This window comes from Serinus canaria, chromosome 3, assembly GCF_022539315.1.
Source record: "Serinus canaria isolate serCan28SL12 chromosome 3, serCan2020, whole genome shotgun sequence".
NCBI classification, from domain to species: Eukaryota; Metazoa; Chordata; class Aves; order Passeriformes; family Fringillidae; genus Serinus; species Serinus canaria.
Genome location: NC_066316.1, coordinates 45,913,096 through 46,156,888, shown reverse-complemented (window position 1 = coordinate 46,156,888; position 243,793 = coordinate 45,913,096). Strand labels below are relative to the sequence as shown.

Below are 243,793 nucleotides of genomic sequence, written 5' to 3'. Positions count from 1 at the left end.
AGCATAGCCAGAGAGTGACAAGAGAACGCAGTTATTTCTTTATTATTCCTTTTATTTTCTTATAAATTAACATTCTAAAAAAATTGGAATAGAAACACTAAATACAGTATTGCACATAGTGATCTTTGTTAGATGATCTATTATTTCATTTAGTATAGTAATATACATACTGTAGGTACTGAAGAGAACAGGAAGGCTACAAATGAAAACATGCTACTGTATCCTTGCACTTAGGAGCAAAGTTAGGAGGAGAAGACTATTGTTTACATAAATACAAACATGGATTTGAATCAGTGCCATTAAAATAGCTTTACTCTTTAAGGTTTTTTTTCCATAAGTTAGTCGTAACAGCAAATAATCTCTTGTTTTCTCTTCCCCAAATAGTAATGTTACTCCCATCAACACAAAATTTTAGAATTCCTTTCTTGGTAATTTATATCCCTGCCAGAAATTACTGTTAGTACAGATTTTCACATAGGTTTATCAGCAACAGGAGACTTGCTTTTCACACAGTGAAAAAAAAATCTTTTCTAGTGCTTGGTATATGTGAACAATAACAGATTCCTGAGGTCATATTTTGCACTTCCTTTTATGACACCCTGTAGAGTATATTAGCCTCTGAACAGCTCAGAATGTCTCTTGATGTGCTAGATTAGACAGGGAGTAATGCAATCCAGCAGGTTAGAGCTCATTGCCTTACCCCAGTGCCTTTCAGGCTCCAAAGCTGTAAGCACGTGCATCCAACGGAGTTGCACACACGGTCTGCTTTCAGGAAAAATTAGCTTAGAAAGCAAAATGGTATCAAACTGATTGGTTTGGGGCATATAAATAAGGACTGGAGGAAGGGGTTGTTCTCAGTTGAGCAGTCCAAAACTGATACAGCAAATTCTGGATCGCAAAAAGGAAGTAAGCATGTGGTCCAAAATGGAAGCCCTAAGTCATATACTTCAATCATTAACCTCCTAGTCAGGGACCCTGAAAGCCTGGAGGAAACGTCTGTAATTCTGCTAAGTGTGAAATTGATGTCAATTAGTTGGTACTCTATGTTCTGTCACTAGAATTGGCTACTGTTTTCCATAAATGTTGTCTCCATGTGCATCTTTTAATAGCTCTCTAAAGGAGTTTTAAATTAACTGTAAAGCTAATTCCAGAAGGGAAGTCATGTACATGTGGCCAAAAGCCTGTCTGACTTAAGTGATCAGCAGTTAAAACTATACTATACCTTCTAAACTTCATGTAAAAGTATTAGCTGCTTTATATATTAACAAACTATAATAGTCAAATCTCTCATACTCTCTATCATACCTCTGTGCTTTTCTGTATTTTTCTGCCTTTTTTTTTTTTTTTTTTTTTTTTTTTAATGCTGGATTTCTGACCCCCATACTACCTGGCATTCGCTATCTGGCAGAAGATGAAGTAAAAGTATGCTGCCTTATCGATTTTAAACATAGTTACAGTAAACATCTTGTTCCACAAATATTTAGTCATGGAGGGCAACCAAACAAGTTGGGAAAGCATTGATTATACTGTATAAACAGCACTTAACAATTCAAAATACAAACTACAAATGCCAACATGAAACGGATACAAACAGTTCACTAGGAGTAACATTTCTTTCCCTAAACTAAGTGCAGTGCCATGAAGTATTTGTGTCAGATGTTGCCAGTAGGAATGGAAATGTTTTACTGTATCAAGTAGCATTCTTATGAAGTTCAATTTAATGCAATTTTCAGCATGTTTAGAACTGATGCAGATACCACTTTTTATGCATGCTGACTTGTCCTATTCGTAATATACCATACACTTTACAAAATACCATTTTTGAGTGGCAAAGGAGATACAGAGTACAGGGAAGGTGTTTCAAGTCCATACCTAGTCTATTTCTGGGCACTCCATTAAAGTGATTACATTCGTGAATGAATGCACAATAACACATCAGTTGGTGGAAAACTCTAGAGAACAAAACACAAATTTTAAAAGGTCAATGAAGCAAATGATTAGGATGATGTAGTTTCCTTCCCTCTCGCTCCCCACCCACAGGCATGTGGAATTTTGGTAACCAGGTAACAATGGCTTTTGAATTTCTTCTCTCAGATTTTCATACTTATCTTTGCTTTCTGAAAAATAAAATAAAATTTAAAAATCAGAGCAAAATTTGAGTGTACACAAAACCAACTTCCACAAATATGAAAAGCATAAGAAATACATAGGCAAATGTTAGATTATGTTTACTGTAACACTGACTTCATAAATAAACTTTGAAGCTAGAACTGAAGTAGACTACAGCTATGCACTGCTTGTGAAATATTTTTGTTTACTTTCCTTTTCACTCATCAAATTTTCACTAAGATTGAAGATCCCCGTTTTAGTGCAAATAAGAATGATACAGGAATAATTAAACAAATAGTTATTTCTTAAAAGAAATCTCTCAGTGTCTTCATACATAGCAGTATGTGAGTTGGAGATAAGACAGTTGGAGATAAGATGGAGAACTCCCAAAAATGTTAATTTGGGGTTTTTTTTTAAATAAAATGTTGATCTGCTTTTAAGTACAATTGATAAAATGTAGTTTATAACTCCTTAGGAAGCTAACAATCCATTTACATTTCTTGTGGCACTAGCTACAGTCAACTCTCACTAAACATTCAAAATAAGAAACAATAAATGCAATATTATTGTTTCCTGTATCAAATTATATTAGTCGGAATACAGAAAATTACTTCATACTTCATTTACAAGATGTGTCACAGATAATATAACTGCACAGCTATGACTACAAAGCATGAAAGAATTAAATCATGTCTTGGGGTTGTGGGGAGCAGAGGACATAGAGAGGGACACAGACAGTTGAAAAAAATCTTTAATATTTTTCAAACATGAACTATGGCCAGTTGCTACAGTTATGAAATAAAGGTGAGGTACCAGAATAATTTTTCTGTAAAATCAGTCATGATCCTTACAATGGTTAGGCAATCATAGGGGAAATGTTTCATTAAATGACCAGAATTACTCCTCTGTTATCAGTGAAGTTATCTGTTTTCAAAAGAAATGTGAAAGCACAGTATTATTTTTTTCTAGTATTTCTATTGCAAACAAATCTATATCAGTGGATCAGAAAACACTGTATTTGACACAGTGATCCAGTTTGAAAAATGTGTAACTATCAAAATTCTCCCTTTCATGCTCTATCTGTAGAAAAGAGAATGAATATGAACAGACTAAGCTGGAAGACCAAAAGTGCTTTTATGCTTTCTATGTGCATCCTACACCAAGACTGGCAAGAACATAGATTGGCACAGTGGGGCAATAATAAACTGCTCCTGCTTGTGCTACACCTATTTTGTGGAGTAATATTCATAGGCAGATTTCAGGTTTGTTAATTTAACACCTTTAATGAAACAGTTAAACATTAAAGAAAAAAAAAACCAACCCAAAACAAAAACATACATCAAGAATAACCTACCTATAAAATGTAAAGAGAAAAAGATAAAACAAGTGATATAAACAGAAAAATTGCTACAAATTTTTCTTACAATTCCAGAGTCATGTTTTGGTCTAGTATTGTACAGCGACTTCCCCTTTTTCTGCCTGCAGACTTCCTCTGCTTCCTTGACTCTGAAGAGAGACAAAACTTATAAACACTCCTGTACACCAACAACATTTACAAAGACAATGCAGTATAAAACTTACAAGTTAAGGCCTGAGGACACAAGTGGATAACTTTCTTCTCCATATATTCATTAGCATGCTCTACAAAATAATTCTTGCACTCCAGGGCTGCTGTAGCCATACCCAGCACTTACACAGATAGGCATAACCAGTTGCATAATCAATTCTACTCACAAAAGCAATCAGTACTTACTGCAGCTGAAGATTCAAATGTTTGAGGGTTTAAAATACACTGGATGATATAAAGTTTACATTTCAGAGCATTCATGCACACATTGCTAAGAAAATTCCTTTTCTTTTTTCACTGTTTAAAATATTTCTTCTTCTTTTCCAACCCTTGGTACTTCAATTACAGTTTAAACAAAATTTGTCACCAAGCTGTGTTCCTCTCCACCCATTTTTGTTTCTATTTAAAATGGCAAAACAGCTTAACCTCAATTTCAAGTCTTTATTAACCTCAATTTCAAGTCTTTACTCTCAAATTTAAAAAAAAAAAAGAAAAAAAGAAAATTACCATGGAACGTAATGTTTAACCCAAGGTGATGCATGTGATTGCACACATCTCTTTCATTCCAAAGCTGAGGAACCTCAAGGCTTACATGAGCACTAGGGATGAATACACTTTGGCTGCTTGGATGTAAAGAGAAGAGCAGGTTCTAAAAGTAAGGGTCCACTTCTTAGTGCTCCCTAACATGGCAAACAGTACAAATTATAACCTTGTGAAAGGCCACCACATTTTTGGTGAGAGAAATGTCCTTTTTCATCATGCAGATCAGAAACAAACTATGAAAGGCAGAGGACTACACTCAGCCTGGGAGCCTGCCAGAATCCAGTTGATGAGTTCAATGTCACACTGTAAAATGTTAAATGTTTCTTTACAATTTTCACTCATTTTATGTATCAACCTTTTAAACCACACATGATTGCTGGAATACTGATGATACAGATTTTTGTTATGAATTCTCTGAGCTGCAGACTTTCTATAAGAGAGCATTAAATCATGTGAGATCTTTAATTTTTTTTAATGAGAGATGAGAATTTTATTGATAAATAAAGTAGAAATCAAAAATGTAAATCCTATATTAGCTTGATCTAGCCAAAAATATGGACTTGAGATGGCACTTAGTCTGACTTTTCACCATTATCCAAGACTGAAAAAAGAGCAGTTGAATGATATTAAGAAATCATACATCCTTGGCTGGTTCCTTGCAGTTCATCTCCACACCACTAGTCTGTCTGTTATTTCACTGAGGCTACACACTGAGGATCCAACTTTGTGTTACTATTATTTTTGAATATTTTTGTGTGTGTGGGAAGGGCCAAAATTTTGAAAATTAATTAATCTTTAAAACGCCAGCTCAGCCTGCTAAGCACATTAAAAAAAAACACCTTCATATTCACCTCTACTTTATTCTACTTCACCAGACACACCTTGTTCTTTTCATAAGTTTCAAATTTATACTTTCAAAAATTAATTTAAATGTCAGTAATTTTCCAGCACTTCCAAAACCTGCCCTCTTCATTTGATGGCCTTGTATGTTGTTAGTGTTGGGAGACCTTCATGTGCACAGGTCAGGGGGAAAAAAGCTTTGAAACCTGTTAATTCAAGCTGTAACGCTTTTTCTCTGACTGCAAATCAGATAGATTGCAGCAAAATCTAGAACAAAAATGTCAAGCAGCCAAGTAATTCACCTTTAAAATGAATTTAAGTAGATTCAGTAAAAGTGGCAGCCAAAACGTGGTGATAGCTTCAAATAGAAACTTATGAGAATGATGAAGAATGGAGAAAAATTCAAAGACATTTTCTTTTCTCTATAACAATTTTTCTTCTGCTTCATGTCTACTTTTCTCCAAAGGAAGAAAAAAATATTTGTGACATTGATCTTCCCATGATCTTTCCTAAATATTCAGACACATTCCAACCTGTAAAAAGCCACTCTTACAAAGTCAGATATGAAACAGCACATCTATCATACAATTTCCTCTTTTTCAAATACAAGTATAGCTGGTTCCCCTCACTGTAGACATCATTTAAATAACAAAATGAAATCCTTCATGTGAGTAAATTAGTATTGAATTCCTGTATGTGTACAGGGACTATACAAGTACCACTGAGTTTATCAAAATGACTGTTTTATCAAAGCAGTGTAATATATGCAGGTATTCAGACTACTCAACATGCAAATGGCAGCATATGTAATGTAAAAAAACATTTACCAAATCAGTTCTCACAGATCTAAATGTTATTCTTGGGAAATACCAGGGAATCTTCAATTCCAGTCTTTGTCCCACCTAAACATTCCCCTTCCAGGATGGATCACCCACTGCTTGCTACCATACCAGGTCACAAGACAACACAGCTCCCCATGGGTCTCATGTTAATTCAAAACAAAAATTCTCACAGAGTGAGGGACCCTTGATAATGCAGCTCTTTTTCAAAGACCAGGTCCCATTAAGTGTCACTGTCAGTGTAACATCACTGCATGTTCTGCTTCAATTAGAGAAACAACTTTTTGGAGAAAGGTCTGCTTGAAACAGCCAAATGTTAATAACACGCCACCCTGTGAAGGAGGAAGTCACAACTTCTGTGTCCCTGAGATAGCACTTTTAAAATGATCCACAACCTCCAGACTCATACGTGACAATCTTAAGGTTGTGTTTCCCAGATTTCCAGTATTATGTAAGAGGTCCTGGTCTCAATAGAATGGTTGTGGTTCTCAAGGTTTTGGGAGCTTTTATGAAATTCCTTGGAGTTTGAGCCTATTTATTCATACCAAGGGAAATACAGAAGATGAGAAGCATTGCTCCCTAATGCACTTAAGACTGAGAGCTAGCAGCCACTCAGTTCCAGTTCCAACCATATCCCTGACTCACTGTGTGGGTTTGGGACAGTCCACAGCCTCCTGGCTCGCATCCTGCTCTCTGTGCAGGAAGCTCCAAGTGGTTGGATAGAGACTCGGTGAAGCCCATGAGACCCATACATATGCTTCTTTAGCAAGAAGACTGCCCTGAGAAATGTAAAGGTGGCACACCAAAGGCTCATTTCAAGGAGGTTTAGTTTGTGAACATATTAAATCTGGAAGCACAGAGAACTGTATAAATAATCTAGAGCTGTATCTAAAAGAGAAAAGCCAGCAGACTGGTAAAATAGAGGCAAAGGCAATTATTAGCCTTCCACAGGGCCAAATCATAAACCAGTGATTGTGGTTAGCAATTTTGACAGTCTGCAAATATATTTTGTGAAGGCTGATCATTCAGCTTAATTAGGATTTTATTAAATATAAAATTAAAATAACTTAATCCTTCTGGAAGAGGAAAAGGATGTGTTTTGTAGGAGCATCAGCACCATTTAAACTGTGTGATCAAGAGAAGCAGATAAAATGTTACCTTTGAAATAAGGGCAACAGTCTTAGTCCAGTTGGAAAATAATTGCCACTGGCAAGTTTTAGTCATCTTAGGCTTTCTCTATTGGCCACAAATGTTTTTTTCATCTTTCCATGAAACTAACAAGATTTAGGCAATAGCACATTGCATGTCAGCTCATGGCTGGTTCAAGCCATATTTCTCACAAATGGCAAGCAAATCCCTATGTACCTTCCTCTTGCTCAAGCTTTTCCTGCACTACTTCCCACTGACTTCAGTGGGACCCTGATCAGCATGGAGGCGCAAGACAATAATCTAAGACAAAAATGTGCAAAAATTGCATGAACTCCACTGGTTATGGGTTAACTCAACTGTGGTGAGTTGATAGAGCTTTATGAAGAAACTAATGGACCTAAGTAATAATGGGAGGAGGAAAAGAAGAATTTTGGAGAAAACAGCACAAGACTCCCAACAGCCACAGAAGGAGAAGCAACAGAAACACAACAACATATTTCCAAGCTCCAGTCCAAAATGACATGACCACTGTGCCAATGCAGAGCTCAGAGAGCAAAAAAACAGTTAAAAAGATATTCCTAAGAAAGGGGTGGGTATTCAGCTGTCAGTCCTTCTGTGGAAAAATAGGCTGCCACTGGGAAGAAAAGTCTGAGGAAGGTGAGTGTTCCCCAGTTCCTGAGAATTATAACCCTTAAGCAAAAGCAGGCATGTGATAGATAGATTTATTGTTCTGAAAATCTGTTTTTACTTAAACTATTTAGTTCTTCACTACTAATACTCTTCTGTTAGAGAAGCTGTTTGGTCCCCTCACAGAGCCAGAACTCTCAATGGCCACCAAATCCTCAGAAGCAGGACAGATCTTCCAGGCATGATCTGAGAGTGAGAGAGGAAGATGGAGGTGGAAAAGACATGGTGTGCTCTTGGAGAAGCCAGGTGGTACCCTAAACTTGGTAAGTGTGGTAGGAATGACTTGTAAGCCTGCAGTGTGCTAAACTTTGCTAAACTGATGCTCTAACTGTCCCACCTCACACTTTACAACTACTTCTCAAAATCACCTTATTTCAGCAAAATGACTTTGGTTCATTTACTATCAATCCCTGCCCCATCCTATGCCAATTCTAGCTCAAAAGTGAGCATATTAGTTTGACAGAAAAGATAACATCAGCTGTGCTACCTTCAGCAATTTTTGCCTCTTATTCTTTTCCCAAGTATTTTCTTGATTTTGTCTTAGTGAGAACATAATTCTAGAAAAACTACAGTTCCCAGCCTAGACAACAGAGAGTTGATTAACTCTCACTGTAGTAATCTGAACAGCAGAGTTATTCAGGCTCAGGGCAGATTCTATAAATACTTGTTAAGAGTGTTCATCACTTGAATCTCCTTAAATAATAGATTTAGCTAAAGCATTTCTCTCATTATTGCAGAAAAAAAATACTTCCAAATAGCCCGAACAATAAGAAAACATGTAGGGAATATAGAACATGGGGCAATCAGTGGATCTGTTAAAAAAAAAAAAAATTAAACTAAAAATATACAAGGGAATGAATAGTCAGTCACTTACAGAGCCTAAGAATTATACTCCTGAAATCTGCTACTTAATAAGACTGAGTCTATCAATTGTCACCTTTAACAAAATAAGTAGTTTCTTATTTCCATCATAAGAAAAACTTTTCTCCAACACTATCACCTCCTTGTACCTCATATTTATTGTGAGACAAACATATAAAAATTATGATTAAGTTTAAAGACAGCCTGTGAGATGAATAAGCAAGTTTCACTTCAGCATGCACACAGGAAAAAGAAACCAGACATGCTTAAAAACCCAAAAGACAGAGTGTTTTTATCTACCTTCTAGACCAAAAGCCAGCCTGGCCACAACCTTATCACAGCTTTGAGACTTTCTGTCATCATTCAATCCATTGAAGAGGTAGCCACTTCCCTGCCACTAAACATTAATAATTTTGTCTGAAGTATCTGTGGCAGACAGATTCATTTCTTACTGGCTCCATCTAGGCTTGGTCGCCTTACACTTCACTGGCGAGCGCTGCGACATGACAAATGTAATCACAGTGAGAGGACTGGAAAGTTGTGCCTTAGATAGCAGAGCTGCTCACAGAAACTTCCACGATAAACTCAGACAGATATTACTTTCACAGTTGCCAGTAGAGTTTATGAAACCCAAAAGACATTTTTCTGCAGATATTCTGCATTTTTTAACACAAAACAAGGCTGAGGCCAATACTCTTTCTACTACCAAGAGCTTATTATCAGTTAAATAAAAGGAGTGTTGCCAAAATATTTTATGTAGCTTTGTCTGGGTTTAATATTGAGTTAAACTTGTTTATAATAATAATAATAGTACCTTTACATATAAAAACAAATAAAAAATCCTCCACTAAATTATCAAATGCCAAATGTCTTTCAGATTTCAAGGGCAGAAAACTTTAAAACTCTCTCCTTAAACTCTTACAGGGTAATGTTCTTATATTTTGTTCATTGACTAAAATATTGAAAATAATTTTTGCTAAGGGATAAACCAAAACATAAAACACATAATGGAAAATTACAGTTTCCAACATAAAAGTTGAATAAAAAAATGTAGAGCTTTTACTTTCATGCCAATGGGCTTAAAGTGATGACACAGATATGATTCAGTAACTGACTGCAAAGACTTTATATAGATAAGAAGTACACTGTAATGTATCTGGTCCCCTCAAACAAACTAATGAAACCTAACTTTAGTCTACCAACAGAGAGATAATGTATTAAACTATCCTGACATTCCTGCCAGCTCCTTGCATGGTTAATTCAAGGACCACGAGGCAGACAGTGGCTGTTGGAAGGACACAGTGATTAATCCTAATTTCACCCAGAAGACCAGAGACAAAGAGATTAAAACAGTGTAATCTGGCCACTTAACATAGAAAATAATCTGTAGCAGGACCCTGAATAAGATACCTCCTCTCTTAACAGTGTAGACATTGGGGAATACATTTCATATTTCTTTTTAGTGCAAATCGTGTCAAATGGGCCTAAAATAAAGCTTTGAGGCCAACTAAAATGAAATTTAGACTTTCCAATTTACAGTCTCACTGTGCTTCACCAAACACTAAAAAATATTCTGAAAGTATTATAATTCAGAAGTATTTAGTTTCCCAATGTTCTCTCTGGCAATCATACTCTTGATGATCCAGGGGTTCAGCTCTTGCCTATGAAGTGATATAAAGACGTGAGTAAAATAAAGAGAATACTGTGCAAAACATGATTTAAAAATTAGAATTTTAAAATAAATAGAATTTCACATTGAAAATGTAATGAAATAAAAGATTTGAACTGTTAAAGAATGGCTATGCTTGTAATAAAACACAAACATTCATATCCCCACTTAAATACATTTCATGACCTTTGTCATTAAATTGTAAGAGTGGCCAGTATTGCAGATGAAAATCACTTTTCTACAGACTTTACATATCAATATTGAAATTATTCTAAGAAAAGTTAATCATCACCTTGCACTGTTTTCTTGGAACTGAAGCCAGGTTGCTCTCAAAGAAGCTGGCTACATTTGGGCTATTTGGTTAGGAAATATAACAGGAAATGATAAGGAAAGGGAAGAAGACTAGAAGTGAAGTAAAACTGGTAACATAATCAGCAATCAAAAGAAACAGGAGTGTGAAACTTGGTGTTAGCTGTAAAATGTTTTTAAGCAGCAGATGGAGTAAAAGAAGGCAAAACCCCAACGTGTAGAAAAGGCTAAGCAAAGTCTTGGTAAACAGTCTACGTGGAGAAGATGATTCTTTAAGAGAATATGGAAACACACCCTGGACAGAAGAGTTGCTATAATGGGGATGTTGGGGCTACTACAATGGAAAATTGATAGGTACCAAATTGTAGTACAAGCAAATATGAGAACTGAATGAATGAAAGGGATTAGTGAAGAGAAAATAGAAAAACCTGAAGTCAGCTGGAGAGCCACAAAATGAAGAGATCTCCAGTGCACGAGATGGGAAAGTAAGAGACCTAGAACTTTGCTGCATGAGGTAAAAAGTCCCTATCCATCATTATGTTACAACTCAAAAATTACTGCAGACACACTTAGGTTCTTCTCAAGTATGTAAGAAAACCCCCTGATATTAGACTATTCCCTATACTGATTACATGAGACACGCACAGAGCCACGTACTTACACCTCATGGATGTTGCCATGCACTGGTTTGGCAAACTGCTGGAGAGCAAGGAAGTTCACACCTTCAGTAGTTCAGGATCAGTCTGGGTTACAGTAGGTTTTAAGCCTTTGTGAGCATTTCAGATGTTTGGGGGCTAATATTTAATGACAAATGCTGCTCATTTGTAAAACATTACAACACTTTATTGCAGCTCAAATGCCAAAGTGATCCTTTTGCCTGGGAATAAAACCACTAACAAGTATAAGTATAGTGCCTGCCTAACAAAAGTTCTGTTTAAATTTTTTAATTATATAATAATTTTCACCAGCATGCAAGTAACTATTGAATGTGCAGACCCTGTTTTTATCATAGACAAATGTCATTCTTTAATCAAGAGGTGGTGAACAGGAAAAGGTTAAAAAAGAGATTGAAAAGATCACATGGTAGAAATAATGGTGTCCTATCACTACAGCTTTGACTATTACACCCAGTCTGACATTATAGCCATGAAAACAGTCTCTAAACTTCATTATGAAATGATGATTGTTTAGTTACCTTCCTATGCAAAATACACATACTAGGATGCAACATATTGTGCCAGCATGGTACAACACCATCACCAGATACACACTACTGAAGAACCCTTTGCTGTTTACATGGGGACCATTCTGGAATCCAACCTCACATAAGTCATAAAAAATATGAAATATTACACATTTGGAACTAGTTTTTTACTAGATCCTTCACCTTTTTTAAGTTGAATATTTGTAAGCACCAGTTGGCTCACAGCTGTAAATAGAAATATTTTTCCTGTCTTATAAAACACAGGATTGCTTAAAAATGTTAGACTAAGGTATTCAAAAGGATTTTCTACCAAAGATCCAGACTGAGAAATGTATCTCCAAATGCTTTTTTTTTTCCCATAAACATTTCCCTCAAAAGCAATGCTAAGAAATTAAAGTTCTGTTCACCTCCCCCAACCAAAGTACAATGATTCGTTTTTCTGTTTGTTTTGGGGTTTTTTTAAATTAAAAAACACCAAAAAAACAAACAGAAAAATGAATTGCCAAAAATGCCCAAGGAAGACAAAAACAAACCATATATGTTGAGCAACCTCTTTTATCTGGACAGCAAACAGTGTCTTTGTGAGGTACTGCCTCACAGCTAGCTGCTGAATCTTTGGTGTGTTTAGGCTTTTTAAAGTAGATTTCTAGGGCCCATAACAATATATTCTGATCAGAAAGCTATCCAGGTTAACAATTTTGAAATACTCCCAAAAACTGAAGATCCATGTAATTATTCAATTGAATGTCATGTGAAATCGTCTTCTGTTTTGAAATGTCATTATAACTGAGTCGTAAACCCATGCCTACCAGCATGCAGCTCAGTTGGTTAGAGTGCAATAAACACATTGAGATTAAAGCTTCCAAGAGACATCAGCAAATGTATCTGTCCATGACTACTCACTAACATAACACTTGGAGATTTCAGTTGGCATTACAGGAGCATGCCAAGCAAAATGTGACCCTGCTAAACATACTCCACATGTTCATCATTTCCTTCTCATGTTGCAGCTCCATATACATTTTTCTTCTCTTTTCTTCCACCTCTGCATTTCTTTGCAAGTACCTATTCCCATGTCCCTCGATGTCTCACTCTCAAGTCTGACTCACTGGTTCATATTATAAGCATTAGAAAAATATCCCTTAAATTACTCTGAGAGGACACTGCTCGTGCTATGGGATTTAATGCCCTCCTCTGCAAGCAGAAGTGGCAGCTTACCAATATGCTCCTCACTGTGCAACGTACAGATATCCCATGCCAGACTTTAAATTGCTCAACAGCAAGTTTTAAATCATCCTGCCAAGGAGTCTGTAGGGAGACATACCAGTCTTTCTGCAGAGGGAGATCAATGAGCTGTGGAGACATGCTGGCCAGGAATCCCCCTTTCATCTAGATATACACAGTGTGACACACCAGGTGCCAGCTTAACTGCTATTCTTACGGGAATGGGCAACTTCTGCACTTGAGAGATGAGTGCATTTTTCTGAGTTTATAGATTATTTTTAATGTGTCAAAGATTTATCGTGGGAGTTAAAGGGTTCAATAAAGTCAGCCAAAAGAAATTCTCAAGCTTAGTGTGATGCAAGATATCAGGGACTTACAGAATTTTACCATCGTGTTGATCCTGCTTATGAACTCTCCTCTGCTGGCATCCCTGACACAGCCTCGGCTCAGCAACAAAACTCTTAGTAAAGGCAAGGGCCTTTGTGTACCTTATACCCACATTTACAGGGCACCTCTGTCTGCTCCCTGCTCTTTCCTCCTCCAGCTCTCCTATCTAGAAATACAACTAACACAAGGTAAATCTTCGCCAAGTTTCACAGGCCCTCTAGAACAGCCAACAGACTGCAGAGAGGGAAGCACATCCAGAGCCGGAGAGGACCAACAAGTGTAAGCACCTCACTCCCACCCAGAGGAAGGGAAGGGGGAACTGCATATGAGCTTCTGCCACATCATTGACCCTTTTCTAGTAAGGTCTGTGACCTGATGATATTGATACTAACATTTGACAGCAATGGAACTTTAAAACAAAATTTCCTAAAGGAAGGACTCACTGTTTTTTGCCACTGTAATGAGCCAGGGTCTATTCCATGGCCATAAAGAAAAGATGTAGTCCTAAAGATGAGTCATTGTTAGGCATAGCAATATGAGATTTCCTGATAAATAACTGTATTTTTATATCTTATTTCCAGGACCAGCAGTTGCTTAACTTTTTAATTTTTTAGAACATTTCAAGACTTCCCTCTTGGGATGTTGCTTCACGAGCTCTTTTTATCTTTCATTCTTAGGACAAGATATCTTTTCCTGGTAGGAAAATTATTAGGGTCTGGGCAACAATTCTGCAGGCCTTTGCTGGATGTCAAGAAAAATAAAAATACTTCTTGTTCTCACTGAAGTACTAGACTGGAATAGTGCATTTCAGATTGACTACATCTAAATCACAAATGTAAAGAAAAGTTTCTAGAAGCTAAAGAAAAGAGATTAATGAGAAAAAGGTTACATTTATAGGTCAGCTTGTAAAAGACACTTTTTTTTCAAAACAGGAGGCAAAACTAGGCACTTGTAGACTGGTGGTCTGACTGCCTAAGAGTTTTCCTAAGAAGGGGAGACTTTTACAGAGCTGTTACTGCAGCTGTGCATTATCTGACTCTGTATTCAGAGAGCAATTTGCATCTACAGGTATGCAGCACTTCAAATTCATGTATCGATAAGAAGGGTGCTGAACAGCAAGCTTGTGAATTTCAAAATCATACTCTCTCTTTTCAAACAACATCAAAAAATATTAGGGAAAATATGTCAGCTCTTCTAGTCTTTCTTGCTGATTAAGCACAAAATGCAGGCTATACTGACAGTAAAATTTTCAAGAGTTTGCAAAGTCTGAATGAAAACCACAGACTATGACTCATTACAAATATATTTGAAGGACAATGACAACAGCATCAAAACTGGAAAAACTCAAAACATGCCCGATTAAGTTTGATTATGGCTCTCCTTTTCTTGTGGGCTTTTCTGCCTTTTTTTTTTTTTGGGCAGGGTTTATGTTTATTTTGGGTTTTTTTTAAAGTTGCTTAATCAGAAAGAAGTAGCATTTGAAAATTTTCACTTAAAAGGATATATATTTAGGATAGATATATCATCAGAAGTATCAATCTTCACAAAAATATCATAAAAATTTCTAAACAACCTAATATCAATTTCTAATGGAATGATCTAGTTAGCCTTAACTGCAGTGTGACCACAAAAAATAGTACTGCTCAGATAGCCTCTAGGCAGACCTATGCTTTTACTGTAATTTTCAGATGCATTTTTTCTTTTTGTTTCTACTGTATTAAAAGTTTATCATGGATAATTTTCCCTACAGATGGTATTTTCCAGTTCTGCTTTACTTCATGTGAGGGAAGAGTGAAAGCAGTAAAAAACTTCAGAAAAATTAATTGTTTTTAACTTTGCACCATTTTTCTTTTCTCTTCTCGTAAGGAAATACAAAGTCTGACACTTCAATGTTTATCTTCTGCATATAAATGCCTGGCAAACCAATATGCAAGTTGAAATGTCAAGTGAAAAGTGTTTAAAATAAGAACTGTCTGACTCCTTTTGTTAGAACATACACGCTTAACCTAGCACTAACAAAATATAGTACCACCTTTGGACATACCATCTATGAAAATCCTTTGGTTAAATTATTGTAAAAGAATAAGTAAGACATCTATTTGCAGGGACTAAATGAGGAACAGCCTCCATTAGCAGTCCATATGGAAACTGGGATCCAAAATGTTCTAGAAAAATTCAAAGCAACCAGGGCTTGCTAAAGATGATCAAGCTAAAAAGGGAATAAAGCTATACATTTTACAAGTAGTTATTGTAAATAAAGTATGTTTCATGAGGCAGAAACCTGGTCAATATCTCTCCAAGGTGGCATACCACAGACTTTGAAAATGTCTCACCACATCTGTCACTTGATTTTGCCGCCAACGAACAATTACAGAAAGTTTCTCTCATCATTAATGTTTTAGCCTGCTCCTCAAATTTATCAGCAGAAAAAAAACTCCAAGAACATTACCTAAAGGGGAAAATCTACTTTCTTGAAATAATTATTTATATTTTAGTGGCAATAGGCAGCTTTCAGATTTTTGTCACCTACAAATCTCTTGATATAGGCTAACATTTTGAAAACCATCATGATGTATATTCTTACACCTCTGGGCAACATGTGTTTTTCCATTGAGATTTTTCTCCTTTGATTTCTCAGTACCAGGACACCTTCATAGCATACCATCCTGTCTTTTATTAAGAGAGACAGAAATGTAAAATCAAGAAAAAAAGCCTAAACGACAACTTCAGATATCAGGCTGAACTATAATTGAAGAAAAGGTATTTTCTGTGCAAAGGCTTTGGTAAGAGAGCTGTTCAGTTAAAGAAGATCCTTAATTTTCAGGAAAATTATATGTCTTACTTGAAAAACTTTTACTCTTACTGCTAATTTGGCCAAAACATTCTAATTCCTAAAATGCAATGAGGAGAGCTTCACTTTGCCAGACCTGAAACAGCAGCCCTGTACCAAAGATCTGAGAGCTGAGCACAACCAGACATCAAAGGTCCCCAAAGTCACCTGAACAAATGAAATAGAGCAGAAGATTTAAACTTGATGAGGCAAGTAAAAGTTGAAATTCAAAGCAAAAATCTACTTGTGACTTTCAGAATGTATTCTTTTTAGTCTTAATTTCAGTGACTTCCAGGACTGAAGTTTCACAGTCCTGTCTGTCCCCTGGGAAAGTCTCCTTCAACTCACCAGTTACAAGCCCAGGTTTGAACAACAATCCCCCTGCTGTTCTTCCAAGGGATCTCCCAGTTTCTCTGCCTACTGTACATCGTTCTCACTGCCCTTTCCCTTCCCTGTCACATCTTACCCCTGCAGCCATTCTCTGTAGGTTATGCAAGTTCAGTTCCTCTCAGGCTAAAACCACCCTTGCCCTAGAAGGGGCAGGCTGGCAGACAGCTTTTTTCTCTGCTGCTTCAACACATCTTCTTAGTATACAAATACACTGACACTCAATGAGGGTCAAATGATTTTATCTCAATCCCATTCTTCTCTAAAGCTTTAGATGTTTAAGGAGGAAGGAGCTTTGTGCTAATTTAGTTAACGTTCTTTAAAGAAAACTATTTCCCTGTGAGAAGCATCTGGAGGATTTTGGATTTTTTAAAAAGAAAAAAATTTTAAAAAGAAATAAAAAGACATTTTGCTTAAATCCTTTTCTACAAAATATAGAAGACTAAATTAACCTGTATTAACTAGGCAGCTAAATCCCTGTATAGGGAATCAAAGATAATTTTTAACTGTCAGTTATATCAGTTTCAAAGAGATATACTTATAAATACATATAATTAATTCAGACAGTAATATGAACAAGATCCCCAGAGATTTGCTGTGCTGTGTTAACATTTGCACCATGCTCTTGCTATAGTAGCAGAATCCATTTTTTTTTCACTGTGAGACTTCTTGTTCCAAAATGTACCCACTTACAGCAAATATATATATGGTATACATGACATTGACTGTGTAGGTGCCTCAGGGAAGTCTTCAGTAACTTTCTAGACCAGTAGTCAGATGTCTGTGACAACTACATAGGATGAGTACTCTTGAAAAAGGGCCTGTTCTTGTCAAATTACCTAACAACAGGCTGATGCCAACAATTTAATGAATCTAAAGCTTCAATCCCACCTATGTTTACGCTCAGATGTAGCTTCAAATCAAGCTGCTAGCAGTTGTAGGATTATATAACAATGCTTAGAATTTGCATATTTGCCTATATTTAATTTTTCCTGATATGACATTTATTACTTTTTAAACAACAGATTAATTCTTGGCATAATTTTTACAAAGGGTGACCACAATGGACTATCTGCATGCAGATGAGTAGAGATTTCATAACTCTTCTAAAACATGGACCAGACACCATGGCTGATTTTCAAAGCTCCTGTCTCATTTCTTTATGCCATATTATATCAAATGTGCTCTTGTGTGCCCCATTACCCAGCCTGTGATTTGCAATATGATTCAGCCTAAGTCTTTTTTTAACACAGGGTTAACTGACTTATTCCTTCTGTCTTCCTTTGTCCCAACACCGTCAAACAAATATTTACAATATGCCATATCTTAATGCCTTGACTTTCTTTGACTAAATATGCTAATGAAAATTTTTAATCAACTTTCAGGCCCAAACCAAGTCTTCCACTGCTTGGATTCATAGTAACATAGCAGTTATCTGCTCTGTCAAAAACACTGTTCAGGTAATGGACCCAAAAATCTTTAGCACAAACTGGTATTAAAATTCCATTCAAAAATTAGGATGACTGGGGGGTTGGGGTGGTGAGGGTGGGTGTCATGATCTGTTGAAAAAACAAAACCTGAGAAAACTCCAAAAGGCATTCAATAGGTTGTGTGCTAATGAAGTGTGGCTGACTGGTTTCTGTGCGATTGCTCCCAATAACATTCTTTGAGAAAAGCCTTTGAACAAACAAACAAATGTACCTTTCTTGAAGAATAAGTTTGTTTTCCTTCTTCCAGAAGTCTTTGAAGTCAGAACTGAATTCATGCCAAATACTGAAGAAAGAATGTGGGGACACCTCCTTCTCGCCCATTTTTGGTTTCATACAGAAATAGGCTGTAGTTTCCAAAAAGCTGTCAAAGAAAGCAGAAATAGCAAATGCTTCAGTACTCACTGATGTATTTTTACTTTGTACTTGACACTGAAATAGTATGTAATTATTCTTGGTAGCAGATCTAAAATAAAAGAATAGGAAAACATACCAGTTTTGAGCTCTTCAAATATAGGTAGGTATACAATGTAAGATGATTTTTCAGTAAAGTTGGGATCTGGGATTTATCACAGTTTCTAGTTTTGACCAAAGTATTTTCCATTTGAAAAGCAAAAATGAACACACTGTCCACAGCCCTGAAAATCCAGATATCCACACCCACCCATATATTGCTTTTCTGTCGTGTTTAAAGCTGTTTTCAAAACACAGAGTCAAAGCCCATCTAGGACTGTAAATAAACTTCTTCAAGTTCTGTTAGGTCTGTGCTACAACACAATAGCTGAGGCTGGAGACTGCACAGAAATATTAAAACTCAAACCAGCTTTGTACTAAACAAGAAATGACGCAACAGAAAACTTGGCCCAGGAAAGGCTGTGCTAGAAAACAGGTGCCCATTGTGACTCTACCAGAACAATCCAACAATCTCTTCTGAGCACAGCAAGAGCAAAACTAGTGCAGCAAACACATAAGCTACTCCTCAAGTAAAAGCTACTCCTGAAATGCAAAGGCCATATTACCCACACTGAGTGAGGACTGTGACTGCAACTAAAATGTAATGTATTTCTGAGTTTGAACTGCTTCTATTTTATTTCAGGAATGCTACAGGAAGGTATGGAATAAGTATTTTTTAAAATATAGCTTGATTAACTATTATTCCATTTTGATTTTTCACTGTACATTTTGTAAATACTGGAGATTTTATAAATGTTTTCCTGATCTGAAGCTCAACATGCAAGCCACTGGATAATTGCTCATTTTATGAAAAACACAATAGAAAAATCTCACTTGAAATTTAATGTGCTTTACTCACTGATCTATTACTATTCATTGACTCCTATGATATTTTCTCTGAATCACAGATCACAGTTTTAATACTTTAATTATGGGGAAGAATCCATTTCAGCTAAATGGTTGGAAATGTATCTTTAGTCACAGAAGTTATATCTTCATTAATGGATTACGATGGTGAAAATAACATACAAAGATTCAACCATTCAGAAGGGTCACTCTCACAAATTCTGCAAGAAAATTTTACACTAATTCTCAAATCTGAATATTCCCAGCTGTTTTGCCCAACCTGAAAAGTAAGCATCTACATATATTATCATATTGCTGAATAAAAAAACTACATCTTAAAATTTTAACATCAATTTACCAACCAAATTTTACATCAAAATTTTTTCTCCTAATTTGCAATTCATTTTTCCAGCTGCTGAAGCAAACTGAAGATGTTGAGCAACAAAGATGTAGCACATAAAAATACCAAAAACATTTTCATTTTTAAAGCCATTACATTGGTAGTCAAATGCCATCTTACCTAATCATGTAATTTCTTCAGCTCTCTCAGGCTACCATGGCCCTCAGTTCTTTAACTCAGTGTTTGGTCAATAAATGACTTTTTGTTTTTGGGGCTGGGTTGTGTTGTGGGTTTGGTTTCTCTATTTTTTTCAAATTATTTATTAACAATTAACACTGCTGATTAAAATTCTCCATTTTACTTACATTTTCCCCACAGTTTTATACTGGGAAAGGTATTTATCATCTATCCTCTGATTCCAGAGAATGACTCAAAAAGAATATCCCTGACACTGCAGTCAGCTGTGCTGTTTTAAGCTTCTTCCTATTGTCACAAATTTTCTACTTTTTGCAAGGCTGCAAATGTTATTAGGGAGGCATTTTTTTCTCCCAGTCTCTTCCCCCAGACTTACAGCTCTGCAGCTGGATAGTGGGAAAGTCATATCAAAGGCTCATTTGAATTTTCAGAATGAGCTGACAATATTTATGGAGGAATGTGAGGAATGAAGAACAATAGAGAAATCTTGAGGCATCATCTGAGTCACTAATTTTTTAAGAAGCACTCTGAATGAAGTCCATTAATGATTTACAAAACAGAGAAAGACAGAATTTCATATAGGAAACCTCGTTTTGGGAAATATATGTTCAAAACATTTTGCAAACGACAGTGATGAGAAAAGAATTTGACAGTGAATGGCCATCCCAAGTAATACTTTAATATATGAGATTATGAGCTAGAATTCCATCACAGGAAAACATCCCAAGAAACAGGAAGCCAAACAAAATGAAATTCAGAGTCATACTTATGAATTCATAATTCATACATATAAGCGAATGCCCAATTAAAAAAAAATTATAAAGAGCACAAACATCTATTAGAGATGCAAAGACTTCCACTGCTCTTCAATTATTCCAACTATCCTCTGAGAGCAGGAGGAGATAACCAGTGTTTTTTCCCTGGTGACTGAAAACCTCCCTGAGGGCTACTTGTACAACCATTGCAAACTTACACATTCATACAGCTGTGTCTAGCAGCTGTAACACAATTACTAGGTTTATAGAAAGCAGAGAAATGCTCATACAGGTTGCTTGACTCCCTAGCAGTTAGTTTGGGAGGTAAGGAAAATTAGCTGTCGGTGAAATGTGAAACAGCAGCAGCATAGCAGGTTGTCATTGTTAGTATGTCACACCTTTCCAGTGCCCAGTAACAATGCACAAGACATCAGCTGCAACACAATAATACTTCAGGGTGTAAATCTCCACGAATCAAATATTTTCTTCTATACATGCAGATCAAACAGTTCAGACAGTTGCCATGTTTTTTCCAAACAGAGAGGTCTACCCTTCTTTAGCAATAAAGTATCTTAGAGTTCATTTAGAAGACATATGGAAACCTGCTTGCTATACATTTGATGCTGTCATTTTTGTAGGCAAAATGGCACATTTCACACATGAAAGACAAAGCAAATAAAGCCAATCCAAATGCATCAAACAGTAAAACATGGACAGCAATAAATCCTCTCTGTTGCCACGGTCTTTAAATATCTGATTTGGAAATGTTTACATATGTCAAACTAGACATATCTCAAGGCTGATTCCAGGAGGGGACATGCATTTTAAATACAAAGAGAATTTTGGATGATATTGCCATAGCCCCAAGACTAGATACAATCCTTTCAGACTTCAGTCAGGCAGAAAATATCTTAAATATCTTTGTTCTTTGCTCTGGGAAAGCCATTCAAATTTTCCTTTTCATTCTTCAGCAGATTTTAAAACAAAATATCTGCAAATACCATTGTTACTATTCCTGACAGTGCATCACATAGATATTCTGAATCAAATAAGGAACTAGTTATTAAAAGCCTTTTCTTCCTAAACTCAAATTCATTTCTGCATCATACAACCTTGGGAAAATCATCTGACCTGTTCCAATTTCATTTCACCTATCTGCAAAATTAAACACTTATTTTGAAACAAATATTGTTCAGCGTCCATTTCTCAAGTGAAAAGGTTCATATTTATGCATTCCCTTTCTGAGAGTCTTAAAAGGAAAAGAATGTGCATTAGAGAAGATCTTTGAGTCATGGAAGAAGGAAAGAAGGGCATGCAACTTAGGGATTAAAAGAGGTAAAGGAGGTCACTGCCTTTGCTTCTAACAGCCTGACTTTTCAAGCATGATTAAAAATAAGACAGTGATGTTCACACTACCATCTCACCCTGACATGGCAAAATGCAGAAATCTTTAAACAGATTTCAGACTGGATTTCCTATCCCTCATGTTGGCCCTGAAGGAGAATTAAATAACATCATCTTTCTCAAAACAATGGAAGAGTTGCTCATCTCTGACAAGTAAGAAAGGAAATAGGATCAGGAAAGATGGCTAGTTCTTTTTCATCCTTTCTTATCTTCTAATGTCTTTGGTTCAAGTGTTTGGGTAATTCAGAAAAATCACTTCAGACTGATGTCTGAACTCACTTCTTACTCAAATGTGGAAATTTGATGAATGAATCACTAGACTTTTATGTGTGCTCCCTTGAGTACAACTATGAGTCTATGAAAGTGATTTTTCTATTTGGAGGGAAGAAAGGAACGGATGTACTAACAGCCAAACCAAATTTAATCATATGAAAAAGAAAATAAGCTGTTCACATTGCAAATGGCTCATTGACAGCAACACTAGCTAATAGATCTGTTCCATTAGAGACATTTTAAGAGAAGCTATCGATTATTCAGCTCTTTTTCTCATTCTATTCTGAAAACAGCTAGCAAAATGTTGCACATAATAATTCCAGTTCAAGACTCCTGTCTGGGATGCATTGGCTGGTTTATAAATATGTACAAAAGCAAATCAACAATACTAACACAGCAGTAGTTTCATCTCAGCATTATTTGATCCAAACAAATAGCAAAGTAACCATAGGTACAGACATGCCCTGGCTGACCTTTCTGAGAAATGCTGGACACACACACACACAAACACACATGTATCTGGTTTCCCCATGCAGAAAACTAAATCACCTGCAAGGGTGAAGATTTGCTCCAACGTGGATTTAAAAGCAGAAAAAAGTTTTTCTGTTCTGCCTAATTTTCTTCTGTTTAATAGACCATGTATTTTGGTTAAAGTTTGAAGAGATATTCTCTTCTATTTCTAAAATTCTAAGCATCACTTATGTACATTAGTGATAAAGAACAGTTAATGTAAATGCTGTAACTTGTTACTTTTGGGAAGCAGTTGTGTTTCAGAAGCAACTCTAAATCAGGCTGAACCACTAAAGTACCTTTAAGTTCAATTAAACTCACTAATAAAATTTAGAACTAAGCACATTCTACCAAAAGAAAGAAGGTAAAAGGGAAAGAAAAGACTATGTGCCTCCTACTACTTTAAATCTGACATGAGTCTTATTTAAAGGCAAACTGAGTTGATGGGCTGTAAGCCGGTTCACAGTGATGATCCTAAATTGCTGCCTACATACAGAAGGTGAGTACAATGTATAGGTAACAGTATTTCCTTCCTGGATGCTAATAATTTGAAAAATCATATTAGTATTTGGTTTGTTTTATAAAGAGGCCATGGCTTTGCATTTATTTTCTTAGTGTATTCAACATCTGAAAGCAAGAGTTAATCTTCAGACAGAATACCAACCAGTTCAACAAGGTCGCACAAAATATGTAAAATAAAAGAGTACCAGCATCCTGATGATTGAGATAGCACAAGGATGTTAGGAAACTTTATATGCACAGCATTTTCTGAAGGGTGTAATTTTCTATTGATGTATTTTGTTGAGGGTCCTTCTCTGCACTATAACTTTACATCACTTTCTTTGCCTTTGCTTTTTAAAAATTGTATAATTTCCTCTCCTCAATGCAGTCTCTTGTTCTGCATAATTATAAGTGAAAAAATGCAGAAAATAAGTATAGATTTATTCAAGATATCTAGTACCTGAAGGCTGGTAAGAAATTTCTTCTTGCCCTTTTATTTTCCCCCTTTTTATAAAGGAAGAAAAGTAACTTTCTTATACTAAAAAGAAAGTTGAGATAATATGCCAGCTTAAATTAGCTTCCAGAATTATTAATCTCATCTTTCATTTGCCAATTTATATTGTGAAACTATGTATTTTGTAATATTGTTCCTTAGAAAACAAAGGTCTCAAGAGATTTTTTTCTTCCCTCTAAAAAAAACCTGCCAAACATTTGCAATGTTTTGAATCCTAAGTCATCTCCCTCATGCCTGGTCCCTTGCCTCCTATAAATTCATATTAAACAGAAATGCTTTTCATTGCTTCAACCATATGAAAATTAGCAGCTTCAGTAACAGCAAAAAAAAAAAAAAAAAAATCCCTCTACCTTTGAAGCACCACTTTTTTTTCTCCCAACAAAAGCTCAACAAAAAGCATCCAATATTAGGAGCAGAAAATTATGTTTTGACAGGCCAGTCTGTCTCATTCATGAGAATTTTAACACCCTCCCTCCCAGTACTAGGAATGCTTTACGACTTTAGTGAGGATATACAATGATCAATATGATCAGTTGTACATCATTCTTAGTGACACAAATGCAGAACCTCCATAGTTTACACTAATGGCAGCAGACCCTGTACCTGGAGGCTGTTACATAGCACAGAGCACATACTGTGACACAGACTATAAAATTCCATAGGTTTTAGGATTATAGCTTTATACTTAAATATTTTGGGAAAAATAAATTTTTAGGAAGACTAACGATCACAATGTGTTAACAGGGACTAAACCCTTCACATATCAGATTGCTACTTCAACCTCTATTTAAAGTGCTGCTCCAGATCCTTCTATTTGCTTAATTCAATGGGAGAGTATTTCTTTATTCCTGTCTTTCAGGAACAAAGTGCCTCACAATAGCAGGTTGCAAACTATCAAAATAAAATGCCCATAACTAAATTAAATCATATTTTTGTTGAAAGCTGAATGTGAACATTGAGACTTTCAAAAGCTTTATTTTAGAAAATATTTTTAGCACGTCCAGATTAAGACATATTGGTTGGGTATGATGAAATTTGCCTAATCAATCCTTGTTGCTTATATCTTCTATAAACATTAGGCTATCAGGGATCACAGTTAATACTACATTTAAAAGGCATTCTGCAAGATCTTCCCTCACTGGTTTAATTATTTTTAATTTGTATTTTTATTCTCATTCATCTCTAAAACAATAGGCTACAACCTGGTCCTCTATACTTTTGGGTTGATTACAGGTTTTTTTGCATTACTCTGATATAAACAAGTCCTCCATTGATATAAAAATAGCATCTTTTATCCAAGGTGGCATAAGATTAGGTGCTAAATTTTATCAGGAGTGAGCTAGCTTGCAAATGGAACTTTTCTGGTGACAAACAAAATACTGTGCTGAAAAAGCCATACTGCATATACTGAGTCAGATTCCAGCCACTTGAAAATCAAAGATCAGGAAATGTAGGCTAGAGGTATTTTTGCTACCTTCATTATATCACATGCAAAGCATTTGGCAGCTACATCTCACCCAGTGACTGGGGTTTATGTAAAGCTAAATTTTGATGTGAATACTATTAGTCATATTTCCATTCAAAAATATTAGTCAGAATAAAATATTAATTGAGACAATACACTAGAAACAGAACTAACTTTGTGTATTTTCTTTGCCTCTGATATTGTATTCTAACAGGCCACTCCAAGAAAAAAAAAAATTAAAAATCAAGCATTTTTTTGAGTAACTCCTCAAATGCATTTTTAAGTTACATGTGTTTTTCCCATGAATTTTTAAATTGCAATTGTAAATCACTTCAAACTTTCTCCCAAAACCTTGGTTTGAAGTAGTTAAAGTTCTCTAGATGAACTGGTGTTAGCTGCAACCCACCGTTACCTGAGTACCTTGCATAAATGTATAGGCTCTCTATCTTGGACTTTAATGCTTTTAATTCATGTTGGCCTGGATATCATGCCCATGCCTGCCAGCTAAGCTGCTCCAGACATATGGCTAGCTCTGTGCTCAGCTAGACACAGGCAATATGAGCACGTGTAAAACAATACCATGTAATTTTGTGCACTGGAGAGTCAGGCCCAGTAACATATCCAAGAGAAAACTATTTTTCTCTCTTAAAAAGACAAACATGTGAGCTTCAAACATATTAAATAACCCTTGAATGGTTGAACTTGAAGAAATAATAAGGTGCTGCTAGACACAGAATACAGTGGTAGAATGAATTTCAACAGCAGTAGGCTGACACAAAAGCTGCTGCCTCAGTGCTGTAAGAAACAGCTAAAAGCCTCATGTGAAAGCCCAACTTGACTTCAGATCTTTATAATATAATCTTTATAATATAATCTACATAATCTTTATAATAACACTCCTCATGTTCACTGGAGGCCTTCTAAGCAACCATTATTACTTAAAGAGGTTATAATTACACAAGGAAGTAGCGCAGAACTGTTGTCCACTAATATTGTGTTAAAAGCTTAATATGGTTTTTCAATTTATTCATTACAGCCTCAGCCTTGTAACCTGTCTGTTGTCATGGTGTGGCTCATTTCTATAAGTGAAATTCATGAAGAAGCATGGTCAGGGTTATCTAAGAAAATAATACCAATTGTATAATGGAATAATAATTTTTCTTAAATCTAGAGCAAATTATTTAGATATCTGGATGGAAACCACACACACTTTACAAAATTTCAGGTACACATCAGATTAGTCTTTAAGAGTATAATTCAGCATAGATAAAATTTTATATATGTGCATTGACAAAAATACACTCTAAACATAGCAAGTGAAATGAAGGTACAGGGTTTTTTTTTGATGTCATCATAATAATTTCTATGCTCAAGTCAAACTTAGGTTTCAGTTTCTATTCTTTGAAATTTTATTCTTTATAGAACAAAAATGGTCTGAAATACTTGGGTATTATAGAACATCCTAGCATTTTAAAGGTCTTTTGGTGCAGTTTCACCTTAACCCTTTGTGGTTGTTCTGGAGAGCATTCTTAGTTCAGCGTGCAAGCGCTCTCTCCTTAACAGGCACCCACTCGTATCATCGTGGCCAACACAACTATGAATAGAAGAAATTGATCCTTTGCTGAAAACAGAACTGTTCATGGGGGCTTTCATATTCTTAAAGTCAATTACAGAATAATCCCATGACAGGAAATTGAAAGACTTCAAAAATCTGTCTTGATGAACTGTCAGGTTGGAAAGGTCGTTATTTGCATTTTTCAAACTTTAAGCACTTGAGGTTCAAGTCTCAAGTTATCCCAATATATTCCCTTCATAGAAGTGAAAGAACCTTTGTATAGATGAGTACAGAAAATGGGCAGCATTTTCTATAAGGATGGCCTAAAATGTGAAAAGGTGGCAGCCACTGAAATGAACAGAAAAATTGTATTGAATAACCATATCATCTCTGGATTTGTGAATCAACAATATTCACACATCCAAGCAAAGCTAGAAAAACTGTAATCCTTTGGCCTAAGAAACCTATCTCTGGGCTGTTTCCATCCCTTCCAAGGAGGCTTCATGGGGTTTCTGGTCTGGGTTGACCACACCCTAATAGTTTTATTTAGGGGGAGACAGGAAGTTTTACCTCCTCTACAGACTGATTGTGGTAGAACTATTTTTCAGACAGCAGCTGAGAAAAGAAGCAGGTAAGGTTATTTCATGAGAAGCCCTCGTTTAAGACATAGTACAGAAGGATCTGGCCCAGTGAAGCTGTTTCTGATCTAGCTTGTTAAAGCAGTCAAGAAACAAGGCAAAGAGGGCGAGCAACAAACTGAGGAAGAGCAAAGAGACAGTTCTTCTTTTCCTAGTCACCTAATCTCCTTATATAAGAAGTACAGTGGAGTTTCAGCAGTAGGCTGAAGCAATCTTTATATCATTGATCAGCTTGTAGATGGCAGCCTTCCATCAGCTGGAAATTGTTACGGAAGGAATGACCTATATTGCACAGATTATTACTGGATAGTTCCCAGATGAGTTAACACAGCAGTTGTGACCTATTTAAATCCCATCCCTGACGTTCTGCTTTTCTATTTGCATACACATGACAACAACATAATATTGTAATACTTAAAGTAAATTGTAACATGCAGCAAGGAAGAAAGGAACAACTCCAGTGGCAAATCAGCAGAAGAGAGTAAAAGAGACACATTATTCACATTTAAGTCACAGACTTTGCACGTGCAAACACTGACTATGAAGGTCTTAGGAAACAATCCGACCAAACAGCTCAGGTAGACAACATGATGAAAGAAAAGCCCTGCTGAACATAATCAGAAGCTGATGCACAAGGGAGAGGCACTGGAGCTAATCACACATACAAACACGCACACAAGCGTTTTACTTCAGCTGCAACAGCTCAAGAGGAATATCTTGAATTTTTGAGGGCTACTCAGTGAAACCACCTGCTGAACATAAACTGGAAGCCAAACAAAATGTGACACATTGAAAGACTTTAATTCATGTATTATTTTCCCACTAATTTTACTAGCTACATGGTTCTTCTATTCTTTTCTATTTTTCTAATCCTCGGTCTGATGCTATGACATTAGTTTTGGGTTGATCAGATCCAAGTAATTTTAACTGTATTGTTATCAGGGTGTTAGCTGTATTGTTATCAATGCTATTTAGCTGTGTAAATGTAGTTGCACCTTAAACTAACGTCTTTTATCTTTTACCATAAGATCTAAGAATAAACCCTCTACATGGACTTTACAATTAGTTGCATAAAAAAATCAGTTGACATTACAGAATATTAGGTCTCTGAATTGTATCCCAGTCTGTAAGGAGTTGCATTAACTTTTGCTCATACCAGCATTGAATGCCATTAAATGCCAACTAATTTCAAACCAATAAAATAAAGTTATTTTTCAAAGCAAGTATGCCAAAATCTTTAAAAGAAAAGTTAATGCTCTTAAAGGCAAAAATCAATCATCTAAATGGTTAAGGACTTGTGTCATTTGGCAAATATTTTCAGAAAAGCACAAGGACTTCATCTTCCAGGATAAAACCAATTATCCATATTTTAGAAGAGACTTTCTGACATAACTTAACTGCTGGCTAAGTTTCCATTACTGCATATCTACAGTCCTGATATTTTGTCAGAGACAGGATACTAAACTAGAATGATCCAAACTGTTTAACAGTCTGTAAGCTTCTTCTATACACATTTCCTCTGCTCAGCAAGTATTTACTTTTTGCTGATCCAACTAATGTATACCTAGGGTCTGAAATGTATTACCCTTAGCGATTCCAGCCTACATGCTGGGAGCCACACAGCGAGAAACAGACATAACAGTGAAGCAACCAACAATAGATGAATGGCCAAAGAGTAGTGAAAGACAAAGTCCAATAGCATATTCTTGCCTTTCAGTTAAAAGTTTCCTTCTGGCTTGTTTTTGGGGTTTTTTTGTTTCTTTTTTTGTTGTTTTTTTTTTTTAACTACATACCTCTTCCATTCTAAGCTTTTCACCAGTTTATTTCTATCATTAACTCAATTTTCTCTTTTACTTCACAGTTCAATTTTGGAAACAATCCAAAACATTGTGTGGAGGGTAGCGAGGTGGGAGGAACATTTAATGTTTTAAAGGATTACCAGACTTAGGTGCTACATTTCGAGGTGTTGCTTTTCAGCAGTGCCATTGTACCATACTGTCTGCTATTTCTCTAAATGTCATCAACTTGTCAGCTCATAAGCAGGTGTAAACCTTTGTTCCTCCCCAAGTTCTCATGTTCAGTGATGTCAATGGAAGTCTGCAAAGAGTGTTGTGTCAAGAATACTGGGGGTTTTTTTGCAGGCAATTTAAAGGTAAACATTTCTCTTCAAAATTAATGTCATTTTGTTGCTACAGCAAAAGAAAGCAACAACACATTTCTAACTGGATTATTAAAAGTCCTGAAAACAGAAGAGGTGCCTGGGAGGCTGCGCTCAGAAAGCACTTAAAAGCCCAAAAATCACTGGAATGTGCAAGTAATGGAAGCAAATTATAAAATAAACCAAATAAAAATATCCAGACACGGAGAGATGAGCATTTTACACCAAGCCACACACATCCTAAATTCCCCAGTTGATACTTACGTCAAAAGGCAAAAAGTCCTCTGTTTGACTTTTTATAAAACAAATATATATTCTCATAATGCACTGAGATTTACCAAAGGAAAAATTAAATTCTAGGACTTAAAAGAAAATCAGTGAGGTACAGACAGCCACAACGGCAAGTGGAATTTCTGTCTTTCCAGGTCTTGTTAGGCATCAAAAACCAGGTGAATGGTTTTAAATCACCAGTGTGTGGGACTGTTGACTTAGTGAATTACCACTTCAAGCAAGGTTATACTATCTGAAATACTAAAAAAGAAAAAGGAAAAAAGATCTTTAGTATACTTTAACATTTCTAGCATACATTGTCTCTCACTGGAGTGGAATATGAGTTAATTACATGAAATATGAGTAACCGAACAACTTTCAGTGCTGCTGACCTGAATTTCAAATGCTTCATTGTTAGACTGAGAAATGGCAGGAAAAATTGAAAATCATCTGACTGTGTCTTGGATATGAAAAAAACCCCAAAACTTTAATTACATTTTTGAAACCAAGGTGTTATTCCAAGAAGAGAAAAATGTTTGCCACTAAAGGGGAAGGAAAAGATCATCTTAACTATTTCAGTGGAAGAGACATAAATGTTACAAGTCTGGGTTTATTTGCTTTTTAGAAAGATTGAATCTGGAAGTCTTCTAAGGAGATGAACTTATTACTTTTTCTTATAATACTTCACCCAGTAATAAAGTTACATGCTACTCCTCTAGAGCTATTCAGCTGGGGAGGCAGCAAGGCAGAGAATTAAGACCTTCAACTTCACTGAATGCTGTTTCCAGTAACTTCAGTCAGGTTTGGCTATTGGTTCTTCAGAAATGAAGTGCAAGAAGAGGGGTAAATAACTAATTTCTGATTATAAGTCTGCAAAATGGTATTTCTGCTGTTGCTCCTGCCTTTCATCCTAGCCTGGCAAATGAGGTATCACTTGTCATATTATTTGGACAATAATTTTGTTGCAATCTTGGTTCCTACTTGCTGTGGATACTATGACAAAAGTCTATCTCATTCTGAAATTGTATTAAGCATACCTGGAAACAATAGTACTTCAATTTTTTTTTTTTTTTTTTTCCTGCTTACGTAAAATCACATCCGAAAAGACAAAAAATATTTAACACTAAGTAAATGAAAACACACAAAACAAATAGCATATCTATAATACAAGTCTTGGGATGGAGAATATGATTTCAAATTTAAAAATAAAAATAGAAGAAAAAATAAAGGGGCACCGAATTGAGGATTCCTAAAATACAGAAGCATCTTTCCCCTCCTCCTTTCTCTTTTCTGTTTTACATCTTTCACCTCCCCCCAAACGAGTGATTTTTTGCTTTAACTTGACAAGTATTTCACAGTTTCTCAAGCATTTAGCAATGAGGATCTAATTGGAAAGTGCCAGGTTCTTTCTTATTACACTTTATCAATATTGTTAAGGGAATGATGTAATTGTTTGGGGTTTGGTGAAGACATTCCATGTCACTTCAGTGTTAATACCAGGCTGGAGCCTTCCTTGTCTGCCTGCGTAAGCTAGATAAACATAGACCTGTGTGCTTTCTTCTCATCTCAGGATACTTACTCAGAGAGATCTTGGAACATATGCCTATTGTGAGCTAAACATTTCACTTTTCATTTTTATCCATGTGCCAGAAATCCATTCCTAGGATAAACACTTTACATACTGACACTCTTAAAGTCACTAAACACGATAAATAAAGAGAGAATACATCATTTCAAAACTGATTAAACATTTTCTCACTTGTGACAAATGAACAGCTATACACTGTATGGAGTCCCTGGAGCAGACATTCCATTTTCTTTGTCTTCATTTTGTGTGTCAGATTAACTTTCCATTTCAGCTCATCTATTGCACAACTGAGCTTTTTTAAAATACACATTGCTGCATTTTCCCCAAATCATCATTCATTTCAGAAACCTTTTTTGTTATTGCTGCAAGAGCTTTTCTTTTGGACTTTTGTATTTGAATGAAGACAAACTTACAAAGAAAATAATAATAGTAATAAATTAATATTTTTAATGACAGCTAAAGAAATGCTCCTATGCAGCAGACCTGAACTTATACATGGGTCGAAGTCATACACTTCAGCAAGGAAAATCCAAGAACATTAATCACATTAACTTTGCTCCATCTAATCCATCACTTTTCCTTCCACTACTTGCTTGTCTCATCCTATGCACGGCTGTCCACCTATGATTAGTCAAATGCAACTAATCTTTTATTTAGCTTCTTAAGCTCCTATCGTCTTTTTCATCCACTCCTGCCAAAAAGGATCCCAAGCATTTTATTTTCAAGCTAAATTAAAAAACTTATTGAAATAATCACACATAACACTAAAACTGTATATGAAGTTTTCTTCAGTGTTCTAACAAAAAGGACTAATCTGATCAAGAAATTCAGTGGGAAGGTGGGAGGAAGGAAGAAAATATCCTTGCTAGCTATTCACAGAAAGGAGGAGCAATGAAGCAGAATTTTCTTCTTTGAAAAATTGTGTAAAAGGAGCTGGGAGAAGAAAGAATTAGGGATTAAAGTCAGAAGAAGCAGACCACGCTGAACAAGAATCCCCAGAGCAGTTTGCTTTCTTCCCCCATCAGGCTACTACAACCAATAAAAAGTTTTTGATATGATGGTTCCAGTCTTGTCAGGGAAAAAGAAGGGAAAGAATTAGATACCACAAGATAGTGATAAGTCAGAAGATTTCTGAACAGATTGAAGATTCCACTGTCATTAGATTTCAGTCACCTTTGGATTTGTATTCAAATCCACTTTTGACAGGACAAATATTTTCCCTAAAAGAACAATTAGAGATCATAACAATCTCCTAACAGAGCCAACTTCTCTCAAAGTTTTATTGTGAAGGAAAATTTTAAAGAATTATGTAACTGAGCAGCTAAACAAACCTAAGAAATGTCAGGAATGCCTTTCATATACTTAAGAAAGAGGCAAGATACTAAGCCAAAGATACAATACCCTAATATTATCTCAGCTTGTTAGAGCACTGAGCACCAAGGTTGTGGGCTTGATCCCTCTATGGGCCATTCATTTAGGAGTTGGACTTGATGATCCCTACTAAGTCCCTTTCAACTTAGAATATTCTGTAATGAAACTTAAGGCAACACAGACCTCCTCAAAGTAGGTGTCTGTGATTCCCTTTTACTCCTTTTCCACACCCACTCAAGGCCCTATCATCTCTTCTCACTTAAGAAAGGAGGTTCTTGTGGCACTCACTCCTCTTGGCTTCTCTTTCAGGTACTATCTTTAGTACACGGCCCAAGGGAATAGAGAAAAAACGTGCTGTTGTACCAGGAAAGACATCAACTGCCCTGTGGCATTACTGCAGGTAGCAAATTTGGTGTTGAGGCCATAGAATGGCTGACAAGTAAAAACTAGAAACTTTTATAGTGATATCTCATAGAGGAATCCTGTTGAGAGACTTCATAATTCTGGGAATATATAATGGATCTATTCATTAGTAGTTATTAAGTGATAGCTGTAGCTAGTACAAAAAGAAAATACTATCTGCAGTGAAAAAAAAAAAAGCAAATATAGACTGTGAGTTTCACTTAATGTGGGCTATAAATGCTGAGCACCAAATTTTGATCTCTTGCTGGGACTGATAAAAATCTTTCCCATTTAAACACTGCTGCTAGAGAAGTCTCCAAAAAAATCAGAACAAACCACAAGTTGTGCAATGCTGTGAGGTTCCCAGTTTTGAAAACTGTCTCAACTGCACACATCTATAATGAAATTTAATGAGGTATTTTGCTTTTTGCCACAAAATAAGTATCTGAAGATCTATTAGCAATTCTACAAAGGAAGTCACATTTAATTATACACCTCATTCATTTACTAAAAAAAGGTTTTAGTTTTTTTAAAGATAAAATGGACATATTATAAGCACAAGAAATGGTACCTAATGGACAGTACTTGTTTGGGGAATGAGAAATACCTCTCAAATCACCATGATACTGGTGTAGTATGAACAATGTTTTCTCAGTCCAAATGGTATATTCTGAATTTATTTTTACATAGGGTTAATGAATTTTCTGCAAGGCAGGAGTAATGTACAATAGTTCTTTAAAGAATTTCAATCTTTCATCATTGTAAAATTAAAACTGACAATAACTAAATATCACTTTTCCTTCTGAGTGCATTTCTATACCACTCAAAACCACAGTAATGCTGGCTACCAATACATCAACTGCTAAAACCACCATATTTTTCAAGGAAAGGTCTTACTACATTGCTCTTTCTTACCTTTTATGTGCTTCTGTCAGTGACTTCTCTTCATTCTCTTGGTCTATTTTGGCTGTAAAAATAGAATCAAATAATTAGCAACAAGGTGAAAGGTAGAGATGCTTCAGGATAATTTTAAATTTACATACGTCATGTGTAAAATACATAGAAACCACCTGCGGATATACTCATGTAGATCAATTCTGAGAAAAAAACAACAACCAACCAAGCCTCCCATTCAACAGCCAACTACACAAACAAAACTACACAAATTTTGATAAACCTATTAAAAAGAAATCCAAAACCACCACCGCAAAATAAAACCAATCCAAAACTCAAAGCCTTGAAAATGAAAAAAAAAAAAATCTTCCAGTAATCTAAACAACAACCAAGTCATGAAATTGACTTAAAACCAGATCTTAAACAATGATTCCAAAACCACAAATAATACGGGAACTTGTCTACCAAGAGGAGGAAAAGTGGAGCAAAGAGCAGGAAGGATTCAGCCTTGCAGCTTCTGTACAAGTTGTGTGGCAATTAAAAGTGAAAATTCTTCCCTCTCCCTGTACACACATCCATTAGTGAAGTACTAGAGCTGTAGCAGGCCCGTACTAAAACATGACCAGTTTTATATGAAGGATATTAGCATTTGGTGATCATGTGAAGGAAATTACAATAGGAAACTGTCCTTCCCACACAATGGTAAAAAATTCTCTATTTTTTTGCCCACATTTCACTTAATTTAGATGACTGAAAGAACACTTAAGAAAAAATCTACAAGAACCTGCACGTTAACTTTGGCAGCACTGATGTGCAAAGCAATTGTCCATCTGCTCTGAGCATGAGCTTAGGTGAAATTTATACTTCTGCAGTCATTCAGGTAATACAACTTAAATCTCATTTAAAGTCTGCATGCTTAAAAAGAAAGCTCTTTTAATTTGGTACTTGATTCTTTGTTAAGTCTGCTAGACTCCTGGACTGTTAACTTGCAAGGAGAATTACAGGATTCCCAAGAGTCAGAAAGTTTTGAAACATGAAAAGGCTCTGAGCTGTCCTGGTAACAAATGTCAGTGCTATAAAATTCATATAGAAATCTTAGAAAGAAGAAATCTTTCAGCTATTTTTTATTCCACTTTCCAGACATTGCTCTACAATACTAACTCTTTAAAATTATTTTTCTTCATCATAGATACACTGCCTTTGAAAAATTTCATATTTGTTGAAAAAAACCAAAGCAATGGCATAATTAAGACATAAAGACAATCACTGTTTTTCAGTTGAAATGTTTCGATCAACAACAATTTACATGCATCCTCTCAAATAGGCATGTGAAAACTGTAGCAAGGATACACAAATGGAATTGCTTTATATTTTCCTCAGTCACAACAATGATCAGAGCTTTGTCTAGTGCTGCAAATGCTTTTTATTAGTAGCAATGCAGTCTTCTGAGCAGTAGCACTGCTGACTAGTGCCCAGATATTTGCACTGGGAAACATTGTATTAAGTAATCATTACTTGAAGACATGGACTCCACCATTATTATCCTGTAAGTGAAAAAAAAAAAATCCCAGCAAACCACAGAAAATTTGAGGGAGAGATGGGTAAATGTTCTCAAGGAAAATGAAGAGCACATGAATCCTGAATGATTACAGGTTTCAATACCAACTTGAATCTTGGCCCAGATTCTTCAGAAGGTTCGTGAGGGCTCACAGCCCTTCTGATTGAAGTTGAGCACAGTGCTGAGTGAATTTGGGCTGACTTAGAGTTTTTCTTGAAAGCCTTGCATTGCTTTGGATAAGAAACCAGGTGAAGTGTGGCAGCTTTTACAGAGGTTCATCAATACATTTTTTTTTTCCATACTTCAATCCTGAAAATCAAAGTATGACCAGTAAAAACAAGTAGTTCAAAAGAGAAGCTGCACACAAACTCTCTGGATGAAACGAGACCAAATACCTCATGCCGCACTAACACAATCACTATCTGTGGATATAGCTCTTAAAATAAATAAGTCTATTACTGAAAAATGCAATTTGGACTTCTTTCACCTAAACAATTTTAGAAATAGAGGCTACCATATCCCATCCTACAACAGTCTTGTATATTGTTGCATATGTCGTATTTTTAGGATATAAATATTTTTAACATTTCCAAGACTGATGGGATGGGATATCATTAGAGTTTCCTTGTTTCAGGTTCTTTCTTCTTTATTTCAAATGTTCTGCACAGGTTTACAATCAGTTATTTACCCATCAGTGATGGAGCAAATATTCCACAATTTATTTTTGAAAGAGTCTAAGAATATTATCCTAAGCTTATCAAAGCACATCCCCATTTGGACACAAGTTTCCTTTAAATTAAAACAGACAGTTATTGTGGTCCAGAGAAAAAGAAAAGAAAACAAAGCAAAACAAAACCAAGTTATTTTTGGTACCTATACTTTCAATTAATTAACAGAGAATTGGTATTACCCAATGAAAAGAAACTGCAGAAACCCTGAATGGCAGAGATGCATGTAATAATTTTTTCTGAAGAATTTCCTTGTAGTTCACTCCAAATATGATGATAATTTTAAACCTTCCTCATTTTACCAAAAAAGATATTACACAGGTAAAAATCAAATTTGCAACCATTTGCATTATCATTTTTCTAGACAGAAAAAGTGAAACATATTATGAAAACAATTCTTCTTCCACAAGTCAACAGGTGGCACCAGTGAAGGAGAAAATATGGTATATGCACTCAGATGTGTCCCTGTCCAAAGAAAATAATCAGATGACTGCTTTTGCACTAGACACAGTAAACATCCAAAAGCTGTGGAAAATGGTTATTTGAAGGCATGGAATGCAATTTAATAGGTAAGGAAAGAAAACCTCCTGTTATCAAAACAACAGAATTTTTACTATCACCTGGTTACAATGGAATAAAAGTATTAGATGTTAAAGCAGCTGGAAATTGTTATAACTTGTAGAATGGGAATATTATCACCTGATATTAGTGGTTATATGTACTTTGCTCACTAATAATCACCCCATTGGTAAGCTACTTCCAATTATGTTTTCCTCTTTGTGTAGGGGAAGGAAAAAATTTATTTATGGTGGATCCAATTGAAATTCCCCAGAATGCATCATACTTCATCATTTCACTCAATATTATGCATCTTTATTGTCACTTCCTCCTCCAAACCAGTTCATCACAAGTGTAAAAAGAGTGCATGAACGGCACTGGTTTGGCTCCTTCATTCTTGGCATATATCCATTAAGTGCCAAATGCCAGCTAAAAGTTGCCCACTTTGTAGGAACATTCAGGTGAGAAAAGTGCACTTCCCTGTTACAAAGAATTTAGTATCTATACCCAGTCCACAGTGATCATGACATAGTGATCATCAACGGCCAGCACAGAAAAATCAGATAAATCCTAGGATACCACGGCAGCTGACCGTATCTGAGCACTCTCTTCTGCTTCTACAATTACTCTCTATCTTCTACAAATAGGATTATTTCAAAAATATTATTTGATTTTCTTTGAAAAAATTAAAGAAATCTTGTAGTCATGCAGTGTCCATATCTGCTTTAACATATATTTCCAATCCATCAGCTAATATAGCAATGACTGCTTGCAGGTTTTCTGATAGATGTAGAAATTTCTGCTTTTGGGTTAGTTTTCTTCCTAAATATTATATTGGCTCATCATCTTTTCTAACACTCCCAGCTAAGAACTTGATTCTTGACACTAATTGCTGAAGTACATCCAAAGAAACTGTTCCAAATCTATTAAAGACTATATAATAGCAGGAAATACTAACCCCTCTATTTTGTGTAATACATTGGTAAGCAAAAGTAGCAGATTTAAATGCTGGCCTTCACACACTGTATAAATTTGTAGGCCTTTTCAAGCAGCTTTCATAATCCTGAAGGCATACATATTCTGAAAAATCTACAAGAAATAAAATAGTTGAAAAATAACCTTAGGTCTAATTGCAAAACATGGCCATCTCAAAACTCACAGCATTTCAGAGTCAAAGTGACCTCTAACAGAGTGAAGTGACCTTATCAAGGGTTTACAGCATGCACTGATTTAGTTATATTTTCCCTTTTTAGTTTGAAAGCATCTTTAATGCCTTCTTGTTGGATGACATTCCACTGTTTGCCTGCTTTTTCCATTAAGATACCTTCAGATTATTTAAAGTTGGTCTCCTTTTAGAGAAAGGTCTATACTTCCTAAACACTTTATGTATTTGGTCAAAATTCAAGTACATTCCTTCCTCCCTACGTCATTGCTTACCAAGTGTGAGGACTGTACTATATCCAAGGCTCTTATATAAATTCTTTTAACTACAGGACATATGTATCTCTTCAAAAATTACTTGCATCAGATGTCCTAATTTCTATTCTATCACTTCTTTTTTTTTTTTTTTAATTTGCTTAAATTTACTGCTTGGTGTTTTATAATTGGGGCATAAAACTTGATTTCATGCAGTTCAAAATGAGCTTTCAAACAAGACCTCACAAATGAAGTCTAATTAACTGTATTATCAAATCTTATGTCCTTATCAGCACATACCCACATTCCAGAATGATACATGCCATTGTTTCATATGTTTGCTCTTCCAAATCTTTTTTTTATTAGAGTCCTGTAAATGTTACATATAAACATCTACAAAGGCACACATATGTATAACTGCACTAAAGTGACCTATGCATTTATGAAAATCTGAGGTATCTCACCAAACTGACTGTGAGAAATAGACAAAGGCATTTTAGAAAATGCTGGTCTTCAGAAGAATTGTAAAATTCACTTTTCTAAAAAAACCACTTTGTTTTCAAGAGGCCTAGAAAATGAAATTAAATTAAAAGGGGCTCAAAGGCAAGGATACAAACCATTGATTGACCACAAATCGTCCTCTCTGACCTCAGTGGATCATTTTGGATGTTATGCTAAGTTCTCTGCAGAAATCAAGCCACACTGTGGATGGAGACAACTTCCAAGTATCCTCTAATTTTCGGTCCAAAACACTTTCTCTGCTAGTCTCCTCCAAATATAACCACTATACCTTGTGAACTAAATCTGACTTTTAAAAGAGCTAATAAAAGGAATATATCTATTTTCTATATGTACAGACCATTTTTTGTGTGGACAGATACTGTAAATAACATCTGTTGTCGCTATTATTAGTTGTTGCAATTTCTTGTTTGAAATTGTGATATTTCACTATATCATCTCTTTCACAGGATCAAAAATTCTGAAAAGAAACATTTGACTTATAACTAAGTCAACTGGAAACTCAAGACACACAAAAACTGTTTTAGACTAGGATTACTGTGCTCCAGTGTTATATATGTATTATTAAAAAGCAGGAATATTTATAGAAATCCTTTTTACTGAAAAAGAAAAAATAAATAAAAGAGAAAGCAATCACTAATATTCGTACAAACCCTTGTTGGAGATCTACCAGGATCTTTAAAGAGGACATATTTGCTTCTGCACTGGTGATGGGTGAATAGTATCTGAGGCTTTGAAAATATACAAATATCTCCACTGGCACAGGCACAATTTCAAAACAGTCCCAACAAAACTAAACTAAGAACAAAATTGAGAGAAAATTCCTTTTTTTTATAAAAAGTACATGGAACCTCAGGCAGTTCACCTGTCACTTCTGACCCAGCTTCATTAAGGCCTGAGGAGCTGAGGTGCCTGACAGAGGCCATGAGAATACCTTCTGTAGGTATCTCAAGCATGTGACCAGGACAGAAGGAAAATGGTTATAGAGAAAATTCTGGGTGAACTACCAGCACAAGAAAGAGTGTCATTACTCTGTCATTATCAGGGTCTAAGGTCCAAGTTTAGAAGAGCTCTGTCAGTGCTTCTGAGAAAATTCCCCTATTCTCCTTGGTAGTACATATACTTTTAAACACCCTCAGAAAACACCAAAATAACACTTAATTTTCTTTGTTTTGGCAGTAAGCATGGTATTCAAAACTGTTTTGAAAAACCTTGAAACACCAAAGCAGAATAGCAAATACACCAGAATCAATAGAAAGCTCTTGAGAGAAGTTTCTTCCCGTCCCCCTCTACCCCTACTCTTTTTTTGACTTTTGAATATGTTTTTGACTCAATTTTTGGATTTTGTTGATGTTTGTTCTCTTGGCATGTTTTATTTAGTGTGGTTGGGGCATGAGCAGCACTAGGAAGAACTAAGCCATTTTGGATGGACATTATCAAAAAGGAAGTGGGTTTTGGAGAAGACTAAAAAGTTAGACAATCATTAATTTTTAAATAATGACAGAGGTTTGTATTTAGTGGCTTTGTGAAAAAAAAAAGCATAAAAATTCAAGCTGAGAATGGAATATGAAGTATGGAGGGGATTTGATGAGAAAAATAGACTCAAAGCTAGCAACTAAAAAGAACTATCCACGTTCTCTATGTATAAATGAACTAGATAAGCATAGTCACACAACAAGCTGACCTGTTGGTGCCTATTCAGAAAATATTCCAAGTAGATCTTGTAAGTCTACTCAAGCTGCCTTCAAACACCCTGACAGAGCTTTTGTTCCACCAGAATTTTTTGTTGTTGGTTTGTGGCATGATCTTGACCCAGTGATTACTGTCTGTAGTCACCGTCTGGCCCCAATCCCTGCTGCAATTTAAGCTATTTCTGCTGAACCCGTTCCAAAGGGCTATGAGTAAGGAGATGCACGAAACTGCCATCCCTTCTGATCCTCCCGATCTCTCTTAAGGGAATATCACATCTTCTCAGGTAATTGAATACAGGAATGCATCTGAGTAGTCTCAGATGGAAGGCAACAAGAATCCTTTCATCTGCTTGTCTATGTCCTAAATCTTGTTGCTTTTTTCCTCTCTTTTTATTTAAAGTGTTAACTAGTATTTGTTTATAATTAGCTATGAATGTGCTTTCCAGTAACTTTCAAGTGGAGCCAGTTTTTTTTTTTTTTTCAACAGATACAAAGCCTTTTCAATGACTCATTAGAGCTGTGCTGCTATAGTTTTGAGACTTTCTATTTACACCAAAAAAAGATCCAAGTACATTTGGATGGCTGATTATCGGGTAAATTCAAGCTAAGAAAGGTATACAAGAGAATAAAACAGGATTTCTTCTGGGAATCTTATCAAGAGTCTTGCATCCTTCTATACTTCCTATGACAAATTCATAGAAGGTTGCAAGCATGAAGAATACCTGTTCTCCCTCCCCCATTTTATGAGATTTTTATGCACACAGGTAAGAGAACCATTAAATAGGACATTTAAATTTAAACATTCAGACCCCAGTTTCTTGAATATAACTTGGGATAGAGCATCCAATATGCTGAATATTTTTCTAATGGTGTTATTATTTTTTGTAAACCTATGATCAGATAAATACATAAATATTTATATTGATTTCAGCCAATTATGCTTCCTTATAATATTATACCCTCACACAACAGGAATACAAATTATGTGCTAGCTCCATAGATTGTGAACAAGATTTATAGAAACACAACTTAAAACTTCATTAAATATGCAAAGGCAGAATCTTGAACTTCCTTAAAAGCTAAAAAAAAAATTAAACTTAATAGTCTATAAAAGGAGCTTTACTTTTGATTCAGAATTCATCAGCAAATGGTCCAATCACATTGCCAAAGTTGCAGAAGGCTGAGAGAATGAAGAAGGAGAAGACTGAGTTTGAGGCTAACGAAGGAACCTGAAGGTACACAAATTCATGGGACCTGATGAGATTCATCCATGTCAGAAGTAGTGGCTAAGCCACTATCGATCATAAATGAGAAATTGTGGCTGTCTGGTGAAGTTTCCAGTGACTGGAAAAGTGAAAACACAACCCTCAATTTTAAAAAGAGAAATAAGGAAGATCTGGAGAATTACAGCCCATTCAATCTTAAGTCAGTGATGGACAAAGTCATGGAGCAGATTATCCCAAAAACTCTGCTAAGGCAAATGGAAAATAAGGAAGTTTTTGGTGACAGCCAGTACAGCTTCATTAAAGTGCAAAGACTGCCTGACAAATTTGGTGGCTTTCTATGATAGGGTTCCAGTGCTGGGTAAGGGAAGAGTACGGATGTCATCTGCCTGGAATCATACAAAGCATTCGACACTGTCCCACATGACATCGTTGTCTCTAAACTGAAGAGACATAGGCTTGACAGATGGGACATTGGGTGGATAAAAAACTGGCTGATGTTCATACTCAGAGACTTGTGGTTATCAGCTCAATGTCCAAGTAGAAAGCAGTGACAAGTGGAACGACTCAGAGATTGGTTTTGGGACTTTTAACAGCACTTTTTCACAGCTTTGTCGGCAACATGGACAGTGGGATTGAGGGCACACTGGGCAAGTCTGCCAATGACACCATGTTGTGTGGTGCAGTCAATGCCACGAAAACTTTGTGGTGTTAGGAAGGGATGCCATCCAGAGGGACCATGCAGGCTTGAGAGGTGGGCCTGTGTCAACCTCACAAAATTCAAGGCCAAGTGCAAGGTCCTGCACCTCAGTCAGATCAATCCTAAATACAAATATAGGTTAGGCAGAGAATGGTTTGAGAACAGACAAGAGAAGTAAGAGCTGGGGATGGTGGTTGATGAGAAGCTCTCCATGACTGGGCAATACACACTCACAGCCCCAAAAGCCAACCATGTTGAGGCTGCATCAAAAGCAGTGTGGCCAGCAGGCAAAGGGAGGTGATCCTCTCCCTCTACTCTGCTCTTGGGAGAGCCCACTTGGGGTGCTACGTCCAACTTGGGGGTCCCCAGCCTAAGCAGCAACCTTTTGGAGGAAGAAGACAAAGTGATAAAAAGGCTGGATCACCTCTCCTATGAAGACAAGAGAAAAGAAGGCTTTGGGACTGCCTTCCAGAACCTAAAGGGGGCTTACAAGAGAGCTGGCAAGGAACTTTTACAGGGACATTTAGCAACAGCACAAGGGGAAATGGTTTCAACCTGAAAGAAGGTACATTTACATTAGATACAAGGAATAAATTCTTCACTGTGAGGGCAGTGAGACATCTAAACAGGTTGCCCATAGAGTTTGTGGATGCCCCATCCCTGGAAGGGTTCAGGGCTGGGTTGGATGGGGCTCTGCACAACCTGGTCTAGTAGAAGATATCCCTGTTCATGGTAGGGGGTTGGAACTATATGATTTTTAAGGTCCCCTCCAATCCAAACCATTCTATAATTTGTCAGCCTTTGAAAGATGACATCTCCTGTCAGCTGAATTCAGAGAAAATTGGGACCTAAATCCAACATAAAAAACATAAAAACACCCTGAAACATAACAACAATCAAAAAACCCCAGCAAATCACATCATCATGCTTAGTTATGTATTTTTAGCAGCTTCTCACTGTAATGTTGTCATGTCACATTCACAGAAGTAAAACACACTGTATTTTGTGTGCAGCTTTGAGCTCCTCACTCAATGTTCTCTGCTACTGATCTTAAATCCTATGCTGCTTTAAAGTCTCAGTCAGGTCAGGACCAGGCAGGAAACAGATGTGAAGTTACACAGCATACCTATGACTAAATATATGTCTTCAGGCACAGTAAAGATCCAGCAAGAGAACTGTTGATCTGTGAGTCTTCACAGTGCTGAAGAACATATGCCATTGTGATTAGGGCTCATGAAGGACGTAAGTGCTCTTAAGCTTTAATGCCTCTTAATTTTCATCCTCCATCCCAGGAACTATGTAATTAAAAAAAAAATCTTATTTGATTATATTTTTACTGGAGAAGAGATTTAAAATGTGAATTTTCAGCCCTCCCCAGTTATCCACAAAGTTTTTTGTAACTTTTTTTCAGAAGGCATTTTTTTCATAGTCTTTTGAGTTGGATTACTTGTATTTTGCTATTGTGATACTCATACATTGATCTGTTCTTGTGTGATGACAAAATACCTTTTTTAACTCTACCACACCTGTGCTGTCTGAAAGGACTGTGATGCCTACAAAAATGATTATAAGAGATCCTGCGCCAAAGGCATAAAACAGCTGACAACCCCAGTCTAAAAGTTTGGTCTTTCATGGACTTTGAAGCAAGGAAAGGCTAATTCAGTGAAGCCTGTCTAGTGTTGCAAATGCAACACCATCTGAATTAGGATTATTATGTAAAAATGCACACCAAAGGAAGTGCTGACATCTGAAGCAGGAACAAGTTTATGTCATGCTGACGTTAAACTATTTATCAGCATTAAGATGTCAGTGTGAGATTACAAGAATACTTTCAGGACAAAAAGAACAAGTTTTAAAAGCTCCTTCAATAATTCAACAAAAAGAATATTAGCAGAAAAATGCAAACATTTATAAAATTAAACTGCTTAAGTTGAATTCCTGCATCTTACATTCTAATGAGTTTATCTTGCTTGCTCTTCATATTCCTCCAACATGTTATTCTCAAAAGAAAAAAAAATTTTTTGAGATATTACTAATGAGGATATTTTGGTCATCATAATAATATTTAAAGTGAGTGTCTCCATGTAAATTACTAATATCTAACCTCTTATTGTTCCGTGCAATTTTTTAAAGAAAAACAAAACCACATCTATTCATATATCTTCCTAATCATGTTTCAGTCATATTTTCCTCAAATTATTTTTAGAAAAATTATGAACTACTGCTATTTTCTCCCTTGTACTTATCAAATTATAAAGACAATATTTAAAGAAAATGAAATTTTCAAAATCAATCAATCATCCTGGGTTAGAAAAGGCCAGAATTCAGATTACCATAGCAGCACTCATTTTGCAATCACCAACAGTATTTCTGGAGCCAGGAACTTAACCCAGACATCCAAGATTCAGACTGATGCTTTAGTCTCATTCACAATCCATCATTTGATGATGCACAGCCTTTTGCTACTTGACCTAAGAGAACAAGTCATGACCAACTATCTGGTTCAGCTACAGCAATAAATAGAACTCACTGTGATTTATACACTCCTTTACTAACAGTTTGGAAACTGGGCTCCTGAATGCTCTTCCAGGCAAAAGAAGGAGATAGTTACAGACAGTTCAACCAACAGAACAATTTGAGCATTTTTATTCTGTAAGATCATGAGGATGTGACTAGAATTAAGGTCTGGAGAAGAGTCTATATTCTTGGGTCCAGCAGAACAAAACCTGGTGCTCCTATTTGTGAATGCCACATATACTCACTCCCAACAGCAGAACTGCAGTTTTGCAAATTAGGACTAGAAGGAACCAAAGACTGAATGGTTACCCTGTGGTCCAAAACTTAAAAGCACACTGGAACAATTCTTATTGCTTTTAAATGAACTAGCCAAACATGAGAAATTGTTTTTTACTTCTGCAAACAATACTTGCACTTCTCCCATGGCATAATGTTTTTTCTAAAGGCTAAAACTAATTATATTGGCTTGGCTTCTTAATATGATGTAGGATGATTTGCTCAGATTTGAAGTCTGCAACATTTTCACAGTTTATACAATCTCAGTTGAAAAGCTGAGATTTCAACATACTGCATCTTCCTACTTCCCAAAAAAGACTTATTATTCTGAGAGAGTGATGATTGCTTCTTCCTGCTGTAAGTTTCCTGCTTTATCAAGCTGAGAAGACTGCACAGCCTAGACAGCACCTCAACAGCAGACACCCAGAGACTGCTTTTCACTGCAAAGCTAACCACAGTTAAAACCTGGGGACTATGAATCATTTGTGGTTCATGCACACACAATTCTTTCAGTTTGAGCTGGCTAACCTGTCCAGTAGGGACAAGGCTAAAGGATTGCTAACTGCTATTGAAATTCCTCTACAAACCACGTGATAATTAGTACCCTCAGCATTTCCCCACTGTGTCATGTCAGACTCATTTTCACTAGGAAAAGAAGTGATTTCTGAAACTTTCTAAACTGCTGGATGTGATCTCTCACGTATTTGCATCCCTATCTATTCACAGCTACATATGGAACAATGGAGACAAGATTCCCAAACAGTGCTTTGCTTTCAATCTCTCTCATTCAAATTGGGATAACTTGTGAGGAATAACTCAAAGACAGAAAATGTGACTATATATGTTATATTTGGAACATTCATATTTTAAATTCCTGCTCTTTGGTATGAATAAATTTTCATTGGAAAAGGGCAATTGTTTTACTAAATTTCACAGTTATGTATTACATATTGGAAACGCTTAGGTAAATGGTAGTAAAAATCTAAATAAGAAACAAAATAATTTTGAAAAATTTTGTATTTCCTGACTACTTCAATATCCTTTTTTGAAGCAGATTTTCCACTTTTTTTATTTCTCCCTTTTAAAACTGAATGGCTATGGAGAAGTTCAGAAAAAAAATTGACATTTGTAAGAACACGACAACCATATCATACATTTGATGACTGCAGCATGTGGACTCAAAAAGAGGACATTAAAAGAAAACAAGTAGGAAAAAATATGGAAGAAAACAACTTGGAAGAACAGAGAGAATTTTGTTGGAGGTTTTGAAGCTCACAGACCCTCCAAAATCCAGTGCATAGGGTAAATCATGCTTGCCAATATCCACTAAGCCAATGTAGAAAGGAGAGCACAGGTAATTTAACTTTCTGCTAAGTATATTGATCACTTTAAGAATGATCAAGATAAGTCCCTCAAGAAAGGACTGGCATCCTGTCACTAATTTGCATACTTTAAAGCACATGCTGGTTGTTTAGCTTACTGACTTGGATAGCAAGGCAAATACTGAATAGCCTTCATTATGCTTACCCACACCATTTCAATCTAAAAGTTTCATTATTCTGAACACATTCTTGCCTCTTTCCCTTCTTTAGCTTTCAAATGAAACCATCTTTACAATCAAGCTACTGATATAAAACCTTGTTCTGTCTCTGATGAATCCAACAAAAGTGTTAACATTAAAAAAACCTATTTTTTAATTAGTACATCACTAGCAACAATCAGCTAGACTAGTGGCAGTAACAAAGTCATCTAGCTGTGTGTGACAGTAACTATTCTTATAAAGCATAGCCTTTCTAACCCCTTGCCAAGGATATTTGATTTGGTATACAAGTCTCCTTGCCTATGGGAAAACCATTTTCCATTTTAGCCGTTTGCAACATGTATAAGTGAATATGCTGTAAGTAACTAGCTCCTTTGAACTTTTAGGTCCCATTATGCACACAAGTTATCTACTCTGAAAAGGCATCATATAAACACGCCAAATAATTCAACCTTATGAAAAATGCTTTTCATCTGAATTATAAGTTAAAACTTTTTCTGACTTTAGAGAAACTGGAACTTGAAAAGATAAAAACGTAAAGCTTGATTTTTCTTTGCCCAGAGCATATGTTATATAAACAAAAATCCCCAAAAGGTGCCAAGAATTGTCCCTCTGTTTTTCTAAATGATCACGTGTGCAGTCTAGCTGAAAAGACTCATCGATTATGTCTACACAAACAACAAAAGCCCCTAGAAAAAATATCTAGATCAAAAGCTTGTCAAACACAGAACAGGAAAGAGAAATCCTGCTTTAAACATGGCCTCTTTCAAGTCGGAATTCAATCCCATGAAGTAAAAACAAAGGATTTCATAATGAAAGGTATTTAAATTACTTTATTTTTGGAACTTAACCAGGGATTCTTTCTTGCTATATGTTAACCTTTGTCTTTCTTACATTAGGACAGAATTCTGCACAATAGGCCCTATGGTTTTAAAAAAATGCAGAAATTTTTTAGTCACACTTTACTGTGTCCACAATACACATTTCCAATTATTTTCATCAACCTGAGACAGTGATATTTTTACTGACATTATGGGTTTCTCCTTTTGTTAACCACCTAACAATAGACACTATTAATATGGGAATACAGCAAACCTCTTAATGGATGTGATGGATATTCCTTTTTCTTTTCTTTTTCCTCACTCTCCTAAAGTAATCACAAAGGAAATTGCACATCCTTGCAAAACCAGATCATTATATGGCATATGTAAAATTATATTCTGAAAAGTATAGCCATAAATCCTAAAATGAGCATAAATATAGATACTTTAAAAAATATGGCTTCTAAAAGGAAAAACAATTTTAAGAAATTTTACTTCTGCTAAAATAGAATAATATAATCATGGAATGGTTTGGGTTGGAAAGGACCTTAAAGATCACCTAGTTCCAGCCCCCCTGCCATAGTCAGGGACACCTTTCACTAGACCAGGTTGCTCAGAGCTCCATCCAACCTGGCCCTGAACACGTCCAGGGATAATCCCCATGTGTGATTTCCTAGTCTGTTAATAAGGTTAAAATGACATGATTTACAGTATGCCAACTGTGGTATCTTACAGACAAACTTGTGATTTGAATGTCCCCTATCTATACATAAAAACTATAATATAAACCTAATGCAAAACACTTGCTACATGTTCAATCACACCACTACTGAAATATTTTGTATGCCATATATACATAACCAGAATTCAGTTTTAAATTGGTTCATACCTACTAGTGCTGGAGACAACATCCTGTTTGCCAGGCTTGGCTAATAGACCCTTGTTAGAATACATCAGTTCAGATTTGATGATTAAAAATATTGGGCATGCTCAATTTATTCCATGCACTTGAGAGTCCTGTAGCATGGACCAGCACATGTGCAGCCTGGTTCAGTCCCCTCCAACCCAAACCATGATGTGATTCCATAGGTATTCCACTAATAACATTTGGATAGATAGTCATCTTGGATACTCTAACCAGGAAGACATACAAGCATATCTGAGACATACAAGACATACAAGGCCTCCCAAATACAAAGCACATTCAGTTCATGACTGTTTCTAGATCTGGTAGCTCTAGGTTAAGGAACTGATGAATCAGCACTAGAAACAGAATTTTCACATAATCCCTGCTCAGGAGAAAACAGGTCTCTGATTATAAGAGGAAATATCAAAGCAGAATGAACAGCAAAATGTTAAAATTATGCTGGTGCACTCATCCAGGTATTTTAACCCTGATGCATTGAATTCTGACTTGTATTAAACAGCAAATTAGAATCTGAATTAAAAAGCAGAGTAGAATTTCAAGAGATGCTCTGACATACATTAGTGAAAACCTAAAGTTATCCATATTTCCTATAATCTTGTTAAAGAAAGGGCTTGTTAAACCATAGTCTATTCATTTTAAAAGTGTTTTTCTACTAATACTCAGGATGCCAGTTGATCCTGGATATTTTTAATGCATTTTTTATTGCAGTGTTATTCATTACTCACATCCAAATATTTCATATGGATTTGCAGCATATCTGAAAAAACCTTTAACTACTTTTGTTATGCTTATTCCATGTTTTTGGCACATACAAAAGAATTATCTCATTGGAATGAACTTAATGAAACAAATCCAGCTTCAATAATTTTTCAAGGAACAAAGGCTGTAAATTTGTTTTCTACTGGAATGTTGAACTTAGAAGATCACACACTCAAGCCAATAGCATTTGTCTTTTCTGTCATGCAAAAGAGAGTGAGTCACCTACAGTACAGGAGAATAACTTTGCAAATCTGTTAGAACTGTGTGGCATCTGATCAAACTAATCCACGTCTTTCCATGATGCCAAAATAAACAGTTCCTTTCCCACAATGTATAAACATTGTTCCCATAACTTTCCTTTGAAATGTCATGAAAAGGTTAAGTGACGTTTCATTATTTACCTTGACTAATGAATTGCTCCATGTTGTCTTTGAAGGGCTGTAGGTGCTCTTCTAGTGATAGCTGATAAACTTTTGCTGCTTCTGTCTCACATGCTGAAATTGGAGTAACAGATTAGTTTAGGATGACACATCATAGCATGGATCTGCATATCGTAAGAAAAGACACTTTAATTCATATCCAGGGAAACCACAGGAATATGTGCCTCAAACACACTACAAGTACAAACATTATGATAACAGAGTCAGGAACAGTCATGTTCCCAGTAAAACATTTTTATATGCAGATAATTTGTGGCCAGCATATGAGTTTAAATAAGTAGTAGCAAAAAATTAACAAAAGTATGCAACATTTTTGAGGGAGAAAGACAAATTTAAGGGGTAGGATTGTATGGGAACAAAATAAAAAACTCAGATTCCGGGCTATATTGATATTCCTGCCCCCAGGTTATAGTGCCTGAATTAAATAAGGTTCAGATGCAAAACCTGCACCAAACAGTAGGAATGACCTTAATTTAGGAAGTTGAGCCAGGTGAGGGTTTGATACTTGATAAAACCACAGGTGGTGAAGAGCTGTGCATTGTTCAAAAGTAAAAGAGCAAAAGGACTAAAGTGAAGGATTGTAAGAGTACTCATAGCTTGAACTCTCTGAGAGAACTTGAACAAGAACAGCTTGCTTCTTATTGGACTAAAAACCAAGACAGAGAATCTGGAGCCTAAAGCAGCCCTGACACAAAGATTATCTGTGGGTAAGGTGGTGCCATCACACTTCCACCAGCTATCCAAGATAATTTAATCTGGGTCAAGAGAAGACCCAAGACTATTATTTCAGATGAATGTTGAACTCCAATTTCCAGCATAAGGGAAATCTTTTTAGGCTATGATAAACTCCTATCATTCAACAGAAATGAATCCTGCCGGATTCTGTCTCAGAATTTCCAGTTCAAGTGCGCACATTCCAAAACATGCATTTCCTTGCTTATCTTCCAGGTTTTCTTTAGGAAAAAAGAATTATTACTATGTCTTTAAAGACAAAAAATTTGGTAAAGGTTTAAAAATATTTTGAGATAGCAGAAAGCACTAACCTAATATTTAAAATGCACATATACTGAAAAGAACATGGACTTAAATAACTAGTAACTCCACACAACTGGAGTAAAACCAGGTTGATAACAATTAAATTTTAATTATTATTTTTTTAAGCTTAGAGAGAAATAGAAATAATAACAGCAGACTTTTAGGGGAAAGAAAAACATGAATATGTTTACTTAGGTAATCTAGTTAGGAAGCAATATTAAAAAAAACCCACCCCCAATATAGTAATAAAATATATAAGTATTTGATGGGAAGCTTGTAGTTTTAAACAAAAATTAGTCAATACATGTGAAATAGGGGAGGGCATCCAAATGACCATGGATTTTCTTACAACATATGACAGAAGAAGAAATAGAGGACTTATGCACTATTCTGCAAATGAAGATGTTCTGATGGCAATATACAGAATTTGGATTATTCTTTTCTCTTATGCAGGAATAAGTGCCAGAGATGAAAGAGGTGATAGAACCCATCATAACATTTAATATCACCAAAATTCCATACCTTTTTCAAGAATATGGATTAAATATTTTTCAGAGCAATAAAGCATTATACTCTTGAATGGCTGCAGCTTAGCTGAACCCCTGATCTCTCAGACAGTGTAAGAAAAAGCATACTGTGAAGACTCCTACCCACCAAAAATACCCATTTCAACATAACATGTAATGGTGATTGTCAAAATGAGATGTCTCTTACTTAACCATTCAGCTACTGGAAGCTCTCCCATAGTTGATTTGTTTGTGCACTTGTGTGTGGTGTGGGAAAGGGTGTGCATTTAATGATAGCCTCGTTTGTCCCATTTTTGGTGGAGTAATTTTTGTTCTTTTCTGCTCACAACCCTCCCTCTGTTAAAAGACTAAAATCAATGATGTTCAGAAGAATAACAGTTCAGGTCCATTTTTTACCTTATTCTTGAACTGCAAACACTTTAAATAATTTAAAATCAAAAAAGAAAACACAGAGAAAACAACCCCTTTCTCTTACTGAAGAGAGAGAGAATATTTTCTGTTTTATCCAGACTTTAAAAAAATCCAGTCATTATTACCATATTAATAATTATTATTATGCTTAAAACAAACTATTCATCAGTTGCTTTCTTCAATAAAGAAATAAACGGGCCTGTAAGCTCTTCCTAAGTTTCCCAATTCTCCAGATCACCAAGACTGGAATTGAAGTCTCCCTGCACAGCCTGTTGGATCCAGCACTCATTTATTATTTTCTGTAATTTGTCACAAGAATATAAAGCCCCAATATTCATATGAGCCATCACTGTTCCTCATTGTAACTGAAGAACTTAGAGTGTTGATCTTGATGAAAGTAGTACAAAATAGCAGTTCCCAGTATTTCTTCTCAAATGAAGAAGTAAGATACTGAGTAAATGCCTGTGTCAGAAGGGTATTTAATAACTTCTACGCAATATGGAGAAAAAAACATGGGAAAAAAAAAAGTATGTGAGAACATAAACAGCCTTTTAAATTTAATATTTTTTATCCTCAGCTTCATGCTCAAACACATTTATCTCCAGGAAGCTGCTCAGCTAAACATTCAAAATATCAAAGGAATAGATTGGCAAAGGGAATCTGCTGTGATGACTGTAAAAGTTTTGTCTAAAGCAAAAGCTTGTCTGATTATTCTTAGCTGACTCAGAACCTGGTCTTATGTTCGCTCTTCTCACGTTTAGTTATTCTCTCATTTCAGCAGATCTGTATAGAACTGAAAAACCTAGGCAAAGTTCACATGTTTCTAAAACTTCATTTACTTCCAGCAGGTTTTAAATTTTCTTATATTGAAGGAATTGAAAGGTATTCAAGGCACCAACAAGAGAGACTCATATAGGCAGTCACAAAAGCCAAGCAATTGATAGCAACTGATGTCACAAGACTGAATTGTCCAAACAGGAATAAATAAACTTTTCGTTGCCTTAAAGCAAGGTGAAGGTTTCGGTATCCACTAGTCCCAAATGATGCACTTGAGACCTTCCAAAGATCTCAAATCCTAAACAGAAGTTGGCAAGTGCAGAGACACCTTTTCTCCAGCTCTCAAAATCAATTTTAACCTATAAGCAACATATAAACAATGGAAAGGACCTATAATATATCTAATTTCATCTCCTCACAAGATCATATGCTCCAGAGAACTGTATGCCATTTTTCACATAAGCAATCAAAACAGATTCTTGTGAGCAATTCAAACTGGTGGCTTTTTTGCCGATATATACATAGGTATCTCAAATGCTCCTGACCTGGAAATTGATGTGAGATTCTACTCTCAAAACCAGTTTAGAGATTTAAGCAAATTGCAATTTCAGCTGTATCCAGTGTCACAATAATTCATCTCATTCTCTATTTCTGTGGTAAAATGCAATTAATTGCAATTTTTCAAGCTATTGTGTTAGTTTGCTCAATCTATATTTTTGTTTTGTTTTTATTTCAGGTCAATTTACTAAAAACAAAGTTTCACAACAGCCAATACGGAAAAAGAAAGTGACAAAGCAATCTGTGCTTTGCACTAACATTGTCAGTAAGTGATTCTAGTAAGTGATGTAAGATGCTTCATTCCTGATAATGTTTCAGTATCAGAAAGAGTTATTTAACCTTTCTGAAAAGGAGAAGAACAATAGTTTTCACCATTCACAATATCTATCTGTATAATGCACATTTTCCAGCTGGTTTTGTTGGATGCTAAATTTTAGCCCCTAGAGCACAAATCTCTTCTAAATACTAAAGATTTCTACTTGAACAAAATGGGTGAGCAGGTGACCAGCTGCTCCTCAGGCTTACTGCATTTTGTTTTTGGCAAGGACAACAACGGGCAACAGGAGTTTTCTTTACAAACCCCCAAAATATAAAAATTAAATGAAAAATAAAAGCAAACAAACAAAAACCCGAAACCAAACAAAAAAACCCCAACCCATCAAAAAAAAAAAAAAGGCTAGAAAGCAGACTAACAAATTATCCTGGATGAGTAATTAACAGATCCATTAAGCTGTTTTTGTTAACTAATTCAGAAACTGCATACTTATCTATAGAAGTCTTCTAGAAGTCAGATGGGTTTTCAAGATAGTTTAAGATATTTGAGAGCACACCTTTAATTGAGACTTGCTAAACTATTTGTAGTAAAGTTTTGATGGAAGCTTTGAAACTATGTCCCTAATTTTCTAAGGTTCTGAGTACTCAGGCTTCCACAGGAGATGTGCCTGTGTCCTACTTGTCTGAAAACTATAGAACAACTTTATCACTACTTTCTCAACTTCCTCAGTTCTTTCTGGATTCCCTACAACGTCAACCTGTGACTTTAAAAGAAAGTTTAGACTTTATCTAAAGGAAACAATACTGGCCTCATCAAAAGACATAGTCTGATGAACCCAGCCCCAAATAGAGAAAGAGCTCTTAATTTTCTTCTATTTATTTTTTTTGGAATAGTAATGACTTACACTAAGAACTGCTTAGTCTTCAAGGGCTTCCATAGACAGCTCCTTGTTTGGAGTTTTAAGGACAGTAAAATATGACTCACAGATTGACTGAAAGCCTGGCTTTAGTTTACATCTGGTTTAGGTTTAGGAATCTGCATGCAGCATAGCTGCAGCAATTAACCCTTTCAGTGATAACAGAACAAACAGAATTTGTGCATGTACAGTTGTTAATGAGCAGGCAAATATAAAAATTTAATTTGGTTAAAATAATTTCTGTTTCTGTAAAGGTAAGGGGTAGAGATAACTGGAGGACTGACCCAAACCACTACTGTTGCTATATTATTTTGCTATTAATTACCTTGAGTGATTTGGCATTATTTTATAAAAGACTGAAGGAATTTTTTCACCAGAATATGGATCTATGGATCATAGAAGAAAAATAAAGGATCTGTTTCTTAATTGGGAAATATCTTCATTCACATTTGTAGAGAACTATGTGAACTATTAACAGAGAACGACAAAACCACAAACATTTCAAATTCTGAATGTTTTTGATGATGCAAAGAATTCAAACTCCAAAGAGTACAATTTTTTCTCATTTCAATTCTCTCTACTCCAGCTCTGCCTTCTCTTGAAACTTGAAATACTAGTGTAAAAGCACATTAAAAAATATTTTTGGGAAATCTCTTAAGGTATTTCTTATTTCACCAAACTTTAGTTCTTTAAAAGAAAGATCACCATATTAGGCTCAAGGCCTTTCCTTAACTGGAAAATCTATCAATCCTTAGATTGTCCCTCTCCTCCTTTAGGAGAGGATGGCCAAATTTAGAAGAGCAATCCCTTCCCTTTCTTCCACCTGAAGTGGGGTTCTAAACAGATTAATGCTGCTCAAGTTTGTTAATTCAAGTTGCAATTAATACCACTCTCCTGATCAAGAAGTGACATTGAAATGTTGCTAGAGTCTTCGATCCATAATCAGAACTATGATGGAATACATCTTGAGAATATGAAAAGATACCAGGATACATGTGTGTGTGTGAGAGAGAGGGGCAAATAGAATGACGCAATTTTTTTAAAAATTTTTTTTTTTTAAATTTTTTTCTAGTCATTCCTCTGAGGCAAGAGGAATGACTAGAAAGACTATTGCTGCCCAAACACCCTCAATTGCACATTGACACCATCCAAAATACAACCTTTGAAAGCCTTTTTATTGCACAAGATGGTACTTCCAATGCTCTTATTCACACAGAAGGTGTTTAACACAAGAGCTCATAACAGCTCTACAACTAGCAGGTCCAAACTGAAAAGGTAACTTCAGGTGACTATAAGAAGCACTGAAAAAAATAGGGAACATGTATTTTTCTGAGATAGTCCAGGGCTTTTCTTGGAACATACTTTTAAAATACAAAGTGTTTTGCAAATGCTTAACACTTTATAAACATTCTCAGTCACATTTATTCCAAATCAGGGAGATGTACTGGGCCACACTGCCTAGCTTCTTTTGGATGGAAAATTTTCAATGAGTTGTAAACACTCAGAATAGGAAAAGAAAGCATCACGACAAAAATAATGTTCAATTATGATAATTATTGCTTGTAGTCAGTTTCTAATCAAATATATTAAATATGACATTATGACATATAAACAAATACTGAATTCAATTCAATTTCATAGCAATCTGCTTTTCATTGTACTATTAATCTCTTCTTCTTGTCAGATTTACTTTTGGCCTGACATTGTTTCTAATTCCCTTTTAGCTGAGCTTCAGTGAAAGTTTTGCAATAAGTGACAAGTGATGAATTAGTTTCTGATTAGCAAGAATAAACTTAATGTTGTAAGGCTAGAATGCTAATGTGTAGCCAAAGAATATCTTCTAAACATTTTTAACTTGCCATAATTCTATAACTCTCAATGCCATTCTAGTGTTCTAGTTCTTTCCTAAACCAAATACATCTGGAAGAATTTCATCCACATCCATTGTGGATTTGGGCCATAAATCCAACATTTTCCTAAACCAAAATTTTACCTTAAGAGAGTGTGAGAGTAAAGAGGGTTAGAATCTTGATTGATTTCATACATGTTTTCCACATCTTTCTGCTCTACCTGGAGCACTCTGAAGTGTCTAGAAAGACATACTGATACTAATAGTTATTTAACAGAGGTCCTAATCAGTGAGTGTCACACACTGCTCCTGTGACCCTGGATACCCAATTTTCTTTACATGGTGAGTTGATTTAAGTCATGTGGCAAGTGCTAAAGTTTCTTCTGTGGAATGACAAAGGAACAGAAGTCATTGCTTGGCACAACTGCATCAAGGAACATTGCTGACAGCCAGGAGAGATCAAAAGCAGATCAAGTTGCTTAACAAACTATTTGTCACTGAAGTCAAAAAGGCTAAAGTGGGAATCCTGGAGAGCTGTGAAATCTAGGAGCAACAGATGGAGCCAAACTCGCTTGATTTGTTAGTAAGAGGATCTACTTGTCTGGTCTTCTATCTTACAAAAAAAACCCTGGTATATAACTGTTATCCTTTGGATCTGTATTATTTAAAAACCCGAAATTTCTAACTTATTCATTGTGGAACAGGCAGATGGCATGCTTCTAAAACTCCTTGGGACTTGCAGTTTTTAATCTGAAATAAGTGAGGAGATTTTCTTTTCCAAAATTTTACAAACTGCCAAGGCATAGAGTTCATAAACACTTGAAAATGGACAATAGCCTTGAAAGTCAAAAGGAAGAAAGCATAGAAGTTTGAATGAGTCCTTTTTCTTTCTAAGCCGTCAGCATAATAACTCTAATACAAACATAAACCCAAACTCCAAACTGCAAAAGAACACCTTAACAAAATTATTTTACAGAATCATGAAGATTATTTATATCTGCATGTCCCTGTGTATACTACTGACATCTTTAGATGGAAAAACACAGCAGTACTAAAATGAACTGCTATTGTTACAGCTATTAAACTTTTTTTTAAATAATAACTGTTCTCTACTTTGTGGGTATCCTGTCAAGTTTTTTTAAATTTTATGAAGGAATCTTTCTGGAATGAAATTTACCTTTGAATAATGATCATGGAAAGTTTTCTAAGGCAGCAGTAGAATATCTGCAGAAGTCCTTTTTTCCTGGGTGAATCAATACCTCCTTCACACATTGTAATAAGCACGATCTCACTGCATGGTTTTCAGCGTATTTGAAACTAACATCAAACTGTTGATACTGCCTGCATCAGTATTATCTACAAGTTTCAGTTTCTCAGTGACAAAGAACAAATCAAACACCCACCCTCACCAAACGGTGAAATCCACTCACAAAATCTGCCATCTAATTCCTGATCAATGTAAGTCCAAGGTTACAGTCCATATCACAGTATAAAATTCTAATGTATTCTGGGCACTTATTTTTCTGCCTCTAAAGTCAGTGTTTCCCAGGAATAATCAATACTCATTTGCTCACACTGACTTCAAAAGAATAAGTTCATATTTAGAATTTTGTCAGAATTTTCTCACCATCATACAACCCTCTTCCTATTTAAACATTTGATAAGGCCCTTACTTGCTCTAGTAATTCATAAGATTCCACAGGTTCATTAGTAAATCTGGTAGTGTACTTACAGTAAATAAAGAGAGAAATAACCCCTTTGAAGTAATTTTACACATTCTGTTAAAACTTTTACTCTATTTAGAAATTATTGTCATTGACACAGGCTCACTATCTCACTGAATCATCAAAATCATCAAAACAACTAAGCTATCAGAATACACAGAATTTTTAGTGTATTACTAAATTTTACTACTACTGCTCTTGTGGTCATGAAATCTTTTAACACAAATGGTTTTTAATTTATCTTGTCATTTTTCTTTGAAAAAGAAAGTCAACACAAAGCATTTTGCATATCTGGAGACTATTAAGAAGTCATCACTGATATTTCAGACTGGTGTTGAAACTGTCACTTCATATTCAGGATAGGATGAAGCTGCTGGTACTGTCCCCAGAAATGTTTGTACCAAATGCAGCAGGGAAAGAGTAATGGTGCTTGTAGTTATTCTTCAGTTCCATTAACTACAAAACAGACTGACAACAGAGTCTTGAGCCTAAGGGTTGGATTGGAAGCACAGAAAGAATTCAACTGCAATCTAAAGGCAGATTGAAGCGTGTAATTTCCATTTTTACAGAACCCCTGCTTTGATCACTGCACAGTGTGGATTTACTCCACAAGAGATTTATGTCTGTGTGCAAATTTCAACTTTGATGTGGAAATATTCAACCATTCATGTACAAAAACCCATTTTTGGTGAATTTTTGAGGAAATGTACATTTGTTTACATGTACCTGAACTTAAGTATCTTTTTGAAATAAGACATAAGTATTTTTCTTCTACATGTGCAAGCTTAGATGTCAGCTCTGAGATTATCTGGAAGTTGCAAGAAGTAGAGAAACAAGCTTTCATGACTGAATTCTGAGACTTTTGCCTCCTAGGTTGTTCAGGAGCAGTAAATGGATGATACTACTCGGTGTCAGCCTGAATGACTTTGATGCAACTTTAAATACTAAAAACACAAAATACTTTAAATACTCAAAATATTTAAAATAACTTTTTAAATATCCAAACAGAAAGTTTGATAGGCGCAAGAAGAGAAGGTCAGATATAATTTGGTAACCATGTTAAGTTTTTGTTGCAATAGAAAACCTCCCATTCTAGGTCATCCAGGGATTAATGGATTACCAAACCATTCCTAGGTCTCTAGAGGCATGGCATTTAAAAGCAGCAAGGCAACAGTAATATCACTCCTTGATTTGCATCTCTCCCTCAAAGGTTCATCACAGTAACATAACTGACCAGTTTAGCAGAGATTTTTTGCAATAATATTGAAAATCATGGATCATTTGTGCAAACTACTCTTCTTTAACAAATTCAGCATTTAGATCTCCATGTTAATAAGAAATATATGATAAATATTTCTCATTAAAGTCTAGCAAATCTATCTTAAGCTTGCTGAATTCACTTAAAGAAAATATTTCATAAGAGGAGAAAAAATACTTCCTTTGCATATTACTGTTCAGTAAAGTCCAGATATTTCAAGTGTCTTTAACAATGTAATACATATTCTTTTATCTGCTAGATAGTATTCAGACCTGGTTATAAACCTTCTTTTTTTAATCATGGACATGGTCCAACAATTTGCAGTGCTTTTAATGGTCAAAGATTTGAAATCAGCTTAAACAAAAGGAAAACTAAATTAGTTTTTTGGTTTGGTTTTGAAACAGAAGATTTAATCAAACCCTTTTGATGCCGTTTAATTTAAAAACCTCCTACAGGTTATCTACACAAAATTATGGATAATGGCATAAATGGTCATAGAGAAGCAAATTAAAGAAGCAAACTACTGATTGAGAAGTTAAAAATACACAACTATTCTTACAGTATCATCTAATTTCTCAAAATGATACAAGCAAGAATAAAAGAGATATAATAGTATCATAAAATTAGCATTTAATCTTCAGTACCTCGCAAATCTTTCTTCATTTTGCGGAGATCTTTTTGAAAATCATCAAACTTCAGTTGTGATGCCTGGAAGAGATCTTGTGGCTCTGGAAGAGGAAAGATGCATTGTTCTCTTCCAGCATCCTGACGAAAAAACAAATGAACAGTTACCTAGTGCTCATTACTTTTCTTCTATACTAAAATATATAACTGAAAGCCCAGAGAATATTTATACATATTTCTGCATCTCACCAGCAGAGGAGAAAATTTAGTAAGTAGGGCTGCTTAATCTTAATTTAACAGTATTAATTTTAATTTTCACTCACCTCATCAAAATTACGCAAATAATATGAGACAATGTATGATAGAAGATTTCTGCTGTTGTCCTGTATAGAAGAGGATAGAGTTTGCTGTTACTGAAACTCACAGAAAAAAAAAATCAGAAAAGATAATTCAGATAAATTAAATATTTCATGTATAAAAAATACATTGTTGGTTTGGTCCTGTCACTAAAAAAAACACAAACCAAAAATTGAAACATACAAAAAAACCCACCCAAACCAAAACCAAACCACACCCTGAAGTTCCATTTAATCATTAAATAAAATGAAGGAAGAGGAAACCCTAATGTAACACACTACTGATATTTTTAATTCTACCTGATTGCAAACAAACCCTTACGTTCTGAAATTTCCCAGGAAGGAAAAGAGAAATTGTTTCTGGGTTCCTTTATAAAAGTTCTTTTGCAACACTATAACTATAACCCAAGCAAAGTTAAATTAAACATAAAAAGATTTTTTTTTTAAAAAAATGGAATTTGGGGGGCTGAGGGGAGCGTTAGGGTTTGAAGGAGCTTTTTTAATTGCTTCCCCTCTGTAAGCTCTCTGATGAAACTTGAGCAAAAAATCTTCCTTTTGAAGAGGATTTCTGGCTGAATTAAATTTTCAGAAACATTTTTAGAAACATTTTCAGAAACATTTTCAGAAAAGGATTTTTTAAGAACTTTCCTGACTGATCAGTTGCAAATACACTGAAAATGTATCCTGCAACTAAAAGCCTAATAGCCACAATATTTCCTGCAAATTACATACTGAAGTCTTGAGTTACTAAACTTCCTCCTGATCAGAGCTCTAAAACTGGTGATGTCTTGGATCTAGAGTCAGTTTGAAGGTGCAGCTAGAGTAAGCTGCTCTGAGGTGTCATTCACACCACTGCTCCCTTGGTTTACCAAAGAAACCAGCATGCAAGAAGGAAATTCCTCCACCCATTTAAAAAAGCAAATGGCTGACATGCTCTCTCAACGCAGGGTTAAAGCTCTGCTCACACGACCTAATCCAACAGCTAAAAAAATGTGTATTTAGTGAGGGACTAAGAAGGGAAACCAACTCTTTTTTCTGCCATTTGCAGAATTGAATATCTTGACAGTGACTCGCCAGACAGATGTGGCAACAAATTTTAAGGTTCAAGAGTTATTGCGATAATCTGTCACATTCAGATAAGGTTTTTCAACAGCCATAGAAACTCTAAGAATATTGTTTCCTTGTAAACAAAAGCAGATATTTGAATGCAACCCCAAAGGGATTAACCAAAGACAACAAGTGCTGGTAAGACACAAATTACAGTTTAGCACCCAGCAAGAAAAAACACTACTTGTCATTCTCTTTAATGAGATGACTACACTAGACAAATTTTGAATCAAGAAGTCTCTTCTACATGCCCTTCATAAGCTTCACACCATTCACTCAGAAACAAAGTAATTTTCAGAGAATTTAACCTTCTCAGGCCTTTATGAAGTCTCATGTCAACTTACACTGCTCTTGACATCTTTCAGTTTTGGCAGGATATCAAGTCCAAACCCATCAGCCTGTCCTCGTGTCCTGTTTCCACCATTCATGTAATTTCCGAAGGCAAGAACCAAACTCAGAACCCGCATAACTCTTGATTCATTCTTCAATGTCTAAAATACAGAGAAAAAAAAAAAAAATCTGTTAATAGTCCCATTAATATTTATGGTTAATGAGCAGATTTGCTGATGTTGTGTTTAGAAATAATACTTGTACAAAGACTGAGATAAAGGAAGTTACCTTCTACTGCAACACACAGAAGTAGAACAATGTTAATATGGAATTTTATATGAATGGAGAATGTTATCTCCTAAATGGATACTTAGAAAAAATAACAGAAAATCTGTACAGTATTACCAGACATGACCTGTTAAGAAAAACAAAAAGTAATCCTTAACTGATACAGACGTTGTGAATGACATATTTAATTTCACAGAAAATTCATCAACAAGTTAATAAAACACTGAGATTGAACAACTAAAAACATTAAATATAGGTATTACATAGTAAAACATAAAACAATTAAAATGGTTTTAAGTTATTAAAATACTGATGAAACCCACACTTTAAAGCTATGTATTTCTTTTTCATGGGACTGCAAAATTCCAGTAATCTCTTCTGATTAGATACAACATTGCTATCTCTAGATATCAGAGATATTACTAAGTTGCACATTTCTCAACCAACACAAGTTTAGCTGAACTGACCTTCCTTTGAAAAAGAGTGATAATGGTGACTGTGAAGAGAGAAGATTTTGTTTTAACAAAAGGAGAAGGTGCACTGTTTTCCAGAGACTGATACACAGTGATGGCAAAAACATTATACAATTAGCAGCAAAAGCTAATCTTTCAAAATTCACTTTGATGTTAAAGTACAATCATAAAATGTACTGCTATCTTTCAGATTTTAAATATTTGAAATACCTAAGTAAATAAAGTACAAACTTTTGAAATATGACTCAAGCTTAGCAAGATTAAAAATCAGAAATTTGGCTCTATTTTTTCACAGAGCAAAACCTACCTCACACAGTTTCTGTAACAATTCAAGTTTGCGACGGATTGAACCAATGCTTTCTGAAAATGTGGATTGGAACAGGATGCAAAACACACGTTCTGAAAAGTTGGGAATCAGTGAGAGTTCATAGAGGAACCTGAAGAAGTGATTAAAAAACATTGAGTCACTGTCAGTAGGTACAGGCCTGGGGGGTGGGAGGGTTTATACATATTTTACTATAGCAGTGAAAGTTTTCTGAAGTGAGCAGCAAAACTGCTCTATCATAAGTATGTTCTTACTGTTCTGGCTTATCCAAAGACTTCGGGTTTTCTTTTTCCTTGGATGCCTTGCTATGCTTTTCTATTTTTTCTAGTTCATCTGATTGTGCTCTCTGAAATAAAGGAAAAAAAAAGACAAAAAATGGCTGTGACTAGTCAAACAACAGAGATAAATATTCCTTTGTAAGAAATCAAATTCATAGATTTTTCTTTTCTTTCTAGCATCTGCTTATGGTAAAACTATAGGAGTCCACAAAGTATAAGGTCCACAAAGTTCAACCAGAAATAGTTCTGCTAGAGAACAGAGTATCTTGCAAACAATAATATTGACTACCAGCAGTCTGCAAAGTATTGACTCATTCAATGATGCACTGAGACACTGAATTTCATTCCCAATTCCTCTTATTCGCTCATTTATGAAATGTTTGAATTGAAGGACTCAAGAGGAAAGTTGTATTTCTCTTCACAAATTTGTTGGGTTACATTTGAATGCCATTTGATCTTTAAATATGTATTTAAATAATACCATTTCTTAAATAAATGAAAACAGTTTTGTGTTGTTTAGTGCAATTTAAATTTTCTTTGGGATTTGAAAAAGCAACTTAGGAAAAACCCCATATTTATAATGGAACTATCGTACATATAATAAATTAGAACAACTGCATAATTCTTTGAAGTAAAATTAATTTCATTTTTATCTTAATAAGCAAAAAAAAGTACATATAAACTACCTAGCTTATTCAAGAACTCTATGGACTACTGTGAAGTCTCTTCTTCAATATTCCAGTCAATAGAAACTGAGCCTCACTGTTTTTTCAGTGCTCCAAGCTATGGTAAAACTTTTTTTCCAAACAGTTGTACTTTAAAATGGAATGGTATGGAAAGGAATAGAAGTGAAAATTTCTCCTTCTGACCCTTTTTCTGACAATCATATCAGTTTCCAAGAGAGATCCAAAACATTAACCTGCCCAAGAGTTAAACAAAAGTGTATCTACCTTTGAGTGTAATTTTTTCTTAAAGGAATATTCTTTAACTTTCTCTACCAGAGAACTTGAAGACAGCAGTGGAAAATTATATTCTAATCATCCAGACAATGGCAAAGTGTAAGATATGCTGCACCTGCATTCTCTCTTCAATGCTTTTTCAGGATTAGCAGAAGAGGGATAGAGCTGTTTCAAATCATTATGCCTGCTCCATGAGGAACGTGAAACCAGAAATTTGAGTTTGGACACTTTTTCTGAAATTGTTGAATATCTTCCGATGTGAAAAGGCTGAAAATACTGATGTGAAGTAGAAAGATGAAGAGATTGAAGAGTCATATAGCAAAAGCCCTTCAGAGTTTTCCTTAATACTTCAAGAAGCCTGGAAATAATGGAAAGTCACCTGTCTATGATGTCACATATTCTAGTATTTAGTCAGCATTTCTGTGGATGTTCTTCAAAGATCATCTCTAAAGTTGTCTGATCTTATATATTAAATACTTCAACAGATTGGAAATATTTCAAATATATTTTTTTCCCCGCAATAAACTTTGTTCTGGATACTAAGAGATTATATCTGTGGCAGTACCTGTACCAAAAATTAATAGAATAGCTGAGGTTTGAAGGGACCCCTGGAGACTGTCTAGGTGAACACTGACACAAAGCAGAGGCAGCTCAGGATGCTTGTTCAGCATCACATCCTGCCAGGTTTTGAATACTCCCAAGGATAGAGACCTGATGCCTTCTCTAGGCACCCTGTTCTAGTGTTTCAAATTCAGGAGGCCCACTATGTCTTGTCCCAGAGATGTTGGGCATCCCTGAGTGTAGATCAGCGCTCTATACTCCCCTCCCCTCAGTATTTATTTGTACATACTGGTAAGCTTCCTCTGAGTTCTCTTTTCCAGACTGAGCAAGCCCAGCTGTCTCTCAGCCCCTCCTTGTATAACACTTCTCCAAGTCTTTAACCATCAACATTGCTTTGTGCTAGCCTTGCTCCAATGTGTCACTGCCCCTTGCCCTGGAAAGGCCACACCTGTACCCAGCATCCTAAATGTGATCCCGCTAGTGCTGAGCAGGTCACTTCCCTTAACCTGTTTGGGCCTCCCTTTATCTGCTGGTTTATATGGCACCAGGCCTTTCTCAGTTAACAAGGGCTAGGCTGAGGCTTATTTACCAGTTTTTCATTTGAGAATACTGGCAGTGGCATATTCATAACACTTAGTTACGTGAATTCCCTACCCCAGTGTGAGGAAAGAAACTTTGGGATTCATCCTCCAAAGGCACTTTTCTGCATAAAGTCAAGGCAGACATAGGATCTGTGAATGCAATTAATGTAGCAATTATTTCTTGTATAATGCTATCCTGAGAAGAAGAATGTTTCCAAGACACTAGGATCAGAAAATTTAATCAATTTTTAATGCTATCTTAGAAGACTCTTCCAGAACCAGGATGAGGACTAGAAAAAGACAATGAACTGCAGAAGTATTAACTTAAATATTGCATGTGCTGTTGTGGAGAAAGCTTGGGTTTAGTTTTGTGTTAAAAATGCCTATGCAAATGGGACATGTCCACACTTAAACTAGAACACTCTTACCCAGGTGAGAGTTGAAAGAAAAGAAAGTTTCCATGTCTTCTCAAATCAGTAAGAACTCTCTTGGCAATAGTGGAAATCTACAGATAGAAGTTGGAAGGATGCCGAAAGAGGCAGCACTGTTCCAGTGGTCATGTCATCAGAGCCACAGAGGTCTGGGTGTGAAAATAACATGACTGTGTAGGAAGAGCTATTTCATTTATCCAACTTAAATTTTAAAAAGTTCATTTATTCAAGCTGTACTTGTAATTTTTTTTTAATTCAGTTTTTGTAAAAGTGAACAAGTTCTCATGCTAACAAATTAAATTAAGTTCCATTATTTCTGGCCAGTCTTTAAATTATCTTCTCCTCAGTTAAACTGAAGGAAAATCATTTGACATTTTTTTCATAACAGTTAAAGAGAAGTATTTTTGCATGGAGCATAAAACTAAATGATTATTTGCAAATATTTTAGAATAAATACTCAAGAGTTCTCTCTCTCTCCTGGCCTTCTACCCAGACTGAAATATTAGAGGGCTTATCACAGCAATCTATCACATACATGCATGTTCAAGCTCTTGATGTTTCTCCACCAAATCCCACGGGCAAAGGTTAGGATGACTCCCTATTCCTTATTTAAGCCATTATTCTCAGGTTGTGTATGCAAAGAAGTAACAACTGTCAAAGATACAAAGGCTAAGCATGATCCACTCATCTGCCAGCCAGAGCAAAACTCAAGAGAGAAAGTTTACACCCTTCATTAAAATCATGAAGCTAAAGTATACAGTCCAAGCTCAGAATCAAACCTGAATTTCAAGTCACTAATTATGGCTCAGTTATTCAGAATTTTGATCAATAGTACTTCAAATTCTGACAGAAAAGGAATACTGTGTATTGCACAGGTATTATCAAAGAGCATTTCTCAGAATTTTACCAGCTTTCTTTATTGTTAATGCCTATTTTTTCTCCAGTTTATAGATGGATAATTTTTAAAAAAGCTTTTATATTGCCTTCCAAATATGTGTCAAGAGAGAACACATTCAATAAATACTTCTCATAAAAGTCATTAACCTGATTGCATTAGCATCTCTTTGAATGCTACTGCTCTTTCCTCGAATTTTTGCTAGATATAGATGTATGTAGCACCAAAAGTGGAAAAATAATATAATGTACTAAAATTTGATATTAATAATATCTAAAATCAGACAGCATAAATCTGAATTAAAATACTTCAAAAATATTCTACTTCAGTTTATTTCTTTTCACATTTTCTTTCAGAGTATGAATTTTTCCTATTTGCTCTTACCAAAGTTCATAAGGGCCCTTCTTCCATCTCACAACATAAATTTTATACATTTCCTGGTTAGCTTTTTCTTTCCTTACAACAGAACCCTAGCTCTGAGTTTAGATCAGTTTAAATGTATGGAATTTTCTTTTTTTGCAAACTTGACTTTAAAAGTTTGTGTTATATATTTCAAAAACATTGAGTGAGTTGTCTAAGGAATTTTGTCAAGAGCAGATGAAATGAGGATATACAGAGATACCCTGGTTAATAATAAATACCATATTGTTTTCAAGCTGAATCATCAGAACTCAAGTACGATTTGGCTTTGCCAAAAAAAAAAAAAAAAGACATCACATTGTAATTGCTAGTTTAAAATAAGGAAAAAAAAAATCACAAATAATTGAGGAGAAAGTTTGACTCTGAATGTCAGAGAAGTGTGACTTCAGACTTGTGGATACACTTTCTCTCCTGCGAAGGCATTTTGAGGTTTTTCATAGCATTGACTTAAGTCTTTTAAAGATAAAGACAGTGTGGTCAATTTAATGGGAGTCTAATTATGAAAATATGCATGTTTCTTTTGTGATGTAAAAAGGCCAATTCCATAGATGAAAGATGATAAATTATTCAACAGCATTTTTAATCCACTTTAACAGCTCTAATAGCATTTTAATCCACTTTTATACAACTGTTTTCATGACATAGCAAAGATGCAAGTAGAAGCAGACATACCTTGTTTCAGTGATGCTTAAGCTACAGCCCCAGCTGCTAAGAGGCAATCTGTTTTCAAAGCAAACATTCACTGATTTGCCAGTTGCTACATTTCTCATCACAACCAATATGTCCTAACACCGTACAGCAACTTGAATTAATTTTACCTGCCTTTTCTCACTCTAATTATAGCTATCACCTGATTGCTTTGTTATTAGAGAATTTGGAAAAGCACATTTACATGCAGTTTCATCTGCAAAGATTCTCCTATTAAAATTGTCTAGATATTAATTCATAACTAATTATCAACATGTATTTAAACAATTCTTCACAAAGCAAGCTACACAACCACACCTAAGAGCTATTTGACTGTACAATACAATGCTGCACTAACACAGTCTTTCTCACTTAATACAATTCAACTTAATAATATTAAATAAATTATTGAGGGCTTGGGTCTTTGGTGGATGTGGGCTTCTTAGTTTATAAAAAGTCACTAGGATATATACAATATCTTTGTGGTTTAACAGGAGTTTAATTCCTCAGTAAACAGGAATTGAACCCTCGGGACTGTGGTTTTTGAAATTAGGGTGTGTTTAGGTTTGGAGACTGCCCAAATTTCATTCACATTTAAGAAGAGAAAGCACTATGCCAGACACATGCAATCAGAAAAAATGATTACATTCTGAAGGAAGACTAAAACAAATGCTCCCATATGTTCCATACAGATCAAATAGAAAGACTGAGGACTAGTACAGTGGTATTTCAACATTCAGAAAAAAAAAAAAAAAAAAAAAAAAAAAATCTCAATCCAATAAAAAAACCCTAAGAACTAAAAATTAAGTTAATGGCTAAGAAGTAAATGCTGCAAAGTTATTCCCACTTACAACACAGGATGAGATTGAGAAATAAGGGAGGAATCAAACATGCCAGGCTCTCTGGTACCACCCATTACTTACAACAGTTATTGAACAATATTGTTATAATTAGTGAAGCTAGCAAGGGAAGAAAATGCAAGGTCTGAAGTGTTTTGACAAAAGGCTGAAAGGAAAAACAAAAGTCAACTAAAAAGAAAGCCTCTTTCAAGACCGAGTTTGATCAAAAAGAAGATTCAGGATTAAAATTCAGGTCCCCTTATAAAATCCTATCCAAGTAAACTTAGGGATTTTCTTGTAATGTGTTCGGTTTTTGGTTGTGGTTTTGGGTTTTTTTCTGTTTTCTACCCAGGCAAATATAATAAAGTTGGACTGGTCTGTTTTCTATTCAAAGCAAAGAAATATATTAGACATATGAAAATTTGAGTCTTTCCTGAGATTTACACATGGTATTTTCCTTAATCAGGACATTTCCTAGACATTTTCTGTAATAAGTGAAAGCAATTACAAAATGGACACAATGACATTTGGTTATTTCAATGAACTGCAAATTTGCAAATAATCCATTATATTCAGATTCTAAGAATATTAGAGATGATTAAGTAAACTTTTGAAAAGTTTTAGTACATTATCAACATAAAAGGAATATATTTTCAAACCAAGGTAAAAAAAAAAAAACTTGTTCACAATAAGAAAGAGAAGTATGCAAAAACTGATTATGACTGGAGTGTCTATTCCATACTTCCTAAAAGAAAATCTTTCACATTCACACACATGTAACTTATAAAATTAATTCAAATTTTTTGCATGCTAAAAACTGCATGGCATGCAATATATATGTACTGTGTAAGGAAGTAGATTTAAAGTAATTTAAAATAAAATACCATAGGCCAAAACAAAAATGTTGGGGAGCAAAGAAGCAAAGTGTTCATATAGATTGGCAATGTTGTTAGAATAGGTTTTTCTTTTGACCATTATCTTTCTGAGCAGTGTTGGTTAACCTAGTTCTTCAGGGATGAATAGTAAAATTCCTTTCTAGCTCTTGTCAGACTTTTGTTTTTTTCTGTTTTGTTTAGCTCCTCAGTTTTTCTGTAAAGTTGACTAGAGATTATGATCTCTCTTTTTGCACCTCAAAGTAGATTATTTAGAGGGACTTCATAAACCACCAAATCATTCCAAAGCAGGTGACTAAAAGCTAAATCTAAAAACCAAATTTCTGAAAGGTTTAAAATTAATCAACATTATCAAAACTACACAAGGGAAGTTAAGGATCTAGTACAAGAACATATACTGGCCTTCAATGCTGTTCTGTGGCTCACAGCTTTACATCTCATATTTCCAAGTTCTTTGGAGGGCAAAGAGAAAGCCTCCTCACTCTTTCAAGAGATGCCTAGCCAGACCTCCACATATCCAGGCACTGCACTCACAGGCAGGGGCAACGTTCACTGGCCTCAGCTGAAGGCAGAAACACTCTTCTAAGATACACCACTTAGAATTTTTTACGTGACAGGTTTTGTCAAGTTTTAGAACATGCTTGAGCATATTCTGAATCCCTGATTTTACATACCTAAAGGTTAAACCTCTCTGATTATTACTACCAGACATTTATGAAGCCCCTGGAAGTTTATACTACTTTTTATTACATTACCTTTGAGAAATTCTTTTTCTTTCAAAGAATTAAAACTATTTTGGAGCAATCCCTGAAGCCACAATAATTAAATGCTCCAGTTCCATAAAGAGAATGATTTCTGTTATCAAAAGTTTTTTTTTTAGTTTAGCGAAATTGTTAGAGTAGTGAAATTACAAAGTGAAGTCAAATGTGTGGAGCACAAGGTTTGGTACTATTGATCAAAGACTGCCACACCCAAGAAGCAAAAAAAAGGAGCAAAACTAATGCCTGTTTAGTCATTTAGAAGTTGATCATGTTACTTATGGAGAAATATATGCACTTCATAAAACACACAGTGACAATAAATGCAATTAAAATACTTGGTATTTTCACTGCTTTTAGGGAAAATAAAATCACTTCAAAATATTGTTGATGCCAAGTAAAAATACCTTCACATGGACACACAGTATTCCTACATTTTATTGACTTCTTGATTACTCACATTCTCATACAGGGCTTGCAGAGTCTCTAGGTCAACCACAGAATTGTCCAAGTTCACAACAGCTATGAAAGAGAGAAAAGAAAAAAGAGTTAGTTGTTCAGGATGATAATCCAGCTGTGAAAGAAAGCTGGTCACAATACGCAGCAACAGTTTTTTATGACCTACTGGTCATACAGCTTAAGGTTTTAACTTTATTAATTCCTTGAATAGCACAGTATAGTATAGCTAGAAACCTGGCAGAGCCAGGTGTCAAGTGTTAAAGAATTCATCTCCCTCCCCCCAAACACACAAACATGATCCCACAAGTATGGCCATAGTCAGAGATCAGAGATAAGCTTTACATCAGACTTTCATGGTCCAGCTGAAAGCATTATAAAAATTTGTAAATCTGCACCACAGCCACACACACACACTCACACAACAAAGCTCATTCCTGTCGCTGGTTGACTTCAGTCTTAAACTCATTAATCCATAAGTCAGCCAGTTAACTTCAAAACACCTGACAAGGGTCAAGTCTTCTATGCACTAAGCCGACACATTTAGTATGGATACAAAATATGCCTTTCCTGTTCCCAACCAATTCTGGCGCCACACACATACTGTATTTTTTTCAGCATCAAAAAGCCCCAGTAGAACAGCTCAAATAGAGTGATTTTTATCTACCTAAACTGGATTAAAAAAAAAAAATTTAAAAGTTACACACATTTAGAAATGGAACCCTGAATTGCCACTTGTTAGAGAAACAATTCATAAGGCACAGGAAATATTTTTGCTAGCTATTGAAAAATTGTTCTCAGCTAATAGGAAGATTTATTTTTCAATTAGTGCTTTTCAATCTTCCTCTTACATATTTTTGCAAGCACCGTGACCATTCATTTAAAAGCTATATAAATCCAGTTTTCCTCATCTAGATCTTGAAATTTAGAATGTTGCATTAGAACATATATGATGGCAATGAATAATTTTTGTCATACTACACCAGTCTTTTCCTACTTTGCTCTTCATGAATTTATGCCCTTTTTCTGTAATGGGCTTTTTGTGTGTTTGTGTGTATGTGGTGTGTGAGTGCACTTGTACAATAAGCTGAATAATTCCCTGGGTGAGAATAATCTAGAAATTGCAACATTGATCAGAGGTAGAGACCCAGCATCAAGTTAATTTTTGTCCCATAAATCCATGTCCTTAAAGTCACAGAGAAATTCAGTATACACCTAAAGACTACAGAATATAATTCAAGCTCATGTGTTTCTGATTGCCATCTAGAGATAGCACTCTGAGTCTGGGACTTATCATGTTTCCCCTTTCCAGGCCTGAGACATAGTTTTAGTTGCAGTTTAAGAAAATGATAAACAAAAAAGTGTTGACCTTGATTAAACTAAGCAGGTCACACTGTATCTCTAAGCAGAGCTCAAAGCTAACTTTAAGGACTAAACCAAAAAATTATTTAAAAATTCTTTATTTTTTCAGAAGTAAGGTGGGGCTTTTTTTCTATTTTTCCCTTACCAGAAAGCAATGCAGCAGCCTATGTAACAGTTAACAGTTCAGGAAGCAACATGTTTTTTGTTTTCTTTTGGGGTAGGGGGCACATGCAAAAATCTGCTACTAATTATTTCGGGTATTTTTAAACTTCCCTCCCTCATCCAAGTGTAATAATTGTTGCAACAGAGACTTAAAGATGCCCTCTACACAGGGCACGGTATTATACATTGTATTTAATAACCCTTGTTGCTCAATAAGACTATCTGTATGCTTAAAAATGTGCCAAATTTGCCTTGTAGGACTGGACACTAAAATTAGCATGCAAATAGAAACTGGGTCGAGATAGTGTTTTCTTAAAGCAGAGCTCTCAAACCTAACATCAAAGCCTATATACAAACAGCTTTATTAAACCCAGGATATATTATGAAACTCAGTTTATACTATCTAACATTTCAGCACTTTTATGCTTATGCAATGTTTTCATATATGGACACACTTACAACCCTTCAACTATTTATTTGCAGTTGTGGAGGTCTTCTCCCTGCTCTACCCCCCTTCCTTCCAGAGACTGTCCACTCCTGAGCTAAGAAATTCAACATAAGTTCCTGCCCTGACTTTTGCTCAATGTTAAGATCACCCACGGATTACTGAGGGAGCAATAGAACACTTTTGTTTGAATGCTTGCAGGAGATAAGAGAACGCCTGGCAAACACAATGGTGCCAGGTCTGTGTACTTTCAACAAAACAGGTATGCAAAGAGTGTACATACCTCAGGGAGCTGCTTAAAACAAATCAGTCTGAAACAAGGACATGGAGAAGTTAGATCCTAGGATATATCCTTCAAGTCTCTGCCTCCAAAGAGAAATATATTTCTATATGTTTAATCTAAACCTGTATATGTTCATGAGTAGCACTCCAACATCTCACTAGGATTTTTCCATGTACACCTTAGGTGTGCTTCCCATAGTCTGAGGAGAGAGGATATGAGCTTCTGTTCTTAGGCAAACCTGCAGCATTGCCATGCAGAACATAATAGTTACCAAAATAAATCAGAACAATTGCATATTTAATTCCATTATCTAGGCAATTTGAACTGATAAAAACAATGATGTCTCCTTATGTAGCCAAGCTCGCTAGTTAAACATACCCCCTACAATCACAGCATGACTACACAAACATCTAACCAAAGGATTCCATATGTGGTGGCAATAGAATGATGAAATGCAGACAAAGATTAATTTCCTCATATGAAAATATTTTTAGCTATGCTGCAGTTCCAGTATACTTTGATGCAAACAACTGGAGAAGGGTTCGTGTTAGTCTTGCAGACGGTGGATATTTTCACCCATGTCACTGGTTTAGAAAGTGATTTTTTCTTGTTTCAAAGCTGACATTGAAATTTCCTGGCTTGACTACTGTGAAAGTGAAGAATATCTATTGGCTTTTGCTCTAACAGAAAGAACTTTAATCACATCAGACCCAGAAATTTAGTTCTTACTGTCAAGATCTCACAGTTTTGTTATTTTCTTGCATTCCTATTGCCAGTGCTGCAAATTAAACCAGCTCCACTTTCAAGCCCTAAAATTATAAAATTATTTGATCCATACATATAAAATTCCGTATATATACAAATACATAGATATAATGAAATCAAATTCGAACCAAGTATGTCCAGATGCCCACAGAAAAAAAAAATGGAATTACAAATCAACAATTTCTTTTTCTATTTAAGCCAGGGTCAACAAATAACTACAAAAAATCCACACAGTAAAATAACGGGTTGGCGATCAATCACAAATGGTTAGTTGATAATATAAAGAACAGAGAAAAAGAAGAAGAAGAAGAAAATTCAAAGTATTTATAACCAAATTAAAGGATTTGGGGAACTCTTGCTGCTCCTCATCTTTCCTGATATTGTCACTATTTTGGTTACAATCTACATGGAAATCTAAACTGGTATATTTGTGATGGAAGTTATATCTTATTATTTAATGGCAGAATATGAAAATTTTAGCAGAATGGAACAGTTTTCTTTCCATTCTGTATTTCTACCATATAAATTGAATAAAAAAAAATATATACAATCTCCCATTAGAAAAGCCAATTTAGACATTAGATTGAATCTGGAAAGACAAAAGAAAAATCGAAGCAGAGAGACAAAGATTTACTATTTTTAATAATATCAAGTGATTTGCAAGTGTAGAAGTTACGTCCTTTGACAGGAGGATATGTTGCTTGTAAAAAAGTGAGATTAGGACATATGATTATATTCAGAGGCATATTTGAACTGAAAACTGATGGATCTTCATACACAGAAGAAAACTTAGAACACAGACATAATTTAAAAAAAACCAAAAAAACCAAAAAAACCCAGCCAAAATAAACCAACAACAAAGCAAAATACAAATAATAAACAAAAAAAAAATTAACACCATCCTTAAGTCTTCAGGGCAAGACAGTAACCAAACCAACAAGAAGATCAAACTTCTTGCCAGCAAATGTAATTCTGAAGATGAAATGTGTGAGAAAACACCATCAGCAGGAAGATGCAGGACGCCCAGGGTATTGTTAGGAAGACCATAAAAGGAAGTTTCTGTACTTTTTCCCCTGTTAGACAGATCACTGCTGTTGATATTCATATATCTAGGAGTACATGAACTACCAGCTGCCACTAAACCAAAGCCAATCGGCAGTGTAGACACAGCTAACCTACATTTCCCTGTGGCTATGAACCTAAATCCACCAATAGTACCACTTACATAAGCTGTTAGAGAAAAGACAACTTCCTACAGCTACCCAGTCCTTGGAAACCTTATTTTGTTTCAAAGTCCAAAGCTTTGGAATTTCCTTTTAAAATGAAAAGGCCAAAATTCAAAGTTTCCCACTGAGTAGAATTTCAGAAAGAAAAAGTGTTGTAAACCAGACCCTTCAGATCCAACTTTTGTGTCATAAAACTCTTATTAGCACAATCACATATGGATGACTTCCAGAAAACTGGTATTCAGTTGAACTCCTAGTCTTAGCCTTCCCTTTTTTCAGGGCAGGTTTCAAATCACACTCCATTTCTCTGGCCTTTCCAAGTATGCTTCCTAAGCTTTTCTGTCTCTGGACTCCATCTAAAATTAAGTGTCTCCTTCTTGAGACCTCCTGGAAGCACCACTGTGTCCCAAAAAACCTGACTAAGCATTTTCCAAATCCTATTTGACTGATAACAGATTACATTTTAAGTCCTCATAAAGAAGCAGTAGCTGAATCAAAACCCCGTCTGAACCTGCACTGCCCTACTCAGATCCATCCTTCAGGGATACAAACGAGCAAAGCACCCATCCAAGTCCTTCCTGCTGATTTCCACCTCAGTTGACTTCTCCGTGACTCTCCAAAAACCAAGCAGTATTGCTTCAAGAGGCCACTTCTTTTTTCCTCCTGCACAGCTTTGCCTCCTCACTCTCACATCTGCTCTCTTTCTCCAGAAGAACACCAGGAGTTTCTGCAAGACTTCACAACTTCTCTGACAAAGGGCAGAAACAGATGGTCAGTACAGCAAAACACAAAGGCAGATCTATTCTTCTTCACTGAGTGAAGGACCTCCTGCTTCTGCAGCAACTAACCACAGTACTCTTACCACATAGTTCTGTGTGTGGCACTCATCTGGGGGTTGCTCAGCTGTTACGCCCTTCATGAGACTCTAACATGCAAGATTATAGGATACTGAGAGGTTCCAACTTCCATGGTACTTTCTCTGGGCTTTGATCCCCAGATATTTCTATTTCACTGAAATCATCCACACTCCAGGAATATTACTGTAAGCTGAAGAGTGAAAAAGACTGAAAAGGCATCAACCAGTCTTACAACAAAAAATTTACTCTGTTGTTTTTAAGAACCTATATCAACATACAGAAATGTAGAAATGGTAAGCTTTATGTAATTAAGAGTCTCAAAATTACTACCTAAGTTTTTAGACGGAATGGTACTATTAAAATTCATTCAACCAGATTTCACAGGACTTATAATTATTTTAAATTACCTAAAAAATGGCATTTGCAAGAAAAAAAAGGCACATAAGTAGGTGAGTAGGTCCAATGTGTCACTTTGAATGATTTTCCTTGAGTTTTATTTCTGAGTAAATTAAAAACAATAGCTTCCTCAAGAAAAAGATATGGGCAGTAAATTGAAAATGGTCAAAGTCCAACACCATTAGAAAACTAACATACTGTCAAAACCTTAAAAATTTGAGAACAAGTCAGATAATCTACAGCTTGATCAATTTATGATTTATCAACAAACAAGGAAAAAAATAGATAGAGAATACATACAGAATTGGTCTGTGAATGCAGAGTGGAAGTCTTCTCTGACAGGTGTCTTCGGAGGAAAATGCAATATGACACAGGCAAACACAAGCTAACCAGGAAAAAAAGTTTCAATCCAGACAATATCATCAGGTTCACAGGAATAACTGAGAGCTGAATTGCTCACTTCAAAAGTAGAAGAAAAAACACCTGCATTCGTGTTCTCATCAACAAAAGAGCCAAAAGAGCCTAAGAAGGTGATCACACCGCAATGACTTCTTTTGCTCCTATAAAGATTATGTTTAGATGCAATACCAAGCTACTTGCAAAATAAACCCAGATTTACATCCAATAAATAGTTAGTATTTATATTTTAAAATAAACTAATCTGCAAAACTTTCAGTCTCTTATTGGTTACATAGAAAACCCCCATGACTTCAAAACTTAATATCCCTTGGTTTGCCTCTCCTTCCCACCACTACCTCCCAATACTGTCCTCCTCCTCCCTTTCCCCCATCCCAGTTTTTTCCTTTTCCCCCATATCACTTCTGACATAATTCATCCAAAATTTACATCGTATTTTTTATCTGTAATAGTTTCAACAACTTGACAACTACTGCTATTTTCTTGAGATTCTTCTTTATCTTTACTAAAAGAAATGTGAATCTCCAGTGCAGAAAGTTAAATTCCAAATGGGGCTCTTTAAAATAAATGTTGTGCTTACACAAGAGTGCTAAAACCTTATGTCCCTGGGCTAATGTATGTTGTGGCAACCCCACAAGCGTCATGACTGTATAATTTTTCAAGATCCTCAAAAAATAAGTGAAAGAAAAGAATTCTTAAACAAGATTTGCATAACTTGCAAACCATCCCCCCACCCCCACTGAAAATTGGTAGGTGGGGTACTGCTGCGCTAAGTTACCATAAATTAATACCTTCATATTATTACTTACCTCCTTGCCCTCAGTACCTTTGTGATATACTTGTCTATTAAGAAATACTCAAAGTTTTCCTGACAATGTTAAGTGCACAAAGCACAAGGGAGACTAGGGCTTCAACACAGGTACATACAGCATGGATCAGAGGCAAGACACCACTTAGAACTGCTTGCACACAGTTTTACTGTGGCAGTAATTCACCTTGATCTAAAGCTTGTGTAAGAAACCAGAACAGTAAACTAAATTTCCAAGCAGAAGCCATGGATTAAGCTGAGCTGTTACTTCAGACTGTTTTTAAATGACTTAAGAGTTTTAAATACCTTCAAGAACATGCACCCGCATTTCTAGGAAGCAATAGAATAAGAATCAATTAAGCATGAATATGTTTTGCAAAATGTAAAGTAACAAAAGTAGAAGACTTCATTGAAAGGACTGAATCTCTTGCATGATTTTTCTCTTATAAATATAATTCAACTTTTAGACAGCTGTCCTGTTCCCTAACTTGTATCCCAAATATAAAAACTGTATCAATAGAAGTTTTCTACATACATGTAAATATATATTCACACATACAACAAAATATATCACCAGATTTTATATAGCTGCACACAGTTAATATAAACAGTTACATTACATACATTTCAAACAAGTGCCTACTTTGTTAAGGACAGCAGTTACTGATTATGTGAAGTCAAACTTCATACACCTATACAGTTTGTTTACAAAAAGTGTGCAAGTTCAGCTCATAGAGAACAAATATATTTTGTTTGACTCAGTATGTCGCCTTCTTGTCTAGGCAGGAAAAAAAAAGTGGAGAGCAATGCTGTAATCCTTTCAGAATAAAATGTTTAAATACAAACATGATTGCCATTGTAGACTGTTTAATTTAGAGAGATTGTATTTCAGTTCTGGCTTTGAGAGGTTTGCTGATTTGACTATAGAGACTACTTCAATGCTTATCTTAATTGTTTAGATAAGATTTGTTTGAATTTGGCAGGTGAAAAAAACATGGGTGTGGGATATAGGAAGGTTGAGAAAAGACTGGCATTTCACCAGATTATGCGTATTTTAAACTACAGTGCACAGAGGAGCAAACAGTCTCAATGAACCTGCCAGGGGCTGGGCATCAGGGAGGGAATGTGAAGCGTGGGACTGAGCGGCAGGATTCAAGATTTTCTACAAACTGTAAAGGATTACAATGATAACTCCCGAAACACTGCTGGAGGCTTAACATACTATACAAATGCTAATTATATAATACACATTTAAAGAAGTTTAAAAAAATACAACTGTGCTTTATGATTATAGTAAGGGGTTGTTCGCTAGGTTCCTGACCCTTAAATGTATTTTTAAAGTGTTTCAAGAACAAGATTTCAGTATAAAATTAATACTGGCATATAGGTATATTTAATATGTAAGAATTTCTGTTAGAGAAAATATAATTGTTGCTACAAAAAAACCCCAATGCCCCTTGGCTTTTATTTCGGGATCAGTTTGTACTAAGCTTTTTCACTTTTTGGTTAAGGTAGCACAGTATGCCACAGGCATTTCATTTAGAGGTTCTCAAAAGAAAGTTTGTCATACCTGTCAAGTATATATTTTTGGGGGGCAGACTACTAGAACATGATATCTGAGGAATATATTTTGGGGATGTTTATGTGTCAGTATGTATTTACAGTGCGCGCTATAAAAACATCAGCTGCAAAGCATGTATGCAGTAGGTCTGGCATTGTGTATCAATCTGGCTGGAGACAGACATGATTTGTAGCTTTAAATTCATTATTCAGGTGACATAAAATTTGGGTTTCCTGTGTGGTAAACTTTTTTTTTAGATCCATACAAGCTATAATGCCTTTCAATTTGGTTTCAATGGCTTTAAGACCAGGCTAATTTTAGCAGTGATTGTGTAATTGGAAGAAATTAGCAACACTTATTTGGAATACAAATGAAGCTTCATGCTTCAAACTAATTGAGACTTTGAATTGTGTGGATTTTTTTCAGAATTCAAATTTGCTGGCTTTTGATTTAATCCCACCTAATCTATTTCTATAAGAATAGCTCACAGTAAAAAAAGTAATGTCTAATGCTGAGAAGCGTAGCCCACAGAGACAAGGTTTTTATTTCTTGCTTTAGGGAGCTCATTTTAAATTATAAATTTAAACAAAATGCAGGAGGAAAAGGAAGAAGAAGAAATTTATCTGAAACCATCTGCTAGAGAACTGCTGTATTTGATAAGGTTATCAGGACTTATACCTAAGACACATTTTTTTCCCAAATAATAGATTCTTTGCAGTAAGCAGCTAACTTGGGATCTTAGCTTTTTTCTCTCAATTTACCCATAGTTAGTGCATAGTTAATGGAGCTCCTGGTGTGTCTGGTTGGCAATTTAGAATACTTACATTAAATTGTTTGTGAACCCTAAATGAGCTAATACCTGCCCACCTCATAGATCTGAAAATGTAATTGCTTTTGAAACATTACCACAAGGAGAGAGTATCTTAGGCTTTCATTGGACTCTGCTCCCAACTTACTGCAAATATCTTCATCAACACTGAAAAGAAAGATACTAAAATAGTGATTATTCCTCAATGAAATCCAGGTGGAAATGGTAATGGGAGAGCTGTTCTTTGCTCAGCAGACCAAAACTCATCCAAAGAACTGCTTTGATTGCACTCTTTGTAATCACAATGAATGACTAATCTAAAATTCTCAAGGAGTGGATAGAAGTTAAAGCAAGTTTTGAAGTAGAGCTAGAACCAGTGTAGTATCAAAACGACCAACAAAGGAGACAGCAGAATAACCTCAGAACTTGTCTTTCTATTGAATTACTTGATCTATTTAACTTACACAAAGTTTAGAAGCTACATAATTACATACCTGAAAGTAGACGGCTCTGTAATTTCACAGACAAAAAGCACAAAAGAATGAAGGGCATCTGTAAATTAATCTGGCAAATTCACTATGGAAAGCATATTTAAAGTGCTAAAAGTGAGAGAAATAAACCTTTTGAACAATGTTTCATGGGATATGACTTCTCCATCACTTAAAGTATTTCTATGAAATCCTAGACTCACCAAAACCAACTGCAAAACTTTCAGCAACTTCAAAGAAAGCAAAAGGTTGAAGGGTCAGCTTTTCAGCTGGAACTCAAGATCATTTATACTGCTAAAATGTTCATATTTATACAGATTAAAATCCTGAGGCAGAAATTAGCAGGCAATATTACATAACTTGATTTATTTAGCAGCCAGACCAAATGCTTAGAATGCTCTTTCTAAAAACCTAGACTTGAGCTGCATGTCTGCCCTTCACTACGTCTCTCTGAAATTCTCTACCATTCTTGTGCAACATCAGCGAGCTTAAATCATTTTACACATACTACTTGGAATGTTGTTACTGCTTGATGATTTACAACAGAAAGTACTGGAAGCTCTTCCAGCCATGAAGACACCTATTACCATTCAGAAACAAGTTTTTGCTGTTTATGGTTTCAGCAAGCCAGTTGTGTGTGATATCACTATCCATACTAGCAGAATTAGGAAGCACTGTGTGGAAACATACAGAGTTTCAACCACCATGCAAAGCAGGTCCTCCTTTGCCTTTAATTGCTGTACAAGCAACTGTTTCAGTCACAAGCCAAGATGCAAATTTTCTTCGTCAAGAACTACAAAAACAAAACACTTGAGAGGTTTCCTCTCAAATCTAAATTTCTCTTTCCTTCTGTCAAATGGGATAGTATCTCACTGAAAAAAATTTACATACTCTCAATTTATTCTCCAGATCAAATTAAAATTATATTTTTGGCACTGCAGAGAGCATATTATTGTCGCCTAGTATTCTACATGTCTGCCCTGTCTGATGTCTGGATAAACACACCAGGGATTTCATCGTATTAAGGCACGTTAAGCCTTTCACCAAATATTCTGAAGTTAGAGTACTAAGGAGCTACAGATGCTAAGAAAGTGATGTAATGATCTTGTGATCTTGTGACACCACGTTGTAAGTGCGGTGGGATTATGAAAATAATGCAAAAAGATTTTTGGCTAGGTACATGACAGATGACACAGCTTTACTAATTCAAATCACAATACTGTGATAGCTGAGTGCAGATGGATGCCTGTGTCTGGTTTAAGTTCCATCTTTTTTCACACTCCAAAGCATTTCTCAAAAGCTGGTATTAATTCAAGGAAATAAAGGCTGGGATAACAACAAAAACCAAATGGCCATGTATGCAGAAAACCAAAATACATACATTAAAAGAAAAAAAAACCCTAGAAGTTATTTGGAACCACATATGTATGTTTATTACAGTATAATGACTAGCTTTGGCCTACTAACTAAGATTATGGGAGGCAGTCGATACCGTTTCAGTTCAGTAACACTGAGCTATTTTTTGTGCCTAGCAAAAGCAATTGCGACTTCACTAACAACAGAAAACACATTACACTGAAACAGAACTGCGCACCCACTGCTTGGGGAGGTTTCACGAGAAACAGCAGAACAACAGAAATTAACCTGGTCTTTCATTGCCGGTGGATAACAACAAAGCAAGAGAAAGACGAGAAAGCAGTAAGTAGGAGAAATCCAGGTAGCTCGCAAAGTGACTGGTACAGGAACCCCAACATACTGACTGCAGCATGGGGAGCAGTGGGCACTCAGGCTAAGCAAAAAACCACGATTTCCCCGGCACTCTTCCTTACCCTCCCCTATCATAGATGAGGCAGGGACACAGCAAAGAAGCCACTCTACCATCTTCGAATCATGCTCTCTTCCTTGCACTCGGAACTACTGTTTAAAGGAGCCATTCCCTGCGTGAGGGCTGTGCCGAGCGGCAGCACCCCGCGGAGCCGCAGGGCCCAGCGCCCTGCCCGGCCGGGCGCCTCCCGGGCGCGGCGGTAGCGGCTCCGCTCTGCCAGGCCGGGCCGGGCCGGCGTCTCCCGGGAAGGGCGGCCGAGCTCCCGGCGGCAGCGCGGGCCGCTGTTGCCACCTGCTGCCCGAGCGGGGACCGGGCCGGACAGGCGGCGAGAGCCCCGCGGTGGGCGAGGGGCCGCGACAGCCCCGCCCGGGGAGGTGCGCGGAGCGGGCAGGAGCGAGGGAGGAGAAGCAGAGCGGCGGCTCAGGTAAGCCGAGCTCAAGGGGGAAAGGCCAGGCTGTGTGAGCGATGTGCGAGTCATCTGACATCTGCGAAGGGAAGATTTGTATTTACCGGTGGGGGTAATGGCTGTTCCGAGTGGAACAGAAGGACGCTGATCAGCGTGACACTAACAGTGTAAGGCTGTACTTGGTGCCATAGAGGGATACACAGAGGAAGAGGGGCAGCGAATACTGAAGGGAGCGTGAGCCGGGTAAGATAAAGCAGTCGGTTGTAAAAGATGTACCGCGTTCCCTATGGAGGAAGTTCTCGCCTTAGCATAAAAAACACAGTCAGTGCCCTCTTACAGATCACTCAACAAGCAGTTTAATAATTAAATGGTATTTTACCATTTATGAGTAAGCCAGTATGCCGCATAGCAAACATACTAGCGTAAGGTTTAATCTGTTAGCCATGTTTCTGGAGTCATCATCAAGATCTAAATTTTACAGGATCAGAGTTATTACTCGAAGCAGCTAGGCAGATTTACCAAAAGAGGCGAAGCGACGCCTGATCGACTTCTGAATAAAGTACAAAGCAATTGGAGACGCCAAACCAGCCTTTAACAAAATTTCTCTATAGGATAAGGGAGTAGGATTTTTAGGAGGAACACTATAAATTTAGACCTTACAACCAGAAATTAGCTTAAAATGAGAGGAGGGTTGAAAGGCTAAAGAAAGGTTGAAGGTTAGAAGAAAGCTTAAAGACACTTCATTAGAGCCACAGGAAAAAAAAAGTGAAATGCACACTTTTCCCTCCCTTGTCTTTTCACAACCTCAATATTCCTACTCCTCAAAATCACATATATGATTAAGTATAAGAGCGTGGGGGACACCTGTAAATAAAGATACTCTTCAAAAGTGGAAATCAGCCAAAGAAAACAAAAAGCAAAGTCTTGGAAGTTCAACGTAAATTGGACAAGAACAAAAAGGTCTAAACCCAAACTTGCCAAATGCATAAAGCTAGTAGTAAAACTGCTTTCAAACACATCACATGTATGAAGCCTGACAGGAAACAGCTGGGCATGCAGATAATCTGGCTGTAAAAAGAGCACAAAAGAAAGAGAATCAGAAAAGGTTAAACAAACTATTTGTGTAAGGATTCGCAACCACAGAAAAGGTCAAAGAGGTTCTCAGACAAGTTCTGTACTTCTGAAGTGATATGTTTTGGGCACTGTCTCAAATTGAACAAGCTTCAGAACATACAAATAAAAATTTTAAGAGGATTCCTCAGATGATACTGGAAACTACAAACCAGTCAGTCTGATTTTTATGCCTGGAAAATGCCTTTGTGTTATACAGAAGAACATTTATGTTTTTTAAAGAACATACAGCTAAACCAATGTAATGAGAGAGCAAGGTAATACAATTTGTAGTATAGTAGGCACTCACGAGCAACAGATTAAGTAGTACTGTTTTAATGGAGTGTCCATAAAGGCCCAGGTAAGAATGATCAGGTTAATACTGAATTTGCAAAAGGCTCCTCACTATCCTTACCTAAGGTTTCAGAAAAAATTAAGTTGTTGTGGTTAAGAGGAAGCATTTACTTGGATTAAAAGCAGCCACACCAATAGACCAAAAAAAAAAAAAAAAAACCACACACACAAAAAAAAAAAACAAAAAACCAAACAAAAAACCCACCAAAAAACCCCCCAAACCTGCTCAAAAAAAAAAAAAAAAAAAAAAAAAAAAGGAAAATCAATTACCAAACTGAAAGATTAGATTTCAAAGTAGAAATTTGCATCAAAGAAGCCTTACTAGGACTTCAGCAGGTTTCTCTGCTGTTTAATGAACATGAGGCATCAATGTTCTCAGATAGTAACACCACTTAAAAGCTGACCACAAGCACATGAAAAAGGTTCTCTCAAATATTCAGTGTCAATACACGCAAAGTAGATGGGAAAAAAAGAACCCAGAGTGTAAAAGTCCTGTGATGCATACAGAATTAGCAACTGCTGCCCCAAAAAGACACTCAGATTTTTTTAATAGTTCCCTGAAAATATAAGCTCAAAAATTAGCAGCAGTGAAGGGCAAACAAAATATCAGCAACAATACAGAAAAAATAGAGCCTGAAAGAAGATGATGTGACCTCTTGGCACAGGCATATGGTGCACAAAGATCTTGGAAGCAGCATGCTGAGCCAGTCAGTCACCTCCTTGGCAAAGAGAAGAAAGAATCATGGACTGTGGTGACAAGAAAAAATCAAAAGAACAGATAACATGTTTGAAAGCTGTTCCAAATAAACTTTTCAGTTTGAAGGCAACTACTACAATAAGATAAGAGACCTATGAAAATTACACAATGAGTGGTCAGTGCCACTCACCTTGGCTTTTTATTTTATGATTATCTACAGAGGAGATCAGGTAGATAGATCTCCCCTTGGCCAAATATAACCTACAGTTTTAATTGATTTTTTAAAAAAGACAGATAAAAATACAGTTAGAGGTACACTGAATGTTAAAAGTTTTACCTACTTTTCTTGCAATGATACTAAATCCCCATTTTAACTACCTTGTATTTAAATTGTTAGTAGCTATATACATATTAATGGCATTAATTTTTGAATTAAAATCTTTTGTATGTATAAATGTATCCAAATCTAACAAACACATGAAAAATCACAAACAAACTGTTGTTGCAAACATCCTTTTCTTTTAAACTTTTTCATGTAATGAAAAAATATGTAACTGTATTATTGGAAGTTCTTAATTAGTAGGGATTTCTTATTTTTAATAGTGCTAGAACCTCTATGTAGTTCAGGAATGTATAAGAGTATGACTAGTGGAAAATACTTCTGCTGTAAAAGAGACACAAGTGCTCTTTTTCTCCCTCCTGCCACCCAATTTTTACACAGTACTAAAGCTAACAGCACACATTTTGTTGCTTTTATGCTATGAATTTTGTAATCATCTCCCTTCTGAGTGAATACACAGTTCACAAATGGGAAATAACAGTACAGGGTTTTTTGGGGGGAGAAAAGAATGTTCCTGAAACTTTTCTCTAACTTTTGAAGTTAGATCAGACTCACAAGAAAAAAACCCATGGTTTCAACTGAAACAACAGACAGACAATGCAGTTACATTTTCTTACAAAACTTCTCTATTAAATTAAATTCATATGTTCTTAACAACAACAAAATCTTTAATTATCCAAACTGTTCAATGTGGCAGTAATTAGTCTCTGCTGATTCAAATATTGTGAAGAAAACTCAGTATTATTTTCTTCATTAAAAACCCTAAACTTATGTTATTTAAAATGCACTTTGTATTATAGAAAAAAAATTGCATAATTTTATAATTTTTTTTTAAGTGGAAATGTCATATAACATGAAAGATTCAGTTCCTTTCTTGATGATACTAATATTTCTGTCCTTCATTGTCTTGATTTACTGCACATATATTTTAAAAAAATTATAATTGAAGTTGTATTTTTCCCATAACAGCTGTTGCTATTGCTTTATTGACCTCTGGTCTCAGAAAATCTTAGAAGATAGAAAGAGGACAAGAGGCATGCTTTAAATACTCAGGGCTGGTTTTCAGGACCTTCACACACAGCTCAGGGGTTTATGCCACATCCATTGGAAACTCCACCTGTCCCCAAGGACTTTGGTTGTCCTTCCTCCCCAGCTGTGTCTGACAGGAGGGGCTGGACAAGGGCTCCAAAATCACTGCTCAATACAGAACACCAGGGGCATAATTACAGCATCAAAGCAGTAGAAACATCTGCAGCAATATATATGTGTGACACTAATTTAACTCTAGCCTGTATTCTATACAAGTAGTTTTTGTGTATTCCTTTGTTTTCCTTCCCCATAATTTCCCAACAGGAGCTTGTAAAGTAATTAAAAGTGAATAAAACGTGTAAGCATACAATCCAACAGCAGGCATAATGAATATGTAGCACAAAGTCAAGAAGAAGCAGAGAAATAAGACACAGAATTATGGTATGAAGTTTTGAGGAAGTGCTAGTACACTAGACAAAAAACTACAGAATCAAACCAGTCTTTACTGGGCTGTGTCTCTGAAGAATCTAAATAGGTGTTGGAAAGGCTATCAGAGGGGAAGTTTAAACTATAATCTTTTAAGCTTTTGGGTGTTTGCACACACAATATTTGATTAGGAAAAAAGAGAAACATTTAAAGAATTTCAATTCTCTACTAATGAACCTGAAGTGGCAGGTTAAGTTTCAGACTTTGTAATTAACCTGCACTGATGGCAAGAACTTTACTTTTCATTAATTTAATAAAGAAATACAGACTTGCCACCTAACAGAAAAAAGGTCTGCATATCTTCCTACAGACAACATTTTCCCCCATAACTTAAATGGACAGAAATTACAAATTTGGGAAGCAGTTTTACTTATACTTACTAGTATAACAGTGGCCAGATAACTTGATCCAATCGTGTATTTTTTTGTCCTCATAACGTGTTTAATCAGTAAGATATCTTTTAGGAAGATACTGACATATTTGTGAAGAATGGGTACTATAAATTTCAAATGATGGTTCTTGTGCACACATGTTGTTAGGATAAATAATGCTCAGATCACCTCTGGACTCTCTATAAAATAAACTAATCCTGAGTCTTATCTTCCAGATGTTCAGTCATTCCTTCCTGATTGCTTTCCATTTCGAGCATCTCTTGGACCTAGACTACATGATAATTCAATACATTAATAATTCCTCATCAGAAAATTGAAATAATGCAGTGTAAGAGACATTTTATCATCCTTCTCTAGTGAAATCATTTAGTTAAACCTCTGACAAAGTCTCTCCTTGCTCATCATGTCTACATGTCAGTATAAGTGGTCAAGTAAGAAAACAAACCCAAGATTTTCTCTTGTTCTTTTGTCACTAATAGTCAAATACTGAGAATAAACATTTCTTTTTCTTGCTAACATTTAAAGTATGTTCACTTCCTGCACATCTGTCTTGAATTCAGGGCAGAAGATATGTTTGTTGTTCAAAGTTGTACTGCTGTTAGCAGAACAAACTCTGCGGCAGATATAACTTCCAGTAAAATAAGCTCATATCCAGATTACAGGGCTGGTTTTTACCAGCTGTTAGGTGAATCTTCCTGCCTTTTTTGTAATTGTTTTTCCTAGTTCATTCTTCTTTGAGGCCTGTAATGGACAGAGTCTTGGTCTTCCCTTTCTTTTCCCCCCTGCAGATATCAGAGTGGGACAGGTAGTTCCATCAAATTCTGCAGACTACCAGTGTCTCAGAGAGAGGGTAAAAATGACTTATTAAATGAAAAAAATGAGAAGTCATCCAAAATTCAGAGGCATAAATCTCCAAACTACTTCCAAAAGACCCAGGGCAACCACAAGGTGCTACGCAAACTTTTACAGAAAAATAGTTAAGAGTATTGTAGCAACACAGTCTCTGGAGTGACAAACCTTGTTGAGAGAAACTTCATGAATTGGAAAAGAGAACAGACAACTTCCAAAGACAAAGAACTGCATATGCCATGTTTGAGAAACTTTTACTTTCAACATTTACAAGGCATGCTTAGAACTAAGACAGTTTTAATGTGCCAAGGAATAATTTCCATACATGTAATAAATACTAGATAAAAATCTCACTGTGTAATAAATTTAATATTTAGGTGCACAAAATACCCAGTTTGCCTTTTTTCCTGGCTGACATCTTCAGTTTAATTCTTTCCTTCTATTTTTATACACACAGAGAACTTTTTGCTATTCTTACTGTGCTTATTACCAGTTGTAAACACAGAGGAAGATACACTGTTTCTTTATAAATAAAGGGATTGAGGACGGCACTGACAACTTATTATCTGCACCATGGCTGCAATGTCAAACAGTTGCCATATTCCAAGTGCTGACAGACAGCTTGAACAAAGATACCTTATTTACAAGACAGGGTCCCTAAATGCAAACACAGGCTTAACATGCAGTTATATTTTAATGCATAGGGTGTTCATCATAGGTTACTCTATACAGTTACACCAAAATCTTGTGCCCTAATCTGAGCACACTTTGCATCTCTGAAATATTAAGAAGCCCACCCCCCCTCCCCACCAAAAATGTTAATTTTAAACCCTGAGTCTTTTCTCTAGGAAGAAAATCTGAGCTATAAAGGAAAAAAGAGGTAAGAAGTGCTTGTTTGGCATTTCTCAAGTTTTGGCCCTATCATGCAGCCAAACACAGCAATATTTCCAGTGGGAACATAATACTGGATAAAGGATATTCGTGGTGGAGTGAAAACACAAAAGCAAGCAAAACGCCTGGGTAAAGTGTTTTGCATAGCTGATAGATGGTTGCAAAAAACCCAGGCATCAGTATGACCTTGCATGAAATCAGAGAAACCACGAGTACTCATTTTTATGCTAATAACAGAGAAAGGGCACTACAACTAAAGAGACCAACGTTTCTTACAGTTCTAGCCTTGCCTGCATAAAATAGATGCGAGTTCTGTTTGGAATTAGAATCTACTAAAAAAATCCCCACAACAAAATTTAACCTAGCAAACTTTGAAGCCGTACTAGAAAGACACACTAGAGTACAGAACAAATGTGCTCTGATTATTGCAACTAATCCTTCCACACTGTAAAAATATTTTAAAAGCAGACAGGCTCTGGGCATTTGTCTTGACTAAACCTATTTCCAAAGCTGGAAGCATACAAATGCAATTCTGCAAGCAGACACTTAACAACCATACAATAAAAGAAAACTATATAAGATGTATTAGAGTATACTGAGATCCTCTGTTAAATGCCACATCTGATCAGATATGCAGACAATCTTCTTGCAGACAATATTTCATCTTAAAAAATATATGTATTTTGTATCTTAAAAAATATATGTATTTTGTATCTTAAAAAAGCAAATAAAACTACACCAAAAACACCAATAAAAGAACAAAAATTTAAAAGACATGAAATAAAACATTTGACCAGGTCTCAGGCTATTTTAAGGTCTTCATCTAAACACAATCTGAATTAAGACTTGAAATCCTAAATTTATTTGGTGGATTAGTACCCAGCATAATTTTTTTCCCTTCTGTACATGTAGAACTTCAAAATTTTTCAAAAGCACCAGAAAAATACAGCACAGTAAGTAGCATGCAAAACAAGAAACGTAATATCACTGATCACTGAAAGTTTCTCTCTTCTTCTGGGTTGAGGCCAGTAAAAAAACCAAAAAACAAAAACCTTTTCTGTGATTTGTGTGAACACTGCATCCTCTATAGCTTTAAGTTGCCTAGTACCACAAATTGTCAGGAGGGGGGTGGGGGGAAAGTTTCATTTAACTGCATTCCTTATTTATGCATAACAATTACTTGTAGAATACTGAGAAAATTTATATTGTGTAAATTGTAAATGTAAAGTGTAAATTTATATGTCAGTGTACATCAAACATGGAAAAACCTCAAGACAACTACCAAAAGGCCTGCCCCTTGGCTAGGGGACAAAACCCACTGATCACATTTTTTACTGTAGTCATTGTCATACAACTTTAATATTAAAGATGCAAATACATCAACTGACAATTTTGCATGCATAAAGGTAAAGCTAAGTACTTGGGGTTTTGATTCTGCATGGGCTCTATGGTTAGATCACTCAGAGACCTCTGTATGGAATGATTGATACCACAAATACTTCTGGGCAATATCTCTATTTTCCTTGCCCCCACCATGCAAATATTTCCTTCTCTCCTCACCCCATTTTCTCCATGCTTATTTTATGTTCTTTAAAAAAAAAAAAAAAAAAAAAAAGACTTCTAGCACCAATCATTTTCACAAATTCCCCCACCAGAAAAACATTTTCTTGTGTTTGTTTAATCACTTCTGCACAGCAAGGGAATAAAAGAACCATTAAATTCCCTTTTGCAAAGACTTTTGGTTTTAGAAAACAGCTATTGAAAGAGGAATATACAAAATCTGCACACAGCTCTTAGATGATCATGTGTGCCTAATATTGTAATAGGATAAAGGTTAAGAATAATATTGTTTGACCCCTTCAACTACTGACATTCATGCCATGTTATTGTTAGTGTTGCATGTTAAGCAAGCAAATTTTCAATGAACTTGTGTTGGCTTTACCACAGACACAGATGTTAGGCGGACTCCTTTTTTCATAAGGTTCTCATTATTAACTGAAACCAAGTTGAATATTTGACTGAAGGAAAGGACCATATCATTGTTTTCAGATTTTGCTCTATGACTTAACTGAACTACATCTGCCAGCTTTGGAAATACCAAGTACTTCTTGGCGCCAGCACTGGCGCCTTGCTCTATGACTACCATCTTAAGTGCTTCAGCTTGAGGAAGTCTAGTAACCATCAAAACAGTTTAATAAAACCTTAAAACTGTGATTACGAGTTACCCACTAGCTGACAGAGTGCTCTCAAATTTGTTCTATTTATGAATAATTTCGCAAAATAAGCAAATCATAGTAAACTGAATGCATGGCTGTAAATATGTAGCCTAGAAAGTTCACAAGATGTTTTTGTGATTTATGAAGTCTGTGTTATATTTGAAACCACATTTATTTAATAGATAGGCTGGCACTTCACAGGATAATTCAATCTGCTTCAAATCTATCCAAAGCCTTTGGGAAACATAAAGGATGCTCTGAATATAAATGCAATTCCACTTTTCACCTTTTTGCACTACTGTCTCTTAGCATAAATGTGAAAACTATTACACTCCCCTAGAAGATCTCACTTGGTAAAAAATGCTGTTGCAGATGAAAGAGTGCCACAGTTTGTGCTAACCCAAATATAGGAACTATTTTAGAAAACAAAAAAATTAAACACTGTAATTCACTTTTCTGGATATGTCCCAGGGTTATCTGAATTAAAATAAACAACACATCATTCTTTCCTCCTCAAAAAAAACCAAAAATCAAAGTGACTATATTATATACCACTTACACAGCTGATGCTGAAAGGGAAATATAAATACCAGAACAAGCTATTTTCAGAAAAAATAGTGTAAAAAGGCCTCATAATGATTTATTTTATATATCAAAAGATATAAATATTTAGCATTTCCAGAGAATTATGTGATCTGAGAATAATCAATAGTTATTTCACTTACCACGCTGAATGTCCTTCATGTCTAAATGAAGGCTAGACATTAATATTCCAACAGCTTGAGATCTTTTGTTACTTAACAACTTGACAACCTGCCAAAAGAAACACAAGTATTATTATATTATGCAGGATAATATACAAGATATTTTGCATTACTAACAACATATTCAAGAAACAGTTCTTTGTAGTCTATATACCTATCCAAAAATAATCAAATTTATTATTCCTAAATTTTGCTTCTGCTGTACAAACCCATTACAAGTGTATGTAACTTTATCACCTAGTTGAATTAAATCCTAAAAGGTTCCTCTAGTCTTCCTTCTTCATTAGAATGCACGCTCTACTTCACACTGATTTTACTAAGTGTATGAAAAACACTGTCAAATAAAAAAAATTCCAACTGTGTCTATCTTGGAGTTGCTTTGGTTTCCAAAACCACACAATGATTTCCATCTTTGATGTAAGTTAAAACTGTGAGAATTTGTATTTTATTTGAATGTTTGACGTAGTAGGCGCCAATACGAATTTTGTTTTAAAGTCAAAATAACCACGTACACATTGGGGTTTTCTTTGATCAGTTTAAGGATTCTAAAAGGTCACAAAGCTTTTTTTGTTTCCAAAATAGGAAAAAAAAAACAAAATCAAGGCATCAAAATGTCTTGCTTTAGGGGTTAAAATCAGTGATTATAAAAGACTTTCATATGTGTTGGTTTTGCAATCATAAGAGCAGCAATGTAATTCACAGACTACCTTACAAAGGCTCTAAGTTGTTTGAATTCAACTTGATGTAAATTTTATATCATTGTTAGGAGAAACAAGTAATGCCAAAAAAGGATTTTATCCGTAAGACAACATGATTCTAGATGAAATAATTTTCAATGCCAGGATTCAACCATTGCATAGAAGAAAGAGGTTAACATTTACTCTACATGAATTGCTGAGTTTTACACTGTACTAATCACACCAATGAAAACCCTTGTGAGTCACTTGGAGGAAAAAAGAAAAGAGATAATTAAAACTGTTAGTTCATGTCAGGAAGCATATACATATTTTTTCAAGTTACAGTGCTACTACTGTAGTGCCAGGAGGCTGGATCATCTCCAGCCACACTGGAAAAATTATTTAAAAATTAATTAACAGAAAAGAGATTAGAAATAGTAGAATTAGGTTAGGCAGAGTAAAGAATTTATTGATCCAATTCACATCTTAAAGGCTCAAAAAAGTATTCAGAAGATGTTTGCCCTGTGATTCACTGACTCATTGCCAACTTTGATTCACTTACATTTTCAGATGCAGGTCTATACACTGATGTTTGAACAGCAGAAGAGAAGGAAAAACCTGACCCTGAACTCTGCCATTGGAACTACTTCGGAAAGGAAACTTGAGAAATACTGTACTTACAGTATAGGCTTTCTGAGGATGTGGTTGGCTGGCCAACTGTTTAATTTTCTTTTTTCCCTTCCTAAAACTTCATAACCATTGATTATGAAGATATTTTATCCCCCTTTTCTCACAGATGCCAAACTAGCTGCAGTGGAGTGAAAATCCAGCTATAGAAGCCCTGACGATAAGGGACTGATGTCTGTGTCTCAAACATGAGCAGCCAGATCGCTGTGCTGCCAACCAAGGATCCTTGGTAATAACGTGCTGTGAGAAGTTACAGGATGTGGCTGGAGAAGGGGGCCTTACAGGGCAGGGCAGCAGTTTTCTGGGACAGAAATCCTTGTTCTGGGTCCTGGAGATAAGTACAGCATGGTACAGTGCACATGCAGGAATGAGGTGGAGAAAAAGGATTGCTGACCAAAAGCCAACCCAGTAGAGGAGGATCATGACACCAGAGACCCCCCCCCCCAAACCCATTTCCAGAAAGGTCTAGAGGAATGAACTGTGCATGATAACTGATTTGCATAGAAAGCAAGAACTTTATCTATAAATAAGTACCCCCATGAAGCTCAGGTACACATGTGCCAGGGCTCTGGACATCCCGTTAGCTTGATCAACACTGGACAAAGGACTGGTCATCTTTGTCCCTCCCTCTCTCCAGTTTCTCTCACTCACTCTACCTCTTTATTCAGAAACCACCACTGTGTGCTTATACTGGAAAATAAGGGAATAACATATCAATTTCCATGACCAGTGAATAATTTGCTAATAAAATTCTGTAAGCTTTTACAGACCTTCTGGCTTTTGTCATTCCTTGTTGACCATGAGCATCTGCACACCTGTGTGTTCCTTTCCCTTTTGGGGTGGGATGTCTCAACAGCAAAAAATACTGCTCATTAACTAAAACTTTTAACACTGGGAAACAAGTATATCAAAACTGATGTTCACAAAGTTAAAGATCTAAATTCAAGTCATAGCTACTCCCATCACCTGTCAAAAATTAGCAAGAAATTCCTATGTAACTTTTTAATCAATTTAATATACTATTTGGAATTTAAAACTTGGATACGACAGTCAGATTTTTTTAGATTTCAAATGTAAAACTAATCTATTTCAGAAAGATACATTTAGTATAACCTACAAAAGTCTTCTAATAGGGTATAATCACTCTAAACATTTTTTTAATGGAACAAAAATTTCATTCAAGCCTGGAACTGAGATAAATTTGGGTCAATACGAGCTTTTCTTCTTGTAAAGAGAAGCTGTTATAGATTTATTTCTTTGCAGCTACACAAAAGGACTACAAAATAAAGTAGATCTCAGATAGCAAGGTAGAGATCAAATCTTTCTAACAATCAAGTTGCAATCTGTAATACAACCAAACAAGTATTTTCCATTCTCTTAAAAAAAAATAAATACAAAATTTCAAGATGAACGGAATTTCTTCAACTGATGTTGCTACCTAACCATACTTGCTGGAAAGCCAGAACAACAAATGAAATAATACAGTATGTTACGCAAAAAAAAGTTCAAAAACTTCACCCTAAAGTTGTGTATTCCAAAAACATTGAAGAAACTGAATTTGGTAAAGATGTTGGGGAAACTGTTGATTTCAGCTCCTATCGTTATCACTCAAGCCAAAGCATCTTGTTTTAATAGCATAACCAACTCACTGGTGCCAGCATAAAGTGGGAGTCCTTTGTTGCCTTTATTTTGAACTAGAAAACTATCCCAAAGCTGACTAAGTGAATTAAAAATCAAATGCAAACTAATCACAAAAGTGCTATCAGAAAACAATAGTCACACAAAGTGGCAAGAGCTCATCAGAAGAAAGCTTGTATGTTTTCTGTCCCTCAGATTCTGCAGAAATGGAGTAGAAATTGAACTGATGTAGGATACTATGTTATTGCGAAGTAAAACAAAATAAAAGAAGAAAATCAAGAGTAAAATAGCTTTGTGGAGTGGTCTTCCACAAAAAAAAAAAAAAAAAATTGCAACTTCATTCAGGTGTGAACCTACCTAGAACCAACTTGAGCTTTCCAAAGGGAGCAGAACTACACTGTTCCCTCTTGGAGGCCCAAAGAACATGGATGAGTTGGAGTCTGATCTTGGAAACCTCCCACATCTAATTCTTCACCCATGTACTATTATATTTTCTTCAAACTGTGAAATCAGAGTTTCTATCTTCCTTCAGAATTCTAAAGCTCAGAGAGCTACTAAGATCAGGTTTACAAATACAAGGGGATAAACACTAGAGAAAAAAGAAGAAAAAATTAACTATGTTGTTGTCATGCAGGCTAGAACATGATTCCTGTCCAGGGAGCAGGACCAGACTTGGTGACATAGGAGATGCTTTCAAGTCCTGGCTTAAAAGTCAGCAGGAAATGGAAGCTGCTTTTTCTGAAAGTCACGTGATAGACAGGAGAATAATTAGTTGCTGAATGCCACATCTTGACAGTGATTAGAAGCAAAACAAAACAAAAAAACCGTCCACATGAAGAGTAAGTAATCTTTGCTGCCAAAATTCTGAACCATGATGATATCAAAAGGGTTACAAAGAACATGACTGTCAGGTGACTGGGTACAGAACAGCAATAGATAAAACAGTTTCACATAGCAGCTACCAACTTCCCCTGGTTTTATTTAAAATGTAGGGTTTATGTCAACTTTTATACTAATCTCTATTATGCTGTTCCTTCCCATTTCAGTCAATTGCATGAATACTAGAGTTTCCTCCAATAGAATAGACGTGACAATACAACACTAATTCAGAAAATATGAATATTAGCATAAATGCCTAAAGCAATTCCCACATTTAAAAATAAAACAATAAAATAAATCAGCTGCATAGTCTGGGCCTACAGGCTACAGACAAGTGACGCCATTTAAAGGCAGAACAACAAAAGTTCGATAAATCCAATCTCTGCAAGATCTAAAGCCTCAGACACAATACACAGCTCCTTTTTAGTCTGGATTCTGGAACTCTGCTTTAAACAAATTTTAAAAAAATAAATAAAAAGGAAGCTAGAGATATTATCTGCAGCCTGAAGTGTAGGACAGACTTTCTAATTCTTGAGTGGTCCTCATTGTTGAGCATTAACAAACTACATGCCAAATTTGTTCCTGATTGTTTAACACAAGCAAAAACATTCAAAGAGATATTTAGTGAAAGGTAATGCAAAACAAACGTTTGATGAGAGCCCCAAAGCAAAATACATGAAGATTCCTTTTCCCCAGAATAATATTTGTTTAATGCATGGAATTTTTCAATGATTCTTGCTTTCTATTTCTGATTTTGAGCATTTAGAAAAATTGTCCCAAAGTTCTCACTGGTTAAGAAAAACTGCTGTACACTACAGAAAGTCACATCCAGGAAACCCCACTTTACAAAGACCCATTGCTCATACATGTGGCAGGGGAGAGGCAGAATCAACAAAGTTCCTAATCAAACATTAAGAGACAGGATCAGGGCAGTAACAGTCACCTTCTCCCCAGGCACCATGACAGTCTTTTTTGAAGATACAAGTGTATTCCAAGTGTAAAATGGGCAATCACAGAAGTAGACCCATCATGCCTTTCCCATGTATATCCTTCCTACAGGTATAACAGAATAACATTCTCTTACAGGTGGGGGATTTTTATGTGTGTTGTGGGTTTTAGTTAGCCCTTTGTTTGCCTTATTTTAAAGGTGAAATCAGAGGTAACTTCTGGCTAGTAATGGCAACTGTAAGAGTGGAAACAGGAACTACTTCCAGTAGTGTGGTCACTTTGGTGTAATAGAAGACCAAAAATTTTCCTTAATATCTACAAAATACCCCTAACCCCCCAAAACCAAGACCTGGTCCCAGCTGTCTAACAATATATCCATGCTGATGGCATGTAATGATTTAACAGAACTCACAGAGCATCAATAGCAAGGCCTAATTTTCAGCTTCTCTCTGTCTCCCATCCTAGCCAAAATGGAAAATCCCCTCTGGAAACTAGCTAGTTTCTTTACCCATTGAAGAATTTAGTAATCTCTATCTTTCTCTTTCTCATATAATTTTAGATGTAAGTTGTTGACATGTTATGCAAATTGGTGAAGTCAAGCAGCCATGTCTGAAACTTCATGCTTGAGGGTAGAGATGAAACATAATATTTACTTCTTGTACATTTTATCAATTACCCTGTTGTGTTATTTCATAAATAAAGCTTTACCAATATGGATGAGAAACAATTAATATCCTTTTGTGCTCTTTTAGCACTAAAATAGCACTATTTGAAATTAACATCATTAAACTATTACTGTAGGAGCAATCTTTTACTAAGATTGTTACCCCAGTTAATATTCATAATTTATGACGTTAGGTGAGAAAATACTTATAGTGCTTAAATTCAGTTGGAAATTAGTTAAGTTGGATAAGCATTGTGTTCCTCAACAGGAGGCTGAGCAATAGTAAAATGTCCCTTACTAAAAAACAAGAACCACATTCTAACTGTAAGGACTGGAGTCGCATTTTATTTCCAGAAGTATTCTCTTCCTTCTTTATGTCCAACTTAAAATTCAAATATCCTGAAATCATGATCTAAACTGTTTCATTGGTACATCTTTTATACACCTAAGGCTTTTGAAACCAAATGATATTTTAGCAATCTACTATTTATATTCTGGGATGGAAACCGTGTTTAAAATATTATTGTCAATAGATTCATAGTGGACTTTCCACATGAGAAAATCTTTAACATTTTTTTCATTTACATGATAGAGTATAAACATGGTCTGTGATTGAAAAGTTCATTGCAGTTACTTCAATAATATTTTGCAAAATTACAGTTAGAGGGTTACCACTAATGTTTCTAAAACAACTGTTCAAAAGTTAGGAAAGGAAGTAACCTATGCAAGGCAGCTCAGTCCATTCTATGTCCTTATTATGCTGACTGACATCAAGGTTTTCTAATTATGTACCATTTTTCCACCAATCTCCTTCAATATATGCTGGCCAATGTTTGCCATCAAAGTATATTCTCAATATTGAGAATTAATATGAGAATTATCTTGAGACCATTTTCATGAGCCTTAATCATAAGACCATTTTCTTCCTGCTTTACTAATTACTTGCATTTTAAGTGCTGCAACAACTTCTATAAAGCAATTTCTGACACAGGTAACAGCTTCATTTAATAAGTAATCATTATGAACTGTGCTCATTTCACACAAATGACACAAGCTATAGGAAGGATTCTATGAAAAAGACTACCCAGCCACATAATCCGACCTTGTATTGTAACTACATGGCACAGCTGAACAAGACACAAGAGTGAGTTTTACCCTCTGCTTGGATCAAACATCACAGCTTTGATGAGATTGACAATTTGGTTTAAAGGATCAAAAATACCCCAGTCTACAAAAAGTTTGAGTTAAATTGCTTTAGACAAAATAGGAGGTGACACAGAATCACAGCTAATATGCTCTATATTTTCAGCTGTCAGATCTCCTCATTTATTCACTCCTTCCCCAGTTACTTTTCTTAATCTTCCTTTGCCTCCCTCTTCTTGGCTCCTGTTTTCCAAACTACCAGTAAAAAGTCAGAGAAAAATCTTCAGGGTTATACCTGAAATCCCTCCTAAGCAACAGGAACAGATCTATAACCTGTAGAGTGTCAAAATTCAAGACACCCTTTATACAGCTAAAAATATACATGTAACAAAATTTCTCCATAACTCAAGTCTAGGAAACTATGTGGACATGAGCAAAAGCAGACCTTGTTTCCTTTCTTAACATTGGCAAAATGAAGGAGACACAATCTGGGGGAAAAAACCCAACCCAACAAAACTGGCAGTCTAAAGAGCTAAATTTTGGTCATGTTATAACAGGGACTTCTAATGAAAGTCAGACCACTTTAATAGGTAGTAGTGGCAGCCCCACCTACAATATAGCCTATAAAGGACTTTCTTTGAAGATTTAGTAGGCATTCTTGAAGATTTAGTAGGCATTCAATTGTTGAGTGAGCCTGCACACATTTACAGCAGCTGAGAATTTGATTTATATGCATTAACAGAGAAAAATAAATCACAGTTTTTGCCATTGCACCAAATAAGAGGTGGTAAGTATAAAATCAGCTGCACTCACAAATAAATAATAACACTTCATTCTTTCTCCTTCTTTAAAGTTCTGGAATGGATTTTAGTGAAGCCTCCATTCAATGCTAGGTATAATATTGATTTTTTTTTTTTTAAAGCTTTATAGATTAATATTGTGTTACTTGCAGATGATCATGCTGAGAAAAAAAAATACAACCAATAGTTGGGTAGGGTGAAGTTGACTCATTCATTAACAAAAGACCCCAATCAACCCAGAGAAATAAGAATAATTTTACCACTTTAAAAGTATTCACTATTCAGAAATAATTCTATATTTCTTATCTATATACATACACAACAAACATATTCATACACACTCTGGTTTAGACAATGAATGCCCTGTGTGCAGAACAGCAGTGTACTTCAACATCATTAATCTTCCACCCACTAAAACATCCCAAAACTATCAAATCTTTCTACAGATTAGCTAGAATTCTCCCTCCTGCCATGTGCAAAAATATATTTTTTTTTCAGCTTGCAATAAAAGCAGTTTTATTAAAATCATATGTTTATAGAGAGTACCAAATACTTTATACATTTGAAAGTTATCTGTACATTTTTTCATTACTACTATTTCCAGTGCAGCCAGTGCTTTACATCCAACCCATCTAAGCAATACATTCACTCAGCAGACCCTGAGCATCAACACAAGGAGCAAAAACAATTGCCAGACAAGAGCTTTTTGGAAAGCAGCAGAGTCAGAGTCCTGGTTCTGTTCTGTACAATGCTTCTTCATAGTTCAACAGGTGACAAAACACATCTGCTTTGCATAACATGTCCCTGTAAAAATCACTACAGAAACACCATTTGTAAGATCTTTACAACACCTGTCGCTATCATAGAGGCCGTGTAAGTCAGTAAGCACTTAAACAGCACTTGGTGCTCCCTGTAAAAAACATACTTGTGGAATTACAGCCATGCTTTCCCTTTTTCTTCTCCTAAACATGGATAGACTTCATTACCCAAGTGTTTATCCAAGCTCTATAGATTAAGAGAATTCTAAAATAATGTCCTGCATTCCAAATTGCTGAGAGGGTGTAGGTGGAATATATTTGTGAAGCTGTTCTATTTTAATTGTCTTATGGAAATACTCTGAATAGCCCAAACTGGATTCTCACACATGAGTATTTAACTTTGACATCTGCAATAAATGATAGCTCTAACCAAAGTTCTAATGAAAGCCTGTTTATCTGTTTAGTCAATCTTTTCTCCCCAGATACTACAATTCAACAAGCAAGACTTCTCTATTAGGCAATTTCTTTGTATTTTTGAGAGCAGCACATTTGTTTGATTATCAGAGGAAGAGAAACAGAATTATCTTCTGTGAATTAAGGTGGCTCACAGGAATGTTTGTCCTAGGTGACAGCAACTACTAGATTGCCTTAAACTTCTATGTGGAAATTTCTATCAGAAAAAACTTCTTCTCTTCAAAGAAGTTTAAAACAATCAGTCATTTTAATTTAGCTTTCACTAAATTTTTTTTAACTTAATGACAACTGATCTAAATTTATGGCATTGCAAGAAAAATAAATATTTAGTATTAAAATCCACATCTAATGTTTATTCATAATCACTGTCTGTCTTTAAGCTCTTTTTGTTGCAGAAATAAACAGCCATGATTTTCACTCTGTTAGGAGATTTTCATCACCAAATCATACGAAATTTTCAGCAACACACAGCATCACTTGTGCATTCATTTTTTTACCTAAACAACTATGATAGTAATTGAGCTAAGAATAACCACTGAAAAATGGCTTTTTCTAGAAGAAGCAAAGAGAAGCAAAGGTCTTGCTGTCCTGAAGTAAATCTCCAAAGTGCAAGATAGCAATGGAATCTTACATTTCCTCCCATCCCAGTTAGTAAAGCCTAGTGCAGCACAGTGGTACGTGTGTTTGCACTATCCTTTCCATCCATCCATCACATTGGGATAATCATCCTACCTTCATTAGCAGTTCTTTTGCCTGCTGCAAGTTGTCAGCACAGTAAAGCACCTGACCAAAACGTGTCTATGGGGGCAAGATCTCCAGAACCAAGAGGTGGAGAACTAATAGGTCATACTCAGATATAAGGTCCAGTGAATAGATATTTTAAAGGGTCCCACTTTGTATCCCATGTTGGAATAAAGTCCTGTACAGCACTAACCTGCATCTCAAAAGATGATGGAAAGACCTGCCTAGCTTTGAATTGAGTACAGGAACATGAAACCAAGATAAAACAGGAACTTTAATGTCTTTTTAGGAGCCCACATAAAACCACCCCTCTCTCTGACCTGAGAGTTTAATTGAAAATTACCTAACATACCACCACCATTTGATTTTTGCACAGACACCAAGAATATTACAGCCAAATAGTCATGTAAACATTCAGACTAAATTATTTTACTCTGGGGTTTAAACTTTTACATTTTAAAGAATTCTTCCCATTTTTATTTTATTGAACACCATTCTGTCTCAAGAAACCGGTTTGATTAATGTTGGATTTTTCCCAGCTGTGCTTGTCATTTATTGTCTATATAAACTCCATAGTCTTTATATACATAAACACAAACAAGCCTAAAACCATTCTGATTGGTATAACACTAGGAATTAGATTCTGAAGCATAATTTTTCTCTGAAGTCATGGTACTTCATATGCAACTCATTATTTAATGTATAAAATTAATCAGAATAATATATATACTACTCCTTGCACATCTGCAGTCAATTTCAAAGCATCATATATGCATCTATTTATTTCAGTAATATTTTTGTTAAGGTGGATAAAGAAAAGATTTTTAAGAAAATACATTACTTGAAAAGTAACTTATGAAAAAAGAAATCGTCAGCCTTTAATACATACAGCTTTGAAATACATCCTACATTCTCTCCTCTCATTTTTCTATAGTGTGTATTTATATATGGTAACAATTCCACACCAGACATAATTCATCTCAGCTGCATGCAAAAATCTGTCTTTATGTAAAAAACAGCCTAGAAAAGATCTGAAATTAAATGAGTACTCACTTGTTTAGCCTTTGTTTTTGTAATGGTGTCCGAAATGGGTTTCTTCCTCTCTTTAACAGCTGTTTTAGAAAACAGTTCTTCAAACTCATGATAATCTATGGAAGGCTCTTCAATTTTTTCCCACACAAGTGAAGCACTAGAATCTCTAAAGTTAAGCAAAAGACCTATGTAGGGCAATGTCAAACTAAATAAGGTCATAAATGGAGGAATTTAAAAAATAAAATAGCAGCAATTTATAAGTTGTTGCCTAAATTCTATTAGCAGCATTTTGATAAAAACTACTGATGATTCTTCCTCATACTTCTGGGTTTTCTTCTTTTTTCATGTGTGATACTGTCAGGCTTATTTATATTCACCCACTCTACATGCCTAGGAATAAAAATAGGCTGTATATAGGCTATAATATGTACAGACATGGACAGGAAGAGAAGTAGAAATAGACAGTTATTTACTGACCACCTGTGCAACAGTGGCAAGAACTTCAGAAGAAAGAATAAATTAATCATTAAATAACAGCAGATGGGTTTTATAATCCCTATTCAGAGATATAAGAAAAATATTTATAAGGAAACTTTTTTCACGACAAGCAATGGTCTTTTACAAATCCGTCAACAACTGAAACCAAGTCATATCAAAGTAAGGGCTACCAGAATCGCTTTATGCAAATAAATTGCAGATTGAATCTGAGTCTGCTGAGGTACAAGGTGAAAAAAAAAAGTATTTCAAGGTCACTGAAGAAAGGAAAGAGAAGGACAGAATGTGTTCAGCATAGGTTCATCTAGAAGGAAGACACTACCAAAACTTGCAAACTGCTCCAGAGAGAGACCAATGCTACCTTGAAGTTTGAGGGGAATCACAAATATGACATTTTGAAAAACACTTCACAGAACACTTGGTGGCACACCATCACCCCGAATCTCTTATCCACATGGGATATGTAGCCCCAAAGGACACTGAAAAAGCTGCCATCAAAGAGCTTCCACGTGCAAATAACTTATGCACGCTTTAAAGAAAATGGGCACCCACCATGATAGTTACATATCCAACTACACATAAAATCCTGCTTGCACCCATGTTCTCTCAAACACCTACCCAGCAGGAAAGACTCCTGTTAACGATAAACAATGCTACCAAGACAGCCATAAAGCAAAACCACCACTCTACATAACTCTACCACTTACCTTTTACTGTGGAGTTGAATTCTTGTCCAGTAAAGGGGCTTCATTGGCCGAGAAGGCTCTATTACATGTTTCCTGCTCCCTTTCTCCTGATTCATCCCCATTGCAAATAAACCAGATGGTAATGGAGGAGGAAGAAAACCACAGCCCTGTGGGACTGCTGGGTAGCTGCTGCCCTGGACTGATGCTGGAAGGGGTGGTGCACTTCCAGGCAATGGTGGTGGGGCCGGAGGAGGCATCCCCAACCCAGGCAAAGGAGGGGGTGGTGGAGGGACACCAGCACCAGGCAGAGGTGGTGGAGGGGGCACAGCTACACCAGGCAGAGGTGGTGGAGGGGGCACAGCTACACCAGGCAGAGGTGGTGGAGGGGGCACAGCTACACCAGGCAGAGGTGGTGGAGGGGGCACAGCTACACCAGGCAGAGGTGGTGGAGGAGGTGGAGGGGGCACAGCTACACCAGGCAGAGGTGGTGGAGGAGGTGGAGGGGGCACAGCTACACCAGGCAGAGGTGGTGGAGGAGGTGGAGGGGGCACAGCTACACCAGGCAGAGGTGGTGGAGGAGGGGGCACAGCTACACCAGGCAGAGGTGGTGGAGGAGGAGGAGGTGGTGGAATGACCCCTCCAGGCAGAGGTGGTGGAGGTGGTGGCAGTCCTGATCCAGGAAGCGGTGGTGCTGGGGGTGGCAATCCCAGGCCGGGCAGAGGAGGAGGTGGAGGAGGGACACCAGCTCCAGGTAAAGGTGGTGGTGGTGGAGGGGGAGGTGGGATACCCCAACCTGCCCCAGGCAAAGGTGGTGGTGGAGGTGGCGGAGGGAATCCAGGAGATGGAAGGAGAGGAGCCGGAGGCAGCGTTGGTATCTCCCCACTTGGCAAGTGTGGAGGAGGAGGGAGAGGTGATATCGTGGCACCTGGGAAAGTGTGGGCCAGGTCTGTCACTGCTGAGACAGCAGAAGAAGGGAGTCCTGAGCCAGGTAGAGGTGGTGGCGGCGGTAATCCTGCCACAGACATGGGAGTAACAAAGGAATGGCCATGTGCTCCAGACAGGGGGGCAGCCTGCTCAGTCACTGGCAGTGATGGGGGAATGCTACATGTGGGCTCTGGGGGCAAGGAAGGGGGATGTTCACTACAAGTTACATCTACAGTACTTAGAGGCTGATGGGAAACTGTCATTTCAGTCTCTCCTTCAAAGGCAAGGGACAAATCAGCTTTGGGTCCTGGAAGAGGTGACTGCGGTATACTCTGTGCTGATTGGCTTGCGTCCAGTGGCACTGAGATTAGCTTGGGCGACAGAATTAAGGAGATTTCAGAACAAAACGTGGGCTGTAGTTCTAGAGCTGGCAAGTTCTGAGTAGGCCCTTCACTTTTGCCCCCTTCTAAGTGCGGTGGTGGGGGTGGCTGTGGCAGTGCACTGGCTGAAGTCATTGTATGTGTTAGATAATCCTCTGTTGGTGACGTCTGTACAGATCTCGCCTGTGACACAGTCCTGGGTGTGGTCTCCTCTTCATTCCTTTGAAGAGTCACTCTGCTGAATTCCCCTGAGTCTGCATGTGCGTGCTCACTTTTCTGCTCCCTCCCAGCAGTCTGTACCTCTGCAGCAGGAAATTGTTTCTCTAGTTCTGCAATTTTTGTCCTCAGATCCTCAATAGTTTGCTCAAGTTGTTGGATGACACTGGCACGCTCCTCAGATTTCACCTCAAAAGCATCCTTTCAAAGAAAACAAATAATAAGCTCAAACAAAGATAACATTCATCACCACATAAAAATTAAATTTAGATCAAGAATATTAGATCAACAATTCCAGAGGTTCAAAAATGAGCCAGTTATGTCAAGGCTTTAAAAAGTGAGGAATCATTTTGGCTAACTACATTTTAAGTTGAAGAAGACAGTTTAGGAAAATTACTTACTTATATATGACAATACCTTAGTCAGTACAAGGATATGTACTTTTAGACTGCGATTACACTTGTCAAAAGCAAAAATCAGTAGCAATCCCTCCCTCCCTGCAAATACCCTGACTGAGAAAAAAAAACAACCACTGAGCACAAGTACTGCAAGCATTTGCCTACACATGGATATGAGGACATGGTGGTGGGAGAGCTCAGCATTACTTGAATTCTGTTAATTGGAAAGAAATGTTAAGTGTTTCTTTTAAGGGATCACCATGAGTAGCAGACTCAGCATAGTATTGACTGCTGCATTTCAATAAACACCTTAAAGATACAACACAGATCAGGAATGCAGAGCACTACAAATGCTATCCTTTGTAAAACAGATAGATCTCAGAACAGAAAAAGTATGCTTTTCTCCAGCCAGCATGACTAGGAAAGAAAAGAAGCAAGAAAAAACTAAGAGAGAACTTTCATCCTACCCCAAACAGATAACACCTTTACCAAGAGACAAACTGTGATAGGATAGATTCCTGCCTGGAATGATTATTCTGTATTTGACAGGTTTCACATATTTTCTCTCTTTCTCTAAAGCATCATCCTGCTTAATGGTTGAGTAGAGGAACCATTAACCTTAAAGGCACATTAATTCCTACAATTTTAAAGAAATACCTGTGACAAACTGTACTAAAGATAATGGATATGTGCTTTCATCCCAACCTGCCAACAGAAGTAATCTTGTACAAAAAGAGCCATTTGTGCTTATTCAGGATTGACGAAAAGGAAATACACTTGACCTTACAACAAAAAATCTTCTAAAAAAATCAATTATTTTCTAGCTGCATACATTTACATTTTAGTACTTTAGTTTTCTCTTTCAATTTAAAATATTAGCCATCACTTCAAGCATTTTGTTGGTCACGCAAGAGGTTTCATGAGTGGTTATAGCAAAACTTGTTTAAGTGCCTTTTATTTCCTTTAATCAAATCATATGCATCTCAGATGAGACCACAGGCTTGCTTAATAGGAAATATTTCAAATATTCAAATTATAGATTTTGTCAAGAAGCCTACAAATAAACATGCAAAACTTGATATACCAATTGCCTTGATTTGTTTCAGGCAAACATTTTTCTCATCTTTTGACACATGAAAGTATTAAAAATATTTTTTTTCTGGAAAAGAAAGTTATAACTACCAGCTGGGGATTGTTAATAAAATTTAATGTTCAATAATACTTCAAAATGTTTCTGCACAGACTCACTTTTCAGGTATAAAATTTCAATTTATTATTTATCTTAGAATTTTTTAGTTGTCCTAGAGCAATCCCAGAAGTAAAACAGCACCAGCATTTAAATCAATAATTGCTTGATTTTGAAGTACGCTTATCAAAAAACTTACAATCACTGAGACTGTTTGAACCAAAGGTTGTGTATTACAACTAGGTCTCCCTGCCACAGGTTGACAAAAAATGTAAAACAGAGAAAGGAACATGAAAAAATGAAAAGTGAAGGAATTAACACAGACATAATACCAAACAGTATAACAAGAAGGAAAGGAGGCTGAGAAAGGCATTTCCACTACAAATTACTCATGGTGCTTCAGTCCCTCCAGTGTCCTTTAATAACTCAGGACTTCATAGCAACAACAGTTTTACTGAAGAATTTCTTAATAAAGGAGGAATACAATGTTATTTATCCCTTTGTTTCATCTGCTCTTATCCCCCTACCAGTCACCTGAAAATACAATAAGGCCTATCAGTTCTTCAAAAGGCAGCACTATCAAAGGAAATGTGTTGCTAGGATTATTAAGGCCACACACCAGTTTTCAGCTGACATCAAATCCAGTTTCCCCAGACTGTAATTCTCCTAAGCTCCCATTTTATATAGTAAGAACACTCCACAAGGGTTTTATAGGAGATACAGTAAATTCATTTCTGCCATAAACAAACTGCAGCCAACAGGATTAGGCCCAATATTCACTGGCTCTGAAGAGATTTGCCTTAAAAATGGCTGATCTCAGAACAGTTCACTGTTTTAAAAACTCTACAACCTGGGAGATTACATTCAACTTTTTACAAGAAAAAGAAGTAATTCTTGAATACTGTAATTCTACGTTAGCTGCAGGAAAAACCTAGAATCCACTCTTCTCCAAGACAATTTACCCTGCAGATAACCAAGTTTCTTTCAAGGAAAGATCTATCTAATTAAGTTTTTAAAAAATGAGCTTTGCAGTGAGATGAATTAGCAGTTCAGACAAGAAATGAAAATGTCCTGATGAATTAGAGGGGCTGTTTAGCCATGCCCTAAGAAGCAGCGTTTCTGCTCTCCTCGAGATACGGCATTTCAAACAAGCTGGTGATTTCCTATCATGTTATACCTAACAATCACCAACATATCCAGGTTTTCATAGAAACAGCATTAGTAAGAACAAACAAGACTTTGATGTGAATGAAGAGATATTTATCCAGAGGATATGATGTACTTGAATTTGTTTGGTCTAAAAAACAAGGAAACCAAAAGCAAAACAAAACACAGGCCTGGTATTTATGTGTTTCAGTAATTATTTGAGACAGACATATTTTTCATTTAGGCTTTTAAGATGCCCTCAGAGCAGTTTAATTGGATTTTTACCTTTGTCCTAGTTTAAAGTTGACCTCTAGATATGAAAGGTCTTATCAAACAAGAAGGAAATCAAAACTATATAAATCCAATCAGAAATAAAAAAAACCTACTATTTCCTTTGAGAATAAGCAGGAGAACACTTAGTTTTTCATACATGTAAAAGATGGTCAAAAGCTGTTGACAAGGACCAGAAGACTAAGATTAAAAAACCCCCACACACACTTAATGAAAAGAAGCTTCATTTTCAACCCAGGGAACAATTCCACAGCAGAAACCTATGGGGTTTAAAGGAGATATGAGGAAATTCTGTCTTGCCTAGAGTTCTTACCCAGGACCCAGGTACTGTGGAACAGTCTTCTTTCTGTAAAGAAAGAAAGAAAGGTGGAAGCTTAACCCTTGCTTTATCCTCGTGGCTTGAGTATGAAAGAGTGAGCAGGAAAAAACATTTCAGAGGTGTGTGGCTATAGAACAATGCCCAGCATTTCTCAAACAGGCTGTACATGTTCCACGTGCAATGAGCTGGATGCTCAATCTGGGACCGATCTCTTTGGGTTTCACTGATAGCATTGTTTGTATATGGATCTGGAAATATTTGCTTTGCTGGCTAAAGGTTGTACACTTGGATCTGCACTTGTACGTTACATAGAATTCATTCCAACCCTGTCATGTTTTCCACATGTGCCTTTCAGATGTCCAGCCTAAATCTGATCTATTTAGATAGAACATGCCCAGGATCTTCAAACATGTGAAAGACCAGAGTGCAGCTAACTCTAACTCCTTCTTCAGAGCTGACAACCTAGTTTGGCAGATGAGGGATTGAAGCCTATAGACTCTTCTATAAGTAAATTTTCAGGCAGAAAAAAACTCCCTCATCTATAAAAGTTAGCCCTAGTCTACGTGTATATAGACATACATACATGTGTGTATGCACAATATACTTGTCAATATATTTCTAATTCAGCTTTCACTCACTTCTATGCTTTATTAATGGCCATAAAGCATCTTTTTAAAAAAAAAACCATAATGAGAGTTGCTGTTGGTAATTTTGGCATATTTGAACAATAAAAGTATATTATAGCTTTGTTTTAGAAGTTAATGCCTTATAGTATTACAAGTCAAAAAGTTGAATCAGCAGTTAGATAATTTTCAGCAATTTGTCACTTAGAGTCATGAAATTTCCTCTCTGGAAGGAATTTATATTTAGATGACTGGATTAAATTTGCTTTGATTTCTCTTTCTTTTTTTTTTTTTTTTTTTTGCAAATACACTTGACTTTTTAGTTTCTCTGCATCACAATTCATGAATCAGAGTCTATGCTGCTACCTGCTTGCAAGAACACAAAGGAAACAGAAGCATACAGTCAAACAGAATTAAGATGGCAAAATAAGGCCCCTCAGGTCTTCTAGTAAGTGTGCCTGAGAGCACTTGGAGGTACTAGCAGTGCACGGGAACTTGGAAGGTTGCTCTTTCCAACTGCTCTGTTTTCTACGTGAAATGAAACATTTTTGAACGCGCACGCTCACCGAATGGCACAAAGTAGAGCCACAGTAAGAATTTAATTCAGTCAGACAAATGTGATCTCTATTCAGGTTTCTCTCTTTAAAGCTGTCTCATTTTCAAAGCTACTTCTTGCAACTGCAGATCAACCTTAAGAAAAGGAGACACAACATTTAACAGGCATTTTTAGTGCTACAGTAACTGGCAAATGAGAATCACTGGTGGAGACTTGATTTGCATTCAAACAAAATAGCATCCATCTAAATATTATACAGCATCTATCTAATTATGTGAATTCTCACATTTCACTTAATCTCAAGGCTCATTGCAGCATTTTATTTTTACAGCGGTAGAAATTGAGTCTAAAGTTGGCAAACTTGCCAATAGCATCAGGAAGAATTGCTGAAGGAGTAGAATTAGTATTGGATACTAGTTTCTTCCTCAGACTTCCTGATTAAGCCTTTTTGAGTGAAGCTTATGCTATTCTGAAGTTGTACATATGGGAACAAGGGGTACACTGTTTCACACTAGTCCATCTTTCTTCCTACAACCACAAGGAAGTGATGCTCCCCAGTAAAACAATGAACAAGCGAGCCCTGAAACAAAAAGAGTGTTGGGCGTTGCCCTGTCTGAAGACATAAAACTTATTTGCTAAGTGTGAGCTACTCCCACTCTGTGACACATTGCAGCAAAAGGATTACACCAGCCTGCACAAAGCTGGCAATGCATTAGTTAGCTCTTCCTGTCCTAAAGAGCTGGGACATGTCTAATCAACTTAGTGGTTTTGTCACACCACTAGGTTGGGGTTTTTTTGTCATGTGTGACAAAAAAAACCCAAACCATTTCATGCAGAGATCAATAATTATTGAAATTCTAATAGTTCAAATAAACTAACACAGAATCAAACAGGGAACATACACCATTGAAGAAAGATGGATACATTACAAATGCTGACTTGGAAAGCTGGAAGTCAGAGAAAAAAGGAGCTTAGATTCTTGCAGTTTCTATTCCTGAACAGTTTGAATTCCTTATCCCTGAGCTAAGCATATTTCAGAAGACAAGATCTCAGTTCTTGACATTACCCATTTAAACAAATAATCACCTTAAGATACATCAAAGATTGAAAGAGTTTTCTCTCTTTAAGGTGTAACTCTTAAGTTGGTTAGAAAACAACCTTAGGTTATCCCCAGGTTTTACTACAATAGAAACCTCAAAAGAATTTTCATAGACTGAAGACAAGACAAGATAAAAAAAATGTCACAGAACCACTGACTACCCTAGGATATGCACAGGAGTCGAGTTTAATCACTGTAGTACTACATAACATTACTTTAAACCTTCACAAATAACACTTGTGGAAGCTTAACCCTCACTTTATCCTAGTAGCTTGAGTATGAAAGAGTGACCAAGAAAAAAACCAGCGAGAAGTGTATGGCTGTAGAACTGTCCCCAGCATTTCTCAAACACGCTGCGCATGTTCCATGTGCAATGAGCAATGTCCTGATTATCCAGGCTAAAAAACCAACCAAAAAAGTCCCTCTCAAGTTTTGAAGGTTTAGGTCCTGGCTTAGATGAAATTTCATTATTAGGGAGGCATGAAACAATACAGAAATAGATAAGACTTCAAAAGGGGTTTACTATACACATAGCTTAATTTAGCTCAGAAATTAATTTAACTGTTCTAACACTCATCCAGCATGAAACAATCATGTAAATGAGACTGGGTACTGAAAGAAAAGCTGAACTTTATTAATTTTAATATGAAATTATGTTACCTGGTTTTGGTGTCTTTGATTTATTGTGCTGTGGATTGCAAAGAGACTGCTAGTGCAGATGAAAAGATAACTAGAACCTAGCCACTTATGTCAGCAGCCTATAAGCAAGAAGTACCTTAAAAGCCACCAATTTCCTTAGAAGTTTGGATAAAAACTGTCTGGATTTATTTTCTCCTCAATATTAGATTGCTTGCTGAAATGCCTAACACATGATTAATTGCTTCCTTTCTTTGTCACCTGTGTTTTTTCTAAAGTATTTCAACTATGATATTAAAGCGTTTGGGTAGTTTTTCTGTGTATCCAGGCCGAGGCAACAACTCATCTCATTCTGTTAAAACATAAAATCTGGCATACCTTGAACATTACTGCATTGACATATTAGAGAAAGGTGTTGAACTTTTTCACACCAGACCTTTCCCTGGTTTTCAATTCCACTTGAAACTGTCCAGCAACCTGGAAAGCAGTCACTGTGAAAACTAATTCTATTATTATTTTCATGTTCTTTATATGCATCAATTGTAAGCTTTTATGCTAGAAATGACAATATGGATTCTAGGAGCCAAAATGTGAACATTAATGGTTTAAATTTGAAGGACCTGGAATGCCTTTCAAGCTCTAGTAGGGGAGATCAAGAAAGGTAATGATTTTTCAGATGAACTTTGCCCCATCCTGATAAGTGACTGTCCAGAGTATGATACTTCTGCACAGTACTTGCCCTTTTCATCCGAGAGTTCAGCCAGACCACAAAATGGGAGGTTCTCATGTTGCTTTTGTCTTAAGCTTCCAATAGGGAATAAGCAGCAAAAAATATCCACAGTAAGAATAAATCTTTGTAGATAGGCTGAAGCACTAGCCTACTACTCACAAAAGAAAAGGTTTGGAGAAATGGAAAGAGAGCCTCCACAAATCTATCCATGAACATGCTGAAGGCAAGGCCTGAAAGTCTCTCATCTTCTTTAACTCTTTAAAAGTGTGAAAGTTATGTTAGAAACAAAGCTGGATCATTTTGAGTGAAAGAACTTTTTAAATAGTCAATCAAAATCAAGTAATCAAAAATGATCTTTAAGTATAGAGAAGTCAGCTAAAATCTTTCTGGTATCATGAACATTTAAAAATACCTCAATTTATATATTTAGAAAAAGTTGTATAATCATAAAGAACAGTTACATATTCTGTATGGAAGTTACATATTCTGACTATGGAAGTTAGTTTTTATGATAAATTTTTTTGGGCTTGCTCTCTAAAGAATAAATATGAAGAAAAACAGGTATTCAAAATACAGAAAAGGAAAAAAGTGATTTTACTGCTTTTGTCTATACCAACTTTAGATGGAAAATGTAATAACTTATTGATCAAAATGTAAGTAGAAGATAGACTGGTTGTTCTGCCTTGTATCCAGAGAGTAGAAATTATTCTCAGCTGTACTTTTAAGTTCTCATTTAGGTTTGGCAGTTATATAATTGTTTGTTTGTTTTTAAATTATTTAAGGCATTTTTAAGTTAAATGAATACTTATTTTTACTAAGAAAAGCATTTCTTATCTCCCTTCTAGAGAGAGTCCCATAGAAAACCTCAGGATTTACACCACTAAAAGGTAGCACCTGATATTTAATGCCAAGAGAAATATAAGAAGAACTTGAAAGAGTTCTCACTTTTGTGTGGAGGAGGTCTCTCAAATAATTTAAGTCCACCTGCTAAATGAAAAGTCCTGCTAGGAATGTTACAAGAAGTTTTCTTTTCACATACTGGTATGTACACACACAGAGACTTACACACTTCTACACTTTTTCAAACTGCTTTCCTGTATTTCATGTAATTTCTTAATCTGTTCTCCTCAATTTCTGAGGAATTCTTTTTTTTAAAAAAACTTGAAATATAAATAGTAAAAAACCAAAAATATTCTACGTAATCCAAGTGTAGGATGTTACCACTGAACAAACAAAATCTCTGCTTTCACTGGTCTCCAAAAGATGGGAGAAATTTCATAGGTAAATAATGGAACTTACAGTACAAATTGTATTTTGGTATAAAAAGAGTTTATAGATTTGCATCTGAAATAGGATTTTTGGTTTAGAGAATTTAAGAAAAAAACCCCTGTATTTTAATAATTAATGAATACAGCTCATAAATTTTGTTCTAACCAGGAATTCATAGATGGCATAAGCTCTACCTCAAATTTATCTCTTTTCATAAGCAAGAACGGTGAGGAGTCAGAGGAGAGAGAGTAAACAATTTAAACAGGATTTTCAATAAGCATTTAGCTATCATGCATTTGCATTCACTGCTCCCTAAGGGAAGTTACAGTACTCTGTTATTATTTTACAAGAAACTCACTTTAAAGGCAAGAGAAGAAATATATTAATGCTTAGAACCAAACACATGCATAGAAAGATAATTCTTTCTATGCCATCCCTATCCCATAGTTCTCCTTTTTCACAAAGTGAAAATCTCTCACATAGTCAAAGATTTAAAGCATTGCCAAACAATTCTACTGAAAATAAATTATTTTCTCAGTTTTACTCTCATTCTCCTTTTCATCACATCAATTATTGCCCAAACCCTAACACTGGTGCTGCAAGAATTTGTACCTAAAATGACAAAAAACCCCATCTTTGTCTAAGTATAAAGCATAGTCAAAACAAAAAAAATGCCCATTATGATTAAAGGATGCAAAATCTACACTATTACTGTTGTTGCTAATATTATTAATATAAATTCTCATAAAATCTGTTATGAAGAAGCTGTGAAATGAGATTTATTGCAAGAACTTGACCCACAGTGTCTGAAGAATTTTAATCAATGCCTGAAAGGACTTGAATTAGGAGTAACTCACAGGAAATACAGTTTTTTTACAGAACACATTTTCATCTCTTTTAGCTGTTATCAAAACAATGCATCAGAAACAGAGCAAGATTTACCATTTTACCACTGACTAGGCAAAGCAGGAAATACATACTACCATTACCTCATACCCATGCTCAGAGATGAGCAAAGTCCTGAGAAAAACCACCAAACATCAAAGCTAACCTTGCTTGGAGGAGGGTGTTAGTAGAAAAGAGTTTGTACAACATCACCTCCTAATGTTCCATTCAACACTGAACTGTGCTATGATTTTTATGTGTTTCAGATCTCTGATATATGGCTGTCTCAATAAAAGTGGAAAAGGATAAAAAAGAACATTTGAAACTAAAATGAGCATGGAAGTAAAACTTCATCTTGACATTAACATTAAGAACACAGATTAGAGAAAACAAATTTTAGTCTCACCATGACTAGGAGGGAGAGTGCAAAAATGGGTTATTGTTACTCCACTGAAAATAATAAAATGTATTGTTTCTTTTAAAAAGGCAAACACTGCCTCCAAGCAAAATAACAGAAGTCAATCCAAGTATTGTGAAGTCTGGATATAATACAAAACACTAATATTTGTTCTGAGAATTAACTGCTTACATTTTTCTACCACACAAGCATGGCATTCTATACTCCTTTTTTTTTCATTTAAAGATGTAGTCTGTGATTTATATTCTAAGATTTTGTCAATTAGTTATGTCCAACAGTTTTTTCCCTTTTATATTTTTTAAACTTCTGCCTCATCAGAACTAAATAGAAAATGGGTTCATGATTGTGGTTGAAGAAACAAATTTCATCTTCAACAGGATATTGAGCTCTTTATTTAAATGATAGTAATTAACTGCTAATTTTTAAATTATCACTTCAAAGGCAGTCATCCAGAAGGCTGGTAGACCAAACCAAATGTTTTTATTTCACTGGTTTAAAAAAAAAAAACAACTAACTAACCAAAACAGTGACAGAACAGTGCATTCTGAATATTTAGTGTTTTGAGGAGTTGGGAAAGTAGAGGATCTGCTTTGAGAGATGCTCAGATTGCTAAATCTTGGTTAGATTAAACAGAGCAAGTTTACATTGTAAACATGTACATTCTAAAGGCTAAGTTATTAATTAGCAGAAAGCCACTCCTTTGACTGGGACAAACAAACAAACAAAATAAATTCCCGCTGTAGGGTGTCTGCGGGACCGCCTGGGAATGACTGGGGAGCTCCTCGCAATCCATTCAAAAATACTTAACTGCCATCTAGCGGCTGAGTAGGCAGACTTCTTTAGGCGTCCTTCAGACTGTCTAAATAAGTACTTCTTCCCTTGTTTCAGATATTTCTATTTGTCTTCTCATCCTTCTTTCATGGCCAAAGAAACCCCAACAGTATCAGATGACAGTGTTTAATTACAAAGTGGCTGCTAGCCATGTGGGAAGCAGCACAGACTGGAACAGACAGTCTCTGTTTAAGTTGTATTAAGGTCTCAACTCAGAGAATCTCACTTCATATTTCAAAAAGTTTAGTTTATTTACCTGCTACAGTTTTAGGAAATAAAACATCTATTTGTGCTTGTAAGGCTTTCTGAAAACAAACCAAAAAATAAACCTGAAAATGGCTGCATGTTCGAACTGAAAAGTAACTTCTAATTTAAGAATCTAAGAATTCCATCAATAAAACTTGAAACTTCTGCATAAGAGTTACGTTTCATGAAGATGAACATAAAATACTAGGTTTGCACTTAACTTGTTCTGGAGTTCCACAAAGGTAAATTCCCCTTTACTGCCTAAGCGAAACACTCTGCATTTCAGCAGTTCCGATGACCCCGGCAGTAAAGGCTCCTGCCAGGGTTGTGTCACCTTGTTTCCTAAAAACTTTGTTTCCCTACCCTATGTTTCTGATAAAACATCATTTACTCTGAATGCTAACAAGAAAAGACCAGCTATCTACATTGATTCCCAAAATTCAACTGCTAAAAGCTAAGCCACCCCAATTCTAACACTGGACCTACAATTAGAATGTAAGTTCCTCCACATCACATATTAAAAATCTGGCTTTACATTTTGCAAGATAAAACCCCCCAGAGAAATACCTCTGAATATTTTAAACTTTTGTTAAACTTTTTGTTTTCTTAAATTTGGGTATGCTGGTATGATTTTGCAGAAAGTTTACAGTGGTGCAGCTCTTAAAAGAAGATATGCAATTCTATACACTAATCAGTTGATTCATAAGGAATTATCAAAAAATATCCACTTCTATCATAATCCTTTATTTCCTCAATGAGACAACTGTATATAGTAGATCCTTTTGAATATGTCATACGTTTTTTTGGCTGGATTTTTTTTTATCCAAGTACGTAACTTATTTTTCCCTGCTGAAATCTATGACTCTGGCAGTAATATGTTTGTAGGAAAAGAATTGTTTTAGAGTAACTGTTCATTGCTCCCTCAAGCCTTCTCTTCCTCTTTTTCCCCTTACAAAAACCTGTCAAAGAGCAAAAGAATGGAAGGGGAATGACACTTCTTCACAGGTTTTTTCTTAATAAATATCTCAAGAAAGAATATGCAGAATCAGGATGTGTTAAAAATGCCACAGCCACAGAGCTGTTTGTGAGCCAACAAAGAGGAAGGGTTCCCAATTTTCCTCAGGTTCCTGTTGAAGCCAGTGGTTCACTAGTCTTGTGTATAGTTGGTCTATGTGCTGATGAAAACCGTGTAACACCAAAATAAAATGGGTTTGATACCAGACTACAAGTGTCATAACAGTCTAAGGCATGTTTATAAAATCTCACCTTTTTAAAAATTCTTTTTTGTATTTCACTGTTTGAGACTAATCTTTCATCTACCTTCTTTATCTCACCTTCACCTGTAAAGAATAATCTCTGAAATTTCTTTTAAGAGAGAGATTTGGGCAGCATGCATGTTTCTGAGACAAATTCTAGTGGTGACATTTTATAATAATGAAAAGTAAATTCCAGTCCCATCCATGTTTTATACTTTTTAAACAGAGTGATTATGCATTTATCTTCCAGGATTTCAGAACCTTTTCTCTTGTATTACTAAGTGTCAAAAATGGAACATTTCCAATCTCACTAAGCTATTGCCCTAAGGAATTACAATAAGTCATAGTCAAAAACTAGCATAAGAACAAAGGTCCCTACTGAGAGAGGAGTTACCAGTAAACTGGGGTGGTTAGGAATATTTTAAAGATACTCCATGAGTCTGTTTCTATAAAGCAGAATTATCTTCACGATGGCAAAAGCTGGCTTGCAATTTATTTTTTTAAGATTAGCATTGTTTCCCTATGATATTGCTGGAAAGTATGCCAATAGATTATACAGCAGAAACCTTTCTTCAGCACTTCAGAACTGCCAAAATTTTGTCTGGCTTTTAGTACCAGTGGAAGTACTTGGAATTCCTAAATGGCATAATATTTTGGTAGAGGATTTATTTGTTGGGTAAAACGTGGTGAACCAAACCAAATTAAGACAGAAACATTATGAGCATAAGAATTTTTTGATTAAAACTTTTCTGATGTAAATAGGGCTTAAATAGTCAATGTAAACGATCTTATATCCAAACTGCTATAGACTGCAAGAGTCTGACAAAACCTCCTCTCTTCTTGAGGTGGGATTACAGGGACCAGGCACAAAGTGGCATGGAGTATTCATTAAATCTGGATGCTGACAATTAAATGAATGTAAAAAGGGTTTTGTTTTTAAAATTGTGTGGTCCACAGAATAGGCTCTGATCACAAATGATCAAACATAGAAATTTAAAATAATTTTATAATATGGTGTATAAAACAATGTTTTTAAGTGCCTTTCAAACAACTTAAGGTTTGTGGCTCTGTGATGTCTCACTACTAACTAAAGTCTAGTTTAAATGTACTCATCCTACAATTAAAGGATTCTTTTTTTCTTCATCTTTTTGCTAAGAATCTATTTTTACCTACCATGTAAACAAAATCAAGCTACACTGAAAAGTAAGTTAAAATGTAAGGAAAAGTGCAAGCATAGTACAAAAGATATGGGGTACAAACAGAACCAAAATTGGCTCTTGCGCAAAGTACAGCTGTCAAATTTAAAGATCAGGTTTGAAGCTGGAGGTTCTAAATTAGGACACTCAGTTTTTCTCTTCTTCTTTCACTGAAGGAGTTAAGGCTAACAAAAGGTTCTCTGTTCGTACTGGGAAGACTAAGCAGACTGTTGCTATTTGGAATTTCAAAAACAGGACTTGAAATGGCTGCCAACTTTTCTTACTTTTCCACCGCCTAACAACTCCTGTATTAAAAGCAAGCACACCCCCACATCCTTGCTTTGGTAGCTGTAATTTAGAAAAACTAGATACTTTGGACTCAAAAAACAACAATCTTTAAAAAAAATCCAGAAATTATGCTGTAAAATATTCAGATTATATATAATATTGTAAAGATAAGGAAATGGAGAGGATACATATAAAGAAGCTCCTTCAAGTGACAAGAAAGCATGCAATCCAGGTTGTATTACTTGTGCCTTTAAAATTTAAAGTTATTCTGATTATTTTTGTTAATTGTTTATCATAACTGAGATGATTTATCAGCACATCATGTTACAACTGTGTTCTGGCCAATAATCATCAATTATACTAGTAGAATGTGGGAAATGTGTTTTCCCAGAAAAAGGAGAGGGAAGAAGTCTGTAAAAAAGACTTAGCTGATCAATTCAAATTTTAAAATAGAGCTCTCTTTCATTTATGTATGAAATGAAAAAGAGAAAAATTACGTATTAGGCTAACTTCAGCTAATGTTTTCTTTTTTCAGAAATTAAAACTGCAGACCACACAAGAGAATAGATCTCTAATAGAAACTTGTTCATCACTTAAAAAATGTACAGATGACACAATGAATTATCTGATTGCAGTACAGGATTTACCTACAAACATGATGGCTATGCTGCTTTCTAGATGTATGTAGTTAAGCACTGATAGACAGGTAGAATATGCTTGACTGCTTGGGACACTGCAAAAATAATTTAAACACATGACAACATTTTATCCACATACAGTTCCTCAAAAGAAAAAACACCTCCACCCTGATTTTTAAGATAAACCAGAATGATGATGACATGATACAGCAAAAACTTGAGATGACTTTCTGCAAGTGAGGTGATCCTGTTAGCCCTGCAGTCATTGATAAAAAATAGTATAGAATGGAAGAAGTTCATGTTACTGCCATAAGGGATAACTACAGAGTAAGAGGAATGGGTATCTCCTAAACACTGGCAAATGGAATTCAGGGATTGGACAACATACAAAGCCAGGTTTTAAAAACAAAGAAAAACTCCTAACTACAAGTAAATGCCACTCAAGTGATCATGCAGTGCTCAAGAGCCCCTAGTTAAACTTCATTCTCATAGGAATTCTCATAATACTTTTTTTAATAGGGAAAATAACTACATACTCATCAACCTATTTCAATTAATTACATTTCCAATAAGAAAACCATTTGTATAAGTCAATTTTTGCAATGAATTATAATACTAGAGACTGATTAAATATGCTCCTTACATGCAATAACTTTCTGGGAGTATAGGGGAAAAGTGCTTTTCCACAATTAATAATAGAAAACATTGTTAGGGAAACCTGGGTCACTGGAATATAAAAATATCGTGAGAAAAATGTATTTTAGTTTAAACGTAAAATACCAGAATGAAGAATTCTTTTGTAATATTATTTTAATTTATGAGCTGCAGTTTTAATATGTTCTGTATTATAAAGTTAGAAGAATTTAGATAACCTAGAAGAATTCTTTAAAGTTGTTGGGCAAGGCAAGCCATAAAGGTAGTACACATACTCTCCCCACCCATGGCTCACAAAATATGCCATCAAGCCCAATTGAAATTTGCATGTCTAATAATCAGAAGTATCTATTTAACTTCACATTCCTTATTTTTCCCTGAAAAGCAAATTACTGAACATTTTCACAAATGCTGCTTGATAGAGTGATGCTTGCATTGTCCTGTCACTAATACAAAAAGCCTCAAAACAAATACCAAAACCCAAAATAATGCCCCTTAAACCCAACAACAAAATACTCAGCAAACCAAAAGAAGCAAAAAAACACTCCATAAAAAAACCTCAAAACAAACCCAAAGGGGGAAACAAGGGAAACAAGCTGTGAAACAGAGGAGGAAGAAAAGAGATTCCAAGAGCTTTTGGTCACTGCTTGTTTCAAAACAAGATTTCAGAACTTAGCCTTCCTTCTAATGACTTCCAGAACAAGTGGATAATGTTATCCACAAGTAAGATAAGTCTGTTTCCCATTGAGGAAACAGAATTTGAAGTTCCTCAGCCCCATTAAACTGCAACACCTTTAGTGACTAATAGAAAAACATGTATGGTGACATGCTAAAAAAATAAGATAGACTGTTTCTGTCTATCTTCTTTCTTGGCATAAGTCCAACCCAGACTTTCTCCACTGCCCCAGTATTATATTATCTCCATCTTGCCCTCTAAACCTGGTTCACATACTGCCAGTGCTGTAAGCTTGAGGAGAGAGTCAGAAAAAAAATCCCTGCCACAATTATTTGCATGCACTTTTGTAGATTAGCTATTATAATAAGATATTTTATAACTATTCCTTACTAATGCCATCAGAGGGTTAACTTACTTTTGAGTGGACAATAACATTTTGTAAGAATAACCTTAGGCAGGCAGGAACCTTCAATCCTCACACTTGAATACACTATGGAGCATTCCTCACTTTGGAAGTTTTTCATACAGAACATTTAATATAAAAAACTATTTCAAGAGTATCTGAAAAAAAGTACAGGTTTTTGCCCTCTTTAAAAAAAAATGATAAAACATTTCTGTTAGAATCTTACCTGTGCCTGCTGAACACCACCTATGCTCTGCTTCTCTGTTTCTAGGACTGTAGATTTCAACTCTGAATTTGAAAAGAAGATACAGATTTTAAAATTTTATTAAAAAAAAAAAAATTGACTGATCTTTTGAAATACACATTAAGAAATTCATGAAAGAAGTGTAAAGTTAAAAAGACAAGTGTTAACTGTCCCACTTTCCAAATTATCCCAAAAATTACCCATCCCCAAAATGGATGACTCTTGCCAACTACCTATTCCTTTCTTCCACTACCAGAGAAATTTGAAAACTCCACAATGATATAGGTACTAATATAGATCTTAAAAACAGAGCAAAACTTAAGACACTCCACAGCTAGATCCTATTTCTTATTTCAAAACCAGATTACTTTTCAGACCTTAAAGAACCACACTGTGTCTCAGTTTTCTTGCCCGATACAAAAGAATCAGAAAAAGGAAAACAAACAAGCAAACAGCTCCACAGCAGCTTCACAGTGCAAAGATCTTTAATCAGTTTAGGAGCTACAGCTAATGATGCCTCTTTACTGATCATAGCCCAGTTATTTACACATTCTAAGAACAGAAATGTTTTTCTCTACACCTGCCCAGAGACTGTATCTTTGGCAGCTTTTCTATATGTTTAAGGGTACCACTATTCAACAGGGAAATCTCTTGACCATTTGCAGAAAGAGTGAAACAGCTGTGTAACAGAGCTTCTGGATTCATAATTTTTGGGCATTTGGCCTCCTCACAGCTTTCTGACCATCCCAGCTGTTGGGAAGTGAGACATACATGGAAGAAGTTTCATTGCAAGTGTGAGTTATGTCACAAGGCTTGAAAATTAACAACTTTTTTACCTGGATGTGGATAAGCTGCACCCAGCAAGAAATAACTAATCATTTAGATTTTAGATTTTTCTGTGTTTGAGTGAAATGTTTGATCTTTGCTCACAACAGATTTATTCTTTGCTGACTTTCTAGTATTAGATATGCACCCACAATGCTGAATGTTTTCTGCCAAACAAATTAGCACAACTACCTCCCTCACATAAAAGTGCTTAAGAAAATAGGACCAGACTGCTCCTACGTATTTGTCAATATTAAACAATTTGGCAGAATTATCTAGCTTATTTTTACCTAAGAAATGTTATCCTTCTAAAAAGGATTCCAAACATCAGCTGAAGTCATGGTGATCTGAGCAGTTAACTTTAAGGTTAGTCAGACAAAATTTGGAAATAAAAATCTACTTCCAGCAAACCAACCCTTTTTGTTAAGAAAAAGGGAAAAAAAACCCAAAAAACAAACACTACCACCACAGTTAGAAAAAAAATTTTTGGGAACAGAGTGCTGTATGAGAAATGAAACCTTTCCTTTAAGCAAACCTAACTTTTTTTTTGGCGGGGGGTTCTGTTTTGGTTTTTTTTTTATACTTTTGTTTAAGAGGCTAACTTGGATTTCAGGTAAACCCAGACTGATATTTAGTGGTCTGAAGTTAAATAATCTTTGAATGCCTTCACAAGTGGTTAAACTGCCTCATGGGAGGTGGGATGACTCAGCTCTAGTGCCTGCTTGCTTGCCTTTTCCTGTATGTCAAGTAGAGTAGTGTCATGAGCAAAGAATTAAAATAATTGAATTTCAAATACCCTGTTGAGTTTAGATTCAGGCAATGTGCTGAGATGTGATAATGGTGGAGTGAAATGCCATAAGAAGAGACAGGAAAAGATTTGGGTGTTCAAATAGAAAATTATTCCCATACACATTTATCTTACTGTTGATACTGACTCATATTGTCCAAACCTTAACTGAATCCAGAACTGAAAAATGCTTTTAGCATAAGTATTTGCTGACTTGAACCCAATTTCATATTAGGCACTTCCAAATGTCTGTTTTTAAATAAATAACCAACCTAAAAGTAAAAATCACCAAACAACAATAATTAACCTGACAAAACCCACTGCCCCAAAACCCCCAACCACTCTAAGAGCCCTTTTCACACATCTAGCAATGCTTCACATTATACACAGCACACAGGAACACTATTAAATACAAACTATACTACCCAGATGATTAACTACCTTGAAGAATTTTGCATCTTGCCTTACTTAAAGCTTGAAGGCCTACTATCTTTTCTAATGCTAATGTATACACTAAAAACAAAGGTTCTATAAAAACACCATCCTGCATCCTCTCTCAATCAATGCTTTTGTCTAAAACGCATGTTTTGGCTCATGAGCTATGTTTCTAATGTTAATCTCTTTAATCCAGACAGCAATAATTATACATAAAACAAAATACACCTACCCTGCACATAGTAATTTAAACCCTTTAAAAAAATATTTGTCCCCTACACACTGGAAAGATGTAATACACAAAATAATTTAGTTTAAAATTTAGAGGAAGGTGCTTATCCTCAGTTTTCACATCACTCACCTCCACGTTCTTCCAAATGGCAAGCATGTGAACAATGAAAGAAAGTTAAATTATTCATCTGCGTGAGTTGCATTTAAAAGAATCATAACTTTTTATTTTCCTCCATGTCCTACATTGAAAAATTACACCAAAATTTCAATAAATAAATCTTAAGAGCTACTTAAGAACTTATAAAAACTCCCAATACATAATTTTTCACTTTATTTCTAGCTCTATATCTTAATACTTTTGCAGGTTTTTTTGAGAGGGTAGTAGCTGAGATAAGGAGCAGACAAGTTCTGTACATGCTACATGCATGTAGTAGGTGTAATAAACAGAAAAACATCAGATGGAAAGAAATCACATACAAAATTAAGAACTTTTAAAACTATTAGTATTGTCCTTTTGATAGAAATACACTGCTAAGTGTATCTTTAAATTTCCAAATGTTTTATGTTATCAAAATTCTTCTTGATTTTAGAGAAACTAAACTCTTATTGACTTACACCAACCTCTGCTGGGCTAAAACCTCAAAATAATTTAATTGGAAATTCACCCTTTTGTTTTTCAAGTGCACAGCTTGTTCATAAATAGTGTGATCACACATCCACTAGGTATGTCTCCCTGATGAGAAACACAGCTCTCAGAGTAGATGGCATTGAATTCTACTGCTACATATGGCAGCACTTTCGTTGAATGCAGCATAAAACAGGAGATCATTGGACAAAACCTGGACTAGCCCCACAATCCAGCACTGTAGAGTTCCACACTCTGAATTGCATCAGTGAGATGGATGCAGAAATGTTTCCTTGATCTCCAGTGGAATTCCTTTGGTAAAAGGCATAGCATTAAACAGAAAAATACAACAGTACTGCATTTTTGTTGGCATCACTTGTTTTGCCTGTGAACAGTGAAATAAGTGATACCAGTAAAAGTAAAATGTTGCCATGGTAAAAGGTGTCTGGGCAAGAAATAATTCAGTCATGCTCCAGAGGAAGTGGCAGAGGAGTCCCAAAGAGAAGCAAATCTGAAATTAACTCCACCCAAAGCCTACAAGTAATACAAAGAGATCTGTTGAAATAATGACTTAACTCTTCAAGTCTGAACAATGAAAAGGAGGAGTGGAAAGGAATGAAAAATTTGAGAATACCCAGTGGCTCTCCATGGACAGCATGGGGATGAATGCAGTCTATAGTTTTGAGAGCTGCTGAGTACTAATTAATGGAAAGCAAAGCCTCCCAGAACCTGTGGTATTTATGGGTCAACACTACTAACAGAAAACAGGCTTGAAATCCACTTCTAAATTTCTTTGTCAACTACAAGGGAGGGTTTTTTTCTTTCTTGGTTTGAATTGTCAGTGTCAACAAAGCTCTTAAAGAACATGAAGAAGACTGCAGATATTCATCTGGTAGCATAACCTCACACATTTTAAGGTAAACTGACTTTTTTAAATTAAAAAAGTCCTCATTTTATTTTTTCAGATAAATTTTTCCTACCCCTCTGTCAGCACAAGACTGCTGAATCTACAAAGGAATACCTTACACCACTCTAATAACTTTCAGGATAGCACCAGTCAGCTTCTGAAGTTTTCATATTTTTTAGAAGAAAAAGGAACTCATATCTCATAGCTCTGAAGGTATGTATACTGGAAAAGAATAAAGATCACAGCACCTGGCAAAATCCAATATTTAACAGATGCCGGGTACCTATCTTGGTTGCTAACAAAAAAAATGTATTTTTGGTGAACATTTTTTATTAGATTCATACTAGCTGACATTATTTCTGATGTTAATCCAAGATTCTCAAAACCAGGTGTTTGTTAGTAGCTAAGATACTAACTTTATATTTCAGATTCTAAACCACAGCCTATACATTTATCTTCTCTGTATCCAAGAACTGTACCTTCTTCTGAAGTTTTGAGCCTTTGTTCCTCATCTGGAGGTTTGGGTGGAGGCCACGCAGATGGAATTCTCCTTGGAAAGCTTCCTTCAATGTAATCTGTTGAATGTGTGGGTTGGCTAACTGCAGCCCAAGTATAAAGCTGGTCTTGCTGTGATTTTAAAAAAATAACAAAATGGTGGAAAAGTTCATATAGAAAGACAAAGTCAAAATATCTAAGCTTTTGTTTCCAGTACAAATAATTCAACATCCCCTGTATCAAGACAGACTAAATTTTATGGTCTTCAGTTTGATAAAGACTTAAGATAAATCTATAATAAAATAGTTATGTTCATAAACAACAGAAAATTAAGCTTTTAGTTTTCCACAACCCAACAACATGTTAAGACACAGTTCAGCACTTGTTTGAGTAAGGAACTCTTTGCCACTTCTTTTCTTACAGTGATAACACATTCTGTCCATCATGCGCTTTGTCACATACAGCCAGTTTTATGGCTTGGAGGGAAATATTTATCTCCACACCAAACATAATCGTTTGACACCAAACACACAAGCAGGGAAAATGAACAGAATTATTTCAGCAGTAATCAAACTGATCTATGTACTCTTTGCAGCCCTATTTCTATCATTTCCATTTTACTATATTTAGAAAAACAGGTAAAAAGGTGGGTTTTCTTTTGGAGTAAAAAGTAAAAAACCCGAAAGCAACAGTTGAAGGCATTCTTAGTCCTCTGAGCTCAAATCAGATTATATCGTTATTGCTCAACAGCTTTGAGTTTGAGCCTATGATTAAAAGTAGGACACAGAGTTTCTGATGAAAACTAGGGCTAACTTATGATTTAAGCTAACAGCAAGAATTTTAGATGACCACAATTTAGGTAGTTTTCTTGTGACTTCTAGTCTGCATCAACACACACATCTTATGATTAAACATTAATAATATCATAAATTCTGTAGAGATCATTCACAGCAATTGCACAAGCAACCTAGAAAATGATCTGGAAAGATGCAAATATTGTAGCACAAAACTAGAAAAAAAATTGAGTCACAGGATGAAAATAAAGTCATATCCCAGTAATACCTTCTTACAAAGATGATACTCATTCATTCTATTGCCTGAGTAAAAGCTGGTACATATTTCCTTTTTTAGATTAAAACTATTTTTGTTTTAATTTGACAGATAATGGACTTTGAAAAGAAATGCAGGAGTAAGAAGAAAATGGTGCTTGTTTTTGGGATAATCACTGTTCTGTGTGACTAAGTTTCTACTTGCCTAAAAATAAATTGTTGTAAGAGTAAAAATGTTCTATTGGGAGCAACTTACTTGGAAGAAACAAATGCTGGTAATAAAGTAAAAACCTCTGTTTTACAGAGCGTACCTCGGTCAGGGTCAAAGGAAGCTCATTAAACCTTCCCAGTACGAAAAACATGGCAAAAACCCAGACATGTACATTGACTTTAGATAAGGTAAAAATAAATGGATAAAAAACTTAATAAAAAAATAACATCAGGTTCTTTACATAGCCCTGGACTCCAAGATCCTCAAAAAGCCCGTCCATTGGAGTAGCATTACTGTGCTACTCTATTTGAACATCTGAAAAGGCTTGATTTATTCAGTCCTTTGAGTCACTTAATTCTTTCCCTTTGTTTATTTCCAGCTTTTTAGAGGGTATGTGTTTGAGTTTCTGCCCCATTTCCAATACTTTTTGAATAAGAAGGAGAGGGAGTTCTACCTGTGCATGCTGTGTGAAGAAAAAGTCGTGGATTTTGCTATTAGTCATGTTTCTGCACCATTTAAATCTCAAAAGCACAGAGGAAAATAGGACTTGAAAAAGTCATTGAGAAAAACCAGAGCAATTTTTTTCTTGCCCATTCTACCATCTTCTGCAGTCCAGGGAACACAGGGAAGGAGATGCTCTGCACAGGGTTAACTGACTAAGCACAGATGACTTTCAACAGGATTACATGTAGGGTTATAGGGCAGTAAAACAAATGACAACTCACTGTAGGTAATGTTGACACAGCATAAATGAGGAGGACAAACAGTTAAACTGTTCCTGGACATGACATTTCACCATGCCAGTTCTTGAAAGATATAAAAGAATAATTTAGCAACAGATCCTTGAAAAAAGATTAGCCAACATGAATCAAGATGTATTAAAAAAAAAAAAAACGCTCAGAATTATTGTACAGATGGTATACATTATGAAGGTAAGAAAATATGAAGTACCTATGTGTTCTTGCTGATATAATTTACAGCATATAAAATATAGGCGGTTATAAATTAAAACATCCATCAACTTGATAAAAAACTCTTAACCCAGCATGGGAACTATGTTTGTGAGTATAAAAGACAGTGTTTTTTGTTTTCATTGCATTTGAGAGGGATTTTTTTTGTTTTCTATTGAATACAGAGAAGGACAATGGAACAGACACCTCATATAATGGAAATTTACAGATGTAAATGTAGATTTTTCAAAAAATGCCAATGGACCTGCACTATAATGAAAGCATGCCCATATAATAAAGGTGTTTAACAACTACTTTCAGATTACTTGCAAGCTTCTAAACGCTATTTAAAATATGAAAAACCCTCATGCCCTCATGACAGAAAGATAATCTGGAAGGCAAGTTGATAGCCCATAAATTACAGTTTAAAAGGGAAAAGATTAAGCCTGTCTGTACTTTCATGCCCTTCAAAAATACAAGTCATTTGAATATCCTAATTCCTATGTACTGAAGCTACTGTCCAAAACCTAATCCTCTTTAATGTTTTGTCTTCAGCTCCTTTTCAGTTAATATACTAACCCACCTCATTTCTCCTCTTTTAAATCTGATAATGCCATAAATGTGCATGGTTTTTAGAACTGTTTGAAGAAAGAAATATGCAATTCTGTGATGCTGAAGTACTGTTGAAGCAAAAGAAACAAAATAATCCAAATAAAAAAAATTCAGATTTGTTTTTAGTATTAATAATTACAAAGCAATCATCCATGAACCAAGATTTCCACATTCAAATTTTTCTCTTTTAATCTTTTCATTTCTGAGGTAATTTTTACTAAATATCATTGTACATACAGTCAGTGAATACACTTACCGTGATCAAGTTTTGGATACATCTGGAATTTCCCTTTCACCTTGCTCAGATTCCACTATTCAGTCTTTAAAGCATCTCGTTTGAGGGGAAAAAGAAATCACATATATGTCCTAGCAATGAATGATCCCAGTCTTATTTATTCAGACTCATATCTGGAAGCTTCAAGCTGTCTGAGTCCAGTGCACTAAACATGATGTCAAGAAGAGTTCTTGTTTCCACACATCCTTACACAGCACTTTCCACTGGTTCTTAAAAGTGCAGAGCATCTGCACATGGGCGAGGCAAACTGCCTGCAGGATCTGATGGTACCTAATCAATATACATTTTACCACTTATAGATGCTAGCACTTAGAATCACAGAGTCAGGTCTGTAGTTTAACTCACTCTCTTCCCAGACAGCTCTCAGTATGCACAGAAGACGGCTTTTTGTTACAACTTTTCATCCTCTGGCTCCACAGCTTTACATTTTAACTATGTAATAAATTAAATATCAAATATTCACTTCACTGCTCGAGCTAGAAATTCTTTCTGGCTCATCTTTAAAAATGGAAATGAATGTTGGGAGCTACTCAAAGAAAGGCCTTTAGCAAATGCCATGTGCTGGTGGACCCAAAAGGAGGGCCATGAGTCAGACCTGCAGCAAACATCAGAAGTCATTCTGGTTGGCCTGGACCTTTCAGAAAAGGGGTCACATATTTTTCTTAAGAGACCAGTTTTGTTCCCTGGGCCACAGACTGAATTACAGATTAGTATATCCCTCACTTCAGGAATATAATATGCAACTTTGAATGCAGGTTATATTGCTCCTGGAGATATGCAGGTAGTACAACCATCTGCTCCATGTCATTTCAGTTTTTAATCAGCTGTTTTTCTGCTTCCAGTTCAAAGAACAAAAACAGCCATTGTGAGAAAGGCTTAAAAGATGAGTAGGAAATGGAGCTGAAATAGCAATAGGTATATGCACTTTTACCCCAAACGGCTGCAAAATCATGAATTAGCAACGTGAGGATCAAGGGGGGAAAAATCTTACCAGAAGTATTTAGAAAATTCTCAAGGGAAAAAGCCAAAGCAAAGTCAGGTGGGAAAGGTAAGGCAGTGGAGCAGCAGAATACTCCAGTATTGGGTAGAAGTAGAGGGAGGAAGTACTTTAGCAGTACCTCTAAACTTACATGAGAGTGCATTGGTACTAACGTGCCTGATGGTTCCTGTATTGAGCCATGATGTAATAGGGCTCTATTTTGCAGAACTGTTTTTTTCTTTTAATAATAAACTTGAAAATTTTTTACTAGAACTATAAACATTCAGAGTTATCCTGAAAAGGGAAGAACAGAAGCGTTGGCGTGTTGTCAGGAAAGTATAAATGAGCCAGGAGTAAACACAGAGCAGTGGTTATGAGGTTCCTACTCATCAAGTCATTCTGGATGACATTCTTTCGGTGGGAAGAAGTTGAAGAATTAAGAGAGGAAAAGGTATAACTGCATTAAGATGTAATGAGATAAACTCATAGAGAAATTACATTTTATGTTACTTGGCATGAGATGGGACCAGACTCCACATCTCTGAGGTGTTTTCCAGGCTAAAAGCACCAAAGAGCTTGTCCAAATTTGTAGATAATTTCTTGGCATTTAATCTGTTTCAAGTGGAAGGAAATATTTTTTTTTTTCCATTCAGGAGGTTTAATCATTCTATTATAGTAAGCATACAGCCTCTAAAATTAAAGAAAGTCAACTGCATGTTCTCCACTGCATACAAGGAGTTAATTGTAGAAGCAGGGTTTTAGTTTGAGAAACTAGAGCCAGACTACCTCAAAATGCTCTTATCAGCAGGAGACTGCTTTATTTTAAGCAGCTTTTTAAATAAAGAAATCAATACTTTTAAGAATGGGGAAAGTGGTTTAGTTTTTGAGGACAGGTTCAGTAACAAAGCTCTGTCTTGCCTCTGAGAGAACCAGAGCAGTGATTAACCATGGCCCTTGACTTGCGCTGCCTTTGGCTGCACTAGTGAGCACAGATGCTTTCCAAGGTTGAAAAATCAGCAAGTCCTTCATAATACTGTAATGTATAGCTGAAGCAGCATTTTATCCTCATGAACTTAATTTGTTACATAAGCATTTTACTTGAGCCAAAGGGTTTTTTTTTCTTTTCAGAGAACAAATGTGCCTCAACAATGAAGTTGAAAACACTTCAATTGTCAAAAATCATGAAACATTTATTTCCCATTAAATGACTTCAGCTTCCTCACTCAAAGAGAAAAACATGTTTGATCCCATCAAACTTCACTCAGGATTCAACACTATGTCCCAGGAGAGGGAAAGAAAGCCAATAGCTTGGGAGTTAGAGCTCTAACTGGGAAAGGAAATAAGGAAACTACATTTCAGATTTCCACATCTATTCACATTCTGTTACAGTGCTGTCTTCATCTTCCTGTTCCTCAGTAATGTCTACATTTTTCAGAGCTGAATAAGCTCAACTGGTGAACTTAGAGTAAACTTTCCTTGGAAGAAGGAACTGTGGCTAACCTTCAAGAAAACAGGTCAAGACCTAGCTTCTCTACACATCCAACTAGAATACCCTCTTGGAAGTCCACATCCCAAGACCACCAGGTAATCAGCTACAACTGACAGGACCCTCGATTTGTTTGCAATTCCAAGTGAGAAAAGACCTCTTTTTATGACTGACATTCTGAAGAAAGAGAACTAACCTACAGAAAGTCATAAAATATAAATATCTCTTGAGGTGACAGGCTGACCACTCCCTTCATCATATGCACAATTATACTAAAAATTTAAACAGGTGGTGTAAACTTAACATTCAGTATATGGCTCATGAGGCACTTCTTCAGAACAACAAGCAAGCTATCAATGTTCATTGCAAAAAAAAAAAAAACCACCTGAAAACTTAACAACGTTCTACGCATAAAACATCTAAGTTGAAAGTGCATATAGTAGCATAATCACAAGGAAGCAGAATAAAGAAAGAGAAAGAAGAAAAGAGTAAAAGGAGTAGAAGACCTCAGGGCCTGAGCTAACAGTAAAACATTTTTTTAAAGCAGGGAAGTGGCATAAGAAAAGTACTTCAGCCCAATGATCAACCAACTGTTTGCATTGTACTACATTCAAGAACATTCAGAATTTCTCACCACAAAAAACAAAGTGTCACCAAGTGTGACTGGGCAACAGAAGAGGAGACATGGGGGCTTGGATTTGGCCAAAATGAACTGCTATGTTAACCTACGCTAGAAACACAGATAAAGGCAGAAGATTAACTATCTGTTTTCTCTGCTCTGGTCCACAATTTTCACTTGTTCACTTTTAAAGTCTTTTTTGGCTATTGACTCCAATGTACTATGATAAAATCGAGTACTCCAGTGTACTGCTCTGATAAATACTGCTCTGAGATGGGACTACATTCAGTCTTACGTATTATATGCCCAAGCATTGAAAGTATGCTTGAGAAAATGCTGCATGCATTGTTGCCAGCTGTGTACTGCAGTTTAGAATTAAAGTTCTCCTAGCTGATGTCAGTACTTGGGAAAGTTCTTTGGAAACTGATCACTGGTGTCTTGTGTCTCTGTCTTCTGAGAAAGGAGTCTATTTACAGTCTGTTTTCCTACTAATTTTCAGACTGATATCAGCAGTGCAAATAAGTTAAAATTAAGTCAAGCCTTCATGTCACTAATTTCTCTTCCTTCCGACTTGCAAAGTCCCACCATCTGCTCCTACTCAGCAGAAAGAAAGCAGCGTCTTTATTTCCTTAGAAAGCATTTGCATCACCACAGGTGGCCAGGAGGTAATAGGAAAACAGCCATTTTTTGCAGGATTTTCCATTCATGCTGTCTGTCTCTCTGCTTCCTTGGGGAAGCATTATTTCAAAAACAGATGACAGCCTAGTCAGGCATCATAACTGCAAATGGCACAAGGGGAAGTGCCTTCCCAAACTGTCAAACATGACTGTATAAAATCACATCCTGATACAGCAAAAAAAGATACCATCCAGAAGACTTTATTTAGCCCTTTCATTATAGAATGTGCTGAAAATTTTAATAAATCAAGAAGTCATTAACAGCTGCACTCAACTGAGTAAGAGCATTAAATAGAAGCACTGAAAAGAGATGCAGAGATTTAGCTGAGTCAAAATCAAATGACAAAGAAAGAAAGATGAAAGAAGATGAATTTTTTTAGTGCCAGTTGAAAAGTAGTCATTACTGGACCCTTCAGTGTGAAATAGAGATTAAGTTCTTCAAATGAGGAATTCAGTATGAATATTAAGATATGCTCAGTTTTCTTCTCAAAAGCACTTACAAAAGTGTAAAAGAAAGCCCCTATCACAAAATAATTTTTCATTCAGAATTTCAGTGTTTTAAACCTGATGCTCAGAAACAACACAAAGTTACTTGAAAAGTTTTTCAGAAGAAAAGTAGGAAATCGCTATGAAAGAAAAAACTGCCCATAGCTTAAGACTATACAACTGGAAAATCTGAAACAGGAAGTCATAATTAGGGACTACACATCACCTACAGGATAAAATTCAAACAGCAAGTACTGTCAGTATTTCTTAGAACTGAGATGTTAAAGTTGCTTCATCTTGAAAGGAAAATGCCAGATTCTTCCTTGTTAGGAACTAATGAAAATGTTAATGAAAATCTTTATAATTTATACACATTACTGATGACTCTCTGAAGATAGTTATCTTATACCTTTGGTGATTATATAAGAGAGGAGTTACGCAGATGAGATCTCTACTTATTAAAGATTGTGATCCTCCAACAGGAAGGAAAAACTTGACTGTTGTTACATTCTTGCCAAAGATGCACCCCGTAGACATGTCAATTTCAGGATTATTTTACTCTACTAAAATATAATGAGGTACCATGCTAAAAACTTAAGGCTACATCTACAATACACATAGGACGATAGGTAGCTCTCACAGTGACAAGTGGCAAAGGCTTCAAGCTGCACCAGGAGAGGTTTAGATTGGGTGTACAGTAAGATTCCTTCATTGAAAGGGCAGACAGGCATTGAACAGGCTGCCCAGGGAAGTGGTGGAATTACCATACCAGGAAGTGTTCAAAAGGAATGTTGATGTGGCACTTGGGAATATGCTTTAATGGTGAACATAGTGGTGCTGGGGAAAAGTTGGACCTGATGATCTTAGAGGTCTTTGCCAACCTTAACAATTCCATGATCCTATGGTTTATGAATGGAAGACTTTTTCACAAGGCATTAATGTCTTGCATGTCATTCACTCAGAAGATATTTTGTTTTAATTTGAATCTTTAGAAACTGTCCTGAATAACAATTACTGAAAAGAGAGAAATTTAAAAGGCAGTAGGTATTCAAAAGGCAAGAATTTTTTCAGAGAACTCGCTTTCTGTAGGCTTTTAAAAAGCTATTTTTCTAAGCTGTCCATTTACTTGCTCAACTTGACTTTTTAGTTAAACTCTGTTTTTATTTTATAAAATACTAGCAGAAGCATGAAAGCCTAAAGATAGCCTGATGAGTAAGTTGTCATGACATAATGAAACAATAATTAGCAGCCTCCCTTGCAAATGGGAAACTAGCAGTAAGGGCAACGTATGTCTAGACAGAGAACCTGCCACTGAACATTTACTTACTCAAAGATGCTCTTTACATTGTAAGAATAGGTAGGAAGAGCTATAACAAAAGCTTCCACTGCTTCTTAACAACCAATTTTAAAAACACCAACCATTGTCTATTTATGTTACTTTTAAAGCTTTGTTCAGCTTGTATTTTTCAGACTAATCTTTTATTCTGGGCAACTGCCATCAGCTGTTTCAAAAGAAATAATTGATAAAACAGGCCAAGATTGAACATGCAAGTTTTCTCATAAGTTCTTAAAACAGTTCTAAAATTTCTATCCTTTGGGCTAATTTGACAAAAGTTCAGAGATACTTCTAGAACAGGTCTCCAATCATCATTAAAAGACCTGAGTAATATAAAAGCCTTTGGAAACTGGACACTATCCTCACCATAAACGTCATGACAGCTGTTGATTCTCTGAGGATTTGTGCTCCAATTTGGCATTTGTTGATCCTTCATGTTCGCCATAAATGAAAAAAGGCCTAAGCATCACATCCACAAACCACAGTGTACACCAGAGACAAGTGCCAAGAATTTAAATTAGACTGAGCCATTCTAAAACTAGCCCAAGAAACTAAGAGCTGTGAAAGTTGTCTTTACTTTTAATGCACTTCTAAATTGCAGCCAGACAAAAGGGAAGAGAAAGAAATAGGATCCAAAAAGAAATCAAAAAGAGGGTTTGTACTATTTTTAATAGCCTACACTGAAGCCTGGAATATCTTGGGACTAAAAAAGCAAACCAGATCTCTTGCATTACTGAGAAAACAGACAAGATTTTGATAAACATTTCTAAGGCAGGGAGAAGTAGAGGTGACCAGCAGGCATGAATAACAAAGAAAATGAGAATATAATCAAAATGTGCAATTGCAAATGTTTCAAGAGATTTCAGCATTAGCCATGTTAAATTAAATTCACCAGAGGCCGTCCAGAAAAGGGCATCAGAGGGAGAGAATAGGACTTTTAAATAATCTTTTTATATTAATCTCAGGCCGTGAGCAATAGATCATAGAGTGAACAAAACTTACTGAATTGTTTTCATAAACTCTAACCTAACATCTTCAAAAATTAGGGCTGTGGGACCACACTTAAGCTAGAAGGGAATAATGGATTTTATCCAATTTTTAAAAAGTAGTACCTAAAAGATCAGAAATACAAAGGGTAAGTCACAAAAGAGAAAAAGATTCAGAGATGGGTTTCAGTGGGAAGTGTGTTGGAAATTCTGAAAAAAAAAAAAAAAAAAAAAAAATTCTCAGAGTGACTTAAGAGACTTTACAAGCAACAGACTAAGATGAAAATCAGGATAGCCAAAGAAGTAACAGTAAGGAATAGGCAAGCACCATGGCTTCATGAAGAAGGGTGGAAAGCCAACAAGGTGGCAGTGACCAGGACAGGGCTACAGGAGCTTTGCTGATGGAAGTTTCAGCTAAGTGAAAAGGATATTAGCCAAACTGAAGGCAATCCAAAATTGAACTTGGGGTCTGATGAGCTCAGAGATGAACTAAGAATATGGGTCTGGCTCTGCTCCTAATTTTGGAGTAAGGTCAAAGAAGATGAACCTCTTAATTCTAGATAGGTGAAATTTAGGTATTAAGGCTAGTCCTTAATTAAGTCCTGATTCCCATGTCTTTAAAATAAACTGTTAGGTCAACATTAAAGTTTTGCTCTAATGAATTTAAAAAAATGCAAACAAACAAACAAGAAAAATGCGAATAGGAAAAAAACCCATAAGTACACACATGCAGAGAGATGCAAGAGAGGACACGACTAACCAACCTTACATGTCCTTTTTAAAGGAATATTCAGCATCACCATAATTTTTTTAAAGCTAATTTTTAAATGTTTCATTCCCTAACATACTTGTAAAATACTTTACTCTAAGAAGCAAGGAGATGCATAATTTTCACATTTTTAGCATTTACAATTTATACTGCAAATTCTAGATATTTTTATTTCGGAGAATGTGTAATGAATAAACTGATAGGTATTCCTGTACTGCCCTTGATCATCGAGGCTGGAGTAGAAACATATTCCAAAACTCAGCATCAGCAGCTCTCAGCTCTGCACCTCATGGAATTCAATCATGGAGATCTGGTGCTCAGGACAGCTGAATGCTCCTTTGAAGTACGATGAACTACTGGTTACATAACAGGGCTGTACACTGATATTGTTTTACCAGGAGTGTGGTCTATTTAGGGGATTTATACAGAAAACTAGTCACAGAAACTGTGACATTTGTGGCTTACTGATAGACTGAGTCACATTAAGATCACTGCTAATCCAGCTACATCTTAAATTCCTGACCTTGGCAGATGGTTGGTGTGGCACTCAGCTACTAATACATCCCTCCTTTTGGATGTGTTAAGCAAAAGATAACTAAAGTGTCTATTACTCAGAAAAAGCATGGTATATCTGTTTAAAAAAAAAAAAAGTATTTTCTGTTTTTTTGCAAACTTTGAAATTGAGAAAAAAATCTATTTAGAATACAAGAGAAACTTTTTAAAAATAGGACATTCAATAATATATAGGAAATTGCTGAATATATGGTAACATCAGGAGAGTGGAAAACAGTACCGACTTTTTTAAAAAAAAACCTGAAAAATAAAAAACTTCTCTTTTCCAGTAACTTTTATGGGTATATTTAACCACAGGCACTTTCAAATGCTGTGTGATTTTATGTTGCCTGAGTAACCTGTTTTATAGTTCAACTGTATTTTCCAATTAATTTCAAAAAACAGTTTAAAAAAATGTTCCAAATGCTGCATCTTAAAGTAACACCAGAGCCAAAACATAAACTTATAATATTGTTAGAGAACTTTGTAGATCAACCATGTTATTTAGGAATGCTTGTATAAGAATTCAGTGGGAAAATATTATTCTCCCAGTAGTCCCTTTTTCAGTTTCATTAAACTATTCTTCAGGAAAGATGTAAAGAGTTAAGAAGTAATCATGTTCTCATATCTATGCCAATCCTTTTTTGAGTGTTTGCAACAAAACTTCATCTTAATGTGTTGAGTAGAGATGATTTTAACTATATCAGCAAGACATTAAGTAGGTTAGTTAATATTTGTATACTATTTTGAAGTTAATTAGTAGAGAGAAAAACCCTAATTATCTTTAGCCACATAAAACGGTAGGGAGTGCCATAGGCCACAACAAGATGCTGCTAATTTTGAATTAATTATCCAAGAGAAAGTAAAAGTATGTAAGGTTATGTCTAGACCCAGGTTTGTAACAGTAGGCAAGCACCTGGTCAGATAGCCCACAGGTACAGATAACACTATAGCTGGAAGGACAGCACTGAGCCCTGCACTACTTTGTATCAAAAGTACTTTCAGGGGAAAAAAACCCCAAAGAACAAGCTAGCATAGACATCTAGTTTGCGCTCTGTGGAATTTTGTGATGTGCTGCTTTCTGGTTTTCCTTTGATTTATATTTTTTGGTGAAGCAGCTGTTGATGGAAATCTTGGTAGTCATACAGAGTACTTTGATTCAAAGAAGACAACAATGAAAACTGGAAATGAAGAACCAACTGAGATATGACTTAAAAAGTTATGAAATCAAGTTCTAGGAGAACATGCTTATGTGGGTACAAAAGTGTACATATCTTAGCAGAGAAAAATAGCTGGCCACTCTCCCAAGGGCAACTTTCATTAAAACAACAAACCAAATTCTTTCAGAAGGGATCAACCATTAGAAAACCATGTCCTGATTCCCAAAAGAGACAAAAGACAACTTTTCCAGTACTTACATCAAACGTGGGTGTGCTTTGCTTGGCACTCTGGTTACATGGCTCTCTGAAGCAGTCGGTGAATGGAAGCAAAAGACCCATTGCAATAATGCGAGAACAGAGCTTTTCTGCTTCTTCTTGTGGTGCATTTTCCTGCTGGCTGAAGAGCTTTTCCAGCAGAGTTCGTCCTGCCAAGGTGATGAGAGAGCAATAAGAATTTGTAGCTACACACAGGACATGAGTATTTAGGCATTACAATGTGTATTGAAAACATGAATTATTAGAAGTAAAAAATATTAAATAAAAATAAACAATATTTAATATTTATTTTATTTTCTATAATATTACATTTATAACTATAATATCTATATCAAATATTAAATAAATGATTAACTATTAAATTCTTAATAAATGTATCTGATAGTAAGTATTTATTATAAAATATTTCTACATAATGGTTGTAAGTGCTCTGGAACCTGATTAATTAGGATCAAGAAAATTTTCAAGAAAATATATGTATATATTACATGTGCCAGCTGCACTTTGAAGCAGGAACAAAAAACTATGAGTTGTTATTGTAGCATCAATTTCCTATAAAAGTTTTCTGAGGGGAAAAATCAGGACATTAGCAAGAGATGAAACAATTTCTTCCGAAGATGTCACACCAAGTTGATAAAGAGTTTAGGCTGTCAGCTCCTGGAATGAGCTTTTGTTTTTTGAGTAGTAAAATTCTTATAGTCTTTGAGACATTTTGCTGTGTTTCTTTGGAGAAACTCTCAATAAAAGAAAAGTAAAAAAAAACCCTTATAACTATTCTGTGTAAAAAGAGCAAGAAGATACTTATTCCTTCTATAGAGCCAGATTTCATGATCAAAGTGCTTTCTTTTGTTATCCAACCAGAAAATGAAAGGAAAGCATATGTTAGAGAATATATAGGAGGAGAAAATCTTAGTGGCTTGAAATATGACAATGCTTTGTGAGTTTAGCCAGAAATGGACTATAAAAATAGTTACATACAAGGTTAGAGTAAAATCTACATTGTAAGAATATTAAGTTGCTTAAGCTCTAAAATGTCAGATGTAAAAAGATGCCGAAGTTCAGATTCACATGATGTGGATAAATCGATCTACTGAAAGAAAAAAGATAAATGGACTAATAAAGTTAATTTCGTGTTTGAGTATAAGCTAGCTGGGAATATAGCTTGTACCTAAATAAGTTTCTATAGCCTGTTTTTCCACCCACTCATTCACAGCCAAAGGTATTTAAAAAAACAAAACAAAAACTAATACATTGTTAAGAAAGCATTTTAGTATAATTTAGCATAATAAAAATAATATTGATAATTATAATTCTACTGTTATTTACATGTGAGATTTCTGATTGAACAATGACTTTATTAAAAATGTAAAATTTCCCAGGCTTTCTGAACATACTAGAAAGGTTTTACTTTTGAACATCTGGAAGCAATTTTAAAAGGATTCTCTAAGTCACATTTGGCTAGAAGTCTCTGTAAATTTCAATTTCATGTGGCAATACGCTCTAAAATAAACAATGCATTAAAACTTTGGAAGCTGTTCCTAAGATATTCTTCTCTATATCTAAAGATCTGATAATTATCTGATAATTAGTCCAAGTTTGCTAGACCTTTAGTAGACAAAATACAATACATTCAAGGGAATAAAACAGGAGATAAGTTATGAGATAAACTTGTTCAAGAAATAAATTTTGTTACGTTTGCCAGTTAGTTTGCCTCTGTTCCTTGGCTACACCACCTGAAATGCAACGCCAACAAAACTGCTTATTCAACATATCCCTCTATCAGAGTTCAGCTGCTAATTCTTTAAAATAATTTATTAGTTCAAGACATCTTTCTTGCTGACCCTGACAGAGGATCACTTTGCTCAACACAAAAAGAAAGAATTACACAAGAAAAGGACACATTTCTGCATGCTATGTGATATATTGAAATGTTATCCATGACTACCAAATGTCAGACTTGATAGATTATCTTTAATTTTTTCCCCCTGGGCATGTCAACATTTAAATAATCTTGTCATGTTTAGAGAGTGTTCTCCTGCATATTCAGAACCAGAATAGCCCCTTCCTTTTGCTTTGACCTAATTAACAGGGAAAATATCTGTAAATTACAAAACAGGATATGTAGCTTTCCACCCATTAATTCACTCAGTCATTGCTAATTTTTATAGCATTTAACTTTTTTGCTCAAGTTCAAATACATTGTTCAGAATCTTAATTGCTATTCAATTGGGGTTTATTTTCATATTAATTTTTAACTGTTTTGTAAAAAAAATTATTATTCAAACTACAGAAAATAAGTATACATGTAAAAAATCATTAACAAATTTAATTAATTCAGATTATGGTAAGAGAAATTATATCGTTTTGCCCACCTGAGCATTATATAGCCTTGGAATAAATAAGATAGTAAAAATTATTTAATTATATTAGCAATTACTTCTTAACTTAGAAGAATCAAAATTTTGATTTAAGCTGATTTCAGGCTAAATTCCAGTCAACTACAAGATTTTGAACTAAAATTTTTCATTGTTAGTTTATAAAGAAAAGGCAGCAGCAACAGCTTTTGACCTCAGACACCTCAAATCATTTATGAGATATTTACATGAAGTAATACCTTCTGGAGGTGAAGATGTTTGCAAATAATCTGGAATAATTAAATTATCAATAATTTTATAATTATTAGATGATCGGCTGATTTCTGCTATGAATTTAAATAGAATGGCAAAAAATTTCTCTTGACTGCCTTTACCTACCACGAAAACAGCAAAAATTAAAACCAAGGTCCCTGAGATCTCTTTTTTCCCCTAAGAGGTTAAATTACCCCTATTCATGTTTTAAACATTTCTTCCTAGAAATCCCAGGTCATGAAGTTCTTGAACCCAATTCTTACCTTTCCCCTAACTATTTTGGCAAGGCTTGGGAAGCATGCTAAATTTAGAATTAGAAAGAACTTCAGCTTTAGATCAAATAAGTATTCTGAGGACCCTGCCAAAAATCTTCCGCAAGTAAGATGACTACAAACTCAGAAGATATTTCTTTAGGAGCTTAGAATAACTTATTAGACCCCAGTGAGGGATAAAAAGACTTTCATTTTTCTTCTGTTGCAAAGGATTATGCAGTTAATCCACTAACAAATTGAGAATGTGAGTTTGGAAGTATCAGGTATTCTGGACTTCTGTGTATATTTTGTTACAATTTTGCTACTGTGACTCAGCTTCCAAGTTCCTTGTTCTCCACCTCTATACGACCTGCCTCTTGCTCCCATTCCCATGAAGACGAAGCACTATTGATCTTGTCTCCTCCACTATGACACAACTGGTCCTCATCCAATCCTTATGACCAAAAATTGAACACCACCGTTCCCAAAAGCCATCTCTGTAGAATGTCATCTATTCACTACTGAATAGAATCTATTCACATGTTCCAGTGTGGTTTCCATTCAGACTCTCTCCCTGCATGAAAAATGTGGGTAAAAGAGTGTTCAGTATTGTCCACAGAGAAATACAAGCAAATCCTGACTCAATGAATTCACCTTAGAGATCTTTGATATGCGCAGAAGACAAGCCTTTTAAAGAGCTACAAGATGAGCAAGAAAATCCTTAAGAAGCAGCAATATCATAAAAATGTTGTTAGCTTTGAATTTGCTTAATTATCAAGGGGAGGAAGAGACATAAATGGAAGCAAAAAATAGGAAGAAAACTGGAGTAGTTGGACTCCTAGTCATACTGAAAATATACCCACTGAGGCACTGTGCTGCAGCAGAGCTTGCAATAGTGCTGCCTTGATGATCTTGCTGTTACAGCCTCACATTCATCTTTAAAGATGTTCTTCTATCCTCCTTACACTGGATTTGCAAAAGCCCAGGAGCATGGCTGGCAGTGAGCACCAGTTGAGACTAATGATCAAAATGAGTTATATTCCAAAAGCTCCCTCTTCTGCCAATCTCAGTGATTGTCTCGCCAAAAAAACAGAGCTCTACACCAAGCTTTCACCACTAACACAGCAGTTGCATCAGTACATCTTAACCTCCACACACACTGGAGACAAGACTTTCTATTTTTATTCTTCCTAATGCAGAGTGAACGGCTTCAATATAACACCAATTCTGAGCCCTATTCAGTCATCTCAAGAGCTAGCATGGCATGCACACACTGCTCACATCTTCAAAAGCTGAAATCTGCTGGCTTCTCTTTCCCCAGCTTACTCCTTCTTTTGTCCATTTTAGTAAGATCAGAAATGCTCACACAGCAAAGTGATTTCATAAGCCTTGAAGCCAAATGTGCCATAGGTTTTGCTCTACTTTTGGGAAACAGTACAGGAAATAAAGGAAAAGGAAAAAGAAAAAGAAATGGAAAAGGAAAAAGAAATAGACAAAACGGTGAATTTCCATTTACAATATTTTCTTAAGGTCTTGCAAAACATGAAAAGACAATTGTAGTCTTCTTACAGTTTCTCATTTAGAAAGAATTTCAATTATGAAAATAGTTTTGTAAACCAAGAACAACAACAAACAAAAAACCCAAACTAAAAAGACAGAGAGGAAATAGGAGGGGGAAAAAAAGAACTTGCATTCAAAATTAGGAAATGCTGTACTTCAGCTATCTGCTGTTCCATATTAGTCTAAATCATTCCTTGATTCCAATTCTTTTTCTATCTCCTTTTCTATGTATGCTGGCAGCAAGGTGGCAGCTAACTCAGGCCTCTGTCACCTGGCAAAGCACCTGAACAGTGCAGCAGCAGCCATGCCCCAGAATGCCAGAAGTGGACAAACACGTCAGAGAGACAAAAATACTGCAAAGATGTTCATATTTTTAGCTGAGACAGCAATTGCAACTACATGTAATTTCTTAAATAATTTTCAGTTCATATTCACCCTTTCATTGTATTCACTTAAACTATACAGCAAAAGCTTAATGAATAATTTTTCAGGGCAAATCAGTTACATTCCATTTTCACCTTTTTGCTGTTCAGTGTACTTCACCAGGTCTCAAATATTTCACGCATAATAATATTTTACATATAAAATTATTACCTCAAAAAAAGTATTGAAACTCCTAAATGTTTTTATTTCATTTCACAATCTTTTTAAATCTCCAGTTTTTTTAGCTAACCTATACCACTGAGTCTAAATATAACGTGCAACACATGACTGCTGAGAAACAAGAGGTTTTCCAAGATGCACATGAAACCTGGGAATGCAGAATGAAAACAGAAATTGCTATTCTTGCCAACTTTTCTTCAAATGATAAGTCCAAGTACTGTATAAGTGCATATTAAATATGCATTTGCAGTATAGAAGAAGCAATTCAATTTTGTTTGCCTGAAGACTGACCTGGGAGATAACACCCAAAATTCCAGGATTAGAAACTTCATTTATTGTTCTTTTTCACTGCACAGTTTCTAATCCTCTTCTGATTTAGATTGGTAAACTGTTCTAGATTTCTCATCCTGTGGGGTTGCTTTAGCTGTTTTGTTTTCTGGGTTTTTTCTTTTTAAATTTTTTTAAGGGATCGAATTTTTATTGACAGATACTTTTCTAAAATCATGTGACATATTTCTGACAGCCTGGTTACATAAAACATGGAAAACCTAGTAACAGGCCTCCACACAATATTGTTTCATAACAAAAAGGGAAAAAAAAAACCTTCTGCTTTGAATAAACACAAAATAAAATACATTTTAAGTCTATAATTTCTAAGCAACATAAACCTTAAATATAATGAAATTCGTCAAGGTCTAGGGTTCGGGCACACATTGCTACAATACTGTCAAATATATTTCCTTTTGTTCTTATTATCCGTGTAGTAGTTGATCTCTGCTTTCACTGATTGTATAAAAGTCTATGTTTCCAAAGGGGAAAAACCCCCATAGATGTTATATATTGATATCTTTATATATTTCTACTGTATATTATCATATTATACAGAAAATATTATTCATTCATATTTTTATATTATATTTTAGTATTTCAAACATTAATAAAGTTAGGGATATGTGGAAATACCAAAGAATATTTTCCTTCCTTCTTTTGTGTTTTGCCTCCAGATTTCCTGGCTCTGTTCACATGGATGGTATGAACTAAACCCACACAGCATCTTAAATTCAGAAGTCAAAGTAGAAAGACTGTCTAAGCCTGAGAATTAGGAAAAAGACATGTCAACATTATCTCCTTCATTCCCACAGTTTTCTATGGCTGCCTTCACACAGTTTCAAAGTCAGAAATATCAGAATAATTTACTGATTGGGTAGATTCATAGACTATCCAAACAAGTAGAATAAAATATCAATTAGTTTTACATTTCTCAGTCCTGCGCTTCATTGTCACAGTAAACACTATGCTTTACTTTTGCCAAGTTGTCTGAATTTCTTGGCATCTCAATTTTGCTCCTTTTACAATGTTCTATCTCTCACAGTATCTTTGTTTTGTAGTAAAAATTTTCCATGTAACCCTTCACTAGCTCTAAGGAGAAGACCAGAGCACATCTACCCCTGTGCAACTCAAGCAAGTATTAGTTTTTTCCTTTATTTTAGCCTTACATTTATCTCTAAAAATTTAAAAAGATTCTGGGTTGCACAAGACAGCTTTAATAAGTTTATAAACTGAGATTTCAACTCAGCTAAGCAGAAGCAACATATTACACAGAAAAAGGAAGAGCATCACAGAATGCTAACAGCTTCAAGAGCTTGAGACATCCCAAAGAGAGCTAAGGAACAAGTGTGCATGCTCCCTTTTGGAAGCAAGGGCTTTTGCTGCCCCTGGAAGAAAATCCTGCTCCCAGGTGCACACAGGGCAAAAGTAGCACCTCAGCAAAATGACTCTGAAATTCTTCCAGAAATTCCCTGATGGAAAAAGCAGAGATCTGCCAAAGTTTGAAAAAAGGATTCTCCAAAACTGAAGGTAAAAAAGAGAGATCCCTGAATTAAGGAAGTAAAAATTCACCCTAGAAAGGATGTTACAGTTTTCAAAAAACCCACATCTCCTACTTGATCTATAGTTCTCCTTGACTGATCCAAGCAGCTGTATTGTAAAACAACCTAGAATATTAAACTATTCTTTTATCCCTACCTTTTGTTATGTGTCATTTGTGCCGACTATGAGATATGACAACACCACTAATTTCAGCATACAACCCAGTGGTCTGTTATAAGATTACTTAAACAGACACCATATTTCCACAAATCATGCTAGAAAGCATGAGAAAATATAATTAATGCAGACCTTCATTCTGATGAATGAAATCCAAGGTTGGTTCCTCATTTTGAAATTTGTGTCATAATATAGAAAGACAGAAGTAGAATGAAAATTTTACTTGGTAGTGAAAATATCAAGTCCTACAAGTGCTATGGTCAGGACAAAGGTCAGGACATAGGTCTACCCTTGTGTTAATTATGTAATAAACTTTCCACAGCCTGACTGAGCCCATCAATCACAGCACTGGGGGGAGCAGTCCAAAATGACACAGTTCCTCTGGTGGCAGTGAAGTAACATGACAGAGTCCCTTACCTAAAACCACCAGGACTTCTCTTCTTTGGATAAATCATTAGCAGTGTTACTATTATTTATGGAAATGCAGATGAGCACCTTCTTACCACTCTTGTGTTGTCTAGAAAGCAGCTGTAAATAAAATGTTATCAATGTAATCTTATTGATCTTTGCTAAAACCATGCTGCATTTTGTTGGTTTTCTTTACTCTTTTGTCATATACTCAGCAGTTAATTATATCTTATCATTTCCTCCTGCAAGACTTGTTCCAAAGACTTGCTTGCTGCTGCAGTCAAAAACAAGATAAAATTGGCTTGATTATTTGCAATAACAATATCTTGCTTTTTATAAAAAGCAGGTATCATAGCTTTGCCATCACTGGAGCTTCAAAATATATTAAAATATTTGTGGTAGACTGTCACAGTGCTTTCAGCATTCTTACAGATTAGCAAGTCTGTGAAGCACTCTGTCTCCCTAACTTGAACATAAGCTCTTTGAAATTTTGCTTCCATGGTGACTAAGATTTTACACCTTTCCCCCTCAGTGAATTTTTTTACATATGACATATGCATAGCAGGATAAGCTGAGACAGACTTCTAAACTATTCTTTTATCCCTACCTTTTGCTATATATCATTTATGCATGTTATTTAGTGAGATATATTCATGACATATGTAGGAAAAAGTAAGAACACCTTTTTCAGAAGTTTTCATACAGTAGCATTCAGAAGCTGAAGATTTTAAAATTATTGTTAAATACCAGAAAACTCCCCAATTGTGATATAGCAGTGGCACAGAGTACAAAATGTCTTTCTAAAAATATCAACAACATGTCCCCCCACCCCAACATTAAATGACTTGTCTCCCTCCACATGATTTCTCTCAGGCTCTAATGCAGCATCATTGCAGCTTACAGAGGTACATTTATAAAGCTTTCCTAATAATACCAATTTATTTTGAAGGACAACCTATATGTGCCTGTCTAGCAAATATTTCAGGCACCATATGCATCTTTGGCAAATTTCATATTGTGTTTTCCAGGTACTTAGCTTCCTCTCAGCAAGTATTTAATTCTGTCTCTTTACCCTTTTAGTTTCTGTGGTGATTTGTGATGTGAAGGCAGCAGTGTGTGCCAGGTTCTCACAGACTGCTGGAAAGCCACAATGCTTTCTGTCTAGCTCTTTTAAAGTAAGAAGCTCCTCTGATATCTTTTTGGGCATCTATTACCTACAGCATCTTTTGTCAGTCCAACCTTATAAACACTACCTCTTACAACCCAACTTTGTAAAACTTTATTCCCAATGCTTTGACATTTTGTTCCACACTCAATACATTCTGGCCTATCTCTACATTAGAAGTAAATTCTCAAGCTCAAGCTTGTGTGCTCAAGCAGCCAAAAGTTAAAAGACACAACTAGGTGGTCTTTAAAGTGGGACACAAATAACACATCTCCTTCAACCTACTCATTAGCTCCCAGGCCTGCCTAGCTTTCTTTCCCCTCCATGACCTGTGTTCCCAAGGCTGCTAATCTCTAACTTTAATATCTGATTTTTAGTATTTATCAAGATGTACAAAAGCTTTTCTTTGCATCCATAAACAAACAACAGATGAAGAAAGGGCAAAAGCAGAAAGTTAGAACTACATTCCACAAAAAAGAAAAAGTAGACATGCACACCTATATATTTGTGCAGACATGTTCTAGACTTCATTTGAAGGAAACCTAGAAATACAACTCCCTTGCCATAACAGGGGCTTTGTGTTCTTTCACTGGTGTAATCAAATATTTCCCTTAACCATTTCTCTGCATAAACTATTTCTTGAGTCTTTGCATGACAAAATAGCACTTGGATACACAAACTCTTTTATAAAGGCAATTTTTTTTTCTTTATAACAACTCCCTTTTCTTCCATGGCTTTTAAGATGTGTTAATGCAGACAGTTATTGCAATACTACGGCATAGATTTCTTTTTTACAGTGATTTTTTCCCTTATCAGTGCAAGGAAGAAGAAAGGACAGGTGTCTCTTTTTCCCTGGTACATACTATCTCTGCATCTTGAAGGGACATCTGAGACAGATCTCCTCAGCATCAAATGAACTCTAGAATGAAAGGTGCCTTCTGTAATTAGTTCCACAGTTAACTTATCTGTGGTTTGTGTTTTCTCCTGATTCAAATTCACACCAGGTTCAGAGCTCTGGCATTGCTGATAACTTTTATATAGATCCTGAGACCAAAAAATTCATACTTATACTGACAAATAAGAATGTCTCAATAAATCTCATTTGTGACTAGGCTTTCCTGCCACTACTTAACTATATACATCAAGACGTCAAAAAGATGAAATTGTCAATATTTATCCACTTCTTATATATTTATGTGTTTAGATTTAGCTTTATACATGTTAGGGTTTACTTTTACAACTTGTGATGTTTACACACACATTCTCATAACCACTGCTTCTTACTGTTGTGAAAATTGCCAACTTACTTAATGGTTCTACTGCTGTGCAACTACAGTTGAAAGAAGTCCTGATCAGTACTTATCTGAGGATAAAACAAGGTTTAGCTTTTTTAGAAAACATAACTCACTTCCTGGTCAGAATGCCTAGCTATTTCCATCAGCATGAAGAAAAAATTCTGGACAGCAGCAACATGGAAATAAAAGGAGGAACAGTCTTCTCACTCGAGATAAAAAAGCCAACCTTGTTGTCCCTAATTTTCTTTACATGAACTGCAGTGTAGGAATGCAGGAAGCTGCTGTTGCTTAGAGAAGATAGTAGCTCCTGAACCCACTTTTCTGCCTTTTCTAAAGCATTTAATGAAATGCAACTGGCCTTCTATTATTGTATCAAGAAGCAGGAATGAAGTGACACAATGTAAAGTCCTAACATCTGTCCATCACCTTTCTGTCACAGCGTCTTTTTGCTTTTGCCCTGTTTCCTCTGTACCAGCTCACCCCATTCCCGAAAAAGATCAACTGCCTGCATAAAAGTAAGTTTCTGGAAACTTGCAGTCCAGCTAAATGCTACAGAATGATGTTTTTAAATGCATCTAAAAATAACCAGAGCTGCAGTCACCCACACCTACACATATATGGTTCATCACTGCTACTCCTTATGTAAGCTGAAATTTTGGCAGAGGTAGTTCTTAAGGAATACACTTGGCCATATCCTGAGCTTGATTAAAACACTAAGCAAACAAAATATCTTGGATAATTAGTATTTTGGTAGTTTTTCATCACCAGTATTCACATTAAAACTTATTCCTTCATATACAGTCAACTTAAAATATCTCTAGAGTTGCTTTTGAAATCTAAAGGGTTTTTTTCGTTAGAACAGCATAGCAGAGAAAAAAAAAAAGGCCTGTTTCAAGAAATAGGGTTTTTTTGTTGGTTTTTTTTTCCCCTGCAAATAAGTCCTACACACAGTTGTTTTTTGCCTTTTTGGTGATTTTTTTTTTTTTAATGGACCAATCATGCCCCAAGCTATTAAAAAGACATGCATATTTAAAAAAATAATATAGCACAGTTAGAACCAAGAAATATAATCAAACCTAACCTCCACATAATTATTCCCACTGGAATACTTCTCTGCTTATTTCACAGAAACAAAGTCACTGAAGCACACAACATCCTTGAATGGCCAGATCCAGACAGATGCCTTGAGTGACAGACATTCCAGTGGTGCTGTGTCTGAGAATCAAGTAGAGATGCACACACTTCAGCTATAAATTGTCCCTTGTCCTTTCCCCCTTTGCACCCCAAAAAAGACCATCAGAGAATCAAGACCCCACAGTCCTACTCCAGACAGGTCAGGCTGCCAGTCATGCCTCAGAATGTGGTTGCCTAACAGACAGAGCCACACAATCTCATGACCAAAACCTGGTACTCCCAATGAAGTTCCAGATAAAGATCAAAGTATTAATCATGAGATCCCATCAAAACAAGCCTGTGGCAGTGCTGAATTCCAGTGGAATTACTCATGTTGCTCCAAATCCCATATTGCAGGGCTGGCACAGTAACATTAAAGTAACTTAGCAGCACTCATCAGTCTTTCAACAACATATTTCAGCCCACTTTCAGACACATTTTAGTACAGTTGAAGTGCATTGTTGGAGTCATGCCCTTGCCCCAAGTTTTGTGTGTAGTAGGCAAAAAGAGGAGGATCTTTTCCTTCAGACACTTGCTAGCAGCACTCAGTGTAGCGTGTGATCACAGACCGCATGGAGGGCTGCTCTCCTTAGTGAGAGGAGGCTACACCCCATCTGATAAAAGAATCATCTGTATTACTGCTAACAAACATCAGCAGTTTGGAACAGCAAACCATAAGTGATCTTAAATAACATCTGCATGATAAACAGTCTACTCAGGATGCCAGCAGATACAAATCCATATTGTGTGCAGCATCACATGAATCAGAGAGCTTTTTTTTTTTTAAGCCTTAAAAAGGCATTCAGAAAGATATACTTTGTATCTCAGAAACAAACTTTCATCCAACTTGTTCAAGTTTTCACATACTTATCACATACTATGTATACGCCTGCAGACATTGCACTGCAATTGCAAGTGGGAAGACAACATAACCACAGTATAAAAGTGAAATAAAGGAGCAGAAATCAGCAGACATGAGTACGCAAGCACAGCACTGGCTTCAGGTTTTGTTTTATGGTAACCAGGGATTTTTGTTTGCCTCCTCTTCACAGATAGAGCAGAAAAATATATAAATCTCAGAAGAAAAATTTGAAGATAAATTACCTGTTTGAAAGAGCTTCATGCAGCAAGCGTGTTACAACCAGCCAACAGTGATTAGGAAGGGCATGGGTTTGTCTGGGTCAAGTTTAATTACCATCAGGGGCAGCTGATGGAACTCATTCAATTTATGTAAAAGACACCCTTATTAGCTCCTCTGCAATCACTGCACCTCAAATTAATGCAAGAATGAATTCCTTTTTATTAAATCTGTCTATTGGCTCTCTAATTTCAGTTATGTTAATGTTTGGAAACATCAGTTTCATTTTCCCACCCGGACACTTGCTTCACTTTAGTGCAAATTATTCACTGCCACAAACCAAAGTGAGAGAACCAGCTCTTGTTGAGCTCTTGTTCTCCTGGGACCACCATATAAAAACCATGGCTCCACTGTGCATTGGGTAATCTAGAACTTGTAATTACTGTCAGAACAAATTAAAATACAGCTTTCCAAATAAAATGTGAAATAGATCCAATGCCTGAATTACAAAATGCCCTTAAACTCGTCCATACCATTTTCCTAAGAAATGCATAGAGTTCTAAATACTGTATTTTGCTTCTTATATAAAGCAAAATTAAAATATGCAAAGTCTCTGCCATACAAGTACTTGGCTTCCCTCTACATTTGACGTTAAAGCAGTCTTTAAGAGTTCCTATGGCTCTCTGTGAAAACCAAATGGCACACAGCCAAGCCACAACATGGTGCAAAAGTAGGCCAATCATCTGCACAGGACCTGCTGTCATTGAAATCGATGACAAAGTGCTGTGGAATATTTTACTTGATTCCAGTTGGAAATGCAGAGCAGCACTGCAGTCAGTGCACAGCAAAATGGGATTTCATGCTGTAGGCAAGGAGCTGTTTTGGATTGGCTGTGCTTTGTTTTTGTTTTTTAGGCTAGAAATATCCCACTATAAAGAATCAAATTTCTAAAAGCCTGATGCTAATTCCCAAGTCAATGTATCTCATGCATGTACGTAAAATACAACATTTTTTCACAGGTAGCATCAAATTACAAGGAAATTATTTCTGTAATTGTTGTTGTGCGGAATGGTTTATTTAAAGAGCCTTTTCTGCTCTCAGAGCAATAGCAGTTTATGGAAATACTAATGTGAAGTCTAATTTCCCTTTTTATGTGCACTAGTTGATATTTTTAAATTCTCAATGAATTTTAGCATGTAAATACATTTTTTTAAAACTATGAATGGCCAAACAGAGATGAGTCATTTCCAGTTCCCTCACTTGAAGCGTTTCTGCATGAACTGAAAGATATAATTGTCCTCTGCTCGTAAAGACAGCTGGTATGTACATGCAAATGAGGGTCACTGTAATTTCCATAAGAGATAGAACTACTGTTGCATTGGACACTGGTCCCTTCACAATAACAGTCTAAAGCATTGGTGGGAAAAAACCCAAACCAAAACAAACATCATTTTTAAGTAAATCAACACCTTATGAGAAAATGTGAAAAGGTCTATTTCCCAGAAAACAGGTATCTAAAAAAAGTACCATGTTCTTGAAGTTTGCCATATACAACTTATTTCCATCATTGCACCACCAAAATGTTAATAATGGATATAGCAATTAAAAATTTTCTGAGTTGTTAAGAAGCTGTCAAATGTTGATAGCTAAAAAACCAGTGTGCTTTTTAGATGCTATTAAAGTAGTGAACACCTCAAACTGGAAAAGTTTGGGTTGCATGTCCAAAATTAAGTCTAAAAAACAGGTAAAAGGGATTTAAAACAAATTTTAAAAAAATACGTATATATTCAGCTCACTTCACAGTGGGCTAGTCTCAGAGGGGCTGGCTTTTTCTGTGTTAAAAATTTTGAATTTCAATTTTCTACACTGAAATTTGGGATTTTAGTTCAGCCTACTAAAGAATGAAAGCACTGTGATTTGAATCTAGAAAATCATTTTAGTTATTTAATTCCAAAATCATGCATTTTTGTTTGATTTTCATTAAAAAAAAACCAAAAAAAACAAAAACCAAAAAAACCAAAAAAAAACCTAAAAAACCCTCACTCCAGTTTTTTGCAAAAAACTTGTGCACATGCATGGTTGTTGTGGTCATGCATTGAGAACTGACTTCATTCAAAAAAAATCTGATTTTAACTAATAGCAGGTACCTTAGGGTGTGTTCTCTTAGTTCTACAGGTTCCTCAAGTGAAAACAAAATGGAATATGCTGCAGAGTTTTCTCTGTATACATACCTCCCATGTGGCAGAAATGTTCCTAATCATGAATACATTACCTTTAGAAAGAAACTTCAGATGAAGGGAAGAAAAAGGGAAAAAACCCTTCACAGTGAAGGGAAATTAATAGCCACCTACTCACACTCCTTCATTTGTAAACTTTCTCTTCCCACATCTTTGGGACAGGATGCAAGCTGCCTAACAGGCAAGGTAAAGCTTTACTGAATGGGTCACCTTATGTAGCCTGAGAAGCAGCCTGTCACAGCTACCAAATTGTACAACCCCCAGTTTCTCTTCCCCTCCCCTGTTTTTGCTGCCTTTCAATACATTGACTTTTTTTCTTCTCCTCCTTCCCCCTTCTGAAAAAGAAATTGGTTCCTTTCTGAAGTGCTGTCCATCTGTGCTAGCATGGCTTTTTCCTTTTTGTACTAAGCAAATCCTCATCGTTGCCTCAGTCTAAGGCCAGGTGCAGCTGTCATGTGTTTGTAGTACACTAGAACAGCACCTAGCACAAGAAAACCCCAAACAGGATCCTGGCTACAGAAAGCTTTGCATTTGAAAGATCTATTTATGCAAGGAGCTGATCTGCCTACATCAGTGCAGCTTTTCGCATTTTTCAACAAGAATAATTTAAGGCATTCAGCCTTTTCCTACAGGATGTGGACAAAGGAGACAAGTAGAAAGAAAAACTTCAAAGAGTTATGTACTTCCTTTACTGGCAGTACTGCCAGACTGATGAAATGTGACTGTGTTTGTAAGATCAGGCCTGGGATTGCAAGGCCAAGGTACTGCATGTAATGAATTAAAGTATTTTAAAAATATTTTCAAAGCTGTTGTGGGAAAAGAAAACAAAACCAAAACAACTCTTAATACATATCACTCACCTGAAAAGACATTGGGAAATGCCTCTGTAGAAGCCTGGACCCCTGAGGACTTTCTTGAATGAGTCAAAGGCACTCTTTCTGTTTGTAATTTCTCTCTAAACCCCTTGTGCTCCAAATAGTCTGCAGAGCTCACCTTCTCTGTTATCTCACTTTTGTGACCGGACACTTCTTCTGTCCAGTCTGCAGAGCGACTGAACAAACCTGCCAAGCTAGCAGACCTCTTCTTCCTGACTGAGACTTTCTCCTTTTTGTGGAAGGACTCCTGCCTCCTTGTGAAAAGCGGGCTCTGGGATGGGGAGGGAGAAGGTGAATGGTTGGGAGAACTCAGTTGCCTAGTTGTGGTTTTGATGTAACAGGGATTAATTAGATAGGGCTTAAAACATCGGGAACCAAGCATCGGACTGTCCGCTGTTCCTTCCGAGGACACGCTGCCATTTTTCATTTCCGTGGATAAACCATTACGCAGCTCCTCTCGACTGGCTGGCAGAGAGTGTTTCTCTTCCCGAGTCTCGGCAGCATGATCACGGCCTGCATCTGAAATGCCACTCTCTGTTACTGAGCCCTGAAAATCAAGAGGCTGCACTTCAGCAATTTTAGCCTCAGCCTCTGCCACTGGAGATGGAAAAGGTTCTGTGGAGCTGCGTGTCTGAGACCCGTTTTCTACTGCAGCTCTATTCAAACCCTCTTGTAGTTCACTGGCTACAGCATCCCCTCCAGCAAGGGGCTGCTCCTCAGTCACCGGCTGACGTTCTTGTGTTTCAAACAAGCTGTTACCAGGAGAGCCCGTGCCATTTACCACTGCTTTCGGCTCACGTTCAGCTGCACAGGAGATGGGAACGTTTTCCACAATTTCCGACGCCGCTGGAAAAGCCCCCTCTGTGTCTGGGCTCTTCTCTTTGTCAGTGGTACTTACTGAAAAAAACCGCTCAAAATCCAAGGGGGTTGCTTGAGAATTAGCCATGTGTCGGCCCATTGTTGTGGTGACAGGGTCCTCAGTTCCAATGTTAATTGCCCCCTGCTGCTGCTGCTGCTGCTGCAGTCTAATAGCTTGCTGGATATCAGAAAGCAAATCCTCTTGTTCTGCGGCCGAATGGAAACTGTATATATCCGTATCAGAGCCAGAGCTGGTCCTTTGTCCATCCTGTGTCTCTGCAGCAGCTGGAACAGTTTCATTTCTGATTTCAAAATGTTCAACATCTGTGTCTGAGAGACCCCCTTCATCTGCAGAGATGCTTATATCCGGAGTTTTGGTTACAATTGAATGAGTACTGTCCAGCTCCCCAGGCTGCAAGGCCTGGCTTTCCAAAACATCCTCCCGTGAACTGCTATTCCCATCTTTAGCCTTGGACAGATTTTTTCTGATCCTCAGATTTGAAAACACAGAGGGCCTGGAGTCCGACTTACCCTTCTTCTTCCCCGATTCGCCTCCTTTTGCGTGCTTCCCCAGTCCCCTCCTGCCTCCCGATACCTTCTTTGTGCCATCCGTATCCTTGGGCCCAGAGGCATCTTCTCCTCCTTCTTGCACATCACCTGTATTTTTCTTCAGCTTCCCATCTTGATTCCCCATGATTGTTCGCTGTGCAACACCTTTGGCAATCAAGCCATCCTCCCGGATCTCATTCCTTGGGCCTGCCGGCGAGATCCCCTCTAGCGATCCAGGTTTGTTTGCAGGCGGCGGTGATGCAAGGGAAGCAAATGCTTGCTGTGCCTCTCTCCCATCTGCTGGAGCTGCCTTTTTGCATAATGTGCTGCTTGCGCCGGGCTCTGCTGGGACATGCTCAGTACAGCACTGAGAGCTGCAGACAGCTCCTTCCAATGGCTGCTGCTCCTGGAGCTGCCTGCTCGCCGGGCTTCTGCTGCACTCTTGTTGCTTCAGGAAGAATTCTGTGAAAAGTGTTTCCTTTATAAAAGTCACTTCTTTTTCCACGGTTTTTATTGCCTGCATGGCAAGCTCAGCTTGTCACCAAATCATTTATGATTTCAGTGCTTCAAGCTCCTGAAGGGAAAAAGGAGAAAAAAATAACTTAAAGCAAGGTACTTTAATTACTCTGCAACTGCTCAAACAAATAAACTAAAAAACTTGGAAAGAGAAATATTATGATTATTTAATAGTTTATAAGGTGCTTAAGCATATGCTGCTTTGACAGATTACACAATACCTCTGGTGATTTATATGCATGCTTTTTAAAGGCCACCAAAACAATACAAATTTTAAAAGAGTCCTTTTAAAGCAGCTAAAAAAACCGATAATCAACAGAAAGTTCTTTCCACAGTTTTAAAGAGTTGCACTTAAAATTCAATGCATTGTGGCAATTATGCCATAAAAAGCCTTCCACAATTGGTATTCTGAGAAGGTAGATATACTGTTATTCCCAGGAGAATCAGCTTATCAATATTAAAACACATCACCATTGTTTTCCCTGATAAGAACATCTGGCACTAAACAAGATAAAACAGAAAAATAGTAGTATTCAAGTGCTAGTAAGGAAAAAAATACAATAAAGTACTCCTCTATTTCACCCAACATAGTTAATAGTTAATTTAGGTGGGAACACTTCCCAACTACTTTGGAAACTTGTTCAAAAGTTTTATTCAGTTGCTGCTTCTCCTTCATTTTTACTTTAGATGTAAAGCCTTCAATATTTCACAAATACATTTCCTGAACTTTTAGACAGATATTTCTTTCCACTTTTAAAATTTAGAATTAATATAACTGGAATAGAAATCAAAGGACTTGAGAATGCAAAATTGCCAAATTGGATCAGTTCAGCTGTTCAATACCTTGGTTCAACACCAAACAGGTACTAATTGGATACACTTTATGTTTATAATTTACCAACTCTAAACTGCCCAGTCTACTAGACTCAGTGTCTGTGTAATTCTTAATGTATTCTCATGGCTATGAACTTCCTCACTTGCAATTTCCCTGTCATTAAGTGATTGCTTAAACCAATAACTTGGTTCCAGGGAAACACAGTCTACTGGTTTATCTAACTCTTACTTTTGATGTAATTCCTACCAGAGATTTCACTTCTTTTCTCTGCCTTAATAGACATTAAAGAAGAAGGAGCACCATTCACATTTTAAAAACGATACAGGCACCCTCCCCTCACCCCCCCTCCACTTCCTCCAAGTCATGCAGAATTTTTTTCCCCAAAAATTTCTGAAAACCTTTACAAATCTAGGCTCTCATTATATAAACAGGAAATCATTGCTTTTTATTTGTTTTGGAAACAATTACACTGGTAATAACACATGCAGATTAATTAATTTGGACTATCATGATTTCTTCCTTGTGTTTCTTGTTCACTTACTGCTCTGATGTAAGCCATGTCCTGAGGGGTCTGTGGTTCAGGCATGAGAAGGAAACCTCTTGTTTACAAAAACTTGAATGTTTTATGTGGATCAGATGACTTCATATATTCAGTGGGATGATTTTGTTGTTTTTGTTGTTTTTTTTTTTTTTTAATTGTTTCTCCTTATCTAACCAAGTCAAACATCTATTTTTTTTTCTACTTTTAACACTTAACAACTATAAATATACTAACAAGAACAGGTATAGCAAAACCTGCAAGAGCATTTTACATGATTTTTCTTTTTTACTCCATTCCTGCTTTTGCTTTCTCTAATGTTACTTAGTTTCTACTTTGTTGTAGTATTTTACCTCTTACATAATTATTATGTATTCCCAAAAGGCTTTTGAAAGCACAAATAATTTCACTCTAACTGCAGACATACAGTAAGAATTAAGGCACAGTTTGAGAGAACCATTGCAGTAGAATAATACCTTGATGGGTATTTTAAGTGACTAGAACTGACAAACTTAAGCCTTGATTACAACTGGAATACTTGTATCTTCCAACCTCACTTAAAAACTCTTTTCCTGCTAAAATCTGCCAGAAATTAACATAATGCAGGAGAAATATAAAGTCACAATGGACCAAATGTGTAAGGGAATTGTAGAATTAGTGTAATGTTCTGAAACACTCCCTTTCCTTCCTTCTCTGTAAACCTGCCTGGCAGATCCTACACACTTCCATTACAACCAATGACAAGTCACCAGCAAGGATTACTCTGCAATTTGTGTTGCAAAACCAAGTCATCGACACAAGTAGGCTTATAAGGGAGTCACATTAAAGACCAATCTTCATTTCTTAATTAGATACTAGGAGCTTATAATAGGTTTAATCATGTTAAGTACTTTATTTCCTAGAAGTTTTCATACAGCACATCCTGATGAGTCAGTTCTTAAAAAAAAAAAAAAAAACCATAATGTATAGCCACAGATATTTTCAAAATTTAAATATATTAAAATTTAAAAAATGTTAGTATTTTGGGGTATGTTTATTCTCAGTCAATCTTTCAGCTTCTAGAGAAAAGCATATTATCAAAAGTCAGCAAGAAACCATTTTGGCATCAGTATAATCTACATTTTAAAAGCTGACATGGCATTAAATATTTTACACCAAAAAAAGAGAGACTTTCAACAGACACTCAATGGAGAAAAGAAAAGGATTTAGGCTTTCAAGATAGATATTTCATTTTAAAGAGTGATAATAACTCATTCTGAGTTACCATAACTTATTCTTAGCTTGCTATAAATTGTCAACAAACTGCTGAGGCTAGTCAGGGAACCTGCCTGTCTGGCTCATTCACTATTTGCCAGTGCTCAGCCAAAAACACTGAGGGGTGAGACTACAAGCACAGCCCTGAGATCCTCTTCATCTCTCACTCTCCTCCTCAGCTCAGGAGATGCAAATAGCAACACACAGAGGAGAGTCAAAACTTACAACTCAAGACACGTTGTCCTTGCTCTCCCAGAGACCTCCACGTTAACACACCCCTGTTAAAAGCACAGAGCCCTGTTACAGGACTGTGATTCTGTTCGAGATAGTTACCATTTCCTGCAGCCTCCCTGGGAAGGTGAGCAGCTCCCCCAGCACTGCCTGCCCAGCCCTTGATCAACTGGGAGGGGAAGGGCAGCCCTGATTGCCCACACCTGGGTTCAGGACTCAGCCTCCTGGAGCACAGCCAAGGCAGAGGGCTGCCCTCCTACCGGGTCAGCAGCTCTTCCTCTGATTCCTTACAAAAAGGCTGGGTGAGCCATCGGCATCCTGCTGGTTCAGACCTATGGCAAACATGGGCTGCCTGGAGGAAAAGAGGGGTGCCTAGGGGAGCTTGCTCAGTGGGGACACAACTTTCTTGGGGTGCATGAGTTTTCACTGAGCTTTACTGACCGTGGTATTTCATTCTGCTCTCACCAGTAGATGTTGAACAAGTCCGAGTAAAGTGAAGACAACCCACTGCTATTGTCTCAGGCTGTGCCTGCTGGAGTCCCAGCCTCTGGGCAGGGTTAGGCTTCACCCACAGGACCCCTGGAAAGGGTTTAATGCACAGGAGTAAGAACTCCTGTTAAAGACATTTGGTGACTGAACAAAGAGGGCTAATAACTTTTTCTACTGGTCCTAAATGAATAGTTTTGAAGAACTTGTGAAGAGCTACCAGGAATATCAAGAAGAGTGCCAGGCTAAACAAAACCGACTTTGCTCGATACATAAGCAAGTATAGGTCTCAGCTTGCTAGTGAAAAACATGACAGAGATCATAACAGAGCTGAACAGGCCAAGGAGTCTCAGCAGCAATGAAATGTGGCAGCCACCTGAGGAAAACTGAGTATTCAATGTCTCCACAGTGAGAAAATGATTTCAAAGAAATCATTTAAAGATACAAAGGACCCAAAGCAGCATCCCAGCAGTGATGCTGCACCAGCACCACTGCAGCAAAGATGTGGAAGGCAAAGAATGACCTGTGCCATGTTCCCCCATAGCACTCTGCAGGGTGACTGAGGGACAGGCTCTGTACTCACAGCCAGCCCTTCCAGGAGCCCACAGTCGCTGGTCAGGCTACATACACATGTGTATATGGGCTCTGTGCCCTGCCACTTCCCTGCTGGGAGACTCAGGGGGAAATGAGGCTGCTGCAGCCCAGGGCAGGTGCTCTCCTGGGTGTAAGACACGACATGGCAGGTCAGGGTAGAGGCTGACTAGAGAGGGCTGAACCTCAGTCTCCAAGAACTCAGTCCTCACAAAGAGCTGGGCTGAGGCTGGGCCAGCAGCAATGTGACAGCCCCAGCCCTGTACTGCTCCCCCAGCACTGTGTGCTCTCCAGCCTCTTCTCACACTGCTCCCAGAGAAGGCATGGCTGCAGGGGATATTCACATACGCCATACACACCCTGCAGAGATTAATTTTAGTGAGTTGCTCAATGTGCCTGGTTTTGGTTTGGAGATAAAGGCACATAGGGATGGTTTTAAAGTACTCTGGTGTCATATTGCTGACTGGGATATGGTGATGCAGAGTGCATGAAGAAAGGTTTGTTTAAGCAGACCAAAGCATTCCACCCATCCATGTTACTAAAGCTTGAATTTTCATACTCTCATTTAGCTCAGTGCTGGAATCTGGTCCCAGTTCCTGCTGTCCTGTGGCAACAAGAAACCTTCCCTGGCTGCCATTCTGAGCATGATGCAAAATGTATCTTCCCAGAAGGCATCAGCCTTACCACTAAATATTCCCTTACATTACCAAAGTCAGGCTCCAAGCAGTTGAAAATTTTTTCCTGCCCCTACACTCCCATCTCTTTCTACTCTAGGGAGAATTGCCTTTTAGAACTTCAGAAGTTCTAGGTATGACTGGCAAGGGATAAATCAAGAGATCAGAAAATATGAAGGCAATTGAGACCACAGTGGCCGGGATTAAAGCCAATTCTGCCCTTGCTACATTTGACTTCTAGTGGATATGAGATTCTGCTCTTTCTTTTATTACTTGTTTAAGCAGTGTGAAACCATGCCTTATGCATTGTATTTATATTATGTAGCGGTGATCCAGCTACTGGTAAACCTGGTTTACCTACTAAAAGGCTTCTTTTGGGAAGGTTTAAGGAACTTGAACCTAGCAAACAATGATCCTCGGTGAGATTTGACTTGCTTAGGAACTTTTATTTAGTGCATGAAAAACTATTGACTAGGATTTTCAAATGCCTGCTACGTAGTGCTGTACTTTCTCATAATTTCTATTTAGTGAGAACTATCATTTAAAATTAATATGTCTGAAGAAGCAGTGTCCCTAGAAAAGCAATGTTTGCCAGCTATATGCTGCAGAAGGGCACTGGCTAGGAGCCAAAATCTCTATGAAGCATTTAACCTTCTGAATTTTTCACCTAAATACAATAATGCATTTATACATTGCGAAATAGAGCAGTTTTTGTTTAAAAATACAATCAGCTTCACATAGCAAAACTCATAAATATTGCAGTAAGTTGCTTTATTTTTTTCCCCTTTACATTTACATATTCTTACTGCTTCTTTATTGTAAAATATACTTTTCATCATAAAAGCTATGCAGAACCTATCACAACTACTTATACAGGAGGAATTGGCTGAACAGCTGCACTGAAAGCCTTGCCAGCATTCCTGAGATTTATGCACTGCATTTCAGGGTTAGGTCACAGAAACAGGCTCCAAAAGTCCAGGCCTCCACAAACACTACAGCCAGAGACTCCTGTATTTGGAGCACAGTGTACTGCCCTGCTACTGTATCCAGACCCAAGCCATGAGGAAGGCGGAAAATCTGGTTTTATCCCTATTACAGACTAAAAGGTGAGGTATCTTGTGGCATAGCTTCCCCTATTCCTTGCACAAAGTTTATTTCAGACAAATTGTATGCTGAATGCAGATGACCAGCACTTGTTTGCTGGTATATGATGAATGAATTCAATGCAACTCAGTTTAGGCTACACCAAGAAATAGCAAAATATCAGATGACCAGACTGTTAATGTAAAGAAAAAACAGTTTCTACCATTTAAGCCACTGTAAAATACTATCCAAAAATTGGAGTAACGGTCTAAATAATTAATTCCTTTTTCTGAAGTTGTTGATAATTTCATTGATATAATTTTGTTTTCTAAAGAAATTAAATTTAAACAATAAAGTTATTCCCTCAGATCTCTTAATAGCTTTCGAACACAGTAGGAACATCAACCAAATTTATAAGGTGGGAATCATTAAACCCCTGCAAAATTCACACATGTGCAGAATCACTGCATAGAGGAGGGAAAGATAAGCAGAACTGACTGTGTCAGTCGATCAAACAGGATTAACGTAGTTTAGAACTACCCACCACAAGCAAGCATTTCATAGGAAAAAATGAGAGTGGAAAAGATTTATTGTACCAGAGCATAGAGAAAGGAACAAAGAACACAAAACTGTAGGAAACTGGGCCTCCTCATTTTCATTCCTTAGAAAAGAACATATTCTGTTAAATCGAGTGGAAAATTACATATTGTCTTCTTGGTTTCCTTGGACAACTCCCAGAGTACTTAATGACAGGTTTGAAAAATGTAGACTTTGATCATATCAGAGAACCTTTTTGCCTGCAGAGAGCCCAAAACACCACGAAACAATGGCGCATTTTTGAGCCTACTCTTTTTTGCAGGAGACAAGGGATTAACTGAAGTACTTAGTACGCTAATTTTATCTTTTCTACTGGAGAAATTATCTACTAGTCTGAAGGAAAAATTGCCAAAGGTCAGTTTTTCCTGAGATTCCTTTTGAAGTTTTTAAAAATCTCAACTGATTACACTGATTGTTTTTAAAAATACGTGAAGAGAAGAAATAATATTAATTTTTACTTTCTTATTTTAAACATCAGATATTGTTCTGTTGCATACAAATATGTGGATGTGTAATATTTGGGTCAAATAAAAAAAGAGAGCATTTGATGAACTTTTATTTCTTGTTGAAACACCAAACATCCTCCTGTCAATTGCCTTAAGTATGTTCTCCACAGAGGGAACAACTCTGGGGCAAACTCTGTAAAAAACTTGGACAAGTTTCCAGAATGCGATAATTTTTATTTTGTATTAATTTCTTGCATTGTTTCAAATACTTTTGGCAATTAGAAAGCAGGACAATGGACATCAGCTGGCCTACAAGTCTACCTGCATGCAGTACTTGCTAGCACCCAGAGAGTCCTGGCTGCCTCTCCAGGCTGAACTAGCTGTGATAGGAATTACTGCACTGAGACAACTGCAACTAAACAAAGTGGGGTCAATAATTTATGTTTTATGTCCTCAGCTAGACCTTAGCATGAGGGGCCTAAAGTCGAGTTAGTACAGTGATTTCCTACTGGTTTTGTAGTTAAAATGGCTTTCCTTTTGTCAGCTGAGTAGTTATCATAGTAAGTTGAGTTAAGGTCCTGATTTTCAATAATGATTGAACAGGTGGCAAACCATTTAAATACAGTAAGACAGAAGAAACATAGTCCAGGTGAATAACCCAGATGCCTAGATAAAGGTCATGAAATTCAATTAGAATGATGATGATTTTATATCAAAGATATTATGGCATGCATAGAAGCTACTATTGAGCTACAGCTTTTGTAGGGCTAAATATGTAGAGCAATTAGTTTAGGGAACTGGATGTTCATTCCATGATCAATAGAAAGCTAAATTTTCCAGATTGCTGTTCTGCTCACCGTACCCATTCCCAATATTTCATAGTCTTATGCCTTCTTCCTCAACTTCAGCATCTTCATCTGACCAAGTATCTAATATCAACTGTCTTATTAAAGTTTTTGTCCTGAGCAACTTTCATTTGACTTAGCCTCCACCACTGCTGTATCCAAGAATTTTTCATGTGATGTCTCTTATTTTATGATTTATCCAAGGTCATTAAATCATCAACACAAGTAGGCTTATAAGAGATAAATCATTTCATGGTTTATCCAAGAATATCCTCAATATGATGGGTGACCTGCTTCTATATACAAAATGGCTCCTCTTTTTTTTCTGGATTGGTTTATCTTCATTAATTCCTTTTTCCAAAGTTGTTGATCATTTCAAATGCTTATATTCATTTGCCAGTTTCTACTGCACCTCCCCTTGCAGTGCCATTTCTCCCTTCTGCTAAGCAACCCCATTCTCCTCTGTAAATGATACCTGTCCTGTCCTTAAATGGTGTATCATCACTCATTTTTTATCTTTTAATCCAAACTCTTGTTAACTGTACCTAGAGGCACATATCTGCAGCTATGATGGAAGGAGTCACTTCCAACTCTTGATAGATAGTCAGTAATGAGTGGAAGCATGTAGGACCAAACATCACTTTCTTTCACCTCTTATTTTGGGTAAGGAATAAAATGTAATTATCTCACCAATTTACAGTTCAGGAATTTTAGTTTTTTAATTTTGCCTTCCATATCTTGGTTCTTGGATGACATTAGTAAATGGTAATGCCCATGTCTTTCAAATATTGTCAAGACATGACTGGCAATGTAAAGGATGTTCTTTATTCATTATTTGTTTTATCTATAATTTTTACAAAATTTACTTTAGCTTTATGCAGCAGATTCATTTCCTCTTTGTGAAAACCCTGCATTGGATTCCACTTTTCTACAGTGTCTGGCAGAACAGAACTGGTCAGAAAGAGAAAGGGAAGAATTAAATGTTTGCTGCCCCATCTTTTCAAAGAGAGCTTACACTGTGAAAACATGTAGACAAGAGATTAAGGAAAATTATATTTAATTAATAAAAACTTAGTTTCTGAGAGAGAATTTTAGAGAGTGTAGGGAGTTATAATTCAGAGAATGCTTGCTTGTTCAAAGTCTTAATTCCTCCTAGAACTGTAACATGGTCCCCAGGGAAGTGGTCACAACAACAAGCCTCTCAGAGTCTGGGAAGTGTTTGAACAATGCTCTCAGGCACATGGAGTGGTTCTTGGGGTATTCTGCTTAGGGCCAGGAGCTGGACTCAATGATCCTAATGGGTCCCTTCCAACTAAGCAAATTCTGTGATTCTGTGGAAGTGTTTCAGCCTAGAGTGCTTTGGGAAGCTGGTTATGGAACTTGAAGTACTATGCAAGCAATAATTTATGTGACAATTGGCAAGGAAAATTTCAAGCAAACATTTTACTGTGATCTGTCCCCAGCCTTGTCAATGCCCTTATATTAAGAGCTTACATAAAATGATTTAGAAAGTAGAGTTCTCCCCAATATCCAAGCTGGTCAGTTTCACACATTAAATGACATGACATTTCCATTTCATTTATGTTCAGGAAAGGTATTTAAATAACAAAATTTAAACACTCAGCAACAGTCCTAAATTAAACTTAAAGAGACTTTGTGTGAGCTGCCCATAGAACAGCTCATCTTTTTGTATGTGTTTAAAATAAGAAAGATAAATTATACCTAAAGGGTCTTTTCAATTTTCTTAAGTAATTTACACCACCTGGGGAAAAAAAGATTAAATGTTCAATTAACAAAATTCTGATGGGCTTTCCTGAGCCAGCTCACCTGGGGTGATATTACAGGAGGTGTTTCCTTTACTAAAACAGTGTCAGGCTACCATAGCACAGTGTAAAGAAATAAAAAAAGTCATAAGGAGACTTTTAAATAGGGTGTTCCCATTATCATCTGGCGCTTTAGTTGCTTCTCTGCCAGAAATCTTCCCAATATCCACAGATACTGAAATATTTCAGGACATATTACCTGAAAGAGTAAATAAAATGCAGGATTCACACTGGAGATACATCTGGTTCAACATCAAGCTTCCAGCAGTTGTTAGTCTGACAGACTGCAGACAGTTAAGTAGGAAAGACTCTAAGTGTAAGCAATGGGAAATTTAATTCCCCAAGTCTGTCATTCAGGTTAATGGATGTCCTCAGATAAGGGGGTTGGTTTGTTTTAATTGAGTCTCACAAGTTCAAGCAGTCTTGTACTGGACACCTTGTTCAGGGTGTGCTATCATGTTAGCTGTGCTTTGTGCTCACAGGCACGTCAGTCAAAGGTGGGACCAGCTGCACCAGACACTCAGCAAAGTGCTCCAAGTGCCCTGTTCCTACACCACAGAGCTGATAATCTAAGCAGACTCACATGGATAACCTCATTAACTCAATTACATTTATTCTCTTCCCCCTGCCTTTCACCACTTTCGCTTTCGCATACAGTGCAGTGAAGAGGTATTTGATGGACAAATATCAGCAGCCTTCCAGAAAGCATGAGCCAGAAATAGATTCTTAATGTGGAAAGGATAGACATCCTGGCCTAGCAAAATTAAGTGGTTGTCTCGTGTTTATAGCAAATATGTGTAAAGTGGGAAAAGAGAGTTCTAAATCTGTCAGTATTTTCAAATCAAAGGACAACAAGCTACAGAAGAGCTCAGGCAGTACAGATCATAGATGTCACTGACATGGGATGAATATGACATAAAATGCTCAATCACAATGTAGCGTTATAAGGAAGTGTAGGAAAGTAAAGGAAAAATTGGAAAAGGAAAACTGAAGACTGATGGAAGATCTGTCTTTTCTGTAATACCTCATAAAGAAGTAGTGCCTTGAGCTGCCTTGAAGTCTCTGATTCCTGGGTGGTTTAACTGTGGGCGTAGACATTAGCCTCATACTCCCATTCCATTCAAATACATGAATTCTCAAGCTCTGAAAAAGCAAAGACAACCTTTTCTGTCTCACAGATACCAAAGTGCTGGATTTCTCCTGCACAACTGCAGGAAGATATAATTACTCATGTGAATGTACTAAGCATTATTTTCAACCATTACTGTTAGCAGTGCTACTTTTGTGGTAAGATACTTTTGTAGTTCAATGTGAGTATGCAAAAGAGAAGGAAACTCATGACAGGACTAATATTGACATTGGGCTATAATACAGACCAAGGGCTCACTGTGCACTAAGCATCCTGTAAACAGAGCACAAGACAAGGTTTGGAGTTTTGGGGAGTCTGCTTGGTGATTTTCACTAGTCATGGGTTTGGTTTATTTCATTTATATATGTTTTTAAATTTAATTTGGGGCACAAGACAATTACCAATAAAGGCAGAAATGTGCAATACTCAAAAACACTTATTGAAATCTTGTCAGATAAATATCTTATACCAGTCTGAAAAACAAGGAGAAAAGAATTTGACAGGATATTTATGGATCCTGCTTTCTTTCTATTCCACTCCATTGACCTTACTCCCATTAGGGACTATTCATGACACAATTATTTTTCTTCCACCATCATGTCAATATCTGATTAGACACAAATAGGCTTTTTCTGTTGCTTTTAATTCAGTGCTAATAAAAAATATATTAAGTGCCATAACAGGCTTCTAAGCAGTCCAAAGTTTCTGTATGAAATTTTATATTAACAGTCTGACATTTCTCCCTCTGATGTGGAAATCCAGCTGTGTCCCAGAGAGAAAAATCAGATGGCTTTCGATGAAAGCACAGCTCTCAAGATTGTCTGCACAGGCAGGAATAAGTCAATTGGAAATAGTTGTGAATAAGCATCTTTTTAGCAGTATGCTGGATATATGATCTTTCTGATAGTAGAAGTTGAACAATTTCCATATATTTATCACAATTATTTTAAAGATTAAAAAAACCCCATAAAACTTATTTTTTTAAAATCCAACTCCTATAGTTCTCAGCACAGTTACAGTTCCTTAAACTGGCATTAGCCCAAACCAGGTATTAATAGGGCTGCTTATGTTGCCAATTAAAACCCTAACTGCAGAGAAGATTTAGGGGAGACCTTAAGGCAAACCCACAGCAAAGCCATCTTTATTTATAAATATACATGTATCTTGGCACAGCTGCCTTGGTCCCTCAGTTAGGGTCTGCTCCAGCTGTGTCCTAGAACTCTTGATACTTCTGCTGTTGTAGTTTGGAATGAACAGATTCTGCCCACAGTTTTCTGGGGAAGGCATGCAGATAAAAGACAGAAATACCTTGTTCATGACCTAGAAAACCATTTCTTACTCAAATATTACCATGCAGTATAGCTTATATTTCAAAGAGGTAGAATGTCATGTTACTTAAAAATTCCTCTAATAATAGTGGCTGCTGTGAGTTATTCTGTTTTGATTATGTTTCATTCCACATTCTCTTCTAATTCTATCCTGAAATTTAGTGCAGAGAAGAGAGTCTTGAAATATTTATAATGAGTATATGCAAAGGCAGCTTTAGAGAACACAAATTAAAACTCTTTTTTGAAATATAGTTTGTATATAAACTGTAACTACTCTGTGTTACAGAGTATAACATTCATGAAAGTCATAAAGATCGTACAGAAAAGATCCTAAAGGCTCCGGCTGCTGCATGAAGCAGAGAAACCTCCAGATTGGAATGTAATGATTAAAGCATTGGAAAGAAACTGAGTTTTCTTTTGTACATTTGTGAAGACATCATAATGAACTTAGCATAGGTAAGGATTAAAATTTTGAACATGTAAAGATTTTTTTTATTTCAGATCTTCATATGGAACAAAGCATTATTTTCTCATACTGTAAAAGGAATTTATTTAAAAAAAAGGAAGTTTGATCGAGGTCAGGGATGTGTGTACACATAAATAATAAAAATCACACATGTTCAGTATGATGATAAACTTTGAAAACTGCTGGGTTTTGGGGGATTTTGAGTTGTTTTCATCTGATGACTCAGACTGATGAAAAGAAATCTTTCTTTGTAAGCACCAAGAATTTCAGTAACTGGAATTGATTACAAGACTATTTCAGATCTATCTAAAATAAGTTTTCACTACTTAAATGTGCTTTTACCTGGCAAATCTAGATTTTTCTGTTATAGAACCATTTGCATAAAAACTTCCTAAAAGAACACTGTCTCACTTTTTTCAGTTAAAAAAACATTCTTAATAAAACCTCAAAAGAAGATGCTTTTCAAGTCTTCTGTTCTCTTGAGTGCAACTAGTTTCTACAGGCACACAGATGTAACTTTGATTATGTGGTATTAGTCACTTCAACAGTTTGTGGCTTTTTGCACATATTTTACACTGTTTCTTCTTCTAAAGAAATATCCACAGAACCAGGATTTATACTGCCACCTCATTTATCATCTCAAACCAGATAAAACAGTTCTGATGTACTAAGCCACCTACTTTGTTGGTTATTTTTAAACACTGGGGGCATAGCTTTTTGTCTGTGGTAAGATTTCCCCCTGCTTCTCCCTCATCATCTCTAGACAGCTCATAACTTTTTATCAGTTAAAAACGGTAAGATAAGGATGGCAATCCAGCTTAGGGAAAACACTTGCAGATCTTGGAAGATTGAACATGACCTGCTCTAAAGCATCATTATCTGCTTTTTATTATTTAACACACTCATCATGTTTTTCTTTGAGGATTTGTTTTTCAATTAAAATCCACATCTAGCATAGATAGCATGAAGGATGAGCACAAACAGTCTGACACTACACCAAGGCTGTTTTAGAAATATTAGTCTCCTTTGTCAAATTAATTGACACCTATTTTTCCTAGTTTACCCCTACCATACCTCCTCTTGGAGGCCTGTAGGAAAGAACTTTTTGCATGAAAGAAAATGATAAAAAAAGCCCCAAGAAATCCATCCATTTAGTCAGGTAGCCTAGGTCACATAAATATAAGTCAGTGCAGTGTTATGTGGGCAGCCTGAAGACCCTGTGATGTAGTTACACAGGAAAAGAAGAGCTGTCCTGCTAAAGCTCCTGTACAATGCAGCTGCTTCCCTGCCCTGTTCCTCTCCTGCTTGTGCACATGCTGTAAGCAGGATGCAGAGCAAAGAGAAGAGAAACAAGGCACAGAGAACTACAGCTGTCATGGTGTGAAGCTGCTGCTTGCTTCCAAGTAGCCAGGCACATGCAGACAGGATGGGGTAAAAACAAGAGAAGATGGGTGGAGACTGGGGAGGAAGAATTAATTACTCTTCCCTGTTTCTCTTTTCAGTAAAATAGTGTCTTAACATACACCCTAACAATCTGCATTGGCCATCCAGTGTTTAGTCTTGTAAAAGGCTTATTCCTAAATGATAAAGTTTAGAGAACTCATCTGAGCCTGTAATTATGATCAACCCTTTTACAATGGCAAAAAAACCTTTTCTCTTTTGGACTGTGGGCTTCATAGGGAGTCAGGAATTCATTTCCAGATCTTCTGCTATGCTTTTAGACCTTCCAGTTTCTCTGAAACTATATGCACATGTCAAGTCTTATGTCTTAAATATATTTAGCAACACCAACACCTTTGGAGGCAAATGCAAGTGCAAGTCTACAGCTGCTCCCAGTCCAGCCATCTCTGGCACAGTTTTCTGTCTTTGATACCACCCATGCAACACTCCAAATAAATCTCATTCACATGTGCACAGAGTTCAGTTTATCTCTTTCAGTCTTCATGTCTAAAAGTGCCCTTTACCCTTATGCACAGCTGGTTGCTCTGTGGCATTCCTTCTACTTAAAAGGTGGAAAACCTCTTAAGACCTAAGGCTCTTCAGAATTGCTCCCTGAAGTGGCTATGAGCTAAAACCCCTAAATTCAGCCTTCTATCCTGTGAGATAATTCCAATATAATTCCAGAAGAGTTTCAGGTACTGTCAGCAACATGTGAACCACTTAGCCCTATGTCCAGCCAGAATCCTTATTTAGATAGTTGTGTTTTTCTTCAGCTCTTAGAACATTTATTTCTCAAAACATACCTTAATTAAAGGTAATAATGATAATAAAGTGGTCATAATGCAGCCTTACCTTATTTCCTGCCAAATGTATTCTGATGTGAACTCAGCAACTTCTACTTCTGCTCAGAGAAACATTTCCACACCGACTATACTTATACGAGAGTCAGAACGTCTGGCTTTTTTGCTCTGGGCACCATTTCCAGTCACATGAACTGGGAACAGTTTGATTCAGATGTTAACAGCCACTGACATTTGCAGGAATGTTAAAAAAAATAAATCCTAAACGCCTCAAGAAATTTCACTGCTTAAAAGACTTAGCACAAAAGTTATTGAAAACGTGGTATGTGTTTTCTTTGGATGAACAAAACTGTTCATAGTAATATGCCACATAACTATCTGTCAAGTTATGGAGCAAATCATATTTAATAAAGTTTTCTTCCCAACTTTTATGTCTTTACGGGCTCACTGAAGTAGAACTTTTGTGCAAACCAGGGAAGAATCTGAGAGATTCTAATTTTAAACAGATATTGGAGTTTAAGAAATTAACAAACTGACAGAAGTAGTGGATTTGAATAAAATCTGCAACTGGTACCTAAGCTTTCAGTAAGCTTCCTTCCCTCCCTTTATTTATTTTAAGCATGGTTTTTAATTCTGTAAACTGATTTGTTTTTATTGTTGTAATTTGAAGGAGCTCTGCATCAGGGGGAGGGGGAAGATGACAGATTTGTGGTTTACATTTCATGGGACTCTGGTAATGGAGACACTCAGACTACAGCTCTCTGTTTCAATTCATTTCATGCTCTGAGGAAGTCTCATGCTCAGAAGGTGACCTTCAAGGGGCATTGCTCTGTCCCTGAATCACTGTATTACAGGATAAGTCTTAGCTGACAGACTCTCATTCCTCTCAGAGTAAATGGAAGTTACACGGATTATTTTAAGCCATCTTCCCACCTGACATACTTTCTCTCTGCACTCTCTGGATTTTTAATGTGAACAAAAAAAAAAAAAAAAAAAAAAAAAAGTCTTCAAGGAGTGTTCAGAAGTTTTGAAAACTTTTTTCTTTTAAGATCAGTGAGAGAGGAAGAAATAACTCCAAGGCAGTTAAATGTAGAAAAAAGCAATACATGCACATTGTTCCTTTACAACTGCAACATGGTTCTGGGAGCAGAATATTGGTATTTTTCTAAGAATAAAAAAAGAAAAAGAAGCAATATATTTCCTCTTTCCCCATGATTCCCATAGCTGTTGCACCTTCATTAAAGAGGTAACCAAATGATTGGCAAAACAAGATCCTCTGCTAAGTACAGGAAGAAAAATTCTTTGGTAAGTGGGCAGTGACAAATTGTTCTAACGCAGCTGGTCAACTCCTGCTGTCCAGTGCAAGTTTTGCAGGAAAAGCTTATACATATTTTGTGGCCACCAGACTTCCTAACTAGGCACAGACCACCTGAATCATACTTGGATGGACACGGAGTCCATCCAACATTTGTCAGAAAGGGGATTTCTTGTCATATTTTTTGTGTTTGGATTAGCAAAAACAGAAGCAAAGAGTACACCTTTGTAAGTGACATTTTTTTCGTTGTTCAGAAAATAATGGTAATCTAAATTAAAGATCATGATCACATCCCTCAAAAATGAAGTACTGACAAGAAACTGCCTCTTCCATAAGAATTTTGGACACAAGCAGCCTGCTCTACTGAATGAGAGCGAGCTACACAGCCAGTGCTGGTGTTCCACAGACATGGCTGGGGTGTGGGGTTTCAGTAAGAGCTACTATCCTTTTGGTATGGCACCCACACTGGAAACTCAGTTTGATGCCTGCAGGTAACTGAGAGGAGATATGATCTTGTAATTTTTTTTTTTTTTTGAGAATTCTCGTGAAAGATATACAATTTCTGAGAATCACCCTTCATGTACATCTCAAAAGTTAAATGTAATGAGGCAGTGAGTAGAACAGTTGTTAGATTTAGTTTGAAAGCATAAGATGCTACTATTCATTTGCCATGCTTTCAGTCTAGATTACAGCTAAAGTGTTTCTTTAAAACAATATATACTTATAGCCAAAAGGGGGGAAATTTCCATACCCTAAAATAAAGAATTCCAGAAACCTTCAAACACAGCCATGTGAACATCACAGTCTTCTTGCTTCATGAGATTTCTTCCCCAATCCAAGATTTAAAGGACTAGATCTAAAATATATTAATTTTCTCTACCTTCACATTGACTTCATCATCTTTATTAAGACACAGAATTAGACCAATTAGACCAATTGACCATCTGAAAACTCCTCAACTCAGAACAGGGGGAGTTATCCTGCCAGAGTGGGTTATCTAGAGTAAGTTAGCAAGATTATCATGAAGATATCATTTGAGACTATTTCGTGAAGATAGCTTATGAAACAAAGATATTGAGAAGAAGGAAGACAGCATAAGCAATATAAGAAGCTACAGGAGAGTCAGAAAAATAATAAAATATAGTTTGTTTAAAAAAAACTGAACACCTTCCACCCCCACAAAAAAACTCCAAACCAAAACAACAAAATGACACCCAAAAATCATGGCAAGATTGCTTTAGAAATTGAATGGGAACATTTCCTTTTGACTTCATTTTGTCTATAAAGCTGTCACCACAGCAAATTAAGCAGATACTGAACCTCCTTCATCTCGCCAGCCTACAGAGCTCTCTCCACCTCAATTCCAAGACTTTGTGTGGGATCCCCTGAACTTGCAATCCTGATTTCAACCCTCTGTGGAGGGCTGTGAGTTGATAATTTACTGAGTCACATATGGGTGGATTTTGTATCTTTAGCACTACATGAGCTAATTTTACTTCAGGTGCAAGTCAAAGAAATTGCTCCTGAACCTATTTTCTTCCAATTTCTAAATTATTCTATCTTAATGTTTAGACAAATGTGATGAGAACTAATGCCTTACAAGAAAAGCACCTTTATGGAGGTGTTGTGCTTTGTCTCCCAGTGTTACAGTCAAGAGAAGAAAGTGGATTTAGGTTTTTTCTATCTGTCAGGAAAAAAAAAAAATATAGTGACCTTGCCATATTTAGTAACATTGTCTAGAAAATCACAGCAGTGGGAGACAGAGAACAAAGGATATAGAGCCTTGGATTTCTGATTTTGCTTTTTTCTTGGCTGGTTGGTTATGGGTTTTTGTTTGGTCGTTGTTGGGGTTTTTGGTGCCTTTTTTATTTGTTTGTTTTGGGGTTTTTTGTAACCTTGATGAAATATAAGTAGAAGGCATTAATATTGTGCCCTGCCAAAAGTCATGCCTAGGGTAGCAGTACTGGAATGATTTTCCACTGCCCAAAGCAGGATCTAGAGTGAGATGAAGTGGGAATAGTTGCCTTTTTCCTCCATAGGCTGTTGAAGGCAAGCTATAAATGTTATTTCTTGGAAATCGAGTCACTAGGCACCATAGCTTTTTTGAAGAAGAATCTTGCAGAGGTTCTCAGTATGAAGAAGTCAGAACTCAGATTTTTGTATGTAATGCAATCTTCCCAGAGGAGAAGATCCCACATGCTGGAAATGAAACATTACATTAGATTTTGAAGGATCACATGGGACTTAGCTGTGACAAGCTCTAATCCTACATCCATTACCAAAATGGAGCTTTAAGACTGAAAGACACATGTGTGACTTAAAAACTGTAACTTGGAACACATCAGTCAGGTGTGTTTTGGAAGTGCAAAACAGCGAACAAAAAAATTTTAATATAAGAAAATATGTTCAGTAAGAACACTTTCCTTCATTTGAAAGTTCAGCACTGGGCAAGCTCTTTCACTGCTCTCAAATCCTGTGACACCAGATTTGATTTGATTTCTTGCTTCTGCTAGATGCGTGATGTGCCAGTTCTTGTGATGGTCTAGGCACTGAAATTCTTGCATACAGAAATACTGAGCATTTTAAATTGAGTTGTTGATCAAGATAGAAGAGGATCACACCTCAGGGAAGGCCCTCCAAGGACACAAGAAAAAACAGATTATGGAGAAACATGAAGGTCTGCACTGTCATTAAAACTGCCCAGAAATATATCTTTACACATACAGGGAAAGAAAGAGAAAATCTTCTAATATGTGGTTTTTTTTGGTGGCTATTTTGCCAGGAGAATAGTTTCTCTAGCACAGAAACCCTTAAAAGATTAAGTGATAAATCTCTATAAATTTGTCTTTAATTTACAGTCTTTATTTTACTTCCTGGTCATTATTTCAAACTCATTTATGTAAATACTGCTGAATATACTGCTTTGTCAGAGCTCCTGCAGAGTAACTTAAGGCAGTTATTTTGAATAAGCAATTTTTCATGTGATATAAAGCATCCTCAGAACACCAGATGGATGTTATTAAATTTTATGATAGCCCATACAGAGATTACACTCATTTTATGGAGACAGAAAGAGTTGTAAACCAATTAGAGCATCAACTCAGTCTCTACATAATGTTCTGCGTTTTGAAGGCAGAGGCAGAATTCCCAGTGAAGTCCTATCAAAGAGCACAAATGGCCAGAAATAGCACAGAATATGTCTGCAATAACTGTACTATTGAAAAACATGTAATTCTTGTCCTCAGCCAGAATCAGCAGCTTCAGTGCTCTACTAGCTGCACTCAGCTGCAGGGAAAAGCACCAGGCAGGGGATTCTGAGGAGAATCATAATCCCACTATACGGGATAATACCCTATTACCTCAGAAATAAGGTGCATGCCAGTGAATATAGTCCAAATTTTAACACTGTGCCTACTGGGTCTTTCATGCAACTTCTAAAGAAGAATTTGTGTAATGGGAGAGAGAGATAGCAAGAAGATAAAAAGAAGATGAAAGCTGATAATAAAGAAAATAAAGCTGTTGAATTTGTTTATAGGAAACTATAGAGTTTATTTCGGAAAATTGTCAAGGATTGGGAAAGCGTTTCACAGTTTAAACTGAAATTTAATTCTAGTGACTGTCATTGTTTTCTTGGCAGATCCTGGGTAATTCACACAGCTGAACTTGTGTGTACTGCTCTACACACTGGGCAAACACACAAATCAGGAAGGGCCCAGCAACAGCAACCTCACTAAAAACCTCAGTATTGTTCTGTCCCTTTTACAAGCATGGACAGACAATGTGCCTTGCCAAGACCTGTTGAACAATTAAGCAACAGAACTGCCTTGAGCTCAAGGCCCGTGTCCAAGTCACTGAAGACCAAAATCCTTACAAAAAGCCCCTTGCCTTAACTAAAGCTGTATCCCTGTTTTGGGTCCCCAGCTGGCCCTTGGACTCCCCTTGTCAGAAAGGTCTAAAGTTGTATTGTACCTGCATGGTAGTGCCAGACAAGCTGCACCAGACAAGAGAGACCCTTTTTAGGGACAGAGGAAGATTGAGCTGTAGGTGCATCTCCTTTTGAGTGTTTCTCAGGAAGGAGATGGAGATGCCATGTGCCAGCAGCCACACAGATTTGTGTTCTCTAATGTTTGTTACAAAAGCATATCTTGGCTAAACCTGATGCTACAAGTTCTGTGATGGATTTTCTCACATTGCTTTCCAAACTCACCCACCAGCCCGAAGTTTTCCACTGACAAAAGCACATTGTTTTGATGTACAGGTTGCATGTCTTATACACCGCTTCCTCATTCTTCAATTATTTTCCCTTCATTTAGTGCTCAGTTCCTTGTTCAAAAAAAAAAAAAAAAAACCAACCAAATTTGGTTACAAACATTTTCCTCCCTCTGCAGCAAGCTCTGAATATTTTAAGATATGTGCATCAAAGAAGTTTTCCATAATATTCCTGTTCTTGAACTTGATGACCTTCCTGTAATTTAGTTTAAAATAAAGCAAGTTATGTTTTGCTACCAGTTAAAAGATTCCTACCCTTAAGATGTAGTGCATTGGCTGTATACATGTTTTTAAAAAGCCATCATTATTTCTGTTAGCAAAAGGCTTCTTACAAGACATCTTTATAGTGCAAATATAACTTTTACAGAGATAATATTGTCTAAAAATTATAAAAGTATAAAAATACCTCCTGCAAACATTTGAAAAATTCTGATTTTAATAAATGCATGAAAATACATTTCTTGAGATAGTACTTTAAGACCCAGTAGAAATCCAAGGAATTCACTAAAATGACAGCAAATCTTACCTTAAGAAGAATGAGCAGCGGCTCTCGTTTTTCTCTTACCTCATATTCGATCAAATGCTTATGGCAAGACTTAGTGCTGACTCCTTCCACCTCTCTAGTGGTCAAAGAGCAGATAGCCAGAATCTAAGCTCTCCTATAGGTCTGTCAAACTGAATGGGAGTAACATCTGGCTTTCTGCCTGAAATTAATTGGAGAAATGTATTACAGGCTGTGTACTTATCATCAGCTGCCAAGAAGCATTTAGATAACGCTTCTTTACAAGAAGAGAAAGGAAGATTTTTCATTTCCTTTCCAGAGAGATGCATGTACTATGTCAGGCAGATAGCAATTAAGGACTGACTGGTGAATATCAGAGAAAAAAGTGACATAATTTAGTTTTCCTTTAAAAAAAAAATGTAAAAGCAAATATGGAATAGGGCACTTACGTTTTCCTATGGATTTCAGGATGAAGGCACACCTTAAAACTTTCCATTTTAAGGTGTGCCTTAAAAACTTTCAGTTTTTTGCCTATGTGCCTTGTTTAAGCACTGAAAGTCAGTCCTACTTTTCCCTCTTTTGATAAATCATCAGTAGAAATGACCATTTCTTTAGGGCTGTGAAATTGCACCTGACTCTTTACCACCTCTCCTGACTCTGCCACAGGTGTCTCAGTGCCTGTGTTAGGGTTCCATTACTACTGCAGCAAAGGATATTCAAGCAGCTTTCTCTGTGGGCTGTATTGAGATCCTCCAGGGAGGAACCAGAAAACAATAAAAGCTGAAAAGTATGGGCAAAGGGGAAAAGAAGAGCTCCCTGAGGAGCATAAGTTGAAAGACTTTCCTGCTAAAAGGCCATTAGCATTACAATGTCTATGGTACACAAACAGCATAGTAACCTCTGTTTATTATTAGTACTATTTATTACTATATATTTTTTTAAATTATTATTGCTCTTAAGTGAGCAGCTTGAACTGGGCATACATTTGGATGAAGATAGATGAATACTGTGGCAGAGAACAGAGTAGGAAAAAGGAGAAAATAGCAGAAACAAAACAATGTAAAAATTAGGCAGGCAAGAAAGAAAACTAGAATAGGACATAAAAAGAGTTTGGGTAGAAAAATATAGCACAATTCTTTTTTTTATTCCCTTTGCTTCTTGGATCACAGCAGACATCAGGAAAGGCCTGGAGTGGTAGGCATTCCCTAAGAGCTGGCCCATCAGCCTGGCTGCCTTGCAAGGAGGGTCCCAGCAGGATGCTCTGGGCAATGGCTGCAGGAGGGTGTCCCCAGCCCAGGATCAGCTGTGTGCCCACTGTCCCTGGTGGGGGATCAGGGCTCAGGCACACAAGGCTGTGTGGCAGGAGACTCAGCATTGCCAAATGAGGTGCTGTGGGCTGCAGAAACAACCACACTCCTTCAAGCAGGAGGGAGATGTTGAACGTCTTCCCATAAGGCTGGCAGTCCTGCTGGCAGGGCAGGAGGGTTTTTTGCCTTCTCACTGGTAGCAGATCCTCTCTGCTCTGCCTGCATGGTGAAATGCAAAAATGTGAGGGCTGGCACTGAATTTTTCTGGAGCTGTTTTAGGCAGAACAGATGCAGCATGGCTTTACAGTCCAGAGCCATTCACTGTAGGCTGGCAAGGCAACTGGAATGGTAGCTGTATGAGTCTTTTGGCATTAACATCAATGAGCAGCACCAGCTTTTCCCATGCACAAAAGCTATTTTAAATCATCCCTGAAAATTTACCTTGAGCTAGTCTGAAAAAATCAAGAAAAGTCTGTTGTGTGCACAGTAACAGTGAGAGCTCTGAAGCACCAGAGTTCTGCTTGGTGAGGCTCAGTAAACTCACACCTAAAAAGCAGGGAAGGTGCTGTCCACACAGGGAGCTGGATGCAGGTAGAGTAATGAAGAGAGGAGATAGCTGTGGTACAGCACAGTAATTGGAAAATAAATCAAGATTAATCTCCATAAAAATATTTTTATTTGGGTCCAGGCAAATACTTTATTTCAATTAAAATTAGTCCTACAGATTATCAAATTATTGCCAAATTAATTTCTGCGAAGGTTTTCCTGTACTACTGATTTAATAATTTCATATTTTTATTCCAAAACATGGTGTAGATGAGCACACATGTGGCAGAAATTTACACCTGCATAGAGCTGACTTTTCTATCCCAACCAAAAACATTACAAACTAACTCAGCCATGAAAGTAAAGATGATGGGCCCAGTATGAGAATATATGTATCAGCTCTTATACTTACCTTTTAATCAAATAAAGTCTATATATTGGTATGAAGTCAGGCATGTGGATGGTTGAACAGAAAAAATATGTGGGTTCATATCTCTGATTATGCTTCTACCAGCTACACTTTCATCAGGAAGTAATTATAGTTAAGCTGGGAAAAACTTTGTGCATTTTGGGTGATACTAAGCATGCCTGTTTCATTTGCTTTCATATGCATTTGTGAGGCTTTTCTGCATAGTTTGATTAGCAGAATAGCATAATGGAAAAATAAACAGTCCACAGGCATGTGTTGTGTTTTACATTTATTGATACAGCAAACTAATTAAGTGGAGCTAGGATTAGCCACCAAATTAAAAATCTAATGCTGAAATTGGGAATCAATCTCCCTGTTAGTGTTGCCAGTGATGTCAGCAGACAACACTTAGGAAAGGTTATTTTGGTCTTATTATTGTTCAATGTTATGTTCTTTTCTTCTGCATCTAAATAAATAAATACTGCTAAGCTAGCAATCTATTTGAATAATTGCCATTATTCAAATATAGCTTATAGATTTTGAATCAATTTTTTTCTCCCCTAAACCACACAAATAGGAAATCTCATATAACTCCCAACTCCAGACAGTGGAGCATTAGGAAAACACTGCAGCATAACACCAAACTGATGGAAGGTGCCAGTTCTGCAGCTTTTAGAAATCCCTGTATTTCTCTTTCTGTTCCCAAGTTTTCCCTTCCTAGGCTCCTTTTCTGATGATTTTTTTTTATACCCTAAAGATGCTCTCTTTTTCTAGGCCTTATTTTTTTGTTCTTCCACGTTGGCTCTTACTAAAAGAGTTGTTTTTCCCTGTTAAAATGATATGAAAAATTCAGACCTGGAAATGAATGTGAGACACCCCAGGTATGATGGTGAGACTGTTAAGAAGTTACAGTGCTTTTATTTGTCATTTGGGTTTAACAGGGAAAGCAGGCTGAAAAAAATGATGGTTGTTTACTGCCAAGGCAGAAAGAAAGATTATATAGCCTAGAGGTTATTAGTTCTTGCATTCATTGAAGGAAGCAATATACTAGGGTAAACACTTTTAGAATCACAGCATTTGTACTAGCAGGAAAAGAAAGTCTTTCTTGATGTCAGTGGCTCACATAAATATGTAAATCTTCAGAGCTTGTTGTGAGGTGAAGGTTGCTCAAAATGGTAACTTATTTTCCTATAAGATTAAAAAAAGCTGCCTAAACCAAACAAGCAGAAAACCCAAAGCCTGAGAAAATATCTCAACAGTTTTCCCTTTTTGAGATCGGTGTATCCATGTGCACTGGTTCAGAATTTCACATGCCCCCCAAAGAACAGCTTTCCTCACCAAAGTGAGTGTGCCCTTGTGTACAGACAAGAGTTAGCAGTGGTACAGGGCTTTTACAGAGCAGGAATTGGCCAAACATGTAGGAAACATGGTCAAGGTCAAGCTCCCAGTCAATATGGCCAGGGAAACTCACTGGCCACCAGCTAGAGAAGGGTAGGAGCTGGGAGAGGTAGGAAGCAGCTCCTGCCCACTTGCTGAGCCTGGGGCACAGCCAGTCTGACCTGGGAGGGAAGGAAATCCAGCACAGGAGACTCTGCCTTGCCCCAGCATGGCTAAGGGTGAACCTCTCCTTCCTGTCCTTTCTTCCACGGGTCTGTTTGTGCACTGGGTCACACGGCCTTTAGAAAGAGACACATTCTTGGAAAGATGTGCAGATCACCCTGCCCAGGTCCATGGCTCAGCCACTCTCTTTCATGGGCACCTGGAGAGCTGGCAGTAGGATGGAGGACGCTGCAGTAAGATTCACATACTTGGCTTAGAGTGAAAATGTGACACTGACCCCCCTGGTTAACTCCTGGTTGTTCTGCCTTTGAAGAAAACATCAGAGGAACAATATTAAGTAGTTCTGCTACAAGTTTTTTTTTTCCCTTGTGGCATGTAATATTCACTTTCACATCAAGAACCACAATCAAGGACTGTTTTAGCAGAGAGATACCTTCTTGCTTTTTATTTGTCGAGAAGACAGAATTTAGGAATAAATACATTTAACATTGCATACTCTGTTATTTGGAGAATGTATATGGTGTAAATATGTATAGATATATAGATGCAGATACTCATATAGCTGTAGATTTAATGTTAGAGACTTCAAGTTAATTTAATGGAATACATATAATCCATTTTTAACCAGCAAAAGTTAAAAAAAATCAGATAATAACTATCTCGATATATTTTCACGTTTTCTTTCCTTTCTTATAATATTTTTATTCTCTCAAATGATCATGCAGTGCCACCTAGTCGTTGCTGCTGAGGTTTGCAGCACTTAACCAATTCTCTAAAGGGTTGTTAAAGTGATTTTCTTTGACTCTTGGGAGGAAGGGTGGTTAAGTTCTTCCCTCCTACTCTCCCTCAATATTATTCTAACATAATTTGTTTATAGAATATTTTAAAAATTTTACTTTTATGTTATTTTTTACATTTTAGAATGCTCATTTGTTTGTTACTATGGCATACAAAATATGTTTTTCTGAACACACAAAGTTACCAAACTTCCAAAAGACCAGAAGAAGTGATGCCTGAGAGGAGCAGTTACAACAAATATGAGCGAACACAGAATAAAGATTTCCCTCTACATGTCACATGTGGAGGTAGGAGCAGAGGTAACTTCCATTGCAGCCACAGGGAAATGTGAGTGTTGGCATGAACACGTGGCAGTAACACAGCTACTCCTTGGGGCTGATCCTGCAGCTAATGGAAGGACACCCCTCAGCCCAAACAGCAGCCATATGGTCAGCTTCAACGCAAATATGCAGGTATAATGCAACCATAAGAGGAGCCTGAATGGTTGCTTTTCAGGTCTTGAAATTAGGGTGTGCTTTGTCATAGTTGTATGAAAGCTTTTCTTGTTTTCTGTGGATCTGCATCTCAAATACTTTTGTGGTAGTCAGCATCTTCCTGTAAGCAATCAAAAGGCAAAACAAACAAAAATTAGTAGGATTCCAGCATGTAACAGCTGCAGAACACAATTTGGAAACACAGACATCCAAGGCTTAAAACTGAAGTGTAAAATAAATTAATTTTGCTTCCTTTAAATATACATAGCTATTTTTTAAAGTCCTTAATTCTGGGAGTACTAATGCATGACTTTTCCATTTGTAGTGTGGAAACTGACTGTATATCCTGGATCAAGATATTTTCCCCTCAGAGAGATGGTGAATTAACAGATTTTTGCAGAGGAGTGATTTTGTACAGGGTTTTGGGTGCCCTCTAGAGGATGTAACAGATTGAAAGAGCAATGCAGGATACTGGTTCAAATTCAGGTCCTTTGGTAAATGACTAAGGGCTAATATTTCATGACCAGCCCTGTCCATCCCATCTGACTTTTAGACTTTTTCTTGATATTGGAATTTTTGATAGGTGAGTATAAGGAAGTGTCTAACTAACAAAGGACAGCTTCCTGCAAAAGCTGAGAAACTCCATGCAGATATAAGAAACTAATCCATAAAAAAATCTAACCAGACCATGAAATAGGCTTTTTTCTTTATTATTTGTTGATCTGTTCAAGAGAATCCTGTTCTTTTAAGTAAAAATCCCTAAAAATGCTTTCAGTATCACCTGCTGGTTTAGAACATCTTGAAGAATAGCTGTGTGAAAACATAAAAAAAATCAGTGGATGGCACTGTTGGCTTGCATGCAGAGAATCATCTACTAAATTATAAAATTAATATTGATTTTAAGGTTAGCTGTATATATATGGATTTGTGTTTTCCTAGTACTTTACAGATTTTGCTGTATTTGAGCGAATCCATTTTTTAAAAGTTTATTATCATGCTAAAGTGTCCAAAATTAACAGTTATTTAATTCTGAAATTTTGTTCCTTTCTTTAATCAGAAAGTGTTTGGACTAAGTATTGGACTGAACAAGTCCTCCCTTACAATCACTGCAAGGAACATACTAGGTCTTGCAACACTGAAAAATGACTGATTTTACCTCTTTAGTCTATAAAACATACAAAGCGTGAAAATTTAGTTTATTGAAATCTTGTACAAAACTCCACTTTTTCTCACCTATAACAGAGTACCTTAGACACTTATTCATTCAGGCTCCAATCACTTTGTCTCCATTGATCACAAGTTCCCTTAGAGCCCTCGAGCACTCTTTGAAACAAGGTGAGACACAGAAAATGATGTTGCTGGAAAAGCATCACGTGGTCAATGTGGAGAGGCAGCATAAAGCTGGTGACAAAGCAATGGCCTTCCCCAGAGCACAGGGCTCTGAGATCATCTGCTGCTTGGCAGCATTTATTCTGTGCTGTAACTCAGACCTTGCATGTCATAAGGAGGGGAAGCCTGCAAATCTTTCTGCTGTGGATCATATGGGTAGGTGAGGAGAAAAGGTACTGCCAGGCTCCTCTGCTGTGGATAGAAAGGCTGAGGCTTCCATCATTTACAATGGAGTGAATTGCACTGAGAATAAGCACACCTGAAAGTGGTACCTTGGCTTTGAATGCAAACCAAACCACAGCCTCAGTGCCAACCTTAGTTTGAACCTACAGCGTGGACACAGCGTTGTACACTCCATGTGAGAGCCTGCTCCCAGGGGAGAGATAAAAATGCTCTTCCCTGTGTGATGGATGGACCAGGAAAAAGAGGTGTATTGTGTCTGTGCTTTGGCTTTACAGCAGGATTTACAATCAAGTTAGCCAAGGGCTCCCCTGCTGGGTGAGCCCCCACATAAAGGAGCAACGGCACCAAAAGTTTGTAAGCAGCCCAAAACTCACCTCCCTGCTCTGGCAGTGTGGCACTTACCTGCAGGGGTCCTAACCTAAGATGCACATGAGGCTACACAGAGCTAAATCAGGAAACCTGCTAAGGCTCCCAGAAGCTTGGAACACTTTAGAATGCCTGCATGATGATTCCAGCTATAAGGGAATAGAGCTTAAGGGCCAGAATCAGTAAGAACTGAACACAAGAGAGAGATTCCCACTGAAATTAAAGGAGTCCCTTTGTCCTTGGTCCTAAATTCCAGCTGGATGGATATCTAGCTAGGAGCAGAGGGAACAGACCTTCCTTCCCTCCTTCCTAATAGGGTTTTTGCAAAGATATTTGTGTTGTTACATTTTATTGAAACTGAAATTTTTGAACTATTTGTCATTCTAAGATGGAAAGAAACATCTCAATTTTATTTTTTAAACTGAGTGCTGTACCCCTAATGTACCAGTCCAGGCCCTGGTAAGCAGAATGCAGACAGGGATGGAGTAAAAGTTTGGGGATTATTTTCCATTCACTTGCTGTGGAGCTTACCCTGTGTCTCTTACATTGAAAATAATATGAGTTAACACACCCTCTAAGGGAATTTTGTTTTGTGACTCAAAGGTCTTGAAGGAGTCCTTTATCATGTCAGATAACACATTTCTGGCATGTCTGTTGCATCTCCACACTTTTCATCTAGGCACCCATGGTTGTCATAGCGACAGTACCCATACTCTGAAAAATAATAAATAAATAAAATCCCCTTGATCAGAGTAGAGGAAAAGAATATTTTTTCTGAGTACATGAAAAACAGTTTTCTGCACTAGACTTATTTTAAGATTACAATTTCAAATTATCAGAATTGTGTTGCAAATTCAGTTTTATGCCCTCAAATGTGAAGCTGGAATATACATGGGTGCATCTAGCCAACAACCAAGCTCACAGCTGGGCACTGCTGGAATAACAAGAAACACTGAACCTTGAACTAGATCATGATCAGCATCTGTTTGTGTTATCCCATGAAGAGAAATCTCCCCCAGAAATTTGGTAGGGTTTTTTATACAGGTGGGGCCAAGATTCCTTAATCATGAAGATCAAATATTTCAAGATGCAGGCAGCAAAAGATTTCTTCAATGTAAGTAACATAGGAAGTGGGGACAGAGTTTGTGGTGTAACTCCATTAAAAATGGAGGGATTCAGCTTCAGGAGTACAATTAAAATGACGTGTTTCCAAATGTAACCTCGGAATAATTCTGCTAACCAGTAGATGACTCTGCTTTGAGCCAAATCTTCTAGCCTCAGGGATTGAAAATAAATGTCACAAAGATTTAATTCTCTCACTATTGAGTTTTGTAAAGCTATAACTGTTATAGATTGACAGGGGCATTATTTTGATCTAAGTTTACATGAGGCACTGTGCCTTATCAGACAAGGCAGACAGTCCCTGCTGCCTCTCTCACTCAGGGCTGTTGGGAGGCTTTTGTGAAACTCAGCACACTCTCCTTGTCACGCCATCCTTTCCCTGTGGCTGCTTGCAGAGGTCTCCACTCGAGTCCCATAGCCAAACTCTTACCTCAGCTGTGCTGTTAATAAGCAAATGCCTTCACTGTGGTGCATCAGGTTAACTGCAAATAGGGTGTGCAAATTGCACAGCTTGCCCTTGCTTGGTGCTATTCTTCCCAAAATGTTCAGAGGAAGCCTGCTTACATTACCGCTTGTCAGAGTGTTTCTGTAAGGTCAGACCCTGGCTGCCACTACGCTTGTGTGGATCTCTTACTTATTGAAATGGAATGGCTCCTCTGCCCTGGCAAATATAAACAATTCTGCCCTGGATATTGTCATAGGTGTCTGATTCTGAAAGATTTCATTTCTTGCTGGCAATAGCAAACCTACTTGCTAATACGATTTAGTGGAGTTTTAATCAGCAGCACCAGGCTGCTCACATAGGAGCTCCCAGACATCTGCCATACATTTCCCATATCTGACAGGACTTTTCCCAAGGCACATGCCATTTATCAAGGTAAGCATGTGTTGCTGTCTCTTACCAAAACATGTTTTCTTAATGCATGTGTAATGAGGTGGCTAATGCTTTGTCAGTAGGAGTGCCCAGCCTCAATAAATACTGACATGCACTAAATTATATTGTAGGCTTTGGAGTTATCCTGAACAACAACAAACAAACAAACAAAAAAAAAAAACCAAAAAAACCCAACAAAAAAACAAAAAAAACCCCCAACACAAACAAAAAAAAAAAAAAACCAAAAACCCTCACATATGTATTTGCATGCAAAGTTTCCAAGTATGATCTAAAATTGAATATTTTTAACAGAGAGCAGGAAAAAAAAAATTAATCATATGAAAATAAAACAGAAATTGCAGTTTCTTGCTGTTGTAGTAATATTAACACAAAGAAGTCCAGAACACCTATGCCCAAAGAACGCATTATAACTAAACATTGTAAAGCTAAAAGTAAACATTTACAGAAAGGAAGGAATAGTTAAATGCAATGTATAAGTTTAGGGGGAAGACCATGCTTATCTGGCCAATAGCCTTTTTCAGCTCAAAACTGCAGACAGCAATTCTGATGGAATTCTGATTTTTGTATGTTCTGAGAACTACAAGTTCTTGCCTTCTGCTATAAGCAAGAGTCTAATACCTAAAATGCTTTTAAAGGCAGTTTTCACCTTCTCTCAGATAATCAAAACACATTTTCCTTTGCTTTCTACTTTCTTAGAAGGTCACGCCACTGACTCTCCACCATTGCTGTGCAACATTTCTGCAGGCTAAAGCTGCTGTTGAGACCCCAGAGTCCCCCAAATCCAAAAGCCCATTATACTGAGCACTTCCTTCTCCAATTGCATGGCTAACAGCTCTGCATCTCTCCAGAACCACATCCTGTGATTTCCTATTTTGTTCTGGGGTTTTTCTACAGCTATTGGGCACAGGATGCTTGGTATGGACAGTTACAGCCCTACTCAGTGATTTTAAAAGTAGGAAGTCCAACATAGTTTTAGACAGAAAGTTTCTTCCTGGGAAAAACTACTCTACCCCCACACAATTTTGTCCAGTTAGGGCTAGAGTCTCTTATTCCCTTCTTCACAAAACACCTATTGTACAAAACCCCAAGAGCCACAGCATGTGCCTCATTGGGTTCTCCCTGAGTTGGCATGCAGGGCTACAGCCACCAGCTTGGTTTAGGGCCCTGGACAAGAAGCTTCACTTCTGTGAGTTGTTATCTGTGAAACTGGAACAGTCTTTGAGACTTCAGAGCTGTCTACCACTCCCTCCACAAGAACAGCCATGTTAGCAATTAACTGATGTGTATGTTTACAGGATTAAAGGATCAGGTTTCTCTTACTAGGTCAGTTTACTCTGCTGTAATTAGCCTGATCCTCTTCTTACAATTAGTGTCACACCAAAGTCTCAGAGCTTAACACGGGCCAAACTTTGGTACTGATCAAATTTGTATTTCACAGGTGTAATTGAAAAGAGAGTTTGTAATCTTGTATAACTATATTTTCTACTTGAACACATACAAGACACTTTAAAATGGTAATTTAGGCTTGAATGTAAGAGATTTGCCCAACACAGGGATGCAGAAATTGCATAGGAGTTTCCAGAGAAACCTGTGTGAAGCTCTACAACAGGGGAGCACACAACCCACTGCTGAATCACCTACTTTCACTTCACCTAAGCATGCTAGCTAGATGTGAGCAAATTCTGATTTGAAAGCAAGTATACCATTAGCAGGGTTTATGGATGTGCTGGAGAAATCAATGCTTCTAATACCCATTCCTACTGATGACTGTCTGGGGCTTCACAACCTTTGCTTCATCATTTTCTTGAATGATTGATCATTCACCTCCTCTCTTTGGATAATTCTTGGTTCCAGTATTACATGTCCCACAAAGCTAAACCACAAGCAGCAAAGTGCTTAGCAGTGCTATTCATTCTAAAGCACGTGAGAGGAGTTGCAACTGCTCAGCTCTCTGAGTAAGGAGGTGCTGAGAGAGCGTGCTCTGTCACCAGGTGTTGGACAAGCTTATCAGTTGTGACATTATCTGTGTTTCACCTCATGACAGAATAACAGGGCTGTACAGTCTTTATATGCAATCAGGGATGATGCCCATGTATGTATGGCATATAATCCTTCTCCCACCTGATACACTCGTGGCTGATGACAAAAAGTCCCAATGTAACCCAGTCCCCTCCTTGCAAGGGAATGGACTCAGCAGAAGGACCAGACCTCTTGGTGCTTCCTGTGACACCTGAGCTGGCAGGCATCCCCTGTGTAGCAAAGCATCACAGCTTCTGATTCTTGGGCTTTAATTTTACCTTGCTCATTTGGAGTCACTGTCCTAGCTTGAAAGCAGCTTCAGAATCTAATCTCCCAAGGAGCTTCCTCATATATCAGGAAAGAAGTCAAAACTTTTCAGGATTAAACCATTGCAGTTAAGTTTAATTTCCCTCACCTCCCTTCACTTTTGGCTGTCCTGTCTTCAGGTAAGTTAGCTGAAAATATTGCAAGTTTATAAAAGACTTTTGCCCCTGTTTCTGTAACTTCACAAAAATAGTAGATTAACTGATGGCAAATTTACCTTATCCAAATTTTTTCAAATCCATTGCTTTAGCCATTCTATGGTGTAGTACGGGGCTGTTGTTAATAGATAACAACAGCTGGAAGCCAGGTAGTAAAATTCAATATTATGTTGTTAAAATGGTGAATATCTGCAATGGGAAGGAATTCTTGAAGAAAGTGATCACATGTAGATTGAATGATCTGCCAGTCAGGGAGCTCTGAAAAGTCCTCTGACAAGAAACTACCAGCAACTGGAGATCAGCTGTTGTTAGACCACTCACTGAGCCTCATGGGTGTTCCATGCACCACTCTGCAGCAGCTGAGACACTGACCTATGGATGAAGGGCTGTTCTTCACAGCAGGGAAGGTTTATCTGTCTGATGCTTTTGCAGCTCCTTTCCTTTTTGGTCTCCTCTGAAAAAGGCATTCAAAACAAGGTTAGCAACACCCCATATTGGCAGACAGAGAATTCAAATCACTCAAAAAATTATGAGAATGATCAGAAGATCAAAGACAAGAAGACTGAAGACATTTTCTATTGCTTTCTATAGCAGAACTAGTCTGTAGCATAATAGACTCTGTCTCCATGTACACTTCCTATATTTTTGCAGTTAATTTTTATTACAATTAAAAAGTTCTTACCATTGTAGATATTCCATATCAATTAACCATCTGCTATCTAGTCACTCATTCTCCTTATTTTCCTAAACACACTAGATGTGAAAGGCTGGGCATTTTATATGTTCTATTACTGTTACAAATCACTCAAGCAAAATATATTCCTATTCAGGAGGGATCAGACTTAAACTTTAAAATAAGGAAAAATTAATTTCATTAAACTTTAAGTCAAAAAAATAGCTGCTGAATCTGATACTATTTCTTAAAATGAAATCTGTGAAAGTCCTGGATTATTTTCTTCCATACACCATCCTTTCTTCTTTTCCTCCTTCCCTCCAGTTCAACAAAATGCTGGTGTTCATTCTCACAAGGAAAGATGCTGGCAGAGAGTGCAGAGCTTCAAAAGCAAGGCAGCGGGCTCAGACTCATTTTTGTACTATACAGCTACAGTAATTCTAAATAATAAAAAAGATAATAAAACCATAAGTATACATACAACTGTAGTTGCTCCATATCATCTTCCTCTGTGCACTCAGTAGATCTCTCTTGTTAACAGTTATAGCCACTTCTCATTTTTCCCTGTTTTCCACTGAGTTTCCACAGGGAACACTGCTATGATCAAAGCACTGCACAGACTTTTTTTGCCTGTATGGACTGGATCTGTGTTTGGGGAGTCCTGATCTGTGTTTGGGGAGTCCTGTCCTGCCCTCAGTCCTCATGCATATCAAGAGGAAAAGATATTTGGCAAAATCTTCACAGCTTGGTACGTGCAGTGAAGAAAAAAAAAAGCTGTTTCCACATCATCTGTAGACTTTTATTGTTATAGACAAGAGAAGCAAGAGGCAATTATTTCCCCATTTTTTAAATCTTTTGATCACATAATTAATAAATCCAAGGGACTCTTGCAATTGTTCTCATATTCTGTTCAAATAATCCAAAAGCAAGGCACATTTGTACTGTGCAAAATCCCTCCTAGCTTGTTTTCTGCAGAACTGCCAGTAAGGTAATTATCTTTCAGACTGGCTACAATCAAGATGACAAATCTTTAAAACTGCAAAAAAAAAGCACCGAAAACAAAATTGAGGGGTTTTTATCTGCATCATATTAACTAGAGATTTTTGTGCTGCTCTTTCTTTGTATCGCCAGTGGATATTTTAGGGAGAAAAAAATCCCATCTTTTCTTCAAGTTAAGCACATTTTAATTTAAGCCATGTAAATATTCACTAAGCAGCAATAATTCAGAGCTACAAAAAGATACCTATCCACCATATTTCAGAGCAACAAGTCTATTTAATTAATGATGATGCAAATCCTTTCTGAAGGAACTGCAAGAAATTGTGTGGTAACTTTGGGCAACAGACTAATGTACTCTCAGGTTCTGTCTGAGCAGCATTAGGAACTATATTACTTTTTCTTTGACCTCAGTTGAATGGAAGTAACAAAATATTGCTGTTAAACCTTTTCAATAAATCAACTTCCCATGCTTCCCTGCTGACTTACTGCTTCATGGCAGAATAAACAGCTTCAGAGAAGATACAAACAACTCACCAGAACTCACATCTAGTTGCATTAAGTAGCACAGCCAAAAAGCTGTGAAGAGTTGCACCAGCTCTCTGACATAAGTACTGAAAAAACACAGCATATGGATATTTGCACAATGAAGCAGAAGTAAATTTCCATTTTGAAAGTATCATCAGGAAACAGCTTGCTGGCTAGAGGAAAGTGAAATGTGATTTTACATTTTCTTATTGCAGCGACCAGATGTACTTAGTTGCCATAGTGGCAGCTATAACTGGTTACAGAACATTATTTATTGTTTTATTTGACAAAGCACCCTGAATGATATTTAAAATGAGAGCAGCACAGAGTCCTTTGCACTAGGGAGAAGACTGAGGATGTACAGAGAATTAGGAAGGAATACCCTCATAAGGGTTATTATCTGGGCTTCTGAACAGGAGCTGGACTTTACAACTTCGAGCTACATGCATCAGGAGCTTGCTTTAGTCCCAGTCCAGAGTTTCTTTAGAAATGCTTAAAAACACCTTTGAAACTTTAATCCAGGGTTTTAATTTATAACTGCTTTAGCCTTACCTGAAGCAACTGACCTTTGAATACAGCAACAAGACTTTTCAAGACAGGCCTTTCCTGAACATTCCAACAGTCAGGCTTCCTTTAGGTGGTGCCAAGCAAATTTACCCACCCATTTCAGCCACACAAGATACTGCAAGAAAATCCCAAATCCCCCTTTTCTTCTCTCCCCTCTTTATTTCATCTCTTACAGCATAACCAGGTCAGTTTGTATCAGCTGTGAAGACACTCCTATTCTGGGTGCAGGGTTACCCCTTCCAGCTGTGACTGGGAGCGTGTGCTGCTGCTCATCTCCCTCCTGAGCCTGGCACAAGCAGCTCTCTGTAGATCAGCTGGCTGGGGCTGGAGCAGTGGCACCCTCAGCTGCTCACTGCACCCAGCTGTGCTCCAGCTGCTTGAGTTATTCTGTGATCACAGTTGACACAATTCCTGAAAGGGTGACAATAAATCTACTCCATCCTGTAAAGAAAGGGAGGAAAATGGACAGGTAAAATTTGATAGGGATGAAAAAGAAAGGCTCGTGACACAAGTAGATGCCAAATGACATTTAGCAATAAAATAATCCACTTTTGCAGTAACTATAAAAAGCAAACACACCCATTTCACAACATAAATTTTCCTTTTTTATGATGTGTGGTCAATGTCCAGGGCCTTGCCTTTGCCCTTTTGTATTTTAGCTATTTCCTCCAGCACTTTATTGCAGAGAACAAGATATAAAGTGACATTTGTTGTTTCTAGCTCCCTTTACAATTCCTCAGACCATCAAGGAGAAAAAGAAGTTGAATCACTGGAGGAAACCCCTCCAGTTAAGTTCATTCTTCCCATGCCCTTTTTATTATAGTGGCTGTTGATATGAAACTTAAACATCTGCAGAAGATTGCATTACATAGTAACTAGTGGTCCTTGATGGATGAAACTCACATTTTGTACCCTGTTACACACCTGGCATTTGGGCTGGACCAAGGAAAAAGTTGTAATTGTGCAACCATTCCAAATGGCTGTGAATTTGCAGGTACATCCCATAGTGTACAATGTAAGGAAAGTAACTGAGACCTCTGCAGGTTGTGCTTGTGGAGGAAAGTTTTAAAGCCTTATTTCAACATGAAAGGAAACTGGAGAGAAGTACTATTTTACTGAATGAAATCTCAACAGTGGGCCTGATATTTTAAGGTGCTCTGCAACTTTGACCCACATTCATTGTTGTAAGAGGTCTGAATGCCCAACACTTCACAGAGTCTGAAATGACTCGGGGTATGGTGTGGAAATAATTGGTTAAAAAGCAAAACCAAACTTTGTAGGAAAAGTGGAGAAGTTCTGACTTTTTGCTCCCCTTTACTTCCTGATGTCCTCTTGGCATGATGCACTGAAGTGGCAATCCCTTTCCAGGACTTCTGCAAAGTGTATCCCCCCTGTATTCACTGGGAACTGGAAGGCATATAGTTAAGAACTCAGTACACCCTCTGTTTTAGTAGGGAACAGAATTAAAAGTATCAAAATAATGTACTGGGTATAAATGACAGCTGTGACAGGAAAATGAGAACAACTTTCATGTTTTTATTGCTGCCTTAGAAGCAATTGATAAACAGTACACTTCATATATAAATGAGCATGTGTCAATATATGACAACAAAAATAAATTACAGTGACATAGTATTTAACTTTACAAGGTTGTACAAAATTTCCAAATATGAATAGATTTCAACTTAAAAATTTGAAATAAGTTAAAACTTCAACTATTCTGAAGACTTAAAAATATACATACAGTTTCACTCAATCACATCATTTACAGTATGATTTTTTTTAAGCTGTTTCTTCTTAGACACCCATATATTTTTGACTGTATTAGTGGAATATATCCTGCTATATGCAGCTTTGCTGCAGTGGGATAAAGGGGTTCCCTGAGGGCACAGAACAGGCTTTGAGTGTTTAAATTTTAAGTAATTTGATTACATATATTAGCTAGAAATATAAACCCAAAGTTTTATTTATCTGTCCTATAATGAAAGACTGATTTATCTGCTCTTTCTAGAATTTCCATTGATGTTAATGAGAATTTTGAAGAGAGCTTAACAGCTGGATTGAACAAAACTAAGTCTGTTTAGCCAGGATGAATTAGGTCAAATTATTTAATGAAGTATTTGAAGAATATCTGTTTAGTATCAGATGTCACTATAGACTACATAGCTAGTCCTGGCTGTGCACTGGCATATTTGCTTCCACAACTAATAGGAAAATATATTTGATATGGTACTTTGAAGTAATGGGATGGATTGTGGATTGGCATTTTTAACACCTCAGTTATATGCACATGATTATTTTATTAAGTATTATGAAGATTAAAAGCATTTCCCCAAACTCCTTGGCTGTTGAGTATGTGACAATTGAGAATTCCAAGGATTGAATTCAAGCTGTAAAATAAGGTAAGGTGGAGGAAATTCATCCTGTGGCTGGATCACTCCTGACAACTTAAACTAAGGCTGGTGCAAACAGACTGTGCACCAGCAAAAAGACAAAGGCTTTTCAATTCAGAAACCATTCAAAAGAAAACAGATAAAGAAAGAAATTTGAACAAACTGGCACACGTGAGAAAATTGCTCAGTTGTCAAATATACAGGAAGACACTTGTGCAGAGGTGGGTCTTAAACTGCCTGCGATTTATTTGGTAAGAAATAAAAAAGAAATCCAAGATGTCTATTTGTGAGACTGAATTTTCTCTTCTCTGAATATGTTAAAATATCTATCAGAATGCTGCACCAGTAATCCACAATCTTTCCTCCAAAGAAATAAATGTTCTGTGTACATCATTTAAATGAGAAAGGAAGGAGTCCTAAACAGGCCAGAGCTGTGCAATTCCTCATTTCCATTTTTCTCTAATGTTATTGGTAATAAAGACCACTGCAGTCTACAATTCAGCTGGAAATTATTTTAGAAGCCACTGTTTTTGTTGTGAGAAAATGCTGTCATTGGGCAGCAGGAAGGAGGAAGGGAACTGTATATATATATATATATATATATATATATATATATACACACACATACATTTATATATAGGTATGAAAGTGACTGGGAGTGGTTTGCTCTGTTTGCTCTATGTTTTCCAAGAGAATTTTCTTTTTCACGCCCAGGGAGTGCAAGGTGAGGGCACACAAGTGGAGGTATGTTATGCTGATGGGAGGCCACACAGTCCTGTGGTGCAGGGGCCTGGCTGCTTCTTGCTTTTCTAGGGAAAAATGTGCATTTCAGAAGCACAGAGGGAACCTTTTCCTCTGGAAAAGCCAGCTGGAGCTGGGCTTGGATCAGTCCCCAGCAAAGGCTGTTTTTCACCGTCGCTAGGAGAGCACAGAGCAATTTCACTGAGCAACAGACAGAGCCATTAAGTGAATTAATAGCAGTCAAAGAATTTTGTGGCATATGACTGGAGTCAAAATTTCCTTCTACAAATCCATGCCTAAGGGGAGTCCTCCCACATTGAAGTTTCCCCAAAGGAAAGCATCTACATGATGAAGACTTCAAAAAACCTTCTAGATTGTTTACCCCTCTTGCAACTTGTAATCTCAAATTACTTCAATCAAAACAATTACATTTCTCTTAATTGATTGTTCCGTGTTCTGCCCCTGTTTTGGCTCCTGAGAGGAAAAAATAACATGGAAATATATCTCAAAAGTTCAAGCAGCATCTAGCAGTTATGTAAACCTTACCTCACCGACTGCTTGGCACACAGTGTATTACTGTACAATCAGATATGTCTTTTATATCCCATAATTTGTTTTTATCTTAACTAGCAAGCCACTCTATGAGCAGCAACTAAAGAAATGAGTTTATCTCCTTATATTAATGCAATTGTTATCAGGGGCATACAGGGTAAAAATAATTTGTAGATTAGAGTAATGTATTTGCAAGGAAATTTCCACACGGGAAGGTGCCACCTGATTAGTTTTCTGTGTAGAGTTTAAAATAAAAAAAAGAGGAAAAAAAAAAAAAAAAAGAGGTGTTAAAGCATCTTGGCAGGAGAAAATCTCTTAAGAGCACAATGTTCCACCGTGGTAGTTCAGTGGGAGCCAAGTTTTGACAGCACATTTTGGGCTGATACCCATGTGGTGAAAGGAGGAATGTGAGCTCTCGTGGGTCACCTAACCTGGACTGATGCATTGATTTTTCTTCCACCACACAGCCATCCACCTCCTGCCCTCAGGACTGAAATGTGGCAGTCATGCCAGAGGGGAGGCTAAAGCATTTGAATCTCCTCTTACTCTCATTTTTATTAGCTGCAAAAGGGAAGGTTCCTCTAAAACACTGAAGCCAAGGAAAACGATTGCTCGTCATCATTATCTGCCTCTACTCTTCCAATTACTGTGCTAGTGTTTTGCAAACTGCTGTCAATATGAGCTAGGGCCAATTATTCTTTCTGAGTGTTTACCAAGACATAGAATTTAATTAGATGGCAGAAAAAATGCTGCACAGCAAGGTAGGTGTTAGCAAAAAAAGATCAACTTGGCCAATAATTTTAAAAATGTTAATTTTCTGTCCAGTACCTGAACGGGTAGCTATGACTGGATCAAGAGACACCAGATTTTGAGTGAATGCTCAAGCACTTTGTCTTTTTACACAGCAGAAGTTGAGGGGCTCTTTCCTACTCTTTCCTGTCATTTTATGAGTTTACAGCACATTCAGCTCCACTGGTTTTGATGAAGGAAATCAGTTTTATAAGGCATAAAATTCCAAATTCTTTTTCACGAGATCTATTTCTGAGATGCTTAATTAATACATGAAATTTCTACATATATTTCAAAATCAGAAAGCAACAGGCAAAAGTCAATAAATTTAAAATTTTCAAGCCTTAGAAGTATGTATTCAGATATTGTCTCTGGGGCTTGTTTTGCTCCATAACGAGCAGAACAGAAAGCTTTCAAGTAATAGGAACATATCAGGAAATACATAAAATATGTTCATCAGATTCCTGCAATGTTATCTCTATTTCTATCACGAAAATACCCGCTATCTCCAAACAGAAGCAGGAAGCTTATGGCTCTTTCTTGTAACAGCTTGCCTGGTGTGGCCCACACCCTTCCTGCTGTGGGGTGGCAGGGGCAGGAGCTCAGTTCCAACTTCCCATGAGGCAAAAGTCCCATGGCTGCTGGTCAACTTTGAGGCAGGAAGAATTGGGTTAAGAGGCAACTGGGTGATGGGACACCTCTAGAAACCCAGGGATGATTCACATTAAAAAAATGACATCTTCACTGACATCTAACATCTATAGCTTACAACAGAAAAACTTCACATTACATTTATAATTTTCTTACTTCTTTTGGAAACCAATGGATTGTAATTCAGGTATTTTACAGCTTTAACTAAGAGCTTTTGTGTACAATTACTGTACAAACTTAGTGCATGGACTTCAATGATCCATCCCTATGCAGCCTGCTTTTGGGAGCAGCTGTCCATCCTTAGTCTTCATATTTCTCTAATGATGGATTCTGTGCCAGTCAATATGCATTGCAAAGACTAAAAACCAGAATCAAACAAAACCAAAAGTGGCACCTGTGCACATTTGTCTAAGTCTCTTGGCCTTTTTCATGCTGATCCTTCCTGTCTCACAGAAGGAGAAATATGCAACTACGTAATGTAGCTGCACTGTTTTGAAAACAAGTAGAAGGACCTGAAAGGACCTTCCATCATATTTTGTGAAGGGCAGGGGCAGAGCAGGAGATAAATGCTGTTCTATTCTTTACACACAGGATTTTGTTCAGATTACCCTGGTCAACAAATCAGATTCATTTTGAGTAAAGGGACAGAACATTTACTCAGATATACTTCTACAGCCTGAAATGTGGAAAGTTTTGGGCCTAATATCACTTGTAAAATAAACATCATCAATGGAGATACGAGGCAAGAAAATGGAATGTATTTCTGAATTGGAAAATTCATGCCAATGGAGGATAAAAGCTGCTTAACTCCAGCTATCTCTGATTTCATTTAGCTTTGCAGATGCAAAGAAATGACTTATTTATATATTTATTGATGGCAGAGGGTCTTCAATAGGTATAGTCAATAAATCTATGTGATATGGTGATCTGGTGTGTTCAATAGGAGAGCAGTGATCTCTGTGAAGGATAAAAGTAATGAGTGGAGAAAGCACTGAACATCAGGATACACAGCACAGGCCTATTTCTTGTGATGAATCTGCATGAGCAGAGTGCAGCACTGTGTAGGGGTGAAAGTAAATTGGCTCATTTCTTTTGCCCTATGGTTTTAATTAGTCTGTGCCACAATGGTAATTATAATTCTAAATGTGGACACAATAAGCACAAATTAAGGAAGGCCATTTGGCCACTTCCTCATCCCTTTGGCACCTCTAGAGTAGGTAGCATTTCAGGAGTGACTACAGTTGCCTTGTCACCCAAAGATTTCAACACAGAAGAAAAATAGGCTCAAGAAGACTGGATGTTTTGAAACTACATAAGGAATCAGATTCTTGTCCAGAGACTTTATTTCCATGATAGCGTAAAAATGTTCAGATCTTTTGAGTATTTTCAGTAAATTAACTATGCCGGTATGAATGAATTGAAAAATAAATTTAAGTTCTCTTGGCACAATAATATCCTGTGCTTCTCTGATTGTTAGGCATGGTTGAGTGATGATCACCAGATCATTTCAAGAGTGCTTTCATTCCAGAAAGTGCACTAAATAACTTTGGTCCTGGAGCGAGAAAGAATCTCCCATCCAATTCCTGGAAAATGCATATGCACCCAGACAAACAAGCCCTGCTTACATATTAAGGCCTTATTATTTAGTCCTAGAGTGCTAGAAGAAGGATCTCTTCCAGGAGGCCTGAGGGGGGTGTCAGGGTGCTCTGCCAACAGCGTAGCTGATGGTGACGTGTGCTCTTGGCTCGCAGAGCCATTCATACACTGAACTTTTTTGGGCACTGTTTACATGTGTTTATTCACCCTTATGCAAGGAGGATGTGCACATCTATAAAGCCTTTAAATGTCTTGGGTTTTTTTCCTCACTTTCTGCCAAGTTACATAAATTTTGTAGCTTCACTAGCTTGGGAAAAAAGTTCTCTCTCCTCACCATCATTAAATTAAAAGGTTTTATCATCATTTTCATAAGACACTCCCTTAAGCCAGCATCACACAATCAAGGAGTTATTGTTTGAAAACTCAGAAAGGGGGGGAATGACCTAGATATACTCAGTATTTCTTAGTCTTACCAGGCAAATGAGGTTCTTAAAGCCTGCAAAATTCCACCCATGAGACTGGCAAATGAAAAGCATTACACTATGCAAAAGAAAGGGCAGAGCAATAGGATGGGATGAGGGAGGATGATTGGGTTTTTTCCTCTAATTTCTAATGGAAGGAGTGCTGTTATTACCTAAAAGAATTTGCAGTGATGACTTGCTGTGTTTGTGACATTTGCCTCCAACTGTTTTCATAGTGACTGGATTTCTCTTTCAACTTTGAGAAACTGGCAGTGATGTTCGCATGGACATAGAAGTTTCTCTTACATGAACTTAGTCTGAGAGGCCTTTTTTTTCTTTTTTGAAAGAATGCAGCACGAATTTGGGTAATGTAATGGAGTTAAACCTAGTGCAGTCTTGATGCAATAGCTCAGTAAGTGAAATATGTTCATGCATTTCTTGATTTTGGACAAGGTCCAAAAAGCCGGCTCAATACACTGAAAACACCATATCCAGAAATAAGAACAATGCAATTGTAAAAAATATGCATTAAGGAAAGAAAGCTGTGGAAACTTTTCTTGCAGATAAGCAGAGGAGACCTAGGCACAGTTTCACTGTCCAGTTACAACTGAAGAGCCATCAAAGGCAATGTTTACCATGGCTGACAATTTAGCATAGGTTTGTATATACATTGCTCTAGGTACACCTGTCTGTACGTGCATGCACAGTAGAGCCACACATATCCTTCTGAGATATACACAGTGCATGGAGATCTATAGCTACAATATACACACCAAACAATACATGTTGGAATAGGCCATGAAATAAGTAGCACTTATATTAATTTTATCCCATGTTACCTGTGCTCCTTCCATTAAACAACCCCTGACAGGGACTGGGTCTCTTGAGCCATCTTGTTATCTAAAATTAAGCAAAGCATCCTCAGGCACATCTAGGAATGCATCTGGAAATAACTAAAATATTTCTTGAGAAAAAAAAATACAATCTATGTTATATTTTGAATGTGCAGTGTGAGTGGTGAAGAGCAAAGTCCCAAACGCCAGTTCAGCATAGGTAATGAGTTTGCCAGTCAAGATTGTGAAGAACTGCCAGTGACCTCAAATACTGTAGTGCTCCATCTCAGCCAAGTTGCAGTGCCATGGTATATGAAATGAAATAAACATAGTGTAGAATTCCCATTCACACTCAATTTGTTTACAACAAATAGCACAACTGCATTATCTCTGCCTTACTTTAAAAGCTGAAGTACAAAAATTCCCAGGTATCAGACATTACAAATTAGCATTTTGCACAGTATCTTTCTGGCAGCACAAAAATGTAGAAGTAGAAAAGTGCAGATGCTATAAATGATCTATGCCTGCTACAAGGAAGAACATCCTAATTAAATGAAGTTTTTAATTCCATGAAAACCTGAATGTCATGCATGCTTTAGCTAAGCTTCCAAACTGAAGTGTTTGGGTATCATGGAAGTGCAGTGCATAAGCCAGAAAAAGCAGCCAGCACTATGAACACCTCAGCTCCATCAGACATCTCTGCATACCCTTTGGGCTTACAAGAAGCAACTTAAAATATGTGTCACTTTGACCTGCTCCCAGAAGCCAGTGCAGTGGTATTTGAATGGGCAAATACATACAAGATATAAAGAATATATAAAATAGAAAATCGCAGAGGGTGGAACTACCACAATGAATATACATCTTTTTTTAAAAATCCCAAATGCATTAAAATACATGATTATTCATGAACTGTATGAAGTTCAAGGTAGTGGGGGTTTGGGAGGACATCCTTAGGGACAGGTCATCCCCTGGTCAGGCTTGGTGAACAGACTATTTGTGGCACAGACCAAAAATTTCTGCCAATAAGGAGGTGGCAAATGTGAAGCCTTCTCCAGTTGTTTTTGATATGTTTTATACATCTTTAGAAAAGAAAGTATCAGACCTCAACACTTTCATACTCCTGAAATTAGTAAAGTGTCTTTTGATAACATAAGATCAGATAATTTTGCATAGAGGGACTGTGAAAGGAAAAGAAAAAACTGCTGATAAAAAGACAAGCTTGTAGAGCATATTTTAGCACAAGAATCTAGGAGCCACCTGGAGGAAAGTGAGGGTTTAGAATATCGAATATAATTTTGAATAGTGATGCATAGTCAGAAGGGTAAGGGGTGAGTGAAAAGCACTATTTATAAATAGTGTGACACCTCTTGACCATCCCTACTGTATATAGAGTAGCATGATGGTAACTATTTTTAAAATTATTGATGCTGCTGATTAGGGAAAAAAAGCTTAAAACTTCCTTTTGCTTCGATATTTGCATTCTGTAGAGGCAAACAAAGTGTACTTTGGGACCTCTACTCACTTTTTAGATATACAAGGCTGATAATGAACCAAGACTTTTTAGAATATTCTTGCAGAATAAGTGAAGAAATATAATAATCAAGACAGCAAAGCAAGAAAATGAAGCTGCACATAATTGAGAAAGGTCACCAACTCTCTCAGAATATCTGTGTGCATATTCCTACTGCCAGAACCCTGTTGGCTAATTATTGTTTAGGTTACACAGATCCACAAGTTTAGATCCTGGGAACTACTCAAGACTTTTCTATATTTGTTTAGCTTTAAACAGTGCCAGACTAATCAGCAGTTCACTTTTGTTGAAAGTGTGTTATGCAGGAATAAAAAAAAGTGCTTCATGCACCATGGCCCCTGCCCTCAGATCTTCAGATCAGACATCTCTCACTGCCTATACCAGTACAGAAGTAATAAACTTCTATCACAATTTTACACCAAAAAAGCCAAACATATAATAATGAATTTTGTTGCCTGTTCAGAGGCTGGCAGTGGTTTGGTCTGTTCTACAAAGCTTTCTCCAGACTACCCCTTGGCTCCTGCCTGGCTATCGCTTCTGACTTTTTGGTCCTTTTCGTGTGGAGTCTAATCCTGTATTATTGCAATTAACAGAGACTGGTCTATGAAAAGCCAGCTTTCAGAGCTGTGAGGAGAGTTAATGGGACTGAGCTGTTTGGCTGCCTCAGAATGACGCTTTCTACTGTGTTTCTGACATAACTTTCCTCAAAACAGATGAAATATTACACCATTGTACTTCCTAAAAGTATTTCTGTGTCATTGGTCTTGTATTGTTCTTCTTCTGCAACCTATTATGTGCGCCTGTGTTCATAAATAATATATCCACTAGTGCATACAGCTAAAATTTTTGTGTGTGCATGGGTTTAAAGCAAATACAGCAACATATAAAATACAAATTAAATTGATGCCCACTGTACTTGTAACACAGCCAAATTCTTAATATTTTATAGTGCATATGCCATTAAAAAAATAATAACTGAATTGATCTATGCTACAATATGTGTATACATACACATTTTATGATACCTGTAAATAACATTTTAAAGCCTGTTCACACATCAAAAGACAGGTTGTTTATTTCTCTGTTAGAACAATCCAAGGATTTAACTCTTCCTATTATGTAAACAGTGGTGACAGATGCTTTCAAGGAAGCTTAACTTCAATAAAAATAATAGTTTCCCATTTTAAAATCAATACTAATATACCATAAATCCCCCGATGAACTCTGGCTTCCTTGCATGCTCTCACATTTTGTGAATTAGGGGCACAGCACTACTCTAGATATCAGAATATAATAATATGGCAATATATATAGATATAGATATATATTTAAATGTTAAAACATTTTAGGTCAACTTGAGTAATGAATATATTTCAATTATATGCTTCTTTCTATAAATAAAGATAATTAATTTTCTTTGCAACTTGGGTGCCTTGTTGTGGGTAACAAACCAGCAAAACAATTCTGGTATCATTAGTTCAAAATGCAATTGTGAGATAGGTGAAGCTTTAACTTTTTCTTTTTTGTACTAAAATTGTACTTGCAGTAGAATTCAATATAATTTATGAGATTACTTTAGGGTAGACATTTTTAACAACTCATACAAAAGAGAATTTTTTTAATGACAAAAAAGCTAGGTATAGTCTATTCATTTCTCAAGCAGACCTTTATGAATCACTTTAAAAGGACACTACAGCTGAAGACTGAAGAGCAATATTTATCAACATTAAATAAAACATTCGGTGAAATATGTATAAATATTTCTTTATATGAACATAACACAAAATTAAATAGTTTAGATACACAGACACCATTTAATATATTTCCACTGTTGTCAAAATCATCTGTAAACACCATCTCACACTGAATACAAAAGCAGCTTTAACATCAGTTCTGTATTCACAACACTGATGCCCCTTTGTAAAATATGATACTTGTTTTATTTTCAGCAAAATAAGAGTCTAAGCAACAACAACAAAAAAATTTTGGTCAGCTCAAAGGAGAATACAAAATAATCTTTCAACATGTAACTAAATCAGATCTAGAGCAACAGTTTAAAGTACAATCCTTTCCCCAGGGGACCTCTGACATTTATAAATCATGTTTGGTGCAGACCACCTCACAAATACCAGGAATTACTGGTCATGTCTAAACTATAAATATTAAAGCCCTTTTAAAATTGTCTTTATCAAAAATTGCCAGGTTACAAATTGGCAATATCACATTTTTCACACCACTGAATAACCTGGCGTCAAACGGATTTAGGTGCACTTCTCCTGATGATTTTTAAAACAGGTTGTGGAAAACAAACACTTTTTAGTGAGCATCCTTCACATGCAAAAATAAAGCATTTCTTTGAAACAAATAATTTGCATCTGAAGATCACCTGGGCCGACAGTGCAAGCAGCAGGGCTCCACCAACTTTTATCAGAAAGTTACAACTTGAACTTTTATCGGAAGCCACGGAGATGCTGCACACAGGATCTGAGCTGGCTCTGAGACGGGCGGTGCATCCCCACGGTGCAGCTCAGGACAAGGTGTTGCAGGAGCCATGAGAGCTTTGAGAGTGGCACAGCCTTCCCAGCAGGACACGGGGCTGCTGCTGATGGTTGCACCTACCTGGCTCCTGAGCAGCTCCCTCTGAGCATTGGTACTGTGCAGCCCAGATCTGGGATCTCATTATCCTATGCCCTGCCAAGACAGCTTCATGCTCTTCCCTGAATGTAGCCTTCAATTCCTTTCCCCTTTGTATCGTTTAGAGAGACATGATCACTTTGAGGAGAGACTCTACGCTCAAGATTAAGGTTTTACTGGGCAAGTACCCAATTCTAAAACTCTGTAAACTCACAGGCTATGTTTTGGGTTTCTCAGTCTGAAATGTGGACACCATGTTTTGGTTCCAGAGATGAACTTGAATTTCAGGTGCCAAATAATGAGCTATATACTTATAACATGATTTTCTAACTTTTAAAAAGCTTCAATCACATGTAATCATGATGGGGGACCCTGTAAAACCTATAACAAATAGGTCACCTCTTTCCTGGTGTATGTGTATTTTAGAGGTGTGAATGTATGCTATGCATACATCCACACTCACACACACATATATAACATCAGCTGCACACACAGATACTCAGAAATTAGAATCAGGGGTACAATTAACAATATATCAGAAGAGAAGTAGACAGGAAGCTCAACCAGGACAACAAGAGGCAATTTTTCAACCTATACTGTGTCTCAAATAATTTCATAATCCTGTTTCACTAGCTTGCTACATCTGTATGTAACTTGAATTGAAAGTTGGATTCCTTGGAAAAAAAAGCTGGGCTAGCTAGATGTGCTTACCTGAGATCCCAGAGTTGATTATAATCAAAGAGCTGGGCAGATCAGTAATGGGTTTATAATTCCTATACAGCTTCTCACAAATTCATAGGAAAACTTTATTAAATCTTTCACTCCTTAGTAAAAATGTTGAAGTTTCTTAGTTTTTGCTGAATGTGGATTGACTTTTAAATTAAACTGGATTATTGAAAGGATAAATAAACCTGGCAGCTGCTTTCTTGTCTTGATGTTTGAACCATAGAATCAGAACCCTGGAACCACCTTCCCGCCCCAACCCATCCTGTCTCATCCCTTACTACCTTGCCTATCCTGCCCTGTCCCGTGCCATCCTGTTCTGTCCCATCCCACCCCATCCTGTCCCATCCCATCACGTCCCTGCTTCGTTATTTTTTTATTTGTTTAAAAAATACTATTCTATGAAGCCTCCCTAGGGATCCGCTTATGAAAAATGACGGACTGCCTTTGCTGATACTGCTGTTTGCGCCGTTTTCGTTTGTCACACTGGCACAGCAGCAGCATCTTGAAAGTGTTTCTGAATGTTTTGTTACACAGTGCATAGCACATAGGGTTCACTGTGCTATTGATGTAGCAAAGCCAATACCCCAGGTGCCAGAAAGTTTTGGGGATACAGCTGCAAAAGGTGTTCACCAGAACCATGATGTTATATGGGGTCCAGGTAATGATGAAGGCAAACAAAATGGCACTGAGTGTCTGTGCTGCTTTCTTTTCTTTGATAAGTGACATTCGTTTTCGTTTTGTGATCTGACTTCTGGTCTTCAAGGCAAACTTTTTTGCCAGGGTTGCTTCCTTAAAGGACAATGGCAGGGCTGTCGATGTCTTGGTGACTGATGAGATGCCGTCAGAAGCTGTGGTTGTCTCTTCTGATTCCGGCTCAATTGGAAGCTTAGTAAAGCTCTTTTGGAAATTTCCACCATCCTGAACACCTTTGGGAGGGTGCAATTTTTTAGGTTTCTTTTCCTTCGATTCTGCGTCGGATTTCTGCAGTTCATCCCCTGACTCATGCAAATCTTCCGAGGAGGGTAGTTTTGTGGAATTGAGGATAGCGCTGTGACCAGGAAGTTTCAGCACAATTGAATAGATGGCTCTGGTCTCTGCAGCGATGTCTTCTTCATCAGAGGAGGCTGAATTTTCAAGGGAGGCAGCAGCATCATTGTTGTTCCAGCTGTCACTGCTGCTATGCTCTTGGTCCCCCTGATCTGTGCTGGGTTCCCAGCTCTTCATTGAGAGCCAGAAGTGGCAGCGTCTGTATTTCTTCCGGGCGGAGCGTTTCATGTTCTGCCGCTGCAGCTCGTAGCTGCTGCAGCTCCGGGAGCTGCCTGTCTGGTGCACGAAGCGCGCTGCCTCTGCCTCGCTGCCCGAAGCCTGGAGCCCTGCTAACTCTTTGGTGCGTTTCTCCGTCTCCTTGTAGATCCTCCAATACAAAATACTCATAATTGTGACCGGCAAATAAAAGGCAGCTATGGCAGTGCCAAAAGTGATGATAGGTTCACTTAGAAACTGGATGAAACATTCATCAGGAGGCACAGTCCTCTCCCCAACGAAATACTGCCAAAACAAGATGGCAGGGGCCCAAAGAACAAAAGAGACGATCCACGCTAAACCAATCATTACCCCAGCCCTTTTGGTTGTTCGTTTGGCTCTGTATGTCAGTGGCCTAGTGATGGAAAAATACCTGTCAAAACTTATCACAAGGAGATTCATGACAGAGGCATTACTGGCGACATAGTCAATGGAGAGCCAAAGATCACAGGCCAAGCTTCCCAAAGCCCAGTGGTCCATGATGATGTATGTGGTATAAAGATTCATGGAAAGAACACCGATGATCAAATCTGCACAAGCAAGGCTCAACAAGAAGTAGTTGTTGACTGTTTTCAGTTGTTTGTTAACCTTAAATGCAACAATCACTAAGATGTTTCCTATGATGGTCACCAGTGCAAGGATCCCAGTGAGGAAAGCAATCAAAACTACTTGCCAGACAGTGTGTCCACCCAGAGGGTCTTTGCTTGTGGCATTTAGGGTCATGTTTGTTGATTCCACAGTGGAGAAAGGAAAACTCTCTGTGGTCTGAGGGAAATCATAGCTGCCAATGAGTGATGCTGCTTCATCGAGGAGTCCCGGTCCATGCGAATCTCTCTTCCAGAAGGAGCTCACATTTGGTAAAAGGAGCGAGGATGAACTGTTATTATGCATGATCATTGTGGTTCTCTGACATAGTCTGTAGCAGAGAAAAACAAAAATCAAGTGAACAGGTGAAGATGTTAAATAACCGTCCTCATACTTGTACATAAAATCACTTTTGCACTTTGAAAGATGTCTTTAAAAAGCCAAGCTGCCTGTGACACATTTCAAGTCAAACTTGTATGTGATATCCAGACTGTGATTGATCTGAACTCTTTATAGTGTTTCCTCATAAACATTCAATTACAGAGGAACCAAAATCCCAGGAGAATTTGAATGTGCAGTAGTATTAAAATGCCCCCAAACTCTAACTCTGAATTAAAACGTGGCCTGCAGGATCCATCCTGAACTCAAAATCGCAAAAATCCTGGAGCCTTTAAAAATTAAGTTCCAATCATATGAAGCCAAAAATCTTCCATGTTCCAATCAACACTGGTCCCCACTGCTATCCTGGCTCTAGCACAAGAGAGCCACAGACTCTCTGCTGCTCCAGCTATAGTTGATGACAAACAAAAATATTGCTCTGCCTTTCCTTAAACTTTGGAGATACAAGCCAGCATAATTTCACTGCATCAAGCTACTCTAACATGTGAGGCTGCAAAACTCTTCCCATTTTCATCTACCTTTCAGCTATCTGATAAAAGTAGTAAATATTCTCATTAGCATCTTTTGCACATGCCACTATTCATTTTTTTCATGCATATTTTTATGCTTGGACCAAGGATTTTGCACATCTAATGACTTTTGCAAATCTAATGACTTTGGGGGCAACACATGGTAAAAGTGACTTTGAAATTATGGTCTCTAGAGTCAGGAAAATAATTTTGACAGATGTATGTCAAAGCAATCACTAAGCACTTTAGGAAAATAGCAGAAAAAAGCATGAAAGGAATTAATAATTAAGTGTTAATCCTTTTCCCCCAGTACTAACATAAAATGAAAACATGTTCAGACTAGGAACTTGCAATTCTCTTATTTCTTAGTTTCTCTAGTCAGCTGACTGGATCCCTAGTAGTAAATGAATTATATCATCAAGAAGAAGAAATTCAGATGAAAAAGTCTATCATTGACTGTAAACATTGAGCAAAATATGCTGTCAATGTTTGTTTGTTTTCTAAATGTGAATCCTTCCAGAGTCAATATATAATGGCATGAGATATTAATGAGTATCAAAATGCACTGATTTTACATTAAAGTATTTAGCCAAAATAGGAGAGTTTGCTAATGTTTATCTAATTAATTTCTAAATTCACATTTCCCTTGAAATGTACTTGGTTTTGTTATGAAGCCATAAAATACTGTGGGATTTTAAATGGGGCAGTTTCCTTGATATATTCAGTAAATAGATCAGCAATTCCTTTCCTTTGTTCATATAGGATAACTAACACAAACCTCTCCCCTATTTCAATATCTAGTGCAAATGAGATTTTATCAGGTTACAATGAAGATGCCATATTATTATCTAATTCAGTCCACTTTTAATGCATTCATCATTGCATAACTCAGAATATGAACACAATAATAATGAATAAATATTGCTCTGGTAAATCACACAATTAAATTTAAAGCCTTTTGCCAGATAGAATGATTGAAAACTCAGAGCAGCTCAACTTCTAGAAAGAAAAATCGTAAGACAGGGCTGCTGGAAACCATCCTTTTTGCAAGTTTTATTTAGGAAGCAGGCATTTTTTCCAGAGCTGTCAGACGGGATGAGGTCAAAACCAGAATAGTATGAGAGATCTCAAATAATGATATTTGCTAAATATATGCCAGAAATTATTAATGTTATAGGGTGCAGACCTTTCTCCACTCACACTGGGGATGGAGAGCAGAGGATGAAAGCCAGAAAGCATCCGCTCTGCGGCCATAAATTTCTGAAACCTCTGTAGGGCAACTGCCAATCCAGTCAAGTATTGGTTGAGAAGTCTGATTGGTACATTTAGATGGCAATGATATCATTATGCTGCTTTTCATAAAAAAAGACAAGTTGGTATCTTTTAACACACAAGAAAAAAATCAGAAAGAATATACCAATAAAGGAGATCAAACTTCCACTAAAATGGATAGGAAAAAAAATCCCTTAGAAATGATGGTAAAAATAATGGTATTACTTAAGAAATAAAAATAATTAACAGTTAGGTATACATATTCATTGTATAACACAAACATGAACTAATCTGAGTGTTAGCCTTGGAAGTCCAAAACAAATACCATAAGAGATAAGAGATACAAATAATCTTGCAAAATTATTGTGTAAATGCCACACTATCTATCACTAAGTCTATAAATCAATTGTGAATTCTATTTAACTGTAGACTTTGAAATGGAGTTCCAATGGAAATGAAATGATAAATCCTTTCAGAATTGCCATGATTCAAAAGACTCAGGAGTCCTGGGATCATCATAATTCAGCTGCAGTCTTTCAGACCCTGAAGAAGTGTTGGAACCAAACCTTCCTTTCTCAGGTCAGTTCTTTCATGTCTGGACTTTAAAGGAGCTTCTCTAAGTCATTGTTTCAATGAAAACCTGAACAGTTCTTAGCAGTCCAGTAACAGAGGAAAAGGAGAAACTGAGAACAACCCACCATATGTCTCCTGCTGTCCAGTGCAATCCTGCATCTGTAATTTGTTTTTTTAAGCTCCACAGAGATTAGAGGGAACCCTAAACTCACATTGGCTGCACTACTTGATAAAATGGAAGTGCCAGTGGGATGATGAGTACAGACTTTTGTTATTCTACCTCTTCTACAAGCTCCTGTAATTGAACCATTTAATTCAATAAAAGAAATGTATTAACCATATGTCCATCTGCACAGAAAAAAGAAAATATCACTACCACTACCACCATCACTACAACATACCAGATCAGCACAACTGGATTTTCTTGCCTTTAGGAAACCAAGGCAAGCTACATTATCCATCATTTTCCAAAGCTGCCATGCAGTTTCTGCTTTCTGTATTAGTGCTGGGGGGAAAGAGTGTCCTGGGTTTGACAAGAAGACAGCGGGATTCGCAGGGCAGCCGCCAGCACCTGCCCAGCAAGCCAAGCTCTGACAGAATGATGTGTGACCAAGTGGGAAAGCAGCCACACATACTTCAGTAAAACAAGCACTGCAGCACTGCCAGAGTGAGGCAAACATATCAAACTGTGAAATGATTATAGGTTTACATACCATGATAAGAATTTACAAATCATTGGTATGATACACTACATTACAATTTCAAGGCAGGGAGTAGCAAAGGAAACTTCTTTTAGCCTAAGAATATATAATTACTTACCTAAGGTCATAGTAATGGTATTCCCTGTGGGTTGGAGCACTTTTGTTCTTGTTTTTGCTTTTATGAAGGGTACAGGCCAGAGATCATCAGACACAGTCTACACTTCCCAGAATTACTCAGGAAAAACCTAGGCCCAGTACAGGCAATGGCTGTACAGACCTTCATACACATCTATCCAGCAACCCCTGCTCTCTGCCCAGCCAGAGGGAGTGAGATTTTTGATATCCCATTAAGACTGACTGGAAGGGTAGGAGAAAGCATCTACAAAGATGGTCAATGATTTCAATAAATGGGTATAACCTAGATTTTGACTAGTCTAATTTATTGCTCGTTGCTGTTAATAGAAAGCAAAGTAGAATAAATAGTAGTGACAGTCCTATCACACATTTTCAGTGCATTTTATTTCTCTCTGCTTATTTCAGATTTAAATGCTTTTGTAAATACTCCACATTTTACCAAAGTTTTCTTTTCCTTAAATCTTTCTATTCAAGAAGTCTATTTTTCTTGCTGTCTTTAAAGGGCTCTAAGAAGCATTTTCTGGGAAGTGAGAGGGCAATATATGGGCTTGGCTATCTGTGAGCTCAAAACTAGCAAGCCTTTGGCTGGAGAATTTCCCATTGCATCTGTTTACAAAGACAAGAAAATTGCTTACCTTATTTTTCCATTTTCTTCTGCACTGCTCTTATATACACATTAGCCTAAACAGCAGAGAGCTCCATACAGTGATTTATAAAAGTCTTTTCTAACACAGAGAAAGGAAGCCTTCAGAATGCTTAATACAGTTACCTAAACTAGCACATACACTTTGTTCCAAACTATCATATGGTAAAATAAAAATATATATTTGAATTATTAGGTTTTCCTAAGATTATTGGCAAGACTATGTATAACAATATTTCAAAACACACAGTGGGTTTTTTTGTTGTTTTTTTTCCCTCAAAATACAGTGTATTTTTTCAAAATACAATAAAGAACTTTAAAAGGTTGTAATAGAAGATTAAAGCATTCACAGTTCTATATTTATAGTACCTCATACCAATTGAAGCTAGTGTAGCACAAAGTAAAGGATTCCATATGAATGTTTATGTGGCAACAGGAAGCACAGTGTAATTATCAGTGAACACAACCTCAGATTTTATGCATTTTATGCATTACCATGACTAAATTACACTTATATTAAATACATTACACTAAACATATTTTAGCTTCTTTGAAGAATGACAATACAGAACCATAGAAATCAAGCAGACCGGGAAAAATCCCGGCCAATGTCTTGCACCTTCACAATAGATAAAAACAGATTGTCATATACTTATATATATCACATATAATGTGACGAGTACATGTATATAGAGCTGCAGATGAAAGTATATGTGTGCATACAAATATATGTATATATACAAAGTATATGTGTATATATATATATATGTATATATACACTTATGTATGTATGTATATATATACACTTATGTCTATATACACACATATATCTGCAGCTATATATACACACATAATTTTGTCACATTATTCCAAATATTGTTATAAGGGAAGACTATCTCTCTCACTAATTAGCTATCAACTTGATAGCTATAAACTTGATACAGATAATGTTCAGTCAAACATATCCCAGTAACACTTCAACCCAAATGCTTCCATTTTGGATCCATAAATATATTTTGTTTTCTAAAGTCACCTAAATTAAATGCCGGCACTTTAAAATTAATGAATTAAATTTGCTCATTATTTGCTTACTCTATTTGTGCTGCTAGCGTCAAGTCTAGCATGAGCAAATTAGGATCTCATTTCTCTAACCATATGGATCCTTTTCATTGAAGAGTGTATAGAGAAGCTAATGCATAGCACTGAGCTACCTGATAATGCATAGCACTGATCCATCTCCGTTGCAGCCCTGCAGTCAGAGGAAAGGAGCATCCCTCCTGGGGGGCAGAGGTAAGGGGATGCTACCTCAGTGTTCCTGCTGGGACATCTAAGGATGGCAGATTAGGAGTGCTTGAGTCTGTGTACCTGGCAGAGCCAGGAAATACACTCTAAAGCTGGGCCATGGCAAGAGCCTCTTCTGTGCCTTAGTTTGCCAGTGAGCTTTGGCAAACTTCTACCAACTTCTTTACTAGGAGTGAGAGACGTGTTCATATTGCCCAGCTGTACCTGCCACATCCTCTGGGGACGTGATTGCTTAAACTGTGTTTGCTTTTAGAGAATTTCCTCTTCCAAACACCTTATTTCCTGTAGTATGAACCCTTCACTGAGGGTTTTTATATTGTGATAGACACGTAACTTTGAATAGTAATGTATTTTAATGGCCAGTGACTTCAGTGGAAACATCTGCTTATTTACATTGTCTCAAAAATAAGTACCTTGTTGCCATTAGGACCAGAAAAGAAAAATCTCAGATGTTGCATCTGTGCAAAAATCCAGATATGCATTTCTGATCTCTTTCACTTAAGACTTCCATCAAAGATTGAATTTATTATACAACCTGCATAATTTTCTTGCATTTTTTTTTACAAATATGCCATCTATAACAAACATACATCCTTGTCTGCTTAGTTAAAGGAGAGTGATTTTCACAGATTTACTGAATAAGTGTTTCTGTACTATTTATTTTTTATTTACTCCATGACCCAATACTCATTCACACCATGAATTTCAGTTTCAAAACAATCCTATCTGGAAATCCTCTAAAATGATTCCCAGAAGTTTCAGAAATGAGCTACTGATCTCACCTGTGACAAGCCTCAGGGCAGTGCAGGTTTCTCACATGTAGCAGCAGCAGACTTGCCAAAGGAAAGGCACTTGTCTTTCTTGGACAAGTGCACTTAGTGGTTATTGTCTAAACAATTCATACAGAACAAGGTGGAATATTCAAAAGCCTGAGTTTGGACATGTCTAGAGCTTTCAAATGCTTGAAAACAACAGCAAATCAAGCCTTGCCTAATTAAGATTACAGTAAATATTGACTATCAGCTCAGTTAAATCTGTGAGGTACAATTCTTTAAAGAGAGGAAATTATCTAAATTCCGGGCAGTTTCAGTGAGCTATATTAGAATTACTCCCCATCTGTCTAACTGACATTGGAAGAAACAGACATGCAGCCTGAAGCTAGTAAGAATTACAAATACTAAGAGTTTTACTCACTTTGAGCAAACCACTCTAAACTGACTTTGCAGGCATGTGGGGACAGGAAAGTTTAGAAAAAGGATTTATTACTACACTGAATATAAATATGGTATTAGATTTAAATGAAAGAAGAATACATGGCATTCAATTATATCCTCTATTTGTGAGTAGTGCATATTTTCCCTTGGAATAAAAACTTCATCTTAAAGACTTCCTTTCAGTCTTTTATTATGTATGCACTTTTTAACCCAGGATTGATTAATATTTTGTTCATTAGTATAATGCTGGACCAGAGTTTTGATCTAGATTTTCAGCTCTCTCTTTATGAAACACTGTCCATTGACTCCATAGATAATCCTCCCAATGAGATATTTTAAATCACATTAAAATTTTCACTATGTGAAATAAAGTAATGGGAACTCTTAGGCTTAATGACATCATTTTCCCAGATGTTGTTAAATGCTAGAATGCCTTGAATCAACATGGAAAAATAGTGTCTAAAGAGAGAAAAATCAAGCATTGTAAGTGATTTCTCCTCTTTTACTGAAATGGCATTGCCCTCTATAAAATAATCATGTTTGAGCACATAGATATTGAGAAGAATATTATTATAACAATATTGCTATTGTTATCATTATTATAACAATAATGATATTGTTATCAATTCTAGATAAAGCAAAAAAAATGCTGTCATATTTCTAATCCTGCCCTACCTTTAGTAATACTTGCATGCATTTAAATTCCATATTTAATGTGAATGTTAGCCATTAAGCCCCTTCACAGGGAACAACAAACCCCATAGGCAGACCTCTTTACTATCCTAAATGGTACTGCTTTAAAATGAAGTCATCAATTGATCAGGCCTTAAAAAGAAATAAAATTTTGCTTTTTCTGTTTGCTCACTACACAATACACCTCCAGAGAAAACCAGAACATTGTACAAACACTTTTCAAGTATCAAAGAATTCAGAGAGCCTGGAAAGTGAGCTCTAAAGAAGCTCACCTGACACCTGACACAATCTTTTCGATTTCATTTGTCTGCAAGAAGAAAATGAAATGACAAAATGTCTGTCAAGCCTTGAAGCAAGAAAATGGAAAATATTTTTTTCTGGAAATCTTTCTCATGGTGAGAAAAGAAATAGCCCGAACAACAACAACAACAACAGAACTGTAAAAAAAGCCCCCTCAAACTGCAGATTTTCTGCTTTTCCAATGTTTTTTACCTTCAGAAACTAATTTCATTTTCTCTCAGCTTAGAGCTGAATCTCAGATGTTTCGTAACAAAAAGTGTTGAAAGAAGATGAGCTCATTCCATTGTTCATTGAGTGAAAATTATAAAAATGTTTGTGTTTTCCTCAAGGTCTGGCATAGAGCTATCCAAGTCTCTGGTTACAAAGTCATGTTTACCTGGTGTCAGGTCCTGTTATACAAAAGATCTCTAAGAAGCATCATTTAAATGTGTTAAAAACCATGGATTTGAGCTTCCCTGGAGTGTCAGAGAGTCTGAATGTTCCTAAATGGAACTCTTGCTGACCACTGGGTTTCCTACTGTAACTATGGCACTGCATGCAAGTGTTAAAGGGCACTTTAACACTTGCATGCACTTGCAATCTACTTTGGCTTTTGCTGATGATGGATAGTGTGGCAACTTTACATGGGATGCATAAGTGACTTGAAAAATGCTAGGAAATTCTCTATTAAGAGAAATTTACTGGTATTGGCTTTGGTGATTGAAATATTGCTGCTATCTACTGTGGCAAACCCAATACTCCCACACAGGACAGATGGTTTACTTAAAAAGTGAAAGAAAAAAACATCACAACCCTGTTGAGAGGTTTCAGCTAGAGAAGAGAAATCACAAAGAAAAAGCTACTGGCTAAGGAAATCTACATAGCTTTTTGGACACAAACTATTTATATGGAAAAGGAAATTTGATGAGAAACTTTGTGTAAGAATGTTATGATTTTAATATAAAATACTGCTTATTATTTTGTCTAAATAATGCCTTAAAGCATGCAATCATAATAATGTGTTAAAACATTTTTTCTTGGTGCCAAGTTATCACAGTTGGTCAGAAAATAACATTTTCGGTGAATTAATTTATTGTTTTACAGAATGGAAATTCTTATAATCTGAGATTTGGGGATATCTTTTCACACTGATAAGCTTATGAATTGTGCTAGTAATTATTTGGAAAGGCTTTATTGCTGGGGAGGTAAAGAGTTCTGTGTGCATCCTTTTTATGTATTAAATTTCTGTAATACACTTGCAAACAAAATGCTATTTTATGGTTGAAACAGAATATTTTTTACCTCAGTGAAACACTTTGGTAAATAATCAAGAAAAAAAGGGAAGATACTTTTTGTTGCAACATGTCACTCAAAATATTTTAATGAATACTTTGTTTCTTTTTTCACCAGTATATTTGAAGTCCATCATTCCATCCATTTAAAAGTGCAGTTTAACATTCACTAGGTGGCACAATAGTTATTCAGAAGCAGAAATCTGGACTTTGCAACAAAATCTTTACCAGTCTCTCATAAAGCCTTTGTCTCATACATAGAAATTACAAACCAAATTATATCTGTTCCTTGATAGGGACAGCAGATAAAGTAAAATGCATGTCATTCAAGTGCTGGTCTCAATCAAACTAGGAGCCAAATTGCAGAAAACTCTGTTCCCTGATGCAGTTCAACTTAAATTCTTTTTTTTTTTCCCCGTTGGAATAGACACATCTGCAAGTCCTAGTGGAATTCCATAGATTAATCAAAATTGCCCATTCCAAACTTCAATCCCCTTTATGCATGCTGCCAGAAATTTGTAAATCTCTGGGAAATCGATGGTGGCAGGCACTGTGGATTTGAATGCATGCAAGCAATTGTTCTTTAGTGAGATACAGACAAGTAATGATATAATGCTCCAAGCTATGCTCCTTTTCAGGCTTTGTTTGCAGGGCTTGTGGGTTGCTTGTGGTCGTTCATTCTTTTGAGTTAACAGAGGAAAGATGTGCCCAAGTGGGCATGTCACTAAATGGAGACATCTCCAATGAAAGCAGACTTGACAGAGAGGGAGGAGGCACTAAGGAAAAAATACTTTTTAGCTATTCTACATAAATGCCTGTTGGTAGTCCTCATGACAGGGTCCTCTTCCTACTAAGATTTAACTGGGTTTGCTTGGCTATCTCCTTTTCTGCCCTTTTGAGATGTATCCCTATAATCCAAAGGTTTCAAACTACAGTTTTAAAAAATCACTGCTAGTATAGAGAATACACATTCACAAGGCAGTGATTTTGTTCTGTGTGCAAAATGGATCTGCTCCAGCAGTTCACTGCAGTTACACCACAGAGTATTGATTTCTTTAAGACCCTCTTGTCTGATGGTTGTAGGAGTTTTGTAGTAAAAGAGGCATAAGACTGAGGAGGGAAAATGAAGGACTCAAGGTTAAGGAAGTTCAGCATGGAAGTCAATGTATTCCTAATTCTGTCTCAGGAACTCTATGCACTACAGGAGGAGATGTATGCAGATCTTTAAATTAATATCACCTTCCCTTGAAAGGGTAGTGCAAAGCTGAATTTAGTAAATCACAGGCATTCCTCAACTTCCATTTATGCAACTTTGTAAAACGAAGGATCTTGAACTATATCTTTGAAGGGTTTTGTCTACAGAATTCTAAAATTTTAGGATCATTCCATCAACAAAAAAAAGACCATTTTTAAATCCAGCAGCAATGTTTACATCTATTACACTACAAATTTTCTATTCACCATCTAGCTAACACAGTCATGGTACTCTGCAGTCCCTCCTTGTTTCTGTTTCTGAGGATCTGGGCAGTCTGTACATGGCAAATAGAAAGACATGGAGATATAATTACATTAGCTGTAAAGGTTGCTCTCTAAGTAACAGGATTTTGCTTCTAAAATAAGAAGGTTGAGTGGACTCATGATTGTTTGCATTTTTTCTTTCAAGCCTATAAAGCCTGCACTTTGCAAACCCATTACAGTCAAGGAGAAGCAAAAAAAAGACTTAAAATCAGGAGTCCTACATAAATTAGAAGGAAAATATTTCTCCTAGCTTTGACAGGGTTGCTCAAATGGCAAATATAATATGCTATTTTCAGAAAGAAAGTAGAAAGCTAGAAGAAAGAGAAGCTGTACCTGGAAAAAATATCTCCTGCTCTACAAGGTCAGAAGTATTTTCATGCTTGAACTAAGAGTAGGGATACAAGCTGCACATCTTTTCACAAAGTTCCATTGCCTCAAAAAAAGAAGCAATAATGCTGCATTATTTCCTTCCAATCATCTGAATCTTCCAGCTGCCCCACTTTTATGCTTTGATTTCCAGGGAGCTGTACTTCCAGGCTGCTGTGGGTCTAGCTGACCAATTATTTTTTAGAATCAGAAAAGAATTCTCTATTTAGTTGCCACTCAGGTGGGTATTTTTTTGTTGTTGTTGTTCCTTTAATCTTTTTTGGCAGTCCTACAGGGATAGATGTGGGTAAAAGCTCCTAGGACTGAGTAGTCTTAATTAGGTAAGCATCTGCAACAATCCATGGACAGACTCCAGAGAAGATAAAACAGTTTTGGATTTCTACTGGTGGACATCAGAGAAGAGGACAAATTTAAACCTCACTTGCTGTTATTGGTACCTTCTTGCCACATTTCTTGCAGGATTAAAGGTTTGCTATAGAAAGGCCAGTGCAGGCTTTGTCTTTTGTTCTCCTGCATGACCTGAGTAACAGCTCTCAGAGGTGTTTCATACTCAGTTTGCAGGACTTGTGAGCTGGATCCTTGTGTTCAGCAAGAAGCCTGTACTGCAGTGTCACTACGTGCTTAAAAAACTGTCCTGTGGGCCAGGGCATGTCCCTTGGAGAGAATGAGGTGTGGATAGGGTTTGCATGCAGGGCAGGGGTACCAGGAGAAGAGTGGAATGGTCAGCATAAACTGCACATGCTTGTGAATGCTTGTGTGCTAAAAGCTCCTGCATGAATTTTCACTGCACAGACAAAACCAGTCTAGATAAAGATAAAAGGGACACAAATTATAAAATACAAAATAAAGATGTGTGACAGTGCAATGTTGGAAGTCAGCAGGTAAAACAGGGGGGGCATGCAGGCAATCCTTCCTTTTGGGATAATGATTCTTGTAACTGAAAGTAGCAACTGAATCACTTGAAAGAAACAGGCATTTCCATTAGTTGGAGCAGCAATTCTCTGTCATCAGTTCTCCTTCTTCCTATGGTGCTCTCATGGGTAAGAGAAAGGCTATTAGAGTCACACATAGTCAGGAGAGGAGTCCAGGTATAATGGACTGAACAGGTTAAGAACAGCTGGGGCTTTTAACCCTCTTCTACAGAAGAAAGCATCTTCAGCAATGAATTACTCAAGAGAAAGAAGTGCTGGAAAATGGCTGGAAAAATGCCACTTTTCTAAGAACTGAAAGTTTTTGCTTGTCATGGCAGAAGTACAGATTCAAAGAGTAGGAAGAGAAGACCAAAGGTTCTGTTAATATCAGAATTTTATATCAGAACAAGACAAGCACACAGAGTTGTTTTGGCATATATTATAAACAAATCAATGTCTTATTTCTCCTATGTCTGACAACAAAAGTGCCAGTGATGATCTTAGTGAGGAGAAGGAAGAAGCCACACTGCCGCCCAGGCTTCCAGGAAACCCACGCTTTTTGTTAAATAAATCCATAAATCCCTCCCCCACTTACATCATATCTGTGCCATTTCAGATGAGACTTGAGATCTCATCACAGATGCTTGGTATGGCAGCACGAAGAACTGAGCTAAAAAGAGAATCAGGTTTCCAAAGAGACCAGGCATTATGGCAAAGCCAGTGAAGCTGTGAGCCAGAGCCGAGTGATGGCAGATAAACACGTGGGCTTCTGAGTCAAGTCCTGCTTTCTGCCACCCCAGCTGCTGCAGACAAAGCAAATCCACCATGCTTGCTCCTGAAGAAGTCATTGCACAGGACCTTTCTGATTCAGCATCATTTTATGAGAGAAAGGAGGCAGGGAGAACTGAATCTCAATCAAGCAGTTAGACATTAAAAGTGACAGATGAGAAAAAGAATGGATTTCCAGGCTTAACCTCACATCAGCCAATGGTGGTAGCTGGGAGCCTCAACATCTCCTTGCTACCAGGGAGGCAGTGGTTGCTGCAGGAGGAGTTCATGGTATTGCAGCAAACCCATGGGCACAAGGAAAATACACTGAATTTATCTGTGTCACCTGAATTACAGAGGCAGAGGGCATCTGGCAGGAAACAAGCTGGCTGCTCAAGTGGCTCCATGCTGAAATACCACAAAAGACCTGGAGTCCACATCCCAGATGGCTTCTTTAATTTTTTTTCTTGGAAGTGATGTTCATATTTTATTGAGAACTAAAGGCAAGGGATATAGCAATGCTATTAGGCAAGTGAACATGTTAATGTTGTGTCAACATTTGGAGAACCTGGATCTTGCAGTGTAGTACTGGTAGCACTAGACAGGCAACTTTGAGCAGTGAAGGAATGCAGCTGAGCTGCTATATTTATGTACATCATCAATACAGCACACAGCAGGATTTTCTAGATTTTTTATTGTACTGTGAATTTATCATCAAAATTTTTCTGCCATTCTCAATACTGCATGCTAAATTTTATAAATTTTCTAACTAAATAATTAATGAAAATTAAAGCATTGGTATACTTTCCCATCACTGAAAAGTACCTGCTGACTTTGAACAGGGATTTAGCATCCAGTGTCTCCAGCTTTTTCAAAAATCCAAAAATGTTACCTCAGCAAATGTGGCCCAATTTCAGAGATTACGATTATCTGCCTTTCTGCTGAAGTTACTGCTAAATTATAAATTAATAAAATTAATAAAAGAAATTGAAATATTTTGAAAGAAGTAACATTACCTTAACTACAGACACTTAAGAATATTGTTGCCAGAATAGTGGTAAGACTTTCAAAAGGCAAAATGTGTCCATGAGGGACTGTGTTGAGTCACAGTTGCTTGGATATGTATTAATGTTTGCCTGAGCTTTTGAAATAGAGACTAACACTTAAATCTCACTGTAGCCTCTTTTGACCTGAGCTTGCTTTTCCAAATGTCTCTGTGTCCCCATCAATCCCTTTCACTAATCCTTGCTGCTGCTTCACAATTTTTCCAGCTGAAAATGTATTTGTGCAGGCAGTCTCCTCCAAGCTCTACATTATTAGGGAATACAAATAAGCTGTGACTCTTTAGGATTCATGTAAACCTATCAATATTCCCATGCTGGCTGTGCTTTCAACTGCAAGAGAAACACTCCACACCAACAGCTGCAACATATTAAAAGTCAAAAATGAGGGTTTTGATGGCACTTGCACATTTCTGCCCTTTCATCTATCCTCTATCACTCATTTACTCACAGGAGGAAATGACTTTTCCTGCCAAGGTAGAGGTAAAATGTGTCAGACAAGGGGGGGGGGGGAAAAATCATTAGTGCACCAGAGGAAACAATTTCTGAGATACAAAGTGTCAGCAGAAATGAGTTTGTACTGTTGCATTCCTGTGACCTTCTTCAAAAAGGCATAATACACTACCTATTTTTTGCTACTAGAAATAATTTTCAAATCAGAGTATCTAGATGAATCAATGTTTGACTAGAGTCTCTCTACTTATCAGTACTTGTTTTTTTCTTTCACAAAAATGAGGAAAAGCTCTTCTGAAAAGTTGAAATAAAAATTTGTGCTTGCTTGTAAAAATCTGAGACTTGGGAAATAAAAAATGCCAGTGTAATTGGAAATATCATCCCTAATTCCAATGCTGCAAGATTCCACGCTGAGTTTATTTCAACACACTCTGTTTGCAATTTAAGCTTCTTGTCTATTTGAGTAATTTAAGCACATTTGCAAAATTTCTCATTTCTCTTAGTTTGTAAGGAAAGAAAAAAGGGAAGGGAAGGGAAGGGAAGGGAAGGGAAGGGAAGGGAAGGGAAGGGAAGGGAAGGGAAGGGCAGGGAAGGGAAGGGAAGGGAAGGAAGGGAAGGGAAGGAGGAAGGGAAGGGAAGGGAAGGGAAGGGAAGGGAAGGGAAGGGACGGAAGGGAAGGGAAGGGAAGGGACAGGGAAGGGAAGGGAAGGGAAGGGAAGGGAAGGGAAGGGAAGGGAAGGGAAGGGAAGGGAACCCATATAAATCAAGTCTTACTATTACTTAGGACATTAAAAAATTGGCCATTAGAGGAAGGTGAACTGGAGCCATGAATATGCAGATTTGCTGGCATGGACATGAAAACATCTGGAAATGGGGGGGCCCAAGAAGAAATGGAAGAAGAAAGAGAAATAATTGTATCAGAAAAGGGAAATAGAAGACATTTACAGTTCCAGCCATATTACAGTCTCTAGTACATGAGAGTTTTAGGGAATGATGGGGCTGTGGCTTTCAGGGAGCTCATGGTCAGAGACAGCACACAAAATCTCTAGAGCTATTGCCTCATTTGCAAGCCCTTGTTACCCCAAGAAGATGAAAGGCTGGGATTGTACTCTGTGTGTGCCAGAAAAAAAAAAAAAAAAAAAAAAAAAAAAAAAAAATAGGTATGGGAAGCCAGTGCAGCAAGGTCTCAGCTTTGTGACCTGAGTGCTTGGCTCCCAAGTGCTAATTTCACTGAGCTTTCCACTGGCTGCAGTTCTTCCAGGTGCACTTCTGGGTTGGGATCCTGTGCAGGAAATATCACAACGTAACTTCCCACTGACAGCCCCCACAACACAGCGGGTCAGAGTTCACTTGAGACTGCCAGTATTTGCTAGGCTTTTCCATTTATTCATTGAAACTTCTGTCCAGAAATCAAGCCAATCAGAAGACCAAGAGAGCAAATCTGGAAGCTGTGAACCTGACTAAATAAATTACAGTGCCTTCCACTGGCCTAGTCAAAGGCAGGGAGCACCTAAACACATAAGTGAAGAGAAAAACAACATTGCTGACAAAATATTTGGGTATAACTGATAGACAGGAACATTGGGCAGGAGTTTGGGATGCCTCATTTAGTAGCTATTCAGGAAGGAATTCATAGGGCTTTTACTTAACTATATATATACACATATATATAAATTTCATTCATTTTTCAGGCTTCATCAAGTCCTTTTTCTTTCCACAGTCTGATACATTTCAGTATAATCTAACGCCTAACCATTTTCCAAAAAATCTACATCAGTATTAGATAGGAATATCTTTTTGAAAACCAGGAAGTTATACAAGACTAATTTCTCTGTTCGAAGGTTACTTAAAGACAGACTTTTCCAATAAATAATTTCACTGCAATCTATACTTGAATTGACAGAAGTGAAATGCAAGCAAATTCAGACAACTTAATTCTCTAAGAGCTGCATATAAAAAGTGGATGGCAATGAGATTTTTCTTTCTTTAGGAAGATACTTTTTTTTTTCTACCATATAAAGAACTTTCCAAAGAGCCAACATTTTTGTTTCCTTGATGTTGTAAAAACCAGTTCATAAATCAACACTTTCCAATAAAAAGACCCATTCAAACATCTTCCCCTGTATATACTTAAGCACAGAGTCCTTGTGAGTGAATTATCACATGGTTAGAGAAGTCAACAGGTTACACTCAGCTCCATTCTCAAAAGGAGACACTGGTGTGCCATTCTGTAAGTCACTTTAATCCCTTATTTTTATTACTGGGTATAAAATCCATTTATGCACCTAATCACTATGTCCAAGTCCCAGCTGAATTATTCTGCAAGACATATTCATGCCTTTGGAAGAGAAATCCTTAAAGCTAATAGGAAACAGCTAATAGCTATTTAATTTGACCTTTTCCTTAAAGCCAGGTAAATATCAAACCCTAGTTTGCATGTCTAAATGCAATTTGACTTGAGAAACCCAAGTGGAATAATGATACTTTTCCCAGGTCTTGATATTGCACCTAATTAGGACAGCCAGTCAACAGGACCTGAACAGCTCCTTTTGCTCATCTTCAGGAGTGGACACAGCTAGTGCAACTAAACCTAGTAAAGAGGGGAAATTCAGACCATTCAGCATTGCAGAGGATTGCCATCAACTGGATTAATAAATTGGAACTTTTTAAATTGGACTTTGCAGCTTTCCCTCTGTGTATCTGCCTCCTGCTAACCAATGAAGCCTGAAACTTAACCTCCAAGGGAGTTGCATGGGAGACTCCCCCTGGTTCTGGGAGCAGCCTGTTCCATGAGCTCAAAAGCTTCTCTGAGTGACCTTTCTGTCCTTATGAGGCTTCTGTTAGACCACTCGTGTTCCTCACTTCCAGGCTGCTGTGCACTGTCGTGCCCTTAACAGACTTTGATGTAGCCTTTTAAATAACAAACAGTCCTGATTTCTTTTTCATTATTTTATTCCTCTGTTTGCCGTAAGATCTTCATCTGAACTTGTTCTAAATATACCCAAATGCCAAAATTTCTTTATCTGTGCTTAATATGACTTTTCTAAAAATTTTTATTGACCTCTTATTTTTCATTCAGTTTACTTCCATCCATGCAAAATGGGAATGAAGCCCTACTGTTCTAGTTTATGATGTATTCTAATAACTCACAGAGGCAAATAAGTTCAGAAGGTATAAAAGAGGGAAGAAGGATTATTTTTCAAGTATCTGTTTTCTAAAAAACAGTATTAAGTCTGGATGATAGTAAATGATGGATAGCATTTATGTTTTCAAAATGCTCTCAACAGGAAGAAGCAATTTCCAAATATGTATGTCTGTAAAAAGGTCTTTTTTTCCCTACAAGTTGAGACCTGCAGCTTATAGAATGGATTCTAAAAAATTAGTTACTAAACTGAATTAAAATTGCATAAAACATATAAAGTACAAAAATGGTTTTCTGTATTTTCCACATTTTTACTATGCAGAAAGAAAATTATCTGTATACTTTCTATATGCTTGGGTGATATGTGACATTATAGGTAAGCCAAGATTTGAGCAAATGTGGGATATACACAACAAACAACTTGTTTTGCTTTTACATTAAAAGAACTGTAGCATATATCCACTAGATTTTGTTTTTTGTTTTTTTTTTTTTTTTTTTTTTTTTTTTTTTTTTTTTTCTGTCAGAGAATGATGAGGACAATTAGTTCTGTAGCAATTCACCACTGGAAAAATAGAGATGGTTTAATTCTGAACTATGTGTCAGAGTTGGGTGACACTTGAGTGTGGGAAACCACCTGGACCACTGGGAAACCTTTGGCTCCTCAGTGCTGTGCAGCTCAGCCCTACAAAAACCCCCTGTGCTGGCCTGTGTTCTTTGTGCATGCATGTTCCTAAATCTGGTTAAATCTACCGTGGATTTAATGTGCCTAAGTCTACTTATCAGGAGAGAGCATGTTACCTACAGAGACCACACCCCTAGTCATGACTGATAAGCCTGAAAAATAAAGCAACCTGAATATAATGCTATGCAATTTTAAAACAAAACAAAAACTACTCTGATTCACATGTTGTTTTTATGCAGGTGCTTTTCAGATTCCAAGGAAATAAATTCTGCTGAAACTGTTTTCTACAACTGACATTCATCTGAAAATTTAATATATAAAGCTCCCAACAGTAAGGTGTAACATTTTGATTATTTCTCTGATTAAATGAACACTCTATCCCCCAGACCCAAATGATAAAAAAACCCATGATGAGCCCCATTCATAACCCAGCACATTTCCACCAGTCTGAGGCATAACTGATCCTAATCTCATTCAACAGATTTAATATGGATTTTTTTTTTTCTTTTAAGGACTGCATGTGGTAGGCTTTCGCTGCTATTATTTTGGGGCTTTAATCCCTTAATCTCCTGTAGTTTGTTAAGGACTAGAGAAGCATACTACAAGAAAAGCAAAATAGTTAAGCAAATAATTGAAAAAGTTAATTCTTCTTGCTGAGGACCAAACTTTGACCATTTACCAGCCCTGACAACAATATGGTCTGTGGATCACTTTTCCCTTTCAGCATCAGCCTCTGTGAATGCCCAGCCAACACTTACATGTTAAAGAGCTGTTCCTCAGTGCCACATCCTCTCCTGACAATGTGATGGCACTTTCACTGACAATGTGATGGCACTTTCCAGCAAATGGAGGGAGATCTCCTGAGCCAAGCACAGCTGCTTCTTTCACAAACACTGCACAAATCCTGGTGGGGGTCCCTTGGTCTCCTTAGCCATTGCATGGTTAACCAGGTATACTAATTCTATAAAGAGAATTCACCAAATCACAGCAAATCGATAACTGCTTTCTCAAATTCCGCGAAAATCTCTCCTCATAATTTTAGTAGTTTATCTGAGAGGGACTGGTCCTACATCCCTAATGCAATTGATGTCTCCAATGAAATAAATGCCTTGAACTTACAGGAAGTCCAGCTGCTTCCAGAGCTCAGCATGGAAAATATATTTCTCTCTGACTGTGTATTACCTATTTCTACTGAAGCTTTTGACTTCTACAATCTAATTTAAATATAATTTTGTGATTGATGGCAGAGCTTCAAAATAGTACTCTATGAACTATGGAAAAATACTGTCTAAATCTAAAGATAGTTGTAATTTTCTTAGCTCAATGAAACTAAATTTGGTTTCTAGGTATTCCTGAGGCAATAATTAATGCATGTCTTCAGGCAAAGGGAGGGTAAAGTGCACCTGGACTTCTAAAACTATAGTTTGAGAAACAGATTTCCAAGTGCAGAGCTTTTCCTGGCATTCTTAATGAAACTGCAAAAACTATATGGACTTATCAGTGTAAAAATGGTAAAAACCCTGTGACTTTGAGCAGAGAAACCTTTAAAAATACTAATTCAAAAGAATGTTTGGAGCAGCTCAGGACAAACCATGAATAAAACTGGGCATATGAAAATTCCTTTTTTCTCAGAAGAAATATTCCTTTTTCTTCAATTTTTTTTTTTTCTTGGAATGAAAAGGCAATATTTCAAATCCAGACAGGTTTGGGGCTTTTTTCTATTTTATTTTATTTGGAATCCAAGCAGGCTTTTGTATCAACAGTGTCATAAAACTATTTTAGTGTCAAAAGACTTTACTTTCATAATGTCATTACATGTTTTAAAGATTTAAATTTTAAAAATATCAGTAGTTGATTAACCATTAGTCTACATAATACATTTGCACCCTTTTAAATCCAAAAGATGTAAATAGAATTGCTAGATTCCAGAGAAAGTCTTCCATTTCCTGAATAATGCATTTAGCAAAGAAAATTTCCTTACTTGAATCTTTCTGGCTAGCTCTCTTTGTAAGGCTTATAAATGTGAAGTTATGTCTTCCTCTGGTGAAGTGCAGGCACAATCCAATTAGAAATTGTTCAAAGTAGAGTTTTTCTACATCTCTTTTTTAAAAGGCTTGTATCAAGCATCATGTTCTGTTTCCATCCAGCACTGCAGTACTGACCTAAATGGCCCATAGGAGATTCAGGAGAACAGATTGAGTTACAAGAGAGTGTGTTTCCCTTGGTCCTCTAAAATATATCCATGCACAAAGTGAAAAGTTGATCCAATAGCACTCATTTTTGATCCACCTGAAGAATCAGAAAAACTGCCACCAAAGGAATTAAAGCATCAGGGCTCCAAAGATGTGACAGAAATCTCTGTCTTGATGCACAGAAGAAAACCATTAGAGACAATACAGGAATACTGTCCAGTGGCAGAATCAGATACAAGGTTATGCTAATTACACTGGTATGTTTTTAGAAACCATTAACATGTGGTAAATGGCATTCAACTGTTGTCCCATAACTGCATCTCATACTCACCCATATCATTCTAATTTGAATCATAATCAAAACCAAAACTTTCAAACTTCAGCAAACTAGATGGAGCTGAGGTTTTTCCAAAGTCCCAGGGTTCAGGAGGAACATTTTATCAACTTCTAAGGAAAAAGAAGTTAGCTGATAATTTTAGGCCTAAACTCCCAAATCCCCCAACAAAGGGATTCTGCCACACAGCCTTTTGAGAAGGCAGTGCTCCCATCTGACATGGCCAGCACTGATGAGAGTCAGGTCAACCATCTAGTTTAGTAGTCAAAATTTTTTTCTAGTTCTTACAGTGACTATATGACTTTGAAACGAAATTTCTCCTGGTGGTAGCAAAGATTACCTTAAGCTACTGACTTGTGTGTATGGAAAGTACAGAAGATTAAAGATGACTCAAGGTGAATGTCAAAATGCAGACTCATATAAACTTTATGATCTTGGCTTTTAACTGCTTTGTGCCTCAGTTGCTCTATTCAAGTAGAAAAAAAAAACCCTAAATGTATTTAGTTGTCAAGACTATAGCTATTTATTTACAAAACCACTGAGTCTAGACAAATAATTTTTCATTTCCTCAACTCTCAAAGAATTGCTAATTTATCTTGAATTTTTTATTATCTCTAAACATCTCAAACTACTCTGTCCAAACAAACATAAAATATACTTTCATATGGATTGAAAATCTTAATATAGAATCCAGCAGAGTTATAACAAGTACCACAATAGAAGTCATGGATCATAGTTTTCAATAAAGCAAAGCATTAGATGGCCAACCTTTTAAAGAAAGTTAATGCTGCAAATATTGCAGCAGGGATTTTTTTTTTTCCTGACAGAACACATTTCCTATCAAGGGCAATTGCCCAGGTCCTTGAATTACCAGCTTGTCCATACTTGGGAACCTTTCCAGCTCTATACCTTATGGTGTTACAGCTCTGCTTTACATCCAGGAGGAAACCTTTTCCTCAGAGTGACATATTCCTGTCACCCCACTACTGCAAGGCAGGAGCCCTGCCCTGCTATCTGGCCAAACATTATCTTCCACTCTTCCAGTCTGGCAGCATCCATGTACCAAACAGATCACTATTTTGATTTTTGCCAGGGATCCGTATATTGTGCATTTTGCATTTATACAAACACACACAGTCTAGCTTACTGAAATGAAGAGGTTTTGGAAAGTTAAAACCAATTACTACCAATGTCACTGCATAGGTGTATTTACAGAGACTGCTGGCAAGATTGTCTCTTTCCTCTCAGATCACATCTTTAACTCTTTCTACCAACAGTTTACTATCAGACACAGATTTATCAAAGCTGTGCAGTGCAGTTATGAGGGAAGACATGCATATGAGAATATGTGTATTCATATGCAAACACACATATACCTTTCTATTAGAATATTTTCTCAGAATATATTCACTAAACAAGACCAGAATAGTTATCGGGTTTTTTATGGCTCCCCCAGTTTTCTTGTACTATTTATACACACCAGATTTTACTTTTCTTATAGCCATTTATATAAAAAACAAGAGAATAGGAAACAACTAAGAAGACAAATCAAAGAATCTGAAGATCCACTTCATGTAGCCATCCAACTACAACCATGCTGTGAGCAACACTATATCTATCTGTATAATCTATATCTATATCATCTCTATCAACATCAAAATCTAGATCTATACCTAACCTATATCTATATCATCTGTCTATATCTATATCATCTGTCTATATCTATATCATCTATATCTATATCTATATCTATATCTATATCTATATCTATATCTATATCTATATCTTATCTATATCTATATCTATATCTGTATCTAATCTATATCTATATCATCTAATCTATACCTATGTATACCTATATCTGTATCATCTATATCTATATCATCTATATCTATATCTACATCCATCTATATCTTTCACTGAGCTTCTACTACAGCATTCCTTCTTTTTCTGTGTGCTTAAATGAGAGGAAAAAATTCTCTATAGCATGAGTGCCTGCCTGTAGCCCACAGCTTTCTCTCCTCCTGAGGAGGCAGGCTGCACAGAGATCTCTTACTGGCTCTCTGGCACATGAGGTACACTGCCTGCTGAGAAACAACAGGCTTTGCTCAGCTTGCTACTTTCCAGGAGACTGCTACCTATCTCTGCACAGGTATCACACACATCTCACTCAGGGAGAGCAGCAGCTGCAAGTGTATCTCTGCACAAACAGGGAGACAGCAGCTTTTTGCAGTTTCTGTCCTTCCTGTGTTGAATGCCTGTACAAGATTAGCAATAACACAACCTTGAGCAAGATTTCAGCAACTCTGAGGAAGAAGCAATTTGCTTCCCCAAATTGGTCCTTCACACTTGGGCTTGCAGTTGCCCAAGGTGCCTAGTTTTCTTGCATCAGCTGTAGCATACTAAACAGAACCTGTAATCCCCAAATACCTACAAATTTGAATAAATTTAGGAATTAGGCTGGGGTTGATTTCTTTCATGGATGCTAACTAAGCTGATAAGGATTTTCTGGGTGGTGATGGAGACCCTGTACACAAAGGCTAGGAGCTTCCTGTTCCTTTTATAGAGGGCCAAATGATAAGGATGTTAACTGGAAACAAACAAATAAACCAAGCTCCAAGAGAAGTCCTGAGGGTGGTCAGTCCCCTTCATCTGAACACTCCTTTTGGTTTGCTGCCAATTTCTCATTGACTTTTTTCCCTCTGCTTCTGTATCTCCCTCTGAGAACCCAAGGGCACTTTAGCAGAATCCCTGAAGCTTCTTAGATCTTTTCCAGACATGCAGGGCTGCACACAGGATTCCCTGGCACAAAATGGAACCAGCCATATGTAGCAAGTTTGCTTTTTTCTGGACAACAGCAATTGTCAGACTGCAATCTACAGGTATATGCAATGGTTGGTTGGGAGTATAAATGGTTACTGAAACTTTACAAAATTCTAGGAAAAAGTTCAACCAACACATACTTTATATTTCTATTACAGCACCATATATGCCTGCAAATTCCTCTTGTAGCAAACAGTATCAATTAAAAAACCAGAAGCCATCAGTGAAATGTGAACTCTCTCTTCCCAAAGGAATTTCTGACATGCTGTGGTATTTAATTCTGGCCCACCTTTAGTGAACTGCAATGGCTTACAGCACTTTGCATCTGTATCAAGCCATGTAGTGCTCCCTAGTTCCATTTTTGTTTTCTGGCTGGTACAGCTGCCTCAACATTCAGAGGCAAGAAAATTCCAGGGCATTCTGAGTCCAGATGAAAATGAAATCGAGTTACCACCTATAGAGTAAAATCTACCTGAAAAATTCATATGAATTTTTACCAGGACAATACTTCTACAGAAAGTTTTATTGCAAATATTTGTACTTCTTGGAAACTGTACTTTTACAGGTTAAAAAAAAAAAAAAAAGAAAAAGAAAAATAAAAAGATTGTCTTCCAGGTTTCCAGTGAGTCAGACTACAACCCCAGATGTAAAGTATTTGAGTTAGAAAACTGTTAATACAAAAAAGTATTTCTGCATATTTGATATATAAAACACACACACTTGTAACAAAACTACTTTGACAGATGTTTGGAATTGAATTTCATTAGGAAAACAATTTGACTAGAAATATTAAGGTTCTTTTCTCCCATTTGGTAATGAATCAGTATCCTAAATGCCAGGCAGTAAATAAATGGTGGGAAATGGCTAAAATAATGGAAAGAAAATGGATAATCAGTAATTGCTAGTGGATACTGCTTTAAACTCTTTACTATATCAGTGCAGTAACAATGGAGAGTCCCTCTGCACTGCCAAAATGCTTCCCAGTAGCATCTTTTGGAAAACCCACTGCTCCTGACCAGAAAAAAATGCTATGCAAATATCTGTGCAATTGCCAATGTGAAAAAAAAATTGTCTATGCTACTGATTTTGACTTCCACAATGGAATATCAGTTACAAATCTGAGACTACAGAATAGAGAGCATAAAAAGAAAATTAGTGGGAAATGAGAAAGAATTGAAAACATCATTCTTCTGAGAAATTATTTTTTACAACTTTTCTATCCTTAATAGTCATATTAATTTAAAATGCTAACTATCCAAATTAAATTGGTAATTGATAATATTAATCCTGAAATTTTCAGGAATTACAAAAAAATACTTTGGGAAAACATCAACTTTTGATGTCTTTCTTTTTATTAAAATTATTCTTATTTTAGTAATTTTTTAACAGGTGAGCTCAAAACATCTCCAGAAGGAATAAACTTCAAGGTAAGTTTCAAATTGATTCTGCAGAACCTGATATCCTTAACACTTTAACATGGGAGCTATTTGTCTCACTCTACTTCAGCAGTAGTAATAAAATAGATTGCAGTTATAGGGAGAAAGTTTTTTCGAAGTTCTGAAGTTTTGACATATGAACAAAAGAAAAAAAATTACATTACTTTTTTTTTAATCAAAACAAGATTTTATCTTTTAGTTAATTACATTATTTTACCTTGAATTAATTTACCTTTTAATTAGTTACATTAATTTCAGTTTACCTTAGACATCTTCATGACCCACAGCCTAATGTGAATTTCTATGATGCTTCATATCATAGGAGAAGACTGAAAGGTTGCAAGACACATCTGGTCTTACCACAGTGTAACAAAGAGTTTTGTTACAGCCAACTTAATCTGTACAAGATACTTACAAAATAACTAAAGATTAAATTTAAAATAATATTAATTAAAAAAAAAGTTTGAGGAGTAGAAGTCCTTGAGTTATGGGAAGAGAGTGATGAAACATTGTTTAAACAAAATGAGAAGAATGGGAGAAATATTTAAAGTGTAGAAGGGCACCAAGTAATTTTGGAAATTGTAACAGAATAAGTGAAACATTGTTATTCTCACAGGTTGTGTCAACATCTTCAAAAAAGAAATTATTCGCAGCCATGAAGCACAAGTGTCTCAAAAATAATGAAGAGGCTGACAGCAGGGGCAAGACCCCCAACAGCGCAGCTCCAAGAAAGGGAGGACTTTATTTAGTGTTATAAGGAGGGTACTCAATTATATCTGACCAAAGTGAAGATTATTTCCTGGTGTCCTGGTTTTGGCTGGGGCTTATACTGTGACATCTGGCTATTGAAGAACTATTGAACTATTAGTTTTTACATTTGAAGTTCTAGAGAAAGGTCTTAAAATGCTAAAATGCTAAACAACTCAGACTAAACTGGCAAGTGAGAAGTACTATAAGAAAGAAACTCTTATTAGCAAAGGGGTGGACTAGAGGGTCCAATGTGTTTTAGCTATCTAAAGTATTTTCAAGTGTAGAAAAATGTATAGTTTTTAATTTTGTTCTGAGAGAAAGATATATTTGTCACCTAAATATTTTGCAATGGAAGAATCCAATATTAGAGGAATGAAAGACTTGTTTTCTGCTATTATAGACTCTGAGAACATATTTACCTTGCCAGATCAAATGTTATTTGTATTAGGAACAGCTGTAAGGAAAAAGGCTTACTTCACAACATTCACACCTGAAATTTAATATAAATGTGATCACAGGTTTTAAAGTTTTCATCTTCTGAAGGTCTCTTACCTGCAATAAAAAAGGTTTCCAACAACTTTTGTGAGGAATCACATTTTTGTGCCCTTTTGTGCTTGTAGGAGCTTGTCAGTTTTCATTTCTGATGAAAAATGCTTTTATTCCTTTAGGGCTTTTTTTAGTCAATTACGGTTTGCCTGCATTCATGCAAAAAGTACTAATAATAGTAATTTGAATAATTGTTCCCACCAAGGAACACTTAGACTATATCCAGAAAAAAAAAAAAAAATCCTGCTGCTTTGAAATGTACAGATGCAGCCTGTGCTATAGGACAGGCAGCCTGAGACATGAGGATCTACTGAAATAGGAGCTGAACAATGATGACAATGAGAGCTAAACCACTTCTGTACTAAGAGTAGGGATATTTAGGGACTATCATTTTGGACTAGATCCATTGATGAAGATCAGAGCTTAATAATTTCTTAATCCCACACTTCCTCAAATTTTTAATTCTGAGTCTGTTCTTTTCTTTTAGCTGGAGCTGAAATTGCTGTGAAAACCTCAGGAGTGCAATCAGTGAAGATATATAATTTTATTTGACTGGTGGAAGCGAGGAGTTATTGAAAACCTGTCTCTGTCACAGCTTAATAATGAGGAGAGAGTGAGAGGTGAAGATGTCAGCTCAGAAAGGCAGAGACACTTTTCATCTTCCTCAGGTGAAGTGAAAGAGTGTGAATGGAAGTGTCACAGCACTGCAGGGGGTGTGCCACTGCTCTCCTGCTGTTAGGGCCACACATCAGCTGACCAGTCAGCAGGAGATTCCAGAGAGCTCTGCTTTTCCATCAGCCCGACCAACAACAGCCCTCAGGCATCACAGTCACACATAAACAGCTGGGAAATGCAGCTCACTTGGCCCCTGGGAATAGGAGAAATCCAGATTACATGGATAGGACCTACATCAGAGATATGATTCAGGGTCTGGAAACAAGCTGGTGGAACAATCCAATAACACCAGGTGTTCTTACCCTGAGTTATACTTCAATTAGTCTGTTGAGACAAAGGTTTAGACCACAGACTAATTTTAATTACTAGGTTTTGAGGGCTCATATTTTGAGAGGAGTTATTTAAATAACCTTTGCAAATTCAATGAGCTAAGTATAGGATGATCAATAAAAGAAACTAAAAGGCAATTCTGAAACTCCAGTCCTATCAGTACTATTTCATACAGCTTATCTTTAAAAATAAAGCAAAGCAATACTGAAGACAACTAGTAAAATACACTTCCATCAATAAAAGTACTGCATTAATGAGAACTTTATAAACTATGGTCTGTGTTGTAAATGACTTTGGAATCCAGCTATTCCTGAGCGCAGCAAGTCAATACAAAGTTTTATTGAGTTCATACTGGCTTCACAAAAGGAAACAGTTTATTTATAGGAATTATCTCTAACTGCTGATAGTACACTTTTATGTAAACACTAGCACAGCTATATTTGGAAACGAAGTAGGAAATGTACTGGATGTCCAGGTAAAGCCTCTATTGTGCTTTATATGTGAAACTTGATGAAAGTATAATAATGCAGTAATAAATCATTTTAGGCAAAATATGTTCATCCTTTAAAAATGCTAAGAATAAAAGCTTTCCTTTATTGGCATGCCCACAGACAAAATGCTCAGCACGTGGTAAGTTTTGTTACCCCTTCACTCCTATTTGCCTTCCCCCCAGTACTAGAAATGTGCCATCACAGTGTAGAATTGTATTTTTAACTGTGGTCCTTCATAGAAAAATAACAGATATCACTAACTAAAACATTTCATCCTAGTTTTTGCACTGCATTTCTTCTCAGTATATTTAAACCAAAAAATTATGAACATATCTTTAGAGTCTGTGTACTTAGGGCTTTAGATTTATGACCAAATTCTTATAAAGATTTTCTTCACTGCAGAAAGATTTTTTTTTCATTTGTGACAAGCTTTCTTGTTAATTTTGTTAAAAACTTTGATCTTAGACATCCTTAACACATTTTCTTCACAATCTAAAAATTGATTCATTCTACTGAAAGTGGCGTGCTTCTTTTATGCCACATATAAACAGACTGCTGGTCTAATTGGAAATATCCTTTAAAAAGGAAGTTTGAGATACAAAATCCCTGCAGGGATCAATTACAAGAACAAGCTATTCCCAAACAGACGAAAAATAAAAACTGAAAGACCCTGCTGCAAATAATAATGGCTGAGAACAGTAGAATAATCACAAAATGTCCAATGTCTTTACATTTGTAATCCTTTCTGCTAAAGCAACTATTTCAATAATATTTTCTATTTATTTGTGAGACAAGGAAAGAGAATGCAGCTTGTTCGCTACCAACACTGCAGGGTGTTGAACTGTGTGCAGATTAGTTACGCCCATCTTTTTTAAATAGCAAAAGTGAAAAAAGTGAGAGTCTATTCCTTTTAAGATATCAATTGACATTGTCATATAGTAGCCTAACCTGGAGCAGATGATGAGTAGCCTGAATAGATGACATTTATTTCCAGAGGTTTACTAGGAGATGAGATGTGATGTAAACTTGATGTGAACACTGACTGACCTCTAGCTAAGACTGTGGCTGATAGTATGTGAGCTCAAATGCAATCCATGTGATTGGGATCTGCAACATTTCCTCAAGTATGGTCAACACCTTGACTGGATTTTTTGAAAGAAAAGTTGAAAAGCAGTGATCCCTCACATCAGGAGTGGCTCTCTTTCCTGGGACTGCTGCACATAACAACCAGTTTCACTGATTACAAAGGGTAAAATACTTACTGTAAAATGCTACCTGTTGCTGACATAGTCATTAGAAGATTTTAAGAGTGTGACTTCTCTCAGGAAGGTTTCAGAAAGGCAAGAAGAGCCCTTCAGGATATGAAATACATTAGGAGACAGCTCACAACCTGAGCTGGAGAGTTTATTTCATTGCATCTCATCATCTCATAATGCATGATTTTTATAGCTTTGGACACTCATCACCAATTGTCTCCCATTTGTCCTGCAGTCCTCTACACTAAACAAACCATGTGGAGGGTGGGAAAGGCAGGCCTGAGCATCAGCTAAAAGCACTTGAAGAAAGCTGGCTGCTTTTTTCCTCAGGGCTGACTTCTCTCCCTACACCTAGTCTGCTACTGTGAGCCAAGGCTGGATGCTTGTTTTAGAAACCCACAACATCTCAGAATAAGACAAATCCATGTATCCAACAGATACTCAATTACCTTTCAAATGGATGTGGCATCTGCACAGATTTCACCACAAAGCACAGAGCAAATGGCAATTTCCCATCTGTGAATGGGGTTGATAAAGCAGCAATCAGCCTCTAATCCAGACCCAGCTCTACATTGTGCCTACCAAAGAGCAGCAAAAATCGAAGAAAAGAGATCAGCTTTGATCAGCTGCAGGAATCCTGGCCATTTACAAAGTATCCAGCCAGTCTCACACCCACATCCTGCACTGACTCATGGTGACTTGGGCATATTTAAATCCATAATATCAGAACACAAACAGCATAACAGAGGGGCCTCTTTGGGTGCCACTGGCATCTTAAACACAAAAGTTGTCAGAAGCACAGGAGGTGCAGGGTTATTGGATTCTATGACAGAATTCAATGAAAGATCTGAAATATCAGTAGACATATGTTTTATCAGTCTTTGGTGGTTTTTCAGGAAGAGAAGAAATATAAGAAAGAGGTTTGTGAGTGAAAGCAAGCCAAGTGAAAAGTTCTTCTGGTCCTAATGAAACAGGATTTATTTGTTTAATAAATACATTCAAGGTATTCAGTTCTGTGCATTGTACTAAGATCTATATTGAAACTGGGCTGAAGGCTTTTCATTTGTGCAAGCAAAATGAATTTAGGAGGAGAATGCTGTTGGGGATAAGAGCCAGAAAGAGTTCAATTTTGCTGTGCTGTGCAAGATTTCTCTCCCTTTCTCCCTTCAAGCTAATTTCACCTCAGCAGGGACCCAGGGGTGTTTGCTACAGATTTGAGCCTATATTATGTTAAACAAGGCTGAGACTTGACCACAAGGTATGGGCCACCTTAAACTCTCCCCTCCTTTCTCAAACAGGTAACTTAAGCACCACAGTGGGGAGTTACAGGGACTGCTCCCCCAGGCACTGTGGAAGGGAGCATCCCCCTGCACAGAGGGCTTTTAGGCAGGGGAGGGCATTTGAGAAGATAAAGAAGGAAGATAAAGAAGGAAGACCCTTCTGCATCAATCCACCTTTAAATCTAAATCTGTATATTGCAGAGAGGTTAAGGAGGAAAGGATGGCCAAGGAGACTTGAAGATATATCTAAAATACCCCAGGCAGCAAGAGATTAATTGATGACCTGTGGAGAGCAGAGCTAGGCAGGTGAGTGTCTCAGTTTAAGGAAACCCAGTGCCTGTGGTGCTCTGTCAGCACAGTGCCTCACTAGGAGGATGTAGAGCCTGAGGCAATAAGGAACAGACCTCCAGCAGGCCCAAAACATATCTTTTTGCAAAGAGTGGAAATGGATAGCAGCCAAATTATACTCCTTAAGTCTCAATGTAGGTCCCAATACAGTAAATCTAATTGTAAAATAATTGTAACTAATTGTAAAATAATAATAAAATAATTTCAGAGGTTTTGTATACACAATAATTTTTCCACACCTCAGGGATTTCTTGACTTCTTGACTTTAAACCACAAACTAAAAACAGAAATAGACATATAATTTTAATTTTAAATCCCCTTCAATTTCAAAATCAATTTCAAAATTCAACATCTTTATGCTATGTTTTCAAAATGGAAAATGAGCTCATGCAAAAAGGTAGCAAAAATATATGCAGCAGCCAGGTCCCAGTTAGTTCCCAATATGACTTTATTTTTTTTCCTAAAGCTGTATTAGTCTTCTCAATAGAGCTTTATTTCTTCCTAAATGAATGCTTTAATTTTCTAATGGAAGTGAATGTGTATTAACAAAAATGCAGTTTCTCTACAAAAATATCAAAAGAGTACCAAATCAGTATTGGTTTTTACAAAACAGATTTTTTTTTCTATAAACTGCCTTCACCTTATACACTATTTAAGGAGCTTACATATGTCTGTGAAGCATATTAAGTTTCTAAGATAAAAGCATCCAAATAACTGTATTAGGACTGAAACATACATGGGATGATAAAAGTACTGTTTTTCATTTATTATATTTTACAAAGATATTCAAACTTCATATAATTATCACCTCATCAAAGATGAAATAAATTAAAAAATCAAATCAAAAATCACCAAGCCTGCTCAGCTTTCAAATATTTTATCACACACTAATGAAAGGTAATTGGAAATTTATAAATGAAATTAGAAAAACAGAACTATGATAGCTAAAATTAATTATAATTTTAAATTATAATTAAAATTATAATGAATTTTAATTTTAAATTCAGTTAAGTTACAGCATGAATATATCTACAAGTTCTGAATTTTGTTTCTTGAATATATAGTTTCCTTTAAGTGAGAAGGCTGGCATATTCAGCCAGGCTTGCCTGGAACTTCACAGCTTCATTTCACTAGCCTTGAGTTTTTCTGTAGGATTTTCTTTATTTACATAAAAATATAGGCAAAATTGTGCAATGGCAATCTAGAAGCACTAGGAACAGTTGTGACTGATGGTGCTGTTCTGTTAGGCTTTCTGACAGCAAACTGGGTGGTAGTGAGAGACCCTTCCTTCCTTCCCTGTTCCCACAGTAGCTCCCTGCAGGGATGCCCCCCCTGTGACTGCCTCTGCAGTAACTCCAGGCACAGCTGTGCCTTCAATCTGCAGCTGACCTAATGCTTCCAGCCCAAGGAAAAAAGCTTCCTGAATCTTCATGGTGCTTCTCTAACATGTGGAAGGTGGTAAAACCTGTCATCTCTGCTTTTATCTCAAAGGAAGAGAAGGCAGAGTTACACATTTCAGAGTTCAGTTTTCAGATGTGGAGTGACAAGTCTTCTGAGCTGTGATTAAAACTGATTAATCAGTTTAACCTCCTGAGGAAAAAATATTTCACCTCTTGCTGCCCACATCCTCCCTCCCCCTTCTCCCTTGGAGATTCCAATGCCTCTACAGAAGCAACAGAACATTAAGAGAACCCAATCAGTTTTCTAAAAAACTTTTAAAATCCTTATGTTCTGGCTTCCTTTCCCATGATTATAATTATTAACTGCAACTGCATTTAAGTCTTGCTCCAAATCAAAAATAGGAAGCACACATTTTATTCTAACAGCTCTCCTGTTGTTATTTTTCATCTGGTTATTAGCAGTAAGTACTAAATAAGTTCTTTTACTATTATTAAATGTCAAATTTTACTTTGCAAGCATAAAAAGATCCTAAAATACACCAGCTCATTTAAAACATCGCTTAAATTTAATTGCCACAACCAAAATAACCAGTTCTTACTCACGACACAATGACATTTTTCATTAAAACAAGAACCTAGTTTGTTCTCATATGGAAAAATTATGTTTTCTATATACCACCAATAGGTATGCAAGGAATACAGTGTTACAATTTAAATTCTGCCTGATGGGAAAACCACATCAAATGTTTCAATTATTTTCGGGTTTTTACCACTATCTGTTCAACTGATTGCCTCCTTTCAGAGGAATCTAGCAATCAGGCTGACAAAACCTCTGGTTATTTTACTACAAAGTAAAGTCTGATAAGCAGTATTTCTTAGTACCTGATTGCTGAAACTGAAATAACATGGGGTGAAATGGTGGCTCTAAAAACAAAGTAGACTAAAATGAAAAATAATTAATACAAAAACGAAATGAAAAATAATTAATTTCTATTAATAAAAATAATTTGAGGTTAAATCACCTTCAAGGAAAGGCAAGAAGCCTTTATTTTAACGTTCACATTAATTGCACTGAATTGCATTGTAAATTTCAGGGTTGTGGCAAGACAAGCTCTGTGATATTGAAAAAAAGATTTAGGACATGCAATCTTAGGAGTCAATTTATTTCCTGATTTGTATCACTGTAAATTTAGAGCAATCTTACTAGGAAGGCAGGAGTCACTCCAAGCTTAAGTTGATGTGACCTAAAGTAAAATCTAGTCCCATTAATCTTTCCTCTCCTTGATTTGTCCTGTAAAAAGCAGCAAAGACTAGAGGAAATCAAAGTTATTCAGTGTATTTCATTTCCACAGGGCTCTGCAAATATGACATTTTCAAAAGAAAAACGAGCTGCCAGTAATTTTCTGCCCTGCTTAGAGGTAACTTGGAGGATGGGTGCTGGGAGCTGAAGAATAATCATTCTCCTATGATCCACCCTTGAAACCCCAAGCTGAGTGTGAATAATCACAGCTAAGGACATATGAGTAAACATACAGCTGTTGATAAATCCTCTAATGTGTGACTTTGGAAGATGGGCTAAAAGACTGTAATCCATTTCAGCATCACCTGGTTTGATGTTCATGTTGGTATGACACCTGTTTGTATGCTCCTTACAAATATTGCAACTTAAACCAGCTCTGATTTAATTTAAATTCTCAAAACATTGCTCCCTCCAGTCTACATTAATTTTCATCAATGTCAAGCCTTGTTTGCATCATCAAGTAAAAACTGTATTTTACAGTTGCCATCACAAACCCACAATTAGTTTTCTTTCATTCTCAGGATTATTCATCATATAAGGTACAACTTCTGCCTACAGATCCACCCCTCAAACCACATCCTAAACTGCATCCTGCCAGACATTATGCTAAAATTTACTTTCCAGACTAGGAGTCATACTCCTAATTCCTTCAGATTTGATTGTGCAGTTTCCATTGAACTGATTTGGAAGGAAGGACACTCATATAAAACCTGCTGCCTTCTGCATGTACTCTTTTCTTCCTTTCTCCTTCTCTCACACAGTTATATCAAATATCCAAAGACAAAACTTTAAAGCTCCCTTTGGAGGTGAATATATTTTTTGTCATATACTTATGCAAACATTTTCTAAGACATATACTTTGAACCAATACAGCATCTCTTTTCTAATTTCACTAAGTCATCCAATCACTGTGGAATAACATAAAACAAGCACATGACTGCTGACTATAGACAACAAGCAGGAATAAGGACTTGGACTGTGCACCTTCCTCTCATTTCTGAAACTATCCACTCCCAGCTCTGGTGGAAAAGGAGCTGATTGGCATTAACATTTCCCTTTTCTGTCTGCAAAGAGAACCAGGCAGTGTCTGCTGGATATTTCTGTGGATATACAGACCCTGTCATTGTGTAGCATTCATAACATAAACTCTGACAGCTCTTTCTACAGGTTGGCAGAGCAAACAAGATTGGTTATAGCAACTGAAATTGGGGTTTGTAAAGAAACTTGGTGGAATGTTGTTCAAATAAAGAAAGGTCCTATGGTTATTTGCACTGGCTTTTCCAGGAAAAACTATTTTTTTTTCCTTTTAGTTATGAATTCTCCTTGGAAACACAATGGAAAAATTGGTGTGTTTTTTCCTTATTTCCATAAGAGTCATGTGCAAAATTGAGAATGACAGCCCGGACTTTTATATAATTCCTTTCATGAAATGCAAAAGCTACACACAAAGAGTCTGCCACACAGAAAATACTAATTTCATTTTCCATACCCTAGGCAATAGAGCTTCTGGTCACAAAAAGAGATATTACAACATACTTTAATGTTGTACTGATATATATTAATTGCCATTAAATTACCAAAGAAGTTTCCTGGCATGACACACAGAACTCCTGTCCCTTCTGGAAATGGCAGTGGAGTCTTCAGTATAAACACTGCTCCTGGAAGCAAGAGACTTTTGCTTTCTAGTGCAAATATGGGTTCTGTGCTTCAAAGACATCCAAAATCACTCTTTTGGATGACTCTGAAGTATTTCACTGTGTTGAAGAGATTCCTGCCTCCTAACCCCTGTTTATCAGATTCCATATGATGTCTAAGAATTCACACTTGTAGGTTAGACATGTAAATATTTTCTTTGGACTGACTCAGGAGATCAGCTGAAGGATCTGCAGGCAGCTCTCCCCCACTGCTGCTGCCCTCTGCTTTCCCCAGAGCCTCCTAAAAGATTGGGAAGTTTCTGAGCACCCTGGAATCACTGCACTATCTGATGATAGCAGATGAAACCTGGATCTGTGATATTGTGGGATCTGTCTGGTGACTCTAGAGGCAGATTATTATCTGCTATCTCTGATGCATTGATCTCAGTTTTAACTGTGTTGCCAGGTTTTCACGGTTGGCACAGTCAGAATAAATTTTGAGTTTGGGCAGAGCTCAGCTGCTTTTAAAATACCTAAATAGCAGCCAGATTTTGCTTCCACACAAATTGTATCCACACTGCTAGTTTTGCTTCAATGCTTAGATTATGTGGTTCACATGCAAATGTTGCAAAGCCCCTGTAAAGAGTAATGGTTATTTTCTGAATTGTCCTTTCTAACAGGACAAAGGAGGAGGAGCATATGAAAGAAAGAGTTTCTTTCTCTGCTTAGTTGGATCACTGTGTAGGAAAATGGAAGGATCCTGAAGTTTGGAAGTGGGTGTGCTACAGCATGACCCTGGCAGACTGCACAGCAGATTGCAAGAGCTCTGCCAGTCAGAGCTGGCTGGAGCTCCTCTCCAGCTCTTGAGAGATTACCTCGAGAGGAAATTTTTTCAGAACAAGTTGAAAAATTAAAGCAGAACAAGAAGCAATGTGGAGAGGGCATGGTGGAGGATGAGAGTAGGGGTGGAAAAAGGGAATGAGAGCAGTAGAGGTGAGAAAGGCTTTAAGAGCTCAAAGGAATTATTCTTGTCACCTTTCCTCCAGCTGCTCTTTGCAGTGAGGTTGTCAAGCATCAAGGCTATATATCAATATGCACAAGTCACCTCAGTTTTGACACTTCCTATTTTTGCAGAGCTTTTGATACTGGAAGAGTAATAATAGACCTTTTAATATGGAGTTCTGCGCATAATTCTGATTTCCAGCTCTTTGAAGATCAAAAGTCTGAGCTGTTTGAAAAATACTTTCATTAAGGATTCTTTCCTGATTTGTACATATAAAAGTATATTTACAATTATACACTGTATTTTCTGTCTAGTGCTAGACTCAGTATATATTCTATCCTTATTAGACAAAAGACAATCATACACTGTGATTTTAATTTACTGCACACTTAATAACAAACTTAATTGACAGCAAATCAATATATAAATAAATAATAATGAAGGTCAAGGATCAAAAAGCCTGAGAGAAACCAATGCTCAGAATACTGATTTCTGATAAACAGTTATAGAACTCAAATATTTCTTAGCCTGACATTTGACTGAATGTTGAGTGTTGATCATACTGAAAGGATTTCACAAGACCTTGCTGGGACAGGCAGCTCTAATCAAAAAGAGAATGAAAACCTCTAATAGAAATTTAATCTTTTCAGTAAATGAAGGATGAATGATTCTTTACAAGCTTTTAATTATTTCTAAATTATCAGCAGTCTTTTGACAACAAAGGTGCTGGATTATAATGGTTGGTTTAAATGCAAAGGAAAAAAATCTTTACCATATGAAGGAAACATGCATTACTGCATGCCTGTATGGACCATGCAGAATGAAGATGTTGTTAGAAACAATAGAGAAAATTAGCAGTTTGATAAAACATGTGATAGCTCCCTGAATTTGCTGACTACTTTACATAATTACAGTAGCCCTTCAAAAATATCACTCTCAATAGACCATTTTGATAATTTTCCCAAGGCACATTATTTCTTGTTGCTTTTCCAATTCATTTATTCCTATTTATTCAAGTTTACTCCTTTTTTTCCCTTATTCTTAATCGTTACCTATTGTTTAATGCAAGCCAGTCCTATGGATTCAAGGCAGTCCTTTCAGGATAACAGAAACCACAGAATCAACTGGGTTGGAAAAGATCTTTGAGATCATCCAAGTCCAACATATGACCAAACACCATCTTGCCAACTAGAGCATGGCACCCAGTTAAACACCTTCACCAACTCCCAGGGCAGTCCATTCCAACGCCCAATCACCCTTTCTCTGAAGAGCTTTTTCTTATGTCCAATCTAAACCTTCCCTGGTACTGCTTAAGACTTTGTCCTGTTGTCCTAAATGTGAGCCTCCACTTATGTAAATATGGTACACAAAGCAGCAGACCTGCTGCTGATGAGCTCCTGTTTCCTGAGGAAATAAAGCTCTGTGCCAAAACTGAATGATAAACCCACACAGGTAAATGCTTAAATGTATGAGCACAAACTCAAGTGGCTGATTCAGAAACTCTGAGTCACTCCGTAATTGCTGACCTCCCAGAGCACACAGACAGCACATGGACCTGAATTCTTCACCCAACCAAACCAGAAAACTCTGTTGCCTTATCTGGGTGCCCAGACTACTCTGGACTCATCTTCTGCCTCTGTGGAGGGCTGGCTGCATTTCATATAGCAGGAGAATACATCATGATAACAATGAATTCCCAGGAAACCTCAAGGGAATTCCTGGGACTCCTCTGCCAATGTACCTACTTCCAACCTTGTGACAGTCATTTAATACCACAGAATCACAATCCAGAATGATTTCCTTTCAGGTTATAATTACCCTGCAATTGGCTTTGTTTCTATCTACCTCAAACAAAAGGCAACTTTTATAAAAGGAGTCATTGTTCACAGCAATTCTGTGTGCTGAAAAGTTTATGGGCTCCTTCTGCTTGCCTGGCACAGTGTGCAAAACAAAAAGAGAAGCTGTGGCAGAACTCCAGAGCTTTGATGGTGTTATATACTTGGTACAAGCAAATATTGAAATCTTTTATGCCCAAATGTATTTTTGAGTAGTACCTCAAAAATAATCTCTGCACCACTTGCATAGGTTAATAATCAATTCCATTTTCATTCAAATGCCCCCTTTTTCAAGTTCAAAAACTATTGGCTAAAGTTTTTCCTTGTATGCAGCTATCCACAGGCTGGGAACTTCATAAAGTAAAATTATGGAATGGGGTCTGATTTGGAACAGACAAGCTAGCCCTATCATTCCATACATTAAATGACAGAAAGCCTGGTGGCAGACAAAAATAAGAGGAAGTGTAAATAGAAATCAGTTTCCAAGAACCATCTCAGTATTCTTCTTACACATTATCTTGGGTATGATATGGATTGTTTGGTGCCATAAGCAATGTCACCAGCTTTCCTGCCAGAAATCCCAGGGCTCAGGGATCCTGCCAGTTAAGAACTTGTCACACAAATGGCTGCTTAAAAATAATCTTTAATAAAGAAACAAGAACAGTATGACAAGCTGAGAAACCACATTAAGAATGGTACATTGCAATTCTCGTCCCTGCATCCACATGGACTCAGAAATGACAACCAATGTGTCCTGCATTGTACAGTGGCTGCTATGGCTGTTCCTTGTAATGCCTCAATAAACTCACGTGAGTAGGGCAGATCATAGCAAAAGCAGCACCAAGTGCCATTTTATCTCTGAATCTACTATGGAGGGAATGGCATAAGGGGTTATAACTTAGAATATCATGCAATGACCTGAAAATTATGCAAGCCAATGAGTCTCAAAATATTTTCCTGAACTTAAAAAGTTTAGCTTCTACATTAAAAATCTGTGCAAAAACTGTGTAAAAATATGAGTCTGCAAGACTTATAAGCTGCTCATAACAGGCAATTTTGATAATCTAACAAACCTATTTGAATCTGTTTTGCTTACTTTGTTGAAATTGTGATTTAATCCCCTTTAAACTATAAATCACATTGCCATATTTCATTCCTTTCTGTCATTTTTTCCCTATTGCTAGCTTAAATAAGTTATACATACAATTATGACATGAATTTCGGTTGAACGTTTCAAAACAATTTCCAAAGAATCATTCACTTCCTTGTATTATTTATTTTGGCTGAGGCAGCTATTCAGCTTCACTAACTCTCCTATCTTCAAACTAATCATACCTTATTCACCTTTCATCCATCAACAGTTAGAAAAATAATGGTGGCTTGATCAATAGGCACAACAACAAAATCTGGTGAAATTCTACCACTATCCATGAAAGGCTCTGAGGGGCTTCTGACTTTTAAATGAAAAGGCACAGACCTGTGCTGATCTAAAGTACTTGAAAAAAACCTGAGATTCATTAAAAATAAAATATATATATGTTAGCATTATATGAATGTAACATATTTCACTATCTATATAATCATTATTGCCATCTCAAAACTAATTTAGCAATTTTTTTAAAAAATAGCAGAGGGTTGATCAGAAAAATAATGGCCTCATTTTTGCAGGTATCTCAGTGAGTCAGAGAAGCTGATTAAAAAAATAAATTACTTTATAAAAAGAGAACTGATATGAATTGGGCTTTCATTGAGTATCAAAGATTTGCTAAAGTGATTTAATGTCAGTGCAGTTTGACTTTCAGCTATTCTCACGATGCTGTTTATTATAACCAGTTCTGATCTCATAGCAGGAACTGTAAACTTCAGATTTACAAGCAAATGAAATGTGGGAAAAATAAACAGGAAATGGTAACACAAAGA

At 36.7% G+C, this 243,793-nt stretch overlaps 2 protein-coding genes across 3 annotated transcripts; both read right to left on the bottom strand.

The window, feature by feature from the left end:
• Nucleotides 1–428: 428 nt before the first annotated feature.
• FMN2 (formin 2) lies at nucleotides 429–169,257 on the bottom strand. 2 transcript variants are annotated; one of them, XM_018917089.3, is made up of 20 exons: nucleotides 169,163–169,257; nucleotides 152,607–154,602; nucleotides 137,286–137,452; nucleotides 124,845–124,992; nucleotides 120,538–120,599; nucleotides 107,902–107,934; nucleotides 103,069–104,768; nucleotides 101,888–102,032; nucleotides 91,387–91,474; nucleotides 70,493–70,554; nucleotides 62,985–63,076; nucleotides 62,713–62,842; nucleotides 61,659–61,805; nucleotides 60,175–60,234; nucleotides 59,872–59,992; nucleotides 49,860–49,952; nucleotides 34,246–34,297; nucleotides 18,307–18,456; nucleotides 3,534–3,615; nucleotides 429–2,117 (listed from the first exon to the last, which is right to left on the bottom strand). In XM_018917089.3, the coding sequence occupies exons 2-20, from the start codon at nucleotides 154,549–154,551 to the stop codon at nucleotides 2,091–2,093; spliced, it is 5,304 nt and encodes a 1,767-aa protein (XP_018772634.3). In that variant the 5' UTR covers nucleotides 154,552–154,602; nucleotides 169,163–169,257; the 3' UTR covers nucleotides 429–2,090. The 2 variants fall into 2 exon arrangements, with proteins under 2 accessions (XP_018772634.3, XP_018772636.3); XM_018917091.3 differs by lacking the exon at nucleotides 107,902–107,934.
• A 33,558-nt stretch (nucleotides 169,258–202,815) lies between these two features.
• CHRM3 (cholinergic receptor muscarinic 3) lies at nucleotides 202,816–204,633 on the bottom strand. The gene has a single exon (XM_030236024.2). The coding sequence runs from the start codon at nucleotides 204,616–204,618 to the stop codon at nucleotides 202,816–202,818; it is 1,803 nt and encodes a 600-aa protein (XP_030091884.1). The 5' UTR covers nucleotides 204,619–204,633.
• Between the last annotated feature and the right edge of the window lie 39,160 nt (nucleotides 204,634–243,793).

Excerpts from the sequence above, each read along its gene's own strand:
- FMN2 (XM_018917089.3), bottom strand. The coding sequence starts at position 154,551 with ATGCAGGCAATAAAAACCGTGGAAAAAGAAGTGACTTTTATAAAGGAA. Across the intron at positions 104,769-107,901 it reads CCACAGTACCTGGGTCCTGG|GATGCTTTTGAGGTGAAATC; the intron begins GTAAGAACTCTA and ends TTTCTTTGAAAG. Across the intron at positions 2,118-3,533 it reads CAAAACATGACTCTGGAATT|AAAGCAAAGATAAGTATGAA; the intron begins GTAAGAAAAATT and ends TTTATTTTTCAG.
- CHRM3 (XM_030236024.2), bottom strand. The coding sequence starts at position 204,618 with ATGATCATGCATAATAACAGTTCATCCTCGCTCCTTTTACCAAATGTG.